The 287,120-nt window shown below is 42.4% G+C and overlaps 11 protein-coding genes across 17 annotated transcripts; 6 read left to right on the forward strand and 5 right to left on the reverse strand.

The window, feature by feature from the left end:
• Positions 1-1,227: 1,227 nt before the first annotated feature.
• LOC103186870 (myosin-16) lies at positions 1,228-29,427 on the reverse strand. Its single transcript, XM_007906125.2, has 44 exons — positions 29,143-29,427; positions 28,311-28,454; positions 27,874-28,030; positions 27,447-27,474; positions 26,881-26,977; positions 26,247-26,339; positions 25,394-25,457; positions 25,156-25,254; positions 24,341-24,444; positions 23,594-23,732; positions 22,896-23,014; positions 22,223-22,372; positions 21,916-22,086; positions 20,554-20,733; positions 20,244-20,370; positions 19,051-19,109; positions 18,683-18,770; positions 18,100-18,217; positions 17,407-17,527; positions 16,909-17,045; positions 15,536-15,617; positions 15,122-15,295; positions 14,664-14,891; positions 13,819-13,923; positions 13,340-13,426; positions 12,760-12,905; positions 12,189-12,279; positions 11,622-11,678; positions 11,082-11,168; positions 10,679-10,924; positions 10,043-10,160; positions 9,199-9,326; positions 8,520-8,716; positions 7,625-7,757; positions 7,264-7,480; positions 6,653-6,789; positions 6,179-6,282; positions 5,766-5,958; positions 5,146-5,349; positions 4,781-4,906; positions 4,169-4,339; positions 3,546-3,746; positions 2,425-2,633; positions 1,228-1,576 (listed from the first exon to the last, which is right to left on the reverse strand). Exons 1-43 carry the CDS (start codon positions 29,344-29,346, stop codon positions 2,442-2,444), a joined length of 5,823 nt encoding a protein of 1,940 aa, XP_007904316.1. The 5' UTR covers positions 29,347-29,427; the 3' UTR covers positions 1,228-1,576; positions 2,425-2,441.
• Positions 29,428-33,110: 3,683 nt separating this feature from the next.
• Positions 33,111-79,598, forward strand: LOC103186873 (importin subunit alpha-5). 5 transcript variants are annotated; one of them, XM_042341256.1, is made up of 11 exons: positions 33,111-33,180; positions 72,305-72,379; positions 73,349-73,471; positions 74,059-74,144; positions 74,616-74,884; positions 75,008-75,090; positions 75,677-75,940; positions 76,412-76,645; positions 77,521-77,703; positions 78,171-78,320; positions 79,401-79,598. In XM_042341256.1, exons 1-11 carry the CDS (start codon positions 33,178-33,180, stop codon positions 79,488-79,490), a joined length of 1,560 nt encoding a protein of 519 aa, XP_042197190.1. In that variant the 5' UTR covers positions 33,111-33,177; the 3' UTR covers positions 79,491-79,598. The 5 variants fall into 5 exon arrangements, 3 of the variants coding, with proteins under 3 accessions (XP_042197190.1, XP_042197191.1, XP_007904319.1); XM_042341257.1 differs by lacking the exon at positions 33,111-33,180 and adding an exon at positions 48,240-48,296; XM_007906128.2 differs by lacking the exon at positions 33,111-33,180 and adding an exon at positions 71,513-71,566.
• On the reverse strand, positions 34,717-62,746 carry LOC103186872 (myosin-16-like). Its single transcript, XM_042341258.1, has 44 exons — positions 62,488-62,746; positions 62,000-62,143; positions 61,047-61,203; positions 59,814-59,841; positions 59,461-59,557; positions 58,641-58,733; positions 58,179-58,242; positions 57,942-58,040; positions 57,638-57,741; positions 56,995-57,133; positions 56,185-56,303; positions 55,473-55,622; positions 54,670-54,840; positions 54,315-54,494; positions 54,043-54,169; positions 53,412-53,470; positions 52,325-52,412; positions 51,577-51,694; positions 50,990-51,110; positions 49,994-50,130; positions 49,598-49,679; positions 49,240-49,413; positions 48,837-49,064; positions 48,135-48,239; positions 47,928-48,014; positions 47,212-47,357; positions 46,784-46,874; positions 46,634-46,690; positions 45,812-45,898; positions 45,197-45,442; positions 44,629-44,746; positions 44,069-44,196; positions 41,990-42,186; positions 41,714-41,846; positions 41,275-41,491; positions 40,735-40,871; positions 40,310-40,413; positions 39,985-40,177; positions 39,504-39,707; positions 38,838-38,963; positions 38,171-38,341; positions 37,807-38,007; positions 37,107-37,340; positions 34,717-36,092 (listed from the first exon to the last, which is right to left on the reverse strand). Exons 1-43 carry the CDS (start codon positions 62,695-62,697, stop codon positions 37,137-37,139), a joined length of 5,841 nt encoding a protein of 1,946 aa, XP_042197192.1. The 5' UTR covers positions 62,698-62,746; the 3' UTR covers positions 34,717-36,092; positions 37,107-37,136.
• A 4,612-nt stretch (positions 79,599-84,210) lies between the features above and the next one.
• Positions 84,211-119,781, forward strand: smurf1 (SMAD specific E3 ubiquitin protein ligase 1). The gene is made up of 18 exons (XM_042341076.1): positions 84,211-84,424; positions 105,573-105,611; positions 105,789-105,897; positions 106,301-106,434; positions 106,921-106,986; positions 108,022-108,106; positions 108,374-108,612; positions 109,434-109,518; positions 109,615-109,761; positions 110,407-110,611; positions 110,777-110,880; positions 111,545-111,659; positions 112,253-112,431; positions 112,869-113,006; positions 113,927-114,047; positions 115,488-115,689; positions 116,202-116,286; positions 116,570-119,781. Exons 1-18 carry the CDS (start codon positions 84,370-84,372, stop codon positions 116,667-116,669), a joined length of 2,208 nt encoding a protein of 735 aa, XP_042197010.1. The 5' UTR covers positions 84,211-84,369; the 3' UTR covers positions 116,670-119,781.
• Positions 119,782-129,750: 9,969 nt separating this feature from the next.
• Positions 129,751-139,426, reverse strand: LOC103186874 (mesothelin-like protein). Its single transcript, XM_007906129.2, has 11 exons — positions 139,363-139,426; positions 137,586-137,692; positions 137,063-137,097; positions 136,280-136,358; positions 135,604-135,782; positions 134,141-134,287; positions 133,211-133,344; positions 132,401-132,525; positions 132,091-132,185; positions 131,252-131,447; positions 129,751-130,691 (listed from the first exon to the last, which is right to left on the reverse strand). The coding sequence occupies exons 2-11, from the start codon at positions 137,653-137,655 to the stop codon at positions 130,603-130,605; spliced, it is 1,149 nt and encodes a 382-aa protein (XP_007904320.1). The 5' UTR covers positions 137,656-137,692; positions 139,363-139,426; the 3' UTR covers positions 129,751-130,602.
• A 5,704-nt stretch (positions 139,427-145,130) lies between these two features.
• Positions 145,131-155,058, reverse strand: LOC103186875 (mesothelin-like protein). The gene is made up of 11 exons (XM_007906130.2): positions 154,956-155,058; positions 152,820-152,927; positions 151,665-151,699; positions 151,077-151,143; positions 149,526-149,707; positions 148,842-148,988; positions 147,921-148,054; positions 147,603-147,736; positions 147,257-147,351; positions 146,547-146,742; positions 145,131-146,070 (listed from the first exon to the last, which is right to left on the reverse strand). The coding sequence occupies exons 2-11, from the start codon at positions 152,884-152,886 to the stop codon at positions 145,982-145,984; spliced, it is 1,146 nt and encodes a 381-aa protein (XP_007904321.2). The 5' UTR covers positions 152,887-152,927; positions 154,956-155,058; the 3' UTR covers positions 145,131-145,981.
• Positions 155,059-170,573: 15,515 nt separating this feature from the next.
• On the forward strand, positions 170,574-185,454 carry LOC103186876 (actin-related protein 2/3 complex subunit 1A-B). Its single transcript, XM_042341078.1, has 10 exons — positions 170,574-170,707; positions 174,517-174,617; positions 177,618-177,722; positions 179,587-179,809; positions 180,575-180,682; positions 181,699-181,911; positions 182,775-182,850; positions 183,356-183,549; positions 184,375-184,465; positions 185,064-185,454. Exons 2-10 carry the CDS (start codon positions 174,554-174,556, stop codon positions 185,100-185,102), a joined length of 1,113 nt encoding a protein of 370 aa, XP_042197012.1. The 5' UTR covers positions 170,574-170,707; positions 174,517-174,553; the 3' UTR covers positions 185,103-185,454.
• Positions 185,455-186,954: 1,500 nt separating this feature from the next.
• Positions 186,955-201,028, forward strand: arpc1b (actin related protein 2/3 complex, subunit 1B). The gene is made up of 10 exons (XM_007906132.2): positions 186,955-187,127; positions 188,898-188,977; positions 195,673-195,777; positions 196,298-196,520; positions 196,958-197,065; positions 197,499-197,705; positions 198,610-198,685; positions 199,120-199,313; positions 199,874-199,964; positions 200,560-201,028. Exons 2-10 carry the CDS (start codon positions 188,914-188,916, stop codon positions 200,596-200,598), a joined length of 1,107 nt encoding a protein of 368 aa, XP_007904323.1. The 5' UTR covers positions 186,955-187,127; positions 188,898-188,913; the 3' UTR covers positions 200,599-201,028.
• Positions 201,029-201,645: 617 nt separating this feature from the next.
• wipi2 (WD repeat domain, phosphoinositide interacting 2) lies at positions 201,646-219,119 on the reverse strand. Its single transcript, XM_007906133.2, has 12 exons — positions 219,035-219,119; positions 210,781-210,863; positions 208,549-208,718; positions 208,045-208,141; positions 207,457-207,554; positions 205,957-206,049; positions 205,457-205,527; positions 204,986-205,093; positions 204,039-204,203; positions 203,722-203,829; positions 202,740-202,867; positions 201,646-202,568 (listed from the first exon to the last, which is right to left on the reverse strand). Exons 1-12 carry the CDS (start codon positions 219,106-219,108, stop codon positions 202,450-202,452), a joined length of 1,314 nt encoding a protein of 437 aa, XP_007904324.1. The 5' UTR covers positions 219,109-219,119; the 3' UTR covers positions 201,646-202,449.
• A 3,529-nt stretch (positions 219,120-222,648) lies between these two features.
• Positions 222,649-242,165, forward strand: LOC103186881 (monocyte to macrophage differentiation factor 2). Of its 3 annotated transcripts, XM_042341268.1 has the most exons (10): positions 222,649-222,989; positions 223,404-223,610; positions 224,755-224,926; positions 226,348-226,361; positions 234,568-234,649; positions 237,788-237,948; positions 239,270-239,401; positions 240,122-240,223; positions 240,466-240,535; positions 241,905-242,165. In XM_042341268.1, exons 5-10 carry the CDS (start codon positions 234,572-234,574, stop codon positions 242,106-242,108), a joined length of 747 nt encoding a protein of 248 aa, XP_042197202.1. In that variant the 5' UTR covers positions 222,649-222,989; positions 223,404-223,610; positions 224,755-224,926; positions 226,348-226,361; positions 234,568-234,571; the 3' UTR covers positions 242,109-242,165. The 3 variants fall into 3 exon arrangements, with proteins under 3 accessions (XP_042197202.1, XP_007904332.1, XP_007904328.1); XM_007906141.2 differs by lacking the exons at positions 222,649-222,989; positions 223,404-223,610; positions 224,755-224,926; positions 239,270-239,401 and adding an exon at positions 238,748-238,822 and having other exon boundaries at positions 226,228-226,361; XM_007906137.2 differs by lacking the exons at positions 222,649-222,989; positions 223,404-223,610; positions 224,755-224,926 and having other exon boundaries at positions 226,228-226,361.
• An 8,646-nt stretch (positions 242,166-250,811) lies between these two features.
• Positions 250,812-282,493, forward strand: radil (Ras association and DIL domains). Its single transcript, XM_007906134.2, has 14 exons — positions 250,812-251,373; positions 256,550-256,869; positions 257,765-258,469; positions 261,375-261,412; positions 261,938-262,119; positions 269,158-269,270; positions 270,704-270,941; positions 274,529-274,701; positions 275,113-275,263; positions 275,987-276,183; positions 277,713-278,142; positions 279,229-279,368; positions 280,022-280,161; positions 280,317-282,493. The coding sequence occupies exons 1-14, from the start codon at positions 250,836-250,838 to the stop codon at positions 280,414-280,416; spliced, it is 3,465 nt and encodes a 1,154-aa protein (XP_007904325.2). The 5' UTR covers positions 250,812-250,835; the 3' UTR covers positions 280,417-282,493.
• The last annotated feature ends 4,627 nt before the right edge of the window (positions 282,494-287,120 follow it).

The raw sequence follows: 287,120 nt of genomic DNA on the forward strand, positions 1-287,120 counted from the left end.
TGCATTTGTAGGGCATTACGCAGCACCGTTTGGGCCGCAGCGCTGTCCCGCCGTGAAATAAACAACCGATGTTACCTGGGGGGTGGGGGGGGTGTGGGGTGGGGGTGTGTGTGGGGGGTGGGGGTGTGTGTGGGGGGTGTGTGGGGGGGGGTGGGGTGGGGGGGTGATTGTCAGAAGAGAGAAACTCCCTTCTCGAATTGTACCACCGGATCTTCCCCCACAGTGTTCGCGGCACCGGAAAAGTTTTGAGTGTTTTACGAGTCTGAGAGAGACTTTATTTGGGAGCGAGGATTCTTCCCGCTCGTCCCTCCCATGGGACTGATCCCTGGGGAGTCGGGCTGGCTCCAGGTTGACGGACTCGGCAACGGAATGTCAGAATCTAGTCAATTCCTCTGCGATGGACTTGATAATCCGGTTCCTGAGCCAGGCGGGTCTGCGGTCAAGCCATAATATAATAATAATAATAATCCTTGCATTTGATATAGCGCTTTTCACGTCGGGGGGACGTCCCAAAGCGTTTCACAGAACACTGTAAAGTGAATTGACTGTATATTTATGGGCGAACGCGGCAGTCGATTGCGCACAGCAATGTCCCACAAACAGTCGTAGATTGAAAATGACCAATTTATTATTGTTTTTGGTTTTGGAGGGATTATTATTAGGCTCTGTGTGGAGTAAGGAAACTTACCCAAGGTTTCGCCCTCTGCCTGGAATTGAACTCAGGTCTCTCACTTGCAAAGCGAGTGCTCTAACCACTGAGCTACAGGACTCCACAAACTGGATTCTCCAGAGATAGAGAATGTCTCTGTCATTCTCTTTAAAAATGAGTAATTTGCGGAGGGTATGAGGAAAAAGCAGATCGGTGGGACTGAATGGACTCCTTTTTCAAATAGCCAGCATACACATGATGGATTAAGTGGCCTTCTGTGCTGTTAATTTCTATGGTTCCATATGATTCCTCTCTCTCTACCTCCTCTCTGTTAAGATTAAGACTGAGGAATATCAGGCCTCTTAGGCAGTTCCTTTTGCCTTTTGCATATTAACCAAACAAAATCCTGGGGACATAAGAAGGGATGTACGCAGATCTGTTTGGAAAAGAATACTCTTCAAGTCTTTCACTGAGGGAAGAGCAAGGTTTGAAAGGTGTTGTTATTGTGATCGTTAGACCTAGCTCTTATTTATTATTTATCAGGAGACACAGTGGCAATAAGCAATAAATACACAGAATTTACTGTGTCTTCTGAAGGACATATTTATTCAGGCAACTAGGTTATTTACACAAGCAGCCAGGCTATACATAAAATTGCATACTCTATCCTTGAAATGAGAATGCAAGGATTCTCTGCTCTACAACTGTCATCATTATGGATGGTACAGAGGTTCCCTCCACTTTATACACAACATTACAACAAATGCGAACAGGTTGGCCTTGCTGAGAAACAAAGGCAGTTTTTTTATCTTAGCTCTTTGTCTTCCAATACTTCTGTGGCCTTCGAAAAGTCTGCAAGGCTCCTGTCAAACACCATCTTCAACAGAGCTGAATGATAGACAGCTGTTGTGAGAGACACGTATAACCCTGGAAGCAAATTGAAGCCAAACACAATTAATTTGGACAGAAAGCTCTATTCTTTTTCCTGCCAGTTTTTTTCCCTGTAGGTGATGACTCATGCTGAGGTACTTTTCCACAGCACTGACAGCCTTTAGTGCCACACCCATCACATTTTTATAATCGAGAATTCTCACATTAACTTTCATATATTTTGCTCTTTACAGACTCAATCTTCACTGGAGAGGGGATACAGACCAGTCGGGAGTTTTCTTTACAATTAACTTTATCCCTCTAATATCCTGTCACATTCCTTACCCTTTACTTTCTTGGAGGCAACTACTGCATTCATACTAGGCCTTTGGTTCCGCAAATCATGTATCTTTCCCCAAAGCAACCATTCTTCATGTGTGAGTGAGTGCCAGACCACTTTTCAACCAATGAGACCTATTGTAGCTGAGCCCAATAAAACGTGTTTCCAGCAGACAGCCACTGAACAAAAGCCAAGAATGGAAAGTTGGTTTCACTCTCTCCCCTCCCTGCGAGGCTTACTTTAAAGGTAGAAACATGATAAAAAGAAAAAATACTAAAGTGAAAGATTTGATAGAAAAGGGTATGGAAGGGAAATACAAACAGGATTTGAATGCTTGCCATCATTAATTTTCAACTCGTATTTTAGATGGTTAGCTCACATTTCAGCGTTAATATTGCAATCCCAAAGCTACACCTAACTTTCACCAAATATCAGGATCACCTTTATTCTTGTGCCACATGAGCTGATGAAATATTTCAGGAAACTGGGAATTTCCCTAGACCTTCAGGCTGTGATGGATAAAAACTAACCACAAAAAAAATGTTTGTTCACAGTCGAGACTTACCAGCCGAGAGATGAGAATTAGTCCTCAGTGGTGGATTTAGAGGACACCTGAATAACCTCAACTGTACTGTAGCCTTTGCTAAGAGTGGATCGGTTCCTGGTGCGGAGTTTATTCAGAGCACATTCTGCCATTCCAGCTCTCTCCTCAGCATCATCCAGCTCGTGGATGGTCTTCCTGTATTTGGCCAGGCTCTGGTTGGCCTGTTCCTCCTGTAAAAGAGAGAAAGAAAAGCTGTAAGCATTTAATGGAACACAACTTTGCATGCTCTGGTTTTCTCTGGCCTTATTTAACCCTAGCTGCACATTCATTACCTACTCACCTTCAAAGTGATATTTACCCTTTAGGTAAATGGTGAACGAGAGAACAAAAACTTGGAAAGTTCTCCAATGTAAAATCTAAACGACATTGTGGAGCAACTGACATTCTGTTACCAATTGAGTTGATACTAACAGATAGTATGTTAAGTGTGGGTAATTCTGATCTTGAGATTACAAGACTAGGTCTAGTTCTGCCTTCAAGGTGCCGCATACAATTACACACAAGGTCAAATTGGCTAGTTTTCCAACAGTTTTTTCCTCTCTCACTGATCGTATACACTAATTCTTTCCCCCAATGAAGGTTACTAACGCCATTTGTTTCAGCTAAGTTGGACGTCCACATGCACACTGACCTGTCACATCACTCTGATCCACGACGCAGAATAAGTTCAACTTATAAATGTCTCTTCACTGCATAGAAAATGTGAGTAAAAGCTTTGCTTCAGGTCAATGTGGGAGCCCTTGCCCGAATTCCACACAAGAAAATTTTATTGGTTCCGTTTGCAGTGACCAAACATTGAGAAGGGAAATTAATCGTGAAAAATACTTAAATTCAGTCCCTAGTTGGAATAGTTCTTTTATAAGAACTGTGAAAAAATGGTTTTCAAATTAAGTCAATTTAAGTATTTTCCGCAAACTTCAATTTTAATACCAAACAGCCTTCCTTACAGACTAAATTCAATTAATATTTTGGATCTATAGTTTCCCAGACGGTATGCATTATCATTAATACAGACAATGCCTTAATTGATCTCTTCTGTTTGTCAACGTTGTTCTGAGGAACATTTCGTATAGAGCACTCACGGATTCCTCTATCTGCCTCTTGTAGCTCTTGAGTTTGCTCTGCAGTTTCTCCACCAGCTCCTGCATGCGCTGGTTGGTTTTGTGGTCTTCCTCAGTCTGGAAGACCAGCTCCTTCAGGCGCCGTTCATTCTTGCGCAGGACCTTCACCGTTTCAATGTGCCGTTTCTGTTCAGAATCATATTCGGTCTCCAGCTCCTTAACCTGGAATGCAACAGGAGAAATGTTGGAACTGTGTTTTTTCAACTCATACCCCACCAAACAATAGTTATACAGACCTTTAATGATAGCTGTACTTCGTCAAGATTAGTGTAAAAACTAATAAACAACAAAACAAAATCTCTCCTGAAATTTCAGCTAATTCGGTGCTTAAGATTTTGATTAATGACAGTCTGCTAATAAAAATACCCTAATTGATACAACTCTGAACATTGCTGCTAATACATTATTGGCCTGTGTGGTAATTGTGAATGTTCCTGGTCTTTGTTTGCCTTGTTACATCTCAGTTACATCTAGACCTGAAGACTGGACAATTGTTTCTCTACGTGTTAATGCTACATACGGTGCACCATTAATCCTATTGTGCTGGTGTTTCTACTTTGGTCTCCAGTATCTGGTGTGTTTACCTTGGTCTCTAATTTCTGGATGACGCGACGGCTAGCCTTCAGGGCAAGTTGTTCGGCTTCCTCCAATTTGACCTGCAAGTCTTTGATATGCAGCTCAAAGTTCTTCTTGATCTTCTCCAGGTGCATGCAGTGCTCCTGTTCTTGATGCAGTTCCTCAGCCATGCGGGCAGCCTGGTTTAAGAGGCAAAGAAAACAGAGCCATTAGCCAAACATCAGTGGCTTCAGCAATATCCCCTTAGTAATGAGAGCATTGAATGGTTCTGAAATTTTAAACCATACCAAATCGTGTGTGGACTGCTACAATTTAGATATCAGTAAATCACAAATGATGGAGGTCTAGATATCAGGAACATCAATACATATTTTGTTTAATGTTCCTCTAGTTCTATGCTCAATCTTACTCATGACATAATTATTGAATAATAACTTGTTTTGGATGTAATAAGATGGAACATAAAATAGCAATGTAAGTGTTGTGTTTAGGTCATGAAAACCATGTTATCGTTTAAGAATTTTCAGTTAACATTGGCACGTAGGGTGTGTGATGGCCGTGTGCCATGGTCGTGTACAAGGGTAGTGTACAAGGGTAGTGATAGAGAATCACAAACGTACATCACTCATGGCCTTCTTTGCTTTCTCGTCAGCTGAGCGGAACTCGTGGATCAGTTCCTCATGCTGATTTGTGAGGGACTGCAGGTCTCCTTCCAGCTTACGCTTGAACACCAACAGACTGTGGTTCTGAGGAGATTAAAAGAATTGCACATTTAATCATTATGACAAAGTCATTACTAAAATCTTCACTTCCCCAAACCCTAAATAGTCCCCAAATAGCCTTTTCTAGGGCTTTGACAGCTGTACTATATCATTATGTTTATAAAAGGATGCCGCAGTATAAGCAATGAACACATATAAGCAACTACCATTACCAAAGCGGCCCATGTCAGAGCTGAAAGTTCCCACCGGCATTGCTCTGTTACCTGCACATTGAGCTCATTGTATCGTTCAGTGGTTTCCACCAGCTCCTGTTCAATGAGCTTGCGAGAGCGCTCACTGGCCTCCAGGCTGCTGCGATGCTCCTCCAGCTCTGACTGCAGGAGGGTGATGCGCCGCTCTGACAGGGTGTACTGTTCTCGCAGCTCTTCATGTCGCCGGGTATCCTCGTCCATCTGTGCTTGCATGTCCTGAGGGGGGCAGTCATTAATTTTACTGTCATGTGCTTCGTTATCAACCCATGTCAACACTTGAGCCAAGGAAGTTACAGCGCTACCATAGGCATTAAACGGGCCCCAAGAATTATAATAATAATAATAATAAATTATCCTTCCATTTGGGTTCAGCGCCTTTCCTATCAGGAGGACTTCCCAAAAATCTCCATAGGATTTATCATAAAGTAGAGCGACTAGGTGTTTTTGCAGGCAAAAAACAGCAGCCAATTTGCTCCTAGCAATGCCCCAATAACAGCCATGAAGTGAATGAGCAATTTTATCGGGGGATTGTTGGCCAGGAGACCAGGAGAGACACCTTTTCTTTTCGAACAGCCCCACGTTTCGTAGAGTGTTTTGAGAAGTCTTTGAGAAGGATTTCTCTCCTCTGATACCTTGAGTTGCTGCTGGAGTTTCTTGAGGGTTTTGACCAGCTCAGCGTTGTTTTTGTTGGCGTGGTCTAGCTGGATCTCCATCTCGTTCAGATCCGATTCCATCTTCTTCTTCAGCCTGAGAGCCTCGGCACGGCCCTTGGCCTCCACCTCCAGGCTGGCCTGCAGGGACTCAATAGTACGCTGGTGGTTCTTCCTGTACATTAACATGAGAGAAAGACAATCAATGGTGATTCCAATTATTCTGGAGATAACCATAGCCAGGATCACCTTCTTCTTCAGGACATAGACTCAAGGTTAGAAGTGGGAAAGTGAAAGTATGTTATAACAATGGTAGTTTGCATTACGGACTTCCCAGGATACGTGACGGAGGCAGGAAGGCGGAGGAGATAGGGGTAGAATATCACTCTGTGTACCTTGTGGTTTCAAATTCCTCTTCTTTCTCGTGGATCCTCCTCTCAATGTCGGCCTTCACCTGTGCAAGTTCGAGCTGGACACGGACTAACTTACTCTCCTCTACCTGTGGTTCAAGGAAAAGCAAAACCCAACGGTAAAGAAAGCCGCCTGAAATGTAAAGGTCAAATTTTGTCCAAAGCTGATTTTATTTGTGGGATTATTGGGCAGGACACCCGGAGACACGTCCTTCTGGTCCCTGTTTAACGTCTCCTCTGAGGGTTGGCATCTCGGACAATGCAGCACTGCCCCCAGCACAGCATTGCAACGTCAGCCTAGATTGTGAGTAAAAGGTCCGGGCGTGGAGCTTGAACCCACAACTTTCTGACTCACAAGCAAGAGCGTTACCGTCTGAGCCAGGCTGATACTTATTGCAATCAGTTGTGCCTAATTGTTTCAAATGCCATTCACATCATTGAGGAGAATGAAACCATTACCTCCAATGATCCCTCAGCCTCCTCCAGTGCCATCTGCAGCTCGTCCTTTTCAACCTCCAGCTTCTTCTTTATCCTCTGCAGCTCATGGATGCTCTTGCCACCCTCGCCCAGCTGATCCACCATCTCCTTAATCTCATCTGAAAGGTTGGCAGAGACCGAGAATCAATGTTGTGAAATCTGAGACCAATGCTCGCCCGTAAATTAAGACTTCAACTGGGCACCAACCAATTCAGTTAAAAAGAATAATAATCCTTGCATTTGATATAGCGCGTTTCATGTCTTCTCGACGTCTCAAAGCGCTTCACAGAATAGACTGTAACGTGAATTGACTGTATATTTGTGGGCGAAACACGGCAGCCAATTGCGCACAGCAGTGTCCCACAAACAGTCGTGGATTGAAAATGACCAATTTATTATTGTTTTGTTTTGGAGGGATTATTGGATTTTGGAGGGAGAATGATAGTTTGCACAGCAACAAGGCTTTCCACTGAACACGATGGAGAAAGGATCTAGTTACAGCGATGTGTCCAATGTGTTTGGTCCGGTTGATAAAGAGGATGCAGATATTCCCTAGTTTTTCTGTGTTAGCAATGATTTACGAGGCCTCTCACCTTGCAGATTCTTGTTGTCTTTTTTCACAACTTCAAGCTGGTCTAAAGCCTCTTCGTAGGCGGTTTTAAGTTTGAAGACTTCAGTTACATACGTCCTGCACTCCTTCTGTGAGCTGTCGAGTTCCACCTGCAGCTCCTCGCACTTCTGCTGCCATTCGGACAACATTTTGTCAAAGACGCGTTGTTTCTTGTCCAAAGAAGCTGCTGCAGCGTTGGCCTGAATCAACAAACAGTGAAAAGTATTTATATGAAAATCACAAGATGGTTTTGAATGAAGAATGAATGCCGTTAACCCATTGATTCTCATCCTCCCATAGTTCCCACCTTTACCAACTTCCCATCACAGTAACTGGGTCCATACCTTTTCCAACTCAATGCTGAGATCCTCCACCTCTCCAGTTAGCCGGTGCTTCGCCTTCTCCAGGCTAGAAGCCCTAGCCTGTGCGGCTTCCGAAGACTCCTCAGCCTCTTGTAATCTGGCTGCCAGCTTCTTCCTGTGAACAACAGCATCAGAATAGATGTTTAAGGAGAGTCAGATAATGTAGTGGGTGAGATGGTTGCTCTGTATCACTCTGTGAATAGTGAGTGGGTTTTAACACTTGAACTCGCATATAATAAGGGCTCACAAGTTGTTAATCGACGAGATGAAAGACATTAGTGCTAACCTCATATGCAGCCATGGAAAGGCAGAATTAACAAGCTAACAAGTACAGTCACCTAACAAGTGGTAGCTTGATCTGCTGATCCACTCTCCCAGCTGAGGGGGAAACATGTGAAGACAAAATAACCAGAAATGTTCACAGTATCTGTGAAATGACTTGAGCAATGCCAATCTTGGTTGACTTGCTCTAATGTTCTTGAACCTAGTTAAAGATCTGGCATCACAGGGTCCTGTTGTTACACTTGTCTATAAATAACTCAGTTAAAAGCCATGACAACTTACAATACCTTATTTAAGGAGCCAGAGGACATTGATATTGTGTTGGAATTGACTCGCATACAACTAACTGGATGTTTGAAACAAATTTCAATCTAATATGCAACTTTAAACCCAGGGGGAAAAAGGCTTTATACATTGTACTACATAACTCTCCATTCTATCATGAACAATGCAAAAGGGCATCCACAAGTCCAATAGGAGCCAACCATCACACTATCTAGCTCTCATGCTGTATTGTGCTATGTGTTACTGCTTCCTCACACCTATTGCTTCTCTTGAATGAGGCCAGGGTCAGGAAGTCAGGCTGGGCACTCACTTTGTCTCCTCCAGCTCCTCGGTCTTTTGGATGGCGTCTGTTTCATACTTGGTCCTCCATGACGTCACCTCAGAGTTCAGTTTAGAAACCAGGCGTTGGAGCTCAGACTTGCCCCCCTGCTCTTCTTCCAACTGCTCCTTCATCAGATCCATGTCGTGCTTGGCATTGGCAAGACTAACCACTGCTACACTTCGGGCCTGGAAGGCAACAACAGCAGCAAATTGTATTTAGATAGCACCTTTCAAGTTGGCAGGACAGCCCAAGGAGCTGGACAGTGAAGTGTTTGCACTTGAGGTGGGGGTTGGACTCAAGAAGGGTGGAGGGCAAGAGGGGTGGAGGTGGGAGGATGACTGAAGACACGGTCAAAAAGGAAGGTGTTGAGATGGGCCTGGAAGGTGGCAAGGGAGGGGACATATATTGTCCATCAATATAATAATCCTTGCAATTGATATAGGGTTCCGAGACACTACCCGCATAAAGCGCAGTATTTCAATGCAAGTAGTCTCTTTACAGAATCTTTAACGTTTAATTGGACCAGCAGACGTAACTTCAGTTTAATGTCTTGTCTGAAAGGCAGCACCTCTGATGAAGCATCTGTGAGCTCAAAGTCCCTGAACCCACAACCTCTGACTCAGAGGTGAGCGTGTTATCAACAGGTAAATTTGAGAGTGCATCTTACCCTTGATTCCTCTTCAAATTGCCTCTTGAAGTCCTCAATTTGAGAAACCTGAGTAGTTTTGATTCTGATCAGCTGGTTGAGTTTGCTTTGGGTCTCCTCGTATGAACGACTCAGCTCACTGTTCTCAGCTAGTCATCAGCAAATGAGAGAAAAGAAGGCAGTCAATAAACAGAAACACTTTTCAAATTCCAAAGGCTTTTCCTTTCATGAACCTTCCACCTTCCCAATCCCTCCACGCACACACACACACCCCATAGGTGGGAATGGGGGAAGACAAGTCCTATGTGGCTATACGACCCTCAGTGTCAATTCTGCCCTCGGTTCAGCCAAGGAGCTTACTTAACTCAGGAGAATAAGGCAAGCAGACACCATGTTGAAATCCACCAGACTAGATGCCAGCCCCAAGAGGGAATGAAACAGCACCATGTCAATGATGCAACAAGGTCAAACTTGGACTCGAGTGTTGCAACTAAAGCTGAACATGGGATGAGTGACCACGTAAAGCCCAGTAAGTGAAGCAACCTGTCCAGGGTACACGTTAGCCCCTCAAGCAGGCACTCATCAAGATAGGTTCTCAGAGCAGGGAATAAGGGTTCCATTTTGCGAAGTGTTCCAAGGTCATGATAAGAGGTGAGAGCACTAAGTAATCTGAAAATTGTTAAACAGATCCTTCATGAACAACAACAACTTGCACCTTCACAAATGATAGTGCCTCCAACCAAATAGCAGCGGTCTGCGTTTGTGTAAGATGGTCAGGGCGAGAGGATAATATAGATTTGACGAGGGGAGAGTAAGCAGAGAAAGAATTGGATAAAAAATGTACCACCAATAAACCTTCCACTACCTGATAACCTGGTCTTCACAGTGCTAACTTCCATCAAGGTCCTTTCCATTTCAGTGTACTTGGCGTTGGTCTCTACAATGTTGTCTTCCAACTTCCGAACCTGGAGCTCAGCATTGATCTGTGCAGAGGGAGTGAAGCCACGGAAACGAGTGTGAAAGCTGTGGTTTCTCCTGATGTAGCCCTCCCGCTCAGTCAGCTTGGGACCAACAGTACAGTCCGACCAGCACATATGAGAATAGTACAATCCTTGCATTTGATATGGCACCTTATCACGTAGGTCTCAAAGCGCTTCACAGGATATACTGTAAAGTGAATTGACTGAGTATTTTGTGGGCGAAACGCGGCAGCCAATTGCACACAGCAGCGTCCCACAAACAGTCGTGAATTGAGTGACCAAATTATTTATTTATTTTGAAGGAATTATTACCCCCGGAAAAGCAATCCGACAATCGACTAACAAGCAGGTTCCTACTTACTGCTAGATTAACAGAGGCGTGTGGAGTAAGGAAATCTGCCTAAGGTTTCGACCCGCCCAGGAATTAGGTACAAGCTCTTTGAGAGCCACAGATATTGGTCACCCACTTGTATATAATTAACTCCCCCCTCGGACCTTGTTCCATCACCCGACCACATTACCTTGGATTTCTGTAACGTCTCAGAATTGGAGCTCAGGTCATCGATCTCAGCCTTCATGACCTGCTTGTCCTTCTCCAGCTTGGCCCTGACCCTCTGCAGGTTCTCCACCTGCTCGGCCAGCTCGGCCATGGAGTCCGTGTGCTTCTTCCTGAAGGCGGAGGCGGTGGCCTCGGCCTGCAGTGAGGCTTCCTCCAGCTCCCGTCGCAACTTCAGCAGCTCTCCTTCACGCTTCCTGTTCTGCTCAATCTGCGGACAGGAAATCAACCGCTCGAGGATCGTTTATGTGACAGGGGGCAGCCGTCCTGGGGTCTGTGCAGCAACAGAATGCGGTGGGCGAGTGGCCGCCCGACACATTATCTGTGAGTGCGGAGAGGGATGCGCTGCAAAGGGAAGGTGACGCTACCTGGGCAACTGTGGCACCACCAGCCTCCTCCAGTCTGTCACTGAGATCCTCCAACTCTCGCGACAGCTCAGCTCGCTGCTTCTCCACCTGCAGAGATCAGAAAGGCAGCCCAAGTTACACAGGAAATAACCGGTGGGTTTACAGCACCTCACGACATCGAGGTGTCGTTCGCAACTGATAAGCGCAGTGGCTGTTTTCATAGGCGAATGGAGGCAGCGGTCTCACAAGCAGCCACAAGGTTGAACAATCAATGAATCAGGACAGGACACAGGGAGAAATTCCCCTCTCCTTTCACAAGATCCTGAACAGCACAGGTGGGAGTTGGTCCAAGGAAACGTCCAAAAAGGAGGCGACTACAATGTTGCTGTGTGTCCCCACTCCCCATAATACTGTGCTGGAATGTCAGCCTAGAGACTGTTAGCTCAAAGTCCCCAATGTGAGGCTGGCCCATCTCTTCTACACCCCCCCACCTTCGCCCACATCCCCTTCCCTTCTTTTCACATGGTGGTGCTGCAGAAGATGTTGTAATGGGAGACATACCTTGCCTCTATTAGCTCGCTCTGCCTCCAGCTCCTCTTCCAGCTCTTCAATCCGGGACTGGAAACACAAACACGTGCGTTACAATGAACAAACTCAGGATCTCACTGTGGGTTCAGTGAAGGAGTTCAGCGATTATCACTATACTCGATGAGGGTCTGTCTTCAACTATCCTGAGCAATTATTTTGCAATAGGAACTTTCTAAATAAACTCATTTGTGATTCTGCATTTGAGGGGATATGAAAGAATTTGTATTTTTTTTCATTAAATTTAACACAGAAATCACAAAAATCTCCTAATGTTTTATTACAAAGTTTTGAATTCTGAGCATCATTTATAAATGACTAATTTGGTTGCATTTGAAACAACGACGTGCATTTATGTAGTGCCTTTCACTTCGGTTAACGTCTTGGAACTCTTTACAAAAAGACGCAACTTGACATTCAAGCTCTTATTGAGTTTCAACTGACCCTGGCTTGTCTAAGGTGCAAGGGTGTTTATTTAATATCAAATTTAAGTTCACATAAACCACCCCATGACCGTAAACATGTCACTGGCGTGTTCAATACCTGATGCTCTTTAAACTTCCTGTGCAGCGTAGAATTCAGTGACTGTTCGTCTTCCCACTTGGAGCTCAGTGAATTAATTTCCAGATCCCTCCTGCAAATAATCAAAAGAGGCTTAAGGTAAAATACAAGATGAAATGCTAGCAGAAAGATGCAGTCGCTCCTTGAGTGAAGACCAGAGGACAGACTTTGACCACTGTACGTGCAAGTCCAGAGGTTTTAAATACCATAGGACAGAATTTTACTTTGCAAAGATTTACAATCCCTGAAATGGTGTAGAGTCTTATATCAAGGCTGACTGTGTAAGTCACGTTGGTCGTTCGCCTCACGGTTGTTAGTGGGATCTTGCTGTACGCAAAATAGCTGTACTTTTCCCTGCAAAAACAGTCACTACACTTAACAATAATTACATCAAAACTCTTTAGAAATTTTAAAGGTACAAGATGTTGTAAAAATGTAATTCTTTCTTTCGCTTGCTTGGTTTCTCACTACTATCTAAGAGTTGCTCCCCTAGCTCACAGGACGGTTCGAGTTCTGTGCCTGAATATGAAAACGAGGAATATAAGCCTCTTACTTCTTGAGCACCTCCTCCAGCTCAATCTTTGCTCTCTCCATGTCATTCAGGTTCTCGATTGTCATCTTCAGGTCTCCCTCAGCCTTGCGACGGGCCTTTTCCACCTCAGCCCTGATCTTCTTCTCCTGACTCCAGTTATCTTCCAGCTGACAATTATTTAACAAAGCCCAGTATGATTAGAGTGACCCTGGCTGCACAGTTCACCACAGGTAAATGTAGAGAGATCCAGCACAGCTCAGGAAACACACCACAAACAGCTTCCCAGTCACTGCTTGATTGTACATCCAAAGCTACATTGCCATCATCAGAGATCTATCATAAGAGAGCCTAACCTCACTCCCCAATGTGTTTCTACTTGCCATCGCAACAGAATCCCAAACCCTTTGGAGGCTCATCTCAAAACGTGTTGGGATATAAGGCAGGATTTGGTTTATAAGCCTCTCCACTTATTGTAGACAAAAACTGGTTCCCAAGCCAGATGAATTGGCGTTTACATTATTGATGCACCCAAACCACCAAACGGTGAAGTTTGCCTGCAGCTGATACACTTGTGAATCCTATAACAGAAACGTAATGTTACCTCTCGGATCTGGGAGCTGAGTTTGCTGTTACTCTTGGTGAGGTGGTTCACTTTATCTTCTTCGGTTTGTAGGTCATCCAGTGTTTTCTGAAGCAAAGAAACAGGAGGGTAAACCACAGGCTGTTTCTTTCAGTTAAATCCCTAAACATTTTCATCATAGACTTTGAAATGGAAACTAGTCACTATTAATAATAATAATTCATGCATCTGATACTGCAACTCATCGGGTTTTTGAAACATCTCAAAGCGCTTCACAGGGTTTAATATAACAAAAGTTCACGGCAGCCAATTGTGCACAACAATATCCCAGAAACAGTCGTGTAGTGAATACCCAACTTTATCTGGCTAATTGTTGGCCAGGACACCGGGAGAAACTCCCTTCTCTTTCGAGTAGTGCCGTGCGATCTTTAACGTGCACCTGAACACGCAGACTGCATGCATCTCAGACTTACAGAGTAGCCATATCACTGAGGACAAACCTGGTGTAGTTCCTCTATGGCTCGTTTTTCCTTTTGCAGCTTAGCGATCGCGTCGTCTCGTTGAGCAAGGTCCTGGGTCAGGGATCTCACTCTGATATCCAGAGCCTGGTGAAAGTCAACAGAACAGCAAGTTATCCACAGCCGCTTGTGGGGAGACTTGATTGTACACAGCTCAAGCTGACCGGCTTTTAACAAACTGATGGTAACAAGGGCTGTGAATGCAGCCTTCACAAGCTGGGAGTTCAGCAACACCGCGCAAAAAATATCCTGAAGTCTGTTTAGCTGGCATTTTGCTTATTATTCATTGCACATTATTCTGATTCTTAATTACAGCCTTAATTTTGAAGCCAGCTTCAAAGTAAGTTTCTTTCAAGAATTACGGAAATCCGGCTTCAGTGTCAAGCTTGAAATCAACAATTTGCCAAACTATGGACACCATGATTTGCTACACAAATACAGACAATCTAACCTCTGGTGAAAATTCTCCCTCCAGTATTGTTTAGACAAATGATTAACATGGCTTTAGCTATTTGTCTCTCCAAACTCCCATTGGCACCACAGTCAGTGACCAGAGGGCATCAATTTAAGATAATTAGCAAACAAGCAAATGGGGAGGTCAGGAGAAACTGTTCCACACACAGTGGTTAGGATATGTAACGCCCTGACAGGTGGGGTGGTTGAGGTAGAATCCATGTTAGCTTTCAAAAGAGAACTTTAAATTCCTGAAAAGCAGTAAATTACAGGGGAATCAGGGTGGGGCGGGAATTGGATTGAAGGTATTGGTTTTTAAAGAGCCAGCACAGACCCGATGGCCTGCTTCGCTGTTGTAAGTTTTTGGGCGATACCTGTTTCTCTTTCTCAGTTTTGACCAGGGTTGTCTCCAGACCCTCTAGATCCAGTTTTAAGTCAGTCATCTCGCTCTCCAGTTTCCTCTTGTGAGACACCAGAGAGCTGCAGGAGTTCTCCTCCTCTTCAAGCCGTTCCTTCATCTCTGAGATCTGGTTCTCATATTCCAACTTGGTCCTCATCAGCTGAGTGAGACGCTCATCCATGTCACCCAGGTTTTCTTGCTCCTGATCGGGTGGGAGAAAGTACAGATGTTTTTACTATGGTGAAGCCACGTGCAGCAAAGATTTCAGCACCAACATGATGAGTTATGAAGAACACACTCTTGCTCTTTCTCCCTTTCTTTCTCCCTTTCTTTCTCCCTTTCTTTCTCCCTTTCTTTCTTTCTCCCTTTCTTTCTTTCTTTCTTTCTTTCGCACTCTCTCTTTCACTCTCTCTCTTTCTTTCTTTCTCTTACAGCTTGGAGTTGGATTATAAGGTCATTCTTCTCCTGTGACAGAGTAGCAGTCTTCTCTTCGAGTTCCTTGATGCGGTTGAGTAGCTCGTTGGTCTTCTCCATCGCTGACCTCAGCTCCTCCTCTTTCTGCTTCATCTCATCCTCTTGACGGGCCACGTTGAGCAGAGGCTTGACCTAGAGGCACGGAGACAAATTAGATCGGTGCAGAGAACCACGTTCTGATAAAACCTCTCTTCTTTAGTGAGGAGTAGCTGTTTTTGACTTGAGTCAAAATAGCTGCTCCTGTCACAAACTCCCATTTGCCAAGGAAATGCACACAGACTTGTTTGACACAAAGATCTTGAAGACAGGGGGGAAGGGAGATTTTTCATGTATCCTACACAGGACCACAGGAAAACACTTTGTGATACTCACCTTGTTGTACAGCTTCCACCAGCCCCAGAAACGGAGTTGCAGGAATTTGCGTACATTACGTTGAATGACTATCAGTGCCAATCTGCAAATAGAAGAGCAGAAATGAAGAGTACCTTACAAATATCACAGAGTAAAGTTACTGGCAATAATGTCAAAGATAGTGCTGGAACCCTGTGAGTCTTGCTGCAGTCTGATCCTCTGAACAGTGAAGCACACAAGTGATGTATTTTCACACATGCCAAGGCAGCAGGGTAAGAGGGCAACAACAACAACAACAACAAGATTCCATTTATAGAGCGCCTTTCACGTCAGGAGGACGTCCCAAGGCGCTGCACAGTTGGGTCATGACCCGAGCAGGGGGAAATGGTCAGGGTGAGGGGAGGGAAGGGAGGGAGCGAGGAGGGGGGAAATGGTCAGGGTGAGGGAAGGGAGGGAGCAAGGAGGGGGAAATGGTCAGGGTGAGGGGAGGGAAGGGAGGGAGCGAGGAGGGGGAAGAGAGTCGAGAGGGGAGCTGAAGGCACGGTCAAAGAGAAAGGTTTTGAGACCGGCCTTGAAGGAGGAAAGGGAGGAAGCAAGGCGAAGGCACTGGGGGATGGAGTTCCAGAGCCTGGGGGCTGAGAGGCTGAAGGCCCGACCACCGATGGTAGGGCGGTTGGGGCGGGGGACGTGGAGCAGACCAGAGCCAGAGGAACGGAGGGTACGGGCAGGTAGGTAGGGGGATAGTAGGTTGGAGAGGTAGGAGGGAGCAAGGCCGTGAATGGCCTTGTAGGTGAGGATGAGGATCTTGAAATCAATTTCATGATAGGTACCAGGAAGTATTTTTTTAACCCAAAGGGTAATTAACTGGAACAGACAGCTAGGAAAGATGGTTAAGGCCAAGATACTGGACTCATTTAGGAAATAGCTTGAGAACAGTGGGTGCGTATTCTGGAATGAAAGAATGAGATCAAAAGAGCCGAAGGGACTTCTTCACCTGAACTTCTCTTTTTGATCTTTTATTTCGATTGACTAAAGAGAATCAGCTTATTATAAAGCATATTTCCATGCAACATTTTAATCATTTCACACAGGAGAAAGTATTCTCAATAATTAGCAGCAAAGATATGGAATGTTTTTTCTCCCAATTCTCTCTTTTCCTCTCCCAAAGGCAGTGATTTAACATCACCTAAAGGCCTCTGCAATAGGTGGTGGAACAAGGAACTGGAAGTACTAAAGGTTTCAAGCAGAAACTGGACATGTTCCTGCCATCTAAAAGGATTCTGGATTATTATATCTGAGAGACATATATAACACAGGAATCTTGTGTGAAATTGGATGAATAGGCTTGATGGACCAATGTACTGCAAAATGGTTGTATTCTATGATACACTTACCTCCTCTCCAGCAGCTTTTTAAACTCAATACGCATGAGATTCCCGCGGGAGCGAGCCTGAACCATTGTCATAATCTTTGCCAGTCGCTCATCGCGGAAGTCTTCCAGCTTAGCCAGGACGCCAGCTCGGAAGAACACCTTTGAAAACACATGGAATAATAAATACTAATAATCCTGGCATTTGACATCGTGCCCGTCATGTCGAGAGGATGTCTGAAAGCTCTTCATGGTTATAATGCAAAGTGTGCCAACTGTATACTTTGTGGGTAAACGCGGCAGCCAGTTTGCACACGAGAATGTCCCAAAAGCAATTATGAAGTGAATGGCTCATTTTTTATTTGAGAGACTGTTGGCCGGACATCGGGAGAAACTCCCTTCTCTTGGCAAAGTGTCATGGGATCTTTAACATCCACGTGAAGAGGCAAGATGGGAACTTGTTTTTTGCGCCTTAAGGGCCTTCCTGATCTGAACCTCTCATAATCTTGTGAGAAGCCTGTACCTTTGTGTGTCCAATCCTGTACTCGCTGCTGTCCAGATCAATTGAACCCAGGACCAGCTCCGAAGCTTTCTTGTTATCAACAAATCCCTTGGGGATGACATTGGGGTTCAGGATGTGATACCTGAACAGAACAAGAAATAAACACTTGGTCATAAGACCAATGTAACATATGCTGTTCAAAACAATTTATTATGTTCATCGCAAGTATTTTGTTTAGTTTGTTTAGTATTTTGGTATTAGATAGGATAAATTCCAGAAATAAACTTTGCGAATTCATATTGTGATCTTTCAGACAACAGCTGGAAAATGTCAAAATAGACCTGGATAATAGCAATGGCCAGTTAATACTAACAACCCTCTCATTCAATGCAATATTGAAAAATCTCAAACTGCTGGCGAAGTAACAACTATCAACTTCAGTGACTGAGTAATCTATGGGCAAACACAACAGCTAATTGTCCCACAAATAGCCACAAAGTGAACGGCCGATTTATCTGGGGGTATTATTGGTCAGGAAACTCGGTGAAACTCTCTTTTCTTTTCGAATTGCGCTATGGGGATCTTTAACATCCACCCAAGCAGATTCCAATGGGAGACTGGATGCCTGATCCAAAGCTATTGTATTACCTTGTGGTACCTGTGTTTAGTATCGCTCAGGCTACAAGGTGATGATGAGCCATGATTTAAACTTGCCTCTGTTTAAACTCAGGATACTGCAGTCTGTTGGGAAATCCTTTCCTGCAGATACGGATTCCCTCCAGCACACCATTACAGGCCAGCTGGTGGAGGATCAGCTTAGCGTCCACAGCACCTGGAAGAGAAATTGAACACAAGCGACATTAGGGTGAATGGCAGCCATTGCCGAGAGATATTGCCCAGCTAATGACATTCACAATATGATAAAAGAGGTTAGTTTCTTTTTAAAGAACCGTGGAAAACCGGCTTCCAGATGAAGGCTGAATTCAAGGATGTTCCGCAATGCTTCGCAATAATAATCCTTGCATTATCACCTCAACAACAACAAAATTACATTTATAGAGCGCCTTTCACGTCGGGAGGATGTCCCAAAGCGCAGTGACGTCCCATCTTGTTGAGATGTCTCAAAGCATTTCACAGGATATACTGTAAAGTGTATTTTGTGAACGAAACATGGCATCCAGTTTGCGCACAGCACTCTTGAAATTTTAAGACCCCCCAAAAAGCTGCTCTTCGAATTTCAGGACATCGGCTGAGACATCACAGATTGAGCTCTGCGCTCCCATGGCTCCTGACTCACCTGACTGCTTGAACTCGTTTGGTACAATGCAGCGGACAAAGTGGGGTGCGGTGCTGCGCAGGGTGGTCATCAGCTTGTTCAGCTGCTCCTGCGAGAGGGAGGGAGAGAGAGAGAGAGCTCAATCAAGAGAGCCATGAGCCTTGAAGTGAAACAAGGTGAGATGAGAGACTCCAGGCTGATTAGACGGCAGAGAATGCCACTAACAGCAAAGGTTATCATCCCTTTCATCTGATACCCGAACGAGAAAGGAAATGAAAACAAAGGTGGAAGCCACCAAGAGATAAACTGTGATCCAAACACAATGAGGGATTGAATCTTTAAGGAAAATGAAAGGTGGTGTTTGGGACAATGTAATAAGGAATTCTTACCCTGTAGAAAGCGGAGACAGTTTGGAAGGAAGCACCTTTCTTCGGCTTCCTACCACCGGCTGTAAGTGAAATTAGCACATTAATAGCATTAAAAAAACTGCCTGTGAGTTTATACACTGGAGGCCGGAAATTCCAAGCAGACATAGCTGGTGAGAATGTTTCTGTTTAAGATCCTGCAGAATTTTGTTGTAACATCCTTAAATTCAGTCTCAATTTGGAAACCGGTTTTCTGCAGTTCTTTAAAAAAATCGGCTTCCAAGATAAGACTATTTAAGAGTTGTCCACAATCCATTATATTATGGCAAAATAGTTATGTGGCTTAAGACCAGGTGGAATTTCAGGCCCTGGTACGGGCCTTGGTATCAGTAGGTTGTTCCTTACCCTGACACCTGAGGTGGTCACAGCATTTACCTGGAATTCAAATGGGCCATTTTCATCTCAGTCCTGGCTGCTTCATGTACATCTGAACTTCGCTACTGCCTCCTCATGTGTCAACTAGTTCCCTCTCCCATGAAGCGCATATTACAGTCACCCAAAGTTCCTGTGTAAAATAGTGCCCTACATTGCGGACCCAATGATGTGCATTGAATGGTGAATAGACTTGTCAGTTGACCTCAGTGGAGTCAATGCAACACTGCTGTTTGTATTGATCTCAGTTAGAGAAGGTTAATAATCTGTCGATAGAAATATTGTTGTCATAGTGACAACAGCAGCTGTAGTGAAAGAGCACGTAATTCCCAGATGTCTGTGATGGTGGCTGACTCAAATCCTAAAATTCATGAGGATATGGTTAGGATGTGGTGAAAGTCAGAGCCTTGAGACTGTGGGGATGAAGTGCGAGAAAGAGCAAGAGAAAGGGAGAGATAGCGAGACAAAGAGTCACAGAGAGAGAATCGGAGAAAAGAGAGAGAAATAGAGAGAGAAATGGAGGGAGAGAAAGAGAGAGACAAAGTGAGAGTATGAAAAGCAGAGAGGGAATCAAAGAAAGCGAGAGAAAGTGAGAGTAAAGTGACTATGATGGGTACTTGATCGCTTGATAATATTTCAATGTGCAGATGAGTTGGGAGATGTGAAGAGGTCAGTGCCTCTCATGAGCTGTATTATTCAGTGCTCACCACATGATGGCATTAGCCTACGCATTTGCCTGAACTCTGCATACATGTTGCCCTATAACTGCGCTCTCCAGAACTCACCTGGGGCTGCCTCTTCTTTGAAGATTAAGGCCAACAGAGCCAATGAAGATTTCTGGAAAAGGCCCGTAACAGTTTCGTTCAGGGGGTCTTTGTTCTTCTCCAGCCAGCCTTGGGTACTGTAGCCAACCTGAGGAACAGAAGAGAGAAAAACAAGGCAATTGGCTGGAGTCCTGCTCTGAATACACAGTAGAGCTCTTACATATCTGCATGACATTTAACCAATTAACTGCGTCCCACAAGTGAAACCGGGGAAATTTCAAGCAGAAGAGATACAGGGAAATGTCTTTTTACTGAATGAAGGGATACTCACTGTGCCCGCGTAGTGCACCAGCTCAAACGTGGCCTCTCCACCCTTGCCTTTGCCACCTTTTGGTTTTAGGAAGTTGTTGGACTTGCCCAGGTGATTGTCGTACAGAGCAGCCTTGAACGTGGCATCCGTGGCCTTCGGGAACACGCACTGCTCTTCCAGGATGGAGAAGATGCCCATGGGCTGCAAGCAAGCAAGAACCGTGATTGATACAAACCTTCCGATAGCAAGACATCGAACGACTAGTCAGTGATTGCATCAGGTCCGCATACTGTCCTCCTCATTTCAGCCAATCTGTGGCTCTACGCCTTTATCGTAACTAATGCAAAATAATAATAAATAATAATCCTTGCATTTGATATAATAATAATAATAATAATAATCCTTGCATTTGATATAGCGGTTTTCACGTCAGGAGGACGTCCCAAAGCGCTTCACAGAGTACACTGTAAAGTGAATTGACTGTATATTTGTGGGCGAACGCGGCAGCCAATTGCGCACAGCAATGTCCCACAAACAGTCGTAGATTGAAAATGACCAATTTATTATTGTTTTTGTTTTGGAGGGATTATTATTAGGCTCTGTGTGGAGTAAGGAAACTTGCCCAAGGTTTCGCCCTCTGCCTGGAATTGAACTCAGGTCTCTCACTTGCAAAGCGAGTGCTCTAACCACTGAGCTACAGGACTCCATATAGTGCCGTATCACGCCTTCGAGGGTCTCAAAGCGCTTCACAGAATATACTGTAAAGTGGATTAACTGTGTACTTTGTGGGCAAAATGCAGCACCCAATTGCACATAGAGGCGTCCCACAAACAGTTGTGGAATGAAGTGACCGATTTATAATTTACTTTTAAAGGAATTATTAGCCCCGGAAAAGCCATTCGTCAATCAACGGGGTTCCTACTTACTGGTAGGTAAACAAAGGCATGTAGAGTAAGGAAACTTGCCCAACATTTCGCTCTGCCTGGGAGTCAATACCCAAATCCCTTGTTTGTGAGGCGAGTGCTCTAACCACTGAACTACAGGACTCCATATTTCCACGAACAGCAATGAAGTAATGGACCAATTATATTTGGGGGATTGTTGGCCTCAACACTGGTTGAAAAACCATGCATGAAAGTCACCTCCACATTATATTTCCAGGGGGGGAGGGGGATGATCCATCTAGGGATTTCCTGAACGCCAAAGTCCATCAAGCAAAACCTCTAATATTACACTTCAATCCAGATTACTGCAACCTGGCTCCTCCCCTCCACAGACAACATCTTCCCTCTTCAGGATCTAGCAGCATTCAAATCATAATATCCTATCGAGAGTTCACTTGTCCCCTCTATACAGATACCGCTCTCAAAGGAGATGAAATACCTTCTCCAGAAGCTCAATGCAGGCCTGCAGGTCCATGCCAAAGTCAATGAACTCCCAATGGATTCCTTCCTTCTTGTACTCCTCCTGTTCCAGGACGAACATGTGGTGGTTGAAGAATTGCTGCAGCTTCTCGTTGGTGAAGTTGATGCAGAGCTGCTCAAAGCTGTTAGACTGTGGGACGGGTGAAAGACGTGACAGAGAATGAGGTTCCCTTTCTACTCAAACTATTGCTCCCGATTACTAACCTTTTACTTTTCTTTTTTACTGCACTTTGAGGTCAAAACCTGCTGCACTCAAAGTTTCTTACCTCAAAGATCTCAAAGCCAGCAATGTCCAGCACCCCTATAAAGTACTGTCGCTGTGCCTTGGTGTCCAGGGTCTTGTTAATTCTCACCACCATTTGCTTGAACATTTTGTCATAAACAGCTTTGGCAAGAGCCCCAATTGCATTTTGGCACTGAAAGAAATTAAGATCAAGGTCCACGTCATCACCAGATCACTAGCAGAGAGGAGATACACATTAAGAAACATCAGAGGCTCAAAATTTCACCTGGCTTAGTCTTAAGACCATTGTATTTTGAGACGTTCCTCCTGATGTGAAAGACACTATACAAATATAAATTGTAGTGTAATTTATTATCATTTAAGATCAATTAAGAATTTAGAAAATTTTTAAATGCAGGTTTTAATTTTGAAACAACAGTAGCGCCCCGTTATAAACTGCTACGTTATAACACTTGTTCATTTAGGGTTTGAGCTGCAAATATTTACTTACACCCAAAAATCCAAAATATCAAAAGAAATAAAATGATAATAATAATAAATAATAATAATCTTTACGTTCGATGCATCTCAAAATCATAGAATCATAGAATCATTGCTTCACAGGATATAGTGTAAAGTGTAGTGACTGTATGTTTTGTAGAAAATAATAAATATAAATGAAATAATAAATAATAAATATAAATCCAGTTACTTACTTGGTCCATGCTCTGGCTTTTCTGCACAAACTCATTGCCAACCTTGACCCTTGGCCTGGTGATGCCTTTCTGCAGTTCCCCTGAATTGAGTGCCATCAAGTGGGAGACTTTGTCGGCCACTGAAAGCAGCAGAGACAAGAGTGCGACACACTGAGACAGAAACCAATAGAAGCAAATAATATACATTGACTTTAAAGTGTTTTGGGCTAAAAATTCCCTTCCGAGCTACGCATATCACCCTTGAAACAGTGTCAGCCACTAACAGGAATCGTCAATTATAGTCACACATCCCCAAAGTCCACGAGAGTATCACTAAAGGGTAATTTTTATTCCATTCTAGAGCTGGAGCATGAACAACTGGTGAAACTGAGCCAAGAAACTCAAGGAGCATCTGCATTTTAAAAATGTCATTCAATTATTTGGGGAGGACACGTTTGCAGGGCAATGGGCAGAGAGCATGGAGCGGGATTGATTTGGATAGCTCTTTCAAAGATCCGGTACAGATACAATGGGACGAATGGCCTCCTTCTGTGCTGTATAATTCTATGATTCTATTTTTCGTGTGTTGACGAATAAAAGGAACTCCTTAGTCCTCACTCAGTTGTCTTTCCTGCAGTTGGGCTGTCGTTAAGAACTGAAGGATATATTTCAACAAACCTTGCTATCAGACCGGCACCATGAAATCAGACAAGATCTACCTTCAGGAGTATCGACCTCTGCCTGTTCCTCTCTTGGCTTCTGCTTGAACTTCATGTTACCAAAGTGCATGATGGCCCCAGTCAGTTTATAAATGCTTAGCTTTTCTTCTGCAGTGAAGCCCAGTACATCAAAGGCAATCTGGAGTAAGAGATATTCCCAGTAGTGTCATATCACTAGTCAATGCTTTGTTGCCATTCCTTAAGAAGTCAATGCTCTGCTACTAATTTAGTGAAACTAGGATAGCAATATATTACAACCTACATTATTCAAATCTAAGGAATTGCATTTCACAGATGACATTTCCATGTTCCCAGTTTCACAGGAACCTGCCTGCTCTATATATATCCTGTTCTTTTTTTAAGCATGTTAATTGACATATTAAGGGCCTTGCAGGAGATTCTATTCCACATACCTAATACTCTGTGGGGAAAAACGTCTTCCAACTGCTAGGCTTGCCTCAGGCTTGTTAATTTTATACCAACTTCCTTCAGTTCAGACAGCACTGCCTTAAGTTCGATACCCTGCTTAGGTTGACATTTATAATTCCATCTCAGTGTTTTAAAGACCTCGCTCATTGAAAAATGCTCTGTTGGTAAATCTCCCTTGATATCACGGGGAGCCTTGAATCCTCGAATCTGAACCCCTCCAGTCATCGATGTTCTTTTGACTAAAGCACATTTAAAGCATTACACAATATGTAACCGAGGTGTTTCAATCCACTCCAACTTTCACACTGAGGTACGTACATCAGTCAGTAATAACTCTTCACCATCATCCATGTTTTCCACTGTGGTGACTCCCTGGCATACCCAGAAGTAAAGTTTAGGGTCAGACACCAATAACAGCGAGTCTGATGGAATCAAAGCACATACAACAATTTTGTTACAAATACAGACACTGATTCGCTCCCTCTCCAACTTTTTTTTCCTTTAATTTTTTTCCTTTTCCTATCCAGACTTGGGGCTCACAACAACAGCTTGCATTTATATAGAACCCCTCACACAGGGCAGTATCCCAGAGCCCCTCACACAGGGCAGTGTCCCAAAGCCCCTCACACAGGGCAATATCCTAGAGCGCTTGACTACCACATAATCACTTTCAAAGGAGAATGTGCAGGTGACAGATCTGTCCCCGGTTGCAGTCAATCTGATCTCTTTTTTCAGAAACACAACATGCTTCAGTGTTTCTAGATTATATTTTCACCATGAACATTTCAGCAAAGGAGTAAATGTGTTATCAACCTACTTTGATTGCAATCTCAAGGTTGCCCTTACACCTGTCTGACTTCCTTTGCTGCTAGTTAAAATATACAGAATGAATGGTCTGTAGCAACGTTTAGTGTAGCTATCGCAGTAGTTTTGAGGGAAGTTTGCTGGTTTCCTATTCCTTCCTGAGAATGCTGACAGCTGTGTTCCTCAAATCCTCTCATTTGGAGGATTTTTGTTGGGAGAGGAAAAGAGTAAAAGTTTGGAAATGAGCTGCACGTGATGAACTGGTGCTGATCTTTAGTGAAGTTTAGTTTAGCACACTGCTTCTACTTGGCCGAGGTTGTTATACTTGCCCAGTAAATCGGCTTTCTTCCCTGAGAGAATCTGGTAGAAGATGTGATAGCCTCTCTCAGATAACTGCTGCGAGATTACCCGAGACTTTTCCAGCAAATCTGGACAAAGCATCAGTGAAAGACAAGGTTAAAACAGCTCAGGGCAGATAAAATCTTTATCCTGCCAGACAGCTACGTGATATATTTAAAAAATTAATAAACTGCACCATTCAATAAAAAAGAAGCAAGATCCACTTACAGCTTTCAATGTCAGCCCCAGCCAGCTTGCCGGATGGACCAAAGTGAATGCGGATGAATTTACCCTGATGGGAAGGGAGGATTGAAAACAATGAGTTTCACTGAATTTGCATCTTGCCTTCAGCAGAAAACCAAATCAGAAAGATGCGTGTGAAGATGCTAAAAGACAGTTGAGATCTAAAGTGAGGCCTTTCACTTGTGTTTCATTTTCTCCCACAGCCTCTTGCTCAGTCCAGAGCACTGGTAAAGCTGTCACTGTGTGAGCCACAGGGACATTTTAAACCATGAGGCGGATGAGGCATTTGTATGCCAGCTGTACAGGAACGCAGCAAGAACTTTGTTGTTTGGAAAGAACAAAGTGATTAAAACTGAAAATCACAGTGGATCAATGTTAGATGGTTTGTCAGCTACACTGTGTATTTTGTTAGATGGTTTGTCAGCTACACTGTGTATTTTGTGGGTGAAATACAGCAGCCAGTTGCGCACAGCAATGTTCCACAAACAGCCATTTTTGGTTGGCGAGGACACTGGGAGAAACTCCCTTCTCTTTTCAAATAGTGCCGGGGATCTTTAACATCCACCTAAATAGGCAGACGGGACCCCGGTTTAACGTCTAATCCAAAAGATGGCACCTCGGACAATGAAACACACCCCCAGCACTGCATTGGAGCTTCAGCTTAGACAACAACAACAATAACAACAAGATTACATTTGTATAGCGCCTTTACGTCGGGAGGATGTCCCCACATAGACTATGTGATTCAAAGTCCCAAGGTGGGGCTTGAACCCCTAACCTTCTGACTCAGAGACGAGAGGCACGCTGATACCTAATGAGAGACAAGAGAATAACTTACAAAACGTGAAGAGTTATTGTTTCTGGTGGTTTTAGCATTGCCAAAAGCTTCCAGCACAGGGTTAGCTTGGATGATTTGATCTTCCAAGGAGCCCTATAATGAAGGATCAAAAAACAAAAGCGTCGGATCATCACCCTTTTTTTGCATGAAGTATCCTCAACTAAACTTTTTTTTCTGGAGCAACATCACAGAGAATAACATATCAAATGCCAACTCAGTGCAGACAGCCTGTAACCCATGAATAATGTAGAATGACGTGGAATACCAAATAGGCCTCACAAATCTTTGGATCCAATATCTGTAAATAGCAAATATTACTTACATCCATTAAGTAATGTGCAAGTGAGGATGACTAATTGCCTCAGCCTCAACATTGAGTTCTAGATGATATGGCAGCCAGACTTTCAAGTCACTTACAGCAGATAGGGTGGCATGCCTCCGCTGTGCAATGCTACCTGTGCCCTGGGAAAAGGCTACGCTTTGGAACGTTTAAGAGGATCAAGGATGAATAGTGAAGCACATGTGTTCCAATTTACTCATTTCAGTGAAGGACAGAGATTCACTGGATAAAGCACAGATCTGTAAGTGAGAAAAATATCCTCCTACCCTCAGTGTCACCCAGTTTCATCATTACCTTTGGATCACCACCAGCTGGCTTCAAGCCACCCATATTGGCAAAGTACTGAATAACCTTCTTGGTGTTTTCTGTCTTCCCAGCACCAGATTCTCCGCTGTTCGTGGAAAACAGGAACAGGATTACATTTTGAGGGGAGAGGGGAAGAAATAGAGTAAGTAATATGTTCAAATTTAGCCAAAATATATTTTGCTTTGAATGTTTTGGCTTTGGACTTTGGGGCCAAAATTCCATCAGATCTTTGCCATTTTTTATTAAATGTTACATTTGCAAAAGAGTTGCAGAAATAATTGAAGTCTGGTGACTGCAACTGAAGAAACGAAAAAATGGGAAAACCCCAAACATTTGATCAATTAATATTTCTCTGAACAGTATTTAACATACTACTCAATAATTTACTGGAGAAAACGTAACACAAATGTTTTTTGTCAAATATCTAGGTAAATGCTAACTTCAGTGTTTATTTTTGTATCGTAACAAATCACACTCTATAAAAGTCAACGGTATTTATCAACTTATCAACTTGCATTTAACAAATGAAAACACAACTGCAAAGAGCTACTTACGTGATGAGCATAGACTGGTTTTCACGCTCTGCCAAAGGAAAAACATGAGTTTTAAAAGATGAGCTCAAAATACTTAAGATACCGCAAATTATTTTACAAGCGTCAAAGTCCCACAAGTGCTAAATTCACGAATGACCCGGGGTGTTCCCTTGCATGAATGAATGAAAGAACTTCCACAAATGTAGAAAATATAACCGTCTGAAGAGAATTGCAAAATGAATCATGGGCATTAAAATGTCTGCAAATAATTTGAGTTGATGCATCAAAAGGAAGAATAAAGGGTATTTAATATTTCTTTTGTAGTTTCATGTCTGTGTTTCTTATTGTGTCTCTGAGGTGGAAACTGGGTCAAGTGACCTCTTACTATTTCATGCATTTCTTGGGTTCTATGGTCATGACAGGACAATGTTGTGCCCAAACCTCTTACCCATCAGCATGTCGTGGTACGCGTTGTCAGAGATGGAGAAGAGATGAGGAGGCATCTCACTGCGTTTCTTGCCCTTGTACATTTGAGCAACTCTACCACCGTAGATGGGCAGCCACTTATAGGGGTTCACTGTCACACAGAACAACCCAGAGTAGGTCTACAAAAAGTCAAAAAGTACAATAAAAGGCTGGGAAACATGTGCAACTCTTTCCTCAGAGCAAACAGTTTTAACATCTTCCTACTGCGTTTATTAGACATTTTGAAGACTGTCAACTAAGGAAGCGTGACATGGATAGGAATGGATAACAGTCTTTTATCTCATATAACCCCTATAACTTTCCTAAAGTTTTGCCCCAGCCGGGAATTGAAACTGGTCCTCTCGTTTGCGAGGCGAGTGCTCTAACCAATATGCTACAGGTCTCCACAGGCAAACTTACATAGATTCTCATTTTGAAGTAACGCTGGCGGAGGTTGTCCAGGATGCTGGCCTCATTCAGGAAGGTCAGATTGGCCATGTCTGTGGCCTGGTAAAACTTAGGTGGATTCATTTGGTCAACTTCATCTTTCTTCAGGGTCAAAGTCTACAAGAAAGTAAAAAGCACACAAAAGAATATCTGGAGTTTATCAGTAACTTATTATATTGGCTTACAATAGAATAATGCATAAACCAATCAATGGACCAGCTAGATACATGTCAAGATCTGAAATTAGACCCAATCTTAGTCCATTTCATCTTAAAATGGTGCATAATTGTGGAAAATTCTACAATTCGGGCTTTATTTGGAAGCTAGTTTTCCTGCAGTTCTTAAAAATAAACTGGCTTTTAAACCAAGACTGAATTGAAGAATATTCCATAATTTGGGGTAATCTTAAATTTTAAGGCAACGTTATAGGTTAAGACTTTCAGGCTGGAATTCAGGCTTTGGAATTTCAGGCTGGTATTTAGCAAAATCCTTTTCTCTTCAAACAGGCTGCTTCATCACTATTAAAATAGAGGAGCTCTATTCTCTTTACACCAAGCTTTACATAAGGCAGAGGTACTGCAGTAACTAAACCCTATGTTTTCGGTTAAGGTGATGTCCCTACACTTTAATGTAACTAGAATCTTTAGATGCCATGAACATAAATAATAACAGCCCTCGCTTGCTCTGACCTTTGAATGCCGTATCATTTGCTGCAACTTATGTTAAGAGATGGATGAAACTACCAAGTATTGGTGAAAACACCACGCTACTGTTTCTTCAAAACCTTTAAGATCTTTTGACTTACGGTGTTCTTGACAGTCTTCACAGTGACTTGTTCACCTTTCTCAGACTGGATTTCACCTGCGATGAAGCCCTCCTTTTCATCCTTGACCCAGCAAGACTTCTTAATATCATAGGGTCGGTTGATAGCTTCCAGCTTCTCCTTGTCGGTAGGAGCCAGGAAAGGAATGGGATCAACATCATCTCCACATTCTCCTTTTGATGCCATTTTCAGTTGAATTGGCTTTAACAGCAAAGAAACCCAAAGAGAACTCGACACTCCCCTGAAGGTATAAAACAAAATAACAGTCTGGGAGAGGAAAATAGTTCAGAGAATCTTCATTGCTGCAAGATTCCCTTGGCACTGTGCATTTCTTCTGCACTAGGAGGGAGGAAAATGTCATTTTTTTTATCTGTACGAACGCTTCCACTTTGTGATGATAATAATAATAATAATATTCCTTGCATTTGGTATAACGCTTTTCACGCTTTCTCGACATCTCAAAGCGCTTCACAGAATAGACTGTAAAGTGAATTGACCGTATATTTGTGAGCGAAACATGGCAGCCAATTGCACACAGCACTGTCCCACACACAGTCGTGGATTGAAAATGACCAATTTATTATTGTTTTGTTTTGGAGGGATTATTATTAGGCGTGTGGAGTAAAGAAACTTGCCCAAGGTTTCACCCTGTCTGGAATTGAACGCAGGTGTCTCGCTTGCAAGGCGACTGCTCTAAGCACTAACCTACAGGACTCCTACAGGAAAACATAAATAAGATATGAAAAGTTGCAGTGATAATTTGAAAGTATACTTAAACTAAATATTTAAATTTAAGTATACTTAAATAAAATATTTGATGGCATGGAAATTACAAAAAAAACACTAATTTATTAATTATTTAATCTGCTGATGTTTGGGAATGTTTTACAATTCAGCAACGCATAGAAAAACAAGCCCCTAAAGGTTAGAAATTTCACCTGGGACTAGATATACTCTATTTTCTTTGTAGGGTATTTCAGACTGACCAGGACCTGGCATATTCTTAAATACAGCCTAAATGATGAAGATTCTTTTTCCATAAGATCCTTCAAAATCTCTGAAAAACTCTGAAATGCTAAGAAAATAGAATGATTATATATAATAATCCTTTCTTTTGATAGTAATAATAATAATCCTTGCATTTGATATAGCGCTTTTCACGTTTTCTAGACGTCCCAAAGCGCTTCACAGAATATACTGTAAAGTGAATTGACTACATTTGTGGGCGAACGCGGCAGCCAATTGTGCACAGCAGTGTCCCACGAATACTTAGGTGACTGATTGACTAACCAAAAAATGAAGCTGGACCCAGGTTGACATTCCTATCGATGTATAGTTAAAGATTTAAATAAATTTTTTTAGCCCAAAACTAAAAAATGAAATTTTCCTTCTTATATGCAAGCCGTCAACCATGCATCAAAGATCAGTGAAAGGCAGTGTAATTACTAACTTTGCTGTTAGATGTAAAGAGCATGTGAATAACTTAACACACTGACAACAAACATCACAGTACCTACCAGAGTGAGAGGCAGAGGTGCGATTGGGGTCTGACTGGATGATCCCTTTTATAATTCACATGATCTCCTGAGCCAGCAATAAGTGTCAAAAATGTTTACAGCAAAAAACTATTTGCCTATCCTTTAATTGGCCAGTCTCGATCCCCAGTGTATGGGTTAGTTAATAGCCTGTTTCTTGGGAATTCTGGAGTCGAGCTCAAGTCCATATAAGGGACAGAGAACAGGTGTTCTGTTATAGAGAGATAATGTTGCAATGGTGCGTATCTCAGTTACTCCAATTTAAAATATGACACTACTGTATTACTATAATTCCTAATTCACACATTGCAAAGGAGGAAAGTGCTTCCTATACCATTAGATTTTCTAACTGCTCAGTGAGAAGTTGCCATTACTTTGTCAAAAGTTTGTGCTTAATTAAACTAAACTTGGAGCTGAGTTGCGGATTTCGCTCCTTCTTAAGTCACAAAATGTAACAAGACAAAAAAAGAAAGGAAATCATAATGCAAACCACAGCCCTTGCTGGAAGAAAATCACCTGGGTCTAGGTTTACTCTAGGTTTACTGAAATCCTGCAGTGTATCGGTTGGAGCACTCGCCTTGCAAGCGAGAGGACCCGGGCAGGGAAAAACCTTAAGGCAAGTTTCCTTACTCTACACGTCTCTGTTTAGCTAGCAGTAAGTAGGAACCTGGTGGCCGGTGAACAGTGGTAATAATACCTTCAAAAAATCTAAAATAATAATTTGGTCAACTCAATCCACGACTGTCTGTTGGACACTGCTGTGCACAATTGGCTGCCATGGTTTGCCCACAAAATATGCAGTCAATTCACTTTACAGTATATTCTGTGAAGGGCTTTGAGACATCTCGAAGATATAAGGTGCTATATCAATCCAAGGATTGGAAAGTTGCAAAAAAATGGTCTCAAAATTAATTGAAGCATTTGCTAAATTCAGGATGCTCTGAAATTCCACATATATAGAATAAATATAGAGTCGGTTGGAATTTCCTGAGTCAGTGGGCAAGAAATCTACTCTTGTTCAGTGGCAATGCACTCATGGCAATTGGCAGGAAATGGCTCCATTTTCGGTTGGGAGCTCAGTGCCTATGGAGGATTTCGGGGGCAGAGACACCAGCTAACCAGCAGCATTGTGCTGCACACTTTGCCTGTAGTCTTTTCGGACTGAAGACTTTACTGTCAGTTCTGAATTAGATGGTGACATCCTCAAGCAGGACAGTGAAAGGCTGGCTAGTCAGTTTTGTATCAAGAACACAGACTTGTTTAACTTTGTTTGATATCAGTAATACAGGCTTGCAAAATGAAGAGCCTGGTAAAATTGAGGTAGATCTGTCTTGGAAGAGCCCTTTGCAATAATAGTCCATTAGAATAGAGGATCTCAAACTGCATTAAAAGCTGGCCCTGTCACTGATGAGCTCAATATGGCACCCGGTAGATTTGAAGCTCAGTAACAAGTGGAAAAGTCCACCATCATCTCATCCTTTCTGTGCAAGTTGGGAATCTTGGACTGTAAGATGAAGACACATCAGGGAGTTGGAGATATTTTATATGTGCAGTTTATGTGCATTGATGTGTATCAAATGGCAAGGTTAAAAAAAAACATTGAAATCGTACCCCAAGCAGCAAATTTCAGTTACATGCCATGCTGCTAAAAGCTCAACTGGGATGGATTACTCTTGTTGTCAGAATCTTGGATAATGGCTGAAAATTGGCCAGAAAATTAGTGCTGCAGTGCCAACAAATTTGTACATCTTTCTCAGGACTTTTGGATATGTAGACTGGACTTGCACATTCTCAAAGTGCTGGGTCCCTCTAACTCCCAACAGAGAGATGCAAAATACTCCCAAGATGGATAAATCACACGGCACTATTCAAAAAGAGAATTGAGTTTCTCCTGGTGTCACGCCCAATAATCTCCCCGGATAAAATTCAACTCACTTCATGGAAGTTTGTGGGTATTGCCGTGTACAAATTGGCTGCTGCGTTCGCCTACAAATACACGGTCACTACACTTCAGAGTAAATCCTATGAAGCACTTTGAGGTGTTCGACATGCTGTGGGGCGATGCTATATCAAGTGTAAGGATTGTTACTTTGATAAAACAATTACCATTTGCTTTGAGACATAATTGCAGCCCCAATTCCCTCAGTGTTGTATTTCAGAGGCTAATGTAATGCTTAGCAAAGCTATATTATATTAAGTATTACAGTCATTCCCATTGGCATGTTTGCCATCCCTTATAAGGAGATTTAGCAGACCACAGAATTCCCAAGAAACAGCTATTAATTGTTCCCTCCACAGGGACTGAGTGAAACCCAATCAGAACCCAGACAGAGGCATCTGAAGTTTTCCATGTCTTATTTTAAGTTGCTGCTTGCTCAGGAGGACGGGTAATGTATAAAACAAGACTACAGACAGCAATGCCTGCCTCATTCTCTCTGGCGGCCAGTGAGGCTTCAAGTGGGCAAATCTGGTTGGAGTTTCAATGGTATTTCTTTTGCCAAACTTTGCAAAGCATGCTAGTCATTTTGTAATGCAGTGTGAGCTTCAGTAATGTAACTATGTCACGCCTTGTGGAGGGGAGTTTCTGCTGAATTACAACAGTAAGTCTCTCGCTGCTGGATAAACGTTCCACCAAAACTTGACGTAAAAAGTGTCTTAGTTTTTATGTATTGTTATGTGCTTCATTCTGCTCTGCTTCCAAGTGCTTGTCATCTGAATTTCAGGGTAATCCACTCACCAGACAATGGATAAGTTCTTATCGAGGTTATCCGGCAGAAAGGGGAAGCAGTGATTCCCTTTCGCCTGGGCGTAAAATGACACAGTACATCTCATCCAGCAACCTCCCTGCTCCTCTTTGTGTCTGAAGCATAGAGTGACTTCATAATAAGCCCCCAGAAGAGTTCAGATGTCTGCTCTTCTGCCTGTTCATCTCAAGAGGCCACTAATGAAAATACCGTACAAATGTGTTGGAACTCATTGGGGGACAAGGATGGGATTGAAACTGTGCTGTGCTCAGAAGCTGAAATTAAGTGTCCAGTTTCTGAGTTCATTTCATTCTCCTTGAATGTGTGTGAATAATATCTATGTAAATTTCCATCTTTCTAGTTGCGTCTTAAAACAATTTGCTCCTCGTTTAGCTTTTTGCCGACAGAAAAAAGAAGTTCTGTTTGAGTGAACTGTTGGACTCCAGCAATCTCTGGTTTGGAATCAACTGGTTCAGTTTGTATTGGTCGTTATTTTGCGCTGTTGCGTTAATCCTGAACAAGCCTTTGCTTGCCGCGTATGATTGACCAAAGGGCTAATCGCTGCATACAGTGCAATTCGGTATGTATGTAATTTCTGACTTTTTCTGCTTGTTTATTTCCTGCAGCGGCACCTGCCCCAACCACAGCTTATAACAGGAGATTTCCACTTCATCCCATTTACGGCTTTGTCTTGTAAATGTCTTCACTGCGATTGACACCAGAGATTACCAATTTAATGCCAAAACACAGTAAACTTGTTAACTCGTCGCTCCAAGTCACAGGAGCTCAGTGACGAGTTATCTGGAGCAGCGAGCTAGGCATATTTATAAATACATGAATAAATGAGACCGGGATATTGACAGCACGATGACTTAAGTGGTAATGGCAAGTTAAGCCATTTGCATGTCCATTTTTAAAACTGTGCGGCTTGGTAGAGGTAGAGGTAATACTCACAATAATTTAATGCAGTTGCAAATACAGAGCCTCCAGAATTTGACAAATTCTTAAATAGTCAGTCTTGAAATTCCTTTTCTGCAATCACATTGCTTACATTTTATATATAACCTTATCATTTTGTAATATCACAAAGCGCCTCAGAGTTTTGCTGCAAAGTGCCAGTGCCTTTATTTGCAGGCAAGCACAAAGCAATGGCCCACAAACATGAAGTGAAATGACCATTTTTTTAAAATCTGGGGCACTTGTGGGCCAAAACACTGGGAGAAATGTCCTTCTCTTTTCAAATAGTGCCACGAAATTTTTAACATCCCCCTGAAAAGTCAGACGGGATGTTTTCATGTCTCATCTGAAGGATGGCACCGCTGGCAATAAGGCAATCAAAGTTCTTTTAATAACTGCAGAAAACTTGCTTCAAAAGTTAAGGCTGAATCTAATAATTTGCCAAATTCTGCACATTGAAATGCTAGGGCAATAGAGTAAATCTAGACCCAAGGAGAATATATCCCACTTTGTGTTTATTTCCACTAGCCCCCCTCCATCCCCCGCTTCCAATCGATCCACTTTATCACAGCCAAGATCAACTTGAAGAGTGGAAACTGTTTCTGTACTGTTTTTAGCTTCTTATCTGCGGTCTGCCACAACCTAAAGGCAATATCATGTCATTTCAATTGATGGAAATCTACCCCAACTACAAGAAAACAAAGCATCTCCTTACAACTAGCCTGAACTGCTCACTGTTCTCTTGTACTTATACAGAGTTGTGACATATGAGTTACTCAAAAGAACAGGAACGTAAAAGAAATGAGCTGCAACAACGGTATTTGCAAACAACAGTGCTGCTTTAAAGTGGAACAGAACTATGTTTTCCCCAGAGTCTTGTCAGAGTTGCTTCAAAATCAAAGTCCCTTTATTCTGCTACACACTGCTCTCCCTCTGTTCTGTGTGTCTGATGTTTCTATCACAATATCAAGCAATTTCTTCAGAGACCAAGATTCCTTTTTTTATTTGAAGTTGTTAGAGACCAGCTAGCAAGCTGACTGTTGCCATGGGACCTAATCTAATGACTTCAAACCACAGTCTCTCTACAAATGAAAACCTCATAACACTTAGCAAAATATTCAGTAAATGCCAATGCAATTACTGGTGTAATCATTGGGGGGAGGTGGTGGAGGGGAGAAGAGAGAGAGCTGGGAATGGATGAAAAAGAACCCAGATTAAAGAAAAACAGCAACGTTTTAATACTCGTTTGTAAGTAGTGTATCAGCAAAGAATCAGGCAGATAAAGCCTCGCACCTTGCGAACAAGAGATTTATTTTAGATGATCAGAGAAGATGACAACTTGGGTGAGTTCGCTGGGCTATACACAGAAATGCGGGTTCTATCCTTGACATGAGCACGCAGATTTCCAGAATTAAAGCACATTATCACAGGCGTACAGCAATAGGGGATAGCCAATGTTACCTTGTGACAGTAAGACCTTGACTGTTAAAGTATATATACAGTAAATATATATATAGAGAGAGATTTTCTTAACCATTTGTTGGATCTTTCAAGGCTTTGTTCAAGATCAATCTTTGCCTTGCTCTGATCAAAGCTTCTGTCAGATCCTCTCAGAAGTCGTAGAAAAGGCTTCATTATGATGGTAACTTCAGCCCACCCTGATAATGAGCAGCAATCAAGGAGGTTATGCATAACCCTGAAACCAAAGGGAACAAAGTTGGATTTAGAAAATGAATGCCTAATGAAAGGATCTAAGCTGGTGTTGCTAATAATGAGTAAAAGGTTAGGGTTTGATGAGCAAACCTCCGCAAGAAGTATTCAGTGTTCGGCATTTTGTTCCTTGTCGTTTGGTGTAGATTTCTGAATATCCAGAAACAGAAACCCTTTTTTGTTGTAACTTATATTGGATCCCGGGCAAAGGCATTGAAGTTCATGCGATGTCATGCAAACAATCATTAATAAACCGTAAAGTAGTTCTTTGTATGAGGGTAACGACCACCGGACACTTAACAGATTCTGATTCTTAATTCCAACTAATGGAAAGATATTCACGATAATTGCAATAGCATGGATTTCTGAGCTCAGGCTTTCAATAGGGATGGAATGGCAGGATCTGAGCCTCATCACATTCAGATCTCTCTCTCTCTGGTACCTGACAAGCAATAATGCGTTGTTTTGGGGAAGAAAAGGCAGAAGGTGATTCAGGGCACTGAACTCACAGACACAAGCAGCTGATTTACTAGCAGCACTGACCTGGGCACCTACCTGCACATCAGGGCAAATAGGTGTGAGGGAATGCAACTTGGTCAGAAGCCAGTAGCATTTGGGCAAGCAGTAAACAAGCGGTAGAGCACTGATATATTTTCTTTTATTGAGAACATAGGTAAGGAAATGGATCCCAGTTTGGTTCATAGGAACATATTGTTTATATGTATCTATGCCCCATACAAGCCTACACTCTATTCTTAATCCCCTCTCCCATACTCTATTCTCTCTCGCTCAGGCAATTAATAAGACATTAATTCTTTGAGATGTCTCAACAATGTGATAAGATGCTATATTAAATGCATGGATTATTATTATTAGTAGTAATAGGTTGTAGATAGTAAGTAGTAGGTAGTAGTAAGTAGTAGTAGCTCGCGGTAGTAGGTTGTAATAGTAGGTAGTAGTTCATATCATTAATGCACAGAAAGAGCATGAATGGAGTTACCAGCTTGGAGATGGAGGCTGGCGACTGAGCTCAGGACTCAGTTGACTTGGAGGATGAGGACGTTTTGGCCACTTGGATGATCTCAACCGAGGTGTAACCTTTGCCATAAGCAGCGCGGCTCCTGGTGCGGAGTTTATTGAGAGCAGACTCTGCTATTCCAGCTCTCTCCTCAGCATCATCCAGCTCATGCACCGTCTTCCTGTATTTCGTCAGGCTCTGGTTAGCCTGCTCCTCCTGTCAAGAGAGAAATCGTAACATTACAATGAAGTGATTGGACTGTGCAGCTCAACTGATCATGTAGATTATAGTTGTAAACACAACCTGACCGGTGCGATGCCCAAAGTGAATCACCTTTTTAGATTTAACAATCCTTGCATATGGTGTAGCTCCTTATCACATTGTCGAGACATCTCAAAGCACTTCACAGGATATGCTGTAAACTGGACTGACTGTTTATTTTGTGGGTGAAACGTGGCAGCCAATCTATGCACAGCAGTGTCCAGTTACACTCCTCGATTGCCAACGCATCACTTCAGAGCAAAGTTAAATCCATAGGCATCACCTGACAACCAGTCAAGTAGTCTGTACCCTATTGTGAACTGCATCAGTCCCGGGTTTGTTATTCCTCGACTCTAAAAGTCAGCCGCCTCAACTTCACTGTGCGTTCCTATAATCTGCATACACAATACAGGGCACTCACCGACTCCTCTATCTGCCTCTTGTAGCTCTTGAGTTTGCCCTGCAGTTTCTCCACCAGCTCCTGCATGCGTTGATTGGTTTTGTGGTCTTCCTCGGTCTGGAAGACCAGCTCCTTCAGGCGCCGATCGTTTTTGTGCAGGACCTTCACCGTTTCAACGTGGCGTTTCTGCTCAACGTCCAACTCGGTCTCCAGCTCTTTAACCTAATCCGCAGGGAGGCAAGAGCCACGTAAATAAGTATGGAGACACACACACACACTCCGCAAACTGGTGAGAAGCTGGACAGCAAGGCAAACAGCAAAACTGATACAGTAAAATTGACCAGTTGTACAAAGGAAAAATTCCTCCACTGTTTTTGTGACGTACCCTGGTCTCCAGCTTCTGAATGATGCGACGACCTCCTTTGATGGCCATTTGTTCAGCCTCTTCAAGCTTGATCATCAGGTCCTTGAGGTGGAGTTCCTGGTTCTTCTTGATCTTCTCCAGGTGCATGCAATGGTCCTGCTCCTGCCGCAGCTCCTCTGACATGCGGGTCACCTAGGAACACAACAACCCAGAGCCAGAGCACGTTTACATCCTTGCCACACGAAAAACTCTCTGACTTTACTTTTCACGCTTACCTATTTTTGAAGGCTGAGCACATTCTCGTCAATGTGAGAGATAGAAATGATGGCAAAAGAAATATCTTTTCCAGTTTGTGCTAAGGGATGGTTATATACATTCCCAATACAGGCCGGAACAAAGATGATTGTTACATTGGCCGAGGCACATAGCTGAACGCCAGCCTCAGAAGAGCATCTCGCATAGAGTTTGTGAGGCACTTCCATTGGCATCTCCAATATTCCCTTGTCATGTCTTATAGCGCATCCATAACATTAACTGAATGTTATTAGAACTGAGTGTGGGATCATTAGTTGGTTTGGTTCTGACCCACCGGGTATTGGACTGGGAATTATGAGTATATTGACACCGGATGGGAAAAGCATATTGTGTGAAATAGCAGAACCATTTGGCTGAGGTGTCACACACTTACATCGACCATAGCTTTCTTTGCCTTCTCATCAGCCACACGAAACTCATGGATCATCTCCTCGTATGTGCTTGTGAGTTGCTGAAAGTCGTACTCCAGCTTACGCTTTATGGTCACGATGGTTTGGTGCTGTAGAGAGAAATTATGTTATGATGTGAATCAGTTCACATTGGATTTTCTTTGCAGTAAACAGACAGAAGTTACTGAGCACTGACATGATTCATCATTCATCATATCCACCAGGGTCTACAATATTTTCTGGGGACCGTGATAAAAGATTATTAGGGTCACTGAGGTGCTTTCTCAATACAGATCAAGGTTGAAGGGTAGGCTGAGTAAAAACGTACTGTTAACATGTACATGTTGGAATGCACACAAACCTCTAACTTCAGGTAAGAATCCAAACTGTACCTAATACTATGGGGGATAAGGTGAGCAGGACTAGGAGTCCCCAAGAGCACTTCATTTCACACAAATGGAAATACCCACATAATAAACAATCCTTGCATTTGATATAGCACCTTTCACATCAGGAGGCTGTGTTAAAGTGTTTCACAAAGGTTTACTGTTATGTGAAGTAACTCCTCAAGCGTGATGGGTTTCTGTGTGTCGAATGACCCAACTGAGCCCAAAAAAGAAAGTTCAGATGGGGGTGAGATCGGCGTTTACCTGCACATTGATCTCATTGTATCTTTCAGTGATTTCAATGATCTCCTGTTCCACCAGTTTGCGAGAGCGTTCGCTGGCCTCCAGAGCGCTGCGGATTTCCTCCAACTCTGTCTGCAGCAGGCTGACACGGCGTTCAGAGAGGTTGTACTGTTCGCGAAGTTCCTCGTGTTGGCGAGTGTCCTCGTCCATCTGAGCTTGCATATCCTGAAGTGAAGGAACAAAGCGTGTGAGGGTGACCAGTCTGGAACCTTAACTGCTCATTTTAATAAATTAAATTCTCAACAGCTTCAAAATTAAGATCTGATTTTAAGAACTTTTTAAAATTTCTGGGTGGGTTGAATATTTCCAAGTTGATGTATTGTGATTAATTAATGACTCTGAGAATTTGAGGCTCCGTGCCACCAAGTTATTGATAGAACATCGGACTCAATAACAAGGTTGATTATTACCGGAATGATATGAAGGTTTTCTATTAAATCACCTTGAGTTGCTGCTGGAGTTTCTTGAGGGTTTTGACCAGCTCAGCGTTGTTTTTGTTGGCGTGGTCTAGCTGGATCTCCATCTCGTTCAGATCCGATTCCATCTTCTTCTTTAGCCTGAGAGCCTCGGCACGGCCCTTGGCCTCCACCTCCAGGCTGGCCTGCAGGGACTCGATGGCACGCTGGTGGTTCTTCCTACAAGTGTGCATTGAGACATGTAAAATGGAGTGAAATTATTGAGAGCCCTTTTATTGAGGCGACAGATTCTAAAATGTTCACTGTTGATAATAACCTGGAGAACATAGAGTGCTAGGTTACACTATGTACCTGGTGATCTCAAATTCTTCTTCCTTCTCATGGATTCTTCGGTCAACGTCCGCCTTCACCTGTGCCAGCTCAAGCTGAAGACGTACAATCTTACCTTCCTGGACCTGAAGAGATTAAAAACAATCAGGACACAGCAGCAATAACGGGGCTCCCAGTTCTGGCCTGGGTTTGCTTTTATCTCCCCTCTCAAATTTGAACCTCTCACATCACTTGTCATTCTAGGGCTAAAGGGTCATGTTGTAGCACTAGTTGGATCTCAACAGGATCAATAATACCAGAATACTCCATGCTGTGCTCAACCGAAACTGTACCACCATTTGCAAGTAAAAATTTACTGCCAATTATTATTATTAATGGCAGGGGCCTCCCAATCAGTTTGAGTCTTTTTCAGTTGCAATACATTACATTGGAGTTGCCTACGTTACCTCCAATGTAGCTTCACTTTCCTCCAGGGCCAATTGCAGTTCATCTTTCTCAATCTCTAGCTTCTTCTTTATCTTCTGGAGCTCGTGGATGCTCTTCCCACCCTCGCCGAGCTGGTCTACGAGGTCTTTCACCTCATCTGAAGAGACCACAAAAGAGAGGGTGAGTTCATCACATTACAGCACTGGGTATGGTGTCCTGCTCTGACTTGTCCCGAGTCATCATCAGTCAGCCATAGGTGGACAAGGTGGTCCATGGAGTAACTCCCAAAATTCAGTTCACACTGGACGTTGGACATGTTAGGTGGGAGGAGGGGTGGGGGGTGAGTTTAACTTGGTGTCCTGACCAACAATCCACCAGATAAAAAATTAGTCTCTCGCTTCATGGCTTTTTGTGGGAAGTTGCTGGGTGTAAATTGGCTGCCGCATTTTGCCTACAAAATACACAGTTACTACACTTCACATTAAATTCTGCAAAGTGCTTTGTGGAATCCTCCCGATGCGAAAAGCGCTGGATTAAAACTCAAGGGTTACTATAATTACCTTGCAGATTCTTGTTCTCCTTCCTCACACTCTCCAGCTGGTCGATAACCTCTTCGTACACGGTCTTGAGTTTGTAGACCTCGGTCATGTGGATCCTGCACTCTTTCTGTGAGGCATCTAACTGAATTTGCACCTCCTCGTACTTCTGCTGCCACTCCGCCAACATCTTGTCAAACACCCGCTGCTTCTTGTCCAGGGCAGCGGCTGCAGCGTTAGCCTGAAGGAGAGGCCACAGGAAAACACATGAATAAACAATCCTGGCAGTGTATTTTGTAGACACACCCAGAAGCCAATTTGTGCTCAATGTCCTAAACACAGCTAGAAATGAAACAACAATATAGCCTGAGGATTGTTTGCCAGGACACTGGAAGAAATACCTTTTTTTTTGTATTGTGCCATAGCATTTTTAATATAAAATTTAGAAGATCTCAATTTGTACCTTCTCCAGCTCAATGGTGAGATCCTCCACCTCTCCAGTCAGCCTCTGCTTAGCTTTCTCCAGACTGGAAGCCCTAGCCTGAGCAGACTCTGCTGTCTCCTCAGCCTCTTGTAGCCTAGCTGCCAGCTTCTTCCTACAGACGGGAAGAGAGAGAGAGAGAGAGTTTTGGAATCTGCAGACTTGTCACATCTCAATCTCACTACTGGTAATGGTATTACGGTATGTTATATATTAATATGGTATGTGAGGCTGTATATTATAATATGTGACACTCACTTGGTCTCCTCCAGCTCCTCTGTTCTCTGGATGGCGTCTGTCTCATACTTGGTCCTCCATGTGGTCACCTCAGCATTGAGTTTGGAAATCAGGCGCTGTAACTCAGACTTGGCCTCTTGCTCCTCATCGAGCTGCTCCTTTATCAGGGACAAGTCGTGCTTGGCATTGGCCAGGCTCACCACAGCGCCACTCCTCGCCTGCAGCACAACGTTGACAGAGTCAGTCACCGAAGACCATCAAAGCAATTGCAACAAAAAGGCAGAGGAAAGGCAAAGGTCACAGATTGCATTTGTATTGCATCTTTCACATTGAGAAGACATCCCAAGACACTGGGTCTAACTAACAAACATTATTTAAGGCTCATACGGTATATAAGCCTTAAATGATGCTCATTCGTTGCACTCAGGAACTCTCTAAAGCAGATGTAATCCCAGAAATGCTTTCTTCCCCTTTCAGCAACATAACTTGCTGATGTTTTAGCTCCAAAACCTACCAAAGTAAGATTTGTTTTACTGATATTTGGTTATTAATGTAAATCACATTTGTACTGGGAAATCAAAACATAATTCTGTCCACTGGCATCAGATACTGCAGACTCTCAACAATTTTATTTTTCCACAATGTTTTAGTTGTTTCAAACCTGTGAAATTTTCATGAAATCGCAGCCAAATCAATGGTTCTTTGATCTCAGGTTCCAATACTGTTTACCTTCCAGGTGATGCTGCTGAGAACTGGAGCACCCACCAGCTCAGCAGTGCCATCACCAGGAGGCTGATGGTATTACAAATACCTGCATTGTCCATGGGAAACTATTACATGACACAACAACAACAACAAGATTCCATTTATAAAGCGCCTTTCACGTCAGGAGGACGTCCCAAGGCGCTGCACAGTTGGGTCAGGACCCGAGCAGGGGGGAAATGGTCAGGGTGAGGGGAGGGAAGGGAGCGAGCGAGCGAGCGAGGAGGGGGAAGAGAATCGAGAGGGGAGCTGAAGGCTCGGTCAAAGAGAAAGGTTTTGAGACCGGCCTTGAAGGAGGAGAGGGAGGAAGCAAGGCAAAGGCACTGGGGGATGGAGTTCCAGAGCCTAGGGGCTGAGAGGCTGAAGGCCCGACCACTGATGGTAGGGCGATTTGGGCGGGGGACGTGGAGCAGGCCGGGTCCGGAGGAACGGAGGGTACGGGCAGGTAGGTAGGGGGACAGTAGGTCAGAGAGGTAGGAGGGAGCGAGGCCGTGGATGGCCTTATAGGTGAGGATGAGGATCTTGAAATCAATCCTCTGGGGGATGGGGAGCCAGTGGAGGCGAGCGAGGGTGGGTGTGATGTGGTCCCGAAGCCTGGTGCGGGACAGTACACGAGCTGCAGAGTTCTGAATGACCTGCAGCTTGTGGAGGGAGGTGGCGGGAAGGCCGGCGAGGAGAGAGTTCCCATAGTCCAGCCTTGAGGTGACAAAGGCGTGGACCAGGGTTTCAGCAGCGTGAGGGGTGAGGTAGTGCCGTAGTCTGGCGATGTTCCGGAGGTGATGGAAGGCGGTGCCAGTTGTGGTGCGGATGTGAGGGAGAAAGGACAGCTCAGGGTCGAACAAAACGCCGAGGTTCCTGACTGGCTTTGAGAGGTGGAGAGTGCAGCCTTGGATGCTGATGGTGTCAGCGCCTGAGGTGCGGAGGCGCTGACGTGAGCCAATCAGGAGGGCCTCGGTTTTTCGCACGTTGAGCTGAAGAAAGTTGTCTCTCGTCCAAGACTCGATGTCGGACAGGCAGCTGTCAGGACATCGGTGGTCGTGGAGTTGAGAGTAGAGGAGGAAACGATACTCACTGAGATACTCAAATGCTTATATTTGATATCACATCGAGGACGTGGATATACCATGAAGTGCAGTGAATGTGTATTGTGTTGGCCAAAGCGGCAGGCAATTCGCACATAGTGATGTCCCACAAACAGCCACAAAGTGAATGAACAGCCTCACGAGATAAGCCTTGGTCCCAAAGGACAATGGAGTGAGAAATTCGGGAGAACAATCTGCTGTTAATCGAACACATTGCTCTCATCTCCACTAAGGGACAGACTGGAGCTTGTCTCACCTTTGACTCCTCCTCGACCTGCCTTTTTAACTCGTCCACCTGCGAGCTCAGGGTGGTTTTGATCCTGGTGATCTGGGTCAGTCTGCTGTGGGACTCATCGTACGATCGGCTCAACTCGCTGTTTTCGGCTAGAACAATAGAAGATCGGTCTGATTATATCTCTATTGAGTCAGTGAATTTCAGCAGGGAGCTTGAGGACAACAGCAGCAGCATGTCCTGTATATACACAGCGGGTTCCGTTTTAGCTTCTTAGCTGTTGAAGTATGCCACTGTCCCAAAATTCCACTTCATCTTAGCCTGTTAGACTATCACACCTTAAAATTTAATTTTTAAATTTTTTTTTTAAGTTCAGTATTGATTCAGACAGAAGCAGTTCTGACCGAGCGCTGCAGAAAAATGCATTCCAAATTGAGACTGAATTTAAGAATTTTACACAATTCTGTGCCATCTACGAATTGAAGATAACATGGTCGTGTGTGTGTGTGTGTGTCCGGGGTAAGACAAGACACAACTTTATTCCTTAAACTCCATATGATTATCGCTCAACTGTGCCTGCGTACCTGTGAACCTGGATTTCATTGCATTATATTCTGCCGTGTTCCTCTCCATTTCAGCGAGTTTAGCATTGGCCTCAGCTAGGCTATCCTCCAGCTTCCTGACATGCATCTCAGAGTTGACCTATTTAGAAGAAGAACATGGGATGGGAATGTCCCCAGCTATTGAAACGATGAACAACATAAACATTGAACAATGCCCGCAGGAAGAAGCAGAGATTGATTTATTTCTCATACCCCATAATTTCTAATGAGATCAAAACAATAATAACAATAGTAATCCTCAGACTTGCATTTGTATAGTCTTGAGTACGTTTCAAAGAGCTTTGCAAAAGTTACTAACAAGTGGCGTGACTGTGCATGTGTGGGCGAACGCAGCAGCCAATTTGCTCACTGCAGTGCGCCACAAACAGCCACAAAGTCAACAGTTATTTTGTAATCTGGGGAATTGTTAGGCAGGAACACCTGGAGAAAACTCCCTTCTTTAAGGGAAAGTTTGGAACGAGGAAAGGCTGTTTTCACTCTGCCGAGCTCTCTCTCACCCTCGGTTCCCTTTGGCTTTCTGATCGGCTACCTTGGTTTTCTGTGTCGTCTCCAAGTTGGTGCTCAGGTCGTCGATCTCAGCCTTCATGAACTGCTTGTCTTTCTCCAGCTTGCTCTTGACTCGCTGCAGATTTTCCACCTGCTCCCCCATCTCGGCCATGGAGTCGGCGTGTTTTTTCCTGAAGGTGGAGGCGGTGGCCTCGGCCTGCAGTGAGGCTTCCTCAACTTCCCGCCGCAGCTTCAGCAGCTCGATCTCCCGCTTCTTGTTACTCTCGATCTGTGGGCAGAAGGGAAGAGGGGGCGGGGGGGGGGGTTGGGGGGAGGTGCGTCAGCCCATGCGAAATATGGCTTAAAGTCGATGAAACGTCAATCTGTCGCCAGATGTGTGGCAACTGCAATGCACGTGTCTGATTTTTGTACTGTCGGTGTTAAATGAAAAACAGGTGATGACCATCAATATCTATGAACCAGGCAACTAATAGGATTGTCAGTGTCCTGAGGTATTGTACGACCACAACAACTTTTATTTATATGGCACCCTTCACATAAAATAACTTCTGTGCGCTTTCTAGGATAAGATCTTTACTGCAAGGTTAGGAAGGTGTTGGCTTATGGAGTATAGATACATGTCGTAATGTGACGTTACCTGGGCAACTGTGGCACCACCAGCCTCCTCCAGTCTGTCACTGAGATCCTCCAATTCTCGCGACAGCTCAGCTCGCTGCTTCTCCACCTGCAGGGATCAGAAAGGCAGATCGTTAGATACGTCTTGCGCTTTGGACCTTTTAAGCCCCCTTGCTGCCCCCCACAATAGTAGAGTGCCCATAGATCGGCAGCAGGAATGTTCGAACCAGGGCTATACAGGAGATGGTGGACACACAGTAAGTGACTGATTTCTCTGGTTAGTATAGCTTATAGTACAGATCTTTTAAGTTTAAAAAAATTACCAATCATTTGCTATTTATTTAATAATAAATAATAATCCTTGCATTTGATATAGAACTTTTCACGTCTTCTAGACGTCTCAAAGCACTTCACTAATAGACTGTAAAGTGAATTGATTGTACATTTGTGGGCGAAATGCGGCAGCCAATTGCACACAGCAGCGTCCCACATTCAGTCGTGAATTGAAGTGACCAATTTATTATTGTTTTTTTTTTGAGGGATTACTATTAGGTGTGTGGAGTAAGAAAACTTGCCCAAGGTTTCGACCTGCCGGGAATCAAACCAAGATCTCTCGCTTGTGAGGCCAGTGCACTAACCACTGAGCTACAGAACTCCACTTAATAATGGAAGTTCCCATTTTATACAAGACATGAAAGGTTTGCTAATTGTAGAAACATTAATGTGAGGACAGAAGGATGGGATTGGATGGGTCAAAGGGCCCTCTTCACCCAAACCCAACTATGTGATCCAGAATGTGTATTTTCAGTTCCAGTGCAATGCTAACATCCTGCTCGGTGCTCACCTTGGATCTCATGTTACGCTCTGCCTCAAGCTCCTCTTCGAGCTCTTCAATGCGTGCCTGGGAATAAGAAAGCAATGCATTACCATACAATTCCCTCCAAATCATCACAGATTAACATGTAATAGTTCTCAGCATTGGGCTCCGCTGTACCTGATGCTCCTTAATTTTCCTGTGTAGTGTGGCATTCAGTGACTGTTCATCTTCCCATTTGGTGTTCATCGAATTAATCTCCAGCTCCTTCCTATAATGAACAATAGACATTAGATTTGCGGGCACTGAATGTTGGGTGAAAAGTGTCGCAGTTGGCAATAGTTGGAAGATTTATAAAAAGATTTCAATGTTTCTACTGGGTCCGGGAAGCTTTTCTTTAAACCTGAAAATTTGTTGGTGACTTTGCTTTCCAAATAATTTGCAACACGAGATTCACAAAACCCTACAGTTCACAAAGCGTATCGGTACAAAGTGCAATGCATCTTGTATTTTATGCACATTTCACATACTGGAGATGGGGCTGTTACAGGACGCCTCGTAAAAGGTGAGTTTGCTTACAGCCGTATGTTATTATATGTGGTACATACTTTTTGAGCACCTCCTCCAGGTCAATCTTGGAGCGCTCCATATCATTCAGGTTATCAAGAGTCATTTTCAGGTCTCCCTCAGCCTTGCGACGGGCTTTCTCCACCTCAGCCCTGATCTTCTTCTCCTGACTCCAATTATCTTCCAGCTGCCGATTCAACACAAGTGTTAGTTAACATTTAAGGAGAGTTTGGTGTTATCCCCGGCAACTGCTATTCTGCACAGGTACATGTTAAAACATTTGCTGCTGGTTGTTATGCCTTAGGGGCAACTGAGAAAAGGTCAGGAGCAATTCTTAATTGCAATCGACAAAAGCCTAAATGATCAACCTGCACCAAATACTCTCCGGAATTAGGTTTAACGGGGTGTGTTCTCTGGGGAGAGAGTGTGCATTCCATTCCAAACCCAGGAAATTTCCGTGCATTTGGTATACATATGAGGGACTCTCAGTTTAGTTTTGGAGACTCAAGGATGGTGATGGGTTTATGTCTGTGTCAGGCTGATCGAATAAAGACATACAAAGTGATGAATAGCAACATTTTATAATGCTGCAATGTATAAAACCATTGAATCGACAACGTTATCAAATGGATTGCAGAAATGAAGTGCAGGTAAAAACATAACACCAAGTAGCACAAGCATTAGTTTAGTTTTTAATTCATTCAGTGTTCTTCAAAAGGTTAATGTTCACACGGTCCCATTCACTGCACCCCATTACCTCTTGGATCTGGGAGTTGAGTTTGCCGTTGCTCTTGGTGAGGTGGTTCACTTTATCTTCCTCGGCTTGAAGGTCATCCAGTGTTTTCTACGGAGAGAAAGAGGATGGGAACAATGTGGTGAAGTCACCTTTGTTTTTGGAGTCCCCTGGCATCGACCTGGCTGAATGCGGTTACAGGAAGGTTTGACCGTCAGTTTTGCATGTTACCTGGTATAGTTCCTCCAAGGCTTTCTTTTCCTTTAGCAGCTTGGCAATGGTGTCGTCACGCTGACTGACGTCCTGAATCAGGGAGCGCACTCGATGGTCCAGTGTCTGGCAAAGGAAGGAAGAGCACAAGAACAAGGATATTAAAGATTGAAGAGAAACAAGGTATTGTCAATTACCAGCCTCAAACAGAAGGACACAGTAGGATGCATGGGTTTTGTTGGTTCGAAGAAAGGTAGGTAAAGGATTAGAAATAAATGGATACATGGAGACCATTGTTTTTCCCATGATTACACAAGCTTGGGCACTTTAGCCTTCCAAAGAGACATCTCAGAGGGCAGCTTATGAGATGTATAAGATTATAATTGGGATTGATTTATGTATGCGTGCCTAGCACACTTTGATACAACTCAAATTTACATTTACAAAGTCCCTTTCATGTTGGAAGCACGTCCCAAGGTGTCTGACAGTGCTGGCTCTGCAGGAAGGCGGGAGCTGAGGTGGTAGGGAGGGGAAAGATGACCGAAGATGCGGTTGAAGACGAAGGTCTCAAGACTAATCCTGAAAGAGGTGAGGGAGGGGGCAAGATGGAGGATTTACAGGATGGAGTTCCAGAGAGTGGGGACTGATAGGCTGAAAGCCCTTTCCGGTTCGGACCCAACTAAGTGGAAGATCAGTAATCCCGGGCTGAGGAGTGAACGGTACCTGCTTTTCTTTCTCCGTTTTGGCAAGTGTCATTTCCAGACCCTCCAGGTCACGTTTGAGGTCGACTGTCTCCTCCTCCAGTTTCCTCTTGGTGGCTGATATACTGGAGGAAGTGTTCTCCTCCTCTTCCAGCCTCTCCTTCATCTCAGACAGCTGACTTTCTAGGTTAATCTTGCTTTTCATCAGCTGAGTGGATCTCTCCTCGGCATCAGACAGATTGTCTTGCTCCTAGAACCGCAGAAACATAGAAATTTAACAGCGCAGAAGAAGGCTTTTAGGCCCATGCTGACTCTTTAAAAGCACAATCCCTTCATTCCGATTCACATATATATTATATTGCATAAACAGATTGGGCAATGTTAAGCTGATTTTGGTTCTTGTTGAATGCTTGCTGGCTACTTACTGCCCGCAGTTGTATTGTGAGATCATTATTCTCCTGTGAGAGACTAGCTGTCTTCTCCTCCAGACTCTTCAAGAGGGCGAGTATCTCTTTGGTCTTCTCCATCGCTGTCCTCAGTTCCTCCTCTTTCTGCTTCAACTCTTCGTCTTGACGGGCCACATTGAGCAGAGGCTTGACCTATGGGTATTTCGAAGGGCAGAATAAGAGCTCCCGTAAGACAGCGACAATGCATTAGATTATACTATCCAGGTTTAATGCGGTAAAGTGCGGTAACTTTACCATAAGCCTGTGTTGGTGTCCCCTCCAATGGCAGGCTCAGTGCAGACTGAGTAATGCAACACAACTCCTCTGTGATACTCACCTTAGTGTACAGCTTCCACCAGCCCCAGTAACGCAGCTGCAGGAATTTGCGAATGTTTCGCTGAATGACAATCAGTGCTATCCTGCAAACAAAGTACAGGAATTGTTAGAGAAACTCTGGAAGCCAAAGCCCTAACGGGTAAGATGTCCATAGGAGGACAAGCAGTGGGAAGCTTTCAGAATGTTTTTTAGTTGGTTAAACTCTAGCAGTTACCCCAACCACACACACTCTGGGGTTCCCCCCAAGCTTTGGCTCTCGACAAACTGCACTTAATTCTTCCTATAATTAGGTAAGCAGGGTGCGTCCACAATAAACGTAAAGAACAACAACAACTCGCATTTACATAATACCCTTCAAATGGGTGAGCATTTCAGAAAGCTTAGCTTACGTACTCACCTGCTATCCAGCATCCTCTTAAACTCCTTGCGCATCAAATTACCACGTAAACGGCACTGCAGCATTGTCAGGATCTTCGCCAGGCGATCGTCACGCATGTCTTCTAATTTAGCCAAGACACCAGCCCGGAAGAACACCTTCATAACATAGGGAATAATAATAATATATTATTATTAATATTTATTATTATAAGAGAATACACTTAAATGCCACAATTGGTGGCTTTGGTATCCTCATTGAACGTAATTTCCATCTTATTGGTACAACTACTTATTGTACTCCAAAATAGTACGAATCCTTGCATTTGACATAGCGTATTTGACATAGCATTTGACATAACCTGAGTCTCAGTTAGCCTACTCCACCACTCTTATGAGTCAAAGCAGAGCAATGTTCAACTAGTGGACCCATATTAGATACATTGGGACAAATGATAGCTGAATAGGGGAATCATTCCAGTCAGGAGAAGTTCCACCTGGGTCTCGATTTCCTCCATTTATGTAGCATTTCAGAGTATCCTGGATTTGACAAATTGTTAAAAGAACTTACAGAAAACTAGCTTCAAAGCTGGATTTAAGAATTTGCCAAATTCTCTGAAATGTTACATAAATAGAGTAAATCTAGACTCATCTGTCTTTTTTACTACGACTGGGGCTGAAATTCCCCTTGTCCTAACTGCAACATTAAGATAGTGCAGAAATGTCGAATTTTTTTCGAATGCAGTCCTAATCTGGAAATACACTTTTTTTTTTACAATCATTCTTAAAAAGAAACCGGTTTCCAAATTCCGACTTGACTGAAAGAAAGATTCCACAATTCTGCGCCATCTTAAATTTAAGGCAAGACGATCTTATAGGAAAGACTAGGTGAATTTCAGGCCTCCAGTTTATTGTAGTCAGGAAACGCATCAATGATACCATTTTGTATTTTATAAACAGGATCTGAAATAATATGCTATAAGTCCGGTGATTCCAAAAAAGGCTTTCAGCCGCCCACCTTTGTGTGTCCAATTTTGTACTCGTTGTCATCCAGACCAAGTGTGCCCAGCAGCAGGTCTGAGGCCTTCTTGTTATCAACAAAACCCTTCGGGATGACATTAGGATTCAGGATGTAGTACCTGAGCAATAACAAAACATCTTCAAACATGAAGTTTGTCTAATGTAACTTTTGATTTTGAAACATATTTTTATGAGGGTGAATCTAAAATTGCAATGAGTAGCAATTACAACCTCACAGCCGAAATTGATATTTAAGCGCTCTGAGACACCATCCGGCGTGGAGGGAGCTATATAAATCCAAGTTGTTGTTGTTGATATTAGATTATATAGATATTAGATAATATAGCGCCTTATCATGTCATTGAGGCGTCTCAAAGCGCTTCACAGAATATTATTGCTTGTTTATAATAATCCCTACATTTGATATTGTGCCTGTAAAGTTGAGAACGTCTTGAAGAGCTCTTCCGGACGTACTGTGAAGTGTAATGGCTGCATATTTTGTAGACGAATGCTTTAAAGCAGCTCAGTGATATCTGTGGCTGGCAGTGGCAAAGGTTTTTAGAAAGTCTGCAGTCTCGGACTCACCGCTGTTTGAACTCAGGATACTGCAGCCTGTTAGGAAATCCTTTCCTGCAGATACGGATTCCCTCCAGCACACCATTACAGGCCAGCTGGTGGAGGATCAGGTGAGCATCCACAGCACCTGGAAGGAAGTGCCATTTCGCTTATAAGATTCACATCTTTTCTAACACCTACTTTCATCTGCACTCACAGATGTCTGAGCCAAGCAACTTGATATATTTGCATCATCTGCTGTGCCTCACAGCAAGGCCCAAGCTTCCACCTTTACCTTTAATTTTTAAGATTTAAAATTTAATTTTCTAGAATTGTTGTGGAAAATTCTTAAATTCAGCCTAAATTTGGAACAAGCTTCTTTTTAAGAACTGTGATGTATGCCGAGAGGGTTATTTGACCACAGATGTTGCTCTACCCTTTAAAACCCTTCCTCATTCGAATTGCAAAGCTCCTTGATTCTATGATTTGCTGGCTACATTCACTGCAACGTAACCAGAAGAAGTAAGCAGCATTTTTCCATGATGCAGAGAATCCACTGCATTGGCAACAGCTCCTTGTAGCCTTTGCTAAGCTGATTCCCCCACAAAAATATTGTGCATTAAGTTTTGGAGGAATCAATTATTGAGCTCACAGCTCCAAACACTCTGTGTTTGGGTGTAGGCGAGAGAGAAGCTTTAGGCAGCTCATGTTCAATGTGTGAGATGGGCTCTCTTTGGGGCTGTTCCTTGTTAGAGAATAATTCTGCTCTCTGTCCTACCTGACTGTTTGTTCTCATTCGGTATGATGCAGCGGACAAAGTGGGGGGCAGTGCTGCGGAGGGTGGTCATCAGCTTGTTCAGCTGCTCCTGTGATGAGAGACAGGGCAAGATGGTGAGGGCGAAGGGTTACTGAACAGCACGGGCCACTGACATCAGCCGCAGCTTTAAAAGCATTTTCTTGTCTTCCATTGTACAAATTCCCCATCCCACTAAATATAGTGGAAGATAGGAGGAAGATGCAGAGCCATAGAATTCTTTGCAACTGTTCTTCATTTAGCAGCAAGCAATTAGGAAGGTGAACGGTACATTAACATTCGTTATGAAAGGATTAGAGTATAAGAATAGGGAAGTCTTGCTGCAACTGTATAGGGCCCTGGAGAGACCACACCTGGAATACTGTGTCCAGTTTTGGTCTCCTCATTTAGGGAAAGGACGTACTTGCCTTGGAGGGGGTGCAGCATAGATTTACTAGGTTAGTGCCAGGGATGAAGAGGATGAGTTACGAGGATAGGCTGACCAATGTGGGCCTATATTCTCTAGAATATAGAAGAATTAGAGGGGATTTTATAGAAACCTATAAGATCATCAAAGGGCACGATAGAGTGGATAGTGGGAAATTGTCTCCCCTGGTTGGAGAAACTAAAACCAGGGGTCACAACCTTAAAATCAGAGGCAGCCCTTTCGTGAGTTGAGGAAGAACTTCTTCACTCAAAGGGCGGTGAATTATGGAACTCACTACCCCAAAGGGCTGTTGACGCTCAGTCCTTGAACATATTCAAGACTGAGATAGATAGATTTCTTATTGCAAAAGGGATTAAGGGATATGGGGATAAGGCACGGTCAGGTTATTAGCTGGAGTTAGATTAGAAGATCAGCCATGATTGAATGGTGGGGCAGGCTCGAAGGGCCGAATGGCCTACTCCTGCTCCTACATGTTATGTTATGTTAACACACTAGCGCAACCAGGACACTCGTTAATGTTGTAAAGTAAGTTCTTGAGCCTATCCTACCAGCCTTTGACTCCCCCACCTATTGGCAGAAGCAATTAATGACAGTTAACCCAAAGAGAGTCCTGTGTGCTCTTACCCGGTAGAAAGCAGACACAGTCTGGAAGGAAGCCCCTTTCTTCTGTTTTTTAGTGGAACCTGTTGATAGGAATAAATGAGTCTATTTTAAATCAGATTCATATATTTCAAGCTGCCACTGTGTGATAGATGCCTGTAAGCCACAGAGAGCACAGTCCTAATTCAGGTCAGTACACGGTGGTGAATCCTGGAGCAGGTTCTGGGGGGAATGGTGTTCAACAGCTGAGTGTTCACACTGATAGGTGGGCCCTGGGATTCTGCATGGATTTGGTTCCTCATATTGGCCAGATTAGAGGGAGCATCAAATAAAGCCTCTCGACAGGAGGGAAGCTCACAGGATCTTTTTACCTGCATTTCCCGGCATATAATAGTACCTCTCTCCCCAATAGAGCTTTTGGTTTGCAGGGTTCACGTTATATTACACTATGCTGTTAAACAGTACAGGGATATGGGGAAAGGACAAGTTAATGGGACTGAAAGGAATGCTCTTTAAAGAGAGATCTCTTTTCAGGATTATACCAGATAAAACTCTTCCAATTTAATGTCTCAATGTTGAAACTGAGGAATGAAACAGCAAAGAAAACCTTTATTTCTCATGCAATCCGAGGAAAGGAATATGCTGAATAACTCACCTTTGGCTTCCTCTTCTTTAAAGAGGGTGGCTAATATACTCATGGAAGATTTCTGGAACAAGCCCACTACTGTTTCGTTCAGGGGATCCTTATTTTTCTCCAGCCATCCTTGGGTGCTGTACCCAACCTTGAGAGTGAGGAGAATGGAGGTGGAGCATTGATTGAGCATCACAGAATCATTGAAAACACGTGAGGGTTCACGATCGGTCATTGGTATGTTGTTGGAAAACACAATGAACCAAGATATTTGGGGAGTCAAGATGGATACTCACTGTGCCCGCGTAGTGCACCAGCTCAAACGTGGCCTCTTTGCCCTTGCCTTTGCTACCTTTTGGTTTTAGGAAGTTGTTGGACTTGCCCAGGTGATTATCGTACAGAGCAGCCTTGAATGTGGCATCCGTGGCCTTCGGGAACACGCACTGCTCTTCCAGGATGGAGAAGATGCCCATGGGCTGCAAGTGCATCATCAACAACAAGTTATATTTATATAACACCTTTCACCTCGGGAGGATGTCCCAAGTACAAATGCATCCCCAAATACAGACGATCAAATGCAAGGATTATCCTTATTATCATTATTTGAAACAATGTTCAAGCAGTTTTGTTCCAGAAGTGCAGCAAACTGACCTTCTCCAGGAGGTCAATGCAGGCCTGCAGGTCCATGCCAAAGTCAATGAACTCCCAATGGATTCCTTCCTTCTTGTACTCCTCCTGTTCTAGGACGAACATGTGGTGGTTGAAGAATTGCTGCAGCTTCTCGTTGGTGAAGTTGATGCAGAGCTGCTCAAAGCTGTTAAACTGTGGTACAGGGAAAAAGATATGACAGAGAATGAGGCTCCCTTTCTACTCAAAATTGCTCCCGATTCCTAACCTTTTTATAGCATGTTCACAGACAGCGAATACTATGGTGAAAAGCCCACTGAATAAGTACATCTGTCTGCCTCTCTTTTAAACATGCCTATTTGATTTTGCTCCTACAGCTTTCAACAACAACAACAACAAGATTAGAGTTGTATAGCACCTTTCTGCCTGATCTTAAACTTTTAAGTCAAGAGTCTTACTGACTTAAACTGGGCTGACTTTATGGCCTTGTGAACTCAACATGATGGTTTTAATGACACTGAATTTCAAGAATTTCAGTCCACTATTTTAAAATATTTATGGTTTAACTATCCACTGGCATGGATAGCGCACGGAATCTGAAGCAGAATTCCAGGGAAATTCACACTGTCTAAGGATTGTTGTTAACTGTACGTTAGATGGGAGATTCCTGTCAGAATTGCAAGGATTAGCTGCCAAAACATGCAGTGTAAGTGCAAATAAAATCCTGTGTCACAATAGAAAGCATCAGTGCCAACTTCCCCAATATATGAACCTGGCACTACAGCCTCAAACATTACTGTGTACGTGGAGCTGCCAGTAAACCTTACCTCAAAGATTTCAAAGCCAGCAATGTCCAGCACACCTATAAAGTGCTGGCGCTGCATCTTAGTGTCTAAGGTCTTGTTAATTCTTACAACCATCCATTTGAACATTTTATCATAGACAGCTTTTCCTAGGGCACCAACTGAGTTGGAACACTGAAAAAGACAGAGAGAATAACAATAATTGGATTATTACTGATAGTGAATAGAATTCCAAGAGTGACCAAAGCTACTATTCCTCTCTCCAGTGTGTTTTTTTTAAAAGCCAGACCAGTGATGCGGAAACCCATCACCATGATTAAGAGTATGCAAACCTGAATGAATTTACCAATTACCCGGTGTCTGGAATGGACTGTGGACTCTCCCCCACAGTGTTGAACCCTAATTACCTAACTCTAAAGAGTCTTATGTTCAGGTTGGTGAGAGCCAAGGCTTTGGGACCCCAAAATGTGTGTTGGATAACTGCTAGAATTTAACCAGCTAAACTCATGCAGTTTCCCATTTAAACACTGTTTGGCAAGCTTCTTGATACTCGTTCAGCTAGGACAATTCTATCTATTACAATTTTAGCTTGCAGGATTAACAGGAGCTGAGTTAGAAGAATTCCTGTTCCCCCATGACTGATCTGCCCTTCCAAGTTCTGCTGATGAACCTAGCTGTCTGCTTTGCTGTTGGGGGGAAGGGGAAGGCTCTTCTGAGAAATTGGTTAAAGTCTCACCTGGTCCACATTCTGGGCTTTCTGTACAAACTCATTGCCGACCTTAACCCGTGGCCTGGTGATGCCCTTCTGCAACTCCCCCGAACTGAGAGTCATCAAGTGGGAGACTTTGTCAGCCACTGAAAGCAGCAGAGACAGGAGTGAGAAAACAAGGAAAACAACTGAGAAAGGTCAGAGGTGAATGTCTCTGCAGATCCAATTGCTATTTACAAAGGCAAAATTCAGGCTCTCAGGATATACTCGTGGGATATGTTAGATACCCCTTCAAGAGGAAATAGACAACTGAATGGGAACCAATGAATGAAGGCCAAGACAGGTATGGGGAGTATCTTTACTCAGAAGTTGGGGAGGGAAGAGAGAGATATCAAAACAGATTTAAATTCTGTTCCTTAAATAAGGAAGTATAGTGTATGGGTTTGGTTGACCACCCCTTATATATTTACATTAAATCTCAGAGTCAACATCTAAACATATTAGTTTCTGAGCAAGGCTAAAACACTTGCTTCCCATTTTTATGGCCATACAACTGATTCACAGCAGTATTTGATGCAGGAATCCCTCAACCCCTTTGTGAAGTGTTTTGTCAATACCTGTGACAAATTCCCTAATACTCCAGGGTTTAGAGCAGGTTGGACAATCAGCACATGGACACTGAATCATAATGTGTCAGTAGGCAATGTAGTATTCAGACTGTATTTAGTGCAGAGCAAATGTTTAGGCTGCAGGAATGATTGGTTGATTGATTGATTTCAAGTGAGTCAATCAACAAGCACGCTATTCCGCTGCATTAGTAGAGTGTAAGTGACCGACCTTCTGTAGTTTCAATATCAGCCTGCTCGTCTCTGGACTTCTGCTTAAACCTCATGTTCCCAAAATGCATGATAGCTCCGGTCAGCTTGTAGACACTGTATTTCTCCTCCATGGTGAAGCCCAGCACATCAAAGGCTTCCTTTGGAACAAAGATGATGATAACTTTAATTTATTCCATCCTTTGATGGACCATTTAAATAAAATACATTGTCATTTTCAGTCAGAACCTTTATGTAAAAATGGAGCCAAATAGTGTGTGTTTTTCCATTGGGCAATAATAAAGCCATTGTTAAACACTTCACATCTGTCGGCCTTGTCTGTTCAACAACAACAAAATTATATTTGTACAGTGCCTTTCACCTCAAGAGGACATCCCAAGATGCTGTACCATTGGGAGACTGAGGACTGACAAAATTGCCTTATCTCCAGTGATTGCTTCTGTTAGACTTTTGAGTAGGATAAAATGTTCTGTCAATTTAAGACTTTGAATCACTACTTCACAATGTGACCATGAAAACAAAGTTAAAAAGGAGTGACAGTGATAGCATCACGACATTGGTCTCACTTTGCAACCTATTGCAGTGCAAGACTATGATGTGCACATTGTAAAGGGTGTGTGTAAGTGCAAGACAGAGGGACGTACATCAGTCAATCGGAGCTCTTCACCATCATCCATGTTGTCTACCACAGTGACCCCCTGGCACACCCAGGAATATTGTTTAGGATCAGGCATCAACAGAAGCATATCTGGTAAGAGATGGAAAGTGAACAATTCAGAAACAAAGTAAGAAGCATTCCAACGTTTATGTTACTTACAGCAATTAGAAACTCACTGATCTATCTATCAATTTTTTGTTTGAAATTGGCTCAATTGTAGCAATCTCACTTCTGAGTCAAAAAGCTCAAACATGCTCACTGAAAGAAAAGGCTGTTATGTTGAGACTCACCTAAAATGTTAGGTATTTTCCCAGAGAGGAGCTGGTAGAAGATGTGATAGCCTCTCTCAGCATGTTGCTGTGAGATGACGCGAGATTTTTCTAACAAATCTGGACATAGAAGGACAAAATGTAAGAAGGAAGCAACAGGGTGAGAGAGACCAAGGAATATAAAATATCCATCATAAAAGATAATTGTACATTCAATATTTTCAATAACACAAGTTAATAAAGTGAAAGTTCGCTTACAGCTTTCAATATCAGCACCAGCCAATTTACCAGATGGGCCAAAGTGAATTCGGATGAATTTACCCTGGAGAGAATCAGTGGGGGAGGTGAAGAAACACAAGATTAGGTTGAATACTTCAGGAAATATGAATTCATACCGAGGATTGTGTAACATTGGAACATAATGCCTCTGATTTCTAGAGAGCAGGGTGTGCAATGGTTGAAAGCCCGTCCGTCGATGGTGGGGTAGCCAGGGTAGTGGACACTAAGCAAGTCAGTGTTTGCTGGGTGAAGGGAGCACCCGGTCGATGGGGTTCAAAAAGAAAGATGTAAACACAGGTGCACAAAGCTACATCAGAAGGTGGGAGTGGGTGTTTTGCAAAGAATGTCCTGCAGATGTATCGCAGATTATAAACCAATGGGAAAGGTTTATAAAGGGCTGAAATTTCCATATTATGAAAGGGAAAAATGAGAAAGGCTTACAAAACGTGAAGAGTTGTTGTTCCTGGTGGTTTTGGCATTACCAAATGCCTCCAGCACAGGGTTAGCCTGGATGATTCGATCCTCCAGGGAGCCCTTAATTAACAGAAGGAAGAGAACAAATGTGTTACAGTCTGTCACAATGAGTAGACTTATGCATGCCCAAACCCAAAGCATGTCACTTGGATTGGACAGCCCTTTTCAATGAAGGAGATGTACAGTTCCAAGCAAACATTGGCTCTGTTTTTAGTTCAGTAGCTGTGAATTAAGAACTGTTCCATTTCTGTGCAATATCGCAATTTCTCATCTCTGTTCAGCAGCAGAATTTTGGAAAAAATCGTTTTCGAGATATTAAAAGGTAGGAGTCAAAGTGTCACATGAGGATTAATAACCTTAATTTGAATGTATTATTGCCTCCATTTTTTTATATTAACACAAAACTATCACTTTGTTGACCCTTCAGTTATCTCTAAAGCAAGATTGGACAACCGGCCCCCAGAGCCTGATACCTCACCCAATGTTAGTGCTCAATTATTTGATGCGGTTCACAATAGAAACAAGCCTTAACCTCAATTAGCATCAGAAAGAACCCTCTGAGTGGACATCTGCCCCTTTAGTCCTCTAGCTCCGACCTCCAGAGCAAAGTAAGAAACATTCACACATCAGCAGCCATCATACATTGTGCCGCTTGCTGCCATTATTAAAATGTAAAGAGATACAGTAGTTGTTTCCTTGTAGGTAGGTTGATAACATGCCAGTAGCAACTTGGGTTCGAGATTAGGTTTGTTGTTACTAAAACACACTTGGACAGGTCTTGTCTTACCTTTGCATCAGGGATTTGTTTTCCAGCGCCACCAATGTTAGCAAAGTACTGAATGACTTTCTTAGTGTTCTCAGTCTTGCCAGCACCAGATTCTCCACTGTAAAGAAGAGAAAGGTAACATTTCTTTTAATTCAGGTGCAGGGAAGCTGAATAAATCCTTCAATTGTTGGTTCCAACTTTTTTTGGAGCATGTGGCAATCATATCTTGAGCAGAGAAACTCTCACATCTGAAATTGCCCTGAAAGTGCAGTCTCTGAACTAGTAGCAGATAATTGTTTTGCATTTATTACTCAAGGATCAGAAATAACATAAATCGCATGAATCGACAAGGTAAGAAAAGAAAATCAACTCACGTGATGAGCATGGACTGATTCTCTTGCTCTGTGGAGGAAATGGAAGAGTTTTAGAGACTTGACAAATAGAAAATAGTGAAGAGGCTTGGCAATTTTTATTTGCATCCCCCCAAAACAAAACTTTTAGGTACAATCTTATTCCTGCTACTAAATGCTCCCTTTAACTTTGGAAAGCAGATGAAATGTGGCTCTCGGCTTTCCTGCCCACAGCCATTTATTGTTCCCCTACACCCAGTTGGCTGGAAAGTGATTCAAACACGGCAAAATTGATATTATGCGTGTTTCTCGCCCTGGAATTGAAAATGAAACTTCCCGATCAATGCTCCATCTAGTACCTGGCTGGGAATGAAACACTGTTTAGCCCCAAAAAGGCAATCAGATTCAAGTAGCTTAGGACTTGGACGTCTTGATCTACTGATAGGCAAAAAGATTTAAAAAGATTTACAAAGAACATACAACATGGAAACAAGCCACTCGGTTAACCAGTATCTGCTGGTATTTATACTCTACACGAGTCTTCATCCATTCCTAAAGCTCAATCAAAATGTGTATGTGTGTAGGATGGAGGGGGAAAGCGATGATTCATTGCTGAAGGTGCAGTCTTTCGTTTGAGATGATAAACTGAGATCTCATCTGTCTGGCCAGATGGTCCAGGTGGATATTAAAGATCCAACCTCCTACCTCATGACACCATGGTGTTATATTTCAAGAAGAACACAAAATTTTCCCCATTGCCCTGGTCTTTATCAGGTCTAAATATGCCCCAAAAAACAGCTGCACTGATCATTTATCCCACTGCTCTTACATATCTATTTAGACACACATTAATTAGATCCTGCACTTGCCTACATAACAAAAACCACTTCACCTTGAAGTTGTAATCCATAGTGTGAAGCACTCTGAGAATTTTGACATGAAAAGGCTCTATATCAAATGTAAGTATTTTTGTTTAAAAAAGCCATAAATTAGAGATATCAGGAGCTAATTTACTTATCCAAACAATTCCAGGCTTATGTCCATATTGGAAATATTATCAAGATCCGGCCAGCACAGTGTTTATCCAACAAGAGGACTTGGTGCCATAACGCACAGATGATATTAACATTTGGATGTTATTCAGTCAAGTACACCCTCTTGATAAATACATGAACTATCCAGTGGTTCCCTGACATGCACCCTCTGTGTAACACACAGCAAGGTGCCTAGTTTTTGCTCAGTGCCCAAAATTCTTACCCATCAGCATGTCGTGGTACGCGTTGTCAGAGATGGAGAAGAGATGAGGAGGCATCTCACTGCGTTTCCTGCCCTTGAACATTTGAGCCACTCTAGCACCATAGATGGGCAGCCACTTATAGGGGTTCACTGTCACACAGAACAACCCAGAGTAGGTCTGTTAAACAAGAAAGCACAATTCAGTTCAGACTAAAATTAGCGCAATTGCAATTTTTGTTTAGATATACCATCTCCATTTTAATTGCTCCTTAAAAATATAGACATTGACTCCCCCATGACTTAGACAGTAAATGCACCGCACAGTAAGGTACTATCATTATCGAGATGTCAGGGAGGGGGCCTTTCCTAAAAAGCAAAGGATGAATCTCGTATCACATTTAGTGGTGAAACCATTCGCAAGAGCCAAACTGCCCACAAAAGTCAAGATAATAATGATTATTGTTGGTTCAGGTGTCACCAATATGTTGCCATTATGCTTCTTGTTGTTATTAAGTGAATCATGCACCTTTGGCTGTGCCTGGTTTTCTTACTGGTTAAAGAATAACAACAACTTGCATTTATATTGCACCTTTTCACGTGGAGTAATGCCTTACAGTACTTCACAGTATCAGAGATGGATCCCAAGTAGAGGGCAGGAAAGGGGTAAGGTGGGGTGACCATATGCATACTTGAAGAGGTAAGTTTTGAGGCAGGATTTTAAGACAATTAGAGAGTGGTTGAGCCAGAGGGGTCGAAGAAGAGAATTCATAGAATCATACAGCACAGAAAGAGGTCATTCAGCCCATTGTGTCTGCGCCACCTCCTAAAAGGGCAATCCAACTCAATCCCACTGGCCCGCTTTCTCTCCATAGCCCTGCAATCCTGTCCTCCAGAGGTTAGGAATCCTGCTGAGAGAAACAATCACTAACTTGCCATTTTGCACAACTTATGCTTGAGAGATAATTTGAACGTACATAAATTCGCATCATCATATAACGCTGGCGTATGTTGTCCAGGACACTAGCCTCATTCAGGAAGGTAAGGTTGGCCATGTCATTGGCCTGGTAAAATTTAGGTGGGTTCATCTGCTGGAGATCGTCCTTCTTTACAGTCACAGTCTGAAAACAAGTAGAAAACCAATGTTGATTTGAAATGGTAAGGGACACATGGGAAGAAAGTAGAACGCACATGTGCAGTTCTTCAGATAGAAATTACAAGCATTGGGCCTATTAAGACTAATCTGGTACTATGTACTTGGAAACATAATCCACTGGAGCGATATATCCTAATAAAATTCCCTGCTCTTTCCGCATATCCTTTTTATGTAGTTCCTCTTTATCAAATCTTTATCCAATATCAGTTGTTATGGTTTGGGCTTTGATTGCTACTTATGACAAAGCAGCACCCACCCTCCCAACACACACACACACACACACACGTTCTAGTGATATTATTTACTTACAGTGTTCTTGACAGTCTTCACAGTGAGTTCATTCCCACTCTCAGATTGGATTTCACCTGGGATGAAACCATCTTTGGTATCACTGACCCAGCATGACTTCTTAATGTCATACGGTCTGCTCATGAATTCCAGCTTCTCCTTTTCAGAAGGAGTCAGAAATATCATGGGGTCAACATCGTCTCCACACTCGCCTTTGTAACGGCCAGCCATTCTAAACTTGATTTATGTGAGGAGGACAAAGAGAGAGAGAGAGCACTCCCAGGAGAGCTGCAGAGAAAAAACGATCTTATTTAAACACAGAAAAGAAAGTTCATCATATTCCTGCTACAGAAACAGAACTTGTAATGAAATACTATGGCCCAAAATCTCTCACGTTCTCATGCTTAAGGTCAATAAGCTTTACAGTTAAGATTGTGCATAAATTTGGAGAATTCTTAAATTCAGCCTTAACTTGGAAGTTGTTTTATTCTAACTGCGAAAAACTGGCATCCAAATTATTCATTATTAATTAATCCAGTTCAGTCTCTAATGTTAAAACTTTATGGTAAAGTTTTTGAACATTTTCCTTGAATTAATTGTATTAACTAATGAAAGAATGGATTATAAAATACCACAAGACTAAGACCATGAGAAATTTCAGTCCCGAGGTTTCTGATAAAGATAGGACCTAATATTTGTCCTGGGTCCTTATCCCATGGTAGAAACATAAAGAGGATGGAGAAAGAAAGGGTAATCAGACCACCCAACAAGAGTCTCCTCTTGCTATGCCTTCACTAATGGGAAAACCTCATGACACAAGGAACACATCAGTGAAGTCATTGCAACTTAGTGGCACAACGAATTTCATCACAAAGCTGCTCAGAGCCTTTGATAAAACCTACTGATGACAATGGCGCAGGTGAAGAGATGGATGTAGGTATTGGTATTGAGCATTAGGGACCTAAATGGAGAAATCATTAATGCAGCGTGTTCAATTTACAGTCGCTCTGTGTCGTTCCATATATTATTCCTCAGCAGGAATTTTTCTCTGGTCAGGAATTTCAGCTACTCAATTAGAACTGGGACAAGGTCTTCACAATTGAGCATTTTGACAAGCAGTAAATGGGCCTCTTGAACCCTAATCAGAAACAAAACTGTCTGGGAATCCAGATGTGCTGATTTGACAACTATGGCTCAAAACATTATACATAAATTTTATTCCACAGTCATCGGACTTTGCTTGCTGGATGTTAAAATGATCCTGTTTTTGCCTTTAAATTTAGTTCAGAAATGCTTTCATCATCCTTGGTTTTGCTTTGACACTCTACCAATAACACCCAGGCAGGTAATACATGCAGTTCAATATCAAGCCAGTTCGTTCTCAAATACTGAAGCAACTACAACTTCACCTTAGCCACAATCTAGTTCTATGTGAACATCTTAGCGCCAAATGAAATGGATCAGTACATGAGTAAGTCTTCTCCATGTGTTCTACTTGCAAGAAAACCTACAGAAATAATAATAATATAATAATAATCCTTGCATTTGATATAGCTCCTTATGTCGTCTTTGAGGCTTTTCAAAGAATATATTGGATTTTTGCATTTTATGCAAAACACAGCAGCCAATTGGTCACAGTAATCTTCCACAAACAGTCATGGATTGAGTGGCAATTTTATTTTGAGGGATTATTACCCCTGGAAAGCCACCCGCCAATCGACTCACAATCGGGTTCCTATTTACTGCTAGGTAAACAGAGGCATGTGGAGTAAATAAATTTACCTAAGGTTTCGCCTCGCCTGGGAATCGAACCCGAGTCCCCTCCCTTGCGAGGCGAGCGCACTAACCACTACACTACATAACTCCACACAAATATATCTGCTTCTAGTAGGAAATTGCAATTAAGCATTTGCGTAAGTTGTTTACTAATACTGTGTTGTTGAAAAACATCACTGCAGCTGTTGTGCAGCCTGGTTACAGTCCAATCTGTGGGGGGGAATTCAATATATTTAGGTTGTTAAAAAGCATATCAGAATCTGACCTAATTAAAAATGCTTCAAGTGTTGACTAACTGGCCTGCAAAGCAATTCCAGCTATTGCAGGACGGAAAAGGACATTTATTCATTCAAATTTAGTGCATTTTCTTTGCCCTTTTCAATCCTATGTTTTGCAACTTACAATGAATTATTGATGCAACTGCTAAATATTGCAACCACTAATTAGAGAAACATACAGAGCTATTAAAATATTTATTATCTGCCACTAATATTCTCTAAACAAACTAAAAGAATTGTATTCCTCCCTGTGTCTTTCCATATCTTATTCCTTTTAAGTGTTTACTTCTACACGCGTGTTGGTGGATGGGTGTGCATGTTCGTGTGTGTGTGTGTGTGTGTGTGCATGTGAAATAATATTACATAATCTTTGAACGATTTTCTCTTCAAATGAGAGAAATGAAGCCCATTTACTGAATTTTACCATTAGTTGTCCTTTGGGCAGAAAAGAGTAAAATTTTAAAGCAGTCAAGAAGTCAATAGGAGAAGACTTACCAGAGACAGAAACAGAAGCTGCTGTGAAGCGATAGCCTGGAACCCATCTTTTATCCACTTCAATTTCCCCAGAGTAAACAATAACTATTAAAACAAGTAGTTAGAAAAAACTTTTGGCATGACCCAGGATGGTTCTGATTGGCTTCCCCTCGAGGTCTCGGTGGATGGATCATTTAGGTCATGCTTCTTGGGAGTTCTAAAATCCAGTTATGTCCATATTGGGAGCAGCACACAGAACGATGTTGCGAGCTCTCAGCTAACACTTAATATAACCCACCGTTATGATTTTTGTTCTATTCATGTCACATTAACAAATGAAGCAAAACTTTGTAATGCGTATTTCAAAACCCTTGGACCTATGACCTTAGTTAAAGTTATTTGCATTTAACCACCATGAACACTCTTCCCCAGCTTATTATTACCTTACAAACCTTTTGAAATGTTCACCTGATTCGTGTAAGCTTTGGGGAAAAAATAATAATAATAATCCTTGCATTTGGTATAGCAACTAAACACATCTTCAAGAAGTCTCACAGGATATACTATGAAGTGAATTGACTATATTTTGTGGGTGAAGAAAAAGGGTCGTTTTTTTTGCTAGTTCCCCAACATTTAGAAAGCGTCTTTCATACGGAAAGGAATTTTTGTCCTTTGCTATATTGCCGATTTATTTTGAAAAATGCAAATAACTTTAACTAACAAGAATTAAAACAGACACAGTGAGTTTGGATTATATTCCCATTGTGTTTAGATAGTTAATACTCTGCATGTCACACTTTGATGTGTGAGCTGCTACACGTGAATCTCATTCTAAATGTATATCATCAGAATATACAAGGACCATGAATTGCCACTCATTGATATTTTACACACATGCATTGAGTATGCATTGATTGGACATTCCCTTTACCGCTGTTTGAAGGGACATTGCGGTGGGCAAGTTGGCTGCTATGTTCACCAAATAGATACACATTCACTGCACTTTATAGTATATCCTGTCAAATGCTTTGAGAAGTCCTCCCAATGTGAAAGACACTGTATCAAATACAAGGATTATTATTAGGCTCACAAGAGTTCCTTCTCCTCCAATTATGAACCAGTGTAATGGAAAGCTTTAGCTAAAGTCCATGTACTGTAAAAAGAGTTAACAACCTACTGGGAGAAACCAGCCAAGGTTCAGTATCCACGGTTGTGTAAATTTCAATATTCTCTATTGTTGTGTGTGTATATTTCGATATCCACTGTTGTATGTAGTTATGTGTGTGTATTTTGATGTCCATGTGAGGGCATTCGTGGAAAAATCATAATATTGGAGTACTTTTATAAAAATAATCAATATTTGATACATTTACAAAATCAACAGCAAATATCAAAGATGCCAGCAGATGTTCTCAGATCCTAAACCTTTCCTCTTCCCAAGATACTGGAATGCACACGAGAGCCTGATTTTGCGGAATAATCTGGCTCTGGAAGCCAGAAAGTAGGAGGGTTCATGTTTTACCTCCAGAGATTATTCAAGGTTAGAATATCTACCCTCCTGGCTTGCATTCTTTGTGCTGTAAATGATGCATGTTGAGCACATGTGCAACTCTGCTGAGCATTGCAATAATATTCTAGTGTGACGCAGTGGTTCAAGCTTGCAACGGCCGTGGTTCTCATCAGGCGTTTCTGTGTTGAGCCCAGAGGCTCGTTACTGATTAGGATTAAGCCAACAAGTGACAAGGGCGAAATTAGTAATAACTGGGAATCATTGACGGTTAATCAGATATTTCCTTATTTCCCATCCAGATTTCAGTGGCCTTCAAATTCCTAACAATCTATCATCTACTACAAAATGGATTAAAATTCAGTTCTGAATCTAAGTTTATAGACAAAAATTAGGTCTTATCTGTCCATTCAGGTGGCGTTAAAGATCCTGTGGCACTGTTTGTCCTGGCGCCCCAGCCGATAATCCTTCAGATGAATTGGTCAAATAGCTATTTGTAGGACCTCGCTGTTTGCAGATCGTTTTCCACGTCTGCCTACAAATACAGACATTACACTTGATAACAATTATTTGGGAAGCACATTGAGATATTTCAACATAATAGGTGCTGTATCAAATGAAATTATTTTTTATTGTATTATTTATTGGAACAAAAATACACAATAAATAATTGCTGTGCAAGGCTCAGTTTTAATGTTAAGAGCAGAGGAAGCAAACATTTTACAGGATATGACAGAAAGCCACAGTTGAATGTCATGTAATTCTCTACCTGTAGGCTAAGTGTCTGATCTCTACTGTAAGGTACAGTGAGTGCATCATATGGGGGAGCGTGGGAGCAAACCCATGTCCTGTCACTTTGTAGAGCAGGCCAGCTCACAACAGGAACCTCATGCTAAGCATTGCTTGGGATTTGGCCCTTGATGGAAAATTAGTAAATTACAGGTCTAATAAAATTCAAACAATGGAAGGAAAGGACAGTAAATTCAGTTCTGTGCGATGATCGCCATTAATTTGCCGTGAGGTGACGCAGTGAGGGTAGGTGGGCAAGAAGGGGGAAGACACACCTAATAATTCGATAACTTTCAGACAAAGCAGAATAGCTGTGATGTATGTGCTGTTTATATTACTCAGCTGCTCTAAGCTGCCCTGGAGGAAGGATCAGTATGTTCTCCAGGGGTTGAATAACACTAATGCACTGGACATGTGTTGCCCTGAACTCTATAACCAAACATGGACATTGAAACCCAATCCAGACACTGCTTTGTGTTAAAACTAATTCTCAGTAGATTTTACTTTCTCTTTATTGAACAAGTACATCCCAGCTTGTCTCTTTGAACAAACATTTACAAAGATATGTTTTCAAGTTTTGCCACTTGTTCCAAGACTACTTTCTTTATTTTACCGCAAGTCAGTGGAAACAGAAACTGTTGATTTTTTTCAAGAACAAATTAGATAGATTTCTGTTAAGAAATGATATATTGGGATACAGCATATAGTTTGGGACATGACAAGTACATGCGACGATCAGGATGGTGGAAGGCGAACTGAATGGTCCTTGGTCTTCTTTTGTCTAGCAATTCTTATGTTCTTTCTCAGTGTCTCATTTTTTATTTTAACTACATGCTTCCAAGTACTGTATGACCTAAATCAGAAACAAGTAGGGTGCGAAATTGCAGGGCAACCTTTCATCTTACCTGAATTATCAAACAGTTTAGCACACCTTATATTTCCCTCCTTATCCCCAAATTCGAATTAATTTGCCCATTTGTCTCTTCGTTGTTTGTGAGGCAATGTTGCAGCAGATTTTAGCTGTCGTGTTTGTCTCTAACAAGAAATATCACTTAATTTGTGATCAATTATATTTGGTAAAGATTTGAGATTTCTTTTTCTACATGAACGCCATTATATAAATGCAGGATCTAAATATTATTATTATCATCAGGCCATCATGCATGTTAGAAAAACAATGCATTACACTACTGTACACCTGCTCCTCTAACATACATAGCCAGCATAATAATTTATTTCACTAAGAAATAAATCAATTGGTAGAAATTGGTAATTTACTCCATTAACGTAGCATTTTAAAGAGTCCAGATTTGTCTTATTCTTAAGCACAAACTTTAATTTTGAAGTTGGTTTTCTGTAACTTCTTTTAAGAATTACAGGAAAGGGGTTTCAAAGTTAAAACTGACTTCAACAATTTACCAAATTCTGCATACTCTGAAACACTATTTTAATAGAGTAAATCTAGTTCCAAGTAGAATTTTACCTCTCAGGTGTCTCAAGACTAGACATATCCAGTCCTTTGTGAATAAGATTTTCTCCCCAAATCCTGCTGACTGATCGACCATACTTATCACCAGAATTCAGAGCAAAGTCTTTGAATAGGAGTTTTAAAGCACTGTTTAATTAGCAATAACCTAGTTTCCCAAACTAATAAAAATTGGTCTTTCACCTTAGTCTTTACTCGCTGTTGTTTTGACAAGCATGCAAACACCTTTATGTAGTAGTCTTGTTTGATATACTTACTGATGCATAGCAAGCAATGTCTGTCATTTTGTTTGTAAACGGCAGAACATAATACTGGAAACAAAATATTCATTGCACAAGTGTTGACAGCTGGAACTATCCAATTAGGAGGGATTAGAAGTGTAAAATGAGCTATAGGATTGAATCCTATGCACACTGGAGTTCACTACTTAGTGTGTAATGTATTGAGCTGAAAAAGTGGAAAGGTATTCTTTGTACAAACATTCTTATCCCTCAGTTTGATAAGGTCACTGGTGTAGAAACAATAGTGAAGAGATAGGATTTGGGGGATAGAGATATTTTAATGTCAATAATGTTATTTGATGTAATGCGTTGAAACATGTTCATTGCTGTCTTTCAACAGTCGGAATGTACAAGCAGCTGCAAATCTCTCTGGTGGCTCAGGGTAGCCTTTCTCTGAAGAACAGGCATGTTGTATGTGTCATTAGTCTATGTCTTTAAGTGCTTTATTTTTAGAACCATTTTCCACTTGGATTTGAATCCCTTCAGTTCTAATTAATGATGATAATGTGTAAAAATAAGCTGCAATCTTTGTCACCCGGCAGGATACTTTCCCTCAAACTGACAACCACTCATATGGAAACATTCATCCTGAGGAATCAGATATGTTAACTATATTCAAATTATGCCGATGTTGAAGCAGAGACTATAACCAGCAATTGGCTCCACTTAAAACCTAACAACTGAAGATTTCTAACATATTAACCCTCATACTTGGTATAGCACCTTTCATGTTAGGTAGATATCGCTCTGTCAACATGTCTCTGTCAGCATCTGGGACCCTGATAGCAAACTAAAATGAATTTTTACTGAGAAATTACAGTGACAAAGTACATTGATCCTATGAAGCTATAAAATGAAAAGATACAGGTCTAGACATGATTTGCCATGCAGTAAGTTCTCCATCTCAGATAAGTCACAATGTAAATTGCGTGCCATCAACAATGAAGCGCTTTGGGACGTCCTCCCGACGTGAAAAAGCGCTATATCAAATGCAAGGATTATTATTATAACAATCTGTGGTTATATTGTCCCTTTCGTGTAAGATGAACAACTCAAAGAACTTCACAGAGACAATAAGGAATGGGGAGGAAAGAATGAAAAATTTAAGGTTGCTCATCAAAGCTACAGTCAAAGAAATGGGGTTTTAAGAGAATTTTGAAGGAAGGGAGTCAAAGAGCAAGGCAAAGGGATTTTACACAGTTACATAGCTTGATACAGCACAGATACAGGCCATATAGCCCAACCCATCTATTCTGGTGTTAAAGCTCCCCTTTGAAGGAATCATAGCATATATAATATATATTATATACTGCATATATATTATATACACACCATGTATATATAAAGTTCAATGTTCATATAAAATCTGATCTAGTCTGAGAATTATACATGAAAAAATTCTTACATTTGATATACCACCTTTCACATCAGAAGAACGAAGAATGTGCTTCACAGGATTTACTGTAATATGTAGTGACTGTGTATTTGGGACATTGCTGTGCGCAATTGGCTGCCGCGTTCGCCCACAAATATACAGTCAATTCACTTTACAGTATGTTCTGTGAAGCGCTTTGGGACGTCCTCCCGACGTGAAAAGCGCTATATCAAATGCAAGGATTATTATTATTATTATTATTATAAGACCTGTGCGCAATTGGATGCCGCGTTCGCCCACAAATATACAGTCAATTCACTTTACAGTATGTTCTGTGAAGCGCTTTGGGACGTCCTCCCGACGTGAAAAGCGCTATATCAAATGCAAGGATTATTATTATTATTATTATTATTTTGTAGGTGTATATTTATTATATACAAAATTACATAGAATTATAGAATAAATATAAGGTCCGTGTACTGAATTCCATACACAGACCGTTTTGTTTGTCAGCGGATGTCAGACACATGGGAAAACCATCATCATGCTAAAGAGTATCCGAGCCAGTCTGAGAGCTCCATACAACTCACCTAGACATAGAGAACTTTTCTTGCTATACAATCCGATCTGAGAATTATAGAACACTTATAGAATTATTATATACAATTATAGACGGAAACAAAATTTCTTTGCGATCAGACCTACAATACAGTACGAATTTACATTTATACAGTGCCTTTCGTGTTGGGAGGACGTCCGAAGGCACTTAATAACACTGGTTTGGCACCTGAGCTGTGGGTGGGAGCAGAGGGTGGTGGGGAGGAGAAAGATGACCACAGTCAAAGTGGTACATCTTGAGACAGACCTCAAACAAGGTGAGGGGGAGCAAGTTAGCGACTCCAGGATGGAGTTCCAGAGAGTGCGGCCTGAGACACATATAGTGTTATTGAACAATTCATTATAAAGTCTAGAATTATTACTGTGGATTTACGGCCCAGGAGTTGCGCTCCGCTGATTGGGCGGATACCGCCTCCGCACTGTCCTATGGCCGCAGTGGCTCCCGGACACCGGGAGATTTAAACCGCGGAGGGCGCAGCCGTGTCCCGGGTTAACCTGCACAGGAGGAGGTAACAGGTTAGTGGTGGCATCCGCACAGCTTTCCGGCAGCTGCACTGTCCCAGTTCAGTTTCCCTTCCCTACTTTTCCGGAAGAATTGTCTGTAGCGGTTTTGGCGCACGTTGTCTGTGCTGTACACGATTCCCAGAATAAACTTCGTTTACATTAAGGATTTAACTGTATTTACGGCGCAGTGTGAAATACGGACAGGGACAGGTTCGGTGGTCCTCGCGGAGCCCAGGAAGGAATGCCTTAACCTGTAGGACTTTGGTTTGCAGAGCTCCTAATGTGTCTGAGTATTGATACTCGGCTCTTTGACTCCTCCACTCCCCCCGCGATGGTTTGGATGTCATGTATCTGCTTTTCTCTCCCGTCCCCGTTGAGGACGAGCACAGTTCTAACTCCTTTTAGTAATATTTGTTGTGTAAGTTCAGATGGCTCCGGGGACCTTCCCTCGGACCTGGAATGCAGGTGCTATCTGCAGTTTTCAGCTGCTTTAGAACTCAAAAGTTGTGGTTTGTGTCTCTCCAGCGTCTAACGAGGAAATAATTTTGCTTCTATCCTTAAGCATTGCTGTGAGAGGAGATGTTTAATGGAGGGCGAAAGGAACCCATTTCTGCTACTTTCTTTTTTAAAAAAAACCAAGCAAAACCTAAACGGGTTTTGTCAACAATTTATCATTCTTAAAGTGTGGGGTTGGAAAGTCTCGGGTCTGTTGTTCACCCGGTGGATCTGAATAGCCTTTTTGTTTTGCAGATTGCAAAGATGTCAACCAGCGAAGCTGAGAATACAAGGATGAAAATATTCAAGAATAAGGGGAGAGATTTTGTGGTATGCACCGTGTTTCTTTGTAACGCCGGACATCTTGGTATGGAAAGGGACTATATAAATGCAACTTGTTTTTTTGTGACTTTCAAATCTGTGTTGTGCCAATGTGATGCAGTCGCTACAAGCTCCCAGTGAGCTTTCAGGTGTTTTTTTTAAAAAAAACACACACGCAGGAAATTTCCTATAGCAAAGCCCTCTGCCCAGGCCAACTCATCATCAGTTTCTCAATCATTTTGTTGCTGGGATGAATTGAATGCAGCTGCAATCGACTCGTGAATGTCACTTGTATTAGGGACGTTTGAATTAAAGGGGGAGCTACACCGTGTAACCGGGTCTGCACCATAGTAATGGACTGTTTTGACTGCGTTGCTTCAGAGGACGTCAGACTCGAGTGATTGGGTTTCTATAGTTGCAGTAGAAGGAGATGAGTAACCACTGTTGTGTTGACGGTTTCCATACTCGGCTCCTAGAATCGCTTCGTACTTTTTAAGTGTAGGAATGATAAAAGTGTTGGGAATGGCAGGTCCCAGATTCCTGCGGTGTGTAGAAGGTAATCTGTTCTCTCGGACCAATGGAACATTTTTCTGATGTAAAGTTCTGGCGATGGGTTTTCTCGTCTCCACTGGAGGGACCACACATTATCAAAAGTGCAAGAGAATTTAAAGCTTTAACATACAAAGCATTCTGGGCGTTGACTCGATTTGAAATGTTTTTTTTATCATGGTGTGTTGACTCGAATCTAAAGAGCCTTTTTTAATTTAATTTTTTTTAAAAAAAATGACACCACACAAATTGCAATAACGTTATTTCCTTCGCTCCCAAACTTACTTAAATTTTTTTTGCCGGAATTCAGCAAATAGATTCCTTTAAAATATACTGTGCATTAAGCAGCAGTAAGACGAACGGTTGTACTCCTGTACGACCATATTCATTTGGAAAAGGATCCATCCCACTGTTGCTCCCTTAAACTAGGAGTTGAGGAGGCGGAGAATCGAGATCAACGTTGAGCTACGAAAAGCCAAGAAGGACGAGCAGATTCTGAAGAGGAGAAATGTGGGCACTTTGCGAGAGGACGACAAGACACCGGAAACGATTGTAAGCAATTTCATATGTATAAAATTCCAGGCCAGAGGGAAAGTAACACTAAACTAATCAGTTGCGTGTTTCGTTTTATTTGAAAGGGAGGGTAGGACTTGCAGAACACAGTGAAGTTGTATGACTGCTCTCATCCTCTGATTGCGGGCAATGGTTGGAGTAAATGCTATGTTTGGGAAATTCTTTGTGGGATTTCCTGTTTAATTGGTGTCCTGATCGCTAGTCAAAAGCTGTGCACAGGTTTGTAACCGGTGACACTGCAAATATATCCATCAACCGAGGGAGAGGCGGCGTTGAGAGGCTTTCCCACCAGTGGGTGCTGCTGCTCTCCATCTACCACATTCAAATCATGTCTCTAAATTGCTCCAATGTAGTTTCTTTTTCTTGACCTGAGTGAGAAGAGAACGCACACTCGTCATATTCCGTATCGTGTAAAATGTACCGAATCGTTGGGAGGCCATTCGGCATGTCGTGACTGCCGACTGAAAAGCATTTGCTTTTATTCCTTTTTTTCGTACCTAATCGTGTGGGGAAAAATGCCACTGAATGCTTGAAAGTTGAACGCTAACTTTGCTCCTAATGTGCAGGTCCGTGAGATGACGGTTAAAGAGATTGTGATTGGGATGAACAGTCACGAACCACAGCTGCAACTACAAGCGACACAGGGTGCAAGGTACTACCACACCCAAGTCATTTTACCCAGTGTGTGAGGCTTGGAGATTCCCCTTCTGTTGGTTTACTTGGGTATTTTTCAATACCTTTTATTCAAATACAGATTGTAAATTTGTATCCCGGACTGCGCTCTTCAGATAGCAGTAAGTGATCTTCAGTGCAGTAAACAAATCTAACTGCCCCTACACTTGATTTCTGACTAAGGATGAGTTAAAATTGTAGCTTCATCAGAATCCTAAGATATCTCTTCTAGGAAGTATGAGGCCAAATAATTCCATCTCGTCCTTAGATAAATTGATCATTCACCTAATGGGTTGCTGTTTGCCGACAAATACTCAGGATATCTAACAATTATCTGTGAAACAATTTGAGGAATCTGACAAAGAAAGCACTGTATCAAATGTAAAGATTATAATCTCCAAACGCAGCAAAGAAAAGTTTAACATTGTGCCTTTTTTATTTTTCTCGGTAGAAAACTTCTGTCCCGAGCCTGGAAACCTCCTCTGAACGAGATCATTAAAGCAGGACTGATCCATAAGTTTGTTGAATTTCTTGGTAGAGATGATATCCCTGTTCTCCAGTTTGAATCTGCCTGGGCACTGACTAATATCGCATCAGGCACATCAGAGCAGACCAAGTCAGTAGTGGACGGAGGTGCTGTCCCAGTATTTGTGTCTCTGCTTTCATCTCCACATGTGCACATCAGTGAGCAGGCTGTGTGGGCCTTGGGCAACATTGCAGGTAGACTAATGGATTCCTATCTGGAGGCCTTGTGATCAAGATATGCTCTCTCACTTTAACCCAGATGAAAAGTGGGTAATTGTATCAAAACCAAAAGGAAGATAACTTTTTTTTTCTCTCTAGGTGATGGTCCCCTCTTCCGTGATGCAGTGATAAATTGCAATGCTGTCCAGCCTCTGCTTGCATTGGTACAGCCTAGTACTCCAGTAAGTGTATATGGTTTCCAGGCTCTGACCCGGTCATGAATCTAATTCAGAGTGCTTGTTTTGAATATTGTAAGACAAAATTTGACAAAACTATCAGAGGCAGAAAACTGAAAGAGATGAGGAATAATCGATGTGGAATGCTTTATTCCCTGAACAATGCAACTTTAAACTTGGAACCTGGGTTTGCTTGATGCAACTTGGATTAATTTTAAGAGCCCATGGAACCACTCTGAATGCAAAATTCCTTTTTTTGTCTGTCAATATTGCTCCCAATTTACCACAAACCAATTCCATGTTCATTGTATTTTGTGGTGTCATGTTGGTGCAGGGTAGTTGCTTAGTTTGGCAATGTAATAGTTAACTGAGGATATCCTCAGGCTCAGCCTGGCTGTGGTGTTCTTTAAGGTTTATGGATAATGCTTGCTGCCAAGGCTTTCATATGGAAAATCGCCACTTGGGTAACGCACTTGAAGAATGCTTATGTCTGCACCGTCTTACCTTAGCTCAGAACAGGAGGGCTTTTTTTAAAAAAAAGTAACTTCTCTGCCTCAACTAATCAGGTGACTCTTGGTTTCTTGAATTGCAGGTTGGTTTCTTGAGCAATATTACATGGACTCTGTCAAACCTGTGCCGCAACAAGAATCCTCACCCTTCACTCCAAGCAGTTCAGCAGATGCTCCCTACACTTATTCAGCTGCTTTACAATGATGATGCAGATATCCTCTCTGATGCATGCTGGGCGCTATCTTACTTGACCGATGGCCCCAATGAACGGATTGAGGTTGTAGTTAACACTGGCATTTTGCCCAGACTGGTACATTTAATGGCCACCTCTCAGATGACTGTGTTGGTGAGTAAGATTGATGCTGTAATTCATGGGTTTGAGTTCTCTAAGTGTACACAATTCCAGGAAGGAGGGAACATTGAAGTAAAGGGAGACATTGCTCCTTCAGTTGGGACCATGGTCAGGGTAAACAGAAAGGTGGCTTTTTAAGTGGTTGACAGTTTCCAATGTTGATAACATCCTTGGATTTCATGTAGCACCTTGGGAGGATGTCTCAAAGCGCTTTGCAGGATTGTAATGTGATTGTGTATTTTGTGCACATCAACATCCTACAAATAGCATAGTGTGAAATAACATGAGGGACATGAGAGAATAATTAGAAAATGCAATTAAGACTATATTAATTTTGTAATCTGAAGTTTTCCACTCCTGCACATATTCTAAACCTCCAGGTTAACTTCAGTTTAGAGAATCCTCATTAGCAGGAGTTTGCATCTGTTACCAAAAAAGCCTGACTGACAAATCTGTTCATTTTAGACTCCTGCCCTCCGTGCTGTAGGAAACATTGTGACTGGAACTGACAATCAAACAGAGGCTGCCCTCGAGGCTGGTGTTCTCTCTGTTCTGCCCCAGGTATTGAAGCACTCAAAGTCCAGTATACAGAAGGAGGCTGCTTGGACCATCTCTAATATTGCAGCTGGACCCACTCATCAGATTCAACAATTGATCACTTGTGGAGTGATGCCTCCACTTGTCGAACTTATGGAACAAGTATGTACTGTGCTTCACAATCCAACTGTGGCTCTACATTGTTGTACCTCTTTTCTCTTTCTCCCCCACCCCTTCCTCTTTCCCATGTAAAGAATGTTTGGACAAGTTCATGGTTGTCTTTTATACAACTAACCCCTCTTTCTTTCACTCCCCATCCTTAACACAATTGTCCTGACTCATCAAGGAAGCAATTCCTTCCTGGAATTGTGAATCACTGTTATTTTCTATCATTTCATTAACTAAGATTCTTTCTCCAATTTCCTTGTTCCTCCTCCCCTCACTACCACCAAATTCACTACTCAAGACTCTGGATGGATGTCTCTGCATTTATCTCCCTGTCCAATATGAGTCTGCATCTCAGTAAAGTTGAATGTAACTTCCTCCCAGTCCTATAGGGAGTATAGTCTGGTTTCACATAACAGGATGCTTGGATAGTTCCAGGAAGCATTCCCTGATTCTAGTGTGAGTAGGCAGGAAACATCAGTGTTTAACATGGACCTGCTTGAGCAGTGAAGAGGGATTTTTACACAAGGCACAAAGGGCGACCCAGATGGCCAGGAAAAGATTAATGACTCAGGCCTAAAATAAGCTTGGGTTATAGTTTTGTGTTGGACAAAATGTTTAATGGCAAATTATCTATCAGTTGGTTGTTAGTCTGAGGATGACAGTGTTAGTGGAGCTGTGGAATCTGCCTCAGTTTATGGAAGGATAGCGCTAAGGTAACCGTGCTATAACTACACCAGCAAATTGCATGCAATAGCAGGAGAAATGGGTAGGAGGTTGAAATGGTCCTGAGTGCAGTGTCTTTGATGCCAATAACTCCTATTTGACCTTTTTGGACCTTGTATTATAAACAAATTCTCTTTGCCTTGTAGGGTGACTTTAAAGCAAAGAAAGAAGCTATTTGGGCTGTGACTAACTACTCGAGTGGTGGCACGGTGGACCAGATAGTCCACTTGGTACAGTGTGGGGTTCTGAAGCCCCTGCTTGACCTGCTCTGTATCAAAGATGCCAAGATTATTCTGGTGGTCCTGGATGCCATTTCCAATATCTTCCTGGTGAGTTGACTAAAATCACATTCTTCCTACAGAAGACATTAAGGGATGGCCATAAAGTTTGGTGATGCCTCTATGTTGGGTAGGGCTGTATATAGTTGGCAGTTCTTTTCAGATTGTGTCATGGGATCTTTAACATCCACCTAAACAGGCAAACAGGGCTCAGTTCACAATATCATCTGACAAACAGCACTTCTGGTGACAATGTAGTACTCCCTCAAAACTTCACTGCAGATTCAGTTTAGAACACTAAAACCCACAGCCTTCTGACCCAGAGGCAAAGGTGCTGCCAACTCAGCCTGGCTGATATAATTGTGGATTTTGTCTAAGATTTAGGGTTGAACAAGTCAAACTGAACCAACCAAACTCTGTGGGCTCTGTGTTGAATGTTGTTTGCTTTTTCTTCCAGCAACTTAACATTGTCAAAATCCTGTGTTTAATGATATTTTGTTATGTATTTTTCTCTACAGGCTGGGGAGAAGCTTGGTGAGACAGACAAACTGTGTCTAATGATAGAAGGGCTTAATGGGTTGGAAAAGATTGAAGCTCTTCAGTCCCATGAAAATGATGCCGTATACAGAACTGCACTGAATCTGATTGAAAAATACTTTGTTGAAGCGGTAAGCAGAGAACACTATAACATTGGCAAATACTATTGAAGGATTATGTTGCAATTCCTTCCTTATTTCTAGTTCCCCTCCCACCTCCAACTTTCAAAAACTAGGGATTAGTTCCCACTGTTTTTGGCAGGCAGTCTGGAGGGAAGACAATGACATGTCATCTGATAGTCCCAACAATCCTTCACGCTCATCAACCAGCAATAGGTTGGGACTGCTTCTGTCAGTTTGTAGATGCAAAAAAGCAATGTATTGCAAAAGGCTCCACTATTGTGGCTAGAAACTAAGATCAAAAATCTGTTATAGGTTCTGATGCGAAACCTATTGAGCTATTACAAGGAAAATCAATGTGAGTCGCTGCCTTACTGCTGATATCCAACCAAGTTAGGAAGACTGTGTTTGACTTGCAGGAACTAATAGAAAATTGGATTTTTATAATGCCTGGTGTTGAACGTCAGTGCTTCACAAGCAATTACTGTGAAGTGCAGTGACAGTCTTATCCAAATATGAAGGCTATTTCCTCCAGATATGTCCTGCAAACAGCCGTGAAGTGACTGATTGATTTTGATTTGGAGGTTTGCTTGCCAGGATACCTAAAAGACTGTTTTCTCTTTTAAACAGTATAAAATCCACCGGAATAGCAAATCAGGCTTTGGTGCAAGTGGAGCATTTATTCCAATAGGTTGAGAATAGTTTTCAAGAACTACGGTATACTTTACATGAAACTGTCAACAGCTTTTCAGGACTTTGTTGTATTTTCCTGACCAAGTATGCGTAAATCTTATCCACTATAATCGAGTAGCCGAGTTGGAGAATTTAAATGGCACACTTGCACTAAAGAAGTTGAAACTATTGGATTGAAGGTAACTAGTTATTTTTCAGAGAAACATGGCAGTTGTTGGGGCTTGCCTGTAGAATCCAATAGATTCTAATGTACTGTATAATACTCTGTTGCTTCCCTGACTTCATGGGGGTTGTCAAGCAGGTGAGAATGGATGACTGATGATCCACCCAAACACAATTCGAAGCTTGTACCAAAACCAAGAATGCCTGGCCTATAACCCTGTCATTCTTCCCTTACAGGATGACGATGTTTCAAACCTGCAGCCTGAAGCAACAAATGAAGAATTTATATTTCAGATGAATTCTCAGAAAGATGAGTTTAACTTCTGAGCAAGTGGACTCTTAAATATGTACAGTACTTCAGTGCAATATTTCTATCCAAACAAGATACTTGTTAACTTGTATTTGATTAGTTTTGAAGGTGCTTGTGTAAGTATTTGGGGAATTAAATGTTTTTTTGCAGAACTTTGATTTGTATGTTTGAGTTTTGCCAAACAGGAGTGTATCTCTGTCCACTATCTTACAATTGGCTGATACAGCTATTGGAAGCTACTCATTTACAACACCCAAGATCCTGCTTAATATGCTGCTTCCCACATACACAGCATATGTACATCGTAATTCAGATTTAAGTGCTCCAATCTTTTATAAACCCTTCCCATCTGCAGTTTTTTTAGGAAGCTAACGTAATGCTTGTAAAATGTTAGCTACCTATTTGATTTTGAGGAATTGACTAAAAATTAATCTGATTTTTATTTTGCCACTGGTGGGCATTAATTCAACCATATGCTCAAAATACCATGAACCACATCAAAGCTAAGTTTCAATATAAGATTACCTGCAACAAATTCCATGGGTTTCTGTGTGATTAGTTAGCTTTAACAAACCACAATAGCATTCAAGGGTTGATAACTAGTAACAATGTTGTACACTAAACTTGGCAGACACCTGAGGTCACCCTGCTCTGCCTGGTATTCTGTAAAAATTGTCCTGTTTGTTTTTCATCAAGATGTGAAATTGAAGCGATCACTTGTGAGCCATTGCATTGTAGGGGGTGATTCTCGTCTTGCCAAGCTTAGTTGTTAATCTCTGCCACATTGAGCAATGAAGTCCTAGGCTGGAGAATTTGGCTGTCCTTTGCAGATCTATGTATGGTTAAAAATGGATTATTTGCAGAACAAAATGGCCATAATATCTATGCTTTGAAAGAGCAAACCATTTACCTGCTTTTTCACCATTACCCTGCAAATGACTCTGTTTTAGATTTATATCTTGTTCCCTCTTGAAAGCTAATATGGATTCTGCGTAAACCACTACACCTTTAGTAAGAAGGGAGAACCTACCCTCGTGACTTAAATAAACCATTCTGTTCCCTCCTTCCAAACAAAACCTACCCACTAAACATCACTGCTGAATCTTAATTTAAGCATGCTCTACTATAGTGTACTCCTGCATTTGGTATTTAAAATGTGACCTCAGTTTCCTAATAAGATTGCTTTAACTATGCCAAGTTTAGTTCAAAATTATGAGGGATTCAATACAACAACAACAAGATTCCATTTATTGTGCGTCTTTCACGTCGGGAGGACGTCCCGAGGCGCTGTACAGTTGGGTCAGGACCCGAGCATTGGGGGGAAATGGTCAGGGTGAGGGGAGGGAAGGGAGGGAGCGAGGAGGGGGTAGAGAGTCGAGAGGAGAGCTGAAGGCTCGGTCAAAGAGAAAGGTCTTGAGACTGGCCTTGAAGGAGGAAAGGGAGGAGGCGGCGAAGGCACTGGGGGATGGAGTTCCAGAGCCTTGGGGCTGAGAGGCTGAAGGCCCGACCACTGATGGTAGGGGCGGGGGATGTGGAGCAGACCGGAGCCAGAGGAACGGAGGGTACGGGCGGGTAGGTAGGGGGATAGTAGGTCGGAGAGGTAGGAGGGAGCGAGGCTGTGAATGGCCTTGTGGGTGAGGATCTTGAATTTGATGCTCTGGGGGATGGGGAGCCAGTGGAGGAGGGCGAGGGTGGGAGTGATGTGGTCGCGGTGTCTGGTGCGGGACAGTACACGAGCTGCAGAGTTCTGAATGACCTGCAGTGTGGAGGGAGGGCCGGGAAGGCCGGCGAGGAGAGAGTTCCCATAGTCCAGCCTTGAGGTGATAAAGGTGTGGACCAGAGTTTCAGCCGCGTGAGGGGTGAGATAGTGCCGTAGTCTGGCGACATTCCGGAGGTGATGGAAGGCGGTGTCAGTTGTGGCGCGAATATGGGGGAGAAAGGACAGCTCAGGGTCGAACAGAACCCCGAGGTTCCTGACTGGGTGAACAAGGAGAAACTATTTCCACTGATGGGTGGCAAGTGGATGACTGTATGCAGCTGAACTTGTAGTTATATCTGTGATTCTTCTGCCAAAAGACCTGAAAGGCTGGGATTTTGAACATTTGTTCCAGCACAGGAGTCCTGTGAGCTACTACTAGAGGTGTAAGAGCCATCAGAAAATGTCAGAGGATCATTTGACAACATTCAAGAAGTGATGGATTGGCATGTTCAGCAAAATAACATTTGTTTGTAGGATGTGGGTTAAATATCAAGCTAAACAAGAAATTCTGTCTGCAAGGTTGGCCAATTATGCCAACTTTAGGATAAATCTCATTTGCCTACATTCGCTTTCATTATTTTGTAAAGCACTTCAGGATATTTTTAAATTGACTATATATGTTGCAATTTATAGTTTTGTGCTACAGGGCTGATGTCTGTCATCAGCTCTGTAGCATATTGTTTGCAACATACTTTACATATAGATTAATGTACATTGCGTTGCAGCATTCAAAGATTAAAACAGTGCAAGTCTTTGTTATAGGCTTAAATGCTGACCTCACAGTGCATGGGACCACAGTGAAAACACAGGTTATCTGAAGATCATAGTAGGTTGGCTGACATTGATTGGTAATGCCCCAACTGAAGTGCTTTGCTGAGTGGTTCATGTTAGAATATTAGACTGGTATGTTGTAGTTCATAAATAGGCACATGATGAACAAGTAATCTTTCAGGTGATTTTTTTTAAATGCCTGTCAATGCTCCAATATTCTATTCTGAAGCCGTGGGAATTTAAGAGATGTTAACTGATCAGCGAATGATCCTATCATAAAATAGGGACACTTGGGAAGGTGCGAGGCTGTTATGTAATCAGTGTTCAGATGTCATAAACCTTACTTTCACAGTTGAAATGTCATCTCAGCCTGGAGGTTAGGTGATGGTATCGTAACTTGCTCCCTTGTGTTTTTAAATACATATATATAAACACACACACGTGTTGTGAATACAACATGTCTGTTCATTTTGACTTTCCAGTAGCATTTCAATGGATAACCTTTATAGTCAACCAAATACTCCCCCTCCCCCAAAAATAACAGTAGCCCAATATTATGGGGAGCAGAGAGGCCAACTCAGTGTCGATGCTTTTTGAAACTAAGAGAAAGTCGTCAAATGGAGGAGGAGGGGGGGGTGTTCTCCTCCACCTACCCGACCTCCCCCTAAAACTCCGAACCTGTACGCAACCTAGGTGGCAGGTTTGACCCCCAATTATCCTTCCTCCCCTACATCCAGTCACTCACCAGCACCGCTTTCTTCCATCTCCAAAGCATTGCCCGTCTCCACCAACCTCTCTCCTCAAAAGCCGCAGAAACCCTGGTCCGTGCCTTTGTCACCTCTCGGCTGGACTACTCTAACGCTCTCCCCACCGGCCTCCCATCCACTACCATCCATAAAATCCAAATCATTCAGAACTCTGTCGCCCGCATTCTCACCCACACGAAACTCCGATCACCCCAGTCCTTGCCCCCCCCCCATCCTCCGCCACCCCCAAACTCTGCTCCCGGATCACCCCAGTCCTTGCCAGACTGCACTGGCTGCCTATCCTAGAGAGGATCGATTTCAAGTCCACTCCTCTGCACTCTCTGACCTCTCTCCTCAAAACAGTACCCGTTGCCTCTGTTCCTCTGGGTTTGGCGTCCCCCGAGTCCCTCCGCTCCACCCTCGGTAGCCGGACCTTCAGCCACTACGCCCCGAGGCTCTGGAACTCCTTCCCTTCCGATTTTCAGGTCTCTGCTGAAGACCTTTCTCTTCGACTGCGTCTTTGGTCACCTTCCTCCCCGGCCCCTCATCCTCCCCCGGCCCCTCATCCTCCCCTGGTCCCGCCCCTGTCCCCTCAGCTCCTCCTCCCCCCAGCCACTCCCCTGGCTCCTCCTCCTCCCCCCCAGCCCCTCGCCCTCCCCCTCCACTGGCTCCTCCTCCTCCCCCTGGCCCCACCCCCTCCCCAGCTCCTTCTCCTGGCCCCGCCTCCTCCCCCTGGCCACGCCCCCCAGCCCGGGACCCATTAATGTGAAGCCGGCGTGGAGGGCGCTATATAAATCCCGGTTGTTGTTGTTGTCCGTTCTGCGGTTTAAACGGCAGATGAAGCGTTCCGCCCAAAGCCGTGGGGCCTTTTTGTTTTGCCTCAAAAACTTTTTTTGAGAGCATCACCACAACAACAACACCGCTGGCGCCGTCCGACAGCAGCGGGGGGGGGGTGAGAGGGAAGTGTTTCTTGTTGCTGTTTTGCGCCTTTTATTTAACAGAAACACAAACCTTGTGGGCGGTTCGGCTGTGACTTGAACGCGACTTCTCCCCTTGACGCCGCGAGCGGAGCAGCGTCAGGGCGCGCGCCAGCGGACACCGCCGCCTCCCCCGCCCGGAGCGCGTGGTGGAGGGGGCGGTGAAGCAACGCGTTGACGTCAGCGGACGTGCGCTGCCGCCGTCTCGACGTCTCCCGGCGCGCGCGCGCGCGCGGAGGATGGGAGGGGGGAAGACAGCGCGTTGACGTCAGCGCCCGCCCCGCCCCCCCGGCCGCCGCCGCCGCCGCTCGATCGATCGATCTCGTGCAGTCAGTGGCTTCGGGCGCTCGGTGCTGCTGCTGCTCCCGGGCCCGAGAGCCGTTACTCGCGTTACCCTTTCTGTCTGTGTCCCCCCCCACGCACACACTCCCCTCCCCCCCCCCCCCCCCTCCCTCCCTCAACGGCGACAACAAAAACAACAACGACGACGACGAGAAAAAAACACTTCCTTTTTTTTTGTGCACAATTTCCGTTTATTTATAGACAGACGCACAGTTTTTTTTTTAGAAACCCCCCCACCCCCGAAAGTGCACCGGGCCCGCGGTGACGAACCGTCGCATAATAAGAGGGAATTTTATAAGTAATGTCGAATCCCGGCGCTCGACGGAACGGGTCAAGCATTAAAATCCGGCTGACAGGTAAAGTTCAGTTTAAATGTTTTTTTCTCTCCCTCTCTCCCTCTCTCTCTCTCTCCTTCCTCTCCTTTCTGAGGTATTTTTTTTAAAATTCAACCGCCAGGACCTCCCCTCTCCCTTCCTCCCCTCCTCCTCTCCTCCACCCGCACCTCCATTTAAACAGAAAATACTAAATATGCGATAAAGGAAATGAAGGAGAGAGTGAGAGAGGGGGAGGGAGGGAAGGAGTGAGGGAGTGAGTGAGAGAGAGGGAGGGAGGGAGGGAAGGAGGGAGTGGGGTTGGTGGGCGAATGCGATTTTATTTATTTCAATGTCAGCGTCTGTCCCTCTTCCCCCTTTTTTTTTCCTGTCCCGTTTTCCCACCGTCAACCCTTTCTTTCTCCTTTCGTAATCTTTCCCTCTCCCCCTCCCTCCCTCTCCCCCTCCCTCTCTCCCTCCCTCCCTCCCTCCCCCTCTCCCTCCCTCCCTCTCTGCCTCGGGTTGTGGCCCGGGGTTGGGGTTGGGGTTTGGAGCCGCGGTTTGCAGTGGCTGCTGATGGCGGTGTGTGTTGTGTGTGAGAGTGAGTGAGTGAGTGAGTGCGCACACACACACACGCGCTGCTCGGCTTCCTGCCTCTGCCCTCAATGGAAAGTCATCGAGAGGGAATGTCGGTCTCTCGTCGGCGCTGGAAACGCTTTTGGAGGTTTCCTCTTTTTTAACTTTAGTATCTTACAGCCCAGAAGGAGGCCATTCGGCCCGTCCTGCCCTTTGCCAGTGCTGCTCTTTGCAAGAGCTGTCCAATTTGTCTCACCCCCACCCTTCCCCCACCCACCCTTTGGCTCTTTCTTACCCCCATATTTTACGCTTTCAAGTACATATCAATTCCCTTTTGAAAGCTACTCTACAATCTACTTTCACCACCCCTTCAGGCAGTGCATTTCCAGATCACAACAACGCTCTGGGTAAAAACATTTCCTCTTCTGGGAGTTTCTCCCTCTTCACTCTTATCAAAACCCTCATAATTTTGTACATCTCTATTAAATCTTCCCTTGAACCTTCTCTGCTCTGAGGGGAACAATCCCAGCCTCCCTAATCTCACCACATAATTGAAGTCCCACATTCCTGGTATCATTCTGGTAAATCTCCTTTACACCATCTGCAAGGCCTTGACATCCTTCCTAAAGTGTGATGCCCAGAATTGAACATAACACTCCAGCTGAGGCCTAACCAGTGATTTGTAAAGGTATAACATAATAACTCTTCTATTTTTTTTTCTCCTGCCTCTATATGCGTGCAAGAGGTTTACATTTTCAATCCACTACTGTTTGTGGGATGCTGGTGTGCGCAATTGGCGGCTGCGTTTCACCCACAAATATACAGTCAATTCATTTTACAGTCTATTCTGTGAAGCGCTTTGAGACGACTAGAAGACGTGAAAAGCGCTATATCAAATGCAAGGATTATTATTACATGGAACTCTAGTTTAGTTTGGATACTCTTAAGCATGCTGATTGATGTGTGTCATGTGTCAGATGACCCCCTCCCCCACCAAAAGAAAATTCACATCAATGTGGTTCCAAGCTTTTCCCTTGGACAAAGCAAGTCCATGCTGGACAAATAGCTGTTTGTCCAGCTAGGACCACCCTACTATTAGCGGTTTGGCTTGCAGGATTGATGACAGCTGACTGGGAAGAGTTCCTGCCCCAGCATTTGGGAGTTTCTATTTTTTTTTGTCGAACCACACTTGTGTGGAATTTTGTTTTGGTCGTCTGTTACATGCGGAACCCATCCCGGTGCTTGGGAGTCTCCAAACCAAACTGAAAATGTCATGAATCCCACCTATACATTGAAATCCTAGAGATAGATTGTTGGAATGGAATGTGGACTCTCTCCCTGGAGTAACGCATCCTGACAATTCCAGAAAGTATTAGGTGCAGGTTGGCAAGAGCTGAGGCTTGAGGACCCCAGAGTGTGTGTTGGGGTACTGATGAAGTCTAACCAGCTACAAAAATAACTTGTATTTACATAGCACCCTTCACATGGGATAGCGTCCTGGAACATTTCAGGAAAAAAACACACTTTGCTTGCCATTGAGAACACCGCCTGATGAGCTTTCCCACTGTTTATCAGCTAGAACCACCCTACCCCTTTAGGGCTTTGGCTTACAGGGTTAACAGAAGCTGAGTGGGGAGAGTCCCTGGCACCAGTGACTCGTCTGCCCCTTCTAAGTCCTGCCATTGAGCCAGTCTGCTGTGCTGGCATCAGCTGGTGAAGTACTGAGGACCTGGCTGGCTGAGGCACTGGACTACCAAGATCATTGAGGGGATGGTTCGATTCTGACATTCTGTTGCCAAACATATCACCTTGGAGCTAACTCAGCTCTAAGGAAACCCAGCTTACCTCACTCCCTGGAGGATAGTCACTTGTTATTAATTTGACATCCGAGAACAGCAAGCATGGGTTTGAACACTCACCACGTGAAATTTACTTGGTCATGTACCATCTGTAAAGGTGAAGGAACAGGGTGACCAGACAGTAGCATTTCAGCTTTGTTTTAAAAAAAGCCAACGACTCCTTGTTTCTGGCCTTTAAATCTCAAGGTTTCCTTTGCTTTCAATTTGGCACTTCAGAAAATTGGTTTTAAGCCTCAGTTTTTGTTGTTTTGCAGTAATACATCTTTTTAAACTATTGATAAATATTTATTTTATTTATTTAAACTAGTGAGACCATGTGGCCTTAAGTTGCAAACTTAAGTTGTGGAGACCTGTAGCTCAGTGGTTAGAGCACTCGCCTTGCAAGCGAGAGATCTGGGTTCAATACCGATCAGGGTGAAACGTTGGGCGAGTTTCCTTACTCCTCACCTAGTAAGGTTTACCTAGCGGTAAGTAGTAATCCAGTTGTTAGTCGATTGGCGGATCGCTTTTACGGACGTAATAATTCCTTCAAAAATAATAATTTGGTCACTCAATCCACGACTGTTTGTGGGACACTGCTGTGTGCAATTGGCTGCTGCATTTCGTCCACAAAATATACAGTCAATTCACTTTACAGTATATTGTGTAAAAGCGCTTTGAGACGTCTCGAAGATGTGATAAGGTGCTATATTAAATGCAAGGATTGTTATTAACAACTGTTAAGTGTCACCAAAAATCATTTTCAAGAACACAGAATCAGGAAAGAACATTCGGCCGATCAAGCCCTTTTGTTCCTTAACTCTTGCAAAATCTCCCCTTTCATGGACATCACCCATCTTATTCACTATCCTTGAAGCAAAAATACACCCCAAAATAATTGGTTAAGCTGCTTACCTACCCGTGGTCACACCCTGCTTTGCTGGTGACCTAGAATATTAGTGTGGGTGTCAAACCATGGCATTAGATTTCAAAAAAATGTGTATTTGGGGCCTGCTGGAATTGAACCAGATAAAAACTCTAATCTTACCAGTAAGAGGCTCTAGGAAGTTTCACAAATAAAAGCCATACTTGCTTGGGCACCAGTGTCCAGGGTTATCAAGAGCCAAGTGGGACCTGGTTTTCAGCCTGGGTAAAGCTGTTCTTGTGATTGTTATGATGAAACAACTTGGCTTGTTTTTTTTTAAATATGACATATCAGATTATGAATGTTAAATTTTGTTTAATCCAAAACAATTTTAAAATTCTCTCTACCACAACAGCATACATAAATCAGTAAGTGTAATGATTCAAATTTTGTATAAACAAAATTGTAGGGGGATGTAAGTAGTCACTTTGGCTCTGTAATTTGTGATTTGATTATCTGTTTGTGTGAAACAAATAGTTCTGTTTTTGACAGCATATGTAATTAAGCTTGTCTGAGATTCCCTTCTAAGTGGTATTTTACAAGTTCAACCCCAAAACACATTAGTTAAAATTGCTGACCTGTTACATAAATGTTGCGTGGTATGGTGCATGGTGCAATTGAAACAGTAACTTTCACTGAGAATTGAGTGAAGACATTCCATGACTAGATAAAAACTTTATAATTCCAAAGAGAATTTACTACTAATTTGCCAATTAAACGTATATTTAAACATAAATGAAACTTAAAAGCTTGAAGGGGTATGGGACAGTGGGACTGAAAGTGCAGGTTGCTCAGAGAGCCAGTGTGGACTCAATGGGCCAAATGGTCTCCTTCAGAGTTGTAAGTTTCTATGATTCTATGAAACATTTTTGTAAATTATTGAAATGGGATAGTTTTTTGATTTTTTTTCCCATTATTAGTATATAAGAAGTCAAACAAAACCTTACTCTTTTATCCCCTGCTTCCTTCTCTACTTTAATTTTGTAAACTTTTCTACTTTATTTTGTTTTGAAAATATTCGGCTTAGCTTCTGCTGGACTCTTATTGTAAAACCAGGTTCTGTGTTCTTTTCCACAAATTTAAATGGGCTACGAGTCTGAATGACCTTTTGCTGCATAATACAAAAATCAAGAATGTGACGTTCAACCCAGTAGCACCAATATATAATGCTTTATGCTAGAATTAGTTTGTGTCTATGCTAGGCAACCTTGTCACTTGCTTCTATTGGGTCTCCAGGGAAATCCTAACTATTCACTATTTTCCTTTTAAGTCATCACATCAGTTATGCTGGATGATGACTCTTTTGCTTTGACAATTAACTTGCATAACATATACTATAAACTTTATATACTTTACACAAGTGAAAGAAGGAATGCTGTACTTATTAACAAACTGCAGTTAGATATTTTTAACAAATAATAATAATAATAATCCTTGCATTTGATATAGCGTTTTTCACGTCGGGAGGGCTTCCAAAGCGCTTCACAGAACACACCGTAAAGTGAATTGACTGTATATTTGTGGGCAAACGCAGCAGCCAATTGCGCACAGCAATGTCCCACAAACAGTCGTAGATTGAAAATGACCAATTTATTATTGCTTTTGGTTTTGGAGGATTATTATTAGGCTCTGTGTGGAGTAAGGAAACTTGCCCAAGGTTTCGCCCTCTGCCTGGATTGAACTCAGGTCTCTCACTTGCAAAGCGAGTGCTCTAACCACTGAGCTACAGGACTCACATAATACAGCATTATTGGCCATGAACAGCCAAACAACTCTTGTAATTAGGGACACAAGCTGACAGGTATTCTTTCCCCTTAATGTGGCCATGTAGAGGAAGGGCACTGGTGGGTTCCAAGTCTAAATCAAAAGTACTGTCTGCAATAATTTCATTTTGCAGTTTTTCCTGAAATTATGGCTTAAAACCCCAGTTTTCCTATGCTTTTAGCATTGAATCTACGCAAAGTGGAGTACTGTGCTGCTTTAAGGCTTCTTAATACTGTACTGCTCTGAGATTCCAACTGTAATATCAGGTTAATAATAATAATAATCCTTGCATTTGATATAGCGCTTTTCACGTCGGGAGGACGTCCCAAAGCGCTTCACAGAACACACTGTAAAGTGAATTGACTGTATATTTGTGGGCGAACGCGGCAGCCAATGGCGCACAGCAGTGTCCCACAAACAGTCGTAGATTGAAAATGACCAATTTATTATTGTTTTTGGTTTTTTGGAGGGATTATTATTAGGCTCTGTGTGGAGTAAGGAAACTAGCCCAAGGTTTCGCCCTCTGCCTGGAATTGAACTCGGGTCTCTCACTTGCAAAGCGAGTGCTCTAACCACTGAGCTACAGGACTCCAGGTTGAATTTCAAATGCAAACCAACTTGCAGTATTTTTCCTGCAGTTTCTCCATTCTCCACTTTGCCCACCCCTTCCCTGGGTTACTTTTTATTTGATGTAGAGAAGGATGTGAAAATAGGTTACGTTATTTGAGTGGTGTGAGGTATAATTCTGGTCTATCTAGCCATTGGTGTTGTTCTACTAATCTGAAAGTAATGCTACATCACTTTGTTTAATATAAAAGTGGAATACAATTCTTACTAAAATTTTTGCTTCATTAAAGGATAGGTTTATACAAAATGCATGAGTCCATTTATTAACTTGCTGTATATCAAGATTTATTTTGGTCATTGCTATTGTTGAAAAGATTTTAAAAGAAGTCAGATTCCATAGTACCATTCTTAAAAATCAGACATTTATTTTAAATTTTTAAAAAAATCTATATAAATGTGTGCCTTGGATGAAGTGATTTTGAATTCCTGACTAAGCTTATGAAAGGACACTAAAATAAGATTTCTGAAGCATTTTGCATTAATATCTAATAAATTAATGTTTTGCCCCCCCAAGATACAGTCAATTCATTTTACAATATATTCTGTGAGCGCTTTGAGATGTCTCAACGATACGCTATATCAAATGCAAGGATTATTGTTGTTTATTGTTATTATTGTTAAAACTTAATTTTGCTGCTCCAACCCAGTTTTTCCATTGTGATTATCACTTCTTTAAACAAAAATGTAAATATGTTAAATATTCTTCAAATGGATAATGGTGAGATAAATAGATTGCTTTCCCCTTGAATATGTGTACAGGATACAAGGAATGCATCTTGTCTCTCATCTCCTGCTTTCAACTTTTCTCATTCCTCATTTTCATGATTATTGACTTTTTATGTTTATTATGATTATTGTTCCTCAGAATTTTCCGTTATTCTTTTTCTTGAGCTCCAAATATGCTTTCTTGCAAATGTCTTGGTTCCTTGTGGTGTTCAAATCACAAATCTCACTGGTTACTTTAACTCATCTTTCCCAGTTTCTAAAAAATTGTGGCAATTCCCTAAATTTCTCAGCTTTCCATTTCTTCCTAAAGTGCAAAGATTGTTTTTTTGAAATTGAAGCTTGGTATTGCATCAGCGCCCCATCTAGGTTCTAATTTCCTGCCATTCATTTCAACCTTTGTGGTTTTCCACAATATGAACCCTTCACCTAGGTTCTAATTTTTTAAAAAAAAATTCACATATTTGAAACGTGCTTTGTAATGCAGTGCGAATAGATTTCTAATAGGTTATTGGTTTTGAAGGAGAAAAGAAGTGTATGGATGTTGAGAATAACTAAGATGAGCACCAAAATAACTAGATGCCATCAGAAAGTTATTATAGATAATAATAATAATCTTTGCATTTGATATAGCGCCATATCACGTCTTCGAGGCGTCTCAAAGCGCTTTGCAGAATATACTGGAAATAGAATTATACTGTATTTTGTGGGTGAAACACACAGATGGAAGAGATGCATAATTTTATAGTAGGACATATTTTGTAGAATTACAGAACTATAATCAGGATACTATAGGTGTGAGTACAACTTTTGTAGTTCCTGGTATTAACAATGGAATCAAATGACGGATGTCCTATTAACACTTTTGATCAGTTTATATTGCAATGCTGCCAATCAGATATGAGTATTAACACAACATAACATGTAGGAGCAGGAATAGGCCATTCGGCCCTTCGAGCCTGCCCCGCCATTCAATCATGGCTGATCTTCTAATCTAACTCCAGCTAATAACCTGACCGTGCCTTATCCCCATATCCCTTAATCCCTTTTGCAATAAGAAATCTATCTCAGTCTTGAATATGGTCAAGGAACATATACTTGCTTTGGCGAGGTGTCCTGAGCTTTGGTACAGTATTTATGAATTGGAATTCTACAATGCTGCTTCAAATATAAGTTACTCTGCATTTGCAATTACAACTCATTTACACTGGTATAGAATCCAGAACACCAGAAGTGACTTTGTTCCAAAGTGTAAATTGAATCATGATGGTTTCTGGCAACATGCTGAATATTGCCTCTGCTGAACAGGAAAGCTTGTATACATCAACAATTCGAAAAATGCATTGTTGAATACGTTATTGGCATATACACACCCATGTAAAACTGTTTAATAATGATAAGTGTTGGCAGATTATTACGAAGCCTTATGCAGAGACTTCATAGAGGGGAGTGAGGTTGTCGAGGTAACATTTGTTCTGTGGTACACTTTGTGCTTCTTGGTTGCTTTAGTTATTATATTGTGTATGGCTCGAGTTATATTAGGGGGAAAAGTGCAATGAAATTTGTACCTGATGAGTGTTTTGTCATCAGCTGAACAATACAGTTGAAGGCATAAAATGACTCCTGTAGTAAATTAATCCAGTGTAGGAGACCGTACATTGTGTTTGCTTATAAACTTCACCTCTCCTGCCAAGGCTGCAGTAAGATTGAAACTCTACTTGGGTCCTGTAAATACATATATGGGAGTCACTCTAAAGCCAACATTACAAAGCCACCACTTACAACAGTAGATGCCAGAAACATGACGCAGCTAATGTAAAACAATGTGCTCTGTCATATGGAGAAAGTTTATATTGCAAGCATAAACCTGGCTACATATGGATACATGTTTAAAAAATCAACCAGGTCCCCTTGTGTTTCTGGTTTATAAGAATTTAGATGGATTCATATTTGGAAAAAAGTTCTCCCCACCCCTTACAAAAAAAATGTTTTCTACACTATAATACACTGCTTCAAAATAATCTAATTCATTTTGAATACTAGATAAGTGTGTGTTCCATGACACGGATGCCTATTTAAGCTTAAAATAAACTTAATAGCATAAACAAAATGCAAAATATTGCAGATGCTGGAAATCTGAAACAAAAACAGAAGTCGCTGGGAACACTCAGCAGGTCAGGCAGCATCTATGGAGAAAGGAAAGTGAGGCAATGTTTTGGGTCCACAACCCTTCGGACCTGCAAGGTTTCGGGTTTTGACGCCTGACCTGCTGAGTGTTCCCAGCGACTTCTGTTTTTGTGTTAATAGCATAAATGTCATTTAACTCTGCATTGATTCTTTATTTATTTTTGCTTAATAAATATAATTTCATATTTTGGGTAATTTTTTCAAAGTGCAATGTGCAAAATTTTTATATTTGAAGGGAGACTAGCCAATAAATACCAGGACTGCCATTTTTGTTCCCTCCTTTGCCAACTTTTAGAGCTCATCCATTGCATTTGTATTTCGTATCGTCTTGTTCCATTTAGGATCCATTTCTTCACCATCAGAATGTACCACTCTTTAGTCATACGGTAAACATGAACATTGTGCCGGTAATGTGCTTTTATTACTGCCTAAGGGCAACAAAAAATCCATATTCTACTACTTCATTTGGACCAGCTCAATTTTAGTCACGTTAACTACTATTTTTGCTTGTAAAATAGTATTCAATGAAATTTACGCAGCTGTGCTATTGAATTACATTGAACAAAAATACCTTTCTAATTTAAGTAGAATACACAAGGATATCTGGAATTAAAAATGCTTTTTATGAGACTCTTAAATTGCACCCATTATATAGGCTAACTGGGATTCTGTCCCTTTATGCATTATATCTGAGATCAAATTTAATGGGGGCATTATGGCTGTAAACATATTAGAAGAGACCATTATATGAGGCAGCTGGTACAGGCAGCAGTTATTTGTTTTCTATAGTCTGCCCCGGGGACTGTCTGTAAACAAAGCCATTGATTGTGTTTGAAATCATTAACCAAACCTTTCATGATATTTGTGGTTATGTATGGTGATTGTTGAAGTGGAGAATGATCCAAGCAAGCTCAGTACCATTTCGTGCCTTTTAATGTATTGCAAATAAAATACCCAGTTGTTACACTTTGCCATAAATTCTGGGAAGCCCTTTGAGATGCCCTCCCTACGTGAAAGGTGCTATGTTAAACGCAAGAGTTGTTTGTTATGACTGTCTATTGTAGATTTTTCTTCCTATAATATTTCTGTCACAAAATGAGAGAATTGTGGCACTTTAAAAACAATACTTTATTGTAATTTACCAGTTTAAAATAATTCAATTATGATATTGGCATCATTCTTTCAAATACTCCACAGTTCTGCAAACATAGATTGACTTTGTGTATGTATAATAAAAGGTTTTGGTGTCCAATGTTGAGGTGTGAATTGTCCGCCTTATTGTCCAGGTCCAAGCTTGGCAGTGTGTAGATTTGTTCCTACTCACATGAGAACATTTTTATTTGGTCCAAATTTGTTTAAGGTACGATGAATTTCTCCATTCACAAATAGCAACCACAAAAGATTAAAGAACATTTCAGAATGACTTCTCAACCATTCAGGCAGATTGCTGGTTAATAATCTGTGGTATGAAACCCTAGCTAATTGTTCTGTTCCTAGCCCGTTGTTCAATAATTGTGCACTCCCAACCAATGGATTGACTATTTTTAATACAGATCCAATCTTTGATATCCTTGTCAGTGCCACATCATACCGTTCGCATCATATGGTGCATGTAACTAACTTAATGTGGATGAAAAGGCAATGTAGCATTTTATTTTTCAATTGTTGTGGGTTATATAGTCCCAGCTGTACTTGTTGCAGCTTCATTTGCAATCAAAGGATCCAATATGGAATGTAGACACACAGGTAGACATTTCATTTAGACATTATACTCAGCTGCGAGGACTCCTTTAATATATTTTCTCTCCCAGTCTCTCATTCTGTCTCTCAGTTTCTTTGTCTCTCTCTCTCATTCTCTCTCACTATTTCAGTCTCTCTCTCTCTCTCAGCCTTTCTCTGTGTCCCTTAAAACACGGTCACTGCACTTCATAATATATTTTCACGCAGTCTCTCTCGTTCTCTCCCTGGCTCCCTCAGTCTCTCTTACTATCCCGGTCTCTCTCTCAGTCTGTCTCTGCCCCACATGGGAGGACTCTAGCTCCCATAACGACCAGAAAAAAAGTGGCTTACATTTGTTACAGAATATAGATATACCTTTCTGAACGAAGTGTTCTTTCATCTGTCGCTATGTAGTTGCAGAATACAGTGCATACCTCATATTTTGGGGCTTATTTAAAACATTTTTTAATATAGCTCATGAACAATAGGAGATTCCCCCCCAAAAGATATGCCCACTGTACTGCCAGATGCAAGACCTTTCCGACGAATGTCTCTACATCAATCAGTTATTGCATGATTGTCGGATACACTGACTGACAGACACTTCGTCTTTTTTAGTATAAGATAGATTCTCTCTCACAGATTTTTTTTGTCTGCAAACCATTATTATATGCTGTATATCACAAATGAGATATATCGCAACCAATTGAGGTAGAGACATGGTTTAGGAAAACTCTTATTTTGGGACTTAATTTTTAATATAGTTCATCAACAATAGGAGATCCCCTCCAAAAAATATGCCATGACACTGCCAGATCCAAGACCTTTCCGATGAGGGATAAATCATGTCTCTACGTCAATCGGTTATTTTGTGATTGTCAAAAACACAGACATTGTTATTTTATTAGTATAAATAGAAGGATCATTTATTTTCTTGTCCTATCCACCCCCCAACCATCCAATGAAAGAAAGAAACTCTTGAATCTGCAAATTGTGAATCTTTATCAACTTTTTCAGACACATTTTCATCAATGTGTATTCTGACCATGTACTTTTATCTGTATGTTTTGTTTACTAAAATATTGTCCATAGTCTGAACTTAACTCATGCTCATGCAGCTGCAGAGAGCTGAAACTTCAATGAATGTTGTCTAATTCTAATGATCCCCATTGACTGAAATAAGTGAGGCAGTTTGGAAGCATACATGAAACTATTCCTTATCCTGGCCTTTAACATCAATCAGCACAGGACTGTAGCTCAGTGGTTAGAGCACTCGCTTTGCAAGCGAGAGACCTGAATTCAATTCCAGGCAGAGGGCGAAACCTTGGGCAAGTTTCCTTACTCCACACAGAGCCTAATAATAATCCCTCCAAAACCAAAAACAACAATAAATTGGTCATTTTCAATCTACGACTGTTTGTGGGACATTGCTGTGCGCAATTGGCTGCCGCGTTCGCCCACAAATATACAGTCAATTCACTTTACAGTGTGTTCTGTGAAGCGCTTTGGGATGTCCTCCTGACGTGAAAAGCGCTATATCAAATGCAAGGATTATTATTATTATATTATTATAGCAGTGGCTATTTTGACACGCAGGCAAGTTCTTCTCTTTCCCTCCTCTTCCCTCAATTGTTCAGGATTCTGTACTTTCTGAATATACAAGATTAAATCATTTGACTAACTTTTTGAGGGAGGGTTAATAAATGTAATAAACTTCAGTTTAGTAAGGAAATAATAAAATAGCAAGTAAAATTGGTCTTGAGTTGAGTTGATCTTATAGTAGTATAATAATTCTGGAATTGTAGAGGATTAAAAATATTTCCTTTTGTATTTTAATTTTGATATCTGCAAGTGGAGAAATGTTAAAAGTTAACTGTATTAACCAACATTCCTTAAATCTACAGGTAGTGATAATAACAATCCTTGCATTTGGTATAGCGCCTTATCAGGTTGTCGAGACATCTCAAAGCGCTTCACAGGATACATACTATAAAATGGATTGACCGTATTTTGTGGGCAAATGGAGCAGCCAGTTTGAGCACAGCAGTGTCCCACACAGCCATGGAACGAGTGACCAATTATTTATTTGATGGATTGTTGGCCAGGACAACCAGGAGATTAATCTGTTTATCGAATAGTGAAAACTGAGAATTCAAAATGTGAAACTATTTAGATCTATTGAAGGAGAAGAAACATCTTAACATGTGTTTTCTGTTCGAAGTACACTATCCCTGGAGATGCAGAGAAATAACATTGTTGTTGCACTTTAGTCATAGAGAGGAATGTTGCCTTTTTTCTAAAATAAAAAAGTTTTAAAATGTTGTACATGATTTATATCCTTTAGTTGTAGAACATTACAGGCTTCACGTTACTTGAATGTATACAATGGAATTATTGCATAGATAAGTAAATTTGTGCAACATTACTCACTGGCAGGGCTGTAATTATCCCTTGGCAGGGGTCTTATACCAAACACAATTTGGAGGTTCACAGAATATGGGGTTTGTGTGTAATATTAATCCAGTGTGGATGCTCACGTAAGTAGTGAAGGGTTAGGGATGTTTCTGTGAAATGTTTGGTTCCATGCTTGAACAATTCAGCTCCTTTCCTCATTTAAATAAATGAAGCTGCTTCAGGATCCATGCAGCTGATTGAATGAGGTGGATTGTTGGGAACAGCAGCTGCCTTTGTCCACAATTCTCTGCTTGCATAAAACTCCATAACACTGTGTACACTATTTTGAAGATCATCTCTTGCCAAAATCTGTAAAAGAGCTAATCTTAATGCAGGAAGATGCATAGTGATGTTAAATACCATTGAAGTCTACCACCTCTTCCTCATTTTACGCCACATCTTTGCTTTGTTCAACTTAACTAGTAAAATTGCAAATATTTCTGCCTAATCCTATGGAGAACTTTTGCTGGCTGGCTTCCTCGACAGCTGTGACTCAGTCCTCCCCACTGCTGTTTTTACAGCATAATTTGACAAACATCTGCACCATTCATATCCTATGTCATCCGACAAGCATGTAGGTACATGTGTGAATAATAGATTTTAGAAAATCAGAATGGTCAACCACTGTATGCAACGTTTTGATATAGAAAATAATACTGGTAAAAAGGTGTTTCAAAATAGAGTGCAACCTTGGTTATCCCCTGAGTGCATGATCAATGTTGCTGCTTAATCGAGAGGCTAAATTTGACCTTCTATCTTAGGTTCAAAAACATTCCAGGCTGAGGAATGAAGACGAGTAAAGCACAAATAAAACTAAAAACATGCAGTTAACTTCACAACTGTTGGTCTTAAAGAGAATGTGGCTACAATGATTTTCCACAACTTGTACACATTGCTTTGAGAAGTGTGTTGAATAATAATCTCCTGTCATGATACTTAATACACAGGATGATGCCCTGATACTTTTGTCAGGATATGAAGGTCATCTAATTATCTACGGTTCTGAATTAGGTTAAGTAGAAAATTCCAGGATATCACAACTTGCTTTCAATGTATTGCCTTCATTGAATGGCTGCTCTAACTTTAGTTGCTCATAAAAGTATCAAACTTTTGCCATAATGAGAATGTCTGAGATGTGAATTTCCTCTCAAAATGTTTTTGCTGTAACTGATCAATGCCTGAATTGCATAGTTGCAATTTTTCTGCTCTTAGGAATAATTGTCCAACAATGATATCAGACCTTTAACAAAACGATTTGAGATCTTAGGCAGGGTGGTGGCCATACCCCTTGTCCCATGTATGTTTCGATACTGGAACACCACAATCCAAGTAATTCAGTAACTTAAGATGCTTATCAATTGTCAAATAATGTGATTGCATTTAGGGGACTTGTCTCCGTTGTGCTTTTCATCATGATTAATATTACACAGGTTAAATATTGTGTTAGTCATGACGATTTTTAAATTTTAGCATTGCATGATTTAAAATTCTAATACCCTATTTACCAGGTAAATTATTTTAAAATGACAAGCATTTGAATTACTTTCAGCACATTGGAACTTGTTTGTGATATATTCATGTTCATATCAATCATTGTTTATTCAGTCCTTATCTTCAAAACTATTTACAATAGAACTGCTTTTTGTGTGGTCACAATATTAAAAGCAATTTTTTGCAATAAAAGTAACTTTTTTGGGGCGCAGTGGGAAGGTTGAGTTTCGTAACTCTTTTCGGAATTTTGTGAGCATAGTTAGACGTTTATTTCCTCCCAATGTGAAAGGTGCTATACAAATGCAATTTGTTGTTTAGCAAAACTTTGTTGACGCTAAATCTGAATGGGTAACAACATTTCAAAACATTGGATAACAACTTACAGAAAGTATGAGCCAGATTTCCCGTGTGATGCTATTAGTAGCATTATGTAGTTTCAAGTAGAATTATCTTTTGGTAATAGCTAACATAATATTCCTGCAATCACTTCTTGTAATTCTCCTTTTCTCTCTTAGCCCCACCACAACCACTTCACTTTTAGAAGAAATTTTAACTTGCCTGGATACAATATACTGTACATAAATATGTCACCTCCTAGTTTCCAACTGCTGCTGCAATTTTGTTTCTCTCATCTGTCAACTCCTTTTAAAACTGCTCACTCTTTGCCATAATTTATAATGGATAATCAAGAAGGTAGACATTTAGGGGTATGGATAATCAAGGTTCCATTTGTGTTTTGCACAAAATTATTTTGGCCTTATTTGTATTGGTTACTTGTCTTCTCTTTTGTAAAACTATGCGAATTTCTTGATATGGAAATTGTTGTTTTATTCTTCAGTAAAATATCTTTACTTTCTTGTTATTCTTGTACAGTATACCCTCCCTGCATATGATGGCACACAGTGACCTACTCCTTCCTGGCCTTTGCCACTATAGTATATCAGGTGCAATGTGCGTGACAGCTCGCTTGCTTTATATCTGTCATCCTGAAAAAACCACCTGATCTTACTTGGCATCTTATCACAAAGTGGGAAGGTTGAGTTTTGTAACTCATTTTCGAGAATTCATGAATATAAAGTTACATTCTGCCTTCCCAACGTAGTGTTCCACCTGAGTTGTTATATCTGAAGGTTTTGTTTGTGTTTCTGAATATTTTTTAAATTCAACATCCTGCTTGTGCAATGGGACATTCCAACTTCTCCCTACACAACCTGCAGATCATCCAGAACTTTGCAGCCAATGTCTGCTCTGTGAGCCTATCGTCCCGATCCTCGCTCGGCTCCACAACCTCATCCTCCACTGAATTCAAGATCTTCATCCTCGTATACAAATCTCCATAGCCTTGCCCTGCCATACCTTTCCAACTTCATAAGAACCTTCTGGCCCAGTCACTTCCTTCACTCAGCCAACAGCAGGCTGCTTGATGTTCTCCACATTATCCGCTCACCATGGGTGAGCTTTCAGCCTTTCTGCCCTTACTCTCCGGAACACAATCCCAGAGTAACTCAGCATTGTTCCTCCAACCTCACCTTGAAAGCCCGCCTTAAAATCTATCTTTTTGACTACATTTTCAGTCATCTATTCTTCCATCCCTCCTCCCCCGCAGCCCAACCTCCTCAGCTTCCCCTGGTTTGGGTGCCTAATCAGCTGTGTGAAGCAGTTTGAGACGTCCTAATGTGAAAGGTGCTTTATAAATTTATTTTTTTTGTGTGGTGCTACTGTATCTAACTTCAGGCTCTTGCCCAATGATTATTTAGAGATTGTTTGTATTTTATTTTAGCACCAGACTTTGTGGTAAGTCTTGGATTCAAGAGTTCTAGGCGCTAATAGTATGTGAATGAATTCTGGTCAGACTAGTTACTGATGCAAGTCTGATACTACTACAATCTGGTATACGTTGCAAACAATTAAGTTGATACACTAAATTATTATATATTAATAAAGGCTAGTATTTTAAACCTGTCCTTGAAATGCATTAAATAATGAATGAGCTGAACAAGACTAGGCACCGTTGATTACCTAAGATTTGGGTCCTAGAATAAACATCTGTCTGGATATCTTCCTTTATCAATGGTTCTGTGAAATTCTACAATAAATAAAATGTACAGGAAGTTGTAATTCATTTCTCAGTAGGTATGAATTCCTAGAATTTTTTCACCCTATTTCAGTCATCTGTCTTGCTTAGACGTTGTGATCAAAGTAGTCCAGCTGGCGCCAGGATAAATTACCTTTTTGATCTTAGCATACCTGTACCTGTACTGCATTTATTGGAACAGTATTAGTTTGTCTGTAAGTGGTGTTAAAACGTTAAACTTTGTGATAAAGATGGACAATTGTATTGCGCTAAAGTACCATATAATAATAATCTTGCACTTGATATAGCGCTTTCCACGTCTACTAGACCTCTTAAAGTGCTTCACAGAATAGACTGTAAAGTGAATTGACTGTATATTTGTGGGCAAAATATTTACTGTACAGTGGAAACCTGAAGGTGATGTGCCTGCCAATATTCATTTTGTAATACAATTTCATATGATAATACTGATAGAATGTATTTTGGAGATTGCCAGATGTCTGTAGGCTTAATGGAATGTCTTCTAAATTGAAATACACACCCCTTCCCATGATAAAATTACGTTTTTGTTGTTATAACACATTGATTAACTATTTAGTTAGCTGATTATTTTAAGTTACAATTGTGTTCCAAAATATTATTTCAACAGATTTGGTTAAAATTATTTTTCTTTTTAGCAGCTTCACTATTGTTTCTATGGCAGCATATGTGTATCGCTTGCAATCAAAGGTCGCAGTGCCTAGTCATAATCTTTGTATAATTAGATTTGCCAAGTGGTTTTAAATTGGAAATGTTCATTTGTATTTGGATTGTGATTCGGAGGTGCCTTTGCTGGTGAGGCTATTCTTTCCTGCATCACAGAAAATGTCATATATTGCCAGCTGAACTTCAAAATATGATACAGTTCTATATACCATTGCTTTAAAAATGAAAAATAAGACGATTTGTATCTTGTGACTCATCATCCGCACTGTGGACATCAGTCATCTGTTCTATCTTTTAGTGAATGCCTTGGATTATTGCTTCAAACTGTTAACAGCAGTTCTTCACAACACTTGGTCTATGATAAACACAGAACGAGGCAAATCAGCTCATTCCTGTATGTGCCACTGTGAACTTTTTTTNATCGTCTTCTTCATCCATTCTGTTAGACAAAAACTTCAGAGCCTTCTTCTCACTCTTTACTGAAGGTTCTCAAAGCATTATCAGAAAAAGATCATTCCAATTAAATGATGAGTTGTTTTTATATAAAAGAGTAGTTTTTCATTATATTTCACAGCAAAAATAGCAGTGAAATTAGTTTCAACGAGTGCAGTGGTGGCCAAACTTTTTGGTCGGCCTACAAAACAAATTTTCTTGGTGGAATATTTCTTGATTTATGTCATAAATTGAGAAATATTCAAGCAAGAAAAAACTGAAAACAAAACTTTGATTTAAAACAGACTCACCTAAACTAGTGCGAATGTCCGATGGGCTACTTCTTGATGGCCCCGTGGGCCATGGGTTGGCCACCACTGTTCTAGTGCGTGGCTACCAACTAACTGTCACAGTGAATCATGGCAAGGAGGGAAAAATACCAGGCAAATATTTTCTATATCCTGTTTTGACACATTTACATTCCAGAGAATATTCAGCTAAGGAATGTAATTGCTAATATATTATGAATGTAGAACTTTCTTTAACATGAGTGCTATGTGTATGTGTACTCTGGATTGAGTTGCAGACTGTAATTTAATCAGTGTGTTGACATAAAGCCCGAGATTGAATTATAGCTCTTAAATTCCTCCAAAGCTTCCTCCACAGCCTGTTTTATAGAGTACTGTACTTGCTAATTATTTTAAATTGCAAAAATGCAGACTTCTGTTGCTCAGAGGACTGTTAACAGCAATTGAAAACAATTCAGTAATGATTGTGAAAAGTAATAATGGAACCTGGTGTATATGAATTGTAAATGTTACGTGGTTTACAGGAAGGTTTGATGAAGGTTGTCTTTTTACATCAGCTTACTAAGTGCACTGATGTAATTTGTCCTTAAGCATGTATGTTGCAGCCTTGTTGGTACGAAACGATTTTCCCATAGTTACAGATGGGATCTTGAAGGTTCAGTGCTATTAAGCTGTGATTATTCTGTTACTTTTCATCCACAAAATATAGCCAAGTCAATTTACAGTATATTTTGTGAAGCATTTTGAGACGTCTCCAAGACGTGACAAGTCGCTACATCAAATGCAAGTATTATTATTACTTCTAAGGCTTTTTCATATCAACATTTTTCCATTGCTGCAAAGTGATTTAGTGCAACCAGTGCTTATATAATGAGAGGTTTTGTTTCTTTTGTAAGGAGGCTATGAAAGTCTCATTTTAATATAGATATTTTCATTGATAATGAACACAAAACTTTATTGTATTAAACTTTTATTTAAGGGTTTACGTTGTGAGTCACTGTCATAAAGACCCTAGTGTAATTGAGCAATACACCATTGATGGGACTCAGTGTAGCATTGGTGCTTGTGTCTTCCTCTGATGAATGCAGTTTAATTGCTATGTGTCCATATAAAGAGCATAATGTAGTATCTGTTATGGCCTACAACATTTGTAAATAGCATTTTGATGTCTAGGATTTTGTTGTGACAGAGCAGTTATGCTGTATTCCTTATACAGAAGATTACTGTATTGCTCCTTTCTTTCTTTGTCAAACAAATTGTCTAATCTAATATTTGAACATAGCGTGTAGAGAAGTTGGGGTTGGTCCACCTTGGAGACTCGAGAATAATCCTATTATTCAGGAAGATAGTTTGTTTTAATATTAAAGCAGATTTAGATGAGGGTTAGCTTGATGTCTGATGAATTGACAATTCACATGGAAAACGTGTTGTTTGCCGAGTATAGTAATTGCCATAGTTCCAGTTGAACACACATTGAAGGAAACTTTGTTTAAAATCAAATCAAGATTCCCTCTTGAAAGAAAAATATTTTCTCTACCGTTTATTTTTTAGTATAAAGAAAATCAGCTGTGTTGAAGCAAGGAGATGATGCTCTCTATTTGGCAAAGAAGCAGTTTCTCATCGAGCTTTGTGTGAGATTGTTTATCCATTCTAGAAGTGGAGCTGTGTTGCTCTGCAGAATTTGGCTCTCTGATTATAAATATTGGAATCTGGGTAGCTCAAAGGTAAATTTTGTGTTTTTTGTAACTCCTCAGATCACCAGAGAAATGTAAATTGAATACTGAAACTCTTATTGTCTTGTGTAGATTTAACCTTGATTCAAAGTGGAGTTGTATGGAGTATTTCTAGAGTTGTATAAAAGCTTTACTTTATACTAATGTTTTAGTACTACCTGCTCATTCAAAAGGGATTAATATTTGGTAGTACAGTAATGTTGTAATTAATATTGGAATGCATTTGGATATGTTGAAATAATTGCAAGGACGCTCTATCAGAATACTTCAACGTCAATTTTTTTTGGAGGGGGGCGGGGGTGGCCTTTTTGTCGAGTGTCCGTACGTCACTTCTCAGGCCAGACCTGAAGGATAGGGTCCTTGCAAAAGTTAGTGTTCACCCCAACCCACAAATACCAATACAAGTGAACAGTTAGGATGATGCTCCTTCTGTCTTCCAAACAATACCTTCAAGGTACTCTTTTAACAGTGAAGCTGTTGTACATGTTTTTCCAAAGAAGTATTACAATAGATGGAAACACTGAAAGGAATTTGTGAAATGTCTGTTAATGACTGTCTGCAGCTGTTCTAGAATCGTAGAAAAATATACATCTCCACAAAGGTGACAGTAGAAGTTGGATTTACATATTTTCCCATGTAATAATACAGCCAATGCACTGGAGAATATTCCTTGGAGACATATAAAATTGTCTTTTTTACGTTTCATAAACTCAGGAATCAGGCGAACATTTTTTGTTTTTAAAAGTAGTATGTGGTTATTCTGTGAACACACATATTTCTGCTCCCTTGTGACTTAAGGATTCCTAGAAATGGGATAAACTATGTCTTGGTAATTTATTCATCAATTAAATCACTTTTTGCGTGACTTTTAAATATTGATGTGATAGTTGGGATCATTTGTCATAGACCAGTCCCATGTCTCTTGTCATCCCAATAACATCCAAACGTTTTGACATCATCCAGTGTTTTAAGCAGCTTCAAAACTTTTTTCATGCTCATCGATTCCTGTGGATTCCTTCATCTACTTATAAGAACCTATGTCTCATCGCAGCAACGAAATTAATTCTGATATTAATGAGTTACAATCACCCTCTGGGAGCTTTTTTTTAAAATAAAAGGCATATTTGTAGTTATTATTTAATAGGTAGGTAGGGTGAAAAGGAATCCAAATTCTTTGCAGAGGAGAAAAATTGGTAGGGGCTTAGCTTTTAATACTTGGATGTTTTCTGGGCTCTCTTTACTATTCTTATACTAATTTTCTTTGTAACAATTTAGTTATTGACTTAGCAATTCTCTGAATTTTGATAAGTACACTGTAAATATAGCTGTTTAGTGACATCTAGTGGTTTTGCAGAACTGTTTTTAAATTGATTTCATTGTGCAGACAGAAATTGTTAGAATGCATTCTTTTCATTAAATTTTGCATTTAAAGAGATCTGTTAAGTGATGGGTGGAATTTCTTTCAAATGTTAAACACTTGCTGTCTTAAAATTTCAAGTATATAGACTGCTAATACTTGAATGTTACCAGTGGGCTTTCTATGGAGCCATACCCGAGTGTGAATCAGATCTTCCAGTGAGGAGAGTAATTGGAAGGAAAGAAATTGCTAAATTAAATTTCATATTTTTCTCTTGCAGTTTTGTGCGCAAAAAATCTGGCTAAGAAAGATTTCTTCAGTAAGTATTAATCTATGTTTTGTTTAATTCTGTTTCTGAATTATATGCCGCTGCTAAAGAAATGTAGTGTGTTTATATTAGAGTATAAATACAAAGCCACTTAGGATGTTGACCACTCAAGCTGCCTCTTGAGTTGAAGCATGAAAATATGTAACTATAATCTTTTGTCTTGCACAGGATTACCTGACCCTTTCGCCAAAATTATTGTAGATGGTTCAGGACAGTGTCACTCAACAGACACTGTGAAAAATACACTTGATCCAAAATGGAACCAACACTATGATCTGTGAGTGCAATTAAACCTTCACTAGGATTTTGTATTTGGAGTGCATTGTTTTTCTCTGGAGTTTAATTGTGCTTAAAGCAAATCAGGTGACATTTTGTTCAGCTTCAGGTACACTCCTGACAATCACACTTTTGAAATTGATGATAGTTGAGTTTCAGTTGAGATTTTGTGATCAGATTCCAAAATAACAAAGCACAGTGTAAATCAGTTGATTTTTATGGGCAGTGTATTTCATCGTCAAAAATAGCATCAAAATAAATTAAATACATCCTGGGAAGTTTAGCAAGTGAAGTAAATTTAGTGTGTATGAGTGTAGTTTAGTTTTTGACTGAAAATTATGGACTGAAGCTTTTAAATTTCAAAGTTTTTTTTCTCCTGATTTTCTTTGAATAATCTTTTTCAGATACATTGGAAAGTCAGATTCAATTACTATAAGTATATGGAATCACAAGAAAATCCATAAAAAACAGGGAGCTGGCTTCCTGGGCTGTGTTCGGCTGCTATCAAATGCCATCAGTAGGCTAAAGGACACTGGCTGTACGTATTATAATAATAATAATAATAATATTGTATTTAACTTGGGAAAGTAAAGCTTTGTTAAATGTAAAACTTCTCAATTGGTGTTTCTGAGTTTGTTATAAAGCTTTGTTATACTCCGAATTGCATTGGATACGTTTCATCTGTTTTAGACTGTCTGCTGAGTTCAATAATTCTTGGTAGTGGAGGAACAGAAATTAAAAAACTAGCCATTTGGTTTTTAAATCTTGGGTGATCATTGCACTATTGTAAAATTTTTAATATTATGAATTAGCCATCCACGTTCGTGATTCAGAACAGGTAAGGAAGGATAAGTCAAGATTTCCTGCTGACTCTATTCTAGAAATAATGCCAAAGAGGTCTTGCAGTATAAAGGGATTAAAGACAGTTGTGTAATGTATATCATTGTAATTAGTATAAAGTTCACCCTAATAATATGTTGTATTTAGACACTTCAGGTGACTTATTTTACATTTCTTTTGTCAGACCAGCGGTTAGATCTATGCAAACTGAATCCCACTGACAGTGATACAATACGAGGACAAATAGTAGGTAAGATCTTTAATTTCACACATTATTCTACGTACTTAGTGTACTTTATTGCAAAGTAAAATTGAACTTATGCATAAATATAATTATTCTGTAAAGATGAATAATGTCAATTTTTCCCATTTTATGTAAATGTACTTTAGAACGAGCCAAGGAGTAAGGATATGGAAATTTAGATTTATGAAGAATGTGTGCAACATTTCACATGCAGTAGAACCTGAGTTCTATGGTTGGTTCACGACTCAGACAGTGGAAATAAATTTAAATAAACACATGATTTAAAGAGGCCGGAAAGAGAAAAAAGCAAATACAGAAGAGGCTGGGAGGGAGAAGTGGTAGAATTTGGATAAATAGCTTTACAAATGTAAGTGCATAATGGCTATTCTCAAAAGGATTGCATTTGCAGGGCTGCCAGCAAGAGCAACCCACACACTTTCCCTGAATGTTATTCTTGACCATTGGAAAGTCTGTTACATGTAGGTGTGTCACATGAACTGAAAGAGATTGCCTCATCCTCAGCACTAACAGACAGTTTCCAAGTGGTAGTTGTAGGATGCTCAAGAGAAGAGAAAAGCTGATTATCATCCTTGTTCGTGTCATCCTCACCAACCAAAAGCGTATTATTGCCATGCCTCGTAAGGAGCCATGCTTTTAACTGTTTTTCTACTGATGTGATAATTTACATTCACACAGTTACCAAATGTAAACTTTTTTTACCATGTTGAACTTACTTTGTAACATAAAAAGTTACTGTATTCTTCACCTGGTTCTTAACATGTAGTAAGCTGAAATTCTTCGACCTAACTTTAAATTGAAGTACTTCATTATAGTTCTTAATTTAAAAAAAATGTATTTTATACAAAAGCAGTTTTAGAAGTAGAGAATGGACAGCTTTACACAGCTTTAACCATTTTGATACTGAATTTGTTTTACTGGCTTCTAGATCCTTACAAGCCTTCCGTCGCATAGTCTAAGCAAAGATTAGAATTCTATAGTTTTGTAATGCCAACTATAGTGGAGAACTTTTTTTTCCCCCAGTAAGTTTACAAACTCGAGACCGAATAGGAACTGGTGGTCCTGTTGTTGACTGCAGAGGACTACTGGACAATGACCTACCTGAGGGGTGAGTGGAGACTATTTTGTTTTGATTCCTTTTTATAGTGGACATGAAGTGGACTGTTAATTGCTGAATAAAAAATGTATTGCTCCCATTGGTTTCATATTTTCCTGTATTTTTTGTTCTACTGATTACTTGCCTGTATATATTTGAGTAAGAACTTCCCAAGAAAAAAATTTAAACCAATGCACTATTTTGGGGGGGTGGGAGGGTGGATATGTGAAAAAAATGTTTCTCTCTCTGGATATAAAACGTTATATAATTTTATATTAGGCCACTGTTTGAGGATACGGGACCTGGAAGGCCAGTTAGCTGTTTTATGGAGGACACCGTACCGTTTACAGATATAACGGGTGCTGCTGGGGGAGGAAACTGCCAATTAATAGAATCTCCAAATCATGAACAGAGATTGCAGTCGCAGCGAATCCGAAATTACGGCGTCAGAGTTCACATGCACCAACCACAGAGCCGGCCTCAGGGTCATCAGTCACCAGTGCTGCCGGAGGGATATGGTGAGATCCAAGAATGAGCCTTCGTAACTGCTCTCTGTCTTGCCAATCGCTAATGTATAATTACACAGAAATAAGATGGTATGCTAACTTTATATTCATACAGCAAAATGTACAGAATTCTAATCTAGTTGGTCGATTTATATAATTTCTGGATTTTTACAGACAAGATTGCCTTTGTTTTTTTTATGCTCCTCATTACTCCTGCATCAATGCAAATTGTTGTAAATAGATTTGTAAGTAGATGATTATCAAACGCTGATAACAAAAAGTCCTGCAAGTACAGTAAACCAGCAATAAATTATTTGCATAACAGTTTTTTCACAAAATAAAATGTCCTTGAGACTCCCTTGAAGGAAAATAGTTACCTGGTGTGAAGGATCTCACTGGCATCGTTAACCATAGGGGAGACAATTAACATAACCAACTGCAAAACAACTACACAAGCAGTTTTAAGATCGACTTGGTTGCTGTAGAAATAGGACTTCAATATCAACAGTGCACATGCAGTTGCTGGGGAGGAGCAGAGGAGTTTGCTTTGGAGAACCATTTCAGAAAATAGTTGTCTAATATAAATAAGTATGCTTGAAATGATTGTTGTGGTTTCTACATCAAATGCTTCAGTCTAACTTGACCCATACTCCAACAACAACTTGCATTTATAAATTTCTGATATTGCAGCTTACATATGGGTATAGGTGGGATTGTGTCCTTGCATTTCCATGTCTTGTACTCGACCCGAACATGTTTTCTTCATGTACCATATTCTATTACCACAGCAGAAATAAGTGAGTACCTCTAAATAATTTGCTGTTTGTTTTCAGAGCAGCGAACGACTGTACAGGGGCAAATTTATTTTCTGCACACACAGACTGGGGTCAGCACCTGGCATGATCCTCGAATTCCAAGGTAAATTAATGGACTTGAGCAACGTTCACAATAAGTTTTTGCTGCATAGGTTTATTTCTGTGTTCTAATTTTATTTACTGTGAATTGTTTGCGCAGAGATCTTACAAATTTTAACTATGAGGAGCTGGGTCCTTTGCCTCCCGGGTGGGAAATTCGCAGCACGGTGTCGGGAAGAATATATTTTGTGGATCACAACAATCGAACAACACAGTTTACAGACCCTAGACTGCACCATATAATGAAGTAAGCTTAATGAAGGATAACTTAGTTATTGAGAAGGCAACTTTATTCAGGATTTACCTATAGATTCAACCATGGACGTAATTTCTTGAATTATTCCTGTACATTATTTTCTCCCATGCCCAAGTATTTGTGGTAACCCTTCTCGCCATGCTTCTGAGATCAATGAAACTTTTTTTATGCTTTGGACTCTACTGGGTTGGCCTTCCTTCCATAGTACTTTTGGTTTCTGTGTCGGTTAACAAGACCATTTTCTTGTTGGGACATCCTCCTGGTATGAAAGACGCTATACAAATATAATTTGTTGCTGTTGCCTGTTTACCTAATGTTAACTCCAGTGTCTTGTTTTGGTGGTCAATTCAAACCGATGTGTGCAAGGCACTTGAACCAGATATTATACAGTGGAAAAGTCAACTAGATTAATGTTCCAGGCCAAGGCATAGTCAAATCTACCCTGATTAACCTGAAAGATTCTGTCTCTAATTAGTACCCAAATGTTTGAGATGCACGATTAGGGCTAATCATGAAACAAAGTAATGGCCATTTTAAATTTTGCTTGATTCATAAATAGAATATTATGGAATTACTCACTAGTAGTAGACTTAAAAGTACTCTAATTTATAACCTAATATTAACAATGTCTTACAGCAATCCAACTCAATTAAAGGAATCAAACCAGCCACTGCAAGTGCAAGCAGACGTACCTGTGGACGAGAATGAGGGAGAGTGGTCTGTGCCACGGTGCGAGCGAGATCTTGTACAGAAACTGAAAGTCTTGCGGCATGAGCTTGCATTGCAACAGCCACAAGCAGGGCATTGTCGTATTGAGGTCTCCAGAGATGAAATCTTTGAGGTAACATTGAAGTGTGTGAGCGATGAGAGAGCAGAGTTGAGCAAAACTTGGTTTGTGCTAATAATTGAAGCATTTCATCAAATACGCAGAAAAAAAAGCAAAATGTTTGTAAAATTACTATAGGCTATTTGCAGAAATCTAACCCGCATTTTGTATTTTGTTCAGGAATCATACCGACAAGTAATGAAAATGAGACCAAAAGACTTGAAGAAGCGATTGATGGTTAAGTTTAGAGGTGAAGAAGGTTTGGATTATGGTGGAGTAGCCAGGTGAGACTTCTGTACATTGTTAGACTACTTTAAACTACTGAATGCCATGATGGGATTTCATCCATAGAAAACAGAGTCACACCATTTTATAGTATATCATGTGAAGCACTTTGCAGTGTCTTGACGATGTGACAAAGTGCTGTCAGATGCAAGCATTAGAATTATTATACTGTATATTTTTGTGTGATTGAAATGTACCTGACCTTTTTTCCACTGCCAGGTAGTGTTCTATCTCACAAGTTGTGGGCTATAAATGACGGCAGAGATACTTGATTATGACCCTATGAATGGAAGTTCAATCCACCATTTCCAGTGCTTTCAAGCTGCTAGCAAATAGTTAATGGAATATTTTCAATGTGAATATTTATATCCAACTATGCAATTTAAATCCAAGACAAATTAAATTTAGTAAATCTCAATTTTTCTTTTGAAACAAACTTTAATATTATTGTGGAAAAATACTCAATCTCCTTCAGTGGCCAAGTACACAGAACTGCAGAATTCAGAAAATTGAGTTTTAAATTCTTTCCACCTTTTTTATTAAAGTTTAGAAATAAATTATTCTATTTCTTATTTGTTGACCGCATTTCAAAGTCACAAATTCATACCAGATTGCTGACTACTTATTGATTTGTTGATTTATATATGTTTATTTGTTTTGCAGGGAGTGGTTATATTTGCTGTGTCATGAAATGTTGAATCCTTATTATGGACTATTTCAGTATTCAACAGATAATATCTACACACTGCAGATCAATCCAGATTCCGCGATTAACCCTGTGAGTATTTGGGGTCGCAGTGAAAGCTAAAGACTGTTTTTGTAGTCTGAGAACATTTATGGGCTTGATTGGCCAAATAGCATTTTCTCATTCTCTGCTTTAATATGTTAGTGCTCTCAACTGTTCCCTTGGGCAAGTACAGCAAAGCAGCTACTTTCATATTGAACAATCCTGCTTGTGAAGTTCATTTATTCCTCTATGTTCAGACCTACAGATTTAAATCATTCTTTCTACTGTTGGTGCATGGCTACTTTGAATAATTTACAGGCAGTTGCTCATTTTTAAATGAGTCTTTTGTAGTCTGCAATTTCACTTGGTTTGTTGTACCAGATTAATTTAATGTTTAGTTCTGATATTGCATGCCTTGACATTGTACATAATTCATGAAGACTAAATAAAATGATTAATTAACAAGGTATGAATGTATGCAAACGTTGTACTAAATAGAATATATCCCTCTTATATGTGTATGTATGCCCACATGTAGTGTAGGCCTAATATTGTCCACATCTCTGGAGCTATGTTTTGTCTTGTAAGTCACAGGATGGCAGCATTTAACAATTTTTGTCAAACAAGCAAATTTTCTTTTACAGGAACACTTATCTTACTTTCATTTTGTGGGTCGGATAATGGGATTGGCTGTGTTCCACGGACATTACATTAATGGGGGCTTCACACTACCATTTTACAAACAGCTGTTGGGTAAACCTATCCAGCTATCAGACTTGGAATCTGTGGACCCAGAATTGCACAAGAGCCTGATTTGGATCCTGTGAGTAATTTACTGGTGTTGCATCAATGTGAAATTAGCCTCTTTTCCCAAACTTTCTCATTTCCTTGATTCTGAAGCAGAGCAAGCTAGAAATCTAATGCCAACCTCCACCTATGGCCTGTTTGAACCAACCGTGTAAATCTTTTAGGTGAATCTTGGGAGGGTTTAGCATATAATTATGTAAACATGTGAATCAATTTGAGCTTATTTTCAAGTTTTATGATGACATATTGCAAACTTAACTTGCAATAAATTTAAACCATTTGTTTTGCATACATTGAAAGCAGTCATTATGTCTTTTTCTTGACTGTGCAATAAATTCAATGTAATTTTGAAAATTTTGATTTATTGTTTCAAAAGAATGTATATTGTTCTGTTGTAATTAATGAAGAAACTGTTATGAACTCCATTGCTTATGTTTCCTCTATCCATTCTAGTGAAAACGACATCACACCTGTACTGGACCATACTTTTTGTGTTGAGCATAACTGTTTTGGTCGGATTATTCAACAAGAGCTGAAACCAAATGGCAGAAATGTACCTGTAACAGAGGAGAATAAGCGAGAGTATGTCAGGTAAGGATCTTGTATTTCTGTTGCTTTCAGTATTTTTTAAAGTAATCTATATGGTAAAATCATGAAATGTGAAATGCCAATTGGATCAAACTGATTAGCAATTGTAATAGATGTGAGTAATTGAATCAATTACAAATAATATACATCTTTGTACTGATGCAGTTTTTTCCTTTTGTTACAATAATAATCCTTACATTTGATATAGCGCCTTATCATGTCGTCAAAGTGCTTCACAGAATGTACTGTTGAATGAATTGACCGTATATTTTGGTGGGCGAAACTCAGCAGCCAATTGCACACAGCAGTTGACTGCCTTACAAATAAAGGATAATGGAGTGCCAATGATTTTAAATTAGGGGGAATGTATGTTCATTATCTGAAAGAGCAATATACTCCCTTAGACTTTGTTCTCAATAAGCAGCTTATAATACATTTTGGGAAAGTATTGTTATTACCTCTGAAATCATGTACACAGTTGGTTGGTAGAGCACTTGTTATCCGTTTTAATTAAAAACCACATCACAGATCCAGGAGATGGGGGAATTATTATAGTGTTGGCCTCTGGGCGGGATAAAAAACTCTCCTATGTAAATACAGTATTTTATGCTTTATAAAGAAAATCAATTGTGACAAAACTTGCGCTGCTTTTGAGATTATCATGTCTTGCTTCACTTGGGATGTTGTTGAAAGGGCACCATATTCAAATATACATGTTCTATTTAGAATGCAATGTGCAGTTCCCATAAATTTTAATCTACTGCACATTATGTTGTACCTAATTTGGCATTTTTCATAGCGGTCCATTTATACCCCCCCCCCATCCAGACCTATTTACAGCTATATAATTGATTAATTTATTGCAAATTATTGAGATTATGTAGGTGATTTCATTAATCCATCTTGCATTGTTTTGTGTTCAGGCTGTATGTGAACTGGCGGTTTATGAGAGGAATTGAGGCTCAGTTTCTGGCTCTGCAAAAGGGTTTTAATGAGCTTATTCCACAACATCTACTTAAACCCTTTGATCAGAAGGAGATTGAGGTAACAGACATGTTCACACTTAAGACTAAACATGGATTTAGATAGTGGAAGGTAGAACCTTTAGTATTTCCTAACCACTCACTTTTTTGTGAAAAGGCAAAAGTGATTTAAATAAAACATTGTTATTGTGGTGGTTTGTAGTTTTGAAATGTTTTTGACAGCTAACAGTGAAGTTATTTGATTACAATTCCTAAGAACTAACCATGAAACATACTGTTTTTTTTATTAATCATAGCAGTAGGAATAAATGTTGATAACGGTTCAATTATTCTAATTTGATTGGAATTTAAATAAACCCTCTCCCTCAAGGACACTAATTTTGTGCAGAAGTTATGTTCCCACGTAAATTTAACCGAATAAATGGATTGCTGTTGGGTTTATTATCCAACACATCACTTGAGGAGGTTAAACTGCTTGTGTGGTCTCGTTCATCAACTTTAAATGTGGATTAAAATCAATCATTATTAGATTATTACTGATGGCACTTTTTTATACACGGCCCCAGTTTGTTCCATTTCAGATCCCAAACACTTTTGTACACATTGGTATTTTTCTTCCTGTAGATAGAAACCCTGTTTAAACTTGGAACTGACTTGACTCCTTTTTCCCTTGTGACACTTGTGTGTACCTTGTCCCTTTATCTGATACTGAAGAGTGCAGATATCAGTGTGGCTGTCATTTGAAAGTGTTGCTGCTCTTATTTTTCAAAAGTTTGAAAGATTATCTCCCTTGTTTTTTTTGTTATTTTAAATAACTTAAACCTGTTTAAGCAAAGTTGATAGAAGTTGAATTTTTTCAAGATTGGTGGTGTCAGTTCACGTTGACAGCAATGATGGCTAACTTTTAATGTAGGCATCTTTAATCCACAAATACAGGTTTTCTCCTTCCTTTTATATTGGTGTGTCTTTTTGCAATAGTCATAACATTTACAATTACAATTATTTTGAAAATAATCATTTATTCATCACTTTCTGAAGCAAATTTTACCATTTGTTTGGCTAAAAGCTTTAAAAAAATCACTTTAGATTTCACAAGATAAAATTGCATGCAGTAAAATAGCTATTATATGATTTGTTTTAAACATTGCTCTGGCACTTGTTTAAACTGCCATGAATTTGAAACAATCAGTTTCTTAATGGTCCTTTGTCATCTTGTCCAGTTCAGAATATAAATGATTGCTTTAGCCCAATATAGTGTAGTATCATCGACAGTTTGCCATTGAGTACTTCAGCAGAATTGCTTATATTCTTCTGTCATTAAGACATGGAAGAGGCACTTAATATTTCTCGACACCTAGTTTTAAAAGTTAAATCTGAATGTAATGTGATAATGTCACTATACACTCAAGTGGAGCAGACTGTAGTCATTGTGTGAAGGATGTACTGGGGACACCAGAGCTTCTGCTTACCAAACTTATGCATCTACATTTTCCTTCTCCAGCTGATTATTGGCGGTTTGGGGAAGATTGACATAAATGACTGGAAAGCTAACACACGGCTGAAGCATTGTGTGTCTGACACCAATATTGTGAAGTGGTTCTGGCAAGCAGTGGAGTCGTTCGATGAGGAGAGGAGAGCACGACTTCTTCAGTTTGTGACCGGTTCTTCCCGGGTACCTCTACAGGGATTCAAGGCATTACAAGGTGGCTATAAACTGCATCTAAACTAGACTACTGAACTGGACTAATACAGTTATAAAGAACAACAATTAAGATATACATGTGCATTTATCTGGGCATGGACTGGATAATATAAACATGGATTTGACTACATTACATTATTAAAAGTTTTTCAGTCAAGTCCTGGGAACCTGCCACTAGAGGTGCCCATCGAGCTATACAAATGGTCTCTACAAATCTTTAGTGGTAAAATGCTGGTAACTGAATTCATCTTTTCAGTTTTTATTCCCATTTGCTTTGATTATGTGGGGTTTTCTGGTGTTCATTGTTGAACTTTAAAAATCAGATTTACATGAAGTAAAAATTAATATTGCTCAATTGACTGATTCCACATTTATGATTCCAAATGTACATTGTCCTGAGATGGCTTCCTGTGGTTTATTTCCGTGCTCATTATAAAAACTAGAATGTTCTGTTTGTAGTTTTGACAGTGACTGTTGTGTTGTGTGGGTTTAACTAGATTGTGTATTTGCAAGGTTCTACAGGTGCTGCAGGCCCAAGACTTTTCACCATTCACCTGATTGATGCCAACACAGACAACCTTCCCAAAGCACATACCTGGTGAGTTTCTCCCTTACAGAAATGCTGAAAATCAAATGCCTAAAGCCGCACTTTATACAGAAAACTGTGCAAGGAGTTGACAACCACTCTTGAAATATTTTCAGTAGTTTCTTGGGTATCACTGGATGCCAGGAGGCCTTCTGTACCTGCATGCTATGCACAGCAAGTCATCCCTACAGGAGTGTCACATAGGTCAGATCCTGTTGTATATACCTGTAGATATAGTCAATAACTTTTTTTTGCATGGGCTTAGTTTGCTTAATTATTCCCTTTTTTGTTTCAGCTTTAACCGTATAGACATTCCTCCTTATGAGTCCTATGAGAAGCTTTATGAGAAGCTATTAACAGCAGTTGAGGAGACTTGTGGGTTTGCAGTGGAGTGAAGGAAATGGATTTTTGCTTTCAAACTGTTGAGAAGAACACTACAGAGGGAAAGCCCTTTTGCTTTCTTGTTGAGCAGCAAACTGTGTGACCAAGCAGAACTCTCACGATATGCTGGCATACCATGGGTTTGGTGACTCGCAAGTGATGCAACAATGATGGAGTCAAAAGCAGGAAGAAGATTGGGATTGAAAGGAGAAGCTGCAGCAGACCAGGAAGCTCGCAGTCCTGAGCAGATACTGCGTCTGTAAGACAGAACAAATGGACCTGTTTTAGTTGTATTATATATTTTAAGTTGCGTGCTTAAAACTTTATTTCAAAGACTTACTTTGCACAGTGAAAGTTGACCGATCCTTGCACATTTTCTCCTCTCCTGTTTCCTGTATTCTATCCCCTCCCCTTAAATAAGTGGTCCCATAAAGACTTTTTCATTCTCACAAAAGTGGAAACTGTCATTTAGAAATTACTGGGTGCTGAAGAAAAATTAGCTCTGTTTATAGCTACAGTATCCCTTTTTTAGCACAAGCAGTCAATATGCTTGCTAGAGTGTTTTAACCAAGTCAAATTATAATTTTTAATCTATTTTGTTAAAAGAATTATATTTCTCATCAATGTGCTAACAAACTGTTTTAAAAAAAAAATCACAACTATTTAAAAAAGTACTAAACATTTTTTCTCTAAGGAGAGGAATCCTTTGAGGACTACAGCAGCTTTTTGGCTCTAAAATCAAAAATGTATTGCATTAAAAATGTTAGATTATTCAAAGACATTTTAAACTAAGAAATTGTCAAGTTCTGTGTATTCTTGAAATTCCATTTCATCATAATCCTCATCAGAATATCAGTTTTGCGGATCTTGTATGAAAGTAAAGAGCTATTTATATTGAAGGCTGAAAGTATCTTTCAATACTCAAAGGATGAATAAAGAGATGTTATCCTCAGAGGAGTTAAAGTAAGAAAAATCTAATTGGTACTGTTTTCTAGCCAAGTGTGTGCATTGTTTGTGAAGATGATCTGCCTTTACACCTGACAGCCTGATTTTATGTTAAGGTACAAAAGAGGGGGTTGAACATCGGCAGCTTTGTTGAGTTACTGTAAAAGCAAGTCTGAAATTGGTTATGTCTGTAAACTTGACTTAGCCAGTGGGGTGATTGATGCTGGTACCAGTGAATTAGGCATTTAACCTGATCTTAAATTCTAAAATCTTTGCACCCTGGAACACTTGTAGGAATGTTCTGAACGAATGGCTGCACCTTTTACAAATGCTGCAAGTTTTGTCCTGTTTCCTTTGTTTCTGGTATAAATACATGTGTATTTTGAAAGAGATTATATTCAAAATGTTTTTTTCCTATCATTATGATCTTTAAATAGACACATTTCTGAAGCTGATGGGGTTGGTGGTAGTGGGGGGAAGGAACCATCATTTCCTCCAGTGATCTTGTACTTTTCCTCTTTAAAGAAACGATCTGATCTCCCTTTTGTTGGACAATATCCAAAGCGTTTCAAGAATTGACCCGAGTCCTAAATCAAGCCAGGTTGATGACGACTGATTTATGTGGTTATAGTAGATATTTGTTTCCAGACATTTTAAAGCTGCCTGAAATGTGGACCTCTAACACGTTTGTTTTCATTCGACCACTGTTTGGTTTTGAAATGCAAGGATCATAATCATGGAAAAGTTAAATCTATACACTAGTGCCCTTTTTTTAGACTAATCTTCTCTGAAAACATTGTGGTCTTTGTTTTTAATTCAAATGTGGTTTTAAAAACACAAGATTTTTATAGTCACAGTTTTTCTAATATAATTCTGGAGTAAACTGAATGTCTGATTGTTGTCCAAAATATTAACTTTGAATTCAGTGAGACCATTCTAAAGGAGTGTTGTGCAAATTCAGAAGAAATGAGAATTGTACAGCGTCTCTTTACAGATCCAGAGTTCACATTTTACAATTTAAAATCAAGCTGCCATGTATTGATTTATTTCCCTGGATCTAAACTTCAGGTCTACTTGTTAAAGCATTATGGAAATGGTGCAGTATCAGGTAATGCTCACATCAGCTGTGTGGAAAGAGTTTGCAGAGCATTTACCATCATAATCGTGCACAGAGTTGGTAGAAGGGTTTTAATAATCTCAGATTGCGAAACCATCTATGGCTGCAGTTGGTACAGGAAACTAAGATACTGTGCTATTCTAAAGTTCATATATTTTAAATATGTGTTCTTCCTCTTGCATTAATCAGAATAGATCAACTGAAACAAGATTGGTAAACCCTTAACCGAATTTTAAGTTGGATAAACAATGCATTGTTTGATTGGGCTATTGAATCGCATAAAGTTTCTTATTTTTCTGGCTGCAGAAATTGGTCTGTGATCCCAAATTTGAAAGCTACTAAAGTTACTATGTTACTATGTTGGTTGAAATAAAATGGCCATCCAGTGGTAGATGTAAACTTGCTGTTAAGTTTTTAAGAAATATTATCAGTTCCTCAAAAACCCAGACTCAAAACATTTCTTGACAAGACTTTTCTTTTGAGTATTGTGAATTTGGAGTGGTCTGATTCAAAAGCGATTCTGTGGAGTTACAGGGCGTTTTATTGTATTGTATCACAAATCTTGAAAGCACATGTGAAGTCTACATAGTCTTCCTTTCTGATACTCACTGCAACATCCTTGTCTGCTAATCTATGGTTCAGGCTGGTCAAAGGTCTAGCTTTCTTCTTGAGCTTCCCTCGTCAAATGTAATGTTGCATGTGCTGTACAGAAGTGAAATGACACACTGTTTACAGAAAAGGTTAGTTGCACATACTAAACATTTTATTTAGCAGCACCATAGTTTTAAAACCATGGTTTTGCTTATATAGGCCACAGAATTGTGTTCCTTTGGACTATTTTCTTGGGGCAAGGGGGTCTTGCAAACCACTACATACAATCTGTGCCTTTCAACTAGGGAAGTTGTCTTGCCCTTCTAAATGGATCTATTGTGTTTTGTAAACCCTGTAATTATATGGATTCTCTTCCCTTCGCCTGACAGATCAAAGATGTTTAAGATTAACATAAAATGTGTTAAGTATAACAAATCCATTTTGTCTTAACAAAGAACATACCTTTTTCAAGAATTACAGGATTAATGAGATGTTTGAACTTTTTTGACTACACCATAACACATTTAATATTAGCAAGTTTCCTCACAAGTGTGGCCTTGCAGGGTTAAAGGGAATGCAAGGGAGTATAATTCCTGATTGTAACCAATCATTATTTTAGTGTAATCCATTTACAGAAGCTACATTGGTGATGGGAAAACTTGAACGTTTGTCTGGCCTCATGGCACTTTAAAGCAGAAAACTAACTTAGTTACCCTTGGGCTCCTAAGTACTCAAATGTGAATTATAACTGCAGTACCTCAAGTTAACAGTCAGATCAGTTTTATTTTGTATCTATGTTTGCATTTGCACAATACAGTTACGAAAAAGGCCAGTATTTCCAATTTCCACAACTAAGTTGAAAGAAATCAGATGCAGGGGGAGAGGGGTGATGGGCAAACACTTTTCTTTAAGTCTTTTTCTTGGGCTCACAGATCGTGTTTGGTACATCTGGAACGAAATTACAGTCTATAGAAATATAAAAGGCGGTAGGAGCATTTGGGACTTTATACAGTTGTACACTCCTTTTTTACTTCTGGGGGAAAAGAGGTTCAGTGTTCTGTAGGGGATAGAGGTCCTGATTTAGGAGTTTTGGAAAGGATGCATTTGGTTAATCTGTTGGTCATTTGCACGTTATCTTGCTGAATGATAGATTTTGAGGGACAAGTCAGAATGCTCAATTCTAATTAATTACTGATGCAAATCAAGCAAACTGACGAGATAGAAAACGAATGTTTGCAAGGCATCGCTGAAAGGAATTACCAATCTTTTTCTCAAAACTCCCAACAGAAAAGCATAACCTGTGAATATATGTTAAAGACAATTTAACCGTTTAGGAATTGGATTGAAAAAGAACCAACATTACCTGATCTGTGGTGCTTGCTACCAGATTTTCCTCTGTTGCAATAGAAAACAAACTTGCAGAGTGAATTTGTTCAATTTTCACAATTTAATTGTATTTATTTCGAGAGAGGTCTTTGCTGTGATGGTGCTACTTGTACTAGAGTTTAGTTTGAGAATGGCAAGGGGCATTTGTCTACAATTAGTCTGCTATAAATTCGCAGAATGTTTACTTGACAATAAATGCTGTAGGCTCCTCACACGTGTTCCTTCACAACAATGCTGTTGGGAATAACACTTGTTTATGGCGTCCTATTTTATGAGCTTTACCAAATAACCACTCTTTCCATTGTTTCCAGGTAAGAGGGTGGTGGGCTGTACTACAATACCATTGTGATTAGTTTTCTGCAGAATTAGTTCATGCATAATAACCTATTTCAAGCAAAAAATAGTAAAAAGAAACATCACACAGCAGAACTGTAGACTGCCCAATTCTATTTATTTTTGTAATACATTTCTGTACTATTTTCAACAATTAGTTTTACAATTCTGACCCCCTTTTGCAAATATTCATTGGTAGCTCTTAACTTGAATATAAACTGTTTGACTAAAGTTCTCCCCTCCTACTGTCCTGCTGAAGTCCAGGTCACTGGTTTCATTTGGTACTTTGCTCAAGTGACATTATTTACCTGTGAGCTTTGAGAATGATTGCCAGCAGGCTATTCAGCCACAAGGTGGAAGCAGCACACAACCACGATCTTTCCTGAACAGCAAGGATTCCTGGCAGTGATCAGGACTATGGCTATTTATGCTCCAAATAAATAGCCACATTTGAAATGGATTGCTCCCCAAAAATGTTTGCATCAATACTGCCTAATAGTAAAAAAATAGGTCCTGTTGGTTGCATTTGTCCCTTTCACTAAATGGCCTGGTGTACGAATTCTGCCGTGGATCTTTGTCAACTTACGATCTGCATGTAAGAATAGGTTAAAACCTAAATTTGTAAATGATTGTAACAATAGGAAAGGTTTTGTGGTTTCCACTGGATTTGGATACTGTTTCTTCAACAAAATTATGCCACAAAGTGAGTAAAGTGGAGAACAGGAGAAATAACTCACAAATTTAGTTCAGATTTCAAGAAATGCATTGCAAAATAAAATGTGACAACCTATAGATATTTCCACACATTAAAGCTGATGCATCACAACAGTCTACTTTTTTAAAACAAAATGTTTTTATTCCTTCAGCCTTCTTGCCTTCCCAAACTGCCCAGCATCTCAGCCAAGAACAGACCAAACAGGCTGGAAATGTGACTGGTGGTTTAATTATTGGCTATTTGAGCTGATAGCCACTGGGTTTCATGGAAGCATTAGTGTCGATTGATCATTGGTTTAAAGGTAGCTTTAACCCTTGCATTTGTCAGTAAAAATATAGTGATATTGCAAAATCAATGTGTCACTTTACCGGTGTAGGATTGGGAAAAATGACTGCAAAATTCTAGGGCTAATAGATATAGAATGTGTACAGAAAACATTTTTTGAAATATATATGTGTGTGTGTACGTGTATATATACAGTAGCTGCACTTATCACACTTAACACATTACCCCAGAGTTCTGTAATAGCGCCTGACCCCAGTCTATTGCGATGGCAAGGGTGCTGCAATAAACAGTCATAGTCATAGAAGGTGCATCATTATCATCATCTGTCCCCATTTCACTTTTGTACTGTTTGTGCTAATTTTCATCATGCTTTCTTGTCTTGTATATATACTGTACTTATCTTTATCATCCACTGTGCACCTGTAGAACCTTTCCTATTGAATACAAGGTTCTTTTCTGACCATCTTGTAAGCTTTTCTTAAACTTTTTTTGTGTGTATCATTAACCTCTGAGGTGAAAATGTTCAAAGTTGCTGTCCAGCCTTGACATGCACTCTTGACTTCTACATAAGAGATTTGTCCTCCCCACCAACCCCCCCACACCCCTGAAATGAACGTCTATTTTTTTGCAAATTAAATTGTTTTAAACATATTTATTAACTAGTAACAAATAATTTTGAGGAAAATTTTTAGGCTTTTTTTCTGCCTTTTTCAGTGTTGCTGCTAAAGTCTTTTTACCCATTTTAGCACCAATTTTGTTAACCATGTACAAAATCTTTGTGTTAACTGTGAATCGAGGTATTTTTAATTATTGATGGTATTGAATGAGGTATGGACTGAATTGGATGGTTGGTGATTGAGCAGAATGTTGGCCACAAGAGGTCTGATTCATTTTTGTTATATATGCAATAAAATTCAAACTTTAAATATCTGCACTGTTTCCAATTAATGGATTTTATTCTCGATACAAATACAATTCCTAAGCCAATTACTTATAATAATAATAATCCTTGATATTGCACCTTATCACATCGTTGAGACATCTCAAAGTGCTTCACAGAATATATTGTAAAGTGGATTTATTGTGTGTTTTGTGGGTGAAATACGGCAGCCAACTGCACACAGAGTTTCCCACAAACAGTCCACTTGATGCCTAGATATTTTATTTCAGTAATTAAACAGGAAGACTGTTACAAATCTGAGTGGATTTTTTGGGACGCTGCAATGATGCCATGACCCGCCTTTTACATGAGAGTCTTCTGTTTTCTGCTCAACATTTTAAAGGAATTGGACTGTTAAAGGATTATTAACACATTACCCCAGAGTTTTGTAATAGCGCCTGACCCCAGTCTATCGCGATAGCAAGGGTGCTGCAATAAACAGATTCCTACCTCTGGAGTTGAAATGAGGTTAGTACAGTGAATGTGTAGAATGTAATGCTGTTCGAAAAAAATGTAGGTTTGACGCATCAAATAACCTTTATCCATTCATGTAATGTTACCTGTACTCAACTATTTGAGTTTAAACTATAATTATGATTTGCATTGGCTGGTGTAAAGTACAGTACACTTCCTCCAATCTACATACTGCAAACTGGCCCAACAGGTGCCAGCCGGCCGCAACCTATCCAGCGTATGATTTTTTTTCCCTGACCCACAAACCGTTTCCCACTTCACTATTTTAGCTCCTCAGCGGCTCCATGAAGCAGTGTGGAGAGTGACAGAAAGATACCTCCCACCCCGTCACATATGGCTTTGTCTCGAGCCTAGAGTTTGCGATTCTAAAATTACAGAACTATGAGCCTCAGTAGGAAACAATGTAGATATGGAAAATAGAGGATTTCAGTGTAAGTGGGATGTGGATTACTTGTTTATTGAAAGTATTGGAAGACCCCGTGTCTTGTTTGCAAGTCATATCTGAAGTTCAGAGTTAATTTTGCAATGATGGATTAATCTGTTTGGGTTATGTTGAGTATTCTCTCTAGGGGTCTCCATATGCTGAGTTGATATCTTGTGTTTGGACTTTAGTTGCATTAAAAAAAATTGATGCATAGATTTCCATTTGAGATTATCATTATTAAGTAACACAGTCACACAATTTAAAACGCAGGATTTCTGTATGATTCTTTTATGTTTCTGGAAGGGAAAAACAAAAATATTGCTTATGCCGCCCGCGTACGTTTCTCAAATGTGGCATCTGACCCTTGACCCCAAAAGGTTGGACCACCCTGATATATTGCATTGTGAACGCCAAAGAAGGATATTGCACCAACTCTCCACTAATTATGGTACCTCTCTCATTCAAAATAGCTTCCATTATTAAACCAGAAAGGCTCATCTTTGCAGAGTCAAATGAAGCTGAGAGACAGTCAATTCATGTAGAAGTGATTACCTCTTTAAAGGTGTATTAATTGTGGTTCTCCACTGACTTATGCACAAGACAGAGATGTTGAAAGTTGTTGCAAACCTGCTGATTACTGATTTTTTAAATATAAATACTTGAAAGATTAACTTTCCCAACAGTCTGTTTTTCCTACCATCTAATTTCACTGAGATCCAGTCTCCATTATCAATTACTGCATTAAATTTTTAAAAATCTTGCTATCAAACCACTCAACTGAAAATAATCTGCATGGTTCAAGATCTATATAATAGCAACAGCAGGTTTTTGAAGAGAGAAAACGTAATTAAATGATAATAGTGGCACCTGTTTTGAGAATGGCAGCTGTGGTTTTAATGAATTGGTGATGATGTTAACAATCGGCCATGATTTAAGATAGAAAACCCAGCACCAACAATCAATTTATCCTGGGGGATAGTTAACAATTGCTGAATAATAAATCAAACTCATTTAAGAAGGTCAAACATGCTGGAAATGTGCAGCAAGTCGATCCGCAGGAGGATCAACTGACTATTTGAGGATGACATTTACAACATAAGAGAACCGATCAGTTGGGTTCTTCAGGTTTTTTAACAATTACTTGTGTACTCCCTCAGGGCAGAAATCTTGTCCATTTCATTAAAGTACACAAAGGTGGAGTTATTGGTTGCCTTCTCTGGGCGTTTCCTTGTTTACTATTCTCTAAAGGTGTTTGTGTTTTAATAGATATCAAAGAGTAATTATACAAGAGGCACCAATGAAATGGATGTCCCAAGATGTGATTGTAACTTATTTTTCACCGCTTTTTGAGGGGGCGCGGGTGGGATCGCAGTAATCTAAAGAAAAATTCTCCAGTACTGAAGTGCAACCAACATGCTTTGAGTTTTGAGATATTTGAGTTCAAGCCCCTCCATGTTAGCCCTGGAGCTCATGATCTCTTGGTGACACTCCAGTGCTTTGCTGGGGGAACGCTGTATTGTTGGAAATGCCATTCTTCACATGAGAGAAACTGAAGTCGCTTTCAGGTGGTGTTAAACATCCCATGGCACTATTTCAAAAGAGAAGTTCCCCCCCCACCACCCCCCACAAAGAACTCCGCAGTATATTTTTGTGAAGCACTTTGGGACATTTCAGCACCCTGGCACATCCTCCTGACATGAAAGGGGCTATACAAATGTAATTTGTTGTTGTTATCCTCTTGACATGAAAGGAGCTATACCAAATGTAAGGATTATTGTTAATATTATCATACTTTACCCTTATCTGAATCCCCACAAAAATAAATTTAGTCACTCAATCCACAACTGTTTGTGGGACATTGTTGTGGGCAATTGGCTGCTGTGGGTCACCCACAAAAAATACACCGTCAATCAATTCACTTTACAGGATATTCTGTGAAGCGCTTTGAAATGTCTCAAAGACATAAGGCGCTGTATCAAAGGATTATTTTTTATTATTATTCCTGCTATGTCACAATGAAAAAGGATATAGCACAGAATATACTGTAAAGCGTAGTGACTGTATATTTTGTGGGCGAAACCCAACAGCCAATTGCGCACTGCAGTGTCCCACAAACAGTCGTGGATTGAGTGACCACATTATTATTGTTTTTTTGTTTTTTTCTTGATGGATTATTATCAGGCATGTGGAGTAAGGAAACCTGCCCAAGGTTTTGCCCTGTCAGGAATCAAACCCAGGTCTCTCGCTTGCAAGAGCCTCTGATAGACATTAGCATGCAACATTCAAGTGACAGTGAGCCTCTTAGTGAGAGTTTAACATAACATTCAAAACTTCCCTTTAAAATTCTTATAAAGTCTGAACGCGTTGAAAAAAGCAGAGCCCAGATTTCTTCTTTGTTGTTTTAAAAATGCTTCCAAATCAGGACTAAAGTTTCCACATTTCCACACATTCTTAAATTTGAATGCAAAATGTTTTTTTTTACCATTTAGGCCTGATGAAATTAAGGCTCTCCCAGTGAAGTAATGTGAATCTGGAATCTTTCCCACTCTTACTTTCAATCTGCCACTCACTCTCTCTGTCTCTAGTCTCGCTATCTGAAAGCCTCTTTGAGTACTTTTGCTACTTTTAGGACAATTTCATTAGTTTTCATTATTTTCATTTGATTAGCTTGTTTGTAGCAGAATTCATCTAATTTGGAATGCATAACTGTCACAGCTTGGAGGGCAGAGTTCTAACTTTCAGAAATATTTTCAAAGACCTTTTCCTTACAAATTTGCTGTCTCCATTATAAATTTGCCATAATCTTCTCTGTTCCCAACTCTTCCATCCATCCTCCCTCCCCAATGATCCATTTAGCCTCCATCAATAACATCTTAAAGTCTTGTTTGTTACAAAGCATTTTGTTCCTAATTTGAGGAGGACATCTGAGTCTTAAAGTAGAATTGTTCGTGATTGAGGAATGTTGACACCTTCTCCAGCTGGCCCTTTTATCAGTTAGTCATGTTTAATGTGTCAGTGGGTAAGAAAGGTAATTGCTAGCACCTCTTTAACAACAAAAACAAATTACATGTGTACAGAGCCTTTCACGTTGGGAGGACGTCCCAAGGCGTCCTGTAGCTCAATAGTTAGAGCACTTGCTTTGCAAGCGAGAGACCTGAGTTCAATTCCAGGCAGAGGGTGAAACCTTGGGCAAGTTTCCTTACTCCACACAGAGCCTAATAATAATCCCTCCAAAAAACAAAACAATAATAAATTGGTCATTTTCAATCTACGACTGTTTGTGAGACATTGCTGTGCGCAATTGGCTGCCGCGTTCGCCCACAAATAATAATAATAATAATAATCCTTGCATTTGATATAGCGCTTTTCACGTCGGGAGGACGTCCCAAAGTGCTTCACAGAACACACTGTAAAGTGAATTGACTGTATATGTGTGGGCGAACGCGGCAGCCAATTGCGCACAGCAATGTCCCACAAACAGTCGTAGATTGAAAATGACCAATTTATTATTGTTTTTGGTTTTGGAGGGATTATTATTAGGCTCTGTGTGGAGTAAGGAAACTTGCCCAAGGTTTGGCCCTCTGCCTGGAATTGAACTCAGGTCTCTCGCTTGCAAAGCGAGTGCTCTAAGCACTGAGTCAATTCACTTTACAGTGTGTGTTCTGTGAAGCGCTTTGGGACGTCCTCCCGACGTGAAAAGTGCTATATCAAATGCAAGGATTATTATTATTAAGGCGCTGGACAGTCAGAGATTTGGACCTGAGCAGGGATTTGGGATTAGAAGAGGTGGAGGGCAAGGGGGAGAAGGGTGACCGAAGGCACTGTCAAAGAGTAGGGTCTTGAGATGTACCTTAAAGGAAGCAAGGGAGGGAGCACAGCAAAGGGATGGAGTCTGCTGAGCTGAGTGAGTGGACAGGTCCACAAGGAGTTAGCAGGTCACAGAGGTAACACCATATATGGAGTGTTATAAGCAGCGTTTAGCTTTGCATATGGATGAGCTGTGAATTTTGGATCTTTCCTCGACTGGTTCAATATTTTCCTGGCCTGGTCAGACTGCAGCACACAGGAGATGACTGATTGAACACAGCTGGAAGCTCACAGCGTTGTGCACACTGTTAGCCTATCCTGCTGGTAATATTGAGCTTTAGGGTGCTTTTTTTTCCATCTTTATAACTAATCATTTAGAATACATGTGCGTGTTTTTCTTTTCAGAACTTGTGAGTCGTGACATTCTTGCGTATCTTTTGGTTGTCTAGTCTCATTCTTATGTTGAATCAATTTATTTTCACTTGGCTGCTGCACTCATCTTGTTATTTCTCTAATTTTCCGTTCTATTTGAGCACTTGTAGCTCCAGGACTATTTCTTTCAGGAAATAATATCGTGGGATCCAGTATATAGTTTGGGACATGACATGTGTAAGCGACTGCCAGGATGATGGAAGGCGAACTGGATGGATCTTGGTCTTTCATCGAGCAATTATGTTATTATGACGAGGTCACTTGAGACAATCCATGCTCAGGATTCCAGCTGTGCACGATTGGATGGTCTCACTGCACTTGATTGGGCTTGACGTGAGCACCTGTGAAGACCATTTCTTGGACGTGTGACAAGGAATGCTTGAGGTGAAGCCAGGTTGGACTATGGAAATAGCTTCCACTCCAAAGATAGGGGAAGTTCAAAGAGCCCTAGCGATGCTAGTTGAGGTGTGATGCCTGCAAGGATCGTCCCTCCATTTTGAGGAACTTTAGATTTTTGTTCCGTGTTTTCTTTGGAAGTCTTCCAACAAAAAATACATTTGCAGTTTGTGCATTTCAAAAGTAATGAAATATTATTCTCCAGTTGTTGGTGCAAGAGCCAAGGCTTGGCTTTAGAGTGTGCTTTGGGGTAACCGCTGGAGTCTAACCAGCTAAAACCACACAGCATAGCTTACCATTTGATATCACTGACTGTTGTGAGGGTTTTCAGCTGTATTCTGTGCAGTACTTGATGCCTTTCCACTGAGCTCAGCACTAAATAGTGTTATTTGGTGGCACATTTCACTGAGTCTAGATATTAGACTATTATACTGTAGCCTTTACTGAGGTTTGAAGTTCACCTGCAGCATTGTTTGGCTGGTACAATTGGTTTCAGTTCAATAACAACTTGCATTTATAAAGTGGCCGTTACACAAGGTAGGGTCCCAGATCACTTGATGGTGGTTCTGTCAAGTCCTCTGGGAGCTTGAAGCCAAGATGGGGGGTAGTGACCATAGGTACAGTGAAAGAGAAGGTCTTCAGGTGCGACTTTCAGATAGTTCTCCTGAGGAGCCGCTGCTTAATGTACAATCTCTTTCCTTATGGCTCCCTTCCTCTCCACTAGAAAGTGCATGAGTGTGGACAACAGGGGGAGAATAGGAAGGGGTTCCAATTTAATGCTCAAATTACCTGGCAAGGCTCAAACATGAGCAGTGCCCACTTGGTTGAAATCAACCAGTATCCATGGAATGATAACCCCAATGGAAGGAAAAGCTTCCTGCTGCTTGTCCAGCTAGAACCACCCTACCTGTTAGGGCTTTGGCTTGCAGGGTAACAGGAGCTGACTGGGATGACTCCCTGCCCCCAGTGACTGGTCTGCCCTTAAGGTCCTGCCGTTGAGCCAGTCTGGCTGTTCTGTCATTAGCAGTGTCCTGGAATACTGTGGAGCCGCATGGCTCAGGAATCGAGACCGCCACAAGAGGGTGGACTTGATTCTGACATTCCGTTGCCAAACATGTCTCCTTAAAGAAGAAGGAATCTAATGTTTCAGCAGAGGAGTTGCAAGAGGAGACAACCAGAGTTGTCAAAAAGCATTGTGTGTTAGGGTCACAGGAGTGAACAGCTTTGTGAAAACAAGTGAAGGATTGCTTTATATTTTTATTGAAAAATAGAATTTATAGTTTTTTAACAATATTATCTAGGAAAGAGGAAAAAACACCTTGAAAACTCACATAATAAATAACATAAATAGCAGGACACTAGAGCAGTAGATACCCAGTCATTACAACTATCTATAAAATAGTCAGTAGACTGCAGCCAGCTTTGCACCAAAGCACTGTCTACTGACAACATGTTTATTTTATTTCACACAAATCATCCACTAGATTCCAACTTACATAAATGCCCCATGTTGCACTATAATTTATTGTATTCAGTATTTCCTTCCTATATAATATTAATCCATGCATTTGACACAGTGCCTCGTTATATCAACTGGGTCTAACTTAACTGCAGCATTTTGGCAAATTCTTAAACATAACCTTAATTTTGAAGCCAGTTTTCTGTAAGCTTCTTTTAAGAACTATAGAAAACCGAAATCAAAATTCAAACTGAATTCAACAATTTGCCAATTTCTGGACACTCTAAATCCTCCAGGAATAATTCCATCAATGTAGACAAAGGTGGAATTTCTCCCCCCAGCAGTTTCAGTTTAGCTCTAACAGAGAAGGTAAAACCTGTCCCATACATTGATATTGTACCTCATTCTGGAACTAGGTTGATGTTAACTCATGATATATAATGATTTATGTTTGTGTGTAAGTCACATTGTCTAAGAATCTTGTCAGAAGTAAGTGTAAATTAAATTGATCTAACTCTAGCGATGCTCTAATTTTTTTTAGACATTTACTAATATGCAGTACGAGGTTCTTGATGCAGAGTTCAGATACATGCCTTTAGATTTAGTACAGACAGTCGAAAGCATTGGTTGGCTGTGTTCCAATTTACAGCAGTCTTTGTGTTGAGATAGTTATCACACCGGTGAGGACAGAGAGTAGCAGGCCAAAGTTGTTGCTTGAAGCTGAATTTTTGCCTGACAATGGAACAAAACACACACCATTCACTAACCATTTCCCTTCAGCATCATTTTTATATTTTGTCGGGAGAGTGTCCCAAAGCGCTTCAAACAACAAACAGATGGACATTTAGTTTGATTTACGCTGCAATTATTGTCACGGTTTAGAAACTTTGTTTTAGATAAATATTATCTCAGTCTCTAGCAACTTGTACTATGGTATTTCAAGCCATGACATAACTATTTAAAATCAAAATGTATTGTTGAGTGAGTGTGTATGTGTGTGAGTGAGTGAGTGTGTATGCATGTGAGTAAATTTGTATGCGTGTGAGTGAGTTCGTATGTGTTAGTGAGTATGTGTGTGTGTGTATGCGCACGTGTGTGAGTGCGTATGTATGCAAGTGTGTATGCGTGTGTGTGTGAGTGAGTGTGTATGCGTGTGTATGCAAGTGTGTGAAGACTGAAAATGCTTAGAAGTAATAATATACTTCCCAGTGTATGCTGTGTGGGCATCAAGTAATGCCACATTGCCACCCGGTCTCTGTGGCAGCACAAAACAAATGGACGCAGCTACCCACCTTCTGCAAAATCAAAATGGCCAAGTTCAAATTCTTGTTCTGATGGCCTTCCTCCACTCAGCCCGACTCCCAGGCTCCGCACATCTGCTTGGCTGTGGGTTCTAATCCAGGCCTGCACTAATGGGTCAGATTCATTCTCGTTCAGTTTGGGAAGGTTTACTCCAAGTAAGTCCCGCACTTCCTGAGCAGAAAGTTTCTGAAAGCAATACAAGGGCAACAATATAACATCAGCAAAATCCTCTTTCGTGGTCTTACATCTACTAATCTTATAATAATAATACTAATAATCCTTGCATTTGATATAGTGCTTTTCACGTCGGGAGGACGTCCCAAACCGCTTCACAGAATACAGTGTAAAGCGAATTAACTGTATATTTGTGGGCGAACGCGGCAGCCAATTGTGCACAGCAATGTCCCACAAACAGTCGTAGATAGAAAATGACCAATTTTAATTATTGTTTAGGTAATCTGCTTTCTGGGGGTAATAATCCCTCCAATAAATAAATAATAATTTGGTCACTCAATCCACGGCTGTTTGTGGGACGCTGCTGTGTGCAATTGGTTGCTGCGTTTTGCCCACAAAATATATGGTCACTACACTTGCCATTATACAATATATTCTGAAGCGCTTTGAGACTTTTCGACAAAGGATTATTATTATTATTTCTGCTGAAACTGCTAAAACGTATGTCCCTTGTTGGATGGGCACCCGACTGCATCTAATGGCTGGTTTGTGTTATGTACATGGTGTAGTCCTGGTGTGTGACTGCGAGAGAAACAGCGCAGGGCACGAAGGCATCGCTAACAAATGAACACCACACTCTTCCATTGATACGTACAACCGCTTCGACTGGGTTGAGTTTCTTGAACGTCTCAATGTCCATGTTGACATTTGCTGCAGCTAAACGCTGTAAATCAGTTGCCGGTGCACCACCTTTGGGGAAAATAATAAATCCTGTCAGATTATTACACTGCGATAAGGTTTACAATGCCATATGTTTATATTTACTGTGTACAACCTGAATACTATTTATTATTATTATTATAACTTCATGTTAGCAGCAAAAATCTTTGCGTGACTCCTTAAGCAATGTATCTTCTACAATACTTTGTCACAGTGCGATCAAGCCAAGCTGTAGTGAAGCTTACCCAGGTATGGCTTGGTCTGGTTGTAAAAGTTCTGGCTCCCAATTTGGTCCTGGTCCGCTGCAATGTTGTAAAGAATGTCTTTCTTTGGCTGAGTGCAAGTGGTGATATCCAGTTGCTCCGCACTCCTGTAAGGAATTGCAATTTACTTACTTCAGTGGTTCTACTGTTACAATATGGTTCACATTAACCCTTTCATGACTGCTTTGTCCTGCGATTGCTAAATAAGATCGCAATCTCCCCAACTCACCCTCACTCTTGATACTTTGCGGACGGACAAGATGTCCCATGAGGAACCCACCAGTGCAGTGAGTGAGGTCAGGCTGCTCACCCCCATTCACCCAATCACCTCCCATTAATCCAATCAGACCCAAACGTCCCACTTTGGAAACCAGCGCTGTCCCCGATGACAAGCCCCTCCCCCCAAACTCTCTCATCCCCAAATTGTCAAAGGACATTGTGACCTGAATCTGCCTTCACGACCCCACCCCCCACCCCACCGAGTAGGTCAGGTGACAGGATGGCCTCTCTGGCAGGGCAAGCCCGGCCTGAGCCTTGTGACCAGGTGCTAAGTGATCTCCTACCCGTAGATGGTGCTATGGAGGCACTAAGGATGGTTTCCTGGCTCTGACCCTGGAAAGGCACTGGATCCTCCCCAGACAAACTCCCTGACTGAGACCAACAAACAGCATGGATTGGGATTCCACCCAGGGATTGGCCGGCTCTATCCACTTCTCCCTCACGGCTGCCCCTTGTCTTGGTTAAGATGGTCTTTGTACAACTCAAGTAAGATAGCTTGAATTTAACACTCACCTCAGGTCAGCGGGCAGAATGGTTCTGAGCTTGGTTTCATTGGCAGTGCACAGCAATGGACCATGGATTGCATTTAACGCAGTCACATTCAACACCCCAGGTCCTTGGTAATAGTTTGAAACAATGATACCAACCTGCACATAACAAAAGGTGTATTACTATTAGAGAATTAACCATGGCTTAGAAAGACCCTCAGGAAAGCAGGGGTTAAAGAGAATGTGAGAAGTTGATACTCTATCATTTTATGGAGTCCTGTAGCGTAGGAACACTCCCTTTACAAGCAAATGGACCTGGGTTTGATTCCCAGGCAGGGCAAAACCTTTGGCAAGTTTCCTTATTCCACACCCCTCTATTTACCTAGCAGTAAGTAGGAACCTAGTTGTTATTCAATTGGCAGATCGCTTTCAATAATAATAATCCCTCCAAAAAAAAAGTACTCAATCCACGACTGTTTATGGGACACTGCTGTGGGCAATTGGCCTCCATGTTTCACCCACAAAATGTATGGTCAATTTACTTTACAGTATATTCTGTGAAGCGCTTTGAGATGTCTCAATGACGTGATGAGGTACTATATCAAACGCAAGGATTATTAATATTATCGTTCGAAACAAAAGTATCTAGTGTACTGGTGGCCAAACCACAGCCCACAGCCGGAAGTGGTTCATGGCATCAATCAAGAAATATTCAATCAAGAACATTTATTTTGTTGGCTGACCAAAAAGCTTGGCCACCACTGGCCTAGTGAGTAAAGGCATTGCTCTGAAACTTCATCATCCAGGCTACAGTGCCACACATTGGGATATTGAGCCCCTATAATCTAGGCTGAGACTCCAGTGCAGTGCTCATCTCACTCTAGGCATGTTTTCCTATCAATGGTGAGAACAAAAGGGTGAGACCAGATATAATTTTTTCTTGCGTGTCCTTTACCAGATCTGGAGTTGGAGTGTTTTGGAGTACAGCGGCCAGTGTGTCTGGGTTGGTTATTTTCCACTTGGTCATCTCTTCGGCGGAGTACACGGTGATTATAAACCCAAGTTTATTAATGATGTCTTCCGTTAGCCCATCTGGTTCCAGCTATCCCAGAGAAAAATAAATATCGATATTTTAGTTGCATTGATGGTCATGAGTTCCAAGAGGTACATTTGCAACACGGAATCTTAACACACAAATGCCATAGCCATCAGCTATACTGTGTAGCTACACCACAGGGTTTCTTCAGCTCTTTTGGGATTTACCAGTGAGGCAAGACAACAGCGGAAATAGAATGAGAGTCGGTGGTTTGAGTAATGATATAAAAGATATATGTAGTTTATGTAGTGTGTTTTTTAAATCAAAATTAAACTTCTCAAAGCTCTTTACCAGATATAATTCATTCGAAATGAAGCAAATGCTATTATATAGGCAAACACTATATCGCCTTTATTTGACTGTGCAGTTTTACACTATTCTTAGCACACTGCCAATACTTGTGGGCTCATCTGCCCTGCTGTTCAGATCTATTTTGTCCAGGATTAGGATGTGATCAGCATGTCAGCCTGGCTCAGGTTATAGTGCTCTTGCCTCTGGGTCAGAAGGTTAGGGTTTATAGCAGGGTGAAACCTTGGGCAAGTTTCCTTACTCCACACGCCTAATAATAATCCCTCAAGAGAAAAAAAGCAATAACAGTTTGGTCACTGCTGTGTGCAATTGGCTGCCGTGTTTCGCCCACAAATATACGGTCTATTTTGTAAAGCGCTTTGAGACGTCTAGAAGACGTGAAAAGCGCAATATCAAATGGAAGGATTATTATTATCATTATTATTATTATTTTAAGCCCCACTTTGGAGCTTTGAGCTCATAATCCAGACCTTCACACCAATGCACTGTTGGGAGAAAGCTGCATTGTCAGAGATGCCATTCTCTGAATGAGATGTTAAACTTGTCTGCCTGTTCGGGTGGACGTTAAAAAATCCCATGGCACTATTCGAAATGCCCTGCCAGCATTATCTATTCACTTCATCATCTATTCACTTCATGTCTATCTGTTGGGACACTGTTGTGCGCAAATTGTCTATCGCGATCACCTGTAAATACATAGTTCAGTATACTTTACCTTACTGAAAGCTCCGAGAAGAGCTTTGAGATATTTAGAAGTGATAAAACACTATATTGAATGACAGGATTGTCATTATCACTGCAACTTGTTTTCCCCCAAGCTTTGTCAGCTTATGAGCAGATGTTTTGAGAGGTTTATTTGACAAACCGAGGTGCAATCTGAACACGTTATAGTACCCCAGGATTTGACTACTGATCCTTCCCTCAATAAAGGATACAATAATTGTCCATTACTGTCTCCAGGAGCTTATCCCAGAGATACCAGATTCTCATTTCTGATAGAAAAGCATATTTACCTTATTCAATCTGTTCTTCAGAATATGAAGTTGACCTTTACTAAAGGCTAAATTTCCAAGCTGTGTGAGATTGTTCTTCAGCACTTCATCACTCAAACACTTGTCCAACATATCTTCATGATAATTGATTGGCAGCAAAACGTTCAAGGTCATTTCAGGTGTTATTGGGCTCGAACAATCTGAGAACACAATAAAACACTGACTGAGTAACAAGCTTGTTGACAGATGAATATTCTCAAGTACTGAAACAATTTTCTTCTATTTTGGCTCTAAGGAGTTGTATCTTAAGATCATATTAATCATGCATTCACTTACGAAACACTTTGAGGCATGTTAAGGATCTATAAAAATCTTTTTTTAAGTTCTTTCTTATCCTTTGCAAAACCAAAACTAATGTGGCACACAGATCAATTCTGTGTTTGGAACAGTTGCAGAAAAAAATAGCTCAATGATGTGGGTATAGGAGCACAGGTCAGTGGTTATTCTGGAATGATGAGATCAAATGGGCCAATGAGGCTTATTTACTTAATCCTCTTTTGTGATATCATTGTGATTTATCTGCCATTTAGAGTGTCTAGGATTCCTCGGACATCCTTCCTGAGCTGTGTTACTCAGTAGGTGAGAGATACACAGTCATTCAGCTTTGCAGCAGTAAGACGCAATTCTGGTTACTTACTAAGTGAGCGTGGGTTCACACTGATTTTTCCTACTGATCTCTTCTGCAGGGACAAATTGTCACTTCTCAATGGAAAAATCTGTGGAATAAGCGTACATAATTGTAACCACAACAGCAATATACATTTACACAGCGCCCTTCATGCAGGATAGTGTCTCGAAGCGCTGCACAATAATAATAATACTTGCATTTGATATAGCGCCTTTACTTTTGAGACGTTTCAAAGAGCTTCACAGAAAATACTGTAAAGAGAATTGACTGTATATTTTGTGGGAAAAACGTGGCAGCCAATTGCACACAGCAATTGTGGGTTGAGTGACTAATTTTTTTGGGGGGAAAGAGATTATTACCCCAGAAAGTGATTCGGCAATTGACTAACAACCGGGTTCCTACTTACTGCTGGGTAAACAGAGCAAGCAAGAAAGAGGTGGCCAGAAGTGCAATCGAAGAGGTAAGTTTTGAAGTGGGATTTTTAAAGCTACTTGATACAGTTTCAGTGTAACTAACTACATAGGGGCTGATGTAAATAACACTAAATGTATTTCAGATAAAATGTACATTTATAGATACCAAGTATGTCTTTCTGATTTTAATAGGCAGTGTTTATACAAATATTGTAATCATTCATCTCACAAAGCCAAACCTCCCATTCCCTCTCTGATCTATCCGTCTGAGTTCCCTTCAGATACTGTGAGGTTATATAAAGAGCACCAAGGTTGGTCTTATTTATTATTGGGTTAAATTTACTGTAGCTGAGCCAAGGGGGTGTTAAATCTTTCTTACCTGCTTAGCTTTGCATATGGACATCAAGCACAAACCTGCAAGAAAACAGCAGAACTATGTGTTAGATTAAAGAAAATAAGCCATAATGGCCATGAGTTAAGGGATTTCCACAGATAACAGGAATTTTGGTCACTTCTCAATGACATCACAAGGCCGTGTGTGTTACAGTGATGGACTCGACCACGTAAGATACATCCTGTATTGTTAATGTCCGCCAAACTTTACACTGGTATCTTCTGAAAGTCCATACCCACTTCTCTCTGTTTCTATCCACATCCCCCCGCCTCCCCCAAAATAATTACAAATCTCACATCAGTGACCTCTTCAAAAACTTGGGCAATATTGCCGATCTGTGAACTTTGATGGATCTGACGACCATTTCTGTTTTACGTTTAATTTTAAATTGGATCGGGGGTGGGGGAGGGGAGTTAATTGTCATAATTGTGATGGGCGGTTAAACCCCTTACGATTCCTGTTACCTGCATTCGGTTGCAGTTAATGTTCACTGGAGAGGGAGACTTACCAAAGGCCAGAGTAAGTGTTATGATCGTCACCCTGGAGCTCAGTTTGATCGATTCTGATTTCTGATTCATGCTGCCGTTTCCTTTCCAACTCACAGAGTGAGTTACGCTGTGAAAATAAAATAATGTAGGGTCATGATCGTCACAGTAATGAAAACAATAACAACAATCTACATTTATACAGCGCCTTTCACGTGGGGAAGATGTCTCAAAGTGCTTCAGTGGTAGCTGAGTAAATGAGGGAAAGGTAGCCCAAAGCACTGTCAAAGAGAGGTCTGAAGGAGCGAGCAGATTGCAATCCGTATATCGCTGTGTTCCGAAGACTTTTTATCCCTTAAGTTTTAAAGATTGATCGTGAATGTTTCAGCCACCTTCTCTGTGCCCAGCACCTCACTGGAATGTCAGCTTGAGCCGTGAGCTGACGTCCCAGCCTTGTCCCCATAACCGTTTGATTGAGAAGAGCGTATAGGCAATTCTGCTTCCCCAGTTCACAAAGCGCAGCATTTAACCTCTTCATCACCGTGAACCAGAAGAGGGCTGAGAAGCAAAGGGTTTTGATTGACAGCTGCTACGTCTGAAGCTCCTTTCATTCTCATGTTTTCAGCAGTAACCGAGTTAATAAGGTACCAATATTCTTATTCACACCTATTATTATAATAATAATAATCCTCGCATTTGATATAGCGCTTTCCATGTCTTCTCGACGTCTCAAAGAGCTTCACAGAATAGACTGTAAAGTGAATTGACTGTTTATTTGTGGGCGAATGCGGCAGCCAATCACGCACAGCTCTGTCCCACACACTGTTGTGGATTGAAAATGACCAATTTATTATTGTTTTATTTTCTTGAGGGATTATTATTAGGCTCTGTGTGGAGTAAGGAAATGTGCCCAAGTTTTCACCCTCTGCCGGGAATCGAACCCAGGTCTCTCTCTTGTTAGAGTGCTCTAACCACTGAGCTACAGGACTCCACCTGTTCCCCTGAGAGTAAAAGTTAAATGTCTTTGCAGTGCATTAATTAGTGATTAAACAATTATTGTGTTGCTAAAGGTTTAGTGAGCTCCACCCTCACTGATTCAGGGAGTCGGGCATCAAACATCTTTACCTCCCCCTCCCCATCACCATCCCAGCTCTGCCTCCGTGAAACACCTGGTGACAGTCTCATTGTATTACAGGCGCTGTATAAGTGTAAATTTGTAAGTAAATACATAAATACAACAAATCTGGATTGGTTACCAAAGGCTCTAACTTGTGCTGATTCTTAAACAACAATGTTTTACTATTAATAATTAAAGCATGGGGTGGGGGGTATAGGGGTGAGGGAAGGCAGAGGGGTACGGTTGAAGAGAAATATATAATACAATAACATGCAATAGAATATAGCAGCTCATTTTCACCTCAAGCAGAGACAACGCAGAACTCCACACTAAAGCAAAATCACATGCAGTGGAGTAAAATCGAAGTGCGTTCGTTCAACAGCGAATATGTGCAACATACAGCATCACACAGACATCTGACCCTCTCGGTTCACAAGTGCTCTGTGGTTGAGCAGCCACCGGGAAGCTCATGTGGGGATCTGCTACTGTACAGTAAAGCACTGATATGGACAAAGGCATATTTCTTAAAGCATCTTTTCAGGACTGCTGGTGAGCAAAAGCATTTTGATTGTCTCCTGAACCCCCAAAGCCTCTTAATTTTCCCGAGTGTTAAAGTGAATCCTGCTCCAGTCGAGCAAGAATTTGAAACGTTGCCTAAAGAGCAAATCAAAAGCTGCACCTACTTGTTGTCCGGTGGTGACTTGTGCTGAGCAGCGGAGATGAGAGGAGGATAGTCCCAGTCAGTGGTTTAGTACTGTGTGAAGCTGCGCTGAGCTTTTATATTTCAGTCCTGCAATCCAGGTGTGGTTCTTGTGATGCAATAGATTCATTCAAAACAAATTATAATTGGTCTACCCTAGAAAGGTATGTGATAATAAATGGAGATGACATACGTGAATTGCATGAAATGAAGAAGACTGAGGATTTGGGTGGAATCTCTATCAGGGCTGACAATAGAAGGACGTAAATGAAATCCAGCTGTTTGCGTCAGGGATATGGGAGAAGTGGACACCATGGAAACCCAAACAGATCATATAAACATCTGAAAATGCACATCTGAGGATGCACAGGATGGCATCCCACCAATATCTGAAAAGGAGAAATGGTTTGGCATTTCCAGTGTGGCCCTTTATCAGAACTGTGGTCTAGATTTACTCTATTTTCACCCACAAAATATACACTTTACCACATATTCTGTGCTGCGCTTTGAGACGTCTCAATGACGCGATAAGACGTTATACCAAATGCAAGGATTATTATTATTTTCTTAGCATTTTTGAACGGAGGCTTAATTTTGAAGCGAATTTTCAGTAAGTTCTTTGAAGAACTAGAAGTTAATAATATTAATAATAATCCTTGCATTAATACAATAATGTATAGTGCTTTTCACGTCTCCACAGAATATACTGTAAAGTGAATAGACTGTATATTTTGTGGGCGAAATGTGGCAGCCAATTGTGCACAGCAGTGTCCCCACAAACAGTCCTGGATTGAAATGACCAATTTATTATTGTTTTTATTTTCTTGAGGTTAAGACCTACTCTTTGACAGTGTTTTCGATCATCATTCCCTCCCCATCATCATCCCATTTGGGACTTCCTCCCAGGTGAAAGCAAATATAGCAAATATAGCAATATATAGCAAATGCAAATTTGTATTGTACACCCACAAAATATACAGTCAATTCACTTAATATATTCTGTGAAGTGCTTTGAGACGTCTCGAAGACATGATGAGGCGATGTATCAAATTCAAGAATTATTAATTTATATTACTGTGGGAATAGACATAGAATAATCTAGACCCAGATGAAATTTCTCCTCACAGGTTGGATACAGTCAAATCACGCCCTTTGTGTTTCTTTATTACCCAGTAATGTTATTATCATTCCATAAAGTTTTCTCATAGCATCGAAACTATTCAGAATTGTTTCTTAGAAGCTTTGGTTCAGCACCTTGAGACGTCCTCCCAACGTGAAAGATGCTTGACAAGTGTAATTTTGTATTGTATTTGTATTAGAATGTCAGCCAGGCAATGACTAACCATGAAAGAGACCTACAATAATTTCAAGGCATGACCTTCAGATCCGAGGAGCCAAGGAATCCCTATTGGTATTAGTCATGAGGTGTCCCTACGCATTGTGTCCCTCTGTATTTTAACTCACTAGGAACAGACATATGTTTGTGGAGCAAATGCTCTTTGCCCTCAGCAATGTGGTCTATGACCCGATCTCACATATATTGATGTGTAACTGCAGATGTGCCCGAGACTGATCCTGTGAACTCCTCTCAACTCTGGTCCCTGGAAGCCAGATTGTGGCCAAAGAAATGTCCTTGCCCGTGGCTGGAGATCAGCAGAGGGGAACGTTCCAGAGAGTGGCCGTGACCATATATTCCTACACTATTCGTTGGTTATTAAGAAATTTAATTTCATTTAATTCAATTTGTCAATTGACCCTAGAGTAATCGTAGCAACACAAAAAGTGGGGATGAAAGAAAACCTGAAGGAACAGATTCTAATTGTCACATCAAATCCTTTTCTGTCCAATGAGGGCACCTCAGAGAGTGTTGGTCTTCCTTCGCTTCGCAAATTCTCATGTTTTTATGTAAACAAAATTATAAATGGGATTGAAAAAGGAAACCCAGATCAATACTTTAGGATGTATCAAAACAGTGGAACAAGAGAATGTAGGTTTAGAGTTTAGTGTAAAGGGCAATTTCAGGACAGACACCAGGAAGCTTTTCTTGAGACAGAGGGTAATCAACAACTGGAACAGGTGGCCAGGAAAGGTGGTAGAAGCCAGGACACTGGGAATCGTTTAAACAGCAGTTGATTCAGTAAAGGGGGATGGTAGAGGGGGTGGTTTGGAGGCATGATGTCAGATTGTTCAAAGGGCCTTCTTCATTCAGACTTATCTTGTGAACAGTATGCATCATATCAAATCTGTTAAGAAATGTCACAATTTCCAGCCCAAACCTTTACCAGGGATCGAAAGGGTAACATCTCTGAAACGATCATAGCACAGATCGTAATGAACCTGCCATTTTGAGAGATAATAATAATTTGTGGAGTCCTGTAGCTCAGTGGTTAGAGCACTCGCATCTCAATATTATTATTATAATCCTTGCATTTGATATCGCACTGTATCACGTCGTTGAGACGTCACAGAGGATATGCTGTAAAGTGGACTCACTGCATATTTTGTGGGTGAAACGTGGTATATAAAATACGTCAGAGGACAGAATTTCCACACGGGTGTAAAGTTTCAGTCGTCACTGCTCTTATACTAACCTTTATTGATTTGTCCTGCACCAGATCTGACGTAATTTGATCTGACATTCCAACATTCCTTTTTATTGACCTTCATTTTGTTTTTTTCCTCTGTTCAAATGTTTCTGAGTGTGGAACTGAGAGGAGCACTTAACATAGACAATTTGTTAGATAACCCGATCTCACAACATTCCCTTTCTCCCTCACAACTCCCATTTTCTTTGGTCGGCGCTGCAGGTAAAATTAATAACCACAAGAATCTCAAACTCTGTAATATTTTAAAGAAAACAGTTAGAAAACAATAGGGCTTGCTACCTGCCTGGCGTTTCTCCCTTTAGCTCAAACCCTTACCCTCGCTGTGTGGCATTCAATAATAATAATAACAATAATCCCTGTCTTATCATGTCGTAGAGATGTCTCAAAGCACTTCACAGGACTTTTAGAGTTAAGTGCAAAGAGTGTATAATTGTTGGCGAATTTGGCAGCCAATATGCGCGCTGCACTTCCCACAAAGAGCATAGAAGTGAGATGGTTGGCTAGGACATCGGGAGAAACTCCCTTCTGGAATGGCCCCATGACATCTTTAACGTCCGCGTGGACAGGCAAACCTGACTTCGGTTTAATGTTTCACTCGAAAGACAATGCAACACATTCCCCAGGATTGTATTTGCAACTTGTTCCCAAGTTCTTTACTTCTGGCTATGTCGTTCTGTCCATCAAATCTGCACTGTTGTCTATTCTCCACAGATGTCACCTGGTCTGATCCCAGTCTCCTGCTTGCTCCGAGTTTGTAAACCATAATCTTGTCTCGTGCGGTGTCCCTCAAGGCTCTGTCCTCGGTCCCCTCCTCTTCACCCTCTATATGCTCCCCCTGTGGTGACATCATCCACAGACATGGGGTTCACTCCCACATGTATGCGGATGACACCCAACTCTACCTTTCCTCCTCTACCCTCAACTCCACGACCACCGATGTCCTGACAGCTGTCTGTCCGACATCGAGTCCTGGACGAGAGATAACTTTCTTCAGCTCAACGTGCGCAAAACTGAGGCCCTCCTGATTGGCTCACGTCAGCGCCTCCGCACCTCAGGCGCTGACAGCGTCAGCATCCAAGGCCACACTCTCCACCTCTCAAAGCCATCGGGAACCTCGGGGTTCTGTACGACCCTGAGCTGTCCTTTCTCCCTCATATTCGCGCCTTCCATCACCTCCGGAATGTCGCCAGACTACGGCACTACCTCACCCCTCACGCGGCTGAAACTCTGGTCCAAGCCTTTATCACCTCAAGGCTGGACTATGCGAACTCTCTCCTCACCGGCCTTCCCGGCCCTCCCTCCACACTGCAGGTCATTCAGAACTCGGCAGCTCGTGTACTGTCCCGCACCAGGCTTCGGGAACACATCACTCCCACCCTCGCTCGCCTCCACTGGCTCCCCATCCCCCAGAGGATCGATTTCAAGATCCTCATCCTCACCTACAAGGCCATTCACGGCCTTGCTCCCTCCTACCTCTCCGACCTACTATCCCCCTACCTACCTGCCCGTACCCTCCATTCCTCTGGCTCCGGTCTGCTCCACATCCCCCGCCCCAACCTCCCTACTATCGGTGGCCGGGCCTTCAGCCTCTCAGCCCCGAGGCTCTAGAACTCTATCCTCCAGTGCCTTCGCCGCCTCCTCCCTTTCCTCCTTCAAGGCCGGTCTCAAGACCTTTCTCTTTGACCGTGCCTTCAGCTCCCCTCTCGACTCTCTACCCCCTCCTCGCTCCCTCCCTTCCCTCCCCTCACCCTGACCATTTCCCCCTTGCCGGGCCTTCAGCCTCTCAGCCCCGAGGCTCTAGAACTCTATCCTCCACTCCCCCCACTCTGTGGGAGCACCCCCTCCCCCCACTCTGTGGGAGCACCCCCTCCCCCCACTCTGGGTAAAGGAATGTTTTCTAATCTCCCTTTAAACCCCAAAAAAGAATTCCTTACAGAATCACATAAAGAAATATTTCTCATTGGTGCCCAGTAAATCCTGGGAAAGTGCAGCAGCTCAAGATGGAAATCTGTAGCTCATGGCCCAGGGCTCTGGGGCTCCATCACCAGACTTCCATGTACCATAATAACCATTGCTTTTATTTGGGATATAGCACCTTATCACGTCATTGAGACATCTCAAAACGCTTCACAGCGTATACTGTATAGTGCAGTGACTGTTTATTTTGTGGGTGAAACCCGGCAGCCATTTGCGCACAGCAGTGCCCTACAAACAGCCGTGGTTGGATTGAGTGACCAATATTTTTATTGAGGGTTTATTACACCCGTCAATTGACTAGCAACCAAGTTCCTACTTATTGCTAGGTAAACAGAGGGTGTGGAGCAAGGAAACTTGCCTTAGGTTTTCTTTTGCTTGGGAATTGAATCTCTGGCTTGCTAGAGGTGTGCTCTAACCACAAATAGTATTCTTAAGGTGTTGAGCGATTGTTTGCATAAGCTCACCACAGAAGTAATAATAACATCCACCCTCTGAGCTGGTTTGTTCTTGCCCAAGCCCTTGTACAATAGCATTCTGTGAGAAGGTAACTTCACTTTTACCTTCCCTGAGACTTATCGGGTCAAATGGAGTCAAAGTTGCTCACTCGAAGGAGCAACGTAATAAAAACAAATAGAATGGAGAGCAATGAAATTCATCATTTTATTGAAAATAAATAGACATTTTATTATAGTTCAGCTGATAAAAGGAAACAAATGTGACGCAATAAAAATAAACATCAGTACAATGATGGACAGACACTGGACAATGCAACCAACCGCAAAATGGAAAGACGCTGTCGACAACTGGATATTACAAATTCTGACACTTTGTATAACAACAACAACTTGGATTTATATAGCGCCCTCCACGCCGGATGGCGTCTCAGAGTGCTTTACAGTAACGGATCCCGGGACCAAGCCAGGGGGAGGAAGGTGACCAAAGAAAGGTCAAAAAGAAAGGTCTTCAGCAGAGAACTGAAAATGGGAAGGGAGGGAACGAGACGAAGGGAATGAGGCAGGGAGTTCCAGAGCCTCGGGCATAGTGGCTGAAGGCACGGCCGCCGAGGGTGGAGTGGAGGACTCGGGGGACGAGGAGGAGGCCAGACCCGCAGGAACAAAGGCAGCGGGTACTGTTTTGAGGAGAGAGGAGGTCAGAGAGATGGGGGGGTCCAGAGGAGTGGAGGGACTTGAACACAAGGGCGAGGATCTTGAAATCGATCTTCTCTGGGGTTAACATCTTCAGCAATTATACTGTAAGAACAGCTGTCCCATACTTTGCCTTACTAACACATTTTTTATTCACAAATCACCTGCAAGGGAGTGAATGAAGGTAAAAGTATAATTTAAATAAGTGTCAATGTCAGCATTTGCTTGTATACATTCTAAACCATGTGAGCAATAATCCTCTCACCTATAAATTTAACTTTAAATACAATTTCATATCATCGCTCCACAAAACATAAACACGCATAAGATGGACAGGATTTGACTTCAGGATTATCAGGAGAAATCTGCCCTGTAGATAATAATAATAACAATAATAATATAATATTCCTTGTATTTGCTATCACATCTATAATGTCTAGATATATCAAAGTGCTTTTTAGGTAATTACTGTTGAGCGCAATGACTGTTTTTGTAGGCAAATGCTAGTTTGCACATAGGGAGGGCCCACAAATAGCCATGAAGTGAATGACCAATCTCTCTGGAGACTGTTAACCACAACCTCCCTTTTCCCTTGTTGTGTATTAGGATCTTTAACAACAACCGGAAAAGGCCAATCTCCTAATATAAGAGCAATTTACGTTTATTAGCAACTCAGTGTAGGAATCTCACTTGTCTTGCCAGTCTAAATAACATTGTTATAAACAGGATTCAGTCATAGTGCTAACAATTACATTAATTCAAAGTTAACTTTCATCAAACATTAACTTGCAACACCAAGTTCTTGATAGTCAGGAGGTTAGATATTTGCTTCTAGATGTAAAACAGCTGAAAGCATTGCTTGGCTGTGTCCACTTTACAGCACTCTCTGTATTGCAATGATTATCACACCAACGAGGAAAGAACACTGGAGACCCAAGTGGTTGCTGGAAGCTGAATTGTGGCCTGAAAAATGAAGCCAAAAATCACACCATCAATTACCATTTCCCTTTCAGACTCATTCAGCTTTGCTAATGCTGAAATATATGTCACTGTTTACAAGCTGTGCATTTGAATTTGTGTGTATGAATGTAAATGGAAGTGTATGTGATGTGTGTTTGTACTTTATGGATGTGAGACCATTTGTTAGGTATCAGTGTGCGCGTGTGTGTACTTATACAATATGTGCAAAGACTGAAAATACTTAGAAATTAAATACTTTCGGCTGTATATGTTATGCCAAAACAATCCTTGCATTTGATATAGTGCCTTATTATGTTTGTCAAGAGGTCTCAAAGAGCTTCACATGATTTTACTGTGAAGTGTAGTGACTGTGTATTGGAGGCAAACCATTGTATTTGTATGCTGTGTGGGCATCAAGTAATGCCACATTGCCACCCGGTCTCTGTGGCAGCACAAAACAAATGGACGCAGCTACCCACCTTCTGCAAAATCAAAATGGCCAAGTTCAAATTCTTGTTCTGATGGCCTTCCTCCACTCAGCCCGACTCCCAGGCTCCGCACATCTGCTTGGCTGTGGGTTCTAATCCAGGCCTGCACTAATGGGTCAGATTCATTCTCTTTCAGTTTGGGAAGGTTTACTCCAAGTAAGTCCCGCACTTCCTGAGCAGAGAGTTTCTGAAAGCGAAACAAGGGCAACAATATAACATCAGCAAAATCCTCTTTCATCGTCTTACATCTTCTAATCTTATATCGTGAAATTGCTAAAATAATAATAATTCTTGCATTTGATATAAGGCCTTATTCCATCATTGAGACTTCTCACAATGTTTCACAGAAGCCTTCACAGGCAAAACACAGCAGCCAATTTCGCGCAGCAGTGTCCCACAAACAGTCATGGATTATATAATATAAAACGTATGTCCCTTGTTGGATGGGCACCATGTGGAGCCTTGGTGCTTTGTACTGCTGAGCTGCACAGTTACCATTTACCCATTTCCAGGTTGTGATAAAGTGGCTGAACTCAGTCATGTGGAGTGAAAGTGCTGTTACAATGATGGGCTGCACTAAACTTAAGCGCTGGTTTGTATTATGTACATGATGTAGTCCTGGTGTGTGACTGCGAGAGAAACAGGGCAGCCATGAAGGCATCGCTAACAAATAAACACCACATTCTTCCATTGATACGTACAACCACTTCGACTGGGTTGAGATTCAAAAATGTCTCAATGTCCATGTTGACATTTGCTGCAGCTAAACGCTGTAAATCAATTGCTGGTGCACCACCTTTGGGGAAAATAATAAACCCTGTCAGATTATTACACTGCGATAAGGTATACAGTGCCATATATTTATATTTACTGTGTACAACTCGAAAACAATTTATAGCAAACACGGGGAGAGGAACAGCTCCTCAAGATCCTAGCTCTTAGATAATTTCACATTAGCAGTAAATTGCATAATTCCTTAAGCAATTTCTCTTCTACAATACTGTACTGACTCATATTGCGATAAAGCCAAGCTGTAGTGAAACTTACCCAGATACGAATTAATCTGCCTGTAATTGGCGCTGAGGTTCCCTGATCTGTCCTCGAAAGCATCCTTTGCGATGCCATAAAGGATGTCTTTCTTCAGCTGGGTGCACGTGGAGATATTGAGTGGGTTGGTATTCCTGTCAGGCAATGGTTTTGAGCATTGTAATTTATTTGACTTTGAGACAATAATAATAATAATATTCCTTGCATTTGATGTAGCATTTCTGTGCGGTGAAATTCCATGACCCTTGGGTTACCTGCATTCACTAAACAAGGTGGCAATCTCCAACACAACCTCAATGTTGATGGTTTAACACTTACTTGAGGTCAGTGGGGAGGATGGTTCTGAGTTTCTCTTCGCTGGCAGTGCACAGCAGTTTACCACCGATTGCATTTAGTGCAGCTGTGTTGAGCACCCCAGGTTCTCGCAAATAGTTTGAAACAATTATATTGGTCTGAAGCAAAAACATAATAAAACACCAATTAATTGATTAGTCTTTTCATGAACAGTAAAACCTCAGAATAGTTTCTATTCAATTCAGATAAATGGATTCACTTTTATAAATGTTTTTTTTTCTCATTATTAATTTTTGGTCGTTCTTACCCCATAGCCTTGTAACTTTCCACTGAACTAATAAGTACAGCAGCTTCAGTAAGATAGAAAATAATATAGCCTAAAGCTGCCTTGAGCACAGCTCCTTATTTACTAAGTCCATTTATAAATAATTTATAATAATTATAATAATCTATAATAGTAGTGGAGTCCTGTAGCTCAATGGTTAGAGCACTCGCCTTGCAAGCAAGACACCTGGGTTCAATTCCAGGCAGAGGGCGAAACCTTGGGCAAGTTTCCTTACTCCACACACCTAATAATAATCCCTCCAAACAAAACAATAATAAATTGGTCATTTTCAATCCACGACTGTTTGTGGGACATTGCTGTGTGCAATTGGCTGCCGCGTTCGCCCACAAATATACAGTCAATTCACTTTACAGTCTATTCTGTGAAGCGCTTTGAGATGTCGAGAAGACGTGAAAAGCGCTATATCCAATGTAAGGATTATTATTATTATTTAGATAAGTCCATTGTGCTGGACAGGCAGTTATAACCCATATGAATATTTTGTATTAAGTCCATTTTCTGGGACCAGCTGGATAGATCACAATGGTCGGTCACTTTCCTATGTGAATGAAATTTTTAAACTGAGAGTGTCAGACATCGATTTACTGGTGCTTACTTACCAGGTTCGGAGTGGGGCTGTTCTGTAATACAGATGCAAGAATGTCTGGATCCGTTATATTCCACCTGCTGACATCCCCTGGGCCATATACAGTTATTATATAGCCCAACTGTTTAAGCTGTTCTTGTGGCAGCCCACTGGGATATAACTATTCCAGAAAGACACAAGTATTAATATCCAGTCACATTCACAAACATGTCCTCAATGAGGCACAATTGTAACTAAACCCAATGCTTGCCTGAAAGGGGGGTGGAAGCAGATTCAATAATAACTTTTTCAAAAGGGAATTGGATATTTACTTGAAAAGGAAACATTTATAAGGCTATGGGGTAAAAACGGGGGAGTGGGACTAGTTGGCTAACTCTTTCAAAGAGCTAGCACAGGCACGATGGGACGAATGGCCTACTTCTGTGCTGTAAGATTCTATGATTCTTTAAAGTAGTATTTAAGGTTTAACTTTAACTACTCTAATTACATATAAGACTTTCTATATGTCAGTGAGTTCCCGCCAAAGCACTTCCTCGACCATGAGTGATGTATGTTGGGATTTGCTGTCTGCCGATGATTTAGATAGCAGTGATGCAGACACGATGGACTATAAAGTGCATTCATTGACTGTGTATTTGCAGGCGGACAATTGCGTTTTATGCTGAGGACCAGAGTAGTTTTGAAGCTGTGTGTTTACCTGGGTCAGCCTGCTCTTCAGAACCAGAAGCTGGTCTACGTTAAAGGCCAAGTTTCCAAGTTGGGTGAGGTTGTTCGCCAGGACTTCATCACTCAAACATGGGTCTAAATCGGCAGCGGGGTATCTGATGGGCAGCAATAATTGAGTAGTCATCTGGGGTGTTATGATACCCTGTGGGCAAACTGCGAACACAAGAGAACATTCATTGTGTGAGGGGCGCAAGCAATACTCTCTACCATTTCTTCCCAGAGCTGATGTATCTGACTGTCATGTTAACAGTGCACTTTGCCATGTACCACAAAGCTCTGGAATACTCTTCATGTTTACAATGGGAGCAGAGAGCGAGACGTTTCGGTGCTGTTATTATCTGATGGAGCAGTGAGAGTGCTCACAAGTTACTGATCAACACTTTCATTCTGTGTTCATTTCATTGGTATTTACACAGCAAGATTGGCTACTTATTATGATTATGATTAATATTATTATGAAAAAGAGAGCATGTATTTGCCTGAAATAATAACCCCATAATAATAATCCTGCTATTTGATAGAGTGCCTTTCATGTCATGTCAGGAAAAGGTTTTATGGGGATGAAAACAAACTCCAAAAAAATCCAGGCAAAGAATAGATGCAAATTATTTTAATGAGCCCCCATAATAAGACCAGATGAGTTGCAATGTATCTAGCCTTAGACTCAATTGCAGCTTATTTGCTCACCTCTGACATGGGGAAATGGAGAATTAATTATCACTTACACACAGCAAAATGCACTGAACTGAATGTTGTGCATGGAGCTGACATCTTTTAAGACCAGTAAGTGCACAAAAGGTTGAGACATTAGTAGTCACTGTTTACAACTCACCATCGGAAGTTGGTTGGAACCCCATTGGGTTTCACATGACATTAGGATCACCTTTACATTCTGACTTCAAGTGTCACAGAAAAATGTAGAGTGAAGATTGTTCAATGTCAACATACCTATTCTTAGAACAGTCCTTTTACTGAGAAACTAAAGTGAAAAACCAAAGTGTCTGAGGGGCTTGTTTCTCGTACAGCAGAGAAGGATCATGATTTTGAGGCTGGATGTTATAAGCGAGTTGGCCTCATGACTGCAGTGAGACTATTATACAGACACCATCAATGTGCTCTTCTGAAGGGCTTGGATAATGTCAGGATTCAGAAACCGACTGGAATATTCTTTGTGGAATTAATTCAATTAGTGGATGAGGACTATCGAGTGCAGCAGGTGGGGTTGATCTAATTGGATTTTCAGAAGGCGATTGATAATAATAACTGCATTTGATGTAGTGCCTTATCATGTCGTTGATACGTCTCAAAGCTCTTCCCAGAATATACCGTAAAGTGAATCGACTGTATATTTTGTGAGTGAAACACAGCAGCCAATTGCGCACAGCAGTGTCCCACAAAAAGTCATGGGTTGAGTGATTGATAAAGTTCCACGTGGTAAACTTCTCAAATAGATTGAAGCCCTGCTATTCAAATAGAAGAGAAGCACCCACCAACATCCAAGTAACTATTACTAAAGACATACCAGCTCGCTTCACTCTTTCTTTCACCAGCATTTCGAGTGGACTTTGTGATTCTGTCCTGAACAAAGCCTATGTGCAGGAAAAAAATTGCAACTGTGAAACCAAGTTTTATTTGATGCAGTTCAAAGTACAGTGTATATCCTGTGAGTCACTTTGAGATGTCCTCTCAACGTGAAAGGCATTATTATTAATATTATTAAGCAAGCATTGTTGTTATTAATACATTTAACTAAAGTGCATACTAATTTCTCAAAAGAGAGAGTACGTATTTCTAATTTTATCAGAAACACTGAATGTCCAGCGCCTTGGGATGTGCTCCCAACCTGAAAGACTCTATATACAAACATAATTTTGTTGTTGTTATTGTTGTCTATCAGATGGCTTTTATTGTTTAAGGAATTATTAACAAGTAGAATTATTTCAGCTGCTGAAGCAGAGAATGAAGCTATCTCCTGCCTGCTCACACATGTTGCCTGTGCAAGTACCTCTCAAACACTGTGGGATTAGTACACAGAGCAATGGAGGCTCATCTTTGGACTAAATGTGCTACAGCTGAGCCAGGATAAGTGAGGGTATAAAATCGCTCTTACCCGCTGAGCACTGCAAGTGGACACGAGGAAGAAACCTGGAAAAAAAAATCAGAATGATGTGTTAAACCAAGCACACACACAACAGAACAACTTGGTGCCATTTACAAGTTTAAGGGCTTTCCAGGCAATGATTAGAGTTTCGTCATTTCAATTGGTGAGACTCATTGGTGTGTTACATTAGCAGAGGTCTGGGGCGTACTGATAGTCACCCCCCACACACACACGCTCCTTAAGCACTCCCTATACACACTCCCTACACAGACGCACTCCTTTTTGATGTATCTCAAGCCCATGGCAAGGAATTCTGGTGCCTGTACACAGAGCAGTACCAGTGGCTCACCATTACAGATAGCCTTGGTATCAGTTTGTTCCTGAAAGTGTACGTGTTTCCTGGGGTGGGAATGTGTCTCTGGCAGAGAACATCAATAGCAACCCTCTCAATGGAATGTTTATTTGTTCTTTCAGCTCTCCTGATGATAGCTGAAGCATCTGTTGGCCAGAAATGACACAGCCCTACCCCTACCCACTGAAGGAGATGTTTTTGTGGGAGTTTTCCCTCAGGTCTGGGTAATATCAAAACCTCCCATTGCCATAAACACTCTTCTCACCTAAACACCAAGCCAATGCTTTAACAATTTCTCTTGGAAGAAACTGGGAGATTACAAGCACTGTTGTGTTTCCTATTTACTGGTCTGCGAAATTTCCGATCAGTACAATTTGCAACCAACACAGATCCAATTTGGGGTCTGTGGAAATACCCACGTACTACATATTAAATGCAAGAGTTATTATTGTTATACTGAGAACAATAACTTCTCAAGTGAAGTTCAGACAATGACAATATTAAGAGTTAGGGTTTTAAAAATATATTTATATTAAAAAATATGTAATGGCTCAAGTCGTACTTTCCATCATCTTTCCCCTCCTCACCGCTTGTGTCTCCCACCCCTCAGCCCAGCCAGCAGTGACAAGCACTTTGAGATGTCCTCCCAACATGAAAGGTGCTGTAAAATGTAAATTGTATTGTTCCCTATAGTTTACAGCTAAAACCTCAGGTTAGAGCTATTCACTTAACTCACTATTCTGAGGAGTGCCCTGTGTGAGAGAACTATTGCAGCAGCCAGCAACAACCCCAGAATACAGAGACGGACTTACCAATGGTGACAGTAACTGTCATAAGCTTTACCCACAGTGAGCAATCGGGAGACACTGCCTTGTTCATGGTATCTGTGGAGACCGGGAAGTTCCTAAACTGTAAAGTTGCTGCAAAAGAAAATCCAGGGTCACAATCATCATAGCAACAGTCTCCAGTTTCCATGTTAAAGTCCATCCTGTGTCTATTCATTGTGTGATGCCTGAGAGCTGAAGGTATGGTATCTAAGGAAAGCCTCAATCTGAAGACCATCCCAACACAGGCCGGGTTATTTCAGCATGTGCTTGTGCATCAAATAATTAGGCTGCAAGGTCCTGTGTGCTTTTAGCCTCCTTGTTTCCTGGGCCTCTTATGCTTCTTGTGCGACAAATAATAATAATAAAATGGTATCAAATGGTAATATTATAAACTGGTTCTATTGTCTCCCCTCCTCTCCTGGTCCCAGTGACTGGCTGCACGGATGCCAACTGAGCCATAACACTTGGACAGCTTCAGTGGGTATTAACCTGGTCACTAACCCTGGCAGGCATCAGACTCTGTCCTCACCTTATTATCCACACATTCAGTTAGTGATCAACCCCTGAGTGAGCCCACATCTCACACTCCCTTTAATAGAGGCTAGTCATTGCTTATTGTATTGTCAATCCTGGTTGAGAAATATTCAGGTCAATGTGACTGCTAAGCTTCCAACACAGCCTCCAGTTTCGTTGGCCAGAGATGCTTTACTTTCTTCTCAAAAGTAGGAAAGAATCAATCTTGACTTCCTGCATTTAGACCCAACCGTCAACCGATTCACGGTAAAAGATGCACAACCTGCTTTTTGGTGTTCAGGGGGGTTTGGTAGGGGGGTGAGGGCTAATATCACAAACCTCAAATCCAGCAGAAAAAGTAAACGTTTAAAATACTTCCTGACCAGAAACATTATTGCACATTACTGTTACAAACATTTATTTCTAGCTTTCAAAAATGTTGCTGGGCAACACTGGCTCATCCATCAAAACCAAATAATCCAAATGATTCAGCTCAGACCTGTAATGGGTGATTTTGCAGAAAGGCAGCATATTCCAATTCCATCCTTTGCGATTGAGTTACACGGAGAAACTGGCTTGGTGTAATGTCACAAAGGTAATACAGGTATTCAAACTCCCAATTCACCCCACTGGCGATTTAGTGCTCAATAAGTCGAACAAATTTGATATGACTGTATTCTAGATGGTCTTTCATGAGAATGAATTCAAGACGCAAGCAAAAACGCTTACGCTTTTCATTCAAAACAATGACAAGAAGTGAACAAAGGACAACAAGATCCTAACCAGTAATTGCAGTTGCCTTAACATTTGGTTTCACTAAATGTAACACCACAAGATATAATAATCCTTGCATTTGATACAGCGCTTTTCACGTCTTTTCGAGGTCTCAAAGCGCTTCACAGAATATGCTATAAAGTGAATTGACTGTATATTTGTGGGCAAAACGCGGCAGCCAATTGGTCACAGGAGCGTCCCACAAACAGTCGTGGATTGAAAATGACCAATTTATTATTGTTTTTTTTTCTTGAGGGATTATTATTAGGTGTGTGGAGTAAGGAAACTTGCCCGAGGTTTCGCCCTCTGCCTGGAATTGAACTCAGGTCTCTCGCTTGCAAGGCAAGTGCTCTAACCACTGAGCTACAGGACTCCACGATCAAGCTGAATTCACAGTAAGCGACTGAAATCCAGTCATAAATGCACAGGTTACAAAAGTTAATGTCACAGATTTAGAAATTTGCAAGCTTCCGGCCACAAAATACAGTCAATTCACTTTACAGTATATTCTGTGAAGTACTTTGAGACGGCTCAAAGACGCTGTATCAAATGCAAGGATTATTATTATTATGCTTTGGAGCAGTACAGTTATTCTGAACAACAGCAGCAATCCCACATCTGTGGCGTCTTAAATGATTGGACTTTACAAAGGTTAATAACCCCAACTCAAACCACTGAAATTCTCACAGAAACATGTAGATCAAAAGATTATTTACCCAGCCAGTAAAGATAATCACGTCTCAGCCAAACACATTTTCTTTGACTAAACCCAGCAATGGGTTTGACTTAATGTAAAATGCCATAAATTGACAATAAATGGTTATTCTTGCTTACCTGCTTTATGACTGCAGAGTCTTGCAGAGAACTCTGTAGTGGAGGAGAGGAAAGGCAAGGGGAGGAGAGGAGAGAGCTCTTCTATTTGCGTGGATGTGGCTGCAGTCCCAATATATCACTTTATAGGAAGCTAAAGGTGTGGTTTGTGCGGACAAACGATATTAGTGCTGACACTAACATGGAAGGAATGTTCACACCCTGAGGCTTCGTCAGATATCTTCAGCAATATACGGAGTGACCACTAAAAATAAACTTTCAAATCACTGCTGTAAACGATTGGCTGCTGTGGTTTCGAACACAAAATACAGTTAATCCTCTTTACAATATGTAAATATGAAGTGCTTTGAGACATCTCAATAACATGATAAGGCGCTGTATCAAATGCAAGGATTATTATTATTATTCTGTGCGGCGTTTAATAATAATAAAATAATAATCCCTGCATTTGATATAGCGCTTTTCACGTCTTCTCGACGTCTCAAAGCACTTCACAGAGTAGACAGTAAAGTGAATTGACTGTATATTTGTGGGCGAAACGCAGCAGCCAATTGCACATACAAACAGTGTGGATTAAAGTGACCAATTTATTATTATTATTTTGTTTTGGAGGGATTATTATTAGGCGTGTGGAGTAAGGAAACTTGCCCAAGGTTTCGCCCCCTGCCGGGAATTGAACCCAAGTGTCTCGCTTGCAAGGCGAGTGCTCTAACCACTGAGCTACAGAACTCCACTTGTTCATTTTTACGCTTGTTCCAAAATTTTATTTTAATTTGCTTTTTTTAAAGTTTTGCTTTCCAATTCTCTGCACAAATCTTTCATATTCCCTTGAAGAGTCTTTGACTCCTTTTTTTAAAACTACTCTATAGTTCACGTCCCGCCCCCATGGGCCCATTATTCATGTGAGAGTCTTGGTGGTGAGTGTGAAAACACTATTTTGATAAGAGGTGGGATAGAGACATCGCAAATGAACTCTATCTTGACTCACCTAACATCCACGTAACTGCACCTTTCAGCATAACAATGACAACAAACAAGAAATCGGAGAGGGCTTGTACCTTCCCTGAGATCAGTTAAGGCACTGCCAACCGCGAATCTATTCTAGGATGTTCCCAGTTTGTGTGTGTGTGTGGCTCTGCTCCTCACTGAACAAACTTACTGAACCTTTGCTCTTTCTTCTCTCCCTCTTTCCCTTGGCACTCCCTTATGCTACGTTTAACAAAATGAAGAGATCATACCTACACAGTAAAGTCTAGTCGGCAGCTAATTTGTGCACAACCACAGAGAATGACCAATTCTATATGGGGATTCATTGGCCAGGACATCAGAAGAAACTTACTTCTCTTTACAAATAGTGATGTGGGATCCTTCGCTTCCACCTGAACAGACAGATGGAAACTTGGTTTTAATGTCTATAGAAGAATTAGAGGGGATCTTATAGAAACCTATAAGATCATCAAAGGCCATGATAGAGTAGATAGTGGGAGATTGATTCCCCCGGTTGGAGAAACTAAAACCAGGGGTCACAACCTTAAAATCAGAGGCAGCTCTTTCGCACTGAGTTGAGGAAGAACTTCTTCACTCAAAGGGCAGTGAATGCATGGAACTCACTACCCCAAAGGGCTGTTGACGCTCAGTCCTTGAACATATTCAAGACTGAGATAGATAGATTTCTTATTGCAAAAGGGATTAAGGAATATGGGGATAAGGCAGCGTCAGGTTATTAGCTGGAGTTAGATTAGAAGATCAGCCATGATTGAATGGCGGGGCAGGCTCGAAGGGCCGAATGGCCTACTCCTGCTCCTACATGTTATGTTATGTCTCATCCACGTGCACCTCTCACCAGTGCTGCAATGCAGTGTCAGTCTGGACTATATCAGCTCAAGGTCCTCATGTGGGGCTTGAACCCACAGCCAACCGCTGACTGAGAGGTGAGAGGGCTACTAACTGGTCTAGGATGACATGTGTAATGAGCTAGGTTAATCATTTGCAGTGAAATGGAGTTAGCAGGAAGGGTGATTGAAGCTAGGACACTGGAGCCATTTAAGAATCCACTCGATGCTGCACTGTGGCATGTTGGTAGGGTGAGGTATTCTGGTACTCTGAGATCAAATGGGCCATTTCTCACCCAAGCCTTTCTTGATCTCACAAATTATCTCGAGAATTATTCAAAAGATGTGAATTAGAACTAGATTAAAACAAAATCAAATAAGTTACCCCACGCTATAAAAAACGTTACTCCTCAGTTAATTGATACATGGCTTTTAAAATAAATGATGTATTAAATTTCTCTTTGTTGTTTATTAAAAGGAATTTGATTCATCTTCAAAGATGTTTTCCATTGATTGTATTGATAAGGATAGATGTCAGCAGATGCTCCAACACACCCTTGTATGTGTCACACATAATGATACATATATCCAAATCCTCTCCTTGGTAAAATATGCAGCGAGTAGAAAAATAAATAATTTGCCTTCTTGACGTATGTATTTAACTTTAACTTGTACTTCAATCTGACAGCAGATACGTTGTTGTGATGTGTTTTAAGCATCAAAATCAGATAAGAAGCCATTAGTGATATTAATAGCTTAAGTTTAAGGCTTGTCTGAGTTGGCATTTGAAACGTAGCCTTTAGTAGGTAAAAGAAGAACAGGAAAAACACCTGCAAACCTGCCTGACACAAGATCAGTTAGATTGACCACTGAAAGACACAAGACAGCGTGCAACTGTATCCCCAATGCTAATGCTAACCAGCGTGTATTTATTTTGGTTTGACTGAGTAAATTGAGGACTAACATAGCTTTAGAGAGGAGCCTTTATGAAATATATGGTGTATTGTGGAGTGTATTGTGGAGTGCTGTAGTGTATTGGTTAGAGCACTCACCTCACAAGCGAGAGGGTCTCGGGGTTGCATTTCGCCCACAAAATGTACAGCCAATTCACTTTACACTGTACTCTGTGAAATGCTTTGTGGCATCTTGAAGACGTGATACGTTCTCTATATCAAATCCAAGGATTATTATTATAATTATACTATACCCTGAAGCGAGTCTTGTTCTTTCAGTCAGTGCACAGTTCACCTCCCACAATTGTAATGACTGTAATGCAATGGTATTCATTCTGACTGGGAAACAAAGCCAAAATTCTCAAAGTAGACCATGGGGGTAAAAATGAGGAGAAATAAAGGAAGTTTTTTGAAGTTTGCATGGAGAATAAAGAGCACTGACCACTGAGTTGAGTGCAAGAATGTACAGAAGCAAGTCAAATAAAAAAGATTAAGGGAAACCGAGAACAAAATGGGACATAGAAATTGTTGTAAAAAAAAGTACCTTTCAATATAACAGGAATAATAATAATAATAATAATAATCCTTGCATTTGATATAGCACTTTTCACGTCGGGAGGATGTCCCAAAGCCCTTCACAGAACACACGGTAAAGTGAATTGACTGTATATTTGTGGGCGAATGCGGCAGCCAATTGCGCACAGCAATGTCCCATCAGGAAGATGGTAATCAGAGAAAAGGTTTAACCCTGAGGGACCCAGAGGGAGTTGAGAAACTAAAGATAGGAAGCGTAATAAGTGGCTATTTAGATATTTTACTAGGGAGGACATAAAAAATACCATCCAACATACATCATGGGAAAGTTTGGACATCAGTAACAGCAAGTTAGAAATTGTTGATGATGTCAAGAGACTGAAAGGTGATAAAATCAATGAGTCAGGTGAACTATACTAAAGGGTACTTAGGCAAAGGAGGAGATTTGTTTCGAAGGGCTGAGGTTTGTTGTGTTGAGGGTGTGATTGAAGGCTGGGCTGGGTCTCACAGATTGGAAGCAAGACAATGTGTTTCTCATATTCAAAGTCAAAGTCAGGAAGAGTGACAGAGCTAGACTTTGTGATAACAGTGAACTTGATCTCAGTCATTGTAATCAAATTAATCAACGTACCTACATTAAAGTACCTAATAAATAATAGCCTTGGGACAGGTAGACTCTTGGCTGACAAACATCATATGAGGTGGTGAATCCTAACCTTACGGTGGAAAGCCATATCATGCGGTTTAATTAGATCTTGCACAATGTCTTTGACAAAGTTCCACATGAGGGAACCCTGTACAAATGGGCAATCAAGGGTGTAACATAGATGTTGAATCAACTCTCAACTGTCACCCTCTGGTGGTGGAGGGTGGATTTAGGAATGACATTGTCCCCTCATGTGACATAAGCCACATTGTCAATGGACAGAATTCAGCAGTATTGAGAGCAGAGTGAGTGAGCAAGATAATAATAATAATAATAATAATGCATTTGATTTTGATGGAGTAATTTTGGAAAGGATTTACCAATAGTGGATGGAATTAGGTTAGAAGATCAGCCATGATCTTTTTAATGGCGGGGCAGGCTCGAGTGACCGAATGGCCTACTCCTGCTCCTGTTTCTTATGTTCTTATGTTCTTAACAGTGGGGGATAGTGACTGATAGTTCAGCCATCAATGGTGGGTAGGTGAGTGAGGGAAATGCCAAGGGCAACAGTAGCACTGCTATTAACTGGCCCGGGTGAAAAGGATTCATTAACACCAACACAGAGTTAAGCTGATGTTCCTTATGTCTATTCAGATGATTTTTTGAAGATGCTTTTGCACTATTCAAAAAGAGAAAACAGTTTCTCCCGGCATTCTGGCCAACAAATCCCCCAAATAAAATTGTTCATTCGTTTCACGGTTGTTTGTGGGGACGTCACTATGCACAATTTGGCTGATGTATTACCCTACAGCACACACAGTCACTATATTTTACAGTAAAATCTTGTAAAATCTTGTGCACTAAAGTCACTGAAGCAAATGCAATGATTAGTACGATTATGTTAAAGTCCCACGTCACTATTCCATCTTTTTGTGAGCATCTTCACAATGCTCACAAAAACATTTTCCAACCTTTTTATTTCCATGACAGCATTGCTCCTTTGTTGGGCTAAGAAGGGTTCAATAGAATGGTCTTGTAAGCAAATTATTGAAACGTTTTACACAAGGCCCCACAGACATGCACCAAATTCAGCCTAAAATAACACTGTGCCTCATGGCATTGTTCACTTGCATCCCAAACCTTCTGATGCATGAAAAAAAACTAATTATTTGTGCTTGACTGGAATGGATTTAAATTTGTGAGCAGGTCTCGTATTTCAGGAGTAAGTGCTCTGGGATATTGCCCCGTGTGAGGGGCTCTGGGATATTGCCCTGTGTGAGGGTGTGAGAGGCTCTGGAACATTGCCCTGTGTGAGGGGCTCTATATAAATGCAAGCTGCGGTTGTTGTAAACTGGAGCAAAAGGATTTTATTCAGTGTTTCAAGTAAAAGATTGGGAGATGATGAAAAAAAAAGACACAATTCGAAACAAGAAGGTAGTTTCTCCCGATTACACTGGGCTACAATCCCCCAGATGGTCCTTTGTTTCATGGGTGTTTGTGGGACATTGCCGTGGCCAAATACACAATCACTACATTTTACAGTGAAATGCAGCCATGCGTTTTTATTTGATTCCATGTAGAAACGTCAAACACAAGGGTTGTTACTGTTCTTTACACCTTGAACATATTTCATAATGAGCAGGTATGTGACCTCTGGATGTACTGAGGGGCGGCTCTGGTTTGCGTAGGAGCCAGCAGATTGGGAGGTACCACGGTTTCTGAACAATGAGACCAAACCAGCCCCAAGCAACTTTGTGACACATCCACCTCCCTAAGCATTGCCTGTTATTAAGCTTATTGCTATCCCACCAACAAGCAAAGAACATTATTTATGTTTTAAAAAAAACTAATTTGTAGGTTCATTATTTTAAACTTCAAAAAGGTTAACATCAAATGTGAGAAATTCTTAAACCCTTCAGACTTTTTCAATGACTGCAAATTGTTCTCTCGATCCTGGGTGTTTTATTTATTTATATATATTGATACTGTGCATGTGTATATAGACATATCGAAAATGATGCTATATCTGTTTAGGATGCTGCTCAATCCTACAGGCCCACGTTAGCTGAGCGGAGGGGAGTGGGGGCAAGGGGAAGGTTGATGGGGTGTGGGGTCAAGGGGAGGGTTGAGGGGATGTGGGGGCAAGGGGAGGGTTGAGGAGGAGATGGGGGGGAAGAGGAGGGTTGAGGAAGGGAGTGGGGGCAACAGGAGAACTTAAGAACATAAGAAATAGGAGCAGGAGTAGGCCATTCGGCTTACCCCTAATTTTAAGACTGTGACCCCTGGTTATAGTTTCTCGAACCAGGGGAAAAAGTCTCCCACTGCCTGTTCTGTCGTGCCCCTTAATAATCTTATAGGTTTCTATAAGATCACCTCTCATTCTTCTATATTCTACAGAATATAGGCCTAAATTGCTCAAACTATCCTCATAACTCATCCTCCTCATCCCTGGTACCAACCCAGTGAATCTACGTTGTATCCCCTCTAAGGCGAGTACATTGTTTCTTAAATAAGGAGACCAAAACTGCACACAATACTCTTGGTGCGGTCTCACCAGGACCCTATACAGTTGCAGCAAGACTTCCCTACTCTTATATTCTAACCCTTTTGTAACAAATGCCAACATACCGTTCGCCTTCCTAACTGCTTGCTGTACCTGCAAACTAACTATTTGTGACTGGTGTACAAGGACACCCAAGTCCCCCTGAACGCTAACACTGTCTAGTTTCTCCCCTTCTAAAAAATAATCTACTCTACTGTTTTTGCCACCTAGGTGGATGACCTCACACTTCCTACATTATACTTCATCTGCCACCTATTTGCCCACTCACCTCGCCTATCTATATCTCGTTGCATTTTTTTAATGTCATCTTCGGTGTTTACTCTCCCTCCTAGATTAGTGTCATCCGCGAATTTGGATATATTAAGTTCAATGTCCTCATCTAGATCGTTGATGTAGATTGTAAGTAGTTGAGGCCCAAGTACTGATCCTTGTGGCACTCCACTAGTCACATCCCACCAATCTGAGAAGGACCAGTTTATCACTACTCTTTGCTTTCTTCCCGTTAGCCATTCTTCATTCCATGCTAATATATTCCCCTTAATTCCATGGGCCCTAATCTTGTGGATCAACCTTTTATGCGGCACCTTATCGAATGCCTTTTGGGAATCTAAATACACCACATCCACTGATTTCCCCCCTATCTAATCTACTTGATATGTCCTCAAAAAAATCTTCCTTTTTGTAAAGCCATTTACAGGGTTGAGGAGGGGAGTGGACAGTGCAGTATGTTGCGTGACTACTTTCTGGGGTGAGTGAAAATGAAAAGCAAAACACCGGCAAAGTGTACTGTGGATGTGCAATAGTTTCATTAAGTAGCTCACTCTGCTGCTGCTGCTGCTGCTCTTTGCTGTGTCAGTCGAGATCATGTGGAGGCTGCCAATGGCCAAGTAGTAAAGAACGCCATCAAATACTGTGTAAACTTGAGAGTCTGTGTGTACCCTGTGTGTGCACTGCAAGAGGTGTGTGTACCCTGTGTGCACACTACAAGAGGTGTGTGTACCCTGTGTGCACACTGCAAGAGGTGTGTGTACCCTGTGTGTGCACTGCAAGAGGTGTGTGTACCCTGTGTGTGCACTGCAAGAGGCGAGTGTGCCCTTGTGTGCACTGTGACAGGAAATAATTTGGTCACTCAATCCACAACTGTGTGCAAGTGGCTGCCGCATTTCACCCACTAAATATACAGTCAATTCACTTTCCAGTATATTCTGTGAAGCAATTTGAGAAGTCTCAATGATGGGATAAGGAGCTATATCAAATGCAAGGATTATTGTTAACATAACCAATCCTGCCCAATCCAGGTACAACTACATCAATTTACATTTATACAGCTCCCTTCACGCGGGGTAGCGACCTGAGGCACTTGTTCAAGGTTTCAAAGGAAAATGGCAATATTTTCTTTCGATCATATTACACAAACCAACGTCAATGTAGAATAATACCACAATGAGCTTTCTCTAGTCCAGTGAAATCCTATGATTTTACGCGGCATTCAAGCTGAATCATTGTCATCTTGAGCATGAAACTGAACTCTTCCCGACCCAAAGGTATTTCACTTTTCTTCCCATTCATTCAGGGAATTTGCGAGTGGAAAAAGGACTTTATTTTGCAGATTCTTGTACACATTTGTTTTTTTTGTTAAGAGACTGACGTTTCAATGACATTCAATTCTTCCCATTGCCGTACCTTTCCCACATGAGAGTGCTTGAGCTTGAGTTCACTCTCATTAAAAAAGAGCTATTAACCTAACCACTTCTTCAACACAGTAGCACTTGTTGACTTTGGCTTTGATTCATCACATCTAGGCTCGACTGCGCCAAGTCCCTGCTTGTCAGGCTTCCCAACTCTTCCCTCATAAGCTGCAGATCATCCAGAAATCTGCAGCCCATGTGCTCTCACACACCAGGGTCTCTGACCCTATCACCCACATCCTCGCCCGACTTCACTAGCTCCACATCCCTCAGAGGATTGAGTTCAAAATCCCCGTCCTCACTTTCAAGTAACCACATGGCCTTGCCCCTTCTATGTTCCCCGCTCGGCCCACCATCGGCAGTTGGGCCTTCAGCCTCTCTGCCCCTGCTCTCTGGAACTGCATCCCACATTCCCTTCGCCTCGCTCCCTCCCATGCCTCCTTCAAAGCATGCCTCAAGACCCTCCTTTTCGACTGTGCCCTCCGATAACTCTCCGGCCACCCTCCTCTCTATCCTCCATCCTCCCCGATCTCAACCCTCCCCCCCACACCCCTGTGAAAGGCGTAATAGAAATGTAATTTTGTTTTGTGTGATCCATCTTGAAACTCTTCACCTTACCTTATAATTGAAGAATGTCTTTTGTCCCTCCTAGAGGTTGATGTAATACTACATGGGCTTGGTGTTAATTATAAATGGAAACTGTGCCTGTCTGTACTCGTAGAGACTCGTGTAAATCACTGCATTCCAGATATCCATCTTGTGGAGTCCTGTAGCTCAGTGGTTAGAGCACTCGCTTTGCAAGCGAGAGACCTGAGTTCAATTCCAGACAGGTTGAAACCATGGGCAAGTTTCCTTACTCCACACACCTAATAATAATCCCTCCAAAACCAAAAACAATAATAAATTGGTCATTTTCAATGTACGACTGTTTGTGGGACATTGCTGTGCGCAATTGGCTGCCGCGTTCGCCCACAAATATACAGTCAATTCACTTTACAGTGTGTTCTGTGAAGCGCTTTGGGACGTCCTCCCGACGTGAAAACCGCTATATCAAATGCAAGGATTATTATCATTATTATTACCTCTGATACTGTAATTTCTCTGATTTCCTCTCTCAAGTTCTCAAACTGTGAGGTTGGCTGCCAATTGTCCCACTGCTGGGTATTCTTCAGCTATTCCCAAGCCATCCCTTAGTCTCTGCCCTAACCACTGAATGTAAAACTAAACCTTACATTTGTTATAGTGCCTTTTCACATCATTCAGACATCTCAAGACTCTTCACAGAATGTATTGCAAAGTGAAGTGACTGGGTATTTTATGTGCAAAACGCGGTAGCCAATTGCACACAGCAGTGTCCCACAATGCCCCCTGCATTGAGTGACCAAATGTGATGATTACCCTGGAAAGCGGTCCCACAGTCGACCAACAGACTTTTACGCTTCCCATTTCCATCTAAATCACCATTTAGTCACAGGTTGCCATTAATAACAATAACTTCAGAGAATCAGAGAAATTATTATTATTACAGATTGCCATCACTTGTGTAGCCCATTCATCTGGTCAAATCCTCAGTCCCATAGCGCCCCCCCCAGTGGCTACACATCATTTACCCTTCAGTCACAGTTACAGGTTGCAGCAAATTATCCTTTTATCAATCTAAGAAATGCGTTACAGGTATTTGTTTGTCAATGAAAAATGTGAGACTTCCGAGCACCCCATGTTCTGCTCTAGTTGAGGCCTGCTAACTCAGGCCAGGTCTGGGTTTAAACCTGAGGCATTCCAAGTCTTCATGAATCAATTTCACGCTCGCCAGTGGTTTTACTGCTGAGATGTGGGGAGATGTTTCTGCAATCCTCTCTTTGTTTAACAGACTCAACCAAAGTCCATATCAAATGCTTGTCATCAATCACTTAACAGTCCCCGCCAATGTTAATTTGAGTCTTTGTAGTTTGCGGTCACTTTGTCGGAAGCAAGATCAGTTTTTATAGCTGGATCTTTGGAAAGGCTTTGAGTACTGGCTAAATTTATGATTTGAACAATTCCATTTTGACACTGTTCCAGACATGAGGGTGAGACTAGATGGAGATAGCTGGCTTCCAAACACGGTTACCAATAAATGTTCACTCTCTGAGTTGGATTGATAAAGGTTGAGTGATGATGAATTTACACTAGTATTAGCAGTTTGGGAAGTTCATAGAATTGTACAGCACAAAAAGAGGCCATTCAGCCCATCGAGTCTGTGCCGGTTCTTTGAAAAGAGCAATTAATGTCAATCCTACTCCCCAGCCCTTTCCCCATAACCTGCAAACCCATCCTCCTCAAATACCTGCCCACCGTGTTTTTAAAAGCTGTTATCGAATCAGCCTCGACCACCCTTTCAGGCAATGCGTCCCAGATTCGAACAACTCGCTGCTTGAAGAGATTTCTTCTCACCTCCCCTCGGCTTCTTTTAGAAACTATTTTAAATCTGTGACCTCGAGTCACCGACACACCCACCAGTGCGAACAGTTTTTCCCTTTCTAACCTATCAAATCCCTTCATGATTTTGAAAACCTCTATTAGGTCTCCACGTAACCTTTTCTGCTCCAATGAGAATAATCCCGGCCTCTCCAGCCTTTCCTCATCATCACGGTCCTTCATTCCTGGTACCATCCTCGTAAATCTCCCCTGCACCTTTCCAATGTCTTAACATCCTTCCTATAGTGTGGTGCCCAGAACTGGGGCAGTATTCTAACTGAGGCCTAACCAGCGTTTTATATTGGTTAATCATAACCTCCTGACTCTTGTACTCTATGCCCCTATTTATAAAGCATAGTATCCCAATTGCCCTTTTTATAGCTTTATCTGCCTGTCCTGCCACCTTCAAGGATTCATTTACCTGCCCCCCAGGTCTCTCTGTTTTTTTACCCCCCTTAAGATTGTATTACCGCCTATATTGCCCCTCATTCTTTCTACCAAAATGCATTACCTCGCATTTCTCCACTTTGAAATTCATCTGCCATGTGTCGCCCATTTTACCATTCTGTCTATGTCTTCCTGCAGTTGGCTCCTATCCATCTCACGGTTTACCACCCTACTTAACTTTGTATCGTCCGCAAACGTGGAAATGGTGTTTGCTATACCCAAGTCCAGATCATTTATGTATATTAAGAAGAGCAGTGGTCCTAATACCGATCCCTGTACACTTCCCTCCAGTCAGAAAAGCAGCCGTTCACTACAACTCTCTGCTCTGCGTCCCGGCCAGTTCTGGATCCATGTGGCCACTGTCCCTTTTATACCATGGACTTCTATTTTTCTTACAAGTCTTTTATTGGCACTTTGTCAAATGCCTTTTGAAAGTCCATATAAACTATAATCTACTGCACTACCTTCATCCACCCTCTCCGTTACCTCATCGAAAAATTCTATTAGATTTGTTAGACAAGATTTGTCTTTAACAAATCCATGTTGGCTGTCCCTAATTAACCCATATTCGTCTAAGTGAAGATTTATTCTGTCCCGGATTATAGTCTCCAGGAGTTTCCCCACTCCTGATGTTAGGCTGACTGGCCTGGAGTTCCCAGGTTTGTCCTTCTGTCCCTTTTTGTACAGGGGAGTCACATTGGCCACTCTCCAGTCCTCGGGCATCACTCCTGTGTCCAACGAAGATTGAAAAATTGTAGCCAAAGCCTCCGCTACTTGTACTCGTGCCTCCCATAGTAACCTCGGCTGCATCCCATCCGGACCGAGCGACTTATCTATGACTTATCTAAGTTAAATGCATTCTACCAGAATTTGGTTCTTATCTCCATCAAAGGCTGTATTTGGGACAATATCTCATCAACAACAACAACTTGCGCTTATATAGCGCCCTCCATGTAGGCAGCATCTCAGAGGCTTATCAGTAGCAGAGCCTGACTCCGAGCCGGGGGGAGGTGGGAGGTGGCTGTAAGCATAGTTGAACAGGAAAGTTTTCAGACAGGACTTGAAAGAGGGGAGAGAGGGGGCAAGGTGGAGGGATTGAGGGAGAGAGTTCCAGAGCTTTGGGGTGTAGTGGCTGAAAGCACGACCTCCGATGGTGGTATGGAGGGTGCGAGGGAAGAGCAGAAGCCGGTCTCAGTCGAGCGGAGACGCCGGGAAGTGGATTGTGGAGTGAGGAGTGAGGAGAGGAAGGGAGGGGCCAGGGAGTGAAGGGATTTGAACACGAGTGAGAGGATCTTGAAGTCGATCTGTTGGGTGATGGGGCGACAGTGGAGCCTGGGCCAGAGCTGGTGAGATGTGGGGACGGAGTTTGGTTGGGGTCAGTAGGCGGGCGGCAGAGCCTGAATGAGCTGATCTTGTGAATGGTGGAGTTGGGGAGACCGGCAAGAAGGGGATTGAATTAATCCAGGCAGGAGGTAACAACCACATGCACGAGGGTTTGGGCTACATTTGGGGTAAAGTAAGGTCGGGAGGTGGGCAGTGTGGCGGAGGTGGAAGAAAGTGGTCGTTTACCCCAACAAGTCCTGAGCCTATCAAAGCAGAGTAAGGTTCTCTCACATCATATTAAGAACTCCTCTTTGTTAAGAATATATTAAGAACTCAATCACCTGGCATCTCCTGCTTGATCTAAATTAAAACTGGATAGTGGTGCTTGGCAGAGAGGAATCTGTTTATATGTTAGACATTAATCATTGTCTATGATTTGTTTCAAACACCAATGACCCCTTTTAACTGATTGGAACCGATTGATTCCATTCAGCTTCTTGTGCAAAGCAGATTATCACACTCACCTCGTCCCGTCACTCTGTCAATGTGTTGCAGTGTTACAGTTTGCTTCACTAAGTGTATATTTTAATTCAGAACGTGGATTGTGTTCAGTAGCTCAGTCCACATGAATTTATGCAAGAAATTTAATTTCTAAGCCTTGTGTTTAACTGTGATTATTGTTTGAAAGTACAGTACTGAACACTTTATATTCCCTTCAGAATAGAATTGCTTACACTGTGCATTGTGTTACTGGGCTGGGCTTTCCCCAGAGCAAGGACATTGTGTAACACCCAGCTTTGCTTGTTGTCAACTACACTATGCAAATTTCACTCGTCATTCGCCGCAGTTCATCATGAAGCGTTGCCAAGAAATGACAATTTGGGCTTGTTTTTCTTTTTGTTTTAAATAAATAAAGCTTTAAAGTAACCTGTTTATTTCTCTCTCTGGAACAGTCAGGATAGATTGGCTGTCTGAACAGCAGATTGTACTGCTCTGCTGATGAACAAAATAATAATCATTCTTGCACTTGATATAGCGCCTTATTCACGTCATTGAGAAGTCTCAAAGCGCTTCAAAGAATATAAGTGAATTGACTGTGTATTTTGTGGGCGAAACGCAGCAACCAACTGCGCACAGCAGTGTCCCACAGTCGTGGATTGAGTGACTAATTTTTTTTGGTGGGTGTAGAAATCAACAATACAATAACACAAAATGTGTGTGTGTGAGACAGTTTGTGTGTGAGATTGTGTATGTGTGTGTGTATGTGTGTAGAATCTTGGAAAATCCAATTGAAAACAAAGCTAAACATCAAGTGAATCCAAACTCCACGTCTCCTGGTTGTGACAGTACCTTTAGATGAAATGTGATCCGACATCTGACACAACCTGTTTCATGGCTCGACACTGTGTGATATACAAGAGCTGAATAGATGTTACAATACAGTGAAATACAATACAATTTACATGGCTTTACACTTTACATTTGTACTTGTGATAAAAAAATGTTACAGTACAGTAAACTACAACACAATTTAGACTTATAAAGCACTTTTCATGTTGGGAGGATGTCCCAAAGAGCTTGATAATTCAGCCTGGGCAGCAAAGCTGAGGGTGGGAGCTGATGGAAGTGGGGGTGGGGTGAGGAGAGGAACGATGACCGAAAGCACGGACAACATATTGACCCTTGACAGAGAGGAAGTAGTGAACAGGTCAAAGGGATCTGAGAATGGAGATGTAGACAGCAGCTACCAAGGGTGTTGTTATTAAATACGCCCATCTCTGGGTAGGTGCTATACAAATGTAATTTTGTTGTTGTAGGTTTGACATTGGACCAATTCAGAAACATTGAAATACTGGTCAGGTCTGGCAGCTCCCCCTTCTCATCCATCCACCTATACTCTACGCCATATGGTGACCCTCTCTCTACTCTCCCCCTCACTGTGACTGGCTGTGTATATGGCTGCTGTAGTAACCCGCGTGGAACCTTCAACACAGAGGATCACTTGTCTCTTTGGGTCTGTGCTTCCTTCATTGAAAGAACCATGCAATCACTGCATGTAATAGTAATTATTGTGAAGTGCTCTAAAACAATCTTTCTTTCTTCTGACTAACCTCTGCTAAAAAAAAGCCACATTGCGCTAATCTACGACCGATATCATTAGCCACAGGTAAAGCTTCCCGAGGACCACAAGAGCCATTACATCATATAAGCACAGGGTCAATGAGCTGCGTGATGGCATATTAGGATTAAAATATTTTCAATGTGTTTAATCCTGATTCCCACCACCATCACCCACTCCCCACCACCATCACCCACTCCCCACCACCATCACCCACTCCCCACCACCATCACCCACTCCCCACCATCACCCACTCCCCACCATCACCCACTCCCCACCTCCATCACCCACTCCCCATCACCATCACCCACTCCCCACCACCATCACCCACTCCCCACCTCCATCACCCACTCCCCACCACCATCACCTCAACCAGGAATATGATGTGCGGAGCCCGGAGAGCGAGCGATAGAGACCGTGTGAGAGAGTGCGAGGGTCCTGCCTCCCTCCTACGCAGACGTCAAGTGTTCGGGTCATTCTTTAGCCGAGAAAAGTCCCCCCAAAAAGCCAGGAGTTTTATTGTCACAAGTTTTGGCCAATGAACGTCCTGCGACCTCTGACCTCATCCGCGCACCTTAACCTGTCATTAAAGTAATGCACTCAGTGACAACAAAGGCCCCGAGGCCACAAAACACAGTCACTACACTTTACACCGGGGCTGAGAGGCACTTGGGGACGTCTCGTTATTAACATCAACAACAACAACAAATATGATCAACATGAACAGCATTGGCCCCTTTGGCTCTGCCCTGCGCCGTGCGTGCCCTGCGCCGTGCGTGCGTGCGTGCCCTGCGCCGTGCGTGCGTGCCCTGCGCGCTGCGTGCGTGCCCTGCGCCGTGCGTGCGTGCCCTGCGCGCTGCGTGCGTGCCCTGCGCCGTGCGTGCGTGCGTGCCCTGCGCCGTGCGTGCGTGCCCTGCGCCGTGCGTGCGTGCCCTGCGCCGTGCGTGCGTGCCCTGCGCCGTGCGTGCGTGCCCTGCGCCGTGCGTGCGTGCCCTGCGCCGTGCGTGCGTGCCCTGCGTGCCGCCGTCCAGGCCGCTCCCGGATCGCGCCGCCCACCTCCCGCTGCCGACAGCGAATTCGTGTTGACTGACCAGAGTCCGCGAATTCCCCCCCCCCCCCCCCCCCCACCCCCGCACAGCCCCGCACAGAGAGCGGCCCCGGCACAGCCCGCACAGCCCGGCCCGGCCCGGCAGGTAAGCGGCCCCGCGCGGTGTGTGTGTGGGGGGAGAGGCCTGGGAGCGGCTGCTAGGCCCGGGCCGGCCGGCACCGCCTCGGCAAAGGGCGGCTCGAGGCCGCTCCCCCCGCCCCCGGTCCCCCGAGCCCCGGCCCCCGAGCCCCCGCCCCCGGGCCCCGAGCCCCGGCCCCCGAGCGGGGACTGGTCTCGGGTGGGGAGGGGGAAGCGGGGCCGCGGAGGGCGGGGAATGACCGACTCACTCGCCTCCTCCACCCCCACAGGGTGGGAGCGCAGCGCCCGGTCAGTGCGGGGCCGGGGGGGGCCCGGGGGGGGGGGGGGGGACTGGCCCAGAGCCCCAGTGACACAGCTCAGGGGTCAAAAGGCTTTGGGTTGAAGCAGGTGGTGATAACGCGCCCCAAATAATAATAATAATAGTAATAATGATAATAATTGGTCACTTTGACCCCCGGCTCTTTGTGGGGTCGTCGCTGTGCGCGATCGATCGGCTGCCACATTTCGCCGCAAAACGCACAGTCACTACACTTCACGGTGTGTCCTGTGAAGCGCTTTGAGACGACCTGATCGGGCGCTGTATAAATATGAGGATCATCATTGTTGTTATTGATGTGAACGCCGGGGTCAGAGGCTCAGCCCTTTGCACAACACTTCAGTGAACAGTGACTGTCCCTCAGACAGAAATGCCGACCGCGTGCGGTGGGTTGGGTTGTGGGAGAGTCCGTCTGAACCTCAGTTGGAAGGAATGAAGAGCAAAGATTTCGGGATCAAATATTTTACTTATCATAATTTATGTACAGACCGCAGTGATCTCTTTCTTTAGAAATGCCTTGGTTACCCTAGGAATTCCCAGCACATAATCCAGGCAATGCCGGTCACTTACCTGGCAAGGTTTTCCTCATATCACTGACACTCCTCGCATTATTGCCAGGTACATGTTGGGTTTTTGTAAGGATGGGGAGAAAACAAGTTTACTTTATTTTCTCTCAAAAGATGTCTTAATGAGGAGTTTCATTAGTGAGTTTTGATTCACCTGCAAAATGCACAGTCACTACGCTGCACACTAAAATCCTGTGAAACACTGTGAGACGTCTCGATGACGTGTTAAGTTGCTATATGAAATGCAAGGAATTTATGAGAGAGTTCACACAGTTTATAGCACTCACGATTGTGGTATGTGGTGTTTATATTAAATGGTTAATACATTCTGTAAACAAAAGAATGTCACTGGTGGTCTTTGTAACTTCAGCCAAGCTTCACCCCTTTGCAATTTGACCCATTTGCAATTTAGAAACTGTACTACAGTATTTATTTTTGTCCAGCGCCTTGGGACGTTTTCCCGACGTGAAAGGCGCTGTACAATGTAATCTTGTTGTTATTTTTAAATGGTCAATAGATCTGCATCAGTGGGGCTTTGCTTTCCAACAGCGCAAATTACTCTTATTCAAGGAAGATGTCCACAGTTCCACGTACTGCGTGAATTAGTGATTGGAGATATTCATGTTTGCCTTTTATTGGGACGTTCACTTTTCTGCGGAGAGCTTAAGCTGTACAGGAGCTCAGGTGTACTCCAAAAGACTAGGGTTCAATTTTGAGAGATTGTTTGTTTATTGGGTTTACAATCTCCAAATTAATCCACGGCTGCAAGATGTGAGTCAGAAGGTGGAAGTCTGAGGCAGGGTGGGGCACCAGAAGATAAGAGAAAAGGAATGTGAACTATTTTCTGCCACAGATAGAAATCACACTGGAAGTGGGCTGGGCATGATTGCAGGCCAAAGCAGCCTCCGAAAGTCATTTTCTTGAAATTTTGGAACATTGTGAGCGGTGTGAAGGCCGGAGTTATCATTGCTGATCCTATCACATTTCCTAGAAAAATCACAATTTATAGTGATTTCATGTGGTTTTGGCATCTGCTGTCCTCTACCTCTCTCACAAGGCCTTGTAAGGCAACAAGCAGACTTTAGGGAGTTGAATGTTAAGTCCACTGGAACTAAAACTATTCAAGAGGGGGTTATTGCTATAATTTACAATATTCTTCTGATCGTCTAACATTATAGTCATCAAAAGCAATTCCCGTGAAGATTTTTTTAAATCAACATAAAATAACAGGAATTGCGGCTCATTGTACTGACATCAAGCCGGTTGGTTAAATCCTGAGTATTTGGTGCCATCATTCATTTAGTCCTGTTGCACAGTTAGAATAACGAAATGGGTTCAGTGTTTATTAGAGAGAAAATCTCCACGTATTGATTAGATTTAAATCCGTGCTTACGGTCACCTCCTCCCTCCCCCTGCCTCGATGACGGGCTCGCCACTGTTTTTCAAGACACACTGCCCCTCGTGAAGGACGCTGTATAAATGCAAGTTGTTGTTGTGGAATTCTTTTTTCGCTGTTGTTATGTAGAGCAAACTGAACAATTTCAGTTCTGTTCTATTTTGGCAGGAAATATTCATTGTTAATTTCAGTTCTATTAATTATTCTAGAAGTATTGCTTTCCATATCCAGGTATAACGTTTAACACATTTCTACTAATTTGTTATAAATAATACATGCATTTCATAATGGGGCTTAATCACAGATGGGGTTTTTTGGTATGTAGTGACTGTTGTGTAGCAAATCTGGAATAATGTGGAGAACAGGGAAATGCCACCAGAACGTACAGACATGAGCAAGTTTATCTTGTCATCTAAAGGACAGCACCTCCCAGCAATGCAGCACTCCCTCAGTATTGAGTTCAAACTGGTTTAGGGCTTAAGCCAACACCCAGTGACTCAAAACAGCTAACTTAACTCAAGATGTTGTCTGTTCTGGTTTATTGCTATCTGCAGAGAGAATTATATGAGTATTAATAGTGTTGTAATGATATTGTGTGATCAGTACAGCTGATTAAACGTTCGGAATTAAAAGGTATTTTCAAAATTATTTGTTGGACTTCAGTTATATTTCTACATTGAAGTTACAAGTGCTTGACTTAGCCTTTTCCTCATCAATTGAGATCACAATTGATCAGTTTCCTTTTTTGGGAGGAGAGTATAAACTTGAAATTCTGATGTGTAAAGTTTTTTTCTACTTTGGTAATACTGTATATTCTGACTGTTTTCTAATAATGCCGATGATCAAATTCCTCCACACTTAGTGTTTCGCCCCCATCTTTTATTGTTGATTCTATAGCTGGGTGAGGAAGAGGAATGTAAACTCTAGTAACTTTCACAAGAAATGCTGCAAACATTGCTATAAATCATTCAACTATTCTGACAAATCAGGAGGGCATTGAGAGTGAGTGCATCTGCAACACCGAGGGAACTGCCTGAAATTGACATTCTCAAGTTGAAAATATTCTATTACCCAGGCAACCATTAATTTCCCCACATAGTTGGTATTTTTATATTCTGAGTATGGAATATAATCTTCTTGCTCTTTACCCTTTTATTTTAAGGATGGGGAATAAAAATCCCATTATACCGACTTTTGTCACTTTGACTTTTTTTTGTGGATTTGAGATTTATTGTTTGCCCACAAAATACAGTAACTCCACTTAACACTATATCCTGTCAAGTACTTTAAGCTGTGCTCCTGACATTAAAGACGCTCTCAAACGCAAGTATTATTGTATTGTTGATTTGAATATTGTTGGTGTCTTGAATATCAAATGAACAAAATGTAAACTTTCCTTTCTTTATCTAATTAATTCAGATGCTGGAAAGTTAATAAGATTTAAGGTGTTTCTGTGTGTAGTATTGCTTCCTAGTTATAGAGGCTTTTTTTAAAATGCTTAATTGCTGTATTATTTTATTTTTTATGAACCTTTACAGATTCAGTGAAGAACACTAAAGAAGCCCTGACTGTAGAATGTCTCTCCATCAGTTCCTGTTGGAGCCAATCACATGCCATGCCTGGAATCGAGATCGTACACGTGAGTTATATTGTGGGGCGAACCCCTGGCTTCTCGGCAATATGAAAAAGGTCCTTTTCCCATACTTCTGGATCTCATGCAAGTTTTCCACAACATGCCTGAGCCTGTGGAAAAGTTCCAAAGCGAATCTTAAAAGCTTCCATTTCAATTGCATCCCAGTTGTTCACACCCTCATTTGTTTAGGCAGTGCTCCTTTTTATTGTCGATGGCTCATCAATTGAATGAGTTGTTGATATTTTCACTGCCCATGTTTGCTAATGTGGTCGACTGCATTGAGAAAAACCTCGTCAGCTTTTAATAGGTCAAAATTCCGATTTCATTAAGTGACAAGTGTTGTCCTTCAGGGATCATTGCTGGTGCCACATATTCTCACTCTACATAATTGACCTGAATATGAGAATAGAGGGGAGTGTAACTGCATTTGCAAATGATATTAAGCTGGGAGGTGTATTGAATTGTAAAAATAGCTGAAAATTGCAAGGAGCATAGGCATATTAAGTCCGGGTAGTTTGCTCTTTTTTCCCGGTGGCCTGGCTTATTCAGTGCAACATATGCAGAGATTGGCGTCAGCAAGATTTACATATATAGTTCTCCCATCTGGAACAATTTTCATATAATGTAAATAATAATCCTGCATCTGAAATAACATTAACACTTCCGAACGGCTCAAAGGACTTCACAGTATATACGTTTAAATATAGTTGCCGTATATTTGTAGGCAATCACAGCAGAGCACCTGTAGAAACTCGTTTCTCTTTGAAAATTGCCACTTTTTTTTAAACATCCACGGACACGGTTTAACGTCACACCCGAACGTTGGCACCTCCAACAATGCAGTGCTCCCTTGCACTGCACTGGAGTGTCAGCCGAAACCACGAGCTCAAAGGGGGCTCGTGTGGAGTGTAAACATTGGCATAGATGAGTTGCGACAAATGGCCCGCTTCTATGTTGCAACGTTCTGTGTAATTCCTCGAGTCCACATCAGAAAGTGCCTTTGGCCCGAACTGATGGTCTTCAGTTCTCGAGCGTCTCTAGTGTTTCAAAGTTGACTATTTTCCACGTTCAAAAAAGATTGTCTGGGTCAGATGGACTTCCGAAAATCAAATAGCCATTAGCCAGAGCTGTTTAAGTCTCTAAATCACAGGGTATTATACGTGAGGAATTGCGGTGTTTATTTCTGGATAAGTTCTAACTTTAACTAATGAAAGTCTGACTGGTTAGAATCCCACTTAACTCATCGAAGTGCATATTCAAGGAGTAGTGTGCCTTGTTTTCAGTAACCGTTTTAATTACTCTTTGACCCTCCTAAATTCATTATTGCATTAAAAAATTTGATCCATTAATCCAACCAGTCAGTCAATGCATTTCTCCATCCTGAGTGCGCTTCAGTTATGGAACAAATACAATAGTGAGCTTATTGTTTCTGCTGCTTTGTCAGAAGCTGCCTTGGAAACCAAGCTGTTCTGGAGGTGGGCTGGAGAGCCGCCTGCCTGTGCACTAAACAGCAGCAGATAAAGTGTAGGAGTGCCATTCCAGCTCCATTTTTAAATGTCAAATATGTGTTTGCTTGGCAGATGCCTGGTGGTTAGAACTGTGATTTTACCGATTGCAGATTCACCACCAAAGCCAACTTCAGGAATGTAGCCCCTGTGGGTCAGCCTCAACCACAACTTAATAATAATAATAATAATCCTTGCATTTGATATAGCGCTTTTCATGTCGGGAGGACGTCCCAAAGCGCTTCACAGAACACACTGTAAAGTGAATTGACTGTATAATTGTGGGCGAACGCGGCAGCCAATTGTGCACAGCAATGTCCCACAAACAGTCGTAGATTGAAAATGACCAATTTATTATTGTTTTTTGTTTTGGAGGGATTATTATTAGGCTCTGTGTGGAGTAAGGAAACTTGCCCAAGGTTTCGCCCTCTGCCTGGAATTAAACTCAGGTCTCTCACTTGCAAAGCGAGTGCTCTAACCACTGAGCTACAGGACTCCACTAAACTTGCATTTATGTAGCGCTCCTCACGCAGGCGCAGAGCGCTTGACAGTGGAGGAGCATGACGCTGAGCCGGTGGGGTAGGCACGGTCGACGAGGAAGGTCTTCAGGCACGACCTGAAGATAATAATAATAATAATAATAATAATCCTTGCATTTGATATAGCGCTTTTCACGTCGGGAGGACATCCCAAAGCGCTTCACAGAACACACTGTAAAGTGAATTGACTGTATATTTGTGGGCGAACGCGGCAGCCAATTGCGCACAGCAATGTCCCACAAACAGTCGTAGATTGAAAATGACCAATTTATTATTGTTTTTGGTTTTGGAGGGATTATTATTAGGCTCTGTGTGGAGTAAGGAAACTTGCCCAAGGTTTCGCCCTCTGCCTGGAATTGAACTCAGGTCTCTCACTTGCAAAGCGAGTGCTCTAACCACTGAGCTACAGGACTCCACAAGATGGGGGAGGAAAGGGCAAGACGGAGGGAGGCTTTTATGTGTTCAAATTGGTTCAACAAGATGGCCCATGTCTTTGCTTCTATGTTCTGGGTCTGCGAAGGTGATGTATGTTGCAGTTAGCATGTGACTGTTTTGGAGAAGGGTTCATTCAGAGATTCATTCATGCCTTGTTCTGAAGGCAATGGGTATTTATAACTGTACAGCCGCTCCGGGAGTAAACCCGGCCCCCAAACTATTTGTGAAGTTCAGCAATGGAACAAAGTCACTTGAAAAACAGTTATTTCATTGGCATGAAATCTGCTGCAGTAATAGTTCCCCTAAATCTACAAGTTACATTTTATAACCTTGAATTGCTTCCCTTTACTCACAAGAATTGTTTAACTAGGTTTCTTGCCATGAGCATGTATTATGAGATGCGTATGTGAGGTAACTTCAGCAATGTTATCTCCTTGTTTTTATCTGTCATTAAATATTTCATTGACAAATTTAATAAACGAGTAAGTCTGTAAAATCTAACTGTTGTTTTTCTCCTGTGTCTGTAGAGATAGCACTTAGCCCCAATAATCATGAGGTTCATATCTATAAGAAGAGTGGAAACCAGTGGGTGAAGAATCAAGAACTGAAGGAACATAATGGTCGAATAACAGGTACAGGCACAATTTGAGTTCTTCTATTCACTAGATAATCAGACTCTTCCTCACTTTCCAAGTCATGCCAGGTCAGCTACTCAAGAGAAATATTTTCTGAATTCAGACAAGGCAGAATTCTTCGTTTGTACCTGTTTATGTTGTAAATTCAGAGAGTTGTAAATGGTTACCAAGTCCTTCAGTGATGTGATTTTTTTTGTTACTGTCCGATCTGTGTACTTATGTTTCTGTGCCATTAACAACTGTTGGCGCTGTTGTGAGTGAGACACTGGTGCAGAGTAGGCTGGTGTGTGTGCTGGTAAGTTAATCATTGCTGTCTTACACTCCATAACTTATTCATTGTCTGTGCAGCTCTGCAAATATAAAAACCTGGTGCGAGAAGACAAGAGCCAGGCTCATTGCAATTTAATTATCTTTGTACACTACTATCTGGGGTTTGAAAATTGCGAGAAATAACCTTTGTACTATTCTTGTCTCTAGTAGATCCATTTGTTTTAAGTTGGTGTGCTCTGTGTTTACTATCAGCCAATTGTTCATCAGCCAAAGAAAATGATTCCTCTCTCCCAGCGTTTCTCCTCCTCCTCCTCCTCCCCTGAAGGCAGGGGCTGACTTTAGCTCCTGAGTGCCAATTCTTAATGCCTGATCTTAGGCAGAGAATTCTAACAGGTTAGATAACTATAGGTGGCATCACCGAACCTGGCCTCGCCCAGCAGTCACACTCAGTGAGGGCTACAGCAGTGGTCCCATGTGATTTCCCTCCTTGCTTTCCCTGCTCAAACCGTTTACAATGATAAAAGTGGTGTTTAATGAGAGCCAAACCCTGCCCATCCTCCAACTGGTTCTTATTATTTTGCTTAAGGATTGGCTTGGAATCACATTACATTATACATGCAGGGACCTGACTAACATGGCAGAAGGAAGCTGTAGATTGTTCCAAATTTTTGTTAGAAATGTTGCATAATCTGTATATTAATCATCTTCCGTTCAAAGACTCTGGAGATATTATCCGATCTGTGTGCTTATCTGTTCCTGTGCCTTTAACAATTGTTGGCACTGTTGTGAGTGAGACACTGGTGCGGATAGGCTGGTGTGTGTGCTGGTAAGTTAATCATGACTTGAGCTGGCTCACATGTATGATAAATAAGAGCCCGTTAGTTTATGAGACGAGTTCTGTTTGTATTTGGAGTTTGTAGGAAAAGCTGACTGACTCAGAGGCTGGGACTTTTGTACTATATGTGTTTGCTCTTTAGCTTATTATTGTCCAGTAAGGGTCAGGAAGGAAGAGAATTGAAAGGCTGATTGGTGAATGCTGTGTTTTGTGTATTTTCTTCCATGGTTTTCACAAGTGAAGATAATTCTAAAGTTCAACCACTGTCAGTAACCAGTCGCCATAACCTCATTTCTTATTATTCACGAGAGTGGGAATGGGAGCATTCAGGCTATTGAACCCAGTTCTGTAACCACTATAGACTTGATTCAGAAGTAATGTATTAGCAGTGCTCAAGATATAGTTGAGGAGGCAGAGAAGGAAGAGAGAGATAATATAATGTGCATACAAGTACTTCCCTTTAAATTTCCCTTTAAGTTGATCCAAGTTCCATGGCTATGAATAAGAGAGAGCGAGGAGTAAAGCTTGGATATTGGATCTGACCAAGTGAAACTGCGTTAAAAGATTTCACAAATGACACAAACCAAAACAGTGTGTGCTTAAATGCAATGAGTTTTTTTTAAAATAGAGCATGGCTTTAATGTTTCCTTTGACATTGTAAATTGAGGAGGATGGAAATAGCTCCCGATATCAGCTTTGTGCTGCACTGACCTGCTTTAGCTCCCGCACTGATTGCTGGCTGCACTTTCTCTGCAGGCATCGACTGGGCTCCCCAGAGTGATCGCATTGTGACCTGCGGCGCTGACCGTAACGCTTACGTGTGGAGTCAGAAGGACGGGGTGTGGAAGCCAACGTTGGTCATTCTGAGGATCAACCGCGCGGCGACATTTGTGAAGTGGTCTCCTCAGGAAAACAAGTTTGCTGTCGGGAGTGGAGCTCGACTGATCTCCGTCTGCTACTTTGAAGGGGAAAATGACTGGTGAGTGAGTAGCAGGTAAACCAGGGCTGCAGTTACCGCTTGTTGACTTGTGTGTTTTCAGTGCCGTTTGGTGATTGGTGTATCAGCAGTTGTTAACTGTTGCTGATCCCTTCCCTTCGTCATCTGCACAATTGCCAGTAGAACCATTGATTTTTTTTATGGCTCAATTGTGGGGAAAATTGGAATTTAATATTCGAGGTACAGATCACATTATCAATCCAGTAATTCAGGTAATGTTCTGCGGAGACTTAGAAAGCTCAGCCAGTCCCTCTGGCTTATGGTTTCTCTGTTAGTGCTAGCTTCCCCACTAGAGCTATCTATCCTAATATTTTTTTTCTGAAGCATTACATTTTCTTTCATGTGCCGATAAGGGCTCAGCTTTTTGTGTTGTTTCATTCCACATTCTAACAACCTTCGGAGGATATTTTTAAAAGCCGTTCCTACCACCCTGACTTGAGTTACCCAAATAACACACTTTTATACAGTGGAGTAATTCTGGAGGGTGTTGGCACAGGTTGAGTGATGTCTCCCAACTGCCCGATGTGTTGTGTGATACTGAATGTCATCAGTGAGCAGGGGGAGAGCAAAGGGAGGAGAAAAATGTAGAAAGAAGGTTTCTGAAAAAAGGCTGGAAAAATTGTATTGAGTGGAAATATGAAAACTGGTTTCACTCCCAAATGATAAAGTTTTGTTCACAGTGGAATTTGTTGTGTATACATCAGGCACAATGTGATGCTTTAATAACATGTGGTTACTTTACCCTAGGTGGGTGAGTAAACACATCAAGAAGCCAATTCGTTCCACTGTCCTTAGCCTTGACTGGCATCCCAATAATGTCTTACTGGCAGCCGGCTCCTGTGACTTCAAGTGCAGGTAAGAGATCCTACGCTTTTATTAAGAGGATTTAAAATAAAGCTGCACCATGCCAAGGATAAGACGTATCTGGATGTATTTCCCTTCTGCGTCCAAGAAACTTGTGCTTTCTTTGATAAACTTGGTATTGCAGTCTCTAAATGAATTACCAGGCAGCAATCCAATTTTAGGATTACGATGATGTTCTCAACTGCTGGAGCAAAGCTCAAGTGGCTTCTTAAGGACGCTTAAACTCCAATCAGATTTACGGACTTTTCCGTCCCTTATGGTTAGTGTGGAGATTTTCCAATGATACTTGATGCTGAAAACAGTTACATAAAATAACAATGCTGTTTTCTGTTTTGTGAAAGAGTTAATGGTTTAATATTACAGATTGCGTGTAATATTATGGATTATATTATAGGAAATATTTTATTTCAGCACCAGATTTCCACTTGTGCCGGTCTTGGCAAAATCATTGTTTCTTTTGAGTTTAGCACGTAAAGTAATGCAGTGACTAGTACCATATAGAGGCCTTGGTCCCTCTCATGTGTTATCACCACATCTCTGATCACCTGGCAGAGTTGTGTATTATTGTAATAATTATATAAATAGCTGCTCTTCAACGGTCTGTTGGTTAAACTCCAGCAGTAAACCTAAGGCACACTCTGGGGGCCCCAAGCCTTGGCTCTTGCCAAACTGCGCCTGACGCTCTCTGGGATTGGATAAACAGAGTGCATTTTTCCGGAGAGACCGTGCATTCTAATCCGGGCGCAGGGAAAGCTCCATGTGTAGGTGGCACACATACATGAAACCAGTGTGGTTTGCACACACTTAAAGCATGACGATGGGTTTCCACATGTGTCAGTTACCTCACCATCTGCCATCTTTATGCTCAGTACTTTCATCTAATTAGTAGTTTTCTGGTGTCAAACTGTATTGTCTTTAATGTTGCCACAATGATAATTATGCAACTGAGATGTAAAGTTAGCTCCAGAACAAACCTTTTTAACTTTTCAGTTTTCTGTTGTCCTCAGAGTTTTTTCTGCTTACATCAAAGAAGTAGACACAAAGCCTTCAGCTACACCCTGGGGATCCAAAATGCCTTTTGGCCAGGTGATGGTAGAGTTCGGAGGCACAGGCAGTGGGGGTTGGGTTCACAATGTCTCCTTCTCTGCCACCGGCAACCGCCTGGCCTGGGTCAGTCATGACAGCACCGTGTCTGTTGCTGACGCTGGGAAAAACATGACGTAAGTACTGTTGACATGTTCTCGTATTTTACACATCTGTTTATCCCGCTGATCAGCCCTGGTCTGTAAATTTCGCAGACAGATTTGTTAACAAGAAACCTTCGGAAGTTAGAATGTCTCGATGGCTCCCACTTAACTTTCAGGAAACTATTGCAATAACTTGATTTATTTACCACAGTCAGTGACTGCCAAGTGTTCACGCTATGACATTCCTGGTGCATTAGGAACAGAGAGGCGTGTTTACTGGCACCTGGTGCTGTATTGACTGGGAAACTGAAATAAGGTTTAACTCAAGACATTGCAACCCATGTTGCCCCAAGCACAGCATGTACACAACTGGGAGAATGGGCTACTAACTGGGGGTCAGATGGGGTGTTTCGAACCAGACTGGCTTTTATATTTCATTGAGAAGCAACAAAGTTATCCCTGCGATTGGAATAAATTTACACTTGATTTTCTCTGAGCAATCTGCGTATAGGTGAAGAATGCTGGGGTTTGTTCTGAATAAATAAAATACAGGAATGCTTCTTGGTGCAATATGTGTTTGCACCACAGGGTGTCATTGTTCTTAAGCAACTAATATTCTTCGAGACGTGTCAAAGCGCTTCACAGAATATACTGTAAAGTGAATTTACTGTATATTTTGTGGGTGAAACTATGTGGGCAACCGACCTCCTTTTAGCTCAACAAAGTAATATGTAGATTTATTATTAAATTATGTCTGAGCAGATAGGTCAGCAGTTCTCTCTGCCCTTCCAGCTGCAGAAGTAGGGTCATTGTTTAAGGGGCAGTACGCTAAATAATGGCAAAGGATATTTAAGAAAAAAATGGTTGGAATTAAAATTTAATTTTATTCTTCCTAGGATTTCTCAGCTGAAGACTGAATTTCTCCCTCTGTTGAGTGTGATTTTTGTCTCTGAAAATAGCATAGTGGCAGCAGTGAGTACATCTTGCTTTGGTGTTACTAAAGTCTTTGGATCTTCCCAATCTTCTGTCCAATTCAGATCCGCCTGCTAATATCTCAAACATTATTCTGTTGAAGTATTTACCACATTCCATCGTATGATGCTGCTCATCATTCCCCCCACTCCCATATATTTTTTCTTTGGTATTCAGATAGAGTCCTGGCATAGGAAGCTTGAGTGGGGGGGTGGGGAGAAATCTGATCCCACCAGAAGTACTTTACATATTGTGTTTAAAGGAATATATTAGCTCCCAAACGCTGTGTTATATCACTAGCACTGTGTGAAACTCCCAATTAGTGCACTGGGGCTAAGTGTGTAACAGCAGGCTGTTGATTGTTTTAATATACTTGTCCAAAATATTCCTGTTTGCGTTATTCTGTTCATGTAGAGGTTCAGTGTAGAATGGCAAATATTACATGTTTAAGCAACCTTCGTCTTCAGTGTAAGCTGTAATACGGACCAGCCTTTTGTGTCTGCAGGGTCACGACTGCTGTCCGATGCTTTTCATATATGATGATCGTGGCTCTCTGACGTACATCTCTAAGCTAGACATCCCAAAGCAGAGCACTCAGCACATCATGTCTGCCATGCAACGCTTCCGCAATATGGATAGAAAGGCGACCACCGAGGATCGGAATACAACACTCGAAACTCTTCACCAGAACAGCATCACGTAAGGGTCCATTTCCCATCTCCAAACCCCAAGAAGGTTGTTAGGGAAGCTAATAATCATCAGAGTTGAGTTTTGTAGTTAAAAGTTTTGTTCCGTTATCACTGGGGTAAAGAAAGCCTGTGATAGAACAACTTACCTGTTGATTGTTGGTGTCTGTCACTGAGTTTGATCGGTTATTGGTAGATCTGCAAAATGTGCAGTTAAGAAGTCAGTCAGTCAGACCATGTGTATTGCTGTGAAGTCTGACAGTTTATAGAATCCTACAGCACAGAAGGAGGCCATTCAGCCTACTGTGCCTGTGTCGGCTCTTTGAAAGAGCTACCAATTAGTCCCATTCCCCCCGCTCTTGGTTTAATGTTGTGTGTCATATTTTTCTTCTAGTTTTGTAAAAGGTTGCAGAGGTAGGGCACAATATTTTTATCGGGGTACAAACTTTGTCCACATCTCGGAAGCAGTAAATTTGACTGCTTTTGCCTTCCGATTTGAGCTGCTACAGAACTGGTACAGCTGAACAGGAGGAAAATGGGCACTGGAGCAGTACCGTATAAAACAGTCTGCTCAAACCGGTAAATGATATCCTTTCTGCAACGCATTTTTCTGTGAAGCGCTTTGAGACGTCTCAACAATGTGATAAGACACTATATCAAATGTAAGGATTATTACTATAAGCAGATGCCCCTCTCTGTACTCCAAACTCTCAGAGGGCCACAGTTACTTATTCAGTCGGAGGAGACAAATCAAAGTGGGCAGGGCTGTGTAAACAAAACAAGAGTCACCGTCTGGGCTGGAAAATCTTCTTTTATGGCTGTTTATTTTGCTTTCCAGCCAAGTCTCTATATACGAAGGTGATAAGAGAGACTGTCGGAAGTTTTGCACAACTGGCATTGATGGCGCCATGACAATTTGGGATGTGAAGGTAATATCATTTATTTTCATTGTGGAACAGAAATTCTCCCACACAACTCAATAGTTGTAGCATTTCAAGCTTTGACTCTTTTTTTGCTGTTTAACCCATTGCGTGCCTCAGATGTATTTGCTCCGTATCTTCTGGTTATTTCAACGGTCTCGTGCTTGTTCGCAGTGATGTGGGCTGGAGACGAGAGCTTCTCATTAGAGAATGTGAAAGTGGGAGGATTGCACCTGTTATATTGACTAGCTGCAAAGCAGAGTTAGTGGAGGCAGGAAGTAGGGTAGCTAATGATGCCAAGGATGATGGAGATGCATCTCTGGCAACATTCTGGGAGACAAAAGGATCCAATTTAGACATTGAGTCAAATTAATATAGGGCTCGGAGCAACAGGGAGAAGGGGAGCTTTTGCGCACATTTCAGTGGGTGCTTTTCACCTCTTCCTTTAATAATTGCACATCTCTCTTTGCTTTTTATTTTCTCTTCTTCCCCCTCTCCCCCCCAGCTTGTGTGAAACTTTCCACCTGATATTTGAGCTCTAGCTGATTTGCTAAAGGGTTAAATTCCACAGCTAAACACTCTCAATCTCTCTATTTATTGCTTGCAGACTCTGGAGTCATCGATCCAAGGCCTGCGCATCATGTGAACGGGAATGCCTGTAATCTAGCACGACAACACACGAGAGAGAGAGAGAAAGCCCTCCTTTCACCTCCCACCACCCCCCGACCCCCAGCAGCTAGCTATTGGCTAGCAAACAAATCCTCAAAAACAACGGCACTGAAAACAACCTGAAACAACGCTCCAGTCGCTTCAACAATTATTTTTGATTCAAAGGAATTTAAATATTTGGTTTAAGATGGATATTTTTTTCTTGGCAAAAGCTGCAACTCAACAACATGATTTCCGCAGCGCACAATCTGAAGAGGGCAATAATGTACACTAATTTAAGGGGAATTTTATGTAGTGTGTCTGCTAGAAAATAAACACTACAAAACATGGTGGTTAATGCTGTTGTGTTTTGTTTAAATAAAATTGATTGTGTGGCTGTCAGGTAGCTTGCCACTCGCTCACCCCCCACCCCCGCTTGACAGAACCATCCCATCTCACTGTGCATCCCAAGTGCATTCCAATGTGTGCTGCTCACTGACTCGGAAAGAGTTGTAAAATGCACTTAAATTCCGCAATTACACTTATTGAGCTGAGCCTCCCACGTGTTGTGATCATGTCTCCTTCCTTCCTTTGGCTGCTGTATTTCTCATTACTCCACCAAGAGGCAGTCACACAGGACGTGTATTGAGACGTTCGCAACTGTTGCACAACTCAAACCATCCAGTGATATGCCATATTATCACCTGAAGAGCAACATTCCTGAATACAGTAAATACTGAGAGTAACCTGAAACCTTCATCTGTCCCTGACTGAACCTTGCCAGCCAATTGGGACATTGTGTGGATTGTGCTGCCGCAGTTGCCAACAAATCCACAGTCACTCCATTTCACAATAAATCCTGTGAAGAGCTTTGAGACGTCCTTCCAAGTTGATAAGGTGCTATTCCAAATGCAATGATTATTATTAATTTCATAATTCAGAAGTACCACAAACAAACTAAAGAGGCAGGTTCAAGTGTCAATATGTAAGTTCTATTAATCTGTAAACGAATGATAAATTACTGAAGTTTAAACAAGGAAGCAGCTACTTGTTTTCTTGAGTTAGTTAAGCTCAAAGGGTTGTGGCTTTAATGCCCTACACTACACCAGGCATGAGCTCTCAGTGTAGGCTGACGCCTTAGTCATGTAGTGGGGTATGGGTGGAGGTGCCACACTCCAAACTTCCCCACGATTTATTTGTGGGAGACAGACCTACTATCAGGACAGCTGTACCCTCGATCCTCTGTTGGCCTTGAGCAGTCAGTCAGAGGCTCGATCTGCCCTCACAAAGAGGAATAAAGAAACTGCAATGTGGATTGACCTTTAATTGTGGAGACCTGTAGCTCAGTGGTTAGAGCACTTGCCTCGCAAGTGAAAGGACCCAGGTTTGATTCCCAGGCGGGCAAAACTTTGGGCAAGTTTCCTTACTCCACACACATGCCTCTGTTCACCGAGCAGTAAGTAGGAGCCCGGTTGTTAGTCGTTTGGCGGATTGCTTTTCCGGGGGTGGTAATACCTTCCAAAAAATAAACCTTTAATAACTTGGTCACTCAATCCACGACTGTTTGTGAGACGCTGCTGTGCGCAATTGACTGTCGAGGTTCGCCCGCAAAATATACATTCAAATATTCTGTGAAGCGCTTTGAGACGTCTCAACAACGTGATTTCTAACAGGTGCTGTATCAAATACAAGGATTATTATTATTAATGAGTTAAAAAAAATATTGGGCGGCTTGTTCTCCTGCCCTGGTCTCCCCAGAGCAGGAACTGTGAGCGTGAAGCAGATCAGAAGTCACACAGCTCTGAGCAACGACTCACTGTTGAGAGCCACCCGCCCACACCAGGAAGTGGTGGGACTTCTCTCTCAGAGGAAGGGGAAGTAAAACGAGGTTTTTTTTACAGTGAAATATTTGCACTTCTGTTCCTCAAGTTGCAACCAACGTTCGTGTTGACTGAACAGAGTCCACGAACTGAGGCACTCGCTAAAAGTTGTGGATCTTCGTAACTAACTGCTGGGTTGGAAGGTGAGTTAATATATAGAAAGATTTTGCACATTCAAATTGGGAAGGAAAAGTTTGGGCAACTTTCTTTTGGGTGTGAGATGATAGAGCAGAACTGGGCGGGAGGGTTAACGTTACAGGACGTCAGTAAAGGTTACTTCACTTTATTGAAAGAGTTTTATTCAGTGAGTGAGTGAGTGAGTGAGTGACAGACAAACAGGTCACCTGGTCAGGGAGGGCAGTGATGTTCAGGACAGTGTCGGGATGCTTTGCTGAAGGTGACCAGATAGAGAGAGAGAGAGAGAGAGGGTCAAATCATCTTCTCTGCTCACTAATTGTGAAAACCTCACAACATCCTCACTGTGGGCGATGGATGGAGAGAGATTTTAATACCTTAGTTAAGAATAAGAGTGAGTCCCTCGACACAATGTTCCTGTAAATTCCTGGTTAATAGTTTTATTTTTAGGGAGTTGCTCGGTGCATTTTTTTTGAAAGCTGTTACCACAACTTTCCCACATTCAGTGAAGTTCCCTGGCTCTCTCTTTCCCAACTCACTGTGGAAAGTTTGGGGATGGGTTGAAGAGAGAGAGAGCTGAGAAAGCAGAAAATCTGGACAGGATTCTGGCTGAGGAACTTCAGATCAATGGACTGCAGTGAGGGTTAGGGAAGTGGCTGGAAAGTATTAGTCAGAGGAGAAGTAAGATGCTGTGAGAGCAATTCTGTTAGACTTTAATAAGCTACTACATCACTTTTTAAAAAATAAACTGCACCTCAGTCTACAGAGAGTCCACAAAGCCCTGTTAATGGAATCTTGTTGTTGTTGTTGTTGTTGTTGTTACTCCTAAGTTATTTCCCCACTGTCAGTCCTGACCAACACCTGAAACGTGTGAAAGTATGATGATAATTGCATTTAGAAGTACTCAATTAATTGTATTTCAGTACAAGTGTTTAAGTGTAGTTACATATCCAGAGGATCAGTGTGTGTGTGTGAGAGAGACGTAATTTTCATGGCAGATAATGATCGATCACCATGTTCGGTGTGACACGATGGAGTAAGTAAGGAAGTGACTGGTATCAGACATTGTCAAATTCCACTCATCTAGAACAGAAAATAAAAAATCATTGAAGAAGAAAACCCACCCACAAGGGTTAGGGTTGTGGACACTACTTTCCTGTGAGTCCAAAGCAAGTTAGGTTAAAATAACTTCAACAACATTTAATGAAAGGTCTTTGATAATGTTACGTCAGAATGCCTCAAAGCACTTCACAGGGAAATGCTGTTAAGTGTAGTGACCGTGTGCGTAAACGCCAACTACTTAACAGACTCCATCTCATTATCTCATTAACAAAGTATTATCTTGGTGAAGTGACTGTCAGACATCGCTATAGATGGTGGTTCTCACTAGATTTGAGAAACAGCTCGATGGTGTAGACAGTGAGGTGATCCTCGCTCACAGCACACAGTCATTACACTTACGGTGAAATCCCGTGAAGCGCTGTGAGATGTCCTCCCGAAGTAAAAGGCACTGTATTATTGTAATTATTACATCTGGGCAGATAGTCTGTAACTTCTTAAATACACAAGAAGCTTCTGAAAACGGAACATCTTTGTAAGTGCAGCAAATGTGTTGGCTAATGGCTTGTTGTTGGCAGGGTTTAAGTGTGTTGTAAGGAAAACTCATTACTGCACTTTACAGTTGTAAGAGTGACTGCACTTTGAGTTTACTTCCCGTTACTGCCGCCTCCCTGCTCTGATTAATTACACACTGCTCAGGCCCTCCGTGTTTGCTTCAGTTCCAGAAGAACAGCGATGTCCTATCACAGCTTCCTGCTCGAGCCCATCAGCTGCCATTCCTGGAACAAAGACCGGACTCGTGAGTACTTGATGCAGATAAGAGATCAGCTGTTATAATAATAATAATCCTGGCATTTGGTATCGCGACTTATCACATCGCTGAGACGTCTCAAAGTACTTCACAAGATATATTGTAAAGTGAATTGACTGTGTATTTTGTAGGCGAAACATAGAAACCAAAATACACAGCGACATCCTACAAACAGCCATGGAATGAGTGACCAATTTGATTTATATTTTGGGTGATTGTTGACCAGGACACGATGAGAGAGAAAATCCCTTCTCTTTTCAAATAGTATCATGGGATCTTTAACATCCATCTGAACAAGCAGATGGGACCTTGGTTTAACGTCTCGTTCAAAGGATTCCAAATGATATAGCATTTTAATTGGATAAGCTTTGATTCAAATGCATGACATGTTCAAATGAACTTCTCTTGTGATCTTGCTACCCAGGTATATTTAAATAATAACAGTTTGGTCACTCAATCCACGACTGTTTGTGGGACGCTGCTGTGCACAATTGGCTGCCGCATTTCACCCACAAAATGTACAATCAATTCACTTTAGAGTATATTCTGTGAAGCGCTTTGAGACGTCTGAGCACCTTGTGTGACGAAACTTTCTTCAGCACACAGAAAAACTGTATGCAGTTCATACAACTGACGAACACTCGAGTTTCTCCCAGTTTCCAGGCCAACGGCCAACAGCCCTTCAGTGACTCACACCCTGGGCTCAGGGTTTATTTGGGAGATTTTACTAAAACTGACGTAACACAACACCTGACATGAATCACCGTGTGGAGCCACTCCTGAATATTACCAGGTTGTGGTTGTTATAAAATAAAGTTCTTTCATCTTCCCCTTTTCTGAACATAAAAAAATTCTACTGCCAGCTGTGCTGAGAAAACATCAGAGAAACAAAAAAACCTTTCTGTGTTTTACCTGCCCGCCCCCTTGTCTCTCGTCTCCAGTTCAGCTTTTGACTTCTCCCTGCGTAGTTCTCGTTGAATATCTGCAGCACTTCAGCCAGGTCTGTCTGTGTGTGTGTGTGTGTGTGTGTGTCTGTGTTCCCCACTCCCCCAAGTCAGTTGGCAGAGGATGCTTATTTGCTTTGCCATGTGTTAGGAGTTAGAAAACTGAGCGACTGTTCAGACAGCGACTCCTGCTAAGTTTTTAGCTCAAACTGGAATCTCTTGCACTTTCACAGAAACTAATCCAGAACTCACAATAACAATAAAAATAATCTTTGCACTTCATATTGCGCCTGATCACGTCTTCGAGAGTTTCAAAGCACTTCACAGAACATACTGTGAAGTGAATTGACTATATTTTGTGGATGAAACATGGCAGCCAATTGCACACAGCAGTGTCCCAGAAACAGTCATGAATTGAGTGACCAGATTATTTTTGAAGGGATTATTACCCCCGGAAAAGCAATCTGCCAATCGACTAACAAGCGGGTTCCTACTTACTGCACTGGAGGTAAACAGGTGTGTGGAGCTTAAAAAAACACAAGTGAGTTTTCAGTTAAATTTACAGGCAATCTCTTCCCTCTCTCTCTATTTCTTCAAAGCTATTTAACAAGAGCACTTGTCTGACGATCTACTGCTACGCCCACCTGCTCCCTCCCTTAATTAAATTAAATGGTGCTGCTATCAGGGCTGAGGTCAGGGAGTTGGGATGTGAGCAATTCCTGTGGGTCTGGAGCTGCCAATCACTCTGAGCCACAAATGCTCAGTTCATGGCATCTACAATTACACAGTCACTACACTTCACAATAAAATCCTGTGAAGCGCTTTGAGAGGCAGAGCAGGACGGAGATAGGCAATGAGGGGTACAGTCCTGGTTGTCACTGCGGTGAACCTGTGACTATTGTGAACTCTTTCAGCTGTTCTATCTAGCGTCACATCAGGGGAACATGAGATCAACAGCAATGAAATCTAAGGATTTGTGGCTGATTATACCTGACAAAGTCCTTTAGATCTCGTTACAGCTGAGCTGAGGGCAGACCAGCCTACACTGAGCTCTGCCGCAGATCATTTGCTTTGCAGTACCTCACAATAGCCCTCCACACTGTAACCCTCAACCCCCAGACTGTACCCCCCAACCTCCCCACACAGTACCCTCACTCCCCACACAGTACTCCCCCACCCCCCCACACTTTACCCCCCAACCCTGTACCCCACCACCCCCCCACACGGTATCCCCCAACCTCCCCACACAGTACCCCGCACACACAGTCACTCCTTCCCCCCACATACAATAACCCCTTCCCCCCCACACAGTAACTCTCACCCCCATACTAGTAACCCTCACCCCCACAGACAGTACACCCCCCATCCCCCCACACGCGTAACCCCTTCTCCAGGGCAAATCCTTTACTGTTTCTACTTCTCAAATATCAATCGCTCTTTCTCTCTCTCTCTCTTTCATGAATCCCTCAATTGATGCTGATCTGTGGCTTTTTGAGGCTGTGCATTCCATACCCTTATCTCTCCAAGCAAAGGAAGTCACCACTGGTGGTGGTCAAGGAGCCCAGGCGGGGGGGGGTGTTCAGGGGAGATGGGGCAGCGAGCCTGGCGAGGGTGGGGAGGGGAGGAGATGGTGAGGCCAACCCAGGAAACAAGCTCTGGGACAGCTTCTGTAAAGCAGGAAATAACATCATTGTTGGAGCTCATGGCTGGGTTTGGGGGGGAGGGGGTGATGGGGAGTTTATTCCCCTGCCCCCTTTTTCAGTTCACTCTGTATTGTTGGGGGAGCACTGAGCGTGTGGGAATGCGTGGAGATCAGTGGAATGCACAGTTGGGGGGAGTGGGGGGAAGCTGGTTAAAACCTTATGTGGATAAAAAGCTGCAGTGACTGAGAGGCTGAGAGGGGAACCTTCAGCTAAACCACAGAAATGCTGACACAGGGGGTGGAGATTGTGGTTGACTGGCCTAATGCACAGGAAGTTACAGAGACAATCCACTCGCTGGGCTGCACAGGACACGTTCTTACTAACAGTTGTACCAGTAAAGCTATTTACTACACAGGAAACATTAAACCTCCTTGATCTGCAAATTCCTACTTCTAGACCATAAACCTGATGGTCTTTTCTCTGCTGCCGGCCTTGCCATTCAGGTGGACATCTCTCTATCCTGCCTTATATTGTCATTGATTTCAAGATCCTTGCACTCGCCTACAAATTACTTCATGCTCTGGCACCTCCCTACCTCTCCAGTGAGCTCGCACCCCACTCCTCAACCCGTTCCCCCTTCGCTCGGCTGGCTCGAGCCTGTGTTTTCCCTTAACCCTGTGCTCCATCATCGGCGGCCGTGCCTTCAGCCAATAAGCTCCAAATCTCTGGAATTCCCTGTTTCAGTCTCTCCACCTCCCCTCTCTTTACCCCTCCTCAGATCACACCGGATGATTTTCCTGTTTGACCTGCAGTCATGTCCCTGAACAAACAAATACAGGAACTGATTTTAATAGGTCACAAGCCGATCGGATCAAAGATTGTCTTTTGGGGCCCATTTGGAATTTCTTGCCTCCAGATTTCAGTGGTACAATGAAGATATTGAGTCTCAAATGCCCTGGTAACCTTTGTCCATTCAGAACACCCACCCCTTTGAGCTCCCCACTGTAACACCAAACTGTTGGTATATAAGCCTAGCATCCTGGCCTCGACCACCCTTCCTGGAAACCTGTTCTAGTCAGTGATTTCATTGCCACATTGGTGTCTGCCAATACTGTGCTCTGAATTCCACTGGGCGTCAGCAATATTGGACATCCACAGGCAGCGATTGAGCAAGAATCTTTAGCAATAAGTGGCCACAATTACTTTCAATCCATTAGTTTCTTTGGTCGTCGCTGGGCGTTTTGCAGTTTGATCCTTGCACTAAGGTTCCTGTTCCTCTCTCAGAGGGAAGAGTGACGGTCATTCCCTTATATGGCAATAACCGGCTGAATCCTCAGTTCTGCTCCCCGAGACGCACTGTGGCTGATTCCAGCTATTGTACAATCTCTGTCTCTGCAGCGTCGTCGCATTGGCAGAGAAGGACCTGAAGACCTGCTGATCATAGCCGGTAGATGTTTGTAAAGGAAAAAGTGGTTGATGAGTAACCCAGAGGGAGTGATATTTGCTGTTAATATTTGGACAAAGGTTACCAAAGGCTTTTGAGGCTCATTGTTTTTGGTGAATGCTGTAGGCCCGAAATTCCACCTAGTCTTAGCCTGTACGACCATTTCGCCCACAAAATATACAGTCCATTCACTTTCCAATATATTCTGTGAAGCGCTTTGAGGCATCTCAAAAACGTGATAAGGTGCTATATCAAATGCAAAGATTAAATATATACATATATATACATATATAGCTTTAAAATTAAAGATGGAACACCAGCCCAGGATTTCCCATCATTCTTTTCCATCTTAAATTCTTAACACACAGTTGTCCTTCAGGCTAAGACCAGTTGGAATTTCAGGCGTGTAGAGATCAGTGATAAACCAGAAACTGTTGACAGACCACAGCTCAGCCCTCACCACAAAGCTCAAGCTTTGACACGGTAATGAGAAATGCTTCTCCACCTCTCATCAGGAAATAGCAACAGATGCAACAGCCACCCACTCACACACTCACACACTCACTCTGACTCACACACCCACTCACACACTCACACACTCACTCTGACTCGCACACCCACTCACACACTCACACACTCACTCTGACTCGCACACCCACTCACACACTCACTCTGACTCACACACCCACTCACACTCTCACACACTCACTCTGACTCACACACCCACTCACACACTCACACACTCACTCTGACTCACACACCCACTCACACACCCACTCACACACTCACTCTCACCCACTCACACTCATACACTCACACTCTCACTCACACACCCACTCACCCACTCACTCACACACCCACTGACACACTTACTCTCGCTCACACCCACTCACACACTCATTCACACTCACACACCCACTCACACTCACATACTCACTCACACTCACACACTTACTCTCACTCACACCCACTCACTCACACGCCCACTCACACACCTGCTCACACACCCATTCACACACTCACTTTCACTCACACCCACTCACACTCACATTCTCACTCACACCCACACATTCTCACACACACCCACTCACACACACCTACTCTCACTCACACACTCACTCTCACTCACTCATACACTCACTCACATCCACACACACTCACTTACACTCTCACTTACACTCACACACTCATTCACATTCACTCACTCATGCACACACTCACTCACACTCACACACTCACTCTCACTCTCACTCACACACGCACTAACACTCACTCACACCTACTCACACACTCACTTTCACTCACACCCATTCACACTCACTCTCACTCACATTCACACACTCACTCTCACCCACTCACACTCATACACTCACACACAGCCACTCTCACTTACACTGATGCACACACATACATTCACTCACACACTCACGCACACACACACCTGCTCACACACTCATTTGGTCTGACTCAAGAAGGCCCTTTGTGGGCCCCCCACCCACCCCCATCATGTTTTTTAAATGATTCCCAGTGTCCCGGCCTCGACCACCTTTCCTGGCTACCTGTTCCAGCTGTTGATTACTTTCTGTGTAAAGAAAAGGTTTTCCTGGTGGATGTCCTGAAATTGCCCTTTACACTGCGCTATAGCAAATGCAAGGATTATTATTATTATATTACAAAGTCACCTTCAATCTAAGTTACAAATAAGTGTTTGACTTTTAGGCTCACAATAAATGGATGTTGAACCAATCAGGTTCAAGCCTCTTGGCCAAATTAAAGCAACTTGAGATCAGTGGAAGGAGAGATGAGCCTTTTTTGTTTTTTCTATATTTAGTGTTCAGTAAAGAGCAGCCGCTCTGTGAGTCAGATTTCCTCCCCGGCCCCCAGCCAGAAACTACACTCACAGGAAGCTTATTTGGCTCAAAATTCGGAAGAGATGTTAAAAAGGCCATCTGCTCGTCTGAACTTTGTACAACTTGCACAGCATTCGCGAACCGATCAAACAGTCTCGTATAAAAGGATTGGTTCACATGGTCCAAATGGGATATCTGTTGAAGGAGAGAGGGTTGTATTGTGTTTGTCCCAATGTTATGGTCAGTTCTGGTGCAAAATAAGGTCCATTTTTGGAGCAGATGCAAGTTGTGTTGAGCGCGGGTAATATATAATAATATAATAATATATAACAAATATATATTATATAGAGCGTAGGGGGAAGGGGGAGCAGGAGAGCAGGGTTAGGGTGATGGAACATTCCATCCTTCTATAAGTGATCAACCATCAGTCAATGTGATCAACAACGACATATTACATTTACACAGTGCTTTCAGGTCAAGAGGACATCTCAAGGCGCTGGAATCGCACCATCAGAGGCAGCTGCCCCCACAGGTGCTGAGGTGTATTTGCTCCACCTTCCACGGCTACTTGTGTGAAGTCGCTGCACGTGAATTGGCTGCTGCGTTTGCCTGCAAATTGTACAGTCGCTACACTTTAAATCCAGTGAAGCACTTTGAGAAGTCTCAGCGACATGATCAGGCGCTGTATTCCTTGTCTACCGTTATACACAAGATTTATTCTTAGCAATGGTTGCCTCCTGTTACTGAATTCCTCTGTGACCCAGAGGCTGAGCTGTTGGCTGATTGTGTCCTCTGTCCTCAGAGATTGCGTTGTGTCCCAACAACCACGAGGTCCACGTTTACAAGAAAGATGGCGCCAAGTGGAGCAAAACTCACGTGCTGAAGGAGCACAATGGACAGGTGACAGGTGAGGTTTGTCTCTGTCCCATGTACAGTCTATAAAACCCACATACAACACACGGGACACACGGCCACACGTTTGCATGAAGTCCACAAGATACGCAGTCACTTCATCGTACTGCACAATCCCGCCAATAAGAGAGACTATTCCTGCTGGGGGCCGAATCCAGAACAAGGCCATTTAGGAGTGAAATCAAGAAGCAGTTTTTCACACAAGGAGTAGTGGAAAACTGGAACTTTCTCCACCCAAAGGCTGTGGATTATGGCTGAATCCATTCACATTTTCAAGACTGAGGTGGATAGATGTTTGTTAGGTTAGGGGATAGAGGGATACGGGGCAAAGTTGGGTAACTGGAGGTGAGGTAGATCAGCCATGATCTTGTAGAATTGTGGAACAGGCTCGAGGGGCTGAATGACTACCTCCTGTTCTTATGAAGTGCTTTGAGGTGTCCTCTCGGCATGAAAGGCGCTGCTGTGTCGAGTGTGGAAGTGACCACAACCCCAGCCTGTGTTCCCTTGTGATTCAGGCATTGACTGGGCTCCTGAGAGCAACCGCATTGTGACCTGTGGGACGGACAGGAACGCCTACGTGTGGACACTGAAGGGGAACGTCTGGAAGCCGACCCTCGTCATCCTGAGGATCAACCGGGCAGCTCGGTGCGTCAAGTGGTCACCGAAGGAGAACAAGTTTGCGGTGGGCAGTGGCTCCAGGCTGATCTCCATCTGCTATTTCGAGCAGGACAATGACTGGTGGGTTTCCAGCGCCATACAAGTGTAATTTGTTATTGTTGTTTCCAGGGCTTTCAGTGTTAATGCAGTCCTGTAGCGCAGTGGTTAGAGCGAAAGGACCCGGGTTCAATTCCCGGTCAGGGCGAAACCTTAGGAAAGTTTCCTTACTCCACACACTTGCCTCTGTTTACCAGCAGTAAGTAGGAACCTGGATGTTAGTCAATTGGTGGATCACTTTTCGGGGATAATAACCCCTTTAAAACAAAATAACAATTCGGTCACTCATTGCCCGGGGACATTGTGGGACGTCGCTGGGCACAATTGGCTGCCGCATTTCGCCCACAAAACACAGTCACTAAACTTTACAGTAGATGCTATGAAGCAAATGTAATTTTGTTGTTGTTGTTGAAGTGCTTTGATACGTCTTGACCACAGGCTAAGGCTTCGTCATGTTACAGGTGGGTTTGCAAACACATCAAGAAACCGATCCGCTCCACAGTCCTCAACCTGGACTGGCATCCAAACAATGTCCTCCTAGCCGCAGGCTCCTGTGACTTCAAGTGCAGGTAAATGGCGCGGTAACTGTGCACGTGTGCGAACACTGTCACCATCAGAGGGTGTGCAAACACTCACTGTTATTAGGCCAGTGGTAAGAAGTTGCTGTTGGTTGGTGACCCAGCCTCCAAACTAAGAGTGAATTTAGGAATTTTCCACAATTCTGGACCATCTGAAGTTTTAAGATGAACCATTGTGACAGGGTAAAGACAAGGGGGTGTTCAGTGTCTCTGGTACAGAGAGGAGCTCGTTCCGGGGGTGGGTGGGGGGGGCGACAGATCCGAGATTATTGTAATCGGCTTTGATCCAGCATCTCACCCACAAGATACGCAGTCACTACACTTTACGGTATATTCTATGAAGCTTTGAGACGCCTCAATGAGGTGATTAGATGCTGTATCAAATGCAGGGATTATTGTTACTGACGTTGCTTTCTGTGGCCAGGATTTTCTCCGCTTACATCAAGGAGGTGGAGGAGAAGCCTTCGCCCACCCCCTGGGGCTCCAAGATGCCATTCGGGGAGCTGCTGCTGGAGTCCGGTGGTGCCGGGGGCTGGGTCCACGCCGTCTGCTTCTCTGACAGCGGTAACCGAGTGGCCTGGGTCAGTCACGACAGCACCCTGTGCATCGCTGAGGCCGGCAAGAAGCCAACGTGAGTCAATAACAGCAGCGACTCTCCTTTATACACAGAGAGCTACCGAGTCCTGTCGTGTAGTGGTTAGAGCCCTCGCCTCACAAGCGAGAGGACCTGGGTTCAATTCCCATGCGGAGCGAAACCTTACGCAAGTTTCCTTACTCCACACGCCTCTCTTTACCTCGCAGTGAGCAGTGTTAATCGATTGGCGGATTCTTTCTGGGGCTAATCATCCCTCTAAAGAAAATTCAATACACGACTGTTTGTGGGTACAATTGGCTACAGCGTTTCACCCACAAAATACTCAGTCACTGCACTTTACAATATATTATGTGAAGTGATTTGAGACGTCTCAATGATGTGATAAGGCGCGCTATCAAAGGCAAGGACTATTATTATAGGCCATTCTTGCGGCTCGGAGAGTTCATTAAACCCTGAGTATCTTGGACACTCTTGTACATCTGGAAACTTGTCTGGACAGTTGCATATGTCCTGCAGCTCAGTGGTTAGAGCACTCGCTTTGCAAGCGAGAGACCTGAGTTCAATTCCAGGCAGAGGGCGAAACCTTGGGCAAGTTTCCTTACTCCACACAGAGCCTAATAATAATCCCTCCAAAACCAAAAACAATAATAAATTGGTCATTTTCAATCTACGACTGTTTGTGGGACATTGCTGTGCGCAATTGGCTGCCGCGTTCGCCCACAAATATACAGTCAATTCACTTTACAGTGTGTTCTGTGAAGCGCTTTGGGACGTCCTCCCGACGTGAAAAGCGCTATATCAAATGCAAGGATTATTATTATTATGTAGCCACAAGCACCTCTACACCGATATAATGGGGATTCTGCCCCTGACAACACCTGCTGAGTTTGTTCCGTTTAAATCCTGTGTTAGTAACGCTGTGTTTGCCTTTCTCTCATAGCATCGCCTGCCTGCACTCCCAGTCCCTGCCTCTCCTGGCGCTCACCTTCATCACTGAGAACAGTCTGGTGGCTGCGGTAAGTCTCTCTCTCAGTGGCAATGCCCCCATCATCATCATCTTTATTATTATTATTGTTATTATTAAACCACCAGCATTTGTTACATAGAACATTAAAGGTCCCATCTGCCTGTTCGGATGGATATTAAAGATCCCAAGATAATATTCAAAAAGAGAAGGGAGTTTCTCTCTTTCTCCCGGTGTCCTGGCCAACAATCCCCAAAATAAAACTGGTTGTTCACATCATGGCTCTTTGTTAGACATTTCTGTGTCAATTAAGCTGCTATGTTCACCTACAAATATACAGTCACTGCACTTTAAATACTGTGAAGCACTTTGAGATGTTTTTACATTATACGATACTGTATCAGATGCAAGGATTTTATTAATATTATTAATAAATTATTATTATTATTGAATATTATTCTAATCTTTTTCTGTTTGTTTCCTCAGGGACATGACTGTTACCCAGCACTGTTCACTTACGATGCTGTCAAGGACACGGTGACCTTCTCTGCCAAGTTGGACATTCCCAACCAGAGTGAGCAGCGAGGAGTCTCCGCTCGGGACAAGTTCAAGAACCTGGATAAGATGGGCTCCACTGAAGTGAACTCCACGTTGACAACTCTGCACAAGAACAGCATCAGGTACACAGCGCGGCCACGAGGGGCCTCTGCAATAACACAGATCACCTGAAGCAGAGATGCTGTGATCCCATCCACTAATGGGAGCTGTAAAAGCAGCCGATTCTGATCTGTACGGATTCTTTCTGGATTACCGGTGTCAGGGTGAGCAGGCTCAGCGATTCCTAGCACATCGCAGCACAAAACAGGCCCTTCCATGCTCTGTAAAGAAGTTCATTCTAACCTCCCGTTTAATTCCTTTTATGTCGCCGACAAAACATAGTCAGTTCACTTTACAATATATCCTGTGAAGTGCATTGAGACGTCTCAACGATTATTCTTATAACCTGGTTGCTAAGTTCACGGGGAGGAAAAGACTTAATATTGGGACAGTGAGGGCTGTTACATATATATATATATAAAAGCACATAAACCCAAAGATTTCAGTGCAGATTCCAACAGTCAGAATGCAAACTACAAGATTTTAATTTTTGAGTGAGTTAATTTGGGAGGATTGCGATGAATTATGGCAAATATTTATAGATGTCTGAAAGAAGAATTTAAACGTGTGTTTGTTTTTACAGCCAAATCTCCATTCTTGAAGGTGGAAAGAAAAGTTGCTCGAAGTTTTGTACCACTGGGCTGGACGGAGGAATGGGAATCTGGGACCTTAAGGTAACACTGGCTCTTAAAGCTTCTGTGGAGAGCAATTCATTTATCCATTTTAGCTGAAGGCTAAAATGTGAAATCATCGCATCAGGGATAACTGCACTGAGGTCATCTCATTAGACAGCCTTTGATCTATGTTCCTATCAATGGCCATTCCACATAGAGTAATACCTCCCTGGCCCAAGCCACAATTGCCTGGCAAAGGGAACAGGCAGGATGTTCCCAAGTACCTTACCTCTGCTCTTGTTAAACCGATTATATCACACAGTCCAGAAATAATACTCTTCTCGGTTTATACCCGATACTGAAGACGTGCCTATTGTAAGTCAAAGAGATCACGTTAAACATTTCATTTCAGTCACTTCTCAGTGGTCGGGGTGGTCCTAAACTGGACAAGTCGTGTGAAACCCACCAGTGCTTCATGTATTGGTGCCTTGTGTGGCTCCCATCCTAACCTGTCTGATATCCTGCTAACGGCAACTCTGTGAGGCTCAGCTGTGATCAGGGAAACACGAATTCACCAAACAAAAACGTAAAGGTTTGGAAGAAAATTATATTATTCTTAAAATCAATAACCTCCAAACCTGATTTGTGCTTTCAGTCCCTGGAAGCCTCGATGAAAGACCTGAAAATCGTTTGAGCTGCCGGACACACCCCTGTATGTCCTGCACCCGCTCTCGCCTGCCTTGAACCATCCTCGCCAGTCTCTGGAACCCAACTCGCTTTAACGCAGCAAGTCTTGAAAGGTTTAAACCAATTTGCTTAACTGGGCCAGTCGCTCTTTGCAGAATAACCTGGTGTAACGTAAGTCATTAAAACTTGGTGTGTGGCTTTGCACAGACATCGCTGTGGGTCCGATCACAGCCATACAGTGCCTCAGCCTCAAGTCCCACTCGCTGTCCTCAGGTGTTTATCATTAATGTTTTGTTGGGGGAAAAAAGGAAACTTTGCAACATGACATTGGGCTGTTTTTTAACGTATTGTTTTCACGCCATTTTGAATCTTTGCTGGTCATAAGATGAAACTGTTGTCGAAATTCCTGGAGTATTAAATTTTTTAAAGGATTCAAAGCCGTTTTTATGAAATGGTCATTTTGTGGCTCAGGAAAGTTTTCCTGTTTGTTGAATGTGATTGTTGGCGCCGCCTTGTGGTTCTAAGCCGAACTACACCTGGCATTTGACTGACTGGAGAACATTGAGCCGGGAATTTGAAAGTGTATCTGTATCTTTTCAATACAGAAGTCAATACAATCCCACACTGACCCTGTCTGGGCAATCAAAACAAATGCGATAATTCCCAGCCGGGGCAAGTTGGCTTACTCCATACATCTCTGTTTACCTCGCAGCAAGTAAGAGATAATAATTCCTTCAAACGAAATAAAATAAAATTTTTGTCACTCAATCCACAACTGTTTATGGGACCCTGCCATATTTCGCCCATAAAGTATACAGTTAATTCCCTTCAATAGTATATTCTGTGAAGCGATTTGACACGTCTTGAAGATGTGATATGGCACTATATCAAATGCAAGTATTATTATTAAACTCCAAAGTTGTCCTTAGGTAGCAAACCCAACCCAATTACTGTGAGCACATAAACATCATAATGATGTCTGGAGACACGAAAGGAGAAAAATCCTGAATCTCTGAAGGCGAGAGAGAAAAAAAATAACCACAAAGTTCAGACATGTAGAATACCATCTTTATTTTCTGAATTTATTCCGAGGCTTTTGCCTGGTATTTAACCCCAGGATTGTTTTAGGATTTTTTTTCCCTCTACATCGCGTTCAATGAACCTTCGAAAATACGGTGCCTCTTTTTAAAAAATAATTCACCCCTTTCTCTTTCTCCCCCATCCCAGCCGACTTTCCTCCCCCCTCCCCCCTCAACAAACAGTGAAATCTGAAGGACCGTAAATATCCTAACGGTTTATCGTGACTCTTTCAGAAAAAACCTTTCTGGAAATTCTACACATGGATGGGAGGGACGGACAAAGGTTATGTAAAAAAATTGGGTTGCGGTTGCTACCATACAACTCTTTGAAACCTGCACCCAGCAATAAGAGGAGCAAAAGTATTCCATGATCCCATTAAGTCCTGTAGATGCAAAGAGAGGCGAGTCAATGGGAACACAGCTAGTACAATGCAATATTAAAGTGGGTTCTAAACTCTCTACTGTTGGCACATGCAAAGCTTCATGGCTGCATCAGGCAGCAGGATTTATTTGGCGGGTGGGAGGTGGGAGGAAGACACGCAGTTACTCTAATTCTTTACGGGAATTAAAAGCCACCGGGCGGAGGGGGAAAAAACAATATATTTTGTATCCAACATTATTGAATTAAGCTACAGCTACTTTTTTTTGTTTTTTTAAAAGTTTTCAAAACTTCCTTTTCTTCACTTTCTGTCCCTGCGACGATTAAAAAGTCTGTAGCAGCTTCACAGTCGGTCACAAGTGTTCTCTGCACGACATTGTGCAAGTTCACGGGTCACAGATCACTCGCTCTTGAGGATCAGAGGTGGGTTCTCGTTGTCCTCGTCCAATCGCAGCGTCCCTATGTTCAGATCCTCGTCTGGGTCCGCTCCCCCTGATGCTCCTTGGTCCTCGGAGTAAACTGGACACAAACAGAGGATCATTATATACCCTCAGTACCAACAAGGGTCGAGTCTGGTTGATGGCAAACGGTTCCTTTCAAATTGAGACTAAATGTATGAATGTTCCACAAGCCTGGAAATAATTTATTTGTGGAGTAGATATTTGTGATAAGGAAGGTGACAGTCCTTACCGTGTCTTGTTGGTGACGAGGGAGTGTACGTGACTTTGGCTGCGGAGCTGTACGTCTGAGCTACTAATGGTCGGTCGTGCGGTGAGGGCTCGAGAATCTCATTGGCTGCCTCCACACTGCCATCTAACCTACAGAGAAAGGCAGAGCAGAAAATAAATGGAAGTGTTTTGCAGAGAACACAATGTGTAAATCCCACCTCTCTATACTTCCATCAAAAGGGAAGCCACATAGCTCACTTGCACACTTAACCCTCTAAACCCCTTCTCAGTGTGAACCATAACCATTTTGTCTAAAATGTAGACAAAAGACAAGTCAACATGTTCTCCGTTCTATTAAAGGCAAAGTGATGAACATAACGTGGTAACTAATCTCATACTTTGGCCTTTCATTAATACACATGCCTTGTGTGTACGTGTGTGTATGCGTGTGTGTGCGTGCGTGTGATCAGTGAAGTTACCTCGGAAGCTGCTACTACAGTGATCGACAGCACAGCTCCAGCCAGTCACTGAAGTACATTAACCCTCAAAAGGACTATGTAGTTTGGGGACAAGATCTACACTGACTCAATCACATGGGAATCATATCAACCTTTACCTTCCGAGCCTTCAGCTCCCCTCTCGACTCTCTTCTCCCTCCTCGCTCCCTCCCTTCCCTCCCCTCACCCTGACCATTTCCCCCCTCCTTGCTCCCTCCTTTCCCTCCCCTCACCCTGACCATTTCCCCCCTCCTCGCTCCCTCCCTTCCCTCCCCTCACCCTGACCATTTCCCCCCGGGTCATGACCCAACTGTGCAGCGCCTTGGGACGTCCTCCTGACGTGAAAGGCGCTTTATAAATGGAATCTTGTTGTTGTTGTTGTTGTTTTAAACGAATGGGGGAATAACGATTGGCTTGTTAGCCAGTCCCACTGTGAGACCAAAGGTTCACCTAGTTATGTGCTGGCCCGAACGAGTAGTGTGATCAGGCAGAGGTCGTGCTTCTTACTTATGCTGTTTCATTAACGTGCATTCGCCCCCGTCTTGTGGATCCAGGTTGTACATGTACAGATAGCCGTCAGCCGCTGCCACCAACAGACGAGGTATCTTCTGAATCCTGTAACACAAGCACAAGTCACACTACAGGCCGCGGCCTTTCTACTCAGCGCAATTGTCTAACTCAAGGAGGAATCAACTGTAACATCATAGCTCAACCCAAAGCTAATGAAATAACCAGCTCAGATCACCGTGTGCTCAGCTTGCTAATCTAATGATTGACATTTATCTGTTGGGAGTCTGCAGTCGGACTAAACAGGTCAGACTCACGTGGCCAAAGCACAGATATTCCTGTGACCTGAGAAAGGCAGGCGGACAGTCGCGAAGGCCCTGCCTTGGTTGAACATCTCGGTGACCTGGGAGGGCAGGTAGCTGGTAGAAGCCATGAGCACTTTCCCAAAGTAACCGGTCCATGTGGTTGGTTCCTCCTGTGGTCTGAACAACAAGGCAATAGTCAGAGACATAGACCGTGACTGTTCCTCCCCCCCACCCCACCCACCTCATTTACATTCCCACTCACTTCTTGTTAAAAAGTCAACAAGAGGGGATTCTGACCTGAAACCGCTCCAGAACGGTACATCTTTCGATAACTTAAACCAGAGCAAGAGCTCATCAGTCCAGCTCTCACAGCCTTCTTACCTTTTCTTAAGAATTACAAAGCTCCAGTAACATTTAGTCAGGATAACAATTTAATCAGGATAAATCCCAAAATGTGATGTCTCCCAGCATGAAAGGCTCTTTGCAAATGTAATTAGTTGTTGCTGATTAGATTTCAGAAGACAAGCAGGAAAACCTCATCCAAACAGACATTGCTAAACTAATTTTGAACCGACTTCTGACCTACTAGGTTTCATTTAATGATTTCCGGCTGTTTGGTATTTTTTTCCTCGCTCGTTGCTCTTTATAGCACAATACATTTATGGGCAAACCTGCAAAGCAGTAACTAACCATGAGAATTTCTGGTTTCAAGACTGAGGTGGATTTCTGTTAGGTCAGGTATTGAGGGATATAAAGCAAACGCAGGCAAATGGAGTTGAGGTACAGATAGCCATGATCTAATAGAATGGTGGAACAGGATCGAGGGGCTGAATGGCCTACTCCTGTTCCTATATTTCTAGAACACAGGGGTGATGATGGTACCTGAAGGAAAATCCTTCACTTGGGTTATGGACTGCTGTACATTCAGTCTAGTGGACAATCACAATAGGCAAACCTACTTTTCCTTCTGTGTCTCCAGTTTGAAGATATGAACGGTCTCCGTATTGCTGGACGCTGACAGGAACATTCCATCCATACTAAACGCTAGCGAACAGATACTCACACACCTGGAACAACAGGAACAGGTCAAACTGGGCAAACCACGTGGCCACTAGATAAGACTTCACTAAAACCACAACGTTCAAAAGGAGAACGGAGTTTCTCAGTTTCTCATTCAAAAATTCTGCCAGTTAAAATACATAATAAATTGGGTCATTAGCTTCATGGATGTATGTGGACCCTGGCTGAGCACAAATTAGCTCACATTTTCCCAAAAACTCACATTCACTATATTTTACAGAAAACTTTGTGAAGTTCGATGAGATGTTTTGACTTGATAGGTGCCTACAGGTGCTCTATCCAAAGAGGAATATTATTGTTGTATTATTGTTATTACTACTAAGCTTCACAACATTGCCATATTTTCATACCTCTTGACCCCTCTTCTGAATTCAAAGAGTTTCTGTCCCTCTGGAATGGAGAACACTCGGATTACAGTTCCCTGTGGGAATGCGGGAGAAAGAACGAACAGTTAACGAGGGGGGGATATGCTGCAAATAAGGGCATGCTTACTCACTGTTAAGTAGGACCTGCCAACCATAAAGGAACACATTTAACTAAACAGTTCTATTTCTTTGGCAGAGTATTAAATCAAACATAACCTCCCGGGGAACGAGCAGGAAAATGTGACTAGATTGGTGACTCAAATGGAGAGAAAAAAAAAGCACGGACTTAATGATCTGTTCGTGCTCTACAATTCTGACTAGCAGAACATCAGTGGATGGATGGTTGTGCCTGTCAAAGAGAAGGATGATGATCTTGCTTTCACTGTGAAGGGCTCCGAGATACTAAACAATTTAGAATGTTTTTATTTTGGACAATGGACTAGATGCACTGCCTCGATCCCTGCAACCCTGCAAGGCTAACTTACCTTTTCAGAAGCTGTTGCCAGTTTTGAACCACTTGCGTCAAACGTCAAAGCTGCAAGAGGACTGTCGTGAGCTGGGATCATGTTTGCGGCTCTCTGACAGAGAAGAGGCAAAAGTGACTGAAAAAACACATTTCTCTTTTTAAAAATGCTCATTTGTTTCTTAACCAGGTCTAAGGCTTGGCGGCTAAAACATTCCAATTTCAACCAGCAAGGGATACGAGGCCACGATTATTGCGTGTGAGCCGTGAGTTACTGCGACTTAGGATATGTACGGATACTGAACTGAATGATCCAGAATTACAGTGTGAGAAAGAATGAACCTCCACGTGATCGATACCGAACATTTGCTTAGGTCGCAGAAGTGCATGTGTGGTGTTCACTGACACCACGCAAAGACCAAAGGGAAACCTTGAATCAAATCATGTATTTGTATCTTTCACACTTAAATCCAAAATTGCATAATTATAAATTTGTTTAAACTCTCTGGAGTTTTTTTACATTATTACAAGCCAGGATTTATTTATTCCAAAGTGATCATATTTGATGGTGATATTCCAAAGTCGATAATTCCCCAAACTGTGATACATTGGCTTCTGTGATGGTGCACGGTTTTGTGTTGTTGTGCCAGTTTATTTTTCAATCCACGAATACAAATCCTTTCAGATGCAGCAAGATAACAGGACAAAAAGCATAGGTTTGGAATTATAAATTGCAGGTTTTTCAACAGATATCAGGAAGTATTCCTTTACACAGAGAGCCAAATGACATTTGGAATGGATAAATAGGAAGGGCGGTTGTGACCTTGATAATGGAGTCTTACGCGATGGATAGAATTGGCATTCTGAAGGGATTAGCACCAAATGGACCTTGTTAACTACATTTCTCATGTCCCAAAGGAGCAAGATCAAAGCAGACTTTTGTTGATCATTTTGTTTCGCTTCAGTAGCAGGAAATGGGAAAGAGTCTCTCTCTCTCTCACTGACTCACGGGACACAGACCCAACCACTCACGCAGAGTGAGAAGCGAGAGAAAATGAGAAAATATGAGAACACGAGAGAAAATACATACGTAAAAGAGAGGAAAGTGAGATAAGAGCATAAACATAAGTGCATGAACAAACAAACCTTCAGACTATCTGTCCGGGAACTAATTGTGTTACGTTAGCTGAGCACTAACACATTACAATCTTAGCTCCAGAACAACCAACCTCAAAACCACTGAACTAGGTGACATTTCTAGTCACAATAATCTCAGGTCTGTCTCCGGTCTCCGTTTCATCTGGGCTTCAAAGCCAACAATCTAGATTGGGCAAAGACATTCCAGGTAGTTTTGTAGCAACAATGGTCCCGGACACACAATTATTTTTACATTATATTTAAACGTTTGGACATCTTAAAAAGGCCATTTGTATCAATGTGATCAAAAGTGGTTATTGACAGCCTTTCCCTCACAGGTGAAGCACAGTTAGAGAAGCACAGACCCACTGAACACACAACTTACCAGATTGATCGTGTCAAAGACCTGGACCTCCCCAATTGTTGCACTTCCCGGATACGCAAGGTAGCAATTGTCATTGCTAATGGAAAGTGCACATAGCCCTGCAAGCAAGAGAACTCACATTAATATTAGTTAATAAATGCAAGGATTATTATTATTATATAGATACTCCAAAATCATTTCAGAGGAGAAAAATTTGCCTACAAATACACAGTCACTACACTTTACAGAAAAAAACTCTCTGAACCACTTCGAGACATTTTGGCGTGATAAAGTGCTTCATAAAATGCAAACAATAATATCATTACTACTACAATATGCAATACATAGTACTGCAAAACTCAAAGAATGATGCTGATTTTATATAGAAAAAAATGAACCAAATGTAATGTTAAAGGTTAAATGTTTAAAAAAAAAGGAACTCAACCCGCAGCTGTTTATGGCTGCCACGATTCCCCCCCCCACACACAGTCACTACACTTTACAATATATTCTGTGAAGTGATTTGAGACTTTTCAACAACATAAGGATTATTATTAAAATTTTAAAAGTACAACATTCACTGAGCTTTGCTGCAGGTTCTCTCTGTACCTGAGGGGTTTGGTGGTGTCTCTCTGATCGTGTGCAGAACTTTCATATCTCTGATATTGTGAATGTACAAACTCTCTTCCAGACATACAATCAGTCTCTATGTGGGAGGTGGGGGGGGAGAAGAAGAGGAAAGGAGGAATGAGCTGCAGTTGTACTGTGCAGGTCACGTTAGTCATCTACAGTTATTATCTGTGGCTGGGAGCAGACTGAGATCAAAGGTTATGCCCCACCATTGGCGGTCAGGCCTTCAGCCTCTCTGACCCCACCTTCTGGAACTCCATCCCACAGCTCTACGCTTCGACCCTTCCCTTGCCTCCTTGAAGACCTGTCTCAAGACTCTCCTCTTCGACCGTGCCTTCGGTCACCCTCCTCACCCTCCAACCCTCCTGATCCCAACCACCAGCTTGGGTGCGGATCCTTGACTGTCCAGGGCCTTGGGACGTCCTCCTGACATGGAGGCGCAGTATAAATGTAATTTGTTGTTGTTGCCCCAGGGTTGCTTACCTGTCTGTTTAGCTTGACGGCCAGAATTGTGTTGGAATAGCTGTAGTTACAGATCTCAGTTCCTTTCTTAAAGTGACAGACCTTCAGCTTTCTGGGAGCTTTGAGGCTCACGATAGCGACTAAACTGCTTGAGAACAGCCTTTCCACAATGCATACGTCCTCCGTGTCAGCTGTACAGGTGACAGTGAGAAAGCTATATTAGACAATGGATAAGGAACTGGAATAGTTCTGTGAATAACCTGAAACAAACACACAGATATTTAATGTCGGCTGAACACGGAGCAGCGCTTCAAAAAACACTCATTGCTCATCTTCATGCAAAACCACCTCGAAATTTGGAAAGAAACGTGGAAATATTTCAACAAGCGATCGCAATAAGCTTGTGTGCCACTGTGACTTGCAACATAGTAATTTCACCCCGAGTTCACACATTTGAATCAGGCCCAGGATAGAGCTGCGTGAGGCTGTGTGTGGAATGTCTGGACTTGTCCTCCAACTCTACGCACAACTGAACTGTAATTGAATTGTAAGTGCTCAGCCCTGCTTAATGTGCTGAAGAACACGTTTAAGACCAAGGTGATTTTACTACCACTGTTACTGTTTCAGGGTGGGCATCATCTCATCAATGACACTCTGCACTGAACAGCCCAGTATCAGTCTGTCAGGAGACTAGACTGTCGATGTGAGAAGCCAACAGCACGGGCTGGTGGATGACTTTCCAATGCTCGTGTCACAAAGCAATAGCCTGTGATCCCCCACGTGGTGAATGAATCCGCATTGACTCTATAGGTTTGTGCCATATAGGTCTCTTGATGTCTGTCAAGCTCAGTTAAATAAATGCCAGCCCATGTCTGACATGCTACAGCAGACACTAATCACTTTCTGAGGAGGCGCAAAGGTACAGGGCCTGATGTGGGGGAGTGGAGAAACAAAACACACAGGACTGAGCCGAGAGCCCAGAGTGAGCTACGTCCGGAGTGAGGCGAGGCCAGAGTGTCAGGGAATTTGGTGAGAGTGGGCATTGCTGCTGTGAGTGTCGTGAGAACTGCTATCGTGAGTACATAACCCAATTTGTTGTTGTTGTTGTTATTATTCAAGTTTTGTAGTAGTTGTTGTAGTTGTTTTAAGTCTTGTGTTAGTTAAAATTGCTGATACCATTGGTACATTGGTCTTGTGGGGTAACTTTACAGGGAGCAGCTGTAGCCAGTTAGGCCTAGCCAATAACAAGTAACTTATTGATTAACTTAACTTATTGATCAATCACTTGATTAGGTGTTAATTCCAAATTACTGCTGAGAAAATCAGAAACTGGTTGCACCCAGAAAGTATAAATAGGAGATAGCTGCGAGAGCCCAGAGTGTGCTACGTCCGGAGTGAGGCGAGATCAGAGTGTGAGGGAATTGCTGCTGTGAGTGTCGTGAGAACTGCTATCGTGAGTACATAACCCACTTAAGCAAGGCAGGGGTTAGCTTCCTGGCCAAGAACTGGATAGGTATCTGGAGAAGACAGGTTTGCAGGGTTATGGGGAGAAAGCTGGTGAGTGGGGTTAATGAAAGTCAGTTGCTGTCAAAGAGCTGCACAGACTATGATTCTGTGATTCTATGACTTCATGAGTCTCTGAGTTTCATGTTCATCAGAGGCATCGACAGATGGAGCAGCTCAATCTTGGCCACTTTCGATTGTAAAATAGTGTGGCACAAACTAAAACACCTGGTTAATCATCAGAAGGGGTTTACACTTAGTGTGATTTAGTGTGGCACAAACAGTCAATGGCCACTGTTCAACCTAAAATGTTTACCAGTTTTCATTGTATGGGACACATACACACACAGGGCAGATCTAGAACAAGTGCATGGAGATCAAAGCAAATCAACATTTGACAAGTCTATACATTAGCCACTTCCATATGTATTCCTCCTCCCTGCCAATCTACAGAGGCCAGAGCACCTGATAAAGAAGCTCAAAAGTAGAAACCATGACATTTTCTCATCTTTATTCTCATTACATTTACTGCCTGTAACAAACTCCTCAGTGTCTTTCGGCACCAAATACACCATTACTGTGGGTAACCCAATGGACTGCATCCGCAATCACTCCCAGTTCCTGGTGGAAAACAACGCAACCCCTGAAAGCTCTGAGATTTCATCCAAACAAAGCAGCAATGTTTATACTTTGATGCCCTGGATCCTCATAAAAGCATTTGACAGACAAAATTCAATTAGTGTTACTTACTGCATTCATAAATCTGTTCTAATTTATCCACAGACGAAAGGGAGAAAAACTTGTAGCCGGATTTGGTACCAACAGCGAGGGATCTGTTTTTAAAGAACAAAAATAAATACGAATTTCAAGAAGAGAATTGAGAGCAGAAGTTCAGTCTACATTACGTTCTCCACTAAATTACTAGCAGAATGGACATGAGTCAGTTGTTCAATACGATTAGGTAACTATTGATGTTGGTATTTGGGTTACATTTCAGCCAAAGGTTGAAGTCTTGCAGCACAGCATGTTGGAAGAAATTAAATAAAATGGACAGTGTAGTTTTCAATCCTTCCCTTACAATTGCAAATGGAATATAAGCCGCAAACACAGAAACCCCAGTTATTCAAAACCAAGTGACGTGCTGCTTTCAATGTATTCACACAATCTAATTTAAAGCACACTGTGAAAGACGAGGACGTTTTGCTAATGCTTTAGTGTGTTTACACAATGTTACTTGTTTAGTGTTAGACCCCAAGTGTTGCTTGCGGCAGTGGCATTGCACCTTGGTGTAAACATGCCACGTGTGCGTGACGTGGCTCTGGTTCCATTCCAGATTCTCACAGTGAACGTTGGAATGTAGAGGCCGCAGTGAGCTACCCCGCGTAAAGGCGCTATATAAATGCAAGTTATTGTGTATCTAGCTAGTCCCAAAAAAGAAAACTGCAAAAAACATCAAATTTACAAAACAAAATGCTCTACAAAACAATTAAATCATGTACGTATATGATACGATAGAAGAGAAAATGACAGATTTATTTTGTCGGTGTTTCACCCACAAATTACACAGTCAATCCACTTTACAATATATTTAGTGAAGCGCTTTGAAGCATCTCAACAACCTGATAAGGCACTATATCAAATGCAAGGATTATTATTATTAATAAAAAACATTTTCAGAATATCCAAATCAGACAGAGGACACATATGGAGCGCCCACTCAGACGCACTCAGCTTATCTCGTTCCAGATAGTAGGAGGTAGTTAGAACCAAGATGTGGGGCCCTCTCACAGCGCACATCGGTGGGCATTTCAACTGTGAGTTGAATCATTTAAAAAGCCAGTGATGGGACTGCAGCTTATCCCTCACGGTGGGATGAGGAAGTAAACACCAATCTCACTGAATATACCACATCACAAGAGATGGGACAAGGCACAAAATTTAACATTATTCAGGAAAGTGAAAAGAGGAAATTCAGAAAAGTTCTGCTGACAATAAGCCTGGTTTAGACACACAGAGCTAAATGTGCAGTGGTATTTCCAACAACCAGGATTCAATGCAAATCAATTGTATATGAATCTTTTGTATGGAAGCCCCACGTGCACTCAGAGAGGAACATGATGCAGGCAGGAAATGCCATGAACAATGAATGCAATAACATCCATTTCAAGATGTCAGCCTAGTTCAGTCAGCAGCTCTCATCTCTGAGTCAGAAGGTTGCGGCCACATCAGGACTTTGACCTGACAGTCCAGGCTGACACTGTTGACAGTCCAGGCAGTGTTGGGGAGCACTGCATTGTTCACATGAGTTGGTTCATTTGGTAGACCCAAGCAGTACCATCTGGGGTAAACCTTAGTTGGAACAGGAAAAGGGACTGCTACACAGGTATTTTAATATAACAACAACAATAATCCTTGCATTTGAGACAATGCCTTATCACATCTTTGGTCTCAAAGCGCTTCACAGAATATATTGTAAAATGACTTGGCTGTATTTTGTGGGCGTTACGTGGCAATAACAAACAACGTGGAAATATGGTATGAAATACCATGGAAATGAGAAAGAGAATAAATGTGGGTTATGTGGCACATCTAGGTGGGGAAACAGCCAAGTTAGGGATGCAGTACATCAGATCATTTTCTAAATAAAAGAACATTTTAGTCATTAAATAGATCAAATTAAGATGAAACAATCTTTTTTTTAAAAATGTCCGCAGTACTATCAAACCCTGTACACACATGTGCTCAGTGTGAATATGATTTGTACCAACAACTGGCATCTGCAAGTATTTTGCAACTCAAAAGGTCTTGATGTAATCAACTCTGTTGTTGCTGACATTATATACACCTCCTCAGCCAATGGCTCAGCTGTGGCGATAGGAGGTAATACAACAACAACAAAATTACATTAATAGAGCGTCTTTCACGTCGGGAGGACGTCCCAAAGCGCCGAGCATAGAAATAGACAGCACAGAAGTGCCACATTATACACACACAGTCGCACACTGACACACAGTCACACTCACACAGAGACACACTGACACAGCCACACACACTCACGCAGACATACATTCACACAGACACTCACACACACTTACAAAGACTTGGTGCCAGAGTTGAATTATCTATTCAACAAAAACAACAAATTATTTGTGTGGCACCTTTCATGTCAGGAGGACGTCCCAAGGCGCTGGACAGTCAGGCATTCGCTCCCGGATCCCCGACAGTCCAGCTCCTATTGCCACCTCCTATTCCTCAGATTTATTGCTAGGATAGGATTTGATACTCACACAGTAAAACAGTTCCAGGGATTTGCACAGTGCTGTCGATTGTCAGGCCAACGAGCAGTCAGAAGCTCCCACAGTCACACAAAGCACTGACTGCAGCAGCACCATTTGCATAGGAGCAAAAATAAGGGAGTTTTCAAAGCTGAAAACATCACAAGGCTGGTAACATCGACCTGTTTATCAGATCTATTTTAAGATGGAGTATCTCCTATCCATTCAACGTCTCAAAGCTCCCAGCTTTTCCACAAGTGTTCAGTGACAGTGGCCCAACTACACTTTAGTTGGAGCTCGGAGGTTACTAAGATCAAATCAATCTACCTCCACGTATCTACCGAACCGACCTGGGGAGAAATTCCTCTCATTCTCCCGCCGTGAGAGGCCGACCCCACATCAAATGCCAAGGATTATTTATTCACTTTAATTTATTTATTAATTTCTAAATTACGGCCACGGCCTAGCTCAGGCTCCAATGTTATTATCAGAAAAGTATCTTTCATTTTGCTACAAGTTAAACAAGACATTGTTTGATCAAGTGTTTTCATGATTCTATCAGTCAAGGGAGCATGGGAAATAGACAAGCCTTCCTTTGGACTGAATTATCCTCCTGTGGCTTTGACACAGAACGATTTAAAACAAAAGGAACCTATCCTTCCAGTGATTGTGTGAGCATTAACAGCAACATGTACAAAGGGGAAAAATTACAGGAACCATTCAATAAAGCGAGCGATCTGTTTGTCACAGTTACCATTAAAACAACTCCTCGTGTTCTCTGTTTGATATCAGCTCACCACTGTGCTAACCTTTTCATATTGAAACTTCACCAAATAATTTTCCATGCAAATAGACCAGGGTGTGAGGACTATAAGGATGCAGGTTAGACATGAGACTTTTTTTAAAATAAATAAAATACTTCTTTCTTCCAGTAAACCCAAACAAACATACACGTTTGGGCATAATTGCTGCTGTTGATTATGTACAATACTTTTTCTGACAAATGAAGCCTTAACAAAGTGCACGCAGGGCTTCACGGATGTGAACTGTCTTTGTGAGATTAGTGTCTGATATACACTGCTGGCAAATATGGTTTTATTTTACTTTGATGATAAAACCAGGGACAAAGCCTTAGCTGTGGCGAAACCTAAAGTACATTGCTGGTCAGCCTAATTTCACTGAAGTGAAGGACAGATAAGTATGGAAATACCAGAGGCAAAAGCTAAAAGCTATTTCTCCAACCCTCATCCTGGGAGTGGGATTATTTCACAGATCTGCTGGTCCCAAGAATAAAGAATAAAGAATTTTACTGCAGCCAGTCATATTGCAAAAGGCAAACAGGTGTGGAGAAAGGGTTTCATCAGGAACAAAATCTAATATACTGTGGAAATACTTCTAACAGTAAAATAATAACCCTACGTTCCCCAAAACAGAATGTGTTTTTTGCTCCCTTTTGTTATGTGTTGTCAGATACTCCAGCTATGGGAGCGAGCAGGTCACCACTCCTAGAGGCCTGAAATGCCACCTATTCTTAGCCTTTTGTCTTAAAATTAAAAATTGAGCAGAAATGTGGAAAATTCTTAAACTACATTCTTAATATGGAAGCCAATTCACTGAGGAAGGATGGCAGAAAGCAACCTCCGAATAGAGAATGGGTTAAACAATTTGCCACGATGCTGTGCAATCTTAAAAACATAATAATCTTAAAGACTAAGACTGGGCCTTAGATCTGATTAACAACAACAACATTACATGTGTAAAGCGCCTTTCACGTCCCAAGACACTGGACAGACAGAGTTATAGGCCCAAGCTGAGGGTCGGGGTAGGAGAGATTGGAGGGTGGGGGCGTGGGAGGAAGCAGGGAGATCGAAAACACAGTCGAAGAGGAGGGTCTTGAGGTGGGTCTTGAAGGTGGTGAGGAAGGGGGCGAAACAGAGGGACTGCGGGATGGAGTTCCAGAGGATGGGGGCAGAGTGGTGGAAGGCCCACCCGCCGATAGTGGGGAGAGCGAGGCAGGGCAAGTGAAGCAGGCCAGAGCATGCTGAATGGAGGGAGCAAACAGGATGGTAGGGGGTTAGGAGGTCGGAGAGGTCGGGGGGAGCAAGGCCATGGAGGGCTTTGAAGGTGAAAACCAGGATTTTGAACTGTATCCTCAGTGTGATGGGAAGCCAGTAGAGTCGGGCGAGGATGGGGGTGATAGAGTCATGGAGCCTAGTGTGGGAGAGGACACGGGCTGCAGAGTTCTGGATGATCTGCAGCCTGTGGAGGGAGGAGGTGGGGAGGCCGACAAGCAGGGAGTTTGCATAGTCGAGCCTCAATCTTAAGAATGCGTGTGAGGGTTTCGGTGGCCTGTGGTGTCAGCCAGTGTCGGAACCGGGCGACATTGCGGAGGTGGGGAAAGCAGAGCGGGTAACTGCGAGATGTGGGGTAGACAGGATAGTTGAAGATCGAACAAGACCCCAAGGTTCCGGGCTGTCTTAGCAACGTGGAGTGTGTAACCATGGATGGTGATGCTGCCAGTGCCTGAGGTGAGGAGGCGCTGACAGGAGCCAATCGGGAGAGCCTCGGTCTTGCAGGTATACATCACCTTTCATGTAGGAAACATCTTGAGTGCTTTACGTCTCAGAAACCAAACAAGGTTGAAAGGTGCAAGCAGGGTATAAGAGGAAGGTAAACAAAGGTACAGAGAGGTAGGTGGTCAGAAGATTGTCAAACGCTGCAAAGTCGAGGGATTTGAGTCGGGATCTCCAGAGAGCAAGCATATTGTTAAAGTTTATGAACGTCAAAAAGTCTTAAAGCTGCTGTTATGTCTAATGACTGTGTAACCGTAGCAAATTTGCCAACAGCAAAATCCAACAATCCATCCTGAAGTGAATGACCAATTTATCTGAAGGATTGTTGGCCCGTAGACCAGGAGAAAGTGCAAACACACCCCATCCATAATAATAATAATCCTTGCATTTGATATAGTGCCTTATTGCAATGTTGAGACGCCTGAAAGCGCTTCACAGAATGTACTTTAAAGTGTAATGACTGTATATTTTGTGGGAGAATCGAAACAGCGAATTGCGCACAGTGTTAATCAACTGGTTCTGTGCTTTCCCAGCTCAGTGCGATCCACATCTTCTTTCCCCATAAAATACAACACTTGACAGCCCAGAACTTGCGGATACTGGCCCAGAAATTCCTTGCTACAAAAAATATAATTCCTCCATGCTATTTTGTGCTACAACCAGTTGTGCTTTGAACAAGCCTACACCAGTGATCATTATTTCCACTATAAGACATCATTTCTACATAGTCCACCTTTTCAGATCATGAGCAATAATTACACAGAAGCAGCCAATCTGATTATGAACGTTCAAATGTGAATCAATGATTATTTAGCTCGTTCTCAAGCAAGTTTTGGACAAAGAATCAGCTATCAGAGTAGACTACATTCCACCCTCTCTCTCGCCCTAACCCCCACCATTTGGTGGAAAAGCAAAGCAAAGTCCATTAGCAACTCTTGCTCTCAATCACATCCGTAACCGTCAACACAACAGGGAACCAGCTCCATTGCTCACATTGCAACAGAAGCACAACAACCCCCCCACCCCCACAATGCACAGGGCTGACTTGCTGCCTCTTTAAACTGAGGGGGGAGAAACTGGCTTGAAGGGGGGCATTGGCTTGGGGAGGGTGGGGGGGACTGGCTTGGGGAGGGTGGGGGGGACTGGCTTGGGGAGGGTGGGGGACTGTCTTGGGGAGGGTGGGGGACTGTCTTGGGGAGGGTGGAGGGGACTGGCTTGGAGAGGGGGGGCTGGCTTGGGGAGGGTGGGGGGGGCTGGCTTGGGGTGGGGGAGACTGGCTTGGGGAGGGTGGAGGGGACTGGCTTGGAGAGGGGGGGCTGGCTTGGGGAGGGTGGGGGGGGCTGGCTTGGGGGGGGGAGACTGGCTTGGGGGGGGGGAGACTGGCTTGGGGGGAGACTGGCTTGGGGGGGACTGGCTTGGTGGGGGACTGGCTTGGGGAGGGGGGGACTGGCTTGGGGAGCGTGGAGGGGACTGGCTTGGGGGGGGACTGGCTTGGGGGGGGGAGACTGGCTGGGGGGGGAGACTGGCTGGGGGGGGAGACTGGCTTGGGGAGGGGGGGGGGACTGGCTTGGGGAGGGGGGGGACTGGCTTGGGGAGGGGGGGGACTGGATTGCAATGGTCTTTCTCATGGAGAAGTTACTCTCGCTCACCCCCACCCCTTCCTTCCAAGACAATCAAACTGATCCTTTCCCACAACTTAAACTTTTGTAACCCCCCCCCACCCCCCCCCCCCCACACACACACACACAGGGGTCTCCTCCTCCCCCACCCACCAAAAAAATATAATTCAGGGGCACATCCGAGCTGTGGTAAAGGCCTTTGGATTTGGTCAGTTCAGAGAAACAGGAGATGAATCAAAGCCACAATCTGTAGCAACAGCAACTTCCACAATTACCAGAATATTATTACATGTCATGTTATTCCCCCACATGTCTCTGTCTGTCTGTGTGTCTATCTCTCTGTCTATCTGTCTCTGTCTCTCTTTGTCACTCTCCCTGTGTCTCTCTGTGTCAGTGTCAGTGTCCCTGTGTGTCAGTGTCCCTGTGTGTCAGTGTCTGTGTCTCTCTGTGTCTGTGTCCCTGTGTGTCAGTGTCCCTGTGTGTCAGTGTCTGTGTCCCTGTGTGTCAGTGTCCCTGTGTGTCAGTGTCTGTGTCCCTGTGTGTCAGTGTCCCTGTGTGTCAGTGTCTGTGTCCCTGTGTGTCAGTGTCTCTGTGTGTCAGTGTCTCTCTGTGTCAGTGTCTGTGTCGCTGTGTGTCAGTGTCTGTGTCCCTGTGTCCCTGTGTGTCTGTGTGTCAGTGTCCCGGTGTGTCAGTGTGTGTGTCCCTGTGTGTCAGTGTCCCTGTGTGTCAGTGTCTGTGTCCCTGTGTGTCAGTGTGTGTGTCCCTGTGTGTCAGTGTCTGTGTCCCTGTGTGTCAGTGTCCCTGTGTGTCAGTGTGTGTGTCCCTGTGTGTCAGTGTGTGTGTCTCTCTGTGTCAGTGTCCCTGTGTGTCAGTGTCTGTGTCCCTGTGTGTCAGTGTCAGTGTCCCTGTGTGTCAGTGTCTGTGTCCCTGTGTGTCTGTGTGTCAGTGTCCCTGTGTGTCAGTGTCCCTGTGTGTCAGTGTCCCTGTGTGTCAGTGTCCCTGTGTGTCAGTGTCTGTGTCCCTGTGTGTCAGTGTGTGTGTCCCTGTGTGTCAGTGTGTGTGTCTCTCTGTGTCAGTGTCCCTGTGTGTCAGTGTCTGTGTCCCTGTGTGTCAGTGTGTGTGTCCCTGTGTGTCAGTGTCTGTGTCCCTGTGTATCAGTGTCCCTGTGTGTCAGTGTCTGTGTCCCTGTGTGTCAGTGTCTGTGTCCCTGTGTGTCTGTGTCTGTGTCCCTGTGTGTCAGTGTCTGTGTCCCTGTGTGTCAGTGTCTGTGTCCCTGTGTGTCAGTGTCTGTGTCCCTGTGTGTCAGTGTCAGTGTCCCTGTGTGTCAGTGTCTGTGTCCCTGTGTGTCAGTGTCAGTGTCCCTGTGTGTCAGTGTCTGTGTCCCTGTGTGTCAGTGTGTGTGTCCCTGTGTGTCAGTGTCCCTGTGTGTCAGTGTCTGTGTCCCTGTGTGTCAGTGTGTGTGTCCCTGTGTGTCAGTGTCTGTGCTCGAGGCCGCACAGCCTCGGCCTTTCCCAGCGCCCCCCCCGGGATGGCTCACGTGGTGTCCTGGTTGAAGTTGGCGAAGAGGAGCTGACAGGCCCCGGCCTCCCCGCTCTGGCTGGACAGGTTCATCAGGGCTGGGGGGGGGGGGGGGCGTGTGGGGGGGGTCCTCCCTCTGTCTCTGTGTGGGTGGGGGGGTGTCTGTGGGTGTGTGTGTCTGTGTGCGGGGGGGGGGTGTGTGTGTGTGTGTGGGGGGGTGTCTGTGTGTGTGTGTGTGGGGGGGGGTGTCTGTGTGTGTGTGTGGGGGTGGATCTGTGTGTGGGGGGGGGGATGTGTGGGGGGGTGTGGGGGGGGGGGGGATGTGTGGGGGTGTGTCTGTGTGGGGGGGGTTGTGTGTGTGTGTGTGTGGGGGGGTGTGTGTGGGGGGGGGGGGGGGGGATGTGTGTGTGTGTGGGGGGGGGTGTGTGGGGGGGGGTTCCTCTCTCTGTCCCTGTTACTCTCCCCCCGGGTGGGGGAGCCCCGGATATTGGCTGCTGTGGCCCCGACTCCGTGTGTCCCTGACTGGGGGGGTGTGGGGGGGCGGGGGAGGGGGTGTGGGGGGCGGGGGGGCGGGGGAGGGGGTGTGGGGGGGAGGGGGAGGGGGTGTGGGGGGGCGGGGGTGCCGGTGCCGGTGCGGCAGTAGTTGTTGTTGTTTCTGGTCCCGGTGTCGCCGCCGCAGCTCCCGGTGTTTGTGCAGCTCCGCCCACACTGCGCATGCGCCAAACTCCGCCCCTCCCCCTCAACAACAAGGACTCAATCCCCTGTTCATCTTCATCATCAATAACCCTCATCATCAATAACCCTCATTACTAATAACCATCATCACTAATAACTCTCATCATCAACAGCCCTCATTATTAATAACTCATTATCAATAACCTTCATCATCAATAACCCTCATAATCAATAACCATCATCAATAACGCTCATCATCAATAACCTTCATCATCAATAACCCTCATCACTAATAACCCTCATCATCAATAACTCATCATCAATAAATATCATCAATAAACTTCATCATCAATAACCCTCATCATCAATAACCCTTGTCACTAATAATCCTCATCATCAATAACCATCATCACTAATAACTCTCATCATCAATAACCCTCATCATCACTAATAACTCTCATCATCAATAACACTCATCATCAATAACTCTCATCACTAATAACTCTCATCATCAATAACCCTCATCAATAACCATCATCACTAATAAGTCTCATCATCAATAACCCCCATCATCAATACCCATCATCACTAATAACTCTCATCATCAATAACCCTCATCATCAACAGCCCTCATCATTAATAACTCTCATTATCAATAACTTTCATCATCAATGACCCTCATCATCAATAACCCTCATCACTAATAACCCTCATCATCAATAACCCTCATCATCAATAAACATCATCAATAAACTTCATCATCAATAACCCTCATCATCAATAACCCTTATCACTAATAATCCTCATCATCAATAACCCTCATCACTAATAACCCTCATCATCAATAACCCTGATCATCAATAAACCTCATCATCAATAAACCTCATCATCAATAACCCTCATCATTAATAACCCTCATCATTACTAATAACCCTCATCACTAATAATAACCTTCATCACTAATAACCCTCATCATCAATAACTCTCATCACTAACAATAACCCTCATCACTAACAATAATCCTCATCACTAACAATAACCCTCATCGCCAATAACCCTCATCAATAATAACCCTCATCAATAATAATCCTCATCAATAATAATCCTCATCAATAATAATCCTCATTATTGTTAATAATAATCATTATTGTTAATAATAATCATTAATATAATAATAATCCTGGCATTTGATACCGTGCCTTATCACGTCTTCGAGACGTCTCAATGCGCTTCACAGAATATACTGTAAAGTGTAATGACTGTGTGTTTTGTGGATTAAATTAATATATATAAATATAATAGTTCTCAATGTCATAATCCTTAATATAACAATCCTTATTATTTATAATAATCTTTAATATAATAGCTTTCAATATAATCATTATTGTAATAATCCTTATTAATAATAATTCTTACAATTACAACAACAACAAGATTACATTTGTACAGCGCCTTTCATATCGGGAGGTCATCCCAAGGCGCTGGACAGTGACAGCATTTCAGACCCGAGCTGGGGTCGGGGGGGAGAGAGGAGGCGAAGGGGGGGTGGCTGATGACATGGTCGAAGAGGAGGGTTTTGAGGTGGGACTTGAAGGAGGCTAAGGAGGAGGTGAGGCGGAGTGATTAGAGGATGGAATTCCAGAGGTTGGTGGCAGAGTGGCTGAAGGCTCTCCCGCTAATGGTGGAGTGGGGGACGTGGAACAGGCCAGAGCCGGCTGAGCCGAGGGAGCGGGCGGGTTGGTAGGGGGTTAGCAGGTCACAGAGGTCGGGTTGGGCGAGGCCATGGAGGGCTTTGTAGTTGAGGACCAGGATCTTGAACTGGATCCTCTGAAGGATAGGGAGCCAGTGGAGTCGGGCAAGAGTGGGAGAGATGGGGTCACGGAGTTTGGTGCGGGAGAGGACACGGGCTTCAGAGTTATGGATGATCTGCAGCCAGTGGAGGGAGGTTGGGAAGGCCGACAAGCAGGGAGTTTGCATAGTCGAGTCTGGAGGTGATGAAGGCATGAACAAGGGTTTCAGAGGCTTGAGTGCTGAGGGAGTGGCAGAGTGGGACGATATTACGGAGGTGAGGGAAGGCAGAGTGGGTCATGGCTTGGATGTGTGGAAGAAAAGACAGTTGAGGGTCGAACAAGACACCCAGGTTCCTGACTGGCTTGGTGAGTTGTAGTGTGCAACCATGGAGGTTGATGCTGCCAGAGCCTAACAGTAGAGAGTGGAAATCTTGGTTATTTATTTGAATTCCTTATAAGATTGAATTAGGGTGAGTGAATAAAGATGCAAATTCTGCAAAGTTTGTGGAAAGAAGATCGTGTAATGGGCAGACGACTGTATTTGTGGAGTCCTGTAGCTCAGTGGTTAGAGCACTCGCTTTGCAAGCGAGAGACTTGAGTTCAATTCCAGGCAGAGGGCGAGACCTTGGGCAAGTTTCCTTACTCCACACAGAGCCTAATAATAATCCCTCCAAAACCAAAAACAATAATAAATTGGTCATTTTCAATCCATGACTGTTTGTGGGCCATTGCTGTGCGCAATTGGCTGCCGCGTTTCGCCCACAAATATACAGTCAATTCACTTTACAGTATATTCTGTGAAGCGCTTTGGGACGTCCTCCCGACGTGAAAAGCGCTATATCAAATGCAAGGATTATTATTATTATTATTACCAATAAGTTTAATGTAGTCTAGAACATACGAGGGATGAAATGCTTCATGAGTCATGATTGTTGTTGTTGTTACAGAAGAGTGTTGGAGAGTCTCTGTAGAACAAGGATTAAGTCACTGTAACCGGATAGTCACTCGTTATGTCAACATTACCAATCAGGCTATTATGTTTCTTGGTCTGGGAGCTTTGTCATATGTACAAACAAATTTTCTTCCCAATTTTTGGATCCACTTGTAGCAGGTGCAGTTGACCAGGTGTGTTTGAGAGAGAGGGGCGGGGGGGGGGTTGGGTTGTGACCCACCCTGTATTTGGACCCACGCAGAAAGGTTCTCCTGGTTGATATTGAAATTATGTTTAATAATTCTTTCACTTCATTATAGGTGTTGTGACTGTGAATTTTGTGGATGAACACCTGACCTACTGTATAGCTATCCTACAGAAGGGCCTAAACACTCTTAAATCACCTTTTAGACCAACCGAAGAATCAAGCCCTTTAATGTACAGAGATGACACTCAGTGAAAAATTGTTGGTCATCTCTGAAACTCTGGAGGCTGTTCAGCAGTGACTGTGGAGGCCAGTCAGTAGGGGGCAGCAGTAAGACTACATGCTTCCTGGTGACTCCAGAGAGGAATTCAAGGTCAGTGGGAGTCTCACAACATTGGCAAATAGGAACTGGTTGCCTTGTCTACCCTCTGGACATTCACATGAATGATACACAAAGGGGAAGTAACAGTAAGAAACATAAAGAGGGGGGAATCTTCAATAGCGCAGTGTTATGTCAGGTCTGACTTTAGTTGGTTACAATCAGCATTAGTTACCAGGGGTAATCTCATTCTGCTTCATAGAGTGTCATTGATCCGCACTTTGCAAGCTATGTTCAGTGAAATATTGATATTCACCACTTCCGTCACCAACACATTTCCTCTTAATGCTGGAAAACAGGTTCTAATTGTCTTTAATGTTGCTTTGCAGCCTTAAGATTTGTTGTCCTGCATAAATAGCGCAATACAAATGTAAGTAGTATTTGTTGTTATTTAATCCACATCTCCAGCCTTCACAAGCTCCAGACCATCCAGAACTCTGCAGCCCACATCCCTCTAACTGTGTAAATCAGGCCAGGTCTATGACTTTACAGGATTCGGCATTGGATTTCTGACTGTGTGAGTCAGCTTTGACCAATCGGGCATCAGGAATGCCAGCGATCAGAGGGAGAGCAGCCAAAGCCCCTCTTCACAGCAGAGAGTAGAATAATTGGACAGTGAGTCAATAATAATTCTTGCATTTTGATATAGCCTTATCGCGTCATTGAGACATCTGAAAGCGCTTCACAGAATAGACTGTAAAGTGAATTGACTATATTTTGTGGGCAAAATCCGGCAGCCAATAGTGCACAGCAGTGTCCCATAAACCCTCATGCATTGAGTGACAAAATTATTTTTTTTGGAGGGAGCCTAAAGAAGAGACAATCATTTTAAAAGTGATGACCAGATTGCTCTCCTGGGAAAGTGAAGATGGTGATTACATCCTTCAATTGAGCTGCTGACTCTCAGTTCAGGGCAATGCAAGTTGCTGCCTGTCTCCACCATTGAGTCAAAAACCTATTCAGAATTATTGGCAAGTGTACTATGTGCATCGATCCCTCCTGTGTTTAATGTGGGCGGCTCACTGTGTGGCGCTTGTCATGTGTGACAGTAATAATACAACAACTTACATTTATCTAGTGCCCTTGACATGGGGTAGCATCCTGGAGTGCTTGGGCTTGCATTTAATAATCCTTGCATTTCAAAGCACTTCACAGGATTTTACTGTCAAGTGTAGTGACTGTGTATTTTGTAGTGAACATCGCAGTCAATTTGCTCACAGGATGTCCCACAAACAGCCTGAAGTGAATGATCAATATTATGGGAGGGAGGGGGGCTGTTGACTTGCAGGACAAGTTTAATGAAAAGGAAAATAGGAATTGGGTTTCATTTTTGATCCATTGGCTATAATTCACATGAGCTCCAATCACATGCGACGGTAAAAAAAAATTGCTTTAAAAATTGGGTCAACTCGTTTGGTAGCAAAATTATTGTCCCTGAACCTTCAGCCAGAGAAATGCGGGGAATTGGCTGCTCTTCACAGAGGTCCTTCTCGCTTTAAGTATGGGCTGGGATGGCAATTCTGGTTGACTTTGTTTGTGTCTTTATATATTTTTGAATCGCTGTTAGTTACAGAAACACATTTACAGCTAAACATGAGCAGGAAACAGTGACATCCCGGGAGGCTTGTGATGGGAGGTTTCCGGATGAACATTCAATTGTGTTGAGAAATGAAAGATGTGGATGAGCCTTGTTCTTGTTGATGTCTCTCTCTCTCTCTGTGTCTCTCCCTGTCTTTTTCTCTCCTCTTAAAACAACAAGAGGAAAAGAGCGCCTGAAGGGGAAAAAAATGCATTAAAAAAATACCCGGCATCGTATACAGCAATGTGGACACTGAAGCCATCAAATCCTGTCAGCAGATTCCTGTAACATTCCCTCCCTTGGAAATTGATGCATTTTGCAATCATTCCTGACTTCTTCCATTTGAAATTTGGTAAGTTTACAATTCTGGGACAAATAAATATAGCATTTACTGTAGTAGATACATAGATAGACAAATAGATAAATAAAATACATCTCGTATCACTTTATTCCTTCCTCTCTCCTATTTGCAATGTTTGTCACTGTTTCTTTAACTCTCTGTAACTCTATCCCCCTTTTGCTACTTGTTAATTTCATCCAATACATAGAGAAAAACAAACAAAATAGACCTTTGGACAGTTGGTAGCATTTTTTTGCACAGCATCAAATCAGGAATTGTTTTGATCTCTCGGAGGGGGGAGAGGTCTCAGCTTTGTTGTAACTTTACAAGTGAGAGGAGAGGGTGTGATGCGGAGGAGGTGAAGTTGGAGCCCGAGTAGGTGGTCACTAAAGTCTGAGGTCAAAACCCTGGGATTGAAGTTTCCCACAGAGTGGGTGAGATGGAGCTGTGCGTCTCGGTGCAACTCTGCGTCCTGCACAAGCTCAGCCATCGCCATCTGTGATCAGCGCGCACAGGACAGCGAGCTCTCTGTCTGTCTGTCTGTCTGTCTGTCTGTCTGTCTGTCTGTCTGTCTGTCTGTCTGTCTGTCTGTCTGTCTGTCTGTCTGTCTGTCTGTCTGTCTGTCTGTCTGTCTGTCTGTCTGTCTCTGTCTGTCTGTCTGTCTGTCTGTCTGTCTGTCTGTCTGTCTGTCTGTCTGTCTGTCTGTCTGTCTGTCTGTCTGTCCTGTCTGTCTGTCTGTCTGTCTGTCTGTCTGTCTGTCTGTCTGTCTGTCTGTCTGTCTGTCTGTCTGTCTGTCTGTCTGTCTGTCTGTCTGTCTGTCTGTCTGTCTGTCTGTCTGTCTGTCTGTCTGTCTGTCTGTCTGTCTGTCTGTCTGTCTGTCTGTCTGTCTGTCTGTCTGTCTGTCTGTCTGTCTGTCTGTCTGTCTGTCTGTCTGTCTGTCTCTGTCTGTCTGTCTGTCTGTCTGTCTGTCTGTCTGTCTGTCTCTCTGTCTGTCTGTCTGTCTGTCTGTCTGTCTCTGTCTCTCTGTCTCTCTGTCTCTGTCTGTCTGTCTCTGTCTGTCTCTATCTGTCTGTCTCTATCTGTCTGTCTGTCTCTGTCTGTCTCTGTCTGTCTGTCTGTCTGTCTCTGTCTGTCTGTCTGTCTCTCGCTGTCTCTCTGTCTGTCTGTCTGTCTGTCTGTCTGTCTGTCTGTCTGTCTGTCTGTCTGTCTGTCTGTCTGTCTGTCTGTCTGTCTGTCTGTCTGTCTGTCTGTCTGTCTGTCTGTCTGTCTGTCTGTCTGTCTGTCTGTCTGTCTGTCTGTCTGTCTGTCTGTCTGTCTGTCTGTCTGTCTGTCTCTCGCTGTCTCTCTGTCTGTCTGGCTCTCTACACAGTCCCAATGCTGCTAAAATCAGAAAAAGACTTTGCTTCTTCTCAACAATGCTGGATTTCCAAAAGACCAAGTTTGCCAGGTGAGTGAACACTTTGGAATTAATTGTCGATTTAATTTCCTTTTATTGTACTGTATATAATTGTCAGAAGGTTGTAGGTTGAAGCCCCACGTTGGAGACTTGGAATCACATAGTCTAAGCTGACGCACCAATGCAGTGCTAGGGGGGTGTTGCATCGTCAGAGGTGCTGTCCTTCGGATGAGACGTTAAACCGAGCTCCTCTCTGTGTGTGCAAGTGGACATTAACAATCCTGCGGCACTATTTTAAAAAAGAAGGGACTTTCTTTCTCCTGGTGCCTTGGCCAACAATCACCCAGATTTAATTGTTTCTCTGCTTTCTGGCTGTTTTGGGGACATTACTATGTGCAAACTTGGCTGCTGCATAAATTGTTATTTCATCTTGTTTACGTACAACTAATGTTTCAGTGGCTGGTTCACCTTCAAATACACAGTTAGTGAGCTAACACCTCAGTGTATAGGAGGGTAACATTGTGCTAAATTGTTGAATTGAGGGTGAAGGCTTTGTGACAGTGTGTCCATTACTATCACATTGTGATCACAGCTCAACTCGATTATTCTGTTCACTCAAAAAGTTTCTTTGTTGTTTGAAAAATAGCGTAAACTCTTATTTCATCCAGTTTACGTACAGCTAATGTTTCACTGACTGGTTTGCATCATTTCAGTGAGCACATCTGAAATAAACCAAATATTCTGGATTTTCTCTTTGCCTAAGTTTGTTGACATAGTTAGAAAAACTAGAAAAAGCTAAATAGGTTAATTTAATAAGGGATCAGTAAGATTACAGAGCAAAATTACGAAGTTGGCGAGAATTAGCAGAACCATATAAATGGCCCCAGTGTTTCCTATTAGGGAGAAGGAATAAAAGAGCCATCACAGTGTTTCACCCTTTATCACGAGTAACACGATATTACACACTGAATCATGCATTCTGTCTAGTGCTTTGGGATGCCCTTCCGACGTGAAATATAATTTGTTGTTGTTGTGATTGTTCTACCGCCCTCTTGAAGTGCACAAGAACAGCGCTGATTCACCTCTTATCTGATTTGCCCTCCAATTCTTTCTCTCTCTCTATTCCCCCCCCCACCCCCCCATTACGGCTGCCTGGATATACCAAGGATTTATTGTGGATGGAATGTTGTGTTCTACCAATTGAGGGTAAATACAAGCCCAATCTCTGCATATAATAATAATATAATAATAATTTTTCAAGATGATTCAGGAGCTTTGTGTGTCAATTACAAGAAATTACAATAAACTGACGGGGTGGAATCTATCATAGTCATGGTCATGGTCATGGGACATTGATTAACCAATTTAGTGGAGAGTACTGGAGGATCCAGGGAAACAATATTCTTGGGTTAGGACAATGAAGGAGTTGTGTTCCTTAGCTGTTTCTCTCATCCCATTATGGACGTAGAACCAAAGATATTTACAGCACAGATGGAGGCCACTTGACCCATCATTGTCTGTGCAGGATCTCTGAAAGAGCTTTCCATTTAGTCGAACTCTCCTGCTTTTCTGCTGATGTCCTGGCCAATATCCCCACAAACACATAGTCACCACACTTTGGAGTAATTATTTATGAAACTGTTTCAGACACTGTATCGAATGCAAGGATTATGTTACTGGACACCGAGAGAGAATGGATGAAGTACTGGGTGTTCTCAGTGTAAAATGCCTCTTCATTGCATTACTGTGTAGTGTTAATTCCTCAGGGAGGGAGTCCTGTAAGCTTCATGGTTACTCACAAGCGATCGGACCTGGATTCGATTTCCAGGCAGGTCAGGGCAAAACTTTAGGCAAGTTTCCTTCCTCCACATGCATCTGTTTACCTAGCAGTAAGTAGAACCCTTCTTGTTAGTTAATTGGCAGATGGTTTTCCAGGGATAAAAATCAATGACTGCTTGTGGGACACTGCTGTGTGCAGTTGGCTGCCATGTTTTGTCCCAAAAATACACAATTAATTAACTTTACAGTATATTCTGTGAAAGGCGTTGAGACGTCTCAATGACATGATAGGGCCCTATATCAAATGCAAGGATTGTTTATTATTATAGTAATTGAACATTCTCCCTTCACTTAATCCATTACATCTACAGGAATTTTAAGATGTGCCAAAAGGCGGGGATGGGGAGCAGAGTGAAACTCAGTATAAGTGTGAGAATATAGCCTGCTTGGTTGGCAGTGCTCACTTGCAGTTATTCGGCAGAGAGACAAGGGCTCAGTCCTAACAGTGTGAGCTGGGCATCAATGCAGGCGCAGAGATCATAGCTGATTCACTGCGCCATACAGTCCTGTGTTCAGCACAGAAAGATAGAGCTCAACCTATGCCTCACCTGTTATTTTCAACGGAGTTGTGAATTTTGCCAACACTATGTAACAGAGTGAAAGTCCCCCCATTCTAGCTCACTAATTACAGGTTAGTGCTGGGGGCAGCTCACTGCATCATTGTTGGCGGTGCCGACCTTCGGAGGAGATGCTACAATGAGGTCCCATTTGCCTGTTCAGGTGGACTTTAAACGAACGTGAAAGGTGCTATACAAACTTAATTTTGTATTGTAAAGATTCCATGACACTAATCAGGGAGAAAAGGGGAGTTTTTCCAGGTGTCCTGGCCAACTCCATATCATTTACCTTTCACTCAATGGCTGTCCGCGGGAGATTGCTTTGCACAAATTGGCTGCTGAGTTCATCCACAAAATACAGTCACTTCACCTGTGAATCACTTAGAGACATTTCAACATTACAGGCACAATGTGAAATGCTCGAATCAATCAAAGACACTAAAACTTGTCCTTGTTCCTTAAATCTCAGGAACCTTGGAAAAGCCCTGAGTTTGTTCTGTCTCTGCTGGTGCTTGGATGGCAAACACTGATAAACACAGCTGTCTGCTCACTGGGAGCCAAGGCAAAGGTCATTTTCTGCCATTGCACAGAAACTAGATTTTAAAAACTGCTGAAAAATCTAAATGTAACATTTCCCTACACTCTTATCTCCAGCCTCTCCCATCACAGGGTCTGCCTGGTTCTCTTAAAGGGAAAGCCAGACATTCACTTTCACTCATTTGTTTGTCACTCAGACAATTAAGTATGTAAAGCTCTGTGGAATTTGCGACATTTCAGAATTATCACATCAAATCTGTTATGAAATGTTGCAGTTTTGCCACCCCTCATCTACTGTCCCACATGATCCTGATATGAAGTCTCAATTATGTTGGGTCTGTGGTAGACTGATACACACTGGCTCAGTGTGTTCAGCTCATCAGCCAGTGTCTGACACATGCAGAAACCCATCACCGTTGCTTAAGAGTCTCCAAACCAAACTGAGAATTCCATGCATCCCACCTACACATGGAAATTCCAGAGATAGATTGTTGGAATGGTATGTGCATGCTTTCCCTGGAGGGACTCTATTTGTAGGTGAACATGGCAGCCAACTTGCACACAGCCAGTGTCCCACAAACATCCATGAAGTGAAAGATGGGTTTTATCTGGCGGTTCGTTGGTTCGGATCCCAGGAGAGAGGAACAATGCAGCCGGGTAGTTAACCTCCACCTAAACTGGGAGCCATGAGTATTTTGTCATTACAGTGAAAAGCCGAATCAGAGAGTGGTAATTATGATTCATTCAGATTAGGTGAGACAAAATGACTAACATTTTGAGGCAGTGAAATCACTTGACATAAAGTGCTGAGCAAATAGATCAGAAGTTTAAACTGGCTTCAGATCCCACGGACTGTCTCTTCTGGATTTTCTACGATTCAGTCTTTAACTTTGCACCCCCGCCCCCCAAAAAGCAGCACCTTCAATTGGTCGCCCCGGCAACATTTTGAGCAATTTAGACTCTTTTTAGACAAGTGTACTGAATAAAATGGAAAGTTGATAATAATCATCCTTGCATTTCATATAGTGCCTTGTTATGTCGTTGATACATCTCAAGTCAGGGAGGGGGGGAAGAGAAAAGAAATCTGACTCCTAAAATAAATCAACCTACGGTTTTAATGCTGTTGCTCGGCAACAACAGGGCAGAGCAACACAATGAGAAGAATAATTTCACAGACTGTGTGTCAAGTGGATAAACAGGAATGTGGTTGGAATGTAGATGAACAGAAAACTGCAATCAGGATTTAATAATAATAATAATAATAATCCTTGCATTTGATATAGCGCTTTTCATGTCAGGAGGACATCCCAAAGCGCTTCACAGAACACACTGTAAAGTGAATTGATTGTATATTTGTGGGCGAACGCAGCAGCCAATTGCGCAACGCAATGTCCCACAAACAGTCGTAGATTGAAGATGACCAATTTATTATTGTTTTTGGTGTTGGAGGGATTATTAATTCCATCTTGTGTAATGTTGGGAGTCAGAAACTGGCTACAACAACTGGTTTGTGTGCAACTCACTGGGAGCGGTTACAGTGGAACCTGTCTCTTGTTATTCAGTGGAATAAGTGGACAGCTTTGGCTCCTATAACCTCAGCACGGTCCCTCTGTCCCTCCCTCCCTCCTCTCATCTGCCCTTTGAGTGACTTGGTGATTTTTGGCTATCTTCCACTTGCGTGAATTACTCGCTCTGTTGTTGGGCCACTGGCTGATGGACGATAAATTTATGGAAACTTTACAGCACAATGGGATGCCATTCAGCCCATCATGTGTGTGTTGGCACTCGCTTCCTCCCTGGAGCTCTCCTTGCCTTTTCACCATTCGGCGTATCCTGATGCTCGCTCCCCCATTGGAGCTGTCTACTCTAACTGATTCCTCTGATCTTTCCCAATATGTCTGTGCTGTGCTGTACCGAGCTGGGGGCTCGAACCCACAATCGTCTGACTCAGAGGCAAGAGGTCTTCCAAGTGAGCCAGGCTGAGACCTGAGAGTAGAGAGGGAGTAGGAAACTGTGAGCAAAAGGAACACAGGTGGCAATGTGGTCCCCAAAGAAAAATTACCATGTGTTTCGACAAGGATCTGTGTGTTGATCCTCTTAATTCCCTGAAGTACGAAGGTCTACTCTGTTGTGTATGTTGTGCATCATTTACTCTGTAATTCCAAAGCCGCTACAGGTAACATGATCAATGCTTTTGCCACAAGCTTCCCCCCGAGATCATCGTTTTCAACATTATTTCGTCCTTCAGATGAGACGTTAAACTAAGGTTCCGTCTGCCTGTTCAGGTGGACGTTAAAGATCCCATGACACTATTCGAAAAAAGAGTTTCTCTATCCCGGTGTCTAGGAAGCGCTGTTTCAAATGCATTAGAAAGTGATTCATCCCTTTCAAGACAAATCTGCAGCCGATAAACTGCTTTCATTCCAGATTTCATCACATTTACTTGCTTTAATGCTTTGAAGAATTCTCATTGAGTAAAATCCAGATGACGATGATTTGGGTTATGATTTGAGGGTCTGTTACGCTCTCTTTCCTCTGTATTTCTTCTTCCCAAATCTTGCATAACCTGTAAAATACCACTACTAATAATAATTTTTATATTTGCTTTAGCATGTTTCACATTAGGAAGACATCTCAAAGCTGTTGACAGGATATTCTGGAGAGTGTAGTGCCTGTGTACCTTATAGGTGAACATGGAATAACATTGTCTCACAAAACAACCACCAGGTGAATGAATAATTGTGTCTGGGAGATTGTTGGCCAGGACACCTGGAGAGAGAACTCCCTTCTCTTTTCAAGTAGTACATGGGATCTTTAAGGTCCACCTAACAGACAGATGGGAATCTCGGTTTAACATCTCATCCGAAGGATGACCCTCTGAAGATGCAACCCTCCCCACATCAGCATTGTATCAGAGTCCCAGCCAAATCTATGTGAGTTCAGATTCCTGAAGTAGGGCTTGAATCCAGAGCAAGAATGTCTCTGAGCCAGGCTGACACCCTGGAGAGTAATAAAAATAATGCTCGATTTCAGACATGTCACTCATCCTCTCCAGAGTATTTCAGTACTTTCATTAGTCCAGAAATAAATACTCCTTGTTCATTCACTTCAAGCAACACCAGGAAAACCGTGGCTTGGATCTTTCCTTTCAGATATTGGCATTAAATGGGGTGAAATTAACACCAGGTCTTATAATAATCCTTGCATTTGATATCCCGTTGTTGAGACGTTTGAAAGTGCTTCACAGAATATACTGTAAAGTGAATTGACTGTATATTTTGTAGACAAAATGTAAATTGCACACAGCACTGTCCCACAACAATTGTGGATTGAGTGATCAAATTTTTTTTTGAGCGAATATTACGCCCGGAAACAACAACAACAACAAGATTCCATTTATAAAGCGTCTTTCACGTCAGGAGGACGTCCCAAGGCGCTGCACAGTTGGGTCATGACCCAAGCAGGGGGGAAATGGTCAGGGTGAGGGGAGGGAAGGGAGGGAGCGAGGAGGGGGAAGAGAGTCGAGAGGGGAGCTGAAGGCTCGGTCAAAGAGAAAGGTTTTGAGACCGGCCTTGAAGGAGGAGAGGGAGGAAGCAAGGCGAAGGCACTGGGGGATAGAGTTCCAGAGCCTAGGGGCTGAGAGGCTGAAGGCCCGACCACCGATGGTAGGGCGATTGGGGCGGGGGACGTGGAGCAGACCGGAGCCAGAGGAACGGAGGGTACGGGCAGGTAGGTAGGGGGATAGTAGGTTGGAGAGGTAGGAGGGAGCAAGGCCGTGAATGGCCTTGTAGGTGAGGATGAGGATCTTGAAATCAATCCTCTGGGGGATGGGGAGCCAGTGGAGGCGAGCGAGGGTGGGAGTGATGTGGTCCCGAAGCCTGGTGCGGGACAGTACACGAGCTGCAGAGTTCTGAATGACCTGCAGCTTGTGGAGGGAGGTGGCGGGAAGGCCGGCGAGGAGAGAGTTCCCATAGTCCAGCCTTGAGGTGACAAAGGCGTGGACCAGGGTTTCAGCAGCGTGAGGGGTGAGGTAATGCCGTAGTCTGGCGATGTTCCGGAGGTGATGGAAGGCGGTGCCAGTTGTGGTGCGGATGTGAGGGAGAAAGGACAGCTCAGGGTCGAACAAAACGCCGAGGTTCCTGACTGGCTTTGAGAGGTGGAGAGTGCAGCCTTGGATGCTGATGGTGTCAGCGCCTGAGGTGCGGAGGCGCTGACGTGAGCCAATCAGGAGGGCCTCGGTTTTTCGCACGTTGAGCTGAAGAAAGTTGTCTCTCGTCCAGGACTCGATGTCGGACAGGCAGCTGTCAGGACATCGGGGGTCGTGGAGTTGAGAGTAGAGGAGGAAAGGTAGAGTTGGGTGTCATCCGCATACATGTGGAAGTTAACTCCATGTCTGCGGATGATGTCACCAAGGGGGAGCATATAGAGGGTGAAGAGGAGGGGACCAAGGACAGAGCCCTGAGGGACACCACATGAGACAGTGCGGGGGGTGGAGGAGAAGCCATTCGTCGAGACAAAGTGAAGACGGTGAGAAAGGTACGACCTAAACCACTCAAGGACTGTGCCTTGAAGGTTGAGGTTGGAGGACAAGCGGTGGAGGAGGATAGTGTGGTCGACCGTATCGAATGCTGCCGATAGGTCGAGGAGGACGAGGAGGCAGAGGGAGCCCTGGTCACAGATGGTCAGGATATCATTGGTGACCTTGACCAGGGCAGTTTCTGTGCTATGGGCAGCACGGAAACCTGACTGAAGGGGTTCGGAAAGCGATCCACCAATCGACTAACAACTGGGTTCCTGCTTACTGCTAGGTAAACAGAGGCGTGAGGAGTAAGGAAACTTGACTATGATTTCGCCCTGCCTGGGAATCGAACCCGGGTCCTTGCTTGCGAGTGCTCTAACCACTACACTACAAGAATAGTGGATTCTGAGGCAGGGTTTCGATAATTCTTATAATTAAGGTGACATTTAAGATCAACATTTGGCCAAAATTTACTCTTCTGAAGTCCTAAGAAAAAAAATCTAAGTCTAGATAATTATTTGGGAAGGACAAGTTTGCAGGGCTATGGGGAGAGAACGGGGGAGTGGAATTGATTTGGAAGCTCTTTCAAAGAGCCAGCACAGACATGATGGCCAGAATGGCCTCCTTCTGTGCTGCTTAATTCTTTGATTCTAGAGTATTTACTGGAAGGGACAACCTGTCAGCACTGAGAGGAAGAAACTAGGAGAATGCCGGTCACGGCAAATCATCAAGACCATCTGTTCGGCTTGGACGCCCATTCACAAAGCAAGTTACTGTATTTTCTCCTGTGTTTTTTCCCCAACAGGTTTATGAATACTAGAGTGCCTGCCAATCGAAGATATCAGCCAACAGAGTACGAGCACGCAGCTAACTGTGCCACCCACGCAGTAAGTCACACCTCAGGGTATCAAGTGATTGACTTTGGGGTAAGACAGACACACACTGTGTCAGCAACATAAAGTCACTGTTTGCACCATGGTCATTCAGTGGCTGCAGCGCAGGAAGAGCGTCTGAGCAGCTTAATCCTGTAATAGGGGAACTGTAGGATCGGGATTTAGGAACGATGAAATCAAAACTCAAAGATTATGGCTGATAGCTCTCAGGCTGACAACTTAATGCAGTGCTCTGTATGTGGGTGTGTGTCTGTATGTGTGTGTCTGTGTGTGCGTGTATATGTGTCTGTATGTATGTGTCTGTGTGCATGTGTGTAGGGGGAATATACATTTTTAAGCGCTCTGGTACGTCTTTCTGACGTGATGGGCGCTTTACAAGTGTAATTTGTTGCTGTTGTTGTTGCATTGTCACAGGTGCCGAACTTTGGATGAGATTTAATAAACTGACGTCCAGCCTGCCTGTTCAGGTGGATTTTAAATGTACTCAGGCACTATTCGAAAAGAGAAGCGAGTTTCTTCCTGTATTTTAGGCACTAATGTCCCAGATTTTTAAAAATTGTCCTTCAGTTCCTAGCAGTTTGAGGGGCATTGCTTTGCAGAAATTGCCTACGGTAACACAGTTACTACACTTTAATGGAAAACTCTATGAAGCTCTATGAAGTGTTTTGATGTGCTAATAACTGCATTGTAATTGGATTATGACATTAAATAAGGAGTCAACAGACCGGCCCAGAACACAACAAGAGGCCAGAAGGCAGTGGGACCAGATGGGGAGAATAATTAATAATTCAAGCCCATCCGGTCTTGGAGACAAAGCCACTGATTTAATATTAATGAGCGGATTGAGTTCAGCCATGTCTGGAAGCTCAAAGAAACCCCAGACAATCATTACTGTTAGCAACAGTGCTGGAGGGTTGCAAAGTCTCGGTTGCTTCCTTTACCCGGTTCAGTTATTAAGGTTGCATTTGTGTCACGGCTTGGAGAGAGAGTTAAAATAAAATTGTACCTGATCAATAATAATAAATAATAATGCTTGCATTTGATATAGCGCCTTATCAAGTCTTCGAGACGTTTCAAAGCACTTCACAGGATATACTGTAAAATGCATTGACTGTGTATTTTGTGAGCGAAACGTGGCAGCCAATTGTGTACAGCAGTGTCCCACAAACAGTCATGGATGGAGTGACCAAATTGTTATTTATTTTTTAAGGGATTATTACCCACGGAAACCGATTTACCAATCGACTAACAAGTGGGTTCCTACTTACTGCTGGTAAACAGAGGCGTGTGGAGTAAGGAAACGATTATTTTGTATCCATACAAGGCGACAGAGAAACAGACACAGATGCCATCTTAGATTCTCAGGCAGAGAGGAGATGACAAACAAATGCGTTTCCATCATTTAGATCTGTCTCGGTTCCCTTGTCTGTGATGACCAGAGCTACATTTGCACTAAACTGATTAGAACCAAAATATTCAGTTCAATCTTGTTACAGATTGCTTGTAGCTCAGTGTGGAGCCTATAATGAAATGTTGAATCCTGTAGTGAAGTGGTTAGAGCACCTGCCTCACAAGTGAGAGGACCCGGGTTCCATTCCTGGGCAGGATGAAGCCTTAGGTAAGTTTCCTCACTCCAAACACCTGTTTACCAGCAGTAAGTAGGAACCCGGTTGTTAATCAATCGGCGGATCACTTTCCAGGGTTAATAATCCCTCCAAAAGAAATTGGTCACTCAATCCACAGCTGATTGTGGGACACTGCTGTGCGCAATTGGCTTCTTTGTTCACCCACAAAATAAGCAGTCAATGCACTATACTGTGAAGCGCTTTGACATGTCTCAAACGACATGATAAGGCGTTATATCAAATGCAAGGATTATTATTAATATAATTATTCCTTAAGCGTTCCATAAACTAGCTCTGATGCTAATTTTAGGAAGTACCGTCTATTTTATTCCTGTGACCCAGACTATTGGGTGACCTGAATTAGTTGGAAGCCAGCAGGTAGGAAACACAGCTTTTAGCAGACTTTAATCCTAATAATTCGAAGGGTACCCGCGACTGAAGATTTAATAATGAGATGTGGGCTGGGAGGGGCTGAGAGAAGGGGATTTTCATGCCTGAAATCAAATCCGCTCTAAGATTTCAGGCCAGTTATATAACCAAAGCAGAAAGAAAGAAAGAGCCTAATTACTTGATCCTAGTTAAAAGCTGACGTAGAATTTAATCTTTCTATGTAACTTCTTAGTGGAAAAGCCGTCAAACAATTTCCCCTCGTGAATAGGTTTCAGCAGATGGCATGGAAGACTTTTTTTAATTGGAGCAAATTTTAAAAGTGTTATTATTAATTGATAGACTTTACAGTGTATTTTGTGAAGCACTTTGAAAGATTTTAACGACGTGATAGAGCTCTATATCAAATGCAAGAATTATTATCATTATTATTATTATGTAATAATGTGGCATTTGTTTCTAGTGCAGTGGTAGCCCAACTTGTATGGTTAGCAAACAAAATAAATGTTCTTGATTGAATATTTCTTGATTTATGGCATAAATCAGGAAATATTCAATCAAGAAAAAACTGGAAACACACTACTGATCGAACAAGCACTTACCTCGACTCGTGCAAATGTTCGGGGGCACTTTTTGACGACTGTGGAGTGAATGATTAATTTATCTAGGGGATTGTCGGCCAGGACACTGGGAAAGAAACTCCCTTCTCTTTTCAAGATTTTTCCACGGGATAGTTGACATCCAACTGAAGAGAACAGACAGGTCCTCAGTTTAATGTCTCATCCCAAGGACGGCACCTCCAGGAAGTAACCCGCCCCCCAGCACTGCCCTGGAGTGTCATGCTGGACTAGGAGCTCAAAGTCCCAACCTTCTGACTCAGAGACAAGAGTGCTGCTGACTGAGCCAGGCTGAGCCCTTATCACATCACATACCCCAATCCCCCCCGATGTTTGTTTCTGCAGCAGGTGGGCAGTGAGGGCAGGCATGTATGAGGAACACAATGATGACAACAACAACAACAACAAAATTACATTTATAGAGCACCTTTCAAGTCAGGAGGACGTCCCAAAACGCAAACCCAGCGAGAAAGCTATTCTTATTGTGAGCCTTTTGCTTTTAGTTGTGGATCGTCCCCAGTATTCTCGGTAGCTTCATCCTCTGCTGCCTTTCGGACGATCAGTGGGAGATGATCTCTGCCTGGATCTACGGCTTTGGACTCTGTGGCCTTTTCATTGTTTCCACTGTCTTTCACACCATCTCCTGGAAGAAGAGACACTTACGGTGAGTGCAGTTCGCTCACACAATCCTTGGCCCCCATAATAACAATCCTCTGTGGTTGACACTGCTCCTATCCTAACCAACTGCCTGAGACTGCTTCCCAGTGATCAGTGTTAGTCACTCCTTTGGCATCTCTGACAATGCAGCACTTTCCCAACACTACGCTGGATTGTCAGCCCAAAGATCCAACAACCATCTGCTTCGCTGGAGGAAACTGGCACATATGAACATATATGAACACTGTATTTATAAACCAGACAGCTCAGCTCGTTATAAACATACAATCATGGGGTGGGGAGGGGAGGTTTTAAAGCACGCTTCCTAGCAAACTGTTTAACACTGTTTAATGGTGCAACTTGAAGCGTGCACTTACGCATCTGTTTAAGAGTCTTGGGACTTCCTCCCGACGTGAAAGGCATTTATTAAAATACGTAAATTTGTAGTGTGACTGAATGAGGATGTTCAATTGGAACCATAGAAATGTTACAGGATAGAAGGAGGCCATTCGACCCATCGAGTCTGCCGGCGCTATGAAGAGCAGTCCTGTCAGTCCTATTTCCCTGAGGTACATTAGCTACTGAACCATGAACAAAAGGTCCTGTCTCTCCCACAGACAGACCTCAGCCGTCACAAGGAAATCGAGGTTACCCATTGCCATTCAAAACGCTACTTTAAAAGCTAGAGTTACTTTGATGTAGGTGGGGAGGAAGTGATGATATATCAGGACATGGCTTTGTGTAACTGTGAGCATTGTATCCTGCAATTCTATCCAACTTGTCTTCTCTACCTTTCCTTTGCCCAGAACAATGGAGCATTGCTTCCACATGTTTGACAGAATTGTCATCTATTTCTTCATCGCTGCTTCCTACTCCCCTTGGTGAGTCCACTAGCAACTACAAGTAAGCACTTCAAAGGAACAAAAAAACAAATTGCTCTGCAAAAAGCCACGGGCTGTGCTGGGGATGTGTTGCATTGTTGAAGGTGCTATCCTTAGGATGAGACATTAAGCCAAAGTTCCATCTAGGTATTCAGGTGAATGTTAAAGATCCCAGGACACTACTCAAAAAGAGAAGACAGTTTCTCCTGTCGTTCTGACCAACAATACCCCCAGTAAAATTAGTCAATCACATCATGGCCATTTATGGGGACATTGCTGTGCACAAATTGGCTGCCACGTTTCCCTCAGTCACTCCACTTTACAATATATTCTGTGAAGCGCTTTGAGGCATTTCAACATTGTGATAAGGTGCTATTTCAAATGTAAGGAAAAGTTAATGAATGAACTAGTTGCATTGTTATACGTGAGCAATGTGGTTATTTATAGAACGTCAAAGAAAAGTGGGCCACGATTTGAGCATAAGAAGACAATGACGCCAACACACCCTCCACTCTGCCACCCCTCACCTGGGACTGAATCAGCATCCATTAACCTGACAACCCGTTTTGGAATAGCTAAGTAAGCTTCAAACCAATTTAGGACAGATAATTAAAAAGCTAAATGTATCAGTTTGTTGAAGAGAATGACGTGACTGACTGACTGATTGACTGAAAGCTTATTAATCATGTAAATTCTTCATTGATGACCAACTCCCAGCAATGTTAAAATGCTGCCTGGCCCTTCAGCTGAATGAGTTGCTCAGAATCTGGATTAGAGGCTGATAGCAAACACTTAGGGATTCCACTCTGCCCTTACCAGAACTGACAGCAAGTGTTGGTGTGTGGTGTTTTACTGTTCCATCCTGTCTGTTTCCCAGAGCATTGGTACAATAGGGGACTGCTGGCATTGGCTATTCATTGGGGAAATGCGCAGAGAGTAGAGATCTACTCTAAAATTATATGCATTACCTTGTCTTCAGGCACTGTGCTGTTCAGAAGAGCGAATCTTAATTTGATCATTGACACGGATGTGTGGTGTACATTATCATCAGCTCGGCAGAGATCCATTGGGAGAAATCAGGAAGCGAATAGACTCCCAGTGAGCTATCGATTCCTCCTGTAGTCTACAGCAACTGAGGTTTCAGCCACTGTGACCCCACCCTCTAGGATTCCTTTCCCCTCCCCATCATACCCACCGAGTCTATCCCGGTTCTCGGCCTCACTCGGTGATGCGCTCCTGCCTTTGCTTCCGTCACGCTAAGGGAAGCTAATGTCACTGTGCTCTCTTCCCGTTGCCTAGGCTGATGCTACGGGAGCTGGGACCCTGGACATCCCACATGCGATGGATCATATGGATAATGGCCTGTGTAGGGACCATCTATGTGTTTCTGTTTCATGAAAGGTGAGTTACCTAGACTGTCTGAGAGTGAAACATGAATGAAGAACATTGTGAGGAGGATTTGGTACATACTCCTCACTATCTTCTCATTATTACCTCTCGGTTTAAGACCACTAACACTAATTAAAACGTCATTTTACTTGTGATCAGCGATTCATGGGCTGATTGTCAAGGTCACATTTTGAGATCTTTGTTCCATTTTTCCTATTCTTCTAGTTTTGTAACCCACTCCCTTCTTATTTTAGGTACAAAATTGTGGAGTTGATCTGTTACTCAGTTATGTGTACCTTCCCAGCCCTAGTGGTTCTGTCAATGGTAAGAGAATTGTGCCATGTGCCTTCCTGCTTTGTCAGTGCCTCTGTCTGAGGCCAGCTTAGCGTAGGGTGACCACATTTTGTAAACCAAATCCAGAGATAGGTATAAAAGAAAATTGAACTCTCCACCATTTCTGCTGCTAAAGTACTAGAGAAGCTTGGTGGATTAATGGCTGTATTTCTCTCATGAGTGCATCAGTTTTAGAATTTTTTTGCTGTGGGTTAGTTTGTTGTTGAACTCAAGACAGTGCAACTGTGACCAGGGACACAGTAACTCATCCGGGGGCTTATTGTCACTAGTTTAGGGCCAAAATACATTAAAGCCTAAACATTAAAACCAAAATGTAGACGAGTGTGACTAATATTAATTGTCTGATCACCTTTTCAAGCTGCGTTGGGTGGGATTTAATAATAATAATAATAATAATAATAATAATAATCCTTGCATTTGATATAGCACTTTTCACGTCTTCTAGACGTCCCAAAGCGCTTCACAGAATATACTGTAAAGTGAATTGACTGTATATTTGTGGGCGAACGCGGCAGCCAATTGCGCACAGCAATGTCCCACAAACAGTCGTAGATTGAAAATGACCAATTTATTATTGTTTTTGGTTTTGGAGGGATTATTATTAGGCACTGTGTGGAGTAAGGAAACTTGCTCGAGGTTTCGCCCTCTGACTGGAATTGAACTCAGGTCTCTCGCTTGCAAAGCGAGTGCTCTAACCACTGAGCTACAGGACTTAACTGAAGTGTAGGTATTTTGCAGCCACAAATAGACTCCCAGTGAGCTATCGATTCCTCCTGGTGCATTAATAAAATGGCGGCACTTCCTGCTCAGCAATCTTAAGAGTTTCAGGAGATGTTAAATAGCATAGAGAGCGTGAACCAGGATCAATCACTGTCAGGCACAGGCAATGGGACAGATTTAGGGCTGTGAAGGGGCATGTTTAGGATAGATAGATGCCACAACAGGAAGTACTGTTATACTTTATTTACAAACTCGCGCATGTACACACACAGAGTGAGTGATCAGCAGTTGCAATGGAGAGTGGCTGAGGCCAGGACACTGGAGACATATAAGCAGCAGCTCGATGCTGTAATACAGTGGAGGGGAAGGGGAGGCAACCATTTTGGGTGGCCACCAAAATAACAAACAAAATAGATGTCATATAAATCAAGAATATTCAATAAGAAACATTCATTTTGTTTCAGTGGTGCCCAACCAAAAAGGTTGTCCAACCCAGCTGACATGGGAAGATAATAGAATGGGGATTCTGGAAAGTGAAATTAAATTGGCTGAGGGTCTTCTCTGCCTGAAACCCCTTGTGATGTCCTACCAGCTAATGCCGTGTTATTCTCTCTCCTAGACTAACACTGAGGGGCTGTTTGAAATGCTCATGGGTGGCCTCTTCTACTGCTTGGGGATGGTTTTCTTCAAGAGCGATGGACGCATTCCCTTTGCCCACGCCATTTGGCACCTTTTCGTATCTATTGGAGCTGGTGTCCATTACTACGCCATCTGGAAATATTTGTACCACCCAGCGATGCTGGCAATCAGGACTTCCAAATGATGGTGTCTTGGCTGTGACACACACACACAGACGCACACACACAGACGCACATACACGCACACAAACCGCATACACACACACAAGCGCACGCGCACACACAGACGCGTGCACACACACAGACGCACACAAAATTCCACTTATTGGAGTAAAATCACAAAGCGTCATTCAACGCCACATCAATTGTGCCGCGTTATTTAAAAGGTTCAATTAAGTTATAATAGTTACATTTGCTTAGAAAGTCACAGGGACAAATTTGCAAGAAACCATGTTTATCCCAGACAGCCTGACTTCCTGTTGAGTGATTTTATTCACTAGATCTTTGTACAATCAGATTTCCCATTTATTAAGTTTTTTTGATGTAAAAATTGCTGTTTTCAGCCATTAGCATGGGTTTAGATCAGCAAACGTCTACATGCTTTGTGTTAGTTTGGAAAAAAAACGGGCTGTTTAACCTGCTCTTGGGTGTTAGTGTATTTTCCAGTATTTTTTTACATACCAACTCCTCCCAAGAGTGACTTAAACAAAGAGCTAGAGACTATTTTAAAACTTCTAGCCATTCGTATGAAACCTGTGGAAAACTACTTTCTGAATAGAGCTTGATATTTGGGATGCACCTTGAGCGAATATATATAGATATATATTATATATAAATACGTAATGCCACGGATGCCACTTTGAAGGAAAATACTGTATCAAGTATTGGTTTAACATTTTCGGGTGCAGTTAATTTATCAAGGAGCTAGGAGCTGAGGAGCTAGCAATGGACAGCCTTCCTTGTGAACTCTCTCACACTCAGCTGCACTTCCGCACTTACTTATACCAGGGTTTGCAGGTCACTATTAATAATAATTGTTGCATTTGATATTGCGCCTTATCATGTAGTTGCGACATCTCAAAGCGCTTCACATTACATGTTATAAAGTGTAGAGACTGTGTATTTTGTGGGCGGAATGTGTCAACCAATTGTGCACAGCAGTGTCCCGCAAACACCTGACTGTTCAGCGCTTTGGGACATCCTCCTGACGTGAAAGGCGCTCTAATAAATGTAATTTTGTTGTTGTTGTTGTTAACCCAATCACCCCCATTAACTCAATCAGACCCAAACATCCCACTTTGGGAATCAGAGCTGTGCCTGCAAACAAGCCCCTTCCCCCAAACTCTCTCAGCCCCAAATTGTCAAATGACAATGTAACCTGAACCATGTCAAAATACACAGTCACTCAACAATACAATATATCCTGTGTAGCGCTTCGGACATCTCAACAACGTGATCTTCAGACACAATCCTCAGACCTGGACTTGCTGGTGATCAGAGGAATCCACTTGGGCTATGCCCACAGTGATACCAAAGTTTGTCCTAATAATAATAATCCTTGCATTTAATATAATACCTTATCACATGGTTGAGACGTCTCAAAGCTCTTCACAGGATATATTGTAAAGATTGATTGGGTATTTTGTGGACGAAATGTCATGGAGCCACTTTTGTTCCCCCCAACCTTTCTCCCTCCTTTCCTCACACATATGTGTACACACACAGACACAGGTGTGAAGGTAGCTTCTCAGTGTATCCATTGGGCTGAGGGCAGCAGATCCCCACTCGGGACCACAAACCTGACAATCAGCACAGTTTGAAAGAACATTAAGTGGATGAGGGGAGTGTCTAATTTGCAATGTTTCTCAATGGGATTCCTTAACAACATTTGGTGTTCTTTCTCTCCTCTTGCCCTCCCTCTCTCCCTTACCTCTCTTTCCTTCCCTTCGCTCACCCTGTCTCCCCTTCCCCATATGCATGGAAACACACACACTATTAGAATTAAACATTCAAACAGCAGGTGATCAGTTTTCAGACAGTGTTTTAACTCTGACACAGATATTGCCAAACTATCAGTCACACAGTATTTGCTCCATCAAAACATTGTGTGTTCTCCAGAAATAAAAATTTCACACTGTTAAACCCCTTTGTGTGGGGAGAGGGTGTATTATCTACTGGATAGCACTATTCAATTCAATTCATTTGTTGTTTGTTTAAAAAAAATGAAAAATATCTGTTGGGACTTCCATCCCACTTAGTAAGAGCCTGCAAAACCAGTTTGTCTTAAAATTTACAATGGTGCAGAATTGTGGAATTTTTTAAAATTTGCTCTTACTTTGGAAGCTGTTTTAAAAGAACTACTTTCCAATCTAATATAGCCTTCCAAGTTAATATAATATATAATAATAATATAATAACCTTCCATGTTTATATAATATAATAAAAGTTAACATAATATAATATATTAAGATGGAAGGCTATATTATATTAACTTGGAAGGCAGTTCTTTTAAAACAGCTTCCAAATTAAAATTGAATAAAAACATTTCCACAATTCTGCACCATTATAAATTTTAAGGCAAACTGGTTTTGTAGGCTCTTACTAGATGGAATGGGAAACTTTTATTCTGCATCAAAAGTGCTTTGTGGAGACAGAGCAGAATTTATATTTATACAAACAGCAGGGAATGTCTGAACAAAAGTATCTGAATAATAGTTCAAGCAAATGTTCCAGCACTTTGGCACAACCTCCCGACGTGAAAGGTGCTCTATAAAAGTAATTTTGTTGTTGCTAACACTTGTGGTGTTTTACCAAGTAAATGGAGCAGTATGTAGCCTCCCATGTAAATGAAGTGAGCATGCTCAGCTGGTGTGGTGCATTGTAGGAATCTCCTTTCACCAGAAACCGATTGGTCCGAGAGAAGAGAACCTCTTCTCTCGGACCAATCGGTTTCTGGTGAAAGGAGCACTCAGCAGAAACCGGGAAGTATTTCCACCACCCACCCACCCCCCCACCACCAGTCCAAAAAGCAATGAATGACAAGAGACTCTTTCAACCTCTTCAGGAACTTGTAACCGTGCTGCCTAGAAACTCAGACTTTTTAACCACTTTGTACTATTTCTGGATTTATTGCTGAATTTTAACTTTGTGTGATCTGAATATAAATTCAAAAAACTTTGATACCCACTTTAGAAATGGCCTAAAAAATGAAAGATGTACAAGTTTTCTGTACTTTTTGATAAGTACATGGTTTAGTGACTCCTGTATTTTTTTTCCAATTGTAATTTATGGCTCTTGTGATGGTTGTTCCTAATGGATGGAGATTAAACTTTGATACCTCAAGAATTCAGGCTTTGGAGTTGATACTTGGAGCATGATGGAGGAAGGAGATAAAACTGAAATCTTTCCTAATCTTGATTTACCCATCGTTTTGGGACATCCTTCTGATGTGAAAGATACCACACAAATGTAATTTGTTGCTGTTGTTGCTGCACTGTACTTTGCTCATGTGATTGATGTCCTGTCGACTTGTTCAGGTAGATGTTTAAACTTATAAAAGAGGATGGAGTTTCTCACAGTGTCCTGGTCAGCAATCTCCAGATAAATCGATCATTCACTTCATGGCTGTATGTGAGACCTTGCTGCGTTTATCTACTTAATACACTTGACATTACCCATGAAGCTCTTTAAGATATTTTGATATAAGCTGCGACAGTATATCAAATGCAAGGTTTCTTACATTCCGATCTCATTGAGTGCATCACATGTTGTAAAGGGTTCAGTCTTGGTGCCAGAGAACTGCGTTTCTGCTGATGGGATGGAACAAGAATATAACTTGGCCCAATCATACCCACATCCAACTGCGATGTTTCACTTCAAGCTCAATGTAGACACCAGCTCAATTTATTCAGACCTCCTCTCTGCACAGTCTGTGTGAGAATAGCACTTTGATTCATAGATAGAGCCTAAAAGTAGGTCAGGTCATCTTTTGCTCTGCTACGTTGAACGGTTGGCAGGAGCCCAAACACTGTCAGCTTCCCCATTGCTTTGCAGGGTTTCGGTTAAGGAAGACATTACACCTGATATTGGCACATGGTGGTGTTATTATTTTTCTTGGAGGTTATTATCTTGATGCTATGTTCTGCAGTTATATCCACTATTTAGTTAGCGGAACAAATTTTCTGAAACCAATCTCTGGGTTCTCCCTGTGGAAGCCTTGCATGATCAGGAGCTTAATGAGCCTCATTGGTAGGATTCAGCGCACAGACATGTGCAGAAAAGTGTAGATTCCTGGACTGACATCATTAACAGTGAGGGAACATGAGGCTGGATTCCCTCCTGTTCTCCTGTTCCAAGACATATTGACAATGATGAAACATCTCAAATTGCATCACAGTGAAGTGTAGTGATTGTGCACTTTGTAGGAAAAACACAGCAGCCAATTTGTGCATTGCAATGTCTCCCATTCAGCCAATGAAGTGATCATTTACAATAATAATATTTCTACATATCCCAATAATGCTTGCATTTAATATAGTGCCTTTCACATTGGGAGGAGGTCTCAAGGTGCTTCACAAGATTTACTGTAAATCGTAGTGACCGTATTTTGTCAGCAAATTATGAATGACAGTGTAATACATTACAATAACACAATACAGTACTCCTACTACAAACAAATTGAATTAATATAGTGCCTTTGTTGTCAGGAGGGCACTTTGATTCATATTGACATAAAATAAATGAAATAATCCTTGCATTTGATATAGTCTCTTATCACATTGGAAGGATGTCTCAAAGCACTTCACAGTAATTGTAGTGAAGTGGAATGACTGTGTATTTGTAGGTAAACGCAGCAGCAAAATTGTGCACAGCAATGTCCCATAAACAGCCATGAAATTAATCACCAATTTTATTTTGGGAATCGTTGGCCAGGTCACCAGGAAGGAGAAATTCCCAAACAGTGGCCTGGGATCTTTAATGTCTGCCTGAACAACCAATTCTCCCACTAGGCGGCGGTGTTGACCCAGATTCCTGGATGTTCCTCACCCTCCAGGTTCGGCTGCTTCCGTGGCTTTGAGGGTCGGAGCCGAACGCACTCGACTCGGCTTCGGGTCTTTCCGTGAGCGCTCGGCTGTTGCTCTCAGTCACTCACCCCCTGGAGCAGAGCAGACAACAAGAGCTGGTGGTGTGATGGAGCTTCAGCAGCAACAAAAGCTGATGGAAAACAAGCAAAACGAGCAAAAAAAATGTGCAAAAAAAAGCAAAGAATAAAAGGCAGGAAATGTGGTGAGTAATAAAACAATTGGGGGGAAATGTATGTTCTTCAGTGTGTGAGCAGAGAGAGAGAGAGAGAGCCAAGGACAAGAGCTGGGAGAGAGAGAGAGAGAGAGAGAGAGAGAAGAAAAAAGAGGAAATAAGAGAAAGGGAATGAGTTGAAGCAGAAAGAGTAACCTCTGGATTTGGGAGAGAGAGGGGGGAGGGGAGGGGATGAAAGGAGAGATTTTCAAATAAAAAATACAGAAGTGAGTGAGTTACAAAAACTAGCAATGATACAAAACTGGGACTGAATGAGGGAAAGAAAGAGAGAAGAGGAAAGTGAATGGGATGGAGGGAGAATATAAGTGTCAGGAGGAAAGGAGAGTAAGGGGGGGAAAAGGGGGAAATGGAGAGGAAGAGGGAGGGAAAGATGGATAGATGGTGAGAAATAAAGAGAGAGAGAGACATTGGCCAGGATGGCTTGGGCTGTTGCTATGGGAAACCGTCCCAGCGCCATTCAAACAGACATCATTCACGTCTGCAAAATGACTTTTGCACAACATTTAACTCTGGCAAACATTTAACCCCTTGAGTTGACTTGGTAGTGTGTCCTCTCCTCCTATCGCCCCCACTAGACCCCGAGAAACAATAAGTAAGGGAGAGAGATAACACTGTTTACACTGTTTATAGTCAGTCTGACAAACAGTCATAATTTAAAACTTGTAATTGGATCCCAGTCTAGCCAAAGCCAAAATTGCAATATTTCCATATCATTAATAGGATTACAATCTCTGGAATTTCCATGTGTAGGTGGGATGCATGGAACTCTGTTTGGTTTGAAGACTCTCAAGCAATGGTGATGAGTTTCCCATGTGTCAGACACTCGACTAACCCAAAAAAAACAAAGAGAGCGTGATAGAGCTACGGTGCGATAAGCGATCTTGTTACCGTTATTCATCAACAACAAATGACATGTGTAGCACCTTTCACGTCAGGAGGACGTCCCAAGGCATTCATTCATGACCCACCATTCTCTTTGCTCGAGACCCCAGCAGGAGTTGAAATGGTCCAAAGGGGGAACACTTGCAACGGTTACTTCCATCACTTTTTCAAGACCAAATTCTCTCCTAGCAACCAGTGCCATGCTCTATTCAGTACTCAATATGCAATGTCCTGTCATTGAGATAATGGAGGAAACATACTTTTTTGGGGGGTGTCTGACATGTGGAAATCCATCACCATGCTGAAAAGTATCCAAACTCAACTGAGAATTCCCTGCATCCCAATCACACATGGAAATCCCAGAGATCGAGATAAAGAACTGTGCAAGAACTGTGCCAAGGAAATCTGCAACCTAACCTGGTCATTACAGGATAACCAAGAACTGTTACATTTTAGGAAGTCAAAAGAAATGATATATTTAACATTACAGTACTATGATCTGAACAGTTTAAGCCCAGTTGGGAAGGAAGGTCTTTAACATTATAATAATAATAATCCTTACCACATGTGCCTGAAGAGCTAAAGCTGTCTGGCTGTGATTGGATTGCACTAATAGCCACTTTGAAGCCATCTGAAGCCAGTGTCTCATGCCGATCACATTTGCAACTCATTGGATTTTGGAATTTGTTTACATTGGATTTTGGATGCTGCTGAGATTTTCACCCTTCACCTTCTGACATCACGCCCGGAGTGACGGGTTGGTAATAATAATAATAATAAGCCATGCGTTTAATAAGCCTGAAATACACCAGACGCCACACCTCGGTGCTGTTATTCAGCAAAAAAAAATGGATTTCACCAACTTCAGAGTAAATGGCAGAATTCCTGGTGATTGCTGGGGCTCTAATCCAGATACTCAAATTAAGATTGACATCTCAGTCAGGATCCATAGAGACAATCCTGGGATTGGGCAACATTCCCTATTTACAGATCCTCTTGTGAATCTTAATATCAAGCTACAATCCTCTCACATCACATTTTGGTTTCATAATCAAGTCTACCATAACCAAGTTTACCTTGCTTATGGTAGACTTGCATCCTGTAGCTCAGTGGCTAGAGCCCTCACCTCGCAAGCTGGAGACCTGGGTTTGATTCTCGGGCAGGGTGAAATGTTGGGCAAGTTTCCTTACTCCACACACGCTCCTCTGTTTACCTAGCAGTAAGTAGGAACCCGGTTGTTAGGCAATTGGAGGATCGTTCTCTGGGGATAATAATCTCTCCAAAAAATAATTTGGTCACTCAATCCACGACTGTTTGTTGGACACTGCTCTGCACAATTGGCTGCCGCGTTCAGCCCACAAAATACACAGTCAAACCACTTTACAGTGAAGCGCTTTGATATGTCTCAACGACGTGATAAGGTGCAATATCAAATGCAAGGATTATTATAATTATTTTGTGTTTACAGTTATTCTTTAATCTTGTTAAGTGTTCTCCCTGTGAAGACCACTATATAAATGCAAGTTGTTATTGTTTATAGTCTTCTGCAAAGTCTCCAGCGTTTAGTTTTTTTTTAAAATGTACTCTTTATTGTAATTGTTCTCCTGTTGCACCATGTTGCCGTGCATTTGCGCATTATTTCTGTGGTGCGCACCATACTCAGTGCTCTAGGTGACAGAGAATGAGTTTTGTGGACAGGCCAGGTGAGTGAGAAACCATACCCTCGCTATTTGTTCAAATAATACAATCATGTAAATCTTTTCCTGAATTTAACACCTCTTTACAGCCAGCCCCCTAGGCTCCCAGCCCCAGCACGGGTGCAAACCCTGGACTGTCCAGCACTTTGGGACGTCCTCTCAAAGTGAAGCGTCCTGTGTCAATGTAATTGTGTTGTTGTCGTTTATACTATCATTTACCTGCTTCACTGGCACTGCTCCAGCCATGCGTTACACCCGCCTCAAAAGTGAAATAAGATCTCCCAGCTGATCTCATATTAAACATGATCCACGACTTGCAGTTATATAGCTCCCTTCACGTGGGGTAGCATCTTGGACTGCTTCAGGTTAAGTGGGATGAAGGGATTTCTTTTGTAAAAGCAATTGGAAACAATCATTGATATTGTTACACAAATAAAATCTGTGCTTTGTTGCAACAATGCAGAGTTTTCAAAATGGAGTTTTTATATAGCACTTTCAATGATTGGTTGTAATATTTTTCTCTCTCTCTTGAATCCATCACACTGTTTAAATTAAAGTAGCAACAATCATGGCCACTGGATGAATTTGCACGTCTTTTTGCTAAGATTAGCTCAGCACCACCAAGGACTCACAGATTTAATCTTCAGGAATCCAGGCTTGTGAACGATCCATCATAGAGCAGTCCTTGGCCCTGTGGAACAGCTTATCACCCAAGTGTTTAATGATGGCTGAAAGAAAGACAAGCATTGAAGCCGAAGGGTGGAGAGACTGTCCTCCATCGCCAGTGTCAAAGATAAATTATCTTTTATCTTCTGTGCAAGGGCTTTGAATTGTCTTTTATATATAAAAGTCTTTTATATTTCGCCCACAAAATACGGTCACTCCACGTTGCCATATATTCTGTGAAGAGCTTTGAGACGTCTCCACGAATTGATAAGGCGCTATATCAAATGCAAGAATTATCATTATTATTTACTGCGTTTCAGATTCCATTCAACTATTGATGATAAAAACATCATGTTCTATGGATCATCGACAAACACGTCCCATTTAAACATGTCTAAGAACAAGCTCAAGAGGCAGAGCCGGACGTTCACTCAGGTTCTCTATCGGAAGCTGAGCTATCGTGAGCGCCGCTGTGTGACTGATCTCCCAGCAGATCTAATGGACGACCCCGCAGAGCTCTCCATTCAGCTGTCGGCCCCCGGCATACTGAAGATCTTCGGCAATGAAATCTGCACCGGAGCAAATTACAAAAGTGTTTTGGCCACACCGATGTCCAGTGCCCAGGAGCTGGTGAAAGAAGCTCTGGAGCGTTACTCTGTGAGTAAGAGATGTGCCAGGCAGTACGTGCTCTGCGATGCCATTGGGAGGTTGGACGGGGCCAACAAACGCTGGCGGACAGAATGTCTCCGAGCTCTTGGGGACAACGAGAAGCCTCTTTTGCTCCAGGATCTGTGGAAACCCAAGGAAGGTTTTGCCAGAAGATTCGAGCTGCGACACCGGGCTGAGGTGGAGGAGATTGCCGCCAGGGAGAAAGACACAACAACTGCAGGTACATATGAATATGCTTACAGCATTGATCAGGTACATAATAATATTAATATACAACAACCACTGGCACTTATATAGCGCCCTCCACGTAGGGTAGCGTCTCAGAGCATTATAATAATAATCCTTTCAAGTCGTTGAGATGTCGCAAAGCACTTCACTTTGGGATGGTGGCGAGGTGCAGGGACTCCAGGAAGAGTTCCAGAGAGCAGGGTAGAAAGACTTTAAGCCTCTGAGACGCTACCCTGCGTGGAGGGTCCTGTATAAGTGCAAGTTGTTGTTTTGCTGTTGACTTTAAACTCACCAACCGATGCTAAATAATAATAATAATTCTTACATTTGATACAAATGTCTTGCACGTTAGGAGGATGTCTCAAAGAGCTTCACAGAATACACAGTAATGTAAAGTGGAGGGACTGTGTGTTTTTGTGGGCAAATAAGATCTGTTATTTGAGGATGTTGCAATATAGGAATTTTTCAACCTTCCCTTGTAGTTTCAATGACATAGCAAATATAGTGCAGACGGTCTCCGACAGCTACTGGTTTGTATATCTATATGCTCCCTCTTGGTGACATAATCCGGACATGGGGTCAACTTCTCACATATATGTGGATGACTCCCACTGTACCTCTCTGCCTCCACCCTTGACTCCAGGACCCACTGCTGGCCTGACAGAATGTCTGTCAGACACCACGTCCTGGATGAGAGCTAACTTTCTTCAGTTGAACATCAACAAGACCGAGGCTCCTGATTGGCTATCATCAGCACCTCCTAACCTCAGGTGCTGAGAGCATTAACGTCCATGGTTGCACAGTCCACCTCACTGAGCCAGTCTGGAACCTTGGTGTCTTGCTTGACCCTCAACTATCCTTTCTACCCCACATCTGTGCCATGACCCGCTCTGCCTTCCCTCACGTCCGCAACATTGCCTGGCTCCACCACTCTGACACAATACACTCACACAATCAGACACACAGTCACATACACAGGCACACACACATACACATACACACACACACACAAACAGATACGCACACACAAATCAACCATCTTCCAGGAGACAGTGAGATGTTATTGTATAACCCCTGATTTTAGTATCAATTGGTACAAAAAGCAACCGAGCACGGTTTTTCCCATTTACTGGGATCCTGGAGACAGACAAACTGGCCTAGTATTCCTTGGACATTCAGTTAGTAACGGTTGCCTCAGAAAACGATCGAGACACAAAATGCAGGGAGGCCGTGGACGGAGGGTTGGAGGGGAAAGAGACATTTTTCAGATGCTTGAATTCTTCATGAGGTGATGTACACTTTTTTCAGCTGCTTACCTTCCAAGCTTTTATTGTATTTCAGAGTTCAAATGTTATATTATAATGCGAATAATCTTTGCATTTGGTATAGCGCCTTATCATGTCGTTGAGATGTCTAAAAAAAAATTTAGTGGCCATGTGTTTGTAGATACAAATATGATAGCCGGTTTGTCAACCCAGCAATGTTCAATGAACAGCCATGAAATGAATGACCAATTTTATTGGGGAATTGTTGGCTAGGACACTGGGAGAGAGAAATTCCCTTCTCTTTTCAAACAGCGTGTGATGTTTAATATCTGCCTGAACAGGCAGACGGGGACAGGTTTATTGGTCTGATGTGAAGGACTGGGACCTGTGACAATGTAGCGCTCCCCACAATACAGTGCTGAAGTGTCAGCCTAGAATACAAGCTCAAAGTTTCAACAAGAGGCTCAAATCCCTTGTGAAGCCCCTCCCACTTCAAAAACTGCTTAAAGATTTTCCTGTCTGACCACACCTGTGGTCACTTCTCTCCAGCCCTCTCCTGCACCATCTCTGGAAAGGGCCCCAAGACTTTGCTCTATGTGAAGGAAGTCAGATAAATGGACATTATTGTTGTCCCTGCTGCTTGTGTCCTACTAGGACCACCCTAACTGTTAGGGATTTTTGGCTGAAGAGCCCAAGCTGATATAATTACACCTAAAATCAGGCATTTCTCAGACAAGTCTCCCAGATGCCTAAGAATGGTTTGATTTATTCCTCATCCATCACAGTCAATGTTTAAACGGATGCTTTGAGCTGCGTATTTATGCACAGCACAGATGTGTGTCTAGTAGTTGAACAAACCTAGTCTTTTAATGATACGGCCTGTCTTGTATGCTTTGCATAAACTATCAGTCACTTGTCAGTTCTCCCAGAAATAGTGGCAGTGGGGGTGTGGTAATACTCTTAGCCTATTTCAACATGGCGGAAAGAACTATTGACCAGAATATCAAGAACAGGATCTCCAATAGTGTAGTACTCGCTGAGTATTGCTCTGGAGCCTCAGGCTCTAGATCAAATCCCTGTGTGAACCCAGAACCTTCTGACTGAGAGACAAAAGTGACCGACCAACAGGGCACAGCTGAAGACACGTAGTTTTGTTGAAGAACTCAGTTTATCGTCTTGTTCATACAGAACGCCATCCATTATACTCTTGTCAGTTCCCCTGACCTTGTTCTGTTCTCCAGAGAGCAATATAAAGAGCCAAAAAGCGTGCTCTCAGAATTGACTCTAACCCTAACCTAATTCGGTCATATTCCATGCCACACAAGAACAGCCAGCGTTGACTCTGCCTTTTTCTCTGTGAAAAAGTGCCGCTTCTACTCAGTGCATTCCCCAAGGACAATGGGTACGAATGAAACATTGCTGTGTGGGGGATTCCCACGCTCTTGGCAATGCTAGTGCCACAAGAACATTATTCCACTGACATTGACTTTGATATCACTGTGGACCTTGTGCAGAAATATTCTTAGAAATGTTCTGAAACAAGATTACATAAAGGATACATAACAACATGTGCTGTTGTTGTAAATAGCTCGAACACACACACTGTGATGGACGAGGAACAAACTAAAAGTAAATTTAGCTCCTGAACAACATATTTCATTTTTTTAAGGTTCTAAATATATTGAAAGATGTTGGAACTCTCAAGTTAGTAAATTTGCTGCGTTTATTTTTTCCCCTTATTGGGAGTTGGGATGAACAGCAAATTCTTAGAAAAACAAATTGGTAAACGATGCCAATTTCTAGACATTGTGGGTGAGTGGTTGGGGAGGGGTTATTTATTTTTATATAAAAAGGAATCAGATTTCCCACATCTCGCTTCCCTGCAGTAAACCTGGGTAAGCACCAGTCAGCCACGGCGATTAAGATAATGCATCGGAGAGTTTGACTGTAGACGATGAACGGCAGTAAGTGTAAGTATAAGTGTAACACTGGGAGCTTTACTATGTTGGCAGGCTGGGTGCAGTCATGATAAAATGTCACTGAGGGGACAGGTAGATTTGATCTATTTTTTACTTACTTTCCTTCCCATGTTTTGGAGGGAATAGTAAAACCAGTCGAATGAAGTGTGAAATTACGTCTATAAATAGAATGAATATTGTGTTTGGTCAAAGGAACATTCGCTGACCAAGAATTTAACATTGAAGAATTCAATTAGCAAATGTAATTAATCGTTACGAGATTTAATGCATGTCAGAAGTTTCTCGACCTCCAAAGACCTAATATATGAAGTTATGTGAATAAAGCTGTAATTTAACAGTTCAAATGCTATTTCTTAATGAAAAAGCACAGGAAATACCACAAAGTTTAAATGCAGAAGGAAGAATACGAAAAAAATTATCATTTTACTTTTCGTTAAACCTCCCATTGGTGCATATATCCAGTCAGACCCTGTTACACCACACTTGGGTATAACACTGGATGGATATCATGCCGTATACTGGGCAATGTTTGTTTAGGTGATCACTGGAAATGCTCTCCAGACTAGGCTTCCTGCGCACATGGTTCAGTGATGTCAGCGGTAATCTGGCGACCCGGAAATGCTGACCACTTTTATAATGTGACCCTTTCTAACACAGGGTCTCATATTATGGACCCAAACGGCCAGAGTCTGAATATAAATTAAATGTTCAGTGAAGCCTACTCTCGACATGCTGACACTGTGAGGATTGAAGGCAAAGGCGAACGATGGTTTGTGGATGGGACCAGGGACAGATTGCAGATTGAGTGAGACTTGGTGGAACACGGCAAATAGGGAACCTGAGCCAACTGCCTGCAGCGATCAATCATCGTGACAGTTACTACAGCAAAAGCGTTAGAAGAAGTGGAGCAATTTGAATTTAATGAATATGTGCAATATGTATCAGGTCAAAATGAAATCCTAAAGGCAATTGGCTTTTCTTCAGTTTTCAGAGACAAGGTGTGCATGGCTGTGTTTTTCATACTTATGGCCATTTTAACCTCTTAACTTTATAGTGGCAAATCCAGCTAGTGAGGGCTCAAACCTGCAGATTGTCAGATGTCTAATGACCAACTAGTGGCTATCTAACCTGGGGGAAGAAAGAGGTCAACTGAGTTTCTCCTATTGGCTGAGCTGGTTCCAAGGTGATATCCTGGGAATGGAATATCAGAATTGAGTCAGGTCTCTGTGGCCAACTCAGGTTCCTGAGCCAGGTGAGCTCCAAGGCACTGTTGATGATAGACCAGACAGCCTGCCTCAGCAGCAGGACTTGGAGGAGCATTAGGTGAACAAGGTGCGACCTTCTGGGCGAGATTCTGTTACAGGTAAAGAGAAAGTTATCTAATAATAAATAATTCTTGCATTTGTTATAGCGCCTTATCACATCATTGAGCTGTCTCAAAGCGCTTCAAACTAAAGTGAATTGACTGTATATTTTGTGGGTGAACATATGAGGATGAGGTGCATGTTATATAGAGGTTATTACAATTGGATGACTCAAAATCTGTCAGACTTGTGACAATATTTCTTCACATAATATGTGAAAATGTTAGATATTATTGTAATTATAAATAGAGTATTTTCTGTTCAAAGGGAATTGTATTATAATGAACCCTACAGTAATAAATCCTAATAGTATAATAATAATAATCCTCACGTGTAGATATAGCATTGTTGAGACATCTTAAAGCACTTGTATATTTTATGGGCAAAACACAGCAGCCAATTTCGCACAAGTGTCCCACAAACAGTCGTATCATACAGTTATAAAAAATAAGTGGTTATAATTTTATGTTCTGAACAAAAGTACAAACAGTTGGAAGAGGCCAAAGCTTGCTTTAAAAGGCTAGGCTGCCCTGAGAGATTTGATTCTTAATTCTTTCCAGATATTAATGCTCAAGCACGGAAACTACAGAGGAATCGTGCAAAAGGCAACAACCCAGCAATGTCAGGCTGCACATATGAGCTGCTGCCTCTCAGACGCAGTGTCAGTGAGACAAGTCTGACTCTGGCTGGGAATCAGGCGGAGGAACAACAACAACGGCTGTACTCCACGCTGCCCGGGTTGCCGGTGAGGAGGAGCAAGAAGGAGAGACTCCACACGGCAAGCAGTAAAAAGGAGCAGAAGGGCAACGTTCAAGATCCCTTGGTCTCTGTTGGCCAGCTCCCTCACCTGCTGCTTCTGCAAGGATACAACCATCCGAATGTAAGTGCGATACACAAACTCTGTGATATTCCTTCAGGACAGGGTTAGTGTAATAATAATATTGATATAGCGCCTTATCACATCTCAAAGTGTTTCACAGGAAATACTGTAAAGTGGAGTAAGTGACCAAGTTTACTTGGGGATTGTAAGACACAAATCCAGAACTGGTTAGTGTTGGGAGCACAAACACACTCATTGCCGTCTGCAGCGAATGTAGAATGTACAGCAGAAATGAACAACGAATGTCAGACTTTATGAATAATCCAAAATGTAACATTATGAGGCCAATATTGAATTGTAAAGTTAAGAGTGAAGCAAATTCAGAGGCAGGTGATACAACCATAATTAATTAGCACTAAACAAAAGTTAATTACCGCATAGTTACACAGTATCGCATCTGCCATCACATCAAAGTGCTTGGCTTATATTGACCCGTCAATAGCTTGACTTAATAATACAATAACACAATATAATAATAAGTATATAAAACACATTTTACATAACAATGCTAAACCATGATTGAGTAAAAGTAGTTAAAAAGATGAATTTTTAAAAAAAAATGAATTATAACCAAGGTCTAAAAGGACGTTAACCACATCTAATTACCATTAAACACGCTTTGAGGATAAGAAGCATTTTCTCCCAATGATATTGAGTTGGAGGTAAGCTGAACTGGCTCCAAGGTGATATGTTTAGCAACGGAATGTGGGAATGGAGCCAGCCCTCTCTGATGGTTGTGGCGCGGTGTGACTGTGTGACGGTGTGTGGCGCGGTGTGACTGTGTGACTGTGTGTGGCGCGGTGTGACTGTGTGACGGTGTGTGACGGTGTGTGACTGTGTGACGGTGTGTGGTGTGACTGTGTGGCACGGTGTGACTGTGTGCGTGTGATGGCAGGATGGCCTGGTTTACCCTCTGGATGGCGAGAGCCACATCGTGGGGCGGGAGACTGCCTCGGCCAAGCCCAACATCTGTCTTCTAGCCCCTGACATCCTGCCGCTGCACTGCCGGGTGAGGAGGGTCCGGGGGGCCAAGGCGGGGGAGCAGAGGGTACTCGAGCTCGAGCCCTTCCCCGATGCCCGTGTGTCTGTCAGCCTCTCGCAGGTGGAACAGGCGACGGCGCTCCGACACGGCGATCTGGTGGGGTTCGGTCGTTGCTACCTCTTCCTCTTCCGAGACCCTCAGCGAACCATGGAGCTACCAGCCCACACCCACTCCCTACTGAGGAACCTGCACCGCCCGGCACAGCCCAGGGCTCCACACAGCAGGACCACCTGCCAGGTGTGTGGCTCCGTGTTGTGGGACAGTCCGTCTGCCGGCGGGGAGCTGCTGCCTGTTTCTGCCATCGGGGAAAGCAGCGCCAATTGTGGTGATGGCGGTGGGACCCAGAGGAAGAGGCTACAGCTGGAGTATCATCAGGCCTTTGAGGAGCTACTGGTGGACAAGATCCTGACGCTCATCGAACCCTGTGCTGACGATCACAAGCTGACCCCCGCCTGTCTGCTGTGTCTGTGTGTCCAACATTCAGCCAGCAGCTTCCAGCCCGGTCAGGTTATGAAGCTGCTGCTGAGGATTGCGGACAAGATCCAAGCTGTCGCATGGGTCAGTGCCACGTTACATTATTCAACCTTATCATAATAATCTTTGTGCTTGGTGTAGCATCTAATCGAAGCTCATCACGGAATACACTGTAAAGTGTAGTGACTGTGTATTTTGTGGGCAAAATGCGGCAAACAATTGCGTGCAGCAGTGTCCCACAGACAGTCATGGGTTATTATTATTTTTTGAAGGGATTATTACCGCCGATTAGTCATTCACCAATCGACTAACAACCGGGTTCCTACTTACTGCTAGGTAAGCAGAGGTATGTGGAGTAAGGGAACTTGCCTAAGGTTTTACCCTGCTCGGGCATCAAACCCAGGCCCTCTCACTTGTGAGATGAGTGCTCTAACCAATACACCACAGGCCTCCACAATACACCACAAGCCTCCCTGTACACCACAGGGCTACAGAATACACTACAGAGCTGCATGTCCTTCTCAGTCGAGGGAGCTTGAGGGGCGAGTCACGCAGATGTCAGCTTTGTCCAGTCGCCTTTTGCCCATTGCTGTCAGTGAGGAACCTTTCTGTTGTGGCTCAGGGCTGTGTTAAAGCCTTGCACACACACTCACTGCTGTGTATTGAGGTTCCACCATATACATGGCTGCCATGCTTTACTCATCTATGTACCTAGAGTTGGTGGTTTTCCATTTTTTGGGGAGCAGGGAATTTAGACTTTTAATTAATACCAGCTGTACCCATTGCAGCTTCACTTGCAACCAAAAGATCCAATATGGAATGTAGATTGACATACAGACAGACAAACATTTTATCTTTATCTATACTCATCTGGGAGGACTTCTGTGTGAGTACTCATTTTGCCCATGCTGCTCTTTGAGTGGGCAACTCATTTTGGCGCATTGTTGCAGTCCTTTCAGCATTGAAGTGCAGTCGCACTGTTCTTTGTTCTTTAGTTTGCTGTTCTCCGCACAGAAGTTCGGCTGTGTCTCCCCCGTGTCTCCCGAATCCTCTGCTCCACTATTAGCGTCCATGCCTTCAGCCACTAAACCCCGAAACTTTGGAACTCTCTCCCTCAACCCCTTGGCTTCGCCCCCTCCTTCCCCATCTTCAGGTTGCGCCCGAAGACCTTCCTCTTCGACTGTGCCTACGGTTACTTTCTCCCTGCCCCTGGCTCGGCCTCAGGCTCCACTATTGTCAAGCTCCAAGACGTCCGGCGTGGAGGGGGCTATATAAAAGCAAACTGAGAAATGCCTTCTCTCTTCGTCTAGCATTTTTACTTATCCTTGAAAAGTTTGATTTTCACTTAGGCATCTTTATAATGACCAATATAAATGTATCACTTATAATCACTGGGACGTCTTCCCGACATGGAAGTCCCTTTAAAAATGTAATTTTGTTGTTGTTGCTATGACTTAGCTTCGTCTGGGTTCTTTATTTTGTTCCCGCCTCTGCTTGGCTATGTGGGTGCTCTGTGACGCACGATGCCACAGCACCACGGTCAGCCGGGCGGCCACCAGGTGTAACTGCAGCGAAGAACGCAAAACTGAAATACATTTTAAACAAATATGCCCATGCTACTCCCAGTTGCAAGACCTTTCCGATAAGGTATAAATCATGTCACTATGTCAACAGTTATTGAGATCCTTTTTGAAGCGCAGACAGACATTGTCATTTTACTAGTATAGATTGTTGACCTACATTTTAAACTTGATTTTTGGGGGGGGTTTTCTCACTTTTTAATCCAGATTGTTGGGCTAGTGGTCACTTGTTCCTGGCTCAGTTATGCTGGTCATTCTCTCGCTTCTGAGTCAGAAGGTTGTGGGTTTAACCCTTTTTACCACCCCTCCCCCTTACCCATTCCCCACATCACTCCCTTGGCTCCTTCAAGGCCCATCTCAAACCCTCCTCTGCGACTGCACCTCTGTTTACCCTCCTACCCCCACCCTCCCTTGCCCTTCACCCCTCCTGATCCCAACCTCCAGTTCAAGTCCAAATCCCTGACTGTCCAGCAGCTTGGGACATCCTCCTGACATGAAAGGCACTGTGTAAATGTAATATTTTGTTGTGCAGGACAAGGAGTTGTTTGTCTCTGATGCTGTGCAGCAAACTTAGCAACGGTTATTGAAACCAAAGTGCAGAAATCCCATCTCGTCGTCAAGTGAAGTCAGATGTCGTAAAGCTGTAACTTTCACAATTTGGTTTCTCGGGTTTCAGAAAATCAGTTAAAATCAGGTCAATTTAAAATTATCAAAAAACACAACGGTAAATCATCAGCAAGCACATGCACTGGTCGACAGATGTCTCTTATAAAGTTGCTCCAGCTCATGGCAATTGTACCCATCAGCCTAGCTTATTAACTGACACACCTCGAGGTCAGAAGGTTGTGTGTTCAAGCCTCACGTAGGGGCTCTAGCTCAGTCCAGGCTGACTCTCTGATGCAATGTTCGGGATGGAGCGCTATATTGTCGTTTGAGATGTCAAACCGACATCCTGTCTGTCTGCTCAGGTGAACATTAGAGATCCTGCAACACTCATTGCAAAGAAAAGGGGGAGGGGTAAGGTCTTTACAAGGACAGGATAATGAGAGAGGGAGAACGTAAGAATTGCTAGACAAAAGAAGACCAAGATCCATCCAGTTCACCTTCCACAATTCTAGCAGTTGTATGCACCTGTCATGTCCCAAACTATAAACTCTATCCAAAGGCACAAACGAAGAGGTAGGTTTTTACAGAGGGCAAAAGCACGGATAGACTTGGAGGAGGGGAGACAGAGAGGCAGAGGTTATGGGCGGAGGTTCTGAAGGCTTAGCCACTGATTGGGGCAAGTCCCTGTTAGACGAGAGGAGGTGAAAAAGGATTGAAAACAGGAAGGGAGGGAGGCGGAGGGATTTGGGGATGTGACATCCAGATTACTATGTTCTTACTCGAACGGGTGTGTTTTTCCACAGGAGAAGACCAGAGAGTTGGCAGAGAAACAATCCGAACAGTAAGTCCTCCAGTTCTCATAACCAGTGATTTGGTTCCAAAGTCTCTTTAGCTCTTTTCACTGAGCCCTGCTATGGTCAGTGAACACTATCAAGATTTGGCTGCTCTCCTGGTATGTTGGTTTCCACGTAACTGACTAAAGTAAGGAGTAGAGCAGCAGAGCAGTGCTTAATGATATTACGCACTGAGCAGCGCAGGAGATTGGGGAGGTGGGAGGGTGGGGTGGGGGGTGGTGAGTTGGTGGAAGGCACAGAGGGTTTACATATGAGCTTTGAAAGCAGAGGAAAGGGAACGAGGAGGAAAGAGTGAGAGAGAGTTCCAGATTGTGTGTGTGGTTCCATGGGTCCCATCTAAGTTGCCAAGTGATATAGCATTAGCATTGAGCTGCATGCAAATGAGTTCTGAACAAATGTGATGTGAAGACATTTTTTAACAGTGATGTGTTTTTCACCTTCTATGTGTTACGAATGGAGTAATTGTGTTGTCTTTTCCTCCCACCAAATCCTTCACTGCCTTCATCACCCAGCCAGGATACAACGACTCTGCCTCTACTCAGCATCGCAGACCTGGTGCCAGACTTGCAGCACATTTTTTTCTGGATGTCCAACTCCATTGAGCTGCTTTACTTCATCCAGCAGAAGGTCCCAGACTACATCCAGGGCATTGAGGACCTGGATCACTCACGAGACATAGTTGTGCATTTAGCAGGTACTGAGAACTGAAAACATACAACAAATTACATTGGAAGGACATCCCAAGGTGCTGGACAGTCAGGGATTTGGACCCGAGCTGGAAGTTGGGATCAGGAGAGGTGGAGGGCAGGGGGTGGAGGTAGCAGGCTGACCAAAGGCGCGGTCGAAGAAGAAGGTCTTGAAAGCCTTGAAGAGGCAAGAGAGGGAGTGAGATGAAAGGACTGTGGGATGGAGTTTCAAAGGGTGTGGGCAGAGAGGCTGAAGGCTTGACTGCTGATGGTGGGACAGGCAGGTCGGGAACATGGAACAGGCCTGAGCTGCTGAGACGAGGAAGCGGACAGATCAGTATGGAAGTACACAAAGGGGAAATGGATAACATTTAGAGGATTAAGACATAAGAGGTGATGGTGCAAAGGCCAGGGGAATGGGATTAGAGTAGATGCTTCCAATTAGGCATAATTTACATTGTAATGATAGAAACAATCCTTGAATTTAATACAGCGTCTATAACATCAAAAATTCTAGGACAATTGCATTCCGTTCGATTGTTCCTAACTCAAGATAAAAATCAGTTCAACACTAAGTGTTGTTCATTCTGATCAGAATAACACATGTTTTAAGACAGCCACAGTGTAAAACTAATCTCCTGATCAATGTTAGCATTGTCTAGTACTTTGTGATCTTTGTGCGTTTAAATAATCTAAAGTAAGGTTTAACCTCCTCACTTATGTTCAGCAAAGGGCCAAAGGCAGGAGAGAGTGTAGGTGTCAAGAGAGGAATCAAACACATTGCAGAAAACATAGCAGAGGCAGAGAATTTCAGTCGGATTGCAGTCTCGGATCTCAGAAACTTCATTGTTACCAGTGTATTACTTCCATAATAATAATAATAATCCTTGCATTTGATGTAGCGCTTTTCACGTCGGGAGGACGTCCCAAAGCGCTTCACAGAACACACTGTAAAGTGAATTGATTGTATATTTGTGGGCGAACACGGCAGCCAATTGCGCACAGCAATGTCCCACAAACAGTCGTAGATTGAAAATGACCAATTTATTATTGTTTTTGGTTTTGGAGGGATTATTATTATGGAGTCCCGCAGGGTAGTTTTTAGCGAGCGAGAGGACTCGGGTTCAATTCCCAGGTGAGACAGGGCGAAACCTTCGGCAAGTTTCCTTATTCCACACACCTCTGTTTACTTAGTAAGTAGGAAACTGGTTGTTAGTCGATTGGCGGATCGCTTTCTGGGTGTAATAACCTTCCTTGGCTGCCACGATTGACAGTCAATTCACTTACAATATATCCTGTGAAACACTTTGAAACAAAGCGCTGTATTAAATGCAATGATTATTATGTGATCTGAGATTACAGAGTTAGTCCAAGCCTGTGGTGTAACTGGCAGCCCCCCCAAGCCCCTCACCAGGAACGATATAGCATTGAACTTAACTTAGGGAATTGGTTCACAGACTGCAACGTGAGGCTGTGTTAGGAACAAGTTACCATCTCCACCTTAGTGTAAATGTGACATATAGAAACACATATGGGCTCACAGGAGCAGATATGGAATACTAAGTGGTAGTTAACCTGCCTAGTCAATGCCAGTCAACTTTCCCTCCCTCCCTCGATCTGCAGGATACAAGTGAGATGCATTCTCTCCCACGCAGGAAGCGTAGTACCTGTTCTACACTGTCAGGACACTTTTTTAACTGAGCGACAGTGGCACTGGCCGCGATGACATGCTGCATGACTTTCTGAGGATTTCAGAAAACAAATCAGCTGTGATAGATGTCAGACAAAGCCACTTTAAATACCTTAGATTAGCGAGAGCTTGCCATCTGCATGTCCTTGCAGCCAACTGCTCAGTTCAGAGACAATAAAGGCCTATTTCACAACTTAAACACTTAAAATTTCAGCCGCAATTTGAAATCTGCCTTGAGACTTAGCGCGTGTAAATTGCTCCCTATATTCATCCTGACCGATCTTCTTTTTGTTAATGTGAAAGAGAGATCCTTCCAAGTTGATAAAGCGCTATACCAAATGCAAGGATTATTGTTATTGAAGCTGTTTAACTATCTTTACTTTAACCAACAACAAGGCATCTTTGAGGAAGTTGGGTTTCTCCCGTTTGTCCTGGCGAACACTTAAAATTGTTCACTCATTCTATAGCTGTTTGTGGGATGTTGCTGCAACCAAATTGGCTGCTTTTATTTTCATGCCATAAAATATACACAAAAGCTCAAAATGATTGATCATCACAATATTCATTTTACATTTTATATAATGCCTGAAACATTGAAACATCTCAAAGTGCTTCACGGGGAATTGCTGTCAGGTGTAGTGACTGAGTATTTGCATATGGTCTCCAACAAACACACAGTCACTCCACTTTACAGTGTATCTTATGAAACACTTTGAGACTTTCTCCCAACGTGAAAGGTCCTCAAGGGCTCTGAGACGCCGTCCGGCATGGAGGGTGTGCTATAAATGCAAGTTGTTGTTGTCCTCGGCTGCCAATAAAATTAACTTCCTTTATCCTTGGCAAAGTAGCATTCTGGACACTTCCCCCCCATCCCCCATCGCCACCTGATTACGCTTGCCCCTGTCACGCTCAGTACTGATCTTGATTTGCGTTCAGTTTAGAAAAACAACAACAATAAGATTCCATTTATAGAGCGCCTTTCACGTCGGGAGGACGTCCCAAGGCGCTGTACAGTTGGGTCAGGACCCGAGCAGGGGGGAAATGGTCATTGAAAGAAACGTTCTTGAGGTGACATTGTAAATTTTGTCAAACCAACAACCCATTGTACTTTATGTATTCGAGAGCCATTTACTCTTCCTCGTGAGGAGGTTGTAGTCTGATGCTAGGGGGAGCTTTACATCCACTGCACACGCTAATACAGTACAAGAATTTGAATATGAACGAGGGAGAAATAACAGGCAATGAGGATTCGTGTCCTATCTGTCCCTCCCTAAACATTAAACTAACACTAATACTGAAATGTTTTATTGACTTCTATAAACACAGCCCTAAAAAGTAATCCCTGTCCTAATGTGCACATGATTCCCCTCACTCGCACACACTCGCAAACACACACATACACACACACACACGTACAGCATTCACGTAACTAGGCAACCATAGATAATAAAACAAAATTGATTGAATCAGACACTGTATAGATCTGGGATTTTCAGGTTACTCTGAACCATTGCGAAACCACGGTAATTTTATCTCCTCAAGAGCTTTAGCTGTGGTTGTCTGAGTGATGTATTGGTCAATGAAACCATTATGCACATTTGAAGGTTTCCTGCCGTGTGTGGTAGCTTGAACACATTTATTACTTTCCCGAAAGGTTGATTGCGAACAATTTAGAAGATTGTAACTACCGAGAATAATCACAATAGTTTTTTCTTGATGAGGAGGAAAAGGTTTTTAAATAGATGTTTGTTTAGTATCTCAAAAATGAAAATCAGTATTATGTTTTTTTTCTGGACAAAATCAGGGTCCATTTAATGGGACATTCAATATTTAACGCATTCAGTGGCCCCGCTCCCATCCATCCCATCCCAATACCATTTTCATTGTGGTATTGGATTAAGGTTTAGATTACCTGCTTCCATTGTTAGTTGTCGAAATAATCTCTTTAGTATCATAATAATCCTTGCATTTGATGTAGGGCCTTATCACTCATTGAAGCATCTCAAAGCGCTTCACAGAATATACCTCAAAGTGAATTGACTGTATATTTTGTAGGCCAAACACAGTAGCCAATTGTGCACAGCAGCGTCCCACAAACAGTCGTGGATTGAGTGACCAAATTATTATCTTTTTAAGGGATTATTACCACCCAAAAAGCAATCCGCTAATCGACTTAACAACCGGGTTCCTACTTTTTGTTAGGTAAACAGAGTAACAAAACTTGCCTAAGGGTTCCCCCTAACCAGGAAACAAAACCAGGACCTCTTGCTTGCGAGGCAAGTGCTCTAACCACTGAGCTACAGGACTCCACACCATTAGTTAATAAAGAAAAATCTTGTATTCCACTAACAATCACTCTTACCTACAACTCCCTTCCTGCCCGAGCTGCCCTCTCTCCTCCGCCCTCCCTCCTCCCGCCTCCCCCACTTGCCCGCTTGCCATCTCCACTGTAGCAGTAAAGTCTCAAATTTCAACCCATCAACTTTGAAATTGGCTTGAAATTGCTCACATCATCTCAGTGATGAAATGCTAACCTGAAGAACAGACTTATCAGCATTTAACTAGGAAGCCAGCCGGGATAAGGAGTGGCCAGCAAAGGCTATCAACGACCACAAAAACAGAGAGAGCTGGGAACACTCAGCAGGTCAGGCAGCATCTATGGAGAAAGGAAAGTGAGTCAACGTTTCGGGTCCACAACCCTTCGTCAGAAGGCTATCAGTGATATTAGTGTGACGTGCAGTTAACAGAATGATTATGCAGAATTAAACAAGTAGTCCGCAATCCCTTGTATTATTCCTGCTGTCTGAGATAAACCAAGATGTATTAGGAAACATTCATGTGGAAATCTGTAGTTAGAGTCTGTTAAATGAACATTTGGAGCAGTTCATTTATCTGGCAGAGGATTCACACTGAGTTTATTAACAATAATGTAGGGTTACATTTCTCAGGTGGAATGGACGATTGCTGAACAGTACAAAGTGATTCAGTGTCGTAAACCACCGGTGGTGCAGTGTAGGTAGTGGTCATTATGTTATTAATTGCTCAAGTGCAAGTGACCACCCTATTGTTTGTGCAATTCGGGTTCCGCAGCATGTCATTTTGGGAAGGTAAGTGCTTACTTAAACTGAACTGTTGCAGTTCTTCACAATCCTGATTGGCTCGCTCCAGCGCCTCTGCACCTCAGGCAGCATCAATATCCACGGATGCCCACTCCACCTCACCAAGCCAGTCAGGAAACTGGGCATCTTGTTCGACCCTCAACTGTCCTTTCTCCCCCATATCGTGCCATGTTCTGCTCTGCCTTCCCCCACCTCCGCAACATTGCCCAATTCCGCCACTGCCTCACCCCTCAGGCCACCGAAACTCTCATACACTCATTCGTTACCTCAAGGCTCGATTACGGAAACTCCCTCCTTGTCAGGCTCCCCAACTCTTCCCTCCACAAGCTGCAGATCACCCAGAACTGCAGCTCGTGTTCTCTCCCTCACAGGCTCTGTGACCCCATCACCCCCACCCTCGCCTGGCTCCACTGGCTCCCCATTCCTCAGAGGATAGAATTCAAAATCCTTGTCCTCACTTTCAAGGCCCTCCACGGCCTTGCCACCTCCAACTTCTCTGACCTGCTGTCCCCCTATCAACCTGCCCATTCCCTCCACTCAGCAGGCTCTGGCCTGCTCCGGTTCTCCCGACCGACCCGCCCTAGCATTGATGGCCAGGCTTTCAGCCTCACCATTTGGAACTCCATCCCACAATCTCTTCGCCTCGCTCCCTCTCTTGCCTCCTTCAAGGCACAATTCGAAGCCCTCCTTTTCGACCGTGGCTTCAGCCGCCCTCCTACCCCCTTTGCCCTCCCTCATCCCAACCCTGCAGCCCCTCCCGATCCCTGATCCCCAAACTGTTTTTTTTTAAAAAAAAAACCCTAAAGTAAACCCAAATCCTAAAAACTAATCCTGATAAGCCCAAACGACCGAGTTCCTGTTGTTTTATATTATTAAAACATTTAAATTGGATTATAATCCCTGCTGAAGACCTTTCTTTTTGACCGCGCCTTTGGTCACCTTCCTCCCCCTCCCCCTGGCTCGGTCCCGGAATCCGTTACTGTGAAGCTCTGAGACACCGTTCGGCGTGGAGGGCGCTATGTAAATCCCAGTTGTTGCTGTTATAAAAACCTAAACCAGTGGTTAGTTCCTTTACAAGAAAACTTTGCTGACAGAAATAAATGTCCTTTATTTTGTTTATTTGTTGTGTTTGTTTTGTTTATTTGTTGTGTGTGTTTTTGTGTGTCAGTATGTGTTTCTGTTAAGATTGAATTCAAGAATGTTCCAGAATTCTGCATTATCTTAAATTTCAGACAGGATGGCCTCGCAGACTGGGACTAGGTGGAATTCCATATCTCACTGGTGTTGAACGGTCGAGACGCAATTGTTTAAAACCAGAAAAAGAACGCAAACCGTTCAATGGTCAGGTTCTGGGTTTTTTCCCTAAAATGTTATGAAATGTACTGAATCTCCTCATTACTCTTAGCTCTAATCCAACAGTTAGAACGGCAGTCTGAGCGCTCTGAGATGTTGCCCTGAGTGGAGGGCGCTATATAAGTCAAGTTGTTGTTGATAGTTAGTCGTTGAATGTTAGCAACCTTCAGGATCGTGATTTTATATGGAGGATTATAATGTTGGCAATGCTGTCTGTGTGGGAACCTGGCCCTGGGGATCTCATTAGGATATATAGAGTGAGTGTGTAACTAATCCATCTGCACAACCACTGACTGCACATTTTCTTTCCAGGATAATCTTCTGAAAAGGGGAAAGAAAAACATTTGCTAGACTCAAGATGAACTTAGTCAAGTTTTTAAGATAATTATACATACATGGTCTGGAGAGAGAGGCACATTCATTGACTTGCAACCCCCCCCCCCCCCCCCAGCGCTTTTAATGGCAAATGAGCTACAAGCAAAGATTAAGCAAAGATTGACGATCTTCAGTCTTAAAAAGAGGGAATCTTATTCAGGTATAGAAGAGCAAGAGGACAGAGGTGTAGAATTGCAAAGGGCAATTTCAGGATAGACACCAGGAAGTATTTCTTTACTCAGAGGATAATTAACGACTGCGGCAGGATTACGTGTTGTTGAGACTGACTTATTTTTAAAAAGAACTTGATACTTTGATGGAAGGATGGCAGGGTAAAAAGGTGAGAAAAAGAGCAATTTATACGTATAGAGCACCTTCCACATCGGGAGGACCAAATGGACCAAAGGGTTTTCATCCAAATCTCCCTTGTGAGAAGAAAAACAAGAATTAAAGGTTGTCCAGGGTTTGCAATAATGTTGACAAAGGTGTGTTATTTTTGTCCATTTTAGGATCCAAAGAATCATTACTTTCATGCTCAATTTCAGCCAATGAAGAAGTCATGACTATTCTGGAAGAGGTGATCATGCACACATTCCAGCAGTGTGTCTACTACATCACAAAGGTTAGTTGAGTTTACAACAACTTACAAATTATATTTATATAGCAGCTTTCACGCTGGAAGGATGTCCGAAGATGCTGGACAGTCAAGGATTTGCACCCGGATTGGGGGTAGGGATCAGAAGGGTTAGAGGGCAGGGAGGATGGGGGTAGGACTTTTACAAATGCTGCACTGAAATGTCTTTAACAAGGGATCTGGATTAATATCAGTTAAGAGCAGGATTGCAAGTTATAGGAAGTTTGGACATAAATGGTGACTCACTTCCCACTTAGCTCCTGTTAACCCTGCAAGCCAAAGAGCCCTATGGGGGTGGGGGTATTATGAGAAGAAGGTAACGACAGACACAGTTGAAAAGGTGGGAGTGATATCCCTTTTTTTTTTGAGGATGGAATATTTTATTGGGTGTGGGGAGTGGCAGAACTAATTGGTTGAATAAGCTGTTTCTTGTACCAGCAGTCACTAATGAAGTGTGAGAAAGTTTAAACTAGAAGGAACGGAATTATGAATGAAGCTGTTGTAAGGTGGTGCACAAGAGGATTTCGAGAGTGACAGGAAGTATACGTGAACTACAGAGATGAAAATCTGATTGCTGGTTTCACAGTGTTTTATGTCCTCGTTATTCTACGCTTGCTGCATCAGATTTACGACAAAGTCTCATAAATTGGAAGAGAAAATTATAGCGTAAAAATAATGGGAATCTGCTTCCGTTTCTTGGCCAGGATTCACCCTCCAGTGGGCGTCAGTGAGGCTAAGTCTCCTCCGTCCACATCACAATGGTTTCTGAGTTCACGGGAGGGGAAGAGTCTCATGCTGTGCGCACGTTAGCAGCTCTGGGATTGAAAGGCACAAAGATGCTGCTGATGGACTGGAGAGGAAGCCACATCTGGCACAGCAGAAAAATTTAGGTTGGGACACGCAAGAGAAAACAAACAGAACATGCCATTGCTGTGATTCTGCTCTGCTTCGTTTACCACTCTAGGCATCTTGCTACATATTGTGATGATAAAGGTCAAAGGAGAGGGCTGGGTTGGGGTTGGAGGGGAGTGTGGGAATGTAAAAGCAGCTCACATTATTGGAAAGTCTGGGGTAGCTGCCAATTCCCATCAATCCTGCTGTCCCCAAATAATGCTGCAATACCTACCCCAACCAACAGAGGGTGAACAGCATAGCTTTAGCCAGGAGCTTAATCCTTCCCATGTCCAGGTCTGGGTGAGATTGGGTCATGGTAACAACACAAGTCAATGTCAACAACTCCAGCTTTGCTTTAGCTAAAGAAGTAACTGATGCGAACAGAAACTACACTTGATCTTCGTCAAAAGGCTGAGGAGCGATCATATGTTGTAGGCAAATGCGGCAGGCAATTTGCAATGTCCCGCAAACAGCCAGACCCGGTATGTCTTTTTTAATAAAAAGGTATTCCATTTTCTTTCTCTCAGGCTCTCTATGTCGCACTGCCTGCCTTCCTGGACTGCAATCCCTTCCAGACGGAGATTGGGGGTTCCTGGGAGAGCTCCTCCTCCCTCCCCGAGCCGGTTCGGAATGTGATGCAGATCTACCAGACCACCTTGGACCTTCTCCATCAGTACGAGGTGCACCCAGAGATCGCTGCCCAGATGTTTGCTTACCTCTTCTTCTTCTCCAATGCTTCCCTCTTCAATCAGCTCATGGACAGGGGTGAGTTTAACAACAACAACAAATTACATCTTTCATGTCTGGAGGATGTTCCAAGGTGCTGGTAAGTCTGGGATTTGGACCCAAGCTGGTTGTTGGCATCAGGAGGGCTGCAGGATAGGGAGGGTAGGGGTAGGAGGGTGACCGAAGGTGCAGTCAAAGAAGAGGGTCTTGAGATTGGCCTTGAAGGAAGCGAGGCGAAGGGACTATGGGATGGAGTTCCAAAGGGTGGAGACAGAGAGGCTGAAGGCCCGACCGCCGATAGTGGGGCAGGCAGTGGGAGGACATGGAGCAGGCAGGAGTCCGCTGAGCGGAGGAAGCGGACAGGTGTATATGGAGTTAGCAGGGCATAAATTAAGGGAAGAGCAAGGTTGTGGTGGGGTATAAAGACAGCACAAAGAACTCTAATGCAGTACAGTAAAATACAATTTGGACTCACGCAATGCATTTCATATACAACGGAAGGATATCTCAAAGATTTACATAGCTGGCTGGGCACCAGAGCTCAGGAATGTTGAGCTGAAAGGGTGGTGGGGAAAGATTCCCAAAAGTGCAGTAATGTTTAAACAATGCACCAGTTAGATGTAGAATCTTGAACTATTATTAACTGTTCAATACAACCATGGTCAGGTTAGGTCATCAGTGTGATGTATTGGTAAACTGGCAGTTTATGTAGCCCTGGTAATTGCTAGCCTCAGAATCATGGCTCCCATCCAGCCTCGATTTAGTGTTTGCACACGGACCCTGTGCCCTTAATTCTCACCATTAGGTCATTCTTTGGAAAAGGAGCTCCCCAGTGGGACTGACTCATTGGTGAGCAGTTCATCCATCTCCCAGTGTGGTTACTGTGTCCCTGGGTCACACCAGATCAGATCTGGCTGCCATAGAAAGATGTACGGCGTAAAGCATAAAGGTCGAGTACGGAGGTGAGTGAGATTGGTTTGGGTGAATTTGGGGGTAAATAATAATTTGGTCACTCAATCCACGGCCATTTGTGGGACCCTACTGTGCGCAATTCGCTGCTGCATTTCACCCACAAGATGCATGATCGATCCACTTTGTAGTATATTCGGTGAAGCACTTTGAGATGACTCTGCATCAAATGCAAGGATTATTAGTACAGTAACCACAGATAGTATGGAGGTAAACTAAAGTGAGGATGAGGGTTTGGGGTGAGATCATGGCAAATGTGGCCAATATTGCAGAGATGGAGGAAAGCATACATCAGAGCACATGTCATCAAGGCATTGAAAGCAGCGAGGAGCTTTCTGTTAGCATGCAGAAGCTTTCTGTTAGCGCGCAGAAACCTCTTCATAATAGTAGTAATAATAATAATCCTTGCATTTTATATAGAGCTTTTCACGTATATCAAACAAACTGTGAGGAGCAACTTCAAGAGCATAAGTGAACCAAAGTGGATCAAATGGTGCTCACAAACTGTTCCCATGGTTTACAAGGTGCTCTGAAGCCCTCCTCGATCAGATTTGGACTTTGTAACTCACTCCACTTCTCAGATACTGGGCGGCCCTTGAGGTCAGTAGTTAAGCAATAGAATGACATGTGCCTTTGAGCTTTGGAGAAGTTTGTCTCTTGATCTCAGGACATTCCGCAAACGGCACAAGCAACCGGCTGAAGAAAGCCGTGAACTTCAGTCAGTCACACAGTCAGTCAGTCACACAGTCAGTCAGTCACCGACAGATGCAAGTTTTACTGTATATAACTGCAAATTTATAAATTTTGAAAATTTGTAAATGTAAATAATGTATAGCACCCTTCACATCTAAGTCTTTTTTTAAGCACAAGGTGTTTTTTTTCTTAAACCCAAGCTGAAAAAAGGCCCCCCTTGCTTCCCAACTATTCTGTGGAACAGCACACACCAGTCAAAAGAATGCTGAGACAGGTACAAAAATGGATATTTGCAGGTCAGAAAGGCTGAGCTGTTCACTCTCAGTCCCTCTGTTGAACTCTGTAATAAAAAACAATACTTGTAAATTATGTATCACTTTTGGAGCCACGGTTCAGCAGCTTCTCATTTCCCCATTTAATCGCTCTGAGAGGGTGTTATATAAGTGCAAGTTGTTGTTGTTGTTCCCTGTTGCTCTCGGGGAAGAGTAGCTGAGAGCAGATCTGACGTCAATCACAATTTCTTACATATTTTCTTCACTTGTGAAATGTAAACAATTGCACTTTTCTGAATCCTCTTTCCCCCATTTTAGTTCTAGTTTGAGAATATATTGCAAGTGATTCCCCAAAACTGCTAAATAGCACATCACAGCACGGCCTTAACAACAACAAATTGTATGGCGGCTTTCATGTCGGGAGGACATCCCAAAGCGCTGGGCAAACATGTTTTAAATAATAATCATAATCCTTGCATTTAATATATCATGTTGATGAAAGTCTCAGAGTGCTTCCCAAGATTTTACTGCAGAGTGTAGTGACTGTGTATTTTGCAGGTGATCGGGGCAGCCGATTTGCACACATCTTAAACTTCTCACAAACAGCCAGAAAGTGAATGACCAATTTTATCTGGAGGAGTGTTAGGGCAGGAACTGGAACAGAATCCCTTCTTATTTCGAGTAGTGACGCGGGATCTGTTAGGGACCTCGGTTAATGTTTCATCAGAAAAACAGCGCCTCTGACACATCAAATGAGGACGCAGTTAACACCACAGTAGACAAATTAAAGACAACCAACAGAGTGTGTTCATGCTCAGTTAGCCATTAAGGGTTACAATGACTTTCATGTGGGTGTTTCCAGGACTGAAACAGGCTTTCAGATTATGAACTAACCTGCGATGTTCACACCAGGTCTAAAATCAATTGTGTGGAAAAACAGAAAAGTCTCATTGCGCAAGAGAGCTATCTTTTGAAAGTGGAGTTGAAGTAGAGACAATCAGGGTAATGTAGCCAGAATTCTGCAGTGAATTCTACAATCCCAATTTCATACCTTGCTTGATGTTGTCACTGGGACAGACAAAGTGGAAGAATGATTCAGTTTCCCAGCAAATGCCATCTGTCACCTTAACCAATGGAAACTGAGGTCAGCCTTACATTGTTCAGCTCATGAAATACATTGTCTGCTTTTGTCCAGTAAAAAAAGGGTTTCACCCCCAAAAAGCACAAGATCCACTTCACCGGAAATCCCACAAGGCACTCCAGGATATCTCCCAGTCTGCATAATAAATATTCATTATAATCCTTGCATTTAGTATTGCGCCTTTCACATTGGGAGAACATCTCAAAGCCCTTCACAGGATTTACTGTCAAGTGCAGCAAGTGTAAATATTTGTGCACAGCAGAATGTCCCACAAACAATCACAGTTGTGAATGACCGATTATATTTGGGAGAAACTACCTTCTCTTTTATAATAGAGCCTTTGGATCCTTGACATCCACCTAAACAAAGCACAGACAGGTGGACCTCGGTTCAACATGTCAGCAGAAGGATGGCGCCTCTGACAACTCAGCCCCTCTCCCCCACCCCACCCCCAGCACTGCATTGAAATATCAGCCGAGAATTGGGACATCTTGACAGAGTTACAAAAGCAAGGGATATGATTACAATTGCTATTATTTTGCAATGTACAGGCTCAAGGCAAGGATTCTTTCATTGGACAAGAGGGGAACAGATGCAGGCGAGTCTCCGGCTGCTGCTCGAGTGGATACGTAACGTGGGAATGGGCAACATCGCCGAAGAATTCTTTTCCAAATTCTCCAGTGCAGTAAGACTCCTGGCAGTGCCTACATCTTGCCTCATACAGGTATTACAGCATTCTACACACACAGACACACTGCTGTGCGCAATTTGCTGCCTTGTTTTACCCACAATATATACAGTAAATTCACTTTACAGTATATTTTGTGAAGCGCTTTGATATGTCTCAACGGCCTGATAAGGTGCTTTATTAAATGCAAGGATTATTTTTATTATTATTAACCCAGTGGCTTAGTGAGCAAAAGCATATATCAAATAAAAATGAATTGTAAACTTGAAGCACAAGTTGTTTTCAGATATCTCCAGTTTTGCAAGATACGATCACAAGCCGAGGAGTTGATGGGATGGATCCGTGAAAGTATTCCATAACACCCTTTACCAGATCCAAGAGTTGCACAATAAGGTATTGTCCATAAACACTGACCTTGGTTGTTTTGTATTTTCTCTTCTGCCACAGACCAGTTGGCATCGCCTCAAAAGAGAATTCCAGCCTCTGAACCCTTCTCAGATGCTTCACATCCTTACTCATTATCAGCTGGCACCTGGAGTGGTGCCCAATGAATCCTGGCAGCCCAAGGCTAAGGAGAGGGCAGCGATATACCAAACAGGTGAGGACTGGGTGACAAGTCCGCAAGGAGCAGGAATGCTTAATGCAAATGTGCATTATGTGTCAGCGCTCTGGGACGTTGCCCTGTGTGAGGGGCTCTATATAGTTGCAGGTTGTTGTTGTTGTAGCATTTAAAGTCATTGTTACTCTAGAGATTAGCAACCAACGAGTTATGCCTGAAATTCCGCAAGTTATGCTGGTTTGCTAAAAAATTCAAGGCTGTGCAGACTTGTGGAAAGTTTCAATTTGAAAGCCTTTTTTTGTTTAAGTACAGCAATTAAAATGGGCATCCAATTAAAACAGAAGATAAGGATTTCGCACAATTTTCGCACATGATCTTTAATTTTCAGGAAAAAATAGTCATGCAGATGAAGACTAGGTGGAATTTAAGGCCACCATTTGGCTGAAGGCCTGTGTGAGGAAGATCAGGTTGAATGAATTAAATGTCCTGGAACATATGTATATCACTCGCATTTCTGTGGATAAAAATCAATCATTCACAGCTGATGTGGAATGTTGTTGTGCTGCTGCATTTCGCTTATGAAACTCTAAGTCACTACACTTTACAGTTTATTGCATGAAGGGCTTTGAGTCAGCCTCCCGACATGAAAGGACCTATATTAAATGTAAGGATTATTATTATAATAGATATCCAGCAAATCATATATCAGAAAACAGTTCCTCTGTGTAACCCATAGCTCCTGTGCTGTTTTGTGCTCCACAGAGGACATTATGTTGAGCTTTGACAAGTACCCTCCAATAGTACTACCAACCAGCAATTTTAAGGTGGATTTGGAGGCGGATACGATAGATGACAACGTGTACAGGCACCTGCTGTACATACGCCATTTCCTCTGGAGTCTACGCACCAGATTTCAGACAACACATGGCCAATCTATTTTGGAGGTACCAGTACAGGAGGTTTGTGTGTTGGTCAGTCAGGTGTCTTGACACACGCACTTCAGAGTGAGTGTTCCACACATGCAACAACTTGCATTTATGTAGCTCCCTCCACGCGGGGTAGGGTCCCGGGGCGCTCGAATATAAACCGCCTACCCGTAGAAATGTCCACGTTTCTGGAATGGAATGCGAGCTCAACCACTCTCCTGGAGGGACGATCACCTAATTGCACAGAGTATAAGGTGGGAACCTCATAGTGTAGCTACAAACCCCGAGCTTGCCATTGAAAGCACTGCAAAATCAAACGCCATGTTTGCCTACAAAATACACAGTCACTTCACAGCAAGTTAGGCAGGAAGTTGTTTGCAACATCAACAACAACAACAACAACAAGATTCCATTTATAGAGCGCCTTTCACGTCAGGAGGACGTCCCAAGATATCAACGTTACAGGCGCTTTATCAAATGGTGTATTATTAATATTGTTATTAAGCAGTGAGTGCTGTGGGCATTCACTGTAAGGAATTTTGGTGAAGACCCTTTGGTGTCTAACCTGACAACAGTACCGCACTGAACAAAAGTAATAACAACTGAAGCTAGTAACATCCGACCTTCTCAGGACTGTAAGCCTGGAATACAGACTGCAAATCAATCATTACTTTTTCTTTGGAAAATGACTAACCCAGTGTCAGAGCCGAGGCTGGGATGGGCAGGTTTCCTTGGTCAACACAAAGAAGGAAGCAACTGTAGATGCTATTAAATGGGAAGAAATTCACAGATTATCTGAACTGTCTGAGTTCAAGCAGACAAGTGGGTTTAAAAAGTGGCGTGTAATCCAGTACGTACTTAAAAGCTTCAAAGCCTAGCTAATTGGTCTACAAATGTCTTTTAATATCGTGTGAGATAGTGATTAGAGTTACTGAGCTTAATGTGGACTCGGGGTGAAATAAAGGGATCGGGAACATTGAATTCTGAGTTGGACATTCCTCCTCTATAAGAAACTGGGAAAGACAAAGTCTCAGACAATGGCTATTTTCTTACTTTCACTATATTATATTTTTTGGAGAAGATTTTTGCTGATGCTTTTGTTCAATATAAGGAAACTTTTATTTGATCAGGCAGACCAGTGTCACGACACTTGTGGCACAAATTAAAATAAAATGTTGTTGAAAAGTGCCAGAGCAGCCGTGACTTGTTCTCTACAGGGTGTCCACAAAGCCCTCTTGTGAGACGATGGAGGAGCTGAAACAAGTTGTCAGAAATGCATTTGGCCTTCTCACTCCATCCATGTTATGGAAGATGTGACACTGAACATGGCGACGGATCATTATATGCCATGAAATTGATGACCTCACTCATTCGCTCGCTCACTCACACCGATCCTCTGGACGTCTAAATGCAGTTAACACCTGAATTGAATACAATTAAGTACTTTCAAATACAATTATCGTCATTCTTCCACATGATTCAGTTGTTGAAAAACACACATCAGGGTAACAGGACTTTGCGGACACCGTGTACAATGTCCGTTATTTCCTTTTCTCTTACAGACTGAATTCCCGCTTTCCCATAGTCCTCACCAGCTCCGGTCAGACAGTCCGGCCGCACTCTCTGGCCACAAGGTTCAGGATCATCACTCCAGCCAAATCAATCATCGCAGCAGCAGTGGTCTTGAGGCGGAGATGGATGGTAGAGATTCCAGCACTTCCTGGCTGAGCGGGTCCCACAGACAGTTTAACCCCTGCCAAGAACTGAAGGAAAAACTGCACAACCTTCAGCTCCAAAACTCACTCGGAAGGCACAGACTCCCAGGTCAAAGCATGCAACCATTAGACCCCTCCTGTCTTCTGACCCCTCCAAACACGCCCTTGAACTGTGATCTTGGGCACAACGACTTTATGCAGACCAATGGTGAGGGGGATCGGTTATCAAACACCAGGAGGGACGGTTTGTGCAGAAATGGAGCCAATGAGAGAGAAGGTAAGTAACTGCCTGCGATCGAGATTCTGTAAGGCAGGGTGATCCAACGGGAGCCCACCAGCCAATTTCAAATGCCCTCCCCACCGCACCCACCCTCCAATTTCATCTGGGCCATCTGCTTCCTCCATAACCCATAGATGTTAAGTTTCTGGAAACACTAAACTTGCTGACACGGACGGGGTTGTACCACCTGCTCTGCTGTAAGGTGTTTAACAGCTATTACCTAAGTAAATATAGTGAGAGATAGAATATTAGTCAGGTACTGTCCTCCTCCCCCCCCACCACTCTCTCTCTCTCTCCGCCAGCCAGCCTCAAGGTCAGAGGAAAGTTCAGGCAGCAAAGCTGTATCAATGATCAAAAAGCATTAACGTGCCTTTGATCCTTTTGTGCAAAAGCACCGATGCATTGAGAGCCCATGGTCAGGCGCATTCCACAGCAAATGAATGTGAGGCCATCACTTGACCAACAATAACAGCAACTTGCATTTATATAGCACCCCTCACGCAGGGTAGCGACCCAGAGTGCCCACAACAGAACAGTGGGCCTTTGGTTTCTGCCTTCAATGCAAATACCACAAAATCTAATCTTCAGACCACCCCACAATTCTTTTGAAGCCTAACACAATACGCGATTAATTTCTGGGATGGGTGGGAGGGGGAGTGATATCTGGAGTGGAGGAAGGATCCTGATATGTGTACATTAAGCAAATTAACGTACCCCGCAAACACTCAGCCCTGAGGGAATCACTGGCCTCTCATCCTAATCTGCAAGGTTCCTTTCAGCATGTTTGGAGACACTGTCACTAGTCCAACTCTTTTTTTGGAGAGATTTAAGCATGTAAAATGAGGAACAAGAATAGTCATTGTACTGAGTCCACATCACTCTGTTGTTGGTTCACCTCCCGCTCATTTGGAGTCTCTCTTTGTTACACAGACAGAAATATCACTTGAGACATTATTATTGTTTTTTGCCGAAGGCACTTTCAGTATTGAATCCAGTTGAGATTCTCTGTGGAGTAGAATGGAAAGTTAACCTCAGACATAGTCCGTGACCACCAGGATGAACGCTTGCATTTCTCTTGACCAGGAAGGATGTCTGCAGCCTTTGACTTGCTGACCCCAAAGTCTTCCAGTCGCCGTTCCGCAGAGAACGATTCGTGCCACGTGTTTGTGGTGGAGCTGGAGAGAGGACCCATTGGTTTGGGAATGGGGCTGATTGATGGGATGGTAAGTAAATTCCACAATGATTCTTGGGATCCATGCTACTTGCATTCAGAATGTCACAATATTTTGTCCTAAAATGAGGCAACAATGATTATTTTAAAACTAAACCTATACATAAACCATTTATTTATTGCTTGTAATGCCATCGCAATTAGTAAAGTTTATGGATTTATTTTTGGCAAGAGTTGCACCTTGTGTCTGCCGAATTATGGAGACTGGTACATTATTTGGATGATTTATACAAGAAATGTATAAAGTGAATGACCAATTTTTATCTGGGGGATTTTTGGCTAAGATACTGGGAGAAACTCTGTCTCTTTTCCAATAGCTTATTTTTCACTTGCTTTGCATAATTTTGATTCTGGGTTTGAGTCTCTGGGCTGGAATCACCATCTAATGTGGCCGCTTATATTGCCTATCAACAACAATTTGCAATTATATAGCGCCCTCATGCAGGGTAGCTTCCCAGAGAGATTGACAGTGGTGGAGCCCGACGCCGAGCCGGGGGGAGGTGGCCTTAGGCACGGTCGAAAATGGGGAGGGAGGGGGCACGATGGAGGAATAGAGGAAGAGTGTCCTAGAGTTTCGGGGCATAGTGGCTGAAATTCTGGCCACTGATACTGGAACTATACATTTGTATTCTCGGCTCTTTACAGCATACGACCTTGAATTCCCCTGGGATCTATATCAGAACTCTCCTGCCAGACAGCCCTGCAGCCTACTATGGCAGATTGAGTATTGGGGACAGGATCTTGGCGGTGAATGGAACCAGTCTGATTGGAGCAGACTATGACAGGTAACAAACTGCTGAGGCTTAAATCAGATCCTCCACCTCAACAAAAGGCGCTAAAGGCTAAGGTGGCCGTCTTGACTTGTGCATTATGCATGTGTTTGAAGAGCTGAAGGTTCCCGACGTGCACGCTGTGCTGATTCCTTTGCTTCCCGTTGCAGTGCAGTCAACCTGATCAGAATGGCAGGAGAGAGACCGCGCTTCCTCGTTGCCAAGTCAGACTTCCTCATCACCGAGAAGATCAGTGCATCGTCCTGCTAGCAATCGCACTGCAAACCTTTATCAACTTTGTCATCACACAACGGCGAGGGGTACCTCACAAACACAGTGTGCACATCGGGAACCTTCAGCTCCATTGACAGGATTCCTGATGAATAATAATTCAGCCCCTTTTGGCTGCAGTTTAGCGGGAGGATTCAGGCTGGTTAACTGTTGTTGAAGCAGTAGAAGCTTCTCCCTCTGACACGTACCTCCTAATCTCCGTGTTTAAATTTTTTTTATATATGGATATAAATATATAAATCCAATTCTCACAGTCATTCCCATCACGTCTGCAACAATAGTTGTATGAATTTACTCACAGACTGGAGATCTCGCTAAGAGATGGTCAAGATCAGCTAATTCCTCCAAACACATCACAGTAAAATCATTTGTATTTAATGTCAAGACTCCCTTGAACCAATGGCCTTACAGGCTGTGGATATGGTTTAATGCTACAACACACAGTACCCTTTTCCCCTAGAACAACAATAACCTAGGTCATTGGGGGAATATAGATTTCCTTTGACATAGCTCATATCTTCTTCCTTGACCTTTAACTATAGTAGCATTTTCCCTAAAAAAGATTGTAAAAAAACTATTTAAACATGGACTTTTTGTTTAACAAAAAAAGTTGTATGATTCAATGCCGTTCAGTAATTTTAAAGAGCACGACTTTGAAGACTTGGAATATTTAAATACTTTGAGAAACATCAGGGCTCAAAGTTTAAAATAATGCAGTGATCGACACGAGTCGTAGGAATAAATTCCAAACGGGTCTAAGTCCATTTGCCACACTTTATAGGATCCAGAATTTGACAAGTTTCTTAAACGCAGCCTTAGTTTTTATACCAATTTTCCATAAATAAAGGAACTACAGAAAACTGACTGTATTCAACATTTTCCTAAATTCCTGACGTTCTGACAAGCAACATAAATTGAGTAACTCTAAATACAGGTAGAATTTCTCTCCAGGGGAAAACTATCAGAATAGGTGGAGGTGTAAACAGGTAAAACATGTTCTTTTCCTTGGTGCTGAATATCCGCTTGTTCCGATGGTGCTGTGCAGATAAGGGTTTGTGGGGATGAATTATTTTTAAAAACAAAATCAAAGATTTGCAGTTTCCAAAAAATTCCAGCAGACTAGCTTCCATGTTGTAAATGAATGTCTGATCTGGTCATCCAGATACTTTGCTTGAAAATGTGCTTCTTGGTAAATCTCATTCTTCGTACTTTTTATATTTATTAAAAAATTATTCCAAACACTTCCGAAGTCTCTGGATCCTCAAGGCTTCAAAGCTGGACAGCAGCAGTTTTACACCCATTCAACAGCAGTGACAAAGAATCTGCATTTATTTTTTAAAAAAGGAAATGGTTTGTTTTAGATTGATGTTGTTGCCAGAAAGCAGCTATTTCACTTTATACTTTAGATACTGTTATAATTGCATCTTTCCTCTTCTCAGATAAAACATATCACCAGATGCAAGTGCTGAATAATATGTAGTTAAAAGGGGAACATGAAGTGATGGTAAAGTACTTGCCTCCTATGTGTCCTAGGCTTTAAACCAGACCCATCATTTTATGGCAAACCTTGACTGAAGGGCTTCCTCTGAGAGCCTTGATTTGTTTTCTTGTACTTTACTGGCACCGCCATCGGTGCACGGATGTTTCATTTGAAATACAATTTCTGAAACTATAAATAAGGGAGACTTGATGCTGACGAGAAAGAGGGAAATGGACGTTTGGTGATAACTACAAAGTTCTGCTTTGCATTCTGAATGTTATTGTGTATAATTTGTTGTTTTTGTATGGGACACATTACGGGAGTGAGTGCTGACAAAAATAAAGTTTCACTTTCAAAGTCCAAAACTATTCCCTGTAGGATACACTTTTTCGCAGTATTAGAAGCACTACTTTTACCTCCATTAAATGTATTTTTATTAATATAACTACTGTGCAAATATATTTTGTAATGTGATGACCTATCATAAAAGTTTTCAGAAATATCTTTCACATGTGTACAAGAGTCTTGTGAATGTTTCTCAATTCATGAAGAATTATATGCAAATAAAAACCCAACGCACATCCGGACTCAAATGTCCTCTTTTAATATCAGACTAGCTAGAGGTGTCACTGAATATTAGGCTTTGAAGAGTTGTCAATATCAGACAAAAACAGGTGTAACAATATAATACCTTATCATATTGTCGAGACGTTTCAAAGCTCTTCACATAGTATGTTGTACTGTGGATTGACTGTATTTTGTGGCCGAAACACAGTAGCCAATTGCGCACAGCAGTCTGCCACAATCAGTCGTGGATTGAGTGAGCAATTTTTGCTGTGGCTATTTCGGCTTTCCTGGGGCTGCCTCCGGTTTTCTGGGGCTTGTTCGGGGTTGCTGGTGCTGGTTCGCTGGGGTTTCTTTGGTATTGCTGGGACTAGTTCGGGATTGCCGGGTCTTGATCAGTGTTGCTGAGGCTGGTTCGGGGTTGCTGGGATTTGTTCGATGTTGCTGGGTCTGGCTCGGGTTTGCTGGGACTCATTTGGGGTTGCTGTGGCTAGTTCGGCTTTCCTGGGGCTGCCTCCAGTTTGCTGGCGCTGGCCCGGGGTTGCTGGGGTCTGTTGGATTTTGCTGGGGCTGGTTTGAGTTTGTTGGGGCTGGTTCGGGGTTGCTGGGGACCGGGTCGGGATTGCTGGGGTGGTTCGGTGTTGCAATCGTTCTCCTTCTCTCTATTGTACTTTGTCTCTCTCTATTACAATATTTCTCCTCTCTATCACACTTGCTCTCTTTATTACAACCTTTTCCCTCTCTGCCACTTTCTCTCCATCGCACCTTCTCCTCTCTATCATACTTTGTCTCTCTCTATTACAATCTTTTCCCTCTCTATCACTCTTTCCTCTCTATTACAACCTTTTCCCTCTCTATTATACTTTCTCTCTATTACAATCTTTCTCCTTTCTAACACACTTTCTCTCTATCACACTTGCTCTCTATTACAAACTTTTCCCTCTCTATCACTCTTTCCATCAGAATCTTTCTCCTCTGTTACAACCTTTTCCCTCTCTATCACAATCTTTCTCCTTCTCTCAATCACACTTTCTCTCTCTGTATTCCAATCTTTTGCCTTCTTTCTAACACACTTTCTCTCTCTATTACAATCTTTCTCCTCTCTATCACACTTTCTCTCTATTGCAATCTTTCTTCTCTATCACACTTTGTCTCTATTGCAATCTTTCTCCTCTCTATCACTCTCTCTCTATTGCAATCTTTCTCCTCTTCGTCACACTTTCTCTCTCTCCGTCACACTTTCTCTCTCCATTCTAATCTTTCTCTTTTTTTCTAACACACTTTCTCTCTATATGGTAATCTTTCTCCTCTCTGTCATACTTTGTCTCTCTCTATTCCAATCTTTCTAACACACGTTTTCTCTCTATCGCAATCTTTCTCCTTCTCTATCCCAATTTTCCTCCTCTCTTTCACATTTCCTCTTTTGCAACCTTTTTCCTTCTCTGTCACAGTTGCTCTCTATCTGTTGCAACTTTTCTCCTTTTCTCTTTCACACTTTCTCTCCCTCTATCACAATCCTTCTCTTTCTTTCTATCACACTGTTTCTCTATCAGAATCTTTCTCCTCTCTATCACATTTTCTCTCTATCACACTTTCTCTCTACTGCAACCTCTCTCCTCCCTATCACACGTTCTCTTTATCAGAATCTTTCTATCACTTGTTCTCTATTGCATTCTTTCTCCTCTCTATCATACTTTGTCTCTCTCTATTCCTATCTTTCTAACATATTTTCTCTCTATCACAACCTTTCTCCTTCTGTCTATCACACCTTCTCTCTATTGCAATCTTTCTCCTTCTCGCTCACACCTGTTAGTGTTTGTGATCTGATTTGATGGTGTGTTTGATGGTGTCTGAAGCATTCAATAGGAAATTCTAGGAAAGTGTAAATGCTCTAAAAGTAATGAATATAAACCCTGTGAATTCTCTGAACCATCCAATAGCCAATAGCCCATGTGATGATACTGACTGTTTCCAGCTGTGAAGGGAGGACCTTCAACTGGACCTTGTGAGGAATGTGATTCGCTCATTGGCCACTTGTCAAAGTGAGCCTTTGGGTATTTAACCCAGAGCTGAGCTCAATCAAACTATTGGAAGAAGGAATCATCTCATCAGCATAGAGAGAGCAAATGAGTTGCTGGAGGCTTGTGGTTCAGAGCAGCGAAATGCTCAGTTTGCTTGTGGTGGAGCTTGGCCCAGGCTGGTCTTTCTATGGACTATATCAGGTAAGTCTGTATTTGTGAGAACCTGCTGGTGGGCTGTAAATTATCAGTAATGTTTGTGAAGGGAAATTATCCAAACCTTGGGTGTTGTCAGTCCTGTGAGCTTCAGAGACATTATTACTGTCCACCTGCTCTTCATATAAATTGTAAGCAACTCTTGGCCAGTTTGGCTTCTCCTTTTATTGTGTAATTTGTCTCAAAAACAATTGGTTATGTTTCTCTCTAGAGTCTGTAGACAACTCCCATCAGAGTCTTCCCTCCTTTGCTGTTCTTTAATTCTACCCATAGTGTTTCTACAGCCTGATCACCTTTACTAAAGTCTTTTCTATCTACTAGTGTACTTCAGTATTATCCATATTGCTTTTCCCAATTTCCTTATCCTTTCTGAAGATCTTACAGCCTGGAATATTTAGCTTCCAGTAATTTCTGGCTTGTAGCCAGGTCTCTATAATGGCTACTACATCATATGCTTTAAGCTGAATTTGTGTTTTTAACTTGTTTTATTTTTATACTATGTGTATTTGTCACAGACACTTATTGGGGTAACTCTCCTCACTTGCCAATGTGCCCAATGGTGTTTTTGTTCACATTTTTGTTTATTTTCTTAAACTGTTTATCTTTCTGGAGAAACTCAGTTATTTATCACTTTTTGTTTTCTAACCTTTGAACTTTAAAGACCTTGTTGCCATCCATCTATTTAATGGAGATTGTAAACAACTCTTGAGCAGTCCGGCTTTTCTTTTTATTGTCTAACTCGTCTCAGAGATGGCGATGACAGAATTGTTATGTAGAATTATTATTTTGCAGTGTTAGTCTTTAAATCATCATCTAGATTTTGGTCAAAGATGTCCAACTAGGAATCGTTTGGAGATGAGATGCAGCTGAAAACCATGGGAGATGTAAGTGATTAATGGGCTGAGCTCAGTTGCTCGGTGGAATCCTGTAGTTCACTGGTTAGAGCGCTCGCCTTGCAAGTGAGACACCTGGGTTCAATTCTAGGCAGGGTGAAATCTTGGATAAGTTTCCGTACTCCACAAGCCTAATAATAATTGCTCCAAAAAACAAAACAATAATAAATTGGTTATTTTCAATCCACGACTGATTGTGGGATGCTGCTGTGTGCAATTGGCTGCTGCGTTTCGCCCACAAATAAATAGTCCATTTGCTTTATGGTCCGTTCTGTGAAGTGCTTTGAGACATCAGACATGACAAGTGCTATATCAAATACAAGGTTATTATTATTGTCACCAGAAGCCAAGTCTGTACTAATGAGAACCAAAAACTGTCGACTGAAACCAACGCCCTGTTTCTCTCTCTAGCACCTTGGGATTCAAGGAGGGTAAGTAAGTTAAGTCTGTGCTAGTGGGAACCCTGTAATGACAGCAAAGGTTGTATATTGTTCTTTCCTGCACCATTCTACACTCCAGAGGTTTGGCAACACTGTGTGGACTTCATGCAGGATGTCTGACATCCAAACATATGAGTCTTAACTCTGGTTCGCACTGGAGGTTGAGATTAGAAGTCGTTAATAAAAGAGACTGGGGTTTGAGAGGGACAGGATGGAGGAGATCTTGCTGGATTAATGTGTTAAGCTCACAGTTTGGGTTGAGGGTTTAATTCATCAACACAGATTGTAGGAATATCAGAGATTGAAGATACATACTTTTGTTAGATGGTACCTGTTTAATCTTCGGATTAGACAGTGAATTTGCTTGGTTTTGGGTAATCTCGAATAGCTGTGTGAAGGTTGGTTTTGTTTGCCCAGAGCCAGTGTCTGTCCAGGTAGGTTCAGTTTACTGGTTGAGCATCAGTTTATGCGACAGATGGTTTGGAGCACTTGTCGATCATTAGTTTGTGTCCAAGTTGGTTCAGTGCAGGTTGTGAGGTAGTAAAGGGCTAATCAAAATAAGGTGAATGTTTGTGATCATAGAGAGGGGTCCCAGGTGCTCAGGATTGATTGGGTAAAAAAGTGTCTTTGGCACATTTGAGGTATAAAAGGGAGGAGGTGGAGATGAACCAGAATTGTTGAGGTTTGGAGTTTTCACTGACACTTGACTCTAACATTACTAATTATGCAAACTCTAAATTTCAGGAACTTGTAAGAGGTTTGGGATAATGTTACTCTATTGGTTACTGCCTCACAACCTGCAAAATTGTGAAGAGAAGGATCGCTCTTTCAGAGTGCACTTAAACATTGTGTAATTCTCACCCAGAGATAAGATACTGTGACAAGGTGTGGAGTCAGTGTCTGTTGAGGTTGGTTCAGGGCAGTTGTGGAGTTAATCCATGTCAGAATTGTTTATTAATGCATTTTATCCTGAGATTGGTTCAGTGTTGAGTTGTTTTGTGTCTGGGCAGGTTCAGTGTAGATCATGAATTGGTTAGTGTTGAGACTGGTTCAATGTAGGTAAAGGGCCTTT

Source organism: Callorhinchus milii, unplaced genomic scaffold (genome assembly GCF_018977255.1).
Source record: "Callorhinchus milii isolate IMCB2004 unplaced genomic scaffold, IMCB_Cmil_1.0 Scaffold16, whole genome shotgun sequence".
NCBI lineage: Eukaryota > Metazoa > Chordata > Chondrichthyes > Chimaeriformes > Callorhinchidae > Callorhinchus > Callorhinchus milii.

Excerpts from the sequence above, each read along its gene's own strand:
- LOC103186870 (XM_007906125.2), bottom strand. The coding sequence starts at position 29,346 with ATGGCATCAAAAGGAGAATGTGGAGATGATGTTGATCCCATTCCTTTC. Across the intron at positions 26,978-27,446 it reads AACCAGTCTATGCTCATCAC|CGGAGAATCTGGTGCTGGGA; the intron begins GTAAGTAGCTCT and ends TTCCACGAACAG. Across the intron at positions 7,758-8,519 it reads GAGGAGCTGGAGGAGACAAA|GAAGAAGCTGGCAGCCAGAT; the intron begins GTGAGTGCCCAG and ends TGTTGTTCACAG.
- LOC103186873 (XM_042341256.1), top strand. Across the intron at positions 74,145-74,615 it reads CAAGCGACACAGGGTGCAAG|AAAACTTCTGTCCCGAGCCT; the intron begins GTACTACCACAC and ends TTTTCTCGGTAG. Across the intron at positions 77,704-78,170 it reads CCATTTCCAATATCTTCCTG|GCTGGGGAGAAGCTTGGTGA; the intron begins GTGAGTTGACTA and ends TTTTCTCTACAG.
- LOC103186872 (XM_042341258.1), bottom strand. The coding sequence starts at position 62,697 with ATGGCTGGCCGTTACAAAGGCGAGTGTGGAGACGATGTTGACCCCATG. Across the intron at positions 59,558-59,813 it reads AATCAGTCCATGCTCATCAC|TGGAGAATCTGGTGCTGGCA; the intron begins GTGAGTTGATTT and ends TCTTCTTTACAG. Across the intron at positions 45,443-45,811 it reads GTGGTGCCACAGTTGCCCAG|ATCGAGAGTAACAAGAAGCG; the intron begins GTAACGTCACAT and ends TTCTGCCCACAG.
- smurf1 (XM_042341076.1), top strand. The coding sequence starts at position 84,370 with ATGTCGAATCCCGGCGCTCGACGGAACGGGTCAAGCATTAAAATCCGG. Across the intron at positions 105,612-105,788 it reads GGCTAAGAAAGATTTCTTCA|GATTACCTGACCCTTTCGCC; the intron begins GTAAGTATTAAT and ends TGTCTTGCACAG. Across the intron at positions 116,287-116,569 it reads CTTCCCAAAGCACATACCTG|CTTTAACCGTATAGACATTC; the intron begins GTGAGTTTCTCC and ends TTTTTGTTTCAG.
- LOC103186874 (XM_007906129.2), bottom strand. The coding sequence starts at position 137,655 with ATGAATCAGAAATCAGAATCGATCAAACTGAGCTCCAGGGTGACGATC. Across the intron at positions 133,345-134,140 it reads ACACTCCAACTCCAGATCTG|GTTGGTATCATTGTTTCAAA; the intron begins GTAAAGGACACG and ends TGTTATGTGCAG. Across the intron at positions 132,186-132,400 it reads CCAGACCAAGCCATACCTGG|GTGGTGCACCGGCAACTGAT; the intron begins GTAAGCTTCACT and ends TTTTCCCCAAAG.
- LOC103186875 (XM_007906130.2), bottom strand. The coding sequence starts at position 152,886 with ATGAACAAGGCAGTGTCTCCCGATTGCTCACTGTGGGTAAAGCTTATG. Across the intron at positions 149,708-151,076 it reads AGAAAGAGTGAAGCGAGCTG|TTTGCCCACAGGGTATCATA; the intron begins GTATGTCTTTAG and ends TTGTGTTCGCAG. Across the intron at positions 146,743-147,256 it reads TCAACCCAGTCGAAGTGGTT|AAACTCTCTGCTCAGGAAGT; the intron begins GTACGTATCAAT and ends TTTCGCTTTCAG.
- LOC103186876 (XM_042341078.1), top strand. The coding sequence starts at position 174,554 with ATGTCTCTCCATCAGTTCCTGTTGGAGCCAATCACATGCCATGCCTGG. Across the intron at positions 180,683-181,698 it reads TCCTGTGACTTCAAGTGCAG|AGTTTTTTCTGCTTACATCA; the intron begins GTAAGAGATCCT and ends TGTTGTCCTCAG. Across the intron at positions 184,466-185,063 it reads TGACAATTTGGGATGTGAAG|ACTCTGGAGTCATCGATCCA; the intron begins GTAATATCATTT and ends TATTGCTTGCAG.
- arpc1b (XM_007906132.2), top strand. The coding sequence starts at position 188,914 with ATGTCCTATCACAGCTTCCTGCTCGAGCCCATCAGCTGCCATTCCTGG. Across the intron at positions 195,778-196,297 it reads GCACAATGGACAGGTGACAG|GCATTGACTGGGCTCCTGAG; the intron begins GTGAGGTTTGTC and ends CTTGTGATTCAG. Across the intron at positions 197,066-197,498 it reads TCCTGTGACTTCAAGTGCAG|GATTTTCTCCGCTTACATCA; the intron begins GTAAATGGCGCG and ends TTCTGTGGCCAG.
- wipi2 (XM_007906133.2), bottom strand. The coding sequence starts at position 219,108 with ATGAACCTGTCCAGCCAGAGCGGGGAGGCCGGGGCCTGTCAGCTCCTC. Across the intron at positions 208,719-210,780 it reads AGAACAGATTTATGAATGCA|CTGACACGGAGGACGTATGC; the intron begins GTAAGTAACACT and ends TCACCTGTACAG. Across the intron at positions 208,142-208,548 it reads CCGTCAAGCTAAACAGACAG|AGACTGATTGTATGTCTGGA; the intron begins GTAAGCAACCCT and ends CCTCCCACATAG.
- LOC103186881 (XM_007906137.2), top strand. The coding sequence starts at position 226,330 with ATGCTGGATTTCCAAAAGACCAAGTTTGCCAG. Across the intron at positions 237,949-239,269 it reads TGGAAGAAGAGACACTTACG|AACGTCAAAGAAAAGTGGGC; the intron begins GTGAGTGCAGTT and ends GGTTATTTATAG. Across the intron at positions 240,224-240,465 it reads GTGTTTCTGTTTCATGAAAG|GTACAAAATTGTGGAGTTGA; the intron begins GTGAGTTACCTA and ends TTCTTATTTTAG.
- radil (XM_007906134.2), top strand. The coding sequence starts at position 250,836 with ATGTTCTATGGATCATCGACAAACACGTCCCATTTAAACATGTCTAAG. Across the intron at positions 276,184-277,712 it reads TGGAGGTACCAGTACAGGAG|ACTGAATTCCCGCTTTCCCA; the intron begins GTTTGTGTGTTG and ends TTTCTCTTACAG. Across the intron at positions 279,369-280,021 it reads TGGGGCTGATTGATGGGATG|CATACGACCTTGAATTCCCC; the intron begins GTAAGTAAATTC and ends GGCTCTTTACAG.